Raw genomic sequence first — 288,358 nt, 5'->3', positions numbered from 1 at the left:
ACTTGGCCTTCTGAACTTCCTCGTGCTTGTGCAAATTAGGTTTTTAATATTTATTCCTTTTAGAAACTTTTTATTATCATAAGACTTGTGGCCAGAGAAAAAGAAAACATGAAGTATATTGAATTACTCACAGTGGCCATTGATCCTGTTATTATAATAGCCTGGACAAATCATAAACAATGGGCTGAAGTCAAGACATGTGGGCCCAGCGCATGCACCGCCAGGAAGCCCCCTGGCATCTGGGGACATTTATGCGAGGTGACTCTGAAGAGTCTAGGGTGGTGCCCAGCAGTGTACAGGGATAGAAGTTGGGGTACCAATCCTGAAGGCCAGCCTCTCTCAGCAGCATTTGACCTCTCTGATCTTGTCTCCGTCATGAAGATAGTAAGAGCATCCCCGAGAGCACAGAAGAGGAGTTTGGGTAGGGAGGTAGATTAAATCCTGTGCCGTAGAATGTTTACCCCTGGTGCCAGAAACACAGTCCTTGCTGCTTATTTTGGGCCACCCAGTCCCACTTAGCACCAAACAGCAACCCAGCAGACTCTGGAGGCATACTGCTCTGCCACTTATTGGCTGTGTCACCTTGGGCAAGTTACCTAACCTCTCTGTGCCTCAGCTTCCTCGTCTGTAACACAGTGATGATGATATTAATAGTAACCCACCCCGTAGGACTGTTTACTATGTGTCGGTCATTGACCCAACATGCTTGACTCACCTTATCATTTTGGATCGTCACAGCGGCCTATGAGGTGCTGCTCCTTATCACTATTTTACAGACAAGAAAACCGAGTGCATTGTCCAAGGTTACATGGCCAGCATGCAGTGGAGCCAGGGTTCAAACACAGGTTGTCCGAAACCAAAGAGTGTGCCTCTCAGCTCTATAGTCAGACCCCCCCACCCCCACCCCCGTCCCGGGCCCCGCCTCCCAGGAAACAACATGAGCAGGTCCAAAATGCTAAGATGCTTCCAGGGCAGGTGCGGGCCCTCACAGCCCCTGAGGAAATTTGTCAGGAACGCTGGGCACTTGCAGCCCGGGAAGCCGGTTCCCAGGCCGCAGGCCCTGGAGCACACCAGCAGCCTGATTTGCAAACCAGATTCTGGGCTGAGAGCGGCAGCCCCATCAAGAGGGCACGGCACACTCTGCTTAAAAGTCAAGCACTTTTGAAAACATCTGCTGGAAATTGTGTGCCGCTGATTGAAATGAAAAACAAACTCGGCTGCCAAGCAACCGTGGAAAGAGGACAGGAGAAAAGATCCAGTGACAAACAACTAGTTAGCACATCACCCACCCAGATGGTCACAGTAAGAGCCCGCACGAAAAGGAACCTAACAAGGAAAATGACTGAGGTCCCTGCCAAAAGTTAGTCAATGTTCCAATATGTAAAATATAAAACTGATTTTTCTATCAAATGATACGAATCTCTGTGCCGTGGGGTTTGTTAGTGTGATATGAATTCGTTGGTTCTATCACAGCACTGCAGTGCAATGCATCTGACTTTTGCAGCAAAAAGTTCCCTGGTTTTTGTCTTCCCCTCTGGTGTGGCCAGAGGAAGGACGCTTCCTCCCGTTCCCTGTACCCATGTGAGGACAGAAAACACTCATGCTAGCGGTGTTTTGAAAGAAGTTCCGGTCCGGACTTTCTGGGTCACACAGCTGGTAAGAGGCAGAGCTGGGAGTCAAACCCAGGCAGTTTGGAGCCACACCATCCTGTTGTCTCCTCTGCTTCCCTGTGATGAATGTTTAACCTTATCTGACCATGACCTGGGTGCCTGCCTGAGGACAGACTTGTTTATCCTTTCCTAAAAGAGTCCCACAATTTTATAATCTAAAACATCCGCCTCCCAACCCAAATGAACATAACTTAGAACTCACAGCTAGCAGTGCTCAGCCTGACAGTGGATGGGGGTGCTGAAGTGGGGTGGGAGCTTACCCCAAAAGACTTTGAGGGGGAACCCAAGTTCTTATGAGTCATGAGAAGTCAGGCTTAGCAATGTCACAGGAACAGTATTCAAGCAGACCCATCCACACAGAGTCTCTACTTCCAGAGGGAAAAGAGCCCTATGTAAGGTGTATTAGTCGGCTCTGGCTACTATAACAAAAATGCCAGAGCCCAGGTGGCTTAAGCAACAGAAATTTATTTCTCACAGTTCTGGAGACTGGGAAGTCCAAGATCAAGGAGCTGGCAGACCCTGGGCTTGTAAACAGCTGTGTTTTCATTGTATCCTCACAAAATAGACAGAGTTGGGGTGTGGGGGGCTAGCTCTCTTCCTCTTCTTATTGGACACTAAGCCCATCAAGGGGCTCCAGCCTCATGACCTAGTTACGCCCCCCAAAGACCTCATCTTCAAATACTATCACAATAGGGCTTCACATCTATGCCCCTTTGGAAGGGGCGCAAACACTCAGTCTATAGCAGTAGGAATAAAACAGACAACCGCATTTTATCATGCAAAACCCTCTTTGGCCCAGTTTCTCCATCTCCCTCACCCCCTACATCTAATGGGTTGTCTCTTCTTGGAAATTACATGAACTCCCTTCTCTCTGCTTTCAGTTCTTGTTACTTCATACCCAAACTTCTCAGGAAACTCATTCTGCTGATCTGGCTCTCTCCCCTTTTCTCACTCACCCTGCACATGAATGCCTAAGAGTTCAGAACTGCCCCTGTGATCAAAGTTTTTTACCCACACATTTGTGTCCCTCTAGGATCTGATCCCTTCTCAGCAGCATGAATTATCTGCTCCAAACAAATTATTCTTTCCCTATTCCCTATGCCTCCCAGTTCTCACCTGTTCCCCTCTCAACCAGCACAACCCTTAGATCCAGACGAGAAGGGTCTTTGTACCACCTCCATCCTTCAGGGGACCTTACTCTGGCCTCACTCCTCTTTCTGGGGTGAAAGATTGGAAGAGCCAAGGGGATGTGCCCACTGTGAGTGCAGGTCCTGCTGTGCAGTCCAGCTCTGGATACCTGAGACCCAGAATTCCCTGCTCCGATGACACAGTGACAGCTTTTCTGGCCTGATAAGGCTGGGGGAGGGGAGGAGGGGGCTGAGCTTAGGCTTTCAGGCTGGGGTATTTACACATGTGCAAAGGGGAACCTGGATGGGAAGGGATGGGACATGCCTCATGCCAGGAGCCAGGGGCTATCTCTCCCATACCACTGCCAAGTTCCAGAGCCCGGTGATTACAAACTATACTTGTCAAGGTAAAAGGATAGAGAATATTTTATTTAACAGTTTGTTAGCTTGATTTATAACTTTAAAATAGATAGAAGACGTTTTATTTAATGGTCTGTTAGTTTGACTTATGACTATAAAATATTAAATCATGAGGTATGTGGGTTCCATTTGTATTCCTGACCCAGGATCCAAAAATGTTAGTGGGCTCACCTTCCCTCTACCAGTTCAAATTACACCATCTTTTAAGTGACAGGTCAGTTCTCACCTTTACCATAAAGCCTGCTCTGCTGACCCGCCTACAATGTAATTTTCCCTTTGCTTCCTTCATTCACAACCAGGCTTAGGGACCGATTGGGTGCCAGGCACTATGCTGGGAACTAAAAATGCCGATATGAAGAAATAATCCCTTTCCCCCAAAGAGTTTACACTGTCGAAAAAGTCATAGAGGTAAACGCCTATCGTGTGCAATCCATCATCACTTTCTATTGGCATCACATCCAAGTTATGTCCCACATATGACACGTTCTGTAAGTTCCTCTGCTAAAAGCCCAGGTCAAGGCACCATGACTCAGATTCTGGACTATGCCTCTGCTCTTGACCTACTTATGATCCGTTTCCCACCAGCTGCCCAAGAACCTTTTGCTCTGCTTAGCTGCTCCCCCAGTGGCTCTCCACTGCACTTAAAATAAAATCCAAACCCAGACCCTGGTCCCCATGGGCCTCTCCAGCCAATGGCCTGGACCTCTTTCTCTCATCTTCTACTTCAGTGACTTCTCAAGCCTGCCTGGGCTTCTTTCCATCTCTCAGACATCTTGTTTCAATCTCGGGGGCCTTTGAACCTGCTCTTCCCTCTATCAGAAACCTTCTTCCCCTAGATCTTCACGTGGCCTCTTTCTCTTCATTGCTCTTTGTTCAGTTGTTCTTCCCAGACAGTCCTCACAAAAGCACCTCTAAGTCCTTACTATCCCATTATTCTTAGTTTCTTAATTTGTTTACATGTTTACTATCTATTTCTCCATCAAGAATTTAATTGCATTAAAACAAAGACAAAATGTTTTGTCCATAAGTGTCTCTCTGGTGCACACAACACTGCCGGGCATATAGTTGGCATTTTGTCCATTTTTGTTAAATGAATGAATGATTGCAATAGAGTGTAATATGACAGTAGAAGCTATAGGAGCTACTTTTACATGGGAGGAAGTGTGGTTTTGACTACAGTTTGGACTTGGGGAGGGGGGGTGTGAAATATGACATAGAAAGGGGTGACAATAATTTGGTCATGTTAAGGAGTTTAAACTCTAATCTGAAGCCAGGAGAAGCCATTGAAGAGTTGAGTGGAACTATATTATCAGATTTGGAGCAGGGTGGAAGAAGGGACTAGAGAACACTAGACTGGAGGCAGAATTTAAGTCAGGATAAAGTTTACCATATAGAAGAAGGAAGGGGATTCCTATCAGGAAACTATGAAGTAAACAGTTTTAATCAGCAAATCTGCACTGGAGACTTCCTGAATGTGCAGTCAGGGTGAAAAATAGGGTTGAGGACAACCTCATGGAGGAATGACGGAGGTAGAGCTGTCTCTAGTGGCTGTTTGGTTTCAGATTTGATGCAACCTTTCTCAACCCGAATTCCTGGAGAGAATCAAGCTCCAATGACCAAAGGCATCTACCATATGTAGTGAACTAACTTCCCTCCTAAGCACCTGGAATGGTTCTAGATATGTGCCATATTGGTGGTAGAATTGAGAACACAGTCACTCACATTTCCAGTGTTGTGTAGGTCAGATGAGATCTACCATTGAGAGTTGGGTAGATCATGGGATACAGAGGTAAAAGCATATTTGGAGGAAAGATAATCAGTTCAGCTTTATCACACAGAATTTGTGGTGATGAGTGAGGAGTGAGCTATGGAAGAGAGAGAGAGAGAGAGAGAGAGAGAGAGAGAGAGAGAGAGAGAGAGAGAGGAGAGAGAGAGAAAGAGAGAGAGAGAGAGAGAGAGAGATCAACATACAGGAGTTAGTGGACACCAAGGGTATAAAGGAGGGTGCCTGGAAAAAGGAAGCAAAGGAAAGATCCAGGGAGAGCCCTAGGAAACCCCATTGGTTAAGGCTTACTTTAAAGCAGCGGTTCTCAACCTGTGGGTTGCGACCATCGGAAAACACATATAGCATATCAGATATTTACATTACAATTCATAACAGTAGCAAAATTACAGTTATGAAGTAGCAATGAAAATAATTTTATGGTTGGAGGTCACCACAACATGAGGAACTGTATTAAAGGGTCACAGCATTAGGAAGGTTAAGAACCACTGCTAAAGCTTCAGATTAAAGAGTTGGAAGTCTAGAGATCCCAGGAGAAAGAACTCAAAGGAAAAGACAGACATTTGTAGAGAAATAGAATAGGATGGCGCCTGGTAAGCCAAAGGAGTTTCAAGAAGAAAGGGGTAGTCAATGGTGGTATCTGTAACAATAGTGAAATAGGAAATGTACTAAAACATACTAGTACATGTGAATTTGATAATATGGAGGTCTTCATCTAATTCTGGAAAAGGCACCCAATAATTCTCATTTTGAAGTCAAGTGTACTTATTATAACTTTAATTATTATCATTACTACTAGTTGTAGTAGTGGTCATAGTAGTTTCAATGTTTGGATAGGGAAAGCAGGAGCGAATTATCTTCATGATCTAGAAGTAATTTTTCAGAGTCTTTGAAAGTATAGTTACAAGATAGATTATAATGGATCCTTCACTAATCAAAGCTATAGCAATCCACTCTATGAGCCAGCTTCTTAAAAATGGCCAATAGATTCTACACCAAATACACTCTTTCTGTGTAATTCACCTTTAAAACAAAATCCATCTTTTTCCTCCCCAGAACTTAATTTATTCTCATTTATTAAAGCTATTTTCTGGGATTTGAAAATGCTTTTGAAATGTTCATTCCATTTTTACATTTGCAATCCATTTTATTCAGCACGCCTTACTGCAGATTGAATTGCTTGCTAACTTTGAAAGAGATCAATAAATAGCAGCAAAACTACAGGAGGTCATTTAATTTTTTTTTTATTAACAGACCCAATAAATCTGAGCCTATTTTCTTCAAATCAATCAGCTGGAAATAAAAAATTGCTTTGGGGCAATTTATGAGGTTAAATCTAAAAAGAAAATTTTACTTTCGTTTGTAGTGGGTATTAACATGACAAAGCTTCAACAGAGCTTGCTGAGTTCTGAATTGATGCCGCCCATTTGCACAAATATCTTTTGCGTAGCTGATACCAGTGAGTGAATAGGCTTGAAATAGAACAGAGGGAAACTAGCAATGCAGTTGGAAGAGAAGAGGTCTCTGTTTTTAAAGATTTTAGGGTACATATAAAAATTCCGATGTCCAGGCAAACATTTTACAAGAACCTTTTATTTTGAAAATGTTTGGGTCTCCTAGAATTTACTGGAGGGAAACTAACCTTTAAAACTGGTTTTATTTGAGTTCATCTAGACGTGGGGTGATACTGCTTTGGCTACAACCAGGAGCATAACTTTCCCTTTGGCAAGCTGTGGGGAGCCATGAATGGTGATTAATTGGCTACTTAGAATTTCAAAGGGCAGTGATAACAGTGGTGAACAGAAGGAAGGAACAGAAGTTCAAATCCATTAAAACACTTTGCAATGACTGAGGTTTTCCCTCCATCTCTTTCTGTTCTATAAGCTTCCACCAGCTGTCTCTATGCCTATCCCTTCCTCTCCACTAGGCTTCCTTATTTTATTTTTCCCTTTCTCTGGCCTTTCTTTATATCCTTACCACCCAAAAACTGAAAATGAAAAATAGGACTCTTTTCCTTCATAAAGGTTTATTTTCCTTCACCTTAAATTTGAAAACAAGTTGAGCTTTTTTTTTTCACCCAACCTATGATTGCTCTAATTAGCATGGAGCACCTAGATTTATACCAAATAGATTTCCAGACTAAGGGGACCCTTAGGTAGCTTAGGAATAGTGAATTTGTGCAGATAAATCAACAATTAGACTTTTTTCCCAGACACAATCAATATCACTGTCTTTAATAGCCTAGCAACAGGAAACTATTTCACAACCATTTAAAACCGCCTAAATTAAAAACCAGGAACCAGGCAAGTGAATCAAGCTGTTCCCTAGGCAGGGAACGTGCCATCATAGAGCCCGGTGTGCCTTGTCTCAGTTCAGGCTCCCCAGCTAGAAAGGAAAAGGACACCAAGGGCTCTTGGCGCTGCGTTGCTTCAACTGGCTCCTGAGATCTTGAACCAACTGGAGCTGCACTGGCCTCTGACTTCTTCAAAGATTCACAACTGCCTTGTGAGTTAGTGCCCACAGCGCAGCGATTATGACTGTATACACTATAATACATTATCCCCACACAGGAAGTGGTGACTAAATATATAAAATCATATTTGCTTTTATTCCTTATAGAGTTGATTATTGCAGGCAAAGGGTTGTGCATTTCAGGTTTCTCCTCCCTACTTCCCCTTCAATAACATTCACTCTCTTTAAATGTGTTTACTAAGCAAATCCTGGGAATGAAAACTTCTCTCATGATTAGATCACAAGGCTGGGGACTTCTATTTCTAATTTTGTCTCAGTTCCACTTAACTGACCATGTGTTCCTCTTTTCCTTATCCATTCTCATCTCCTTAGTAGTGAAGATACTAATCCTTTGCATGGAAACTGATTCCCAGACGAAAGGTCACTAAATTTTGTTAAATGTTTTCTTTCATCTTCATCCTCAAACTTAGGAGTGTTCTGGGTATGGTTAGGCAAGATGATCCTGAGAACTCCCTAAGAAGGCCCAAGAATTGAAAATGTCTCTGGAGTGGTGGCTGTAGCACGGTGGTTGTGGCATGAGGGAGCCAGGCTGACTGGATTTGAATGCTAATTTCTCTGACATCTGAGATTAGCTGTCTCAGTTTCCCCAACTGTGACATGGGGGCATAACAGTGACCCTCTTAGGACTGTAATTAGTATTGCACAAGTTAATATTTATAAAGCTCCTAGAACAGTGCTTCCCATGTCAAACTGCCGTGTACATTTTAAAAATTAGCATTTCTGATTATGCTGGGAAAAGGCCCCTTTGTCTGAAAAGATGCAGTCCTGGTCTTTTTGACTCATAAGCAAGAGCTCAGTTCAAACAAAGGGGCTTCAGCTGATGGAGGAAGGAGTGACCATATGCTAGCGCATAAGAATCCCTCAACTCCTGGATTATGCTTCTCTACTTACTAAAAAATGTTTGCGTATGTAACACAGCTTAAATTTAATATCTAAAATTGTACTAAAACTTTGTTTTTGTTATCAGGAGGTAGAAAATATGCAATGAGATAGGATGAGGATTGACTGTCATTGCAAAAAGTATCTCATGCCTTGGTTTGAAAAAAATAGACTATAGCTACCCTATGGAATAAAGCACAGCAAATTTAAAAAAGAAATTGCATAAAATGTTGATGTGTGGATTTATCAAATAATCACTAAATATTTTTTGGAGACCCACAAAAACATTCCAGTTGCATTTAAAAAGATCATCTTTGATAACTTATGCTGTTTTGACTGTTTGAAATTGAGAGTATCCGTCCCTGCATAATCTAAAATATCACCTTATCAGCACCAAGGCCTCAGGGAATTATATAGAGGACAGGGAAAGGTAGTAAGTCTTATATGTTTGAATTGCCTTAACAAATAAGTAAAAGAGGCTTCCCCAAACCATTATTTCTACGTACACCTTTGCTGAGCTCTACTAAAAATTTTACACCAATGGGCAATACCCTATAGTCAGAGAGTAAGAGTTAGGACAGTTAACAGGTATGCTTTTATTTGTTCTAAACTGATAGGAACAATTTCACTAATTTTTTTTTTCTAAATAAAAATGAATGAAGCTCCCTCTCAAGTAAATCATCTTTGGGAGAAAATTATTTATATGTAATTACTAGAAGCCCCGTGCATGAAATTCTTACATGGTGCGGTCCCTAGGCAAGGCTGGAGATTGAAGCATCAGCATCTGGCATGGAAGGGCAGGTTTCAGCTGACCTCTGGGCCCTAGGCAGCACCTAGGTCCCCGGAATCCTGAGCATACGCCTCCGCCTGAGTCATGGCCCCTGAGTCCCCACGCAGAGATACGGTGAGCGCAACCGGACTCCATAGCCTGGGGTGCAACATGGGCCTCTGGGCCACCCAGCAGCGCTGCATGGAAGCCGGGCGGGCATCATGCTCTCTCCCAGCCAGCCTGTAGACCGCCTACTGTGCAAACCCATGGGGAGCCTGACCAGCCCTGTGGTCCCAGAGGCTGAGGCCCTGAAAGAGACTGCGTGGGTGCAGGGTGGACTCCTCGCTGGCCCTGGCATCCAGGGGGGAGGGTATCAGGGGGAGTGAGAGGACACCCTGCATTCCCACCTCACCTCCGTCCCCATCATCCCTGTCCCCAGGTAGCCAGCAAGAGGTCGCAGCCCCCCCACCTGGGTGCCGCAGGAGGTTGGTCACCGCCCCCCACCCCAGTTCCTCATCCCAGCCCGGGGACCAGCCTGGGACCTGGCCCCGATGGGATGATCAGGGCCTGCTGGCGGCTGGTCACTGTCTGCAGGGCGATCGGCAGGGCAATCGGCAGGGCAATCGGGCCCCCACTCACACCAGCCTTAGCCTGGTGCTGCCTGCTCACCTGCTCCACCATCCTGCCACAGTCCCACTCCCTTTGGGCCCACAGCACCTCCACTGCCTCCCACTGCCAGCACTGCTTCACCAATGCCCACCATGTTCCTCACTACCCCCTGGTGGTCAGCGCACATCATAGCGAGCAGTCAAACTCCCTAATGACCATCTGAGGGGACAATGTTCATATTAGGCTTTTATTATTTAGGATGATATGCGCTCATACTGAGGATACCAAAACTGATTCCTTTTTAAAAGCTGGGCATATGTAGAGGTGACCCATAGTGCCTCCACAGCTTCCCTCTTCCTCCCAGAGAGATGGAAGGAGGAGGGATGCTCTTTGTCTCCTCAAGGACCACTGAGCATTGGCCATCAGGGAAACAGACCAGGAGAAATATTATGGTATTATGGTGGACTGTTAAGGATTGGTAAGACAGATAGAACAAACAGAAAGGTGGGCACAGCAAGAAAGAAGACCTGTGATTATTTTATGCATGAGTGGCTGTTTTTAACACTATTCCATCTACTGCCTCCACACCCCATGCCTCAGATACTACTAGCTATGCTTCAAGCCGTAGTATAGCAAAGGTTATGGATGAAGCCACATTTACAGAAGAAACCTGATGAAGTCTATATATTTAGATTTTTCATAAGTACAATTCCTTACCACTTGTCCTTTAAAAATAAAGGTTGAATTGCTAAGTAATAACCCAGTGAGATTGTTACTGCCTTACTGGTCTTTCTCCAAAAAATAACAAATCTTTATAAATATTCAGAAACTTTGACTATATCAAAGTGACCAATAGAACATTGCAAATAAGAAACAGAAAATGTTTGCAAGACAATTGGCATTTCATTTTTAGAGAAAGCTGTTTGTTGACAGCAATGGTTTAGCATTTCTGCTTTCATTTTATTTAAAAGCAGACCCAAATGGAGAAACTGTAGTTCAGAAGAAAAGCCAGTATGAAAAGGAACCCAGTTTCCCCCTCTCATCTCCATACATAATGTATGCTTGTGGGAGAGCTCCCTGGGGGAACAAACAGGCAATTGATTGCAATGACTATTCTCTATTTATTCCAGTGATAAAATGAAAGACAGGACACAACATTAGGTTTTTTTTATTAAGAACTTAAAGAAAAATTGGTTTGTTTGATATCTTACTGCATCTCAAGCAGTAAACAACTTTGTAAGCATTTCTTTTATTTGAGGGTAATACCACTACTTATTGAATTGATTTTTTAATTGTAGTAAATTCAGCTACTTATTTTCAATCCTGAAATTTTCTACTTCTACAGTTGCTTTCGCCTGTGGTAAAAATAAATGTGACAATCATAAATGGAGTGGGGAGGTAATTTATGCCTCCATATACATTTAATCAATCAGTTCCAATGCTCATTATATATGTGCATTTGTATCTACTTTTATCTGTTAAAATGCTTTAGGCTGCTAGGAACAGAAAAGGCATTTGTTTTCTTACAAACAAGACTCAAAGTGGGGTGCCTCCAGGGTTGGACAGTTCTGTGACTCAACTGTGTCATCAAGAACATAGTTCCTTCTTTCTTCTGTGCCTTCTTGGACATGCAGACCATGTACCTGCGCTGGCTTCTTTAGGATTGCAAGGTGATCACCATAGGTACAGGTGTCTCATCCAAGACATCACCTGATTTCCAGAGGTAGAGAACACCGTATCTTCTCCCTGTGAAAGGAAACCTTTCCAGAACCCTTATCTCAAACCTCAAGTCTTATCAACAAAGACTGTCTAAAGCAACCCATTCAAAGTGAGGAGGATTACTCTGACCAGTTTAAAGGATTCAGGTCAACCCCTAACTTCCTCAGGAGAAGTATAAACCCAACAAGATTTTGGATTAGTGGGCAAGAAAGTTTGGGGTGGGATGTGCTCTAAGGTGGGAGCTGGCTATTGAGGAGGCAACAATATTGAACATACATTGATGTAGGGTAGATCTATGAAGTGTGAATTAGTTTGCAAACGTTCATTGTGGTCCTAGGGATTCTAGTCTTTACAATAAGCAACATAGAATTTGGGCACCATGTTGTTTTATTATCTTAAGAATTGTCAGAAAATATTTTATGTTACAAAATTGTTTCTGGTCTCTCTTCTCCAATGGCAGGTAGGTACCTTGAGAGTGGAGACTGTGTTGGTCTTGGTTCACAGCTGTATCTCTGACATCTAGAATAGTCAGCAGCACATGGTGGGCAGTCAGGAAATATTTGTTGAATAAATTATTTAAATTACAAGGAATATACTGTAATCCCTTTCCAGCCATGGTGTACAAATTATGATTTAGAAATTATATGTTTTGATAATGCAAACCAAAAATGTAAAGCGCTCCACATTTCTATAGCCATGTGGTTCAGGTCCACCCTCTGAAATAGGAGAATAGCACCATAGTTACTGTTCATTCTTTCATTAAGATGGTTCTGTGACATGGTACAGAGAGAAGAGGTTTGAGGAGAACATAAAGATGGAAGAACACAGTTACAAAAACACACCTGTTTGCACCACAGCCACATAAAAAGGCAGAGTGGTTACCTACATTAGGCCAAAGCTGTCAGAGACAAAACAGAAAAAATGCAAGTGCAGGAGACATTCAATTTCAGGCGAGTACAGACTGGTTTGAAAACTCTAAGATGATTCATTCTCTAAACTTTAAACAATTTCTGATGCTCCTGCAAATTATGTCATGATTAATTAAAGAAGATTAGGGAGAAACACCTACTCTAGCAGTGTTTTTTTTGTATGAACTACTGCAATTTACTTTGGAATTTATATACATGATATATTTTTAGATATATAACCCCTGGAGTTAGTTATTAAGATTTAATAGTAATTTAATAGCATTGACATTTTTATTTATCTATGTTTTTTATAAAACGTATTACCCTTAAATTCTAAGTAGCAAAAGTATCCCAAAAATCATAATTCCTCTTTTTAAGTTTCTTATGTTCTAGAACAGATGGTGAGACATGCATGTGAACAATTATAATTCAAGGTAGTATGAGATAAATGTCTCAGGAATACTACAAACAAAATATTACAATAAATAAGGTAGAAGGAAAGAGATATTCTGGCTGAGAAGATCAGAGAATGTTCCATGAAAGAGTGGCTTTGGGTCTGAGCTTTTCTGATGGATGCTGGGAGGCAGGTAAAAGGGCACCCCGAAAGAAGTCCCAGCCAATAGATGAGAGCATAGTTCAGTTAGCTAGAGACATTAACTTAGTTGGTCTCCAAGTAGTGTTTGATGTTCCACCAGCCTTTGCCCTTAGCTCTGTCCTGTTCAATATTTTTATCAACATATTAGAAAAAGAATTATAGTCTTTAACAATAAATTTATCAGTCTTTAATAATAAGTGTAATTATTCAGATTTATTTGTAATACAAAGCAGGAAGAAATGGAGAAATAGAGAAATGATCCAAGAAAAATTTAACTGGCTAGAATGATTGATGAGATCTAAGAAGATAAAATTTGACAAATAAATGGAAAGCTCTTCACTTTGATTCCAAAAAATTACTGCCCCAGTACAAGATGAGAATTGCCATAGCTTAACAGCAATCTACATAAAGAGAGACTTGAGGAGGATTAGTTGATTATATGTGAAACTAGAGGCCCGATGCACAGAATTCATGCAAGAGTAGGCCTTCCTTCCCCCAGCTGCTGGCACTGGTTTCCCTCTGGTACCAGGGACCTGGGCTTCCCTCACAGAGGGAGGCCCTGCCCACCCACCACAGCCCATCGGTCTGGGCCTCCCTCTGTGGACTGATCATGGGGCAATGGCCGGGCCCCTGACCAATCACATCACACCCGCCTTGGCTGGCCTGGCACCAGTGGGTGTCATAGCGTTGTCCCAGATGGTTGTCCGGATGGTCACTCCACTATTCAGCCATTCGGTTGATTTGCATATTATGCTTTTATTATATAGGATGTTGACCCTAAAGCCATTGCAAACTATATTCATTTAGCCTAAAATTTATCAGTACACATTTTAATTAAATATTCTGCACCAAGTTCTATATAAGGAAATGGAGATATAATGATTAATAAATATGATCTCTGTCCTTAGAGACATACAGCTTATGATAGATACAAACAAATACAATTACAATAGAGTGCTGTAAATATATAAATAAAGTATAGGCCTCAGAAATAGCAAACAATCCCAGTGAACAAATACTGGTCAGATTGTAGCTGAGTTTTGTGCTAAATTTGTATGCACATGTTTTAAAAAGCTTTATTGATCTATAATTCATATACTATATAATTCACTCTTTTAAAGTGTAAGATTGAATAGTTTCTAATATATTCACAAAATTATACAACCATCACTACCATCTGATTTTAGAAAATTTTCACCACCCATAAAAGAGACTCTGTAACCATTAGCAGTCATTTCCTATTTCTTCTAACTACCAACCCCATCCCCACAGCCCTAAGCAACCACTAATCTTTCCATCTCTATAGATTTACCTATTCTGAATATTTCATAGAAATGGGATCATATAATATGCAATTTGTCTCTGGATTCCCTCATGTAACAGTGTTTGCTGGTCCATTCATTTTGTACCATGTAACAGTACATTGTTGAGTAATATCCCATTGTGTGGATATACCATATTAACTGATCCATTACTCATTTGATAGATCATTTGATAGATATTTGGGTTGTTTTTATATTTCAGCTATGATGAATAATAATCTATATTCAAATTTTTGTGCCAATGTATGTTTAATTTCTCTTGGGTAGTTCTAGGCATGGATTTGTTAGGTCAAATGGTAACTCTATTTAACATTTTGAAGAACTGACAGTTTTCCAAAATTGCTGTACCATTTTACATTCCCACCAACAATGTATGAGTTTTTCAATTTCTCTACATCTTATCAGTTTCCGTCATTGTCATCTTTTTTATTATAATCATCCTCGTGAGTATAAAGTGGTATCTCATTGTGATTTTGATTTGCATTTCCCTAATGACTAATGATGCATTTTTTAAAAATATATCTTTATTGATTTCAGAGAGAAAGGGAGAGGAAGAGAGAGATAGAAACATCAATAATGAGAGAGAATCATTGATCGGCTGCCTCATGCATGCCCCCACATACTGGAGATTGAGCCACAACTCTGGTATGTGCCCTGAGTGGGAATTGAACCTGGGACCTTTCAGTCCTCAGCCAATGCTCTATCCACTAAGCCAAACCGGCTAGGGCTGTTGTGCATTAATTTATATACTCATTTCCTTTTGTTTGTCTTCTTTAGAAAAATGTCTACTTGGATCTTTTACCCATTTTTAATTTGGTTATTTAACCTTTTACTATTGAGCTTAAGAGTTTTTTATATATTCTGAATACAAGTCTCATATCATTTATATGATTTGCAAATATTTTCTTGTATTCTTTTAATTTTTTTAACTTTCTTGTTGGTATTGTTTGTAACACAAATGTTTTTAATATTATAAAGTCTGAGATATCTTTGTGTGCTGTTTTAGTTGTTTCTTCTTGTGCTTTGGGTGTGATATCTAAGGAACCATTACCTAAACGAAGATCATAAAGATTTACTTCGACTAGTATGCTTTCTTCTAAGAGGTTTATAGTTTTAGCTCTTAGATTTATGTATATGATCCATACTGAGTTAACTTTTGTGTATGGGATAAGGAAAGAACATACCTTTTTTTGCATGTGGATATCCAGTTATCAGAGCATCATTTGTTGAAATGACTATTAATTACCTCCATCAAAAAGCAATTTACCATGCATTTTAGAGTTTATTTCTGGACTCTCAATTATTTATCATGAATCTATATATCTGTTCTTTGGACAGCACCACACTGTCTTGTTTTGTACTAAATTTTGAAGTTGGGAAGTGAGACTCTTCCAACTTTGTTCTTTTCTAAGATTGATTTAGTTATTGTGGATAAATTGCATTTCCATGGTTAACTTAGGACAACATATTTTAAGATGGATATTGGTAAAGTATAGAAGACCAGAGACATTAGAAGAAAAATGTCAACAATTTGTGGTGTTTAATTTGCAAGATGAAATATAAAAATGGAGCATCAGAGATATCTTTATAAACTTAAAACTTTGTTGTAATGTGGAAAATTATTTCAGTGAATTTTTATTACTCTCCAGATGGTGAAAATGACTGAGAGGGGACCTCATTTCATTGTAAGGAAGAGCTTTATAAGAACTAAGCTTAGTCATAAATAAATCAGATTTTCCCACACTCTAATCCACCCATCCCTGAAGAGATTCAAGCCAAGGCCAGATGGCCTATCCATCAGTATTGCTGTAGAAGAAATTCCAGCATGGGGTGGACTATAATATGATATGTACTTGTGGATAGCAACAAGAAACTAGGCATTGTCACTGGGCATTATCTCAATTAATTCCCCATTATATAAGATGGGCAGTATTATTTTCCCTTTTGCCAGATAAAGAAAGAAGTTTAGGGAGATTTAGTAACTTATCCAGCAACACATACACAGTTAAAAAGCGACAGAGTGTGCATTCAAATCCAGTTCTCTTTGACACCAAAGTCCATGCTCTTAACCCACATAAACTGAGCATGAGTTATGGTAGCAGATATAAGAAGAAAAATAAATATGATTGATCATGTAAAGGAACAGGAGCTATTGAATTTGCTAAATGGGGCCACTGAGGGAAAGTATGTTGCCAAGGATGAGTTTGGGGTTCTAAGCTTTAATAACTGGGGGCAGTAGAGATACTATTAATAGGAATGTGGAAGTCAATAGAAGAATCAGATTTTGGTGGATGTAAACAACAAGTTCATCCATTCAATAGTAGGTAATTGCCGATGCTCAAATTTAGGTTAAAGTCTACCAGAGACCATGGTTGAACACTCTGATAGGTGAGTCAAGGGTAGTTTTGAGCCTGGAATTCAGTGCCCTTTGGAAAACTAGCATTTAGTTAGTGTGTCTATGCAGGACTCTGAGCCTGGCACCAAGCTCAGAGCTGTTATGTAGAGTATATTATTTGGTATTTGTAACAAAGTCTAGTGCACATGATATTCTGTCCAGTTTATAGAGGAGGAAACCGAGATTCCAAACGGTTAAATAATCAGTTGCAGGCAGGGCCAGAGCAAAGATTGAAACCCAGTCAGTCTGACAGGGAAGTGCATGTTCCTCCAGGTGCCCCAGGGTATGTGCTGTGGAATCCAGCTGTCGTTACCCCTGGTCTATCAGAGAAAGAGACAAAGCTTTTAGGCAGGCAGGAGCCTTCACCCACCCAGCTCTCACCTTTGTCCCTCCCTCCTTTCCTTCCTTTTATTCTTCCAGCCATTCAAATATCCATTCATATCTTTTTTTTAATATATATTTTATTGATTTTTACAGAGAGGAAGTGGGAGGAATAGAGAGTTATAAACATCTATGAGAGAAAAACATCGATCAGCTGCTTCCTGCACACCCCTACTGGGGATGAGCCTGCAACCAAGCTACATGCCTTTGACCGGAATTGAACCCAGGACCCTTCAGTCTGTGGGCCCACACTCTATCCACTGAGCCAAACTGGTTAGGGGTCCATTCATATCCTTTAAAAATATGCATTGTGTATGTACTATGTACCAGTCATTGATGGCACAAGGAAGAACAAGAAAGAATAGATTCTTACCCTCATGGTACTTACAGACAAGAGAGAGATAAAAGACATAAGCAACCTAGAGAGCTAAACTATCTAAATGCCCCTTTATTTATTGATTCACCAGGAAGAGAAAATAATTTGCTTAATAACATTTGCTGTAAAATGAGAACCACTTAGGTTAATGGAAGGGCCCTAAATTTAATTTTAAAGTAAAATCAGATTCAATAAGAATTACTTATTTCTATTGAAATGGGCATCCCACATTGTAGTTTCTTTAAAACATCTTAACCAGTAAATGAGCAAACTTAGCAATCTTTTTTATAACTGATTCAAGCACTTTATACATTTGAATTTCATTGTCTGAGAGAGAGAGAGAGTATTCATATTGAATATTCATATTTTGCTTCTGCCAGTGAAGTTTCCACAAGGCAGCTAGGGTTTGGCATGATCCTTGACCTCTTTCTGACAATGTCTGTGCTTGGCTGAGTTAACTTGGGGTGGGGACATGAGGACAAAAAGAAGATGGAGGTGGAGTCGAAGCTAGTGACCAAGTAAGAAAACCTCCCAGGGCCTGAAAATCCTGATTTGCAAGTGTTTTGGAAATATCTGAAATATGTCCTAAAATTCACCCTTAATGGGTCCATGAGCTATTTTTGGCCCAAGTACAGTAGCATAGAATTCATTTCAGAGAATCTGTTAGCCAGCTCCTGGCAATGCCTGGGTTCTCTGTCTTCCTCACTCAGCACCTCTCCCATGTGATACAGGTTCAGACATCTGGTAAAAACAATGGTTCCCACCTCAGGGACACTTGTGACATAAGGATACATGTCCATTTTATTTATTTTTTTTAATTAAATCTTTATTGTTCAGATTATTACATTTGTTCCTCTTTTTTCCCCCCATAGCTCCCCTCCTCCCAGTTCCCACCCCACCCTCCGCCCTCACTCCCCACCCACTGTCCTCATCCATAGGTGCACGATTTTTGTCCAGTCTCTTCCCGCATCTCCCACACCCCTTTCCCCCCCAAGAATAGTCAGTTCATTCCCTTTCTATGTCCCTGATTCTATTATAATCACCAGTTCATTCTGTTCATCAGATTATTTATTCACTTGATTCTTAGATTCACTTGTTGATAGATGTGTATTTGTTGTTCATAATTTGTATCTTTACCTTTTTCTTCTTCTTCCTCTTCTTAAAGGATACCTTTCAGCATTTCATATAATCCTGGTTTGGTGGTGATGAACTCCTTTAGCTTTTCTTTATCTGTGAAGCTCTTTATCTGACCTTCAATTCTGAATGATAGCTTTGCTGGATAAAGTAATCTTGGTTGTAGGTTCTTGGTATTCATCACTTTGAATATTTCTTGCCACTCCCTTCTGGCCTGCAAAGTTTCTGTTGAGAAATCAGCTGACAGTCGTATGGGTATTCCCTTGTAGGTAACTGAGTTTCTTTCTCTTGCTGTTTTTAAGATTCTCTCTTTATCTTTTGCTCTTGGCATTTTAATTATGATGTGTCTTGGTGTGGTCCTCTTTGGATTCCTTTTGTTTGGGGTTCTCCGCGCTTCTTGGACCTGTAAGTCCATTTCTTTCACCAGGTGAGGGAAGTTTTCTGTCATTATTTCTTCAAATAGGTTTTCAATATCTTGCTCTCTCTCATCTTCTGGCACCCCTATAATTCTGATGTTGGTACGCCTGAAGCTGTCCCAGAGGCTCCTTACACTATCCTCGCATTTTTGGATTCTTTTTTCATTTTGCTTTTCCGGTTGGGTGTTTTTTGCTTCCTCGCATTTCAAATCATTGACTTGATTCTTGCGCTCCTCTGTTCTGCTGTCGGGAGTCTGTATAATATTCTTTATTTCAGTCAGTGTATGCTTAATTTCTAGTTGGTTCCCCAATATAACATCGAGAGTCTCATTAGTTTTCTTGTAGATCTCATTAAGTTTATCGGCGGCTTCTAAACAGTTCTTGAGAGACCTTAAAAGTGTGGTTCTGAACTCTAGATCTTCCATTGACAATTTTGTCCTGTTTCTTTGTCTCCGCATTTTGTTATGCTTCCTTGGTGCACCCCCTAGTGGTCTTTGTTCGTGGTCTTATAGTTAAATCTTGATTGTTGTAGCTAATTCCAGGGAGGGTTTGACCTCCAGGCCAAGTGGCTATGAGAATCAGCTGTGTCAGCAGTGAGAGAACTTCTGTCCTCTGGGGAGGTGCTAATCTGGCGTTTGCCTGAGGCTATCCGGCAAATGCCTCTGTGCAGGGCTTGGGCGGGGCGGGTCGCACAGGATCAACAGGGTGGGCCGGAGAGAGCAGTTATGGCGGCTCTCAGTCCTGTCCCCAGGGGCTCTGCCTCTCTGAGTCCCAGCACCCCCTGCAAAGCTCGGAGAGAAAGCTGCACTCGCTCTGACTGAAGCCAGGCAGTCCCGCCTCTCCCGCTTGAGTCTGGGTCCCCAAAGACTCGCCCGGATCTGGAGCTCAGAGTCTGCGACTCCCTCCCGATTGAAAACGCCAACCTCGCCCTCCGCCGCCAGCCCGCTCGGCGCACTCCGCACCTCAGAATTTGACTTCAGCACTGCGCCTCCTCTGAGTGTCCGTATGCGTTTCTCTTTCCTCCTAGTTGTAGGACTTCCACTCAGCCAGCGTTCCAGTGGTTCTGGGTGATGTCCGTTCCGTCTTTTAGTTTCACTTTTGAAGTAGTTGTTCAAAGCAGCAAACTCCGGCGTTAACCTATGCCGCCATCTTGGTTCGATCGATACATGTCCATTTTAATCACATAACAGAATTCAATTCTACAAAGAACAAAAATTTTAAAAGGCAATTGGTGGATGACAAGGAGGAGGGGGGGTTATAGATAAGTTAATAGGCCCTGATTGTGGACATTATATAATCACTAGAGGCCCAGTGCATGAACTCGTGCACAGGTGGCGTCCAGCCAGCCCAGTCGGGCATGTCAGGAGGAGGAGACAGTGGGAGGTTGGCCGGCCAGCCTGCCCCTGATTGGGGCCCAATCAGGGCCAGGCTGGCTGGGGGGAGGGGCTGCAGGCGATTGGCTGGCGTGCCCCACTCCCGATTGGGGTGGGGAGGCCGATTGGGGGCAGGGCCGACCATGGGAAGGGGCTGTGGGTGGTTGGCTGGCTGACCACGCCTCCTATTGGGGTGGGGAGGGCAATCAGGGGCGGGGCTGGCCAGGGGGAGGGGCCACGGGAGGTTGGCCTGCTGGCTTCACCCCCTGATTGGGCAGGTTCACTGGCCGCAGTGGGCATCATAGCGACCAGCCATTCTGGTTGTTATGGTGTTCTGGTCGCTGGCTTTTTATATAGATAGATTAGATTAGATAGATAGATAGATAGATAGATAGATAGATAGATAGATAGATATGCTTAATCTGGTCAGCTGTAATCAACTCACCAAATGGAAAGACAAAATCAGAAAAATAAAATCTCTCTAATAAAAAAGATATGTACTGTTACTATAACCCTTTCTTATCCTTTTTGACCTACTCAATTGTGGAGGGATATCTAATATTACTGTTTTGTTTTGTTTTTCCAGCACAGTTATTTTCCACAGTTTATTCAGTTCACTTAAAACATACAGAGGAAAGCAAGGGGGCAGAGATGGGGTGAGTTCATAAGGGCGAGGTACAGGCAGGTAACAGCACCCCTACCTGAATTCTGGATGGTGAAGGTCCATATGCCCTGTCCTGTCTCTTTCTCTGCACTGATGGGATGGTTATGGGACCAGAGTTGAGGTTTCATCAAGGGAGCCCACAGGTAGAAAGCCCCTGGGCAATGACATATACTAGTATTTGCTCTATTACCGAGATGCAGGGTCAGGGACCCAGGACCAGTATCTGTAGCTTTCCAGTTAGTTTGCTGAGCAGCCATAGATTTTTACCTGCATATTTTAAACACAGCTCTTGTGGGACCAGAATGGAACCATTTGAGGGTCACCAAGGAGTGGCTAATAATATAGGGGCATTGTGGCTGTCAGCCCAGAGGTAGCATGATCAAGCCTGGTGACTTAATATTTCCATCCATTTCTATCTATAGGTAGAATTCTTATTTATTGCATAATGTAATCTATTTATTCTACTTTTCTTCAATATATTTTGCCTATACTAAATTGCTTTCTATCTGTACTTAGCACATGCTTATATTGCCTAAGGAACTAGCTTACTATATATACCTCAGGTTTCTTAGGGATTTCATCATTCCACTTGTTTTCTTGTCCTCTAGAACTGAATTGAATATTCCAAATAATGTAGCAAACACATTATAACGTGTCAGTCCTAATGGCAGGTTTCATTTCCAAGTTCAGCAGGAAGCTGGAGAATTGAAAAACCACATGCAAACAAAGACACATCAGTTTTATATCTCCCTCATGGATCTCACTATCTATCAAACCCAAGTAGCTGAGGCACAGCCCAACCACTTTTAGAATATGTGGTATCAGTAGTCACAAGCAATGCAGCTGTCTAAAAATGCCTTGTATAGTCAAGTAGCCTTCCCACATAGCTAGGCAGAGGAGCCTGGAAATACCTGGCCCCATGTTTTCTCTCTGACACCCCTACTCTCCTTGGCCTCTTGCTCTTCCCAGAATGCTCCTACCTCATGACAGGTCTGCCATGTTTCCCACCGCAGATTGTTCATGACACAATTCCAGTGGACACCATTGACATAGGGTACCATGAGGATGGCACACCCTAAAAGTGGGCATCATGCTGGCCATACTCACAGCCTCTACACTTGCAGTTCCTGGGCCTGAAATGCTCTCCCCCACATGGCCTTAAGTATTGCTACTTTTTCAAGTTTGTGCTCAGACATTACCTTCTCATTGAGCTTTTTCATCACTTTATTTAAATTACTTCCCACCTCAAATCTTCCTATCCTCTTTTCCTAGTTTCACTTGATAGCAATTAACTGCCTTCTAACATACCATATAAAATTTCCTACCTATCGTGGCATTATGTCTTACCTACTCTCATCTTAATCACACACCAAATTATAAATTCAATAAGAGAAGAGATTTTTATGAGTTTTGTTCATTTGCTGTACTTCTAGGATTAGAAAAGTACCTGCATATAGTGGCTTCCAAGTCAATATTGTTTAATATATCTACTCCACCCCCTTATCGCAACTACATACATTTTCCTCCTACTGATTCAGCATCCATACCAGGGTAGATGAGGATCAATCAATGTGAGCCACCTCAAAAACAGCTCCAAAAAATCACTCAGGGAATTGATGCCATTCTCTGACCAAACTAGCAGGCAGATTATAGGAAGCTGGGCAGGGTTAAAGTCAGACAGAAGCAGAGACACAAAATGTGACACTACAAAGGACCACGCATTTGACTGGTCTATGAGGTTGTCGTGCCAGGTGGTTGGCTCAACAGGGATATTAGAATTGCTTTGAGGGGCTTTACAACTTATGTAAGACAGGGCATTTTGCTCACTGGTACCAAACATATTTGTTGACTGAGAGAGGTTTTTCCTTGATCTAAGGTGAGAGCTGTTACTCTATAGGAACTCACGATGGCTAAATAATTGGGGGTGTTGCCATTTCCTGTAGGAAATGATAGTGTGGTCCTTCTGGTAGGAAGATAATAATACTGGCCTGTTCTCACTGAGATGTGGCCTTAGGATGTTTCACTAGAGGGAGTGCTGGCTCAGCACTGACCCTCCCACACATGCCCAGCTCCATGCTCTCCAGCCCCGGGGCATGGATTTGAAAGAAGTCTGACAAGCTGGGCCACAGCAGAAGCTGGTTTAGCTGTTTTAACCTTCTTCCTTTACAAAATCAGGACTCCCTTTCATCTTTGGGGCTCAGGAGCAAGTACCAGCATTTTGAATGCTACTCCAGGCCCTGCTCTAACTCACTAATCAATCAAAGCAAGCATTGTACCACCATCTTTGTCCCTTTTCATTTCAGTTCTTTCATCTGTAAAAGTGGAGCCTTGCTAATCGATCTCTCAGCAATGACAGAGAGATTAGCTGAAAAATGTGAATACAACTTGAGGAAATGTTGTCCTGCTATATTAGTGCTTCTTAATTCTTTTCCCACTGTGTTCACTCTTCTGCCTCACTCCTAAAAGGGAATACCTAGACATCCAGCAACCCTCGCCCCTGCTTTGACCTCACACAACCACTTATGCACACACTGCATAGGAGGAGACAGATGTCGGGCAAACAGTATGCCTGCACCTGCCCCCAGCCCTCATGCTGCCCCTACATAACCTGTGTCAGTTCAATCTCCCAGGACATTGACATGTTACAGTAGGACAGTTGGCTTATACCATGTGTCATTCTTTCCCATAGAAACTTAACCAAGTTAAATCAGAGAAGTATCATTCAAATGTCCTAAACTAAATAATTTGTATACCTAATATGAGGAGTATTTTGTTGACTTGTTTTCTTTTTCTAACCTAAACCAGCGTCTCACTGAGGAAGAGAAATCCTTGTATGCTCAGAGCCTAGGATAGAACATTCCCCCAACACAGTGTCCGCCAACACTTGGCCCGAGGTCGCATTGCAGTTTTAGTTGTCTGGGTTAAGTGTAGGGTAAACTCAAATCCTCACTGTTTTCATGGAATAATTGCTAATGAATATAATCATGTTCCGATGTAATTTGTTGCATTTGCAAGTTGGCAGGAACCAAAAAGGCAGCTTTCTTTAGAAATGATTAGACCATGGTTATTAGGGTGAAGTCATTGGTTTACAATTAAGTCATTTTTTTCCCTACGGTTATAATAAGAGTGATGGAACCCAGAATCTTGTAGCTGACTCTTTGGCAAAAGAAGGAGATCAAATTTTCAGAGTTTGGGCTGCCTTCCCCAAATTAAAGGAATAGTTTCCCACACCCAAGGCTGCTGGTGGGTAATGGCCCCTCATTCCACAGGCATTACTCTCTAGCTCTGAGGGCCAAGGCTGCTCACAGCACTCCCCAACTTGGAGCTGAAGCCTTGTTAACACGATCCAGGGGAAGATATTTTAAATTTAAATGCCAGGTTGGGTTTATTGTCACTTGCTCTGTCCTGTGCTAATAAGTCTAAGAGCTGTCTTTAAAGGAAGAGAAAGAGCAGAGCCAACAATTTTGTGCTCCCCACATAAGAAAAATATCTTTCCACTTGGGGTCAGGAAAAGTTATCAGCTTCAGACCTCTCAGCATGGGATTTAATTTCCCATATCATTATTTTTGCCTGCATAGTCACTAATTTTTTTATGGTTTTATCTCTTTTCCTCTCTTATAAACAAAACATGTTACCATCCCCACAGACCTATTTTTGGCCAGCTCGAAATAATCTGTAAAATATTTAAAGCCCATCATAGGGGAAAAGTATCCACTGGAACGAAAACCATCAGATTCCAAGTAATTATTAACATTCTGTCGCTCCATTGAAGATTGTTTCTATCTGTTCTTGGATTTAAGAGGAAGAAACACTTGGAAGAACCCTGAAATGGGAATTGAGACTTGGGTCTTTATCCTGATCATGTCGTTAACTAGTTGTCAGACCCTGAGCAAGTCACTTAACCTAGTGGGAGAGCTGGGTTATATACACATTCTAACCTCTCACAGTCCAAATACCCACATAAGTGCACATACTCAAGTGAATCTACCACACATTTTGCAATTGCACTTCTAGAATTTTTTCTAAAATACATGCTTCAAGATTAAAGCTACTGGGCAAATGGCATCTCCTCCTGCTTTTAAAACTTGAGATTTACGGGCACCATGAATTGTGTCTAAGGAATGCATAGGAATATGCCCAGGATACCTATTTATATTCTATACATTTTGAACACTACATAGTAATCAAAGGGCGAATAAGCTGCATTATCATATCGCTTCATAAAGCAGTAAAGCTTCATGGTTAAAAGTAGAGGTTCTAGAGTCAGGTGGCTGGGGTTTGAATCCCTGTTCTTCCACTTATTAGCTTGGTGACCTTGGGAAGTTGACTCAACTTCTTTGTGCCTCCGCCTGCTCATCTGTTAATGTCTGTTGTAAGGATTCAAGTAAATGATACATTTATAGCAGTCAACTCAGATATTGACACACAACAAGTATTTAATAAATGTTAGGTATTATTTTTATAAACTGAGAGTTAGGTCAAAAAGAATGAATGAGACCCATATCCATGGATTATTGCATTAAATCTTTCTTATGATTTAAAATCTGATAGAAAGAGTTAAATAAAACAGTCAACAGTGGCCTTTGTTAGTTTATTGATGCCTTAGTTATTTATTAGTGTAAACATTTTTTAAATATAGGATTATTCAGGGTTAACTGTAATCATCTGGGCTCCTGCTGTGCAGATGATGAGGACTTGACTAGTAGTGCTAAGTGGTAGTTGGAAATGGGAACTTTTCTTCATGGAGTTATTTATAGATAAGATTGGAGGGGCACATGTTATCCATTTATCAACCTAAGCACCTTCATCATGGAAAACATGCTTATTTGACCCCATTAGACAACACAACATTTTTATGTTATTTACTGCCAGTGCTTTTTCTGTGCATAATTTTTCTTCCATAGTGGTAGTCATGCAATATTGTATTCTATTATTTGTATTAACCTTCCTTTTTTTTCTTTACCTGAAAACTGGCCATTGACCTGATTTTAAGGTACCATTTTCTCTTTGTAAATAACTAGCTAAAATAAAGTCATTGTGATTCAGAGAGACCAGAAAGGGTGGGAAAATATGTGAATGACTTCTTCATCCCAGTGGGAACCTGGATGGAAACCCTCTTTTTGGAAGCCAAGAAGGCAAAGTTCCATTTTTTTCTTGGCAAGACACTTTATGAGACTCTGAGTGTCTTTGGACTCTGCATTTTGGTGGCTTGGAATGAGCCTGAGAACACTTTCATGCCCCCGTGCTTTCAGAATCTCTCCCCTAACGACGAAGACTCCAGTTTCTAGTGTGCAATCTCATTTCTCAAGGCCAAGGAAAGCGTGTGTTTGCATCCATCTTAAGTTCTCTTTCACTGTCCCTCACACCCCAATGTTTGCTATAACTTTCACAAAAAGAGGGCTTATCATTCACAAGGTGATTTACAAGTGTAGGGATAACCTCAATATCCCATTAATATTTCTCTCAAAAAAGCGTAGCTGCTACTATAAAAATTGCATGTTGTCTTTTATTCTAATCTTTTCTCTTTGGTGGACTATATTGTGGGTGGCTCAGGATCCCATATGCCATTGGTTCACCTACAGGGATACACCGTTTTTTGTTTAGTTTAGTTTTGTTTTGTTTTTCACCTGGACTAGCCCAACTGCAAAGAGGGAAAATAGTTTCTTCCTTAAGCACCATGAGCTCAGGCTATCTGCAGTATCAACCTGTGTTCTTTAGCCTGTTGGCACTCAATCTTTTACCCTTACTGATGATATAAATCCCATAAGTTGGCCACCCCCTGAAAGCAGAATGTTTCAGCTGGCAGATCACATGGGAGACTTGAATGTGGTCAGGAAACTTGAAACTGCGCTGTAAAGCTGGATTTTAACTTTTAAAGCTCTAAACAATCAGGACACCCATTGTTGAGCTTATCAGCATGTATTTCTACTGGGAAGGCAATAGAAATACATAATGAGAAATGATGCAGGGAAGTCCATAGTTCAGTTAAACCAAACCTGATCCTCCGAATTAGGGAGGCCTGTGGGCTGAGTTGGCGAAGATTTGGAGTCTCTCTCCTGTGACCACCAGGCCAGTACAAGTGACATGGCCTCTCTCTTACTCTACTCTTAACTCCAGGAACATTTTCCAAATTCCCCAAAGCACTCTGAGATAGGACTGGAGCATTTAAAGAGAGTCTTACTAAATGACCAAGGATAGCAAAAGAAATAGAATAACACACAACCATATATGTCATCAACACTGGGCTTACTCACGTCCCTCCCTCCCCAAACTCTAGGCCTACATCCAGGTATCGAGGTTTTCTTTCCTCTCTACCCTGTAGGGAAGCTTGCTTGGAGTCCTGCAAGCTCAGACCTACTCACCAAGTTCTGGCTTCCTGTCCATGAACTCATGTTTCCTCTGCATGTTTGACACTGGAACGTGTCTCCCAACCCTGCAGGCGAGACCAGCTTTATTTACAGGGCATGCCTTTCCCACAGCCTCACCGAGACAACCATATCAGAAACCACAGCCAAATACTGAGAGCAGAACACACCCAAAGGCAGGAAGCTGTTTTATTATAAATGGTTACTGCGATAGCACAAGTGTCAAGGCCAGGGTTCCTGGGTGTTGAGGACCAACGTGCAGCTCGAATAGAAGGAGGCAAGCAGAGCAACTCATAAAGTACATGCTAGGGGCCTCCAATTCCTTTAACCAAGAGGACTCTTGATGCATTCATGTGGCCATTTGGAGAAGGAGCTATTGTTGTTGGTGGTGGTGCTCTTGTTTCTCCTGGGGCCGTGGTTCTGGTGGCTGCTGTTTTGAAGGCAGCTGGATCACAGCTGTGCTTCTTGCCCTGCAGGATTCCTCTGAGCACGGGCCCTGGAGGGCGACACGAGAAAGGTCACTTCACTTTACAGATCAGAGGATGGATTCTTACTTTGTGGCCCATAAGAAAGGACAGAACTTTAGCTGTGTTGCTCACAGGTTCTGAGATCTGGGGGTGGGGGCGGGGGGAGAGATTGATTACGAACTGGATCTCAGCATTCCTTTTGCAATCCCACATTCCATTACCCCATGTTCAACCCAGTTGGCTTCCAGGAGCCCTCCCAAGAGAAACAGCTGCTTCATACTTTAAGGAGGAAATGTTAAAAGCTCTTGAGGTTTAGAATTTTGGAATCTGCAGGGCTGATAACTTCCTCTCTTCTTATGAAAACAAACAGCATTAACTCCTCTGTTTCTCTGTACAAAAACAATTCCCAAATGATTGCTTCTCTTCCAGACTCAATTCTGTCAAGGAAGCAGAGATGATACCAGGCAGCCTGGAATTAAGTTCTAGATGCTGCTCATGGAATCGCTTCTTGATATTACAGCCTGGATGCGGTTGATCGTGATGCCACAACTAAAAAGTGATACAGTTGTAGGAACCAGATGGTTTCTGCTCCAGCTTAAAAATTTCTCTATCTCAAAGGAAACCTTGGCACAAAGTGTCAATGTAATATAAGTGACAACTGATTTGGAAATATTAATTAACTTAGAATAATTAATTGCCCCATGGTGAAAAATACATTGTTGGTGGACTTTGCTATAGGGTGCTTTAGTAAGGCAAGTTACAGAACCAGCAGTATAGTTTATAATAACAAAGATTTTTTTCTTTTGTCAAAAATTAAGTTCTGAAGCATATACTTGTCCCTAATTCTCTCTTTCTCTCTTTTTCTCTTTCTCTCAGTTTATTCTTTCTCATCCTCTCCCTGTCCCTTTCTCTCTTAGATTACCCATATCCTTGAAGGTTGAATCAGAATAAGAGCTAACAGGAATGTATAGATAAGTAGAAGTCTTTTCATTTTCATTTTTCTTATCATCATACAGTTCATTCATTTTTCTCTAGATGGTCTTGTTTTTTAAAAAGCTATTTCTATTACAATTGTTTTCTTTCCCTCAACTTTTGCCTCAAAATTTTTATGTAATGGAATAGATAATGTTTTGTGTATGGGCTTTAAAACCAAAACTAGGTTTTTCTGGGTGATGAAAGTGAATCTGTAATATCATCAGTACCATTCATTTGGGTTATTTTGCACATTCTTCAATGAAAGAATTCACCCCAGAACTGGTTTATTCTGGATATAACTACTAGTAACTTCTCATCACTAGATTTTAGTGTAGAGAACAAAATGATTTCCAATCCCCCTAAAAATTTGCAGATCAGATCAACATAAAGCAAGGGGCTGTTTTGTAGTGATAAAGAAAATATTTTAAGGAAGAAATTACTTTGTCAACCATGGTCAGGTTTGTAAGATATATCTAATATGACTTGTAAACAAACAGATAAACGATGGTCAACCTCGAAAGCCCTATGAATACTTATGTAATGAAAAAAAATAAATTAGTTTAAAAAAACAAGTGACTTGTAAATTAAGCTAAAAGTTTGCATTGCTACTAGTTTACATATCCAAAGAATATCACACACTTTTTATTATTCCATTCACTCGTTTAATAAATATTTATTGAGTTTATTGGAACACTAATGGCTTCTGTTCTCAAGGAGTTTACAATCTAGTAAGGAAACAAATAAACAGTCCCAATAAAGTGCTGCTGAAAATAAAGGAAGAAAGCCAAGGGCAAAGCCATGGAGTATTTGTCCCTAAAGGCAATTTGCCACACTCTAAAGTCTAGTTCCATAGGTTCAGAAGCCTTAGCAGAAATTGTGTCTCACAAGTAGACTCACATTGGCCAAGTAATTACAATAGTTACTAATAAACTAGGATGCTAGTTTATTACTTTGTTCTTAGAAATAGAATTGTCCAAGGAACTAGGCCCACGATTTTCAACCGGTGTGCCACAATAATTTTTAAATCATGCAATACCTGGCTATTTCTTCAGGGACACTGACCTTTTCCCCCTGAGATTGTCAAATAGAAAATGACAACAACTAACACAACAATAACCATCCACTATGAATGAATCAAAATTACACCTATTTTTTTGTCAGATTGGCAAAAAGTGTATTTTCTGATGTGCCTCAGATTTTAGCAATTAGTTTCTGTGTGTCATGAGATGAAAGGGGTTGAAAAGCACTGAACTAGACCGCAAGCCCAATAGCCAGTCACCCTAGGCAGCCACAGTGGGAGCTAAGTTATAATCAGAAGGTCTGTTGTTAGGCATGAAATAGGAAAAAGGAATGTTTGATGAAAGATAATAAAATCTGTGTGATTTATAAGAAATTATAATAATACCAGGTTATAATTATGATGACAGCCTAATGAATCTATCTCCTAAAGTGGACAGACCCAACACTATGGTGGGACAAAGCCGGGCTCTGGGCAAGAGCACCCTCTGCAGTGGCCGGTGAGCACCACCAAAGCTGACCATCCAGCCTTGATGGGTGGCTAAGTCACCAGGCCATACCTAGGGTCTAACACCTGGCTTTGTGGGGGCAAAAGCTTATACAAGTTTGTGGGACCTCTTAAAGAAAAAATACATCTTTATGAATAAAAATTAGGTATGTAAGTGAAGATTTAGTTGGAAGATTCCTATACAAGCAGGGGCCCATTCACTTAGAAAACCCATCTCTGCAAACCAGCTGTTAAATTATGGAAATACTCCTATACTAGTGGATAAAGAACTACTGTCCTGACTCCTGTCTCCCTGGCCACCCTGACCCCTCCCTCCCTGGGAAACCCTAGATCTTGCCACATTCTAGCAATGACAGAAGTAAGGCCTGGGACTATGGCATCTGTTGTGATCATGGTAATTGGTAGATATTTTTAACAGGTCTCTCTTTTTAAGGCACTTTGTGTATATCTCTGGTCTAATGCATTAGATATTGATTTTGCCACTTAACTCTCAAGATTAATCCTTATTTCAAATTCTTGGCAGAAACTTCATGGTAACCCCTCAATAGTGACAGTTAATAAAGGTCAGACATATTTAAAATTACTTTTATAATGCTATTTATTGCCAAACAAGGAGACTGAGTAGAAGCCTTTATCTCTTAAGCAATACTGCCTTCTAGGGCCTCCCCAACCAGAAACCCTAAGGAAGAAACCCAGTAAGGTAACAATGAGACAAGCTTCCAAAAGACCAGGGGAGAAAGCAAGAAGGGTATTTCCTGTTTGGTTGGCTTTGGTTTTATTGTGTTTTGTTTTGTTTTGTTTTGTTTTGTTTTGTTTTGTTTTGTTTTGTTTTAATCAAGACTCAGTACAAACTTTTTCCCAGGGGAAAGTTGAAACATTATTAAAAGAAGAAAGAATGGATGCACAGTTGAACAATAAACAGCAAAAGCATTCTCTAAAATTATAGTTCTTTGGGGACATAAAATTGAGAATTCATTCCATGGGTACAAATCCTCAAAATCTATTCCCTCCTGATTTTGGTACATTTGGAGAGAAAAAAAATATTTTCATATGTTTATTTTTAAAGAAGCAATTACTATTTTTGACCAGGAACTTAGTTTTCCACAAATCCATCATCAGCTTGGTTTAATGTTGCTCTTTAGAAATTTGCAACATGCTCAACTTCATCAAGTTAAAAAGGATAGTTTATTAAAGCAGTCACTTCCCACTCCCTCCTCCCCGACCCGAGTCTCAGAAGGAGATTCATTTGGCTCTAAAGCATCTCCATATAATTTATAACTGTGTGTTTCCCAAGGGGGAAGATATACAGAGGACACTGTGAGAAAATATGCTTCTTATTTAAGCTATGAAGTGTTGATAGAACTATCTTCTGACAGTCAGTGACAACCACTGGGGGTGAGAAAAGCAAACAAACATTCTCTTTTTTTGCATTCTGCCCTTTGAAGCTGATCTGTGCAAGATCTGCAATTAAGACTTAATATTTTACATACTAAGAAAACATAATGTGTGGTTAATAAAAATTTAAGAATTAACCTGTTACAAAGCCTGGCTCACAGTGAATGTTTGATGAATGACTGACTGAATAGATAGATGAGTGAATAAATGATTAAATGAAAAGCCAGCAAAATAGCTTTCTCCCTGAAAAAGCTCACAGATTGACAAACGAAATTTAAATTTAAACTTACTGAATTTTTCCTTTTATAAAAATAATAAAATTAAATATGCAGCTGCAGAGAGTGCATTTACATATCAAAAATTCTCTAAAATACATGAAAAATCAGGAAATTTAAAAAACTAAATTTACATCTTTTACTTATTACCTACCAAAAAGTAGAGAAGTTCTAGAGTAGTGGATGGCAACCCTGCTCACTCCATAACTGGCAGTATAATTTCTATGAGAGGTGCTGCTGCTCAGAATGAATGCTAAGTGCAAACACTGCAGAGTGGTGTGTGTTCATGTGTGCACGCACTCGTGTGCATGGGTGTACTGATAGGAGAGACCTATGGAACTGGGAAGTAATGTTTCAGAGCTACACTCATGTGCCAATAACCTGTGTGATCTGAATCAGCGTGTTCAATGCTTCTACGAGGCATCAGGGTTCCGTGGGAAAAGCAAAGATAGGCTTTAGATCCAAGCACGTAGGGGTACCAATCTGTAGCTTACCAGCTTTTGACCTTGGCCAATTTACCTTACCTCCCTGAGCCTGAGTTAACTCATCCTTAAAGTGGTGATAATAAGACTTACTTCTCCATGTTGTTACTGAGAAACTGAGGTAATAACAGCAAACACTTATATAACATTTGATACATGCTGGGCACGGTTCTAAGCACTTTATATGCATTACCTCATTTACACCCCACAGGAGCCCTAAGAGACAAGAATCTCCCTTTGCAAACAAGGAAAATGGAGGCAGACAGAGGTTAAGTACTTGCTCAAAATATATGGCATTGGCCTGAGCATAGTAGATTCTCAGTTGATAATAATAGCCATTATTTACTGTCACAGTTCTAAGTGCTTTACATTCATTCATTCTCTCATTTGACCCTCTGAACAGCCATATGTACTGAGAATGGTGTCTGCAGATAGCGGGCATTTGATAAATACTTGTTAAATGAATGAATGAATCTTCACTATACAGACGAATTAACTGAGGCTTAGATAAGTAAATTAATTTGCCCAGTGGAACACAGCCAGAATACGCACCTCGCAGAATAAGTCTGTTAACCGTCAACGTGGAAACTATGGTCTTGGCCTTTCTCTTGCTCTGTTTTGTTCATTCCACTCTTGTCATCTGCCTGAGCCCTAAGAATCTTTGCTCTGCATCCCCCAATTTCTAATTCTGGTTAGCAGAGGGAAAAATATTAGAAATCATACTCTGAACTATCTATCACTTAGCTATGACTTCTTAAGAGTTCTTAAGTAATCAGGCATTTGAGGCTTAGGATTGTATTTGAAGAGAAGAGGGTTGTAATGAGATGGGTGAAGAAGCATGTGATCCATTTTAATATACAATTCCCACACACTGCAAATAACAAGGTCCAAGATATCTTAGTCTTCAAAGAGAACTAGTTTTAAAAAATTAACAAAAATGTTACTCAAAGTTTTATACATGGAGTTGTAGTTGAATATTAATATTGAATAAATTACCTTTACATGCACCATTTTACAATATTGATAAGTGGACAGTGTTTCCTACAACTACTTCTTTGATTTAGCAAGAAAGAATAATGGGTAATTGTTTCCAACTTGGTGGACTAATTATTGAATGCTGTCATTCTTGGTGTTTTAGTACCTTGAGGTGATTAAGCATGTATGAAAGCTGAAATTGAAAAGAAAACCTCATTACCAAATACTAAACAACTTCAGTAACTTCTTGCCAGTCTCTGAAGGACATTCATGCCTTGTTATGACAAGAAATTATTCATAATGTGTGCCTCGCATATAGATTGCATCCTTTATTTGAAACAGCAAAAGAGTCATTCTTAGTAGCTGATCGAAATAAATAGACAGGCAAAATTTAAAAGGGAGAAATAAGACCAACCAGGAGGCCTCTATAATAATTGCTTGTCACTGTAACATCAAATAGTTCATCTTTTTAGGAACTCACTATGTGGCTAGGCCATTATGTTCTCTGGATGGAAAAAAAAAACACACACCGTAATTCACAGAAAAGCAATGGCAGGATTCTGCTGATTTACCTAACAGCATTGACTAGACAGGAGAATTATGGCTTGCAAGCAAAGAGTGATTCTGTATTTCGAATTGTTTTTGCTATCTTTTTGCCCAATTAGAATTTTTCCCATTTAAAAAATATCAATAGCCTTGAAAAATATCAAAGAGGCTGCCACCAGTGTTTTGATCTCACTGTACGAGTGCACAGCTTTCAGATTCATGCCCAATTACTCACTGAAACCTCTGCTGTTTGCTGGGAGGAGACAGGGAAGAGACGCTATGCTTTAGTGCCCCTTGCTGGTCAACCTGAAGAAAATGTAAGCGTCATGAATGCTAGAGCCCAGGTTTCAACAAATGATGTGGCACACATTCTATTCAGATGGGTAAGAAGCTGAAGTGATTTAACCTAAACATCTGTAGGCAGTCTTAAGAATCGTTATAAAGAGGAGATGATGTGTCTGGAAATGCATACATCCTCCTAGAGAAGGAAAAGTTCAACATAAAGACTGAGACATGTTAAGTCTTAGTCTAACTTCAAAATAAATCCAGGTAAATATATTCCTGTGACATAAACTCTTCCTAAGCCCACAGTTTTGCTTGATTATGCCTCCAAAAAATTGTCTGGTCTCTTAAGCCATAATAGAAACAGTAGATACCAAAAATATTCCTTAGTGGAATTCTCAATTCAAATTCCAAACATGATACAACAACTTCTTTCAACAAAGGAAAAAAAAAACCATATCTACTAATACAATAATGCATTTGATCATTGGCAATTATATTATGATTTGAACAAGTACTATTAGGAAACTATGCAAGCGGGGCACACATTATGAATAATTATGATTATGGTGAATTTTTTATCTGTTTTCCATTTGTTGAGGACGTGGCTATATTACTTTTATAATTTCAAAACAACAGCTGCAACATGGCTATACTAACCAGCTGGCCATCAAAGCTAATTAATTCTTGGGATGCTATAGTGAGCTATCAGACCTAACACATCAATCTTACTTAAAACTTCACCAGAGCTGGTCTCAAAATTCCATCTCCTCCCCACATCAAGAATTTGAGTTTCTAAGACCCAAGCTCTAAGGGCTGGCAAATAGTCTATTCAGACAGACTGAACAAGACTGAGGCATATGGAGACAAGTCCATGTAATCACTTGGAAGATATGTAGGCCTATCCCAATGTCTCAGTCAGCAGATAGATCCTGACAAACAGGCACCAGAGAGAAATGATCCTTCAGAACCTATGGAGCTTTAAGGGACCCAGAATAGACAAAACAATCTTGAAAAAAGAAGACAAAGTTGGAGGATTCACACTTCTTAATTTCAAAACTTACTACACAGCTACAGTTTCAAAACAGTATATACATTTTACTGGCATGAAATAGACATATAGATCAATGGAATAGAATTGAGACCAGAAATAAACTCTCACATTATGTTCAATTGGTTTTCAACAAGATGTCAAAGACAATTCAGTAAAGGGAATGAATAGTCTTTTCAACAAATAATACTAATATAGCTGGATATCCACATGCCAAATAATGAAGTTGAACCCTTACCATATACAAAAAATAACTCAAAAATTATCAAAGATCCAAATGTAAGAACTAAAACTGTAAAACTATTAGAAGAAAACATGAGTACATCTTCCTAACTTTAGATTTAGCAATATTTTCTTAGATAAGATCCAAAAAACTCAAGCAACAAAAGAAAAAATAAATACATTGGATATCATCAAAATTAGAATTTTTGTGTTTTAAAAGACACTATCAAGAAAGTAAAAGGACAGCACACTGAATGGGACAAATTGTTGGAAAATTATTTTAAAGGGGCAAAGGATCTGAATAAACATTTCTCCAAGGAAGATATACAAATGGCAATCAACACATGAAAAGATGTTCAACATCATTAGTTATTAGGGAAATGCCAATCAAAACTGCAATGAAATGCCACTGTATACCCACTAGGATGGCTATAAAAAAGACAGACAATATCAAGTGTTGACCAGGATGTAGAGAAATTGGAATGCTCATTCCTTGCTGGTGAGAATGCAAAATGACATAGATACTTAAAAAAAAAAGAGTTTGATAGGTCCTCAGAGGTTATACATAGAGTTCCCATATGACCCATAAATTCTATTCCTTGATATACATACCTGAGAGAAATGAAAACACGTATCTACACAAAAACTGGCACATGAATGTTCATAGCAGTAGCACTCATAATAGCCAAAAGGTGGAAATAATCCAAATGTCCACCAACTGATAAATGGACAAAATGTGGTACATTCACATCAATGAACTATTATTGTCATCAAAAAAGGAATGAATTACTGATACATGTTACAATGTGGATTAGATCTTTCAAACATGCTAAGTGAAAAAAGCCAATACAAAGTCCACATATTAAAGAAAAAAAGACAAAGTCCACATATTGTATGATTCTACTATGTCAATCTTATGGGGCTGCAATAACAAAATACCACAGAACTGAGTGACTTAAATAACAGTTCTAGAAGCAGGAAGTTAAGGATCATAGTGTTAGCAGGTTTGGTTTTTCCTAAGGCCTCTCCCTTGGCTTGCAGATGGCTATCTTCTTGCTGTGCCCTTCTATGGCCTCTTCTTTGTGCACACTTGTCCCTTCTATGTCTGCCTCTTCTTATATGGACATGAATCGTATTGGATCACTAGGACCTCACCGTTATGATCCCATTCAATCTTAATTACCTCTTTCAAGGCACTATCTCCAAATACAGACACATTGGGGGATATAATTTAGTCCATAACATCCAGAATGGGCAAATCTATAAAAATTTGTATGAAATGTCTAGAATGGGCAAATCTATAAAGACAGAAAGTAAATTAATGGTTGCCAATGGTTGAGGAAATGGGAGAATTGGGGTGACAGCTAAGGAATGCAAGGGTTTCATTTTAGGTTGATGAAAATATTCTGAAGTTGATTGTGCTTGGTGAATAACACTGTGAATATATTAACAGTCATTGAATTATATCCAATAAAGCTGTTGTTGTTGTTTTTAAAGCCTAAGGAGCAGGAAGGTCATCAGTTCAGTTTTTTATATATTTTTTTTCTTTATTGATTAATGTATCATATATGTGTCCTTATCCCCCCATTGCCCCCCACTCACCCCCACTCACCCTCCTGGTGTCTGTATCCATTGGTTAGGCTTATATGCATGCATATAAGTCATTTGGTTGATCTCTCCCCCTTACCCTTACCCTTCCCTCTGAGGTTTGACAGTCTGATCAATGCTTCTCTGTCTCTGGATCTGTTTTTGTTCATCAGTTTATGTTGTTCATTATATTCCATAAATGAGTGAGATCATGTGATATTTATCTTTCTCTGACTGGCTTATTTCACTTAGCATAATGCTCTCCAGTTCCATCCATGCTGTTGCAAATGGTAACAATTCCTTCTTTTTTACTGCAACGTAGTATTCCATTGTAGATATACCACAGTTTTTTAATCCACTCATCTGCTGATGGGCACTTAGGTTGTTTCCAAATCTTAGCTATGGTAAATTGTGCTGCTATGAACATAGGGGTGCATATATCCTTTCTGATTAGTGTTTCTGGTTTCTTGGGATATATTCCTAGAAGTGGGATCACTGGGTCAATGGGAGTTCCATTTTTAGTTTTTTGAGGAAACTCCATACTGTTCTCCACAGTGGCTGCACCAGTCTGCATGCCCACCAGCAGTGCACGAGGGTTCCTGTTTCTCCGCATCCTCACCAGCACTTGTCATTTGTTGATTTGTTGATGATAGCCATTCTGACAGGTGTGAGATGGTACCTCATTGTCGTTTTGATTTGCATCTCTCAAGTGATTAGTGACTTTGAGCATGTTTTCATATGTCTCTTGGCCTTCCTTATGTCCTCTTTTGTAAAGTATCTATTTAGGTCTGTTTCCCATTTTTTTTATTGGGTTGTTTATCTTCCTTTTCTTAAGTTGTATGAGTAGTTCAGTTTTTAAGGTGTATAGAAGTCCACTCCTAAGCATGGAGTTCAGAGTCAGGAATAGGTTCCTTAAATACATACAAGGAAGAAAGAACCCAGTTCTGATCCTAAGCATTATACATTCAAGGAATTTGGGCAGAAGAGCAGGTATCAGACCTGGAGCATATGGTCAAGTCTGCCCTGGCGGCAAATATAGCTTGAACCTGAGTCACAGAGGGTTGGCCTGGAGCCCTGTAAGCTCCTATCCAAGGTCAGCATTCATCTTAGAGACCAAATAAGGACCTCCCAGCCTGGGGAGAAGAGAGTTCCTAATGCTGGGAACTGGGCAGGCTGTGAGGCAGGGCCTGAAGTCATCTCTCTTGTGTTCTTGACCTTCCTCTTCCATTTCTTTAGAATTAGAATATTCAACTTTAGTGAGCATGTAATCCTTTTGGTATTCTTCTTCTCTCTTCTGCTCTCTTTTTGCACAGCATAGGTCTGCCAACTGAAGTTATTAAGCACATATGCTACACTGTCATTGTCAGCTTACTTACTGATCTGCTCCACTGGGCTTCATGCTCCTGGAAGATGGGAACTGTTACTTTTATCTCTGCACCCCAATGCCTCACCCATTGCCAAGCACATAGCTCCAAATAAATGAATAACTGACAACTGGCTTTCCCATTTTTAACTTGTTTGAATGTACTTACTTCCTGCTTATGCTAAATTAAGTCATTTTTGAGCTAAAGAAGACTCATTGAAGCATTGAATTTTTTTCCATCGAGTTGACATAATAATGGCTTAATGTTTAGTGAACATTTCTGTACTGGGCCCATGTTAAACAATTTATATTCATTACCTCATTTGGTCCTCACAATAACCCCCTGAGTACGTAGTATTACCTCCACTTTAGAGATGTGGAAACTGAGGCTCATAGAGATTAAGTGACTTGCCTGAAATCACTGTGTTAAAAGGGGAGCCAGAGCTCAAACCTCAGACTTCCAAATCCCATGCACCTTTCCTCTACATAATTACGACTTCTTGATATTTTGTTTTGCCCGGTACCCTTGTCAGAGGTAAATGAAACCAGAAGCAAGAGTTGTGGTTTGAGATTATTCTTGAAGTTTTAAGGCCCTGTTTGAAGGCTTCCTGGCTTCAAAGGTTAGAGAATCCCTGCCTGGATCCAGGATCACACATAGCTTGTTCACAAACTCAGGCTGTAATGTTCTGAGACTACCATAATCCATAGGCAAAAATTACTCCCCAAGCAGCCCCTGTGTGTCGAGAAGGGGACCATATAAAGAAGGCGTGCATGAAAAGCATGGGTGTGCCTCTCTCTGCCTTGACCGTAAATTCAGTCTATAATCAACCAAAACCAGAAAGCCTTTTCAGATTGTTTTCCCTGTCTACTGACTCACAGCTCCCAGTTTCCATTTTATCCTCTTTCTTTCCCCTTCTACACTTTAGCTGCACTTCACAGAATCCTGCACAAGGAGAGAACTTGATCCGAGTTGAATGGTTACCAGGATGGAACATGCTGACATTTCAGAACAAGCTCAGCTTGAGGTGTTTCAGAAAGGCATGCATCAAATGTCGAGAACGTTGTTATAAGAGATTCAACAGCTTTCACATTGACCTCAATAAACAACATTTAATGTTTGCTCATCTCATGGTTGCCATGTCCCAGTGCAAAAAGCCTGGTATTTTTCCTACTCACCTCTGTTACCTTGGCCATGTACATGTTATGACTGGACGACATTCAAGGATTGCTGTCTATGAGGGGGTGGGAGCTGTTCCTGCCTAAAGTGGGGCAACTCATGTTCCAGGAGAATTTGGAGTCACTCAAAACAATACCTGTGATTAGGAAAGTTAGAACCAAAGTTAACCCACCACGCTCAGGGTGTTTATTGTATCTAGCTAGAACTATGCCAAAATTCTAGGACGGGACAAGGTTGCCAATGCCAATTGTGTAAACTGTCCTCAAATTTCAAATAAATTGTATCAACAGATAGAGAGGAAGTTCAGACATCTACTTTTACCGCAAGAGCAAAATGCCCCCAACCGTATTCTGTCCTCACCAATTCACATGGGTCGTGAGCTGCTCCTGTTGAAGGCCCCATAAATAACACATCCTTCTCCCACCCTGGCCCTGGTTGCATTGCTGTTGCCTATCTCACTGCCTGTCACTGTCCACTCCACGAGGCAGGGCTAGGTTTGTCTTACTCACCACTGTGTCTTCAGAACCCAGCACACACCAGGCTTACCACATGATTACTAACTACATAAGTGAATTATAATAAAGTTGATGGAGAAGAAGAAATGGCTGGCAAAAAGATGGCTGGGATTTGACTCTCCTCTCATACAGATCTTGGATCTCACAGAGGGTGCTCCTTACACCAAGAATGAGTCAACTTATCAGCTGGGGAGAGATTTTTGTTGGGGTGATAGGTCTTTTCATCATCTTAACACCTTTTAAAGGTACTGTAAAGTTTGACTCTTTCAATTATTCTTTTCCTGGTTTTTATTTCTGAACAAAGTAGCATATTAAAGAACCAAAATTTTTCTTTAGCTCAGGATTAAATATATGTATAGCTTTTTGAATGATATAATGCTTTGAAAATACAAAAAGAACAGAGATTGGAGGATACCATTTTCATAATGTTGCTTTCACCTGTCCAAAAATTTGAAGAACTTTAATTTTTCAACTATGAAATATCATAGTTGGAAAAGATTCATTGGAATGGATTCCTATCTGAATCTAAATTATTTTTAAATATCACTTAATTTATCACATTAACCACCTTATAGTTGCCTCCCTCTTCCCCAAAATCTCGGAATATAGTCTACACACTTGATATATAAATATAATAACATCAATCAGTTTCTTAGGTGCCTTGTTTTGTTTTGAATCTGCATAATAGTAACACTCCTAAAAGGGCTTTGTAAATATTAATGTGTTTTCCAAAACTTCTACCATCGGTAAGCATCAGGAAGATTTCTAGCTGATATCTGACAAAAGACAGGCAATGGTAAACCCCCAGACAGAAGGTCACGCTTCCATCGCTGTATTTCATCCAGACTCAGATCTCATGGGGGGCAGTGGGGTGCTGCACCACCCAGGCCTTCCCCAGTCGGAGGCATGTCAATGTGACATTTACTTTCTATCATCATCTGTTGACTCCGTTTTGTCCTTGCCCTCCTCCCACTTCTGAAACATGTGTCTATCTGCCTGGAAGAGAGGAGAAGTGATCATAACAGGTCAAGCACCAAATGGAAATGCAAACTGGACAGTTCCAGCAAGTGGAAGCAGAACATGTCATGAAAGCTAACCCTGGGAGAAGAGAGAGGATCGCATGCATTTCACAGTCACGACGACGGGTTTGTAGATACAGGTGGCAGAAGCAAATTGCCTGTCAGGAGATTCGCTTCATAACGAGGCCAGCCATGTAGAACAGCCACCGCGCCAAGAAGACACCGCTGCTGGCCCGGATCTCGGGGGCTCTGAGCCAAGCTGCAGGGATGACAGCCCTGCACTCCTCAGCAACAGCCGCATCCCTGGGGGCGGGGCCAGACAACAGGGTAAATGCCGCCAGCTATCCCTCCATGCTGCCACGGCCAAACCATCAGTCAAAAAAGGAATAGGAATAAGGAGAGGGGAGGGAACTGAAGTCAGGCATGGGAGGGGGTGTACGCAGAAAGCACAGGGGGAAGAAGGGCACCCATTTATCTTCAGCATCCTCTGCATCTATGGTTAACAGCCCAGGCTTACAACAAGCAGAAGGACAGAGGATTGAATACTTCTATGTCATGACCACGCTTTTCTCATAGTATCCTCAGCTGGGTGCTCTCAGATGCCCACAAAAACACTGCACACTTCAAGCACACACCTGCGCTCTCTCTCTCTCTCTCTCTCTCTCTCTCTCTCTCTCTCTCTCTCTCTCACACACACACACACACACACACACACACGGACACACACGAACACACACGGACTCATGGACACATATACACTTCCCAGTATATTACTTGTGTCTGTTCATCTCTGGGCTTGAAACAGAAATGAGAGTAGGGAGGTTGCAATGTGACTGGTGTACTGACCTCCTTTCTCACCACTTATCTCCTTTATAAGAAAGCAATTTTCCTGGACAGCAAGGCAGTATTCCTCTCAAAGTCAAGATCAATCGAAAGCCCACTCCTTCTCAGGGAGGAGAACCTGTTTTTTCTCCTTGAGCCACGGTTCTGTTCCCGGTGGGTGATTTACATGGAGAGCAGAGGCAGAGGCAGTGCCATGTCAGCGACGGCCCCTTCGGGGGCCTTTCAAAGCCAGGTCTCAGCAGCCAGGCACCCACGCTGGCCTGGCAGTGCCAACAGGAGGCTGGGCTAACTGCAGGACCCGCAGCGGCCAGCTTTAAGAAATATCTGCCTTCAAGTCACATTTGTCCCAGGGACCAAGATGAATAACAAAAAGCTCAATGAATGAGGGTTTCAAGCTAGGAAAAAGGAGATGCCAGGGACCAGCATCCCACTCTATAGGGGAAAAAATCTATGACATTAGGAATAGCGCCTCAGGGAGAAGCAATGGGGACATGAGTTTGGAGACACAATTCTGAAGAAGTTGGGAGAGAAGATCAAAACCAGTAGAAATCCTTGCAGGGAGCCCCAGGACAAATTCCTGGGCAGAATCATTGACTCCTTCGGGGTACCTGGCACAGGGCAGGTGCCCAGGGAAAACCCGATGAGTCAGTGAGTGGCTGCGCAGTGGCTGAAGCTTCCACTGGAAATAAAAAAAGCACAGAAAGTTGTGGACTGAGTTTCGTGTTCTTAAAAAGCCTGCTCCTGCCTTCTGAGAGCCCAGCCTTCCTGCATTCTTAAGCATGCCTTCTAAACCTGTGTCCTGGGGAAGCAGCAGGCCGTTCTCAGGTTCACTGAGCTAGAACGGCATTTTGATACAAACAGACCTGGGCCCGCTGAAAGAGTTATGCTCTTGGCAGGAACACCGCCTTGAGTTCAGACAGCAAGCGCATCTGTGCCTCGTTGATAATGTAATAACCTGCGTTACATTTTTGGCGGAGAGCACCTGTGCACAGCCCAGAACGTCAGCCCAGGGCTACCATCGCGATGGAGGGGATATTAACAGCTCTCATTAAAACTGATGACTCCAGCCGTGCCCAGGAGTGCGGCTGCAGTGAGGCGTCTGTCTGCATTGCCATGACAAGCCTCTATTTGGGGAGTTCATAACTCAACCGTGAAAACATGCTTCTTATTGAACTGGAACATGAAAATGAAACGATCATAGGGTAAAGAGAGTTTGACATGTAGAGCCGTAAAAGTACATCAGTTGTCCATTCGCATCTGTACGTGTTCAACTCTACATTATACCGAGCGTGACTGTTTTCCTGCCCCTGTCTGGACAATGGAAAGAGAAGACTACAGGAGGATGGAGGATTTACCTCTGAGCGGCCCAAGGACAATTTGAGTGTCTTAACTTTTATGTATATCAGGGATGCTAAGCGTTCTATTAGGCAGAGAAGTGACACTTGTATTCCAGTCAGTTTCCCTAGGTGTGCACTTGAATTCCTAGGGCTCCGCCTGGAATCCAGCAAGGTCACACATTGGCTGGATCGTGCTCACTTTCAGCACATCCCCTTTCTCTGATGAAAAAGAAACCTGAAGACATGGATTTCACAGACAGTGATTTGAAAGGACTGTGTTATCTTTTATTTTGACAAAAAGTGTTAGAAAATGCATTCCTGTCCTCCGCTAGGCAGGTTAAAGCTTGATCATCTAGATAGCTATAATCTAGATGTATATTTAGAATATAGACAAACCACTTTTCTTCAAAAATATGGGGGATTGTGTCCATAGAATAATACACAGATTACTTTGTAATTTCTGCTTTTCTAACAAGCATTGCTTGGTTAGATAAAGGTCACCATTGTCTTCACTATCCTTCCTCCATGACAGGAATTATGTTAAGGCAAGAATCAGATCATGCTACTTCTCTGCTTAAAATTCCTCAGCACCTTCCTATTGGATTTAATATGATGTTCTTTACCATCACCCAAGAGAGCTGTGTGACCGGCCCCTGAAGAGCCTGTAGCCTCATGTCATAGCCGTAGCCTCATGTCCCATGCTTTAGGCACTGCCCTTAATCTGACTTTTCCCAGCTCCTCAATTGCACCAACCATATTTCCCCACCTCAGAGACTTTGTATTTATGAATCCCTGCCTGCAATGCTTTTCTTCAATCCCAGTTGGCATCTTCATATTCTTCCAGCTTGTATGTCACTTCTCCTGACTACTCTGTCTGAAGTGAGTACCTCTCCCAACAGTTTTCCTCTCAGGCCCCTTTGGGTGTTTTTGTTGTTGTTTTAGAAACTTAGCACAATTGTTTTACTAACCTGCTCATGTACTTGTCCTTTGTCTGGGTGCCATCTAAAAGTATGTTTCAGCCCTAGGCAGTTTGGCTCAGTGCGACAAGTGTCAGCCTGTGGACTGAAGGGTCCTAGATTTGATTCCAGTCAAGGGCACACTCCTGGGTTGCGGGCTCAATCCCCAGTGTAGGGTGTGCAGGAGGTATACTATCAATGATTCTCTTTCATCATTGATGTTTCTATCTCTCTCTCCTTTTCCCTTCCTCTCCGAAATCAGTAAAAATATATATTTAAAAAGTATGTTTCATGAGGGTAGAGATCTTTGTCATTTTTGGATTCCCAGTGTCCAGCCCGTAGTAAGTGCTCAGTTAATATATGTTAAATAAATCAAGTCTTATATGTAAGATGATGCATAGTTTAAGCTTCTGTTGTTGACCCAGTAGCTTTAATCTCGTTGCAGTATAAACAAAAGAATAATTCCTCCTCAATCTTGACATAACCTCACACTTTGTAGGAAGGATTCTCATACCAGATGACAATCTTCAAAATTGGAGAGACAAATTCTGTTCTTTTACATCTTTCTCCCTCTTCATAGCATCATAAAATAGTATCTAATTTCTGTAAAGATTTTATATAACTAGACAGATGTTGTACTTCAAGGAGCCAGATACTTGGCTTGATTTACTTTGAGCTCTGGATACTGAAATAATAAAAATAAATCCTGTATGTGTGAAGAAGTGTGCAGTCAGTGTCATCTGTTAATGTTTTTATAAGTTTTTCCTGCATTACTTGTGATTAATTATGATCCAGCAAATAATAAGTTTAATGATGAAGGTGGTGCTAGTGATGACATCTAGGATTATTTGCTTACTCTATACCATTCACTGTACTGAGCACTTTATTTATAAGTTAAATATAATATATATAAATAAATAAAATTCAAATATAGTTTATTGTCTCGTGTCTAGTATAACATATCTAATTTACATAATAACAATAATAATGGTTATAAGAACAGCCACAACAATGGAAATAGCCAGAAAAAATAAAGCTCACTACTTTGGAAACCTTAGAAAAATAGATATGAGAATATTGATTACCAGTAATGTTCCAACTGGGCCTGATTCTCTCAGAACGTTGAGCCACATCCTGGATGTGACTAGCTCAAGACCCCGCAGCTAATAAAAAGCATTTGGGATCCAAGCCCAAGCCTTCTGATGCCAAGTCAGTCCACTGTGACTATGTCTGGGAAGGCAGGATTAACCTTAGTCACAGACAAACCAGGTAGTTACAAATTGACCTACAATTCTCCAGTTAAACTCCCCAAGTGCTAGATTGAATGGCTGACTCTAGAAATTTCTTTAAAAATCTGATCCCATATTAGAAGTGGCAACAGAATTCAGGAAAGTTGTAGTTGTCCATAATAACTTTCCTGAATTACTTTATCAGACACTTACATCTCTGCCACTTGCTGAAGTCTGGTTGTCTGCAGGGAAAATAAGAAGAGGTTTAGATGGGATAAGAAAAGTGTTGCATAGAAATGTGACCTTTGACAAGTTACTCTCTAAGCCTCCGTTTTCTCACCTGTAAAATGGGGATAAAAACCTATCTTAAGGAGTCCTTGAGACAATTAAGATAATGCATGCAGAGCACTTAGCATAATGTATAGAAAGTGCCCAATGTAAGCTGCTGCTATGGTTGTTGTAAGATTATCCTATATAATAAAAGAGTAATATGCAAATCGACCGAACAGGGGAACGACTGGTCACTATGATGTGCACTGACCACCAGGGGGCAGACACTCAATGCAGGAGCTGCCTCCTGGTTGTCAGCATGCTCCCACAAGGGGAGCACCACTCAGCCAGAAGCTGGGCTGATGGCTGGTGAACACAGCAGTGGTGGCAAGAGCCTCTCCCACCTCCATAGCAGCACTAAGGATGTCTGACTAAGCTGTCAGTGGGACATCCCCCGAGGCTCCCAGACTGCGAAAGGGTGCAGGCCGGGCTGAAGGACACTTCCCCTTCTCCCCCCTCCCCCCGCTGAGTGCGCAAAGGTCGTGCACTGAGCCTCTAGTTATTAATAACAATTTTGATGTAAAAGAAGCTGTAGGCAACCGAAAGTCTTGTTTTGCTTTGTTTTGTTTTTAAAGGGAGACTGTGAACTCTGGAGACCTAGTAAGTTGCAAAAGAACATAGGTAAGGTAGCAGAGTAACTAAAAGCCAACCGATTCCATAATTCTGGATAGAGAAGGGCCTCCCATCAAGCCTCTTCGCCTCTGTGAGCTTTGGTTGGCTTATCTCTAAAAGAAAGATAATATCCACTCTCCCCACCTGGGCAGATTGTCAAGGACCCACATGAGACACGTGTGTGCAAGAGCACTTTCAAAACCATCACGGGAATGTTAGGTATTGCCTTCACACACGTTCCCCTTAACAGACTGTTGTTTCAATCAAGTCAGTGATTCTCAATCCCGGCTGCACATTAGAGTCGCCTGGAAGTTTCTAAGAATCCAGATGCTCAGGCCATACCCCAGACTAATAAAGTCAGATTCCAAGTGATTGCAACATCTAGCCAAGGTCAAGAGTCAGGGACTAAAGTATTTCCTAAACTTGCCTGATGATAAGGAGTCCCGGGGACCCACCCTACCTACAGAATCAGCTTTCCCAGGGAAGGGGCTGGGAGCCTGCATTTTCAACAAGCACCCCAGCTGCCTCTTCTCAGCAGGCAATTATGAGAAACACTGCGTTGAATCATGGTCTGCGAGTTGGAAGGGATATTGTTGAAAGTCTTCACACTTGATTCATCTCTCAGCCATGTGAAACTTTGTGATCCCCTGAACGGAGGTGAATGCGTGTTAACTATTGAGCAATCAGTCACACAGGTGTTAGCCATTTCTCTTTCTGCAGGGATCATCCCTAGCCCCTTTCTAGGGCAGGAAATCTTGACTATGGAAAAGGCTTTCAATGTTTTGAAACTTTCCTTGATAAACAATTTGGAATGCCAAGAAAGACATCGAAAAAAAGAATTGTTTCATTTAAGAATAAATGTTTGTATGTCATGAAATAAAATAATCAACTCAGGTTTGGTGCGCACAGTGGGAATAGGGCAGACAACTACATTTTTATTTATTCCCCTCTAAAAAGGACATTTTGCAGAGCTCTGTAAAGCCTGCATTCTTATGTTTAGCTCTCATGGGAAAATTAGGCAGACCAGGTTTAATGTAAATAACATGCAGAGAAGCTACTATGAAACCTGGCAAATATGAGGGGAAGGAGGAAGTTCCTTAACTGCTAATATCCAAGTTGCAAATCTCACCTCAACTCTGATTGGCCATGGCGACAGCTATTTCCACTCCTCCTCACTATTTTGAAAGCATCAAACTAGGCCAGAACCTCTAGTCTCGAAGTTCCCACTGAACATTCTAACATTCCTTTGAAAAGTTCAGTCTTGCAGAATCCCATTTTCTCTGGGGCCACATCCACTCACCTAGGTGGTTAACTCTAAAAGCTTTCCTCCTTATTTCCTGCACTGTTTGGGCCCAGCCTTTGTCTCAGCAGTGTTTGCGTCATAAATATTGTCAGTATTTACAAACTGTGTTTAGTTCTTGCTTGTTAACAAGAAAGATACTAGGGATGGATTTTAATAAATATACAGGTTCAGCCCTGGCTGGTGTGGCTCAGTAGGTTGGGCATCGTCCTGTGCACCGAAGAGTTGCCGGTTCAGCTCCAGTCAGGGCATGTGCCCAGGTGACAGGGTTGATCCCCTGTTGGTGTGTGCAGGGAGCAAGTGATCGATGTTTCACCCTCAAATCAATGTTTCTCTCTCCCCCTCCCTCTCCCTGTCTCTAAAAAACACTAAAAACATTTTTTAAAAATATATAAATACATACATATGTAGGTTCAGAACATTTGCATTTTCCTTCAGAGTGGCTTTGTGAATCATATTCACTTCTGAACTTTGCCAGATAAGGCATTTTGTGAGTAATGATGCTGGATCTGGTCTGAATTTTATCTTTGGAAACTCTATCAATTGCTCAGTGTAATGAGTGGTTTAATGTGCATTCACCATGTCAGTTCCTTAGCATCACCTTTTATTGTTGATAAAGTGTTTTAATAGAGAGAGTCAATGTAGCCTAACTTTTTGTGATATGAAATCACACATTATTTCTGTATTTGTTTTTATTTGGTGGGGGGGGAGTCCTTATGATTAATAGGAGGGGGTATTGTAAATGCTTGGAGTGGGAAGCCATGGGGGAGCTAAGAGAGTAGCAGAGCTGAACTCATCTCTCATGGTGGGAGAGCACACAATATCTTGAATGAGGGCTGTGGGCATGCTGGGGGGTGTGCCCTCCCCATCACCTGGGTTCTTTAGGTTTCCATTTTCGATTTCAAGCACTTTGTTAAGTCGTTTGTATTCTATACTGCAATGTGGAGCAGGGGGAACAGAGAGATGGTAGGAATTTTTAAAAAACAGAAAATACTGCTGCTGATGGCTTCTCCCCACTGTCAGCTCATTTCCCCCAACTCTCACGTTATTTAAGTCTAGTGTCCCTTGACTTGTGTATGCGGGTGTTGGACATTTAGTAGGATTCACAATGTATGCACAATCATTGATCAGAGGATGCCAATTGGGTTAGTCCGCTAGGGCTATGGTAGCAAAGCACCACAGAAGGGTGGCTTTGACCCCAGAAGTTCATTGCCACACAGTCTGGAGGCTAGATGTCCAAAACAAGGTGTTGGCAGGGTAGGTTCCTTCTGAGGGCTGTGAGGGAAGGATCTGTTCCAGGCCGCTCTTCCTAGCCCTCTTTCTATTCACATGATGTCCCCCTTTTTGTAAGAACACCAGTCATATTGGTTTAGTGCCCACCCTAATGACCTTATTTTTATTTGATTACCTCTACAGAGATCAATCTCCAAATAAGATCCCATTCCCAAGTACTGGAGTTAGAGCTTCCAGATATGAATTTGGGAAGGGGGCACAATTCAACCCATAACACCAGTATTACACATGATTAATTTTTTAAATGTTTATATTTTTATCAAATCATAGCTGAGAAATTTAAATAGGTTTGTGGGGGTGGGGCTTCATTACGTTGATGGTCTTTGTAACCGTACTTCGCTGGTTTATCTGAGTTCCTTTCTGCAAGTTGATGGGAATCTCCCACAGTTCTGAAAGAAAGCCTATCACGGGTGAACTGGAGATCATTGCCTAGTCTAAGGTTGTTGCCTGGTATATGCTGAACTGCTGGTTGTAGTCTTGACTTCAGTGCTCCTGAGAGCCAGACTCTCAAACAGAAGCTACATCCCATGGGAAAGAATTTCTCTTTTGATTATTGGGCAAGTAAAGAGTATGGAGAGAGAGAGAGACCTTCCTTGTATAGACGAGGAAATAGAGGCCTAGAAAAGAGAAAGGAGGTGGCCAAGGCCACAAAGCTAATTAGTAGCAGCCCTGGAACTAGGATTTGGACCTCTGAACTCATAATACCATGCTCTTTCCCCACACCCCATGATCTGTCCTCCACACCTATCCCCCATCTATCAAAATTGCCCACTGCTCACTGACAACATCTGACTGTCCTCATGCCACTTAATTTAAAAAAATTTCAACTATTCCTAATAAATTTGTTAAGTAAGTACATTATTAATGCCTGTGAGCAGGATGAGAAATGTAGAGTAATTGTTTTTCATGAAGCCTATCAAACCAAATATATGTCTAATTTGTATAAAGTGATAGGTTTCTTTAACCTTAACATTTTAGCTAAAACTTGCCTTATTAGTCATAATTATAAAAGACGTGCTTTAAAATGGGGGGAAATGTTGTCTGAGATGTCAGCTAATGTCAGTTAGTGATTACTCTTGAAACCAAAAGAAAGGAAGAACCTTTACATTCTGTTCTACCAGGTGTTGGTCATTGCATCATAATTGATATTTGAGGTTTGAGTTTTAGAAATCACCTACCTAATTTGGCCACTCTACAAATAAAGAAACTGTGGCCTGGGCAGTGGCTTGCTCAGAGCCACTCAGTTAAAGAGATCTGGGGACAGAGAGGTCCCTTCTTGTCCCATCCATAGCTCTGAACACCCCATATAATACTGCCAGTGGTTATTTATTTAGCCCATGTGTAAGTCCTAGAAGTTTAATCTGGCTTCATCATGAGCATCATGAGGATAAGAGAAACAGTAGCCCTAGTATTCTTTGGTGGGTGACTTAATGTTTTCCCATGTCATGTAGCACTGTTAGTCACATTTATAATATTAATTTTAAAGAATTGACTGTGTCTTTTAAATATATAATTTAATGTTACTATTCTATGACTCTTTACTAAGGTTACTTATAACTAAACTTACCTGTGTGAGCTTTATGGGGAAATGGCATGCATGCTAACTTTTAATATTTTAAACTTCTATATAAGAGCTTTTAATTAAGAGGAAAGTTTTATTTTAAAATCTTAATTTTTTTTCCCTTTAGATTTCTTACAAGTTAGTGGTGTTCAAAAACTCTTTTTGGAGTCATTAAATTGAGTTAAACTATATTAAACCCCAGCTATGATTTGGGGGGGTCTAAAATCCTGGCCAATAAGCCAGCCCTACAGAGTGGTCTCAGAGGTGCTCCAAGCTGTAGGTTGTCCTTGCCCTGTGAAAGCTAATTCTGCAACATTAAACTTATTGTGTTAAATTGATTTCTGGATGTTTCTCTGCGGATGTCTTGGAATAGCCCTCCCTTTCCTTTCCTTGAGCCAAGAAAACTCTGAAGCAGAACAATTCAATTTCAATTTGTGGAAAAACTATATTCCGTGTTCCAAACACAGCGCTAAGAGAGTTGTGAGGGGGGCGGGAGGGAGCCAGGGACATTGTGACCACTTTTGTATGTTACTAAAAACATCTGAATTTCTATGCAAATGCTCTGCGATGAATTTACAAGCTTTGTTTCTGCGAAGGATTTGCCTGAGAACCTCAAGAGCAAAGCCTGCTTTTATGCCATAGCGATTGTGTTATATGTTAAGCATTTGGAAGGAACCCCAAGCAGGCCTCAGGAAGCAGTTCCTGCCTCCTGACTTATCATCCTGAAGGCGATTTGTTTTAGGGTTGATAATCCCTGGGGCTACAAGAGTGTCCCACATCTGCCCTGAATTGAAAACAGATTCCCATTAAGAGCCTTACATCAGTGCTGCGGATTCATTCGATGTGAGTCAGAAAGGAAGTCGGAGAACATTCGAACATATGGCCTGATAGCAACACAGCAGCCCCTTCATGGAGGACCAAGACTGCAGGGTATGTAGGCTGTTTGTTCTCGGTTTTTCAGACTGTCTTTCTGTAAGGAAATGTCCTTCTGCCCCTCAGGCAGGAACACGTGGGAGAGGAGATCGTGGCTAACAGGTACGGGCACTGTCCATCTCGGGGACTTTTCGGGGCTACCCATGAATTGATCAAGATTCCGAGAGGTTTGGAAGCCTCCGCTGCTTTAAAATTTCTCAGCCAGGTTTTGCCGGGTTTTTTGTGACTTATCATTTACATACGATATATTCACATAATTATGTAGATATTTATACAAAAGTTCCCCCCTGCCAAGACTCTAAAACGGTTTTTGGAAGCCAAGAAACGTTTTTACTGTTACACAGCCAGCGCTTTTCCACCCTCTGCTTATCTGGGAAGTGATTTGAAAATATTTTCTGCACATGCTGGGAATGAAGGATGTAACTAAGCCTCCTGGGACCAGGCTCTCTGATTAACTATTTCGCATTTAATATCCTACTGAAGTTGTCTTCTCGGCTTGCTGAACCACTTTGCTCCAGCTTCTCTGTTGAAGTATATTATAGAGTGTGAAGTTCTCTTCCTTTTTAATTGAGGAGATTAGATTCGCTCATTAAAAAATGATTAGATAAAAGAAAAAGGCAGAGCGGTTATGAACCAGGGTCTGAGGTCCAGCAGCTTGAGGCAGGAGGCTGAGCCCGCAGCCTGGCTCCTGGGCCCTCTGGCTCCTCTTTCGCTTCTGGACTCGGCTTTAGTGAGTGGAAGCCTTTCGGGGATACTTCCAGAAGTCTGTTCTGCTCACCGTCTTCTCGGAGAAGCTGAGAAAGTTGATAGCCGGTAGATACTTGTTGAATGAAAATAAAATTAGGAAACAGAATCCTAGAAGAAACATCTGAACATATTGAGCTAGCGAGCCTCTCTTTGGGTCAATTTCCACTCACCTTCTTGGTAAGGTTGACACCCTAAGTGGAGAATAGAGGGTGATGGGTAATGGAGAGAAAAATGCCAGTCAGAGTGACTGCATACAGTGTGTGATTGCATGGCTGTGGTGTTCATGGGTGAGGGAGGAGTGTTGAGAGGTCGCAGGCATGCCCTACCAGCACGAGCAGGAGGCTGAGGGATGCTGGTCCCCAAGAAATGGGGCAAACACAGCTGGCCGCCCTCCCATTCGGAGCAGCTGTGCTCATCAAAACTGTGCCGATGCTACAAAGCCTGTTCTTGCGGCCTGTGTTCCCCCTGGTTTCAGAAACAATACATTCAGGACAGCCCAGTTGGCAGGTAAGATCCTCAGTCCAAATGCCAAAATGCTGTTCCCTCTTGACGGGTTGCCCACAGTTCTTGAAAGAAGGAAGGTTTTTCAGATGCCAAAAACTGCCTGCAAACTGTGCCATGGGACTCTGCCCTCTTAATCCCAGCAAAACAGAGGCTTCCTTTTAAAAAAGGAAGCACATTTGGGGTTTTGTGCTGCAGGATGCAAAATGATGTATTGATCAACTCAGACAGAAAGGGGAATTATCAGGCTTAGAAATGTCGCTTCTGTCCAATCTAAGGAGACGGGCAAATGGGCCTTGAGATCTATGGAAACGGTTCCAGTTCCAACCAGCTTCCTCTTTGGGAGAGGGTGTGTGTGTGTGTGTGTGTGCACATATATTTAACTAACCTTCTTAATCTCAACCCCAGATGTGAGGGAAGAAAAAAGTGTTGCAGAAATTGCTACGGTGAAATCCATATCATAAATTTAACTATTACCTCAAATAAAATCCATCTCCAAATAGTTCCCTGCCACATTTTGAGTACCAAAATATACGTCTTCATTTAGAGAATGTCCTCTTCCCCTGCCCCATTTTTGAACATCAGGCGTGTCGCTGAGGGCAGTGCCACCGTGCCAGCTCACGGCCTATTGCTCTCCACAAGCTTTGTAAGCCATTGTTTGGGATTCAGAACACACTGTCCCTCAGAAACAAGGTTGGGCTCCCAGCTCAATTCCTGCATGCAAATTTATCCCCAAATATAGAGAATTTGTGACAAGTTTCTGGAAATGGACAGAAAGAACTGCTATCATTTTGTTTAACAGCACTCACTGAAGAATACACTTGACAGTGAACTCTAATACTGCCTTTGAGAGCATTTTCAATATCTGCCAGAAATAATTTTTCGACTTGCACACCATTCCTTTCTTGATCTGCACACCAGCCACCTATCCTCAGTGCTGTGTCTCCTTCCTCTCTCTCACACGGCACTCTATGTTGGAGTCCCAGCAAATTATTTGCATATACTCCTCTACCTGTGGTTTCTTTTACCTGGAATGTCTCCCTCCACTTCTGGTTCCTGGCAACTTCTTCATTAGTTCAAAGATTAACACAGTTAAAACTCCTATGTAATGTCTCAGTTAAACTCCCACCTCTCTCCTCCCTTAGCCACAAACTCCCCATAAGAGAATTTTGGACACAACTTCAGATGGTTTCTTCACGGGCCTTCCACAGTGCCAGGAGCCTGAGTTTAACATTTTTCCCCTAGGAAATGTTAGCAATTTTCCTCCCACCTCTCTGTAACACCTTGTAAGTACCACCATGTATTTCATTCGACACATTATATTATAGTGTTTGATTTACATGTTGCCCCCTTTCCGAGGCTGAGAACTCCTTAAAGATGGGGATTTCCTCAGAACTTATTACAGTGCCTGTAACATAGCAAATAATTAATCAAAGAATGGATGGATAGATGATTAGATGGATGTCTTTGAATGGATGAATATGTGATTGGATGGATAGATCAATGAATAGAGGGATGACTGGATGGATGGATGGATAGATGGATGTATGGATGGATGGAGTGAGTGAATGATTGTTGTAGAAAAAGTTGGTTTCTTTACAGAAAGGTGAAGAGATATATAGAAATTTCTTTGGAATTCTGAATGAGAGTTTTAAGGGCATGCTATTGTTGGAATTTGAACATTATTACTGCTTCCACTGTTATGTGATGATAGAATTTTGAGTAGTGGGAAGAAAATTGAGTTTATGGGAGAACATCTGGCTTTTAACTCTGTCTCTCCACTTTGTAGTGATATGGTCAAGGGAAAGGTACTTACCTCTCCATTTTGCTTTTCTCCATCTGTAAGATAGGAGTTATATGTACCTTTGAGGAGTTGTTGTAAGGATAAAATGATAATCCATCTACAAGATCTATCCTAGTGCTTCACCCATACAAGGCAGACGATCGGTGGTAGTAAAATATTTATCTAAATCTGAAATGCCAGACATTGGACTTTGAGACCAGAAAAAGGAGGGCCCCTTCTGTCCAGCTCTGGATTCACTCCCATTGCAAGTTGCCCTCTTCATTCTGACACAGCATGTCAGTAGCATTACCTTTTATCACCCACTTCCCATATCGCTTGGGTGATAAAAATAAAATAAAATAAACTTAGAAGTGTGAAAGAAAAGAAGAAGAGGGTCCCAGAGATTTGTGGGTAAATATAATAAACAAATTTCCCAGAGTAGAATTAAGTAAGTAGAATTAAGTAAGCTGTGAAGGAGGAAGAGAGAACGTTGGACATAACAGGGGAAAAAAGAAAAAACAGGAACAGATGATGAGAAAGCTGTTTGGTGGCAGGTAGTGGCAAAGGGGAAGGAAGAGAGGAGAACTCACATTGTTGGAAAATTGCACTTCCAGGATTGTAAAAGGAGCAACTATTAATTTACATATATATTGGCAAGTGCATGCCTGTGCACCTGTAACCCAAAGAGTGCCTTGTATAATTTCAAGCACTTCATATAAGTAATTGTGATAGGACTACATTCCTAACTAACGCTTAATATCCCATGTACCAGGTGCCAGGCACTGCTCTAAGCTCTTTCCACAGATTAACTCATGTTATCCTCACAACCACCCTGTAAGGTAGATACACAGAATCTTTATTTTACTGACAGGGACAGAGGGCACACAACTTGTCACATCACTGGGACGTGCGGGAGCCAGTGTCTGAGCCCTGGCAGTCTGGCCCCAGAGTCTGCACCCTTCACACGTCCACTGATGTGGATGTCCCCACAGCACTGTAAAGGCCACTTCAGTGAACGTCTCTATGGATATAATTTACAAAGTACAGTTTTAATGCCTGAAAAGTTAGAAGGGTGGAATTTAATGGTGTGGGGAGACACTTGGTTCATTATACCCACACCAGCCCCGCTGGGAGTGTGCAGGGAAAGTCAGCCTCAGGATCACTAGTCAGCAACTCTGGGGACAGACACGGGGCGGGGCCAGAGATCTTAGCCACAGGCATAGCACCGAGGGGGCATTAAGACATCATCCTATGTTTCAGGTAAAGTCCATGGAATTCTAAAAAAGTTATTCCTGAAAGTTTAGACATTATTATGTTGACACACCAGTAGTTTTCCAAATATGAAAATAGGATGGTTGTACTTTGTTTTTTGAAAAAGAATCAATTGTTTCCCCTTTTTTAAAAAGAAAAGAAAAAAAAGGCAGTCTTTGAGCACTCTGCTCATGTTTCCTAGATTGGGTGTGGCACATCCGTATGTTTTAAAATTATTACTCTTACGCTACCCCTGAGCTACACTCCTCCCAATTTGTTCTGAGCAAACTGATTGCATTTTCTCCTATCAAAAGCAGAGACATGTGTAAATAGTTGGCACATTTCACAAATTTCACAAATTCTGATCTGAGGAGGTATTAGGCAACCAGAAAGAATGTCAATTCTCCCCTCTTCTACCTGTTTGAATTATTATAAGTATTTCTATAATTAATACAATCACTATGCAAGTGCTACAAAGTTATCTTACTCTCTGGCTATTTTAGCCATTCCTATTTTAAGCCATTTGCATGCCCCACTGATGTCCAAGGGCAAGGCTTTTGAATGAACAGGTAGGTAGGCTCATTGGAGAGGTTGCCAGAAGTTGGGCCTGCCTCCAGTACATCCCCTCAATGACCCACCTTTGACTGCAGAGAACAGGAAAAATAGTATTTGACACCAAAAATCATAGACATTAGGAGCCACTAGGAGCCCCAGTCTCCTCCTCCTTGGATGGCAGTGGAGGGAGAGGAAGGAAAGGAGGGAGAGGAGGTAGTAATTGGATTGGCTAGGTCTTTGTCTCCACTTTTTTCTCATTACAGCCTGGCTGGAGAACATCTTACCCAAAAGCCTGTTCATGTAAAATTCAATCCCCTTTGGAGCATTTCTGCATCTGTTCAGGTGTCCTGGAAATAAACATTAAATTAAATTAAATTTTAATTTCATTTAAACTCTGAATAAAGGGCTTTACATAAACTGACTAAAAAGAGCTTAATTATCCAAAAGTAGGTCAAATAGAAAAAGGCCTTTTCAAGTACCCAAATTAATCCCATCATTTTTTTAAACCCTGCAAGTTCAATAAATGCCTATTAGAAATACAAAACTGAGTTAGATGTGCTCTTAAAGGAAGTTATATTTTCAATTATTAAACTGTTCCAACATGTCAACAAAAAAACGGGGCACTAAATGATGTCCAGATTCTTAAAAGGAGGTTGAATTTTAAGCAAATGCTTCACTAGGAAAATGGATATTTTCAAAAACTGGTTTTAGGCCAACTAGCTCCCTGGCAGTGCTATTGTGAAGATGAGAATCAATGAATATAAATCTCCCATCCAGTAGCACATAGTGGATACTCACTAATATGTTGTTGAACGGATGCTAAATAATTCTGTGCCAACTTAATCAAGCCAGCTCCTCTCTCACCTTCAACCCTAGTTATACCTTGTCATGGGTTATTTCACACATTGCATGAAAACACTTCCTGGAAAGAAGAAACCCCTAGAAAACAAATATCCTCAATTTCTAAGACTTGTTTCCTGACTTTTTACAGAAAGGTAATATTTGAATTATGACTGAGTTGCTCTAAAAATTAAATAAGATTGTATTTATACATTTAGGCATTCATTTTTTTAAAAATATTGACTGTGTATTTTCAATGCAGTGAGTATTGCTCTCATGCTTAGGAGATGTAGGTGAACAGGGCAGATGAGGGCTCTGCCTCTATGGGACTTACATTCTCCCCAAAAGCACTGGCGTGCAACTCCTACAGTCACCTAGCACTGCACCCACCTTCAGGGTGGGCAGCAAAGGCCTTGGGAAGAATAGCCAGCTTGGAAATCAAACTGACACCCACTTGAGTCTAGGCTCCACATCTTGCCAGCTGAGTTTCCTGGGAAAAGTTTCTGAGCCACAGTCCCTGTCTGTAAAATGGGTATAATAATCCCTACCTTGCAGGGATTCTGTGAAGGTGAAATGAGCCGTCCGTCTTGAGTATATGTATCTGACACAGTAGATCCTCACTAAATGGTAACCTTTTATTACCTCAATGAAGAAATAAATCAAAAGAGGGTCAAAAAAGAAGAATGTCTTGGAATAAGAAATATTGAGCAGCAGTTGCTTCCTCTGAGCCCATTCTACAAAAGAGGTCCCTTTTCAATAATTTTGGAGGTAGCATGCTGAAAGCAAGTGTTAAAAGTGAGTAGAGTATAGGAGAAGCCTGATGTCTGGCTACATGTAGCAGATTGAACATATGCTCTTTGTCTACACTCCCTCCTCAAACCCCAGTAAAATGAAAAGAGGGGCAAAAATAAAACTACAAGAATAATAAAGATTAGAGTGGGGGATGAGTGGATAGGTAGACAGCAGAAATGAGAAATGCCAAAACTTGTTGGGAAGTTGGAAGATTGTTGGGAAACAGTTACAACTGAATTAGTCTACAGTGTGGAAAAGTGAAAATTAACTACATGGGGTGTGGAGTCTGGAGAATACCTGTAAGAACAAGCTCATTGGAGTGACTCACTCTAAGAAAGTCCTAGGAAAGGAGATAGGGTACTCCAAGCTCCACAAGGCCAGGGGGCAGGGAAGGGCTGAACACAGGAGGATTGTTTGAAAGTCTATACAAGAGTAATCAGAACTCCAAGTTCACCCTCACCTTCTGGGCAGCCAAGAAGCTGAGCTAGTACCTTCCCATCATAGCAGAAGTCTGGAGAATGTTGTGGTCTTGGCTGAGGAGGTTCAGGTGCTACCCTGAAATCAGGGGAACTAAGTGAAAATGTATGTATTAAAAGACAAGACTTCTCAGTTACCTTCCCAAACTCAGCTCCCAAAACACTGGCAGTTAGGGTTTTTGCACAGCCTCTCCCTACCCAACCACTACCACCACCACTGAGAGAAGAGATGGGAGGATTCCTCTGTGTTGAAAAAGACCTGCCCAACAGTGAAGATCTGCAAATACTGATGTGAAGATCCCCTACAAGAATCTGGGCCTCTGTCAGATTAATCACAACGAGGCCTACAAAAAGCCCCACAGTTCAGTGCTTACAATCTGATTTCTGGTGCCTCTATCTTAAATAGGAACAAAGGATCATCAGACAATAGAGAAAGCTGTGGGCATGAAAGACAGATACCTACACAGATGAGTGGGAAAATGAACTCCAAGGCAACAGAGACAACTCATGGGACAGAATGGCATCCAAAATATACAATGATTATTCTATGAGATACAATGGGGGGAAAAAGTAAAAAATACAATAAAGCCCAGCCAGAGAGGCTCAGTGGTTGAGTGTTGATCTATAAACCATGGAGGTCATGGTTCGATTCCCGATCAGGGCACATGCCCAGTTTGCAGGCTCAATCCCCAGTGTAGGGTGTGCAGGAGGCAGCTGATCAATGATTCTCTCTCATCATTGATGTTTCTATTTCTCTCTCCATCTCCCTTCCTCTCTGAAATCAATAAAAATATATTTTAAGAACAAAAAAAAGAATAAAATAAAAAAGGAATATTCTGAAAGCAAAAACAACCAATAGAAGGCTCAGAAAATACAGCTAAGGAAATCTGTCAGAACCAAGTAGGAAACAGGAAAGAGTCGGTTTCACTCCAGAAATTAGATGACCAGGCCAATAGAGCAAATGTCTAAATAATAAAAACTCTAGAAAGAAAGAACTGAAAAAAACAATATGAAAGAAATCAATGAAATAATACAAAATTTCCCAGAAGTGAAAGGCATGAGTTTCCTGATTAGAAAGACCCACCTAGCACCCAGCATAGAGAATAAGGCACATCATTATGAAATTTCAGAACACTGGAATGAACAGAATATCCTCAAAGCTGCCAGAAATAAAGGAAGGTCACATAAAGCCCAGGGGTCGGGGTGCACTGACTTCTCAATAGGAACATCGGAAGCCAGGAAGCAGTAACTTCCAAATTCTGAGGTGCAAATGATTTCTGATCTAGAAACTAGTGTGGGGGTGGACGACACCTATATAAGAGATCAAAACACACATATCACTTGCAGCCCTTCTCAGCAAGCTCTGGGAAGATGTGCTCCACCAAACTGAGGGAATAAGCAAGGTGCAACCAACCCAGAATGGGACTCCAGAGGGAACAGCTCCAAAAAGGAAAGAAATGAAACTGATCAATGGATGGATGAGTTCTACCATGCTGCACGGTGTTTTATTTTCTATCAGAAAGTTTTTAGCAGAATAATGGACATGTACACAGAAAAGGAGGCAATTTAGAAAGAAAACTCTAAGAAAGAGCAGGTCTTTGCTGCCTAACGCAGGACTTCTCCAGAGTTCTGACCTTGAACTTCCCAGAACTATCCTTCCTAGTCCTCCTTCTCCACAGTGTCAGTCAGCTCTGGAGCTGCCTCTTATCCTTCACCAGCCTCTGCTCCAGCATTCTAGTGCCTGTTCTCAGAGGACCCAAACTAACATGAACATTATAGCAGGAGGCTAGAAGAAGGAAAAATGGGGTGGATAGGGGGTCCAGGATGGAATGGTAGATCATTATCTTTCATTTTAGAAAGCCAATAATAATGTCTACACATCCATAATGGGGAGAGGGAAGGAGCATAAGAAATAGCAGGATAAGCACATGATTTAGAAATGAGGAAGACAGCCCTGGCCAATTTGGCTCATTGGATAGTTTCGGCCTGCAGACTGAAGGGAGCCAGGTTTGATTAGTCAAGGGCATATGCCTGGGTTATGCGCTCCATCCCCAGTGTGGGGTGTGCAGGAGGCAGCCAATCAATGATTATCTCTCATCATTGATGTTTCTCTCCTTTTTCTCTTCCTATCTGAAATCAATGAAAATATATTTTTAAAAAAAAGAAATGAGGGAGACAATGCCACAAACAAACAAAAGCACTAAAAGAGCTAAGAGTAGTTGTGTCAGAGAAGGAAAATGAAGAAGAAACTGTGAGGGAGGAGGAGAGTAATGCCTTGAGTACTATTTGACATCAGAAATTTGCTTAAGTTCTGTCTAAATATAAGTATGATAGAAAGCATAGAGGTGCTTTTTATCAAGCATAGATATATCAAACTTTGATATACATATATTTTAAATATATTTATTTTTAAATTTTTATTGAATTTATTGGGGTGACATTAAAAGTATATAGGTTTCAGGTACAATTCTATAATATATCTTCTGTATATCATATCGTATGTTCACCACCCCAAGTCAAACATCTTTAAATATATATTTTAAAATATATAAAGCTATATATCAAACATAGACAAATACCTTTATATATACATATATATATATTTAAAATTTTTATCTGCTTTAAATATGTATTTTTTAAAATATATGTAAGTGCATATATATCTACTTAAAGGTGTTTGGTCAAGATTGTGGTGAGGAGTCAGATGTGGTGACTTTTCCTTGGGTGCCTCCCCGCCGGAATCTACAGCTCAAGGCTCACCCCCCTCCCAGTTCCCCTCTCCTGGTCCTTAGAACCTGGTGCAGCCTCAGCTTCAAAACACAGCTCATTTTTCTGCAGAGAGGACACAGCTAGAGTTGTATCCAGGGAGCACCAGCAGACAGGGAAGGACACCCGAAAAAATCCAAACCAACCGCTTCCCAACTTTATCCAGGGACCCTACTCCACTAGGCTTTCTGTGCTTGCAGCTGAGCCTGGTTCACTTCTTCCTTATTCTGAGACATCAGCAGCTGGTTAACTAGTCCAGGACTTGCCTCCCACATGACTGACCGGGCTGAATAAAGACGAGCAACATTTAGAAGAAAGAGATGATTGCAGAGCAGCTCCATCCTCCTCCTCACCCCCACCCCACTGGCAGCTGTGGCTGCTATCCTGCAGCCCCTGGGCCCTGCAACAGCTGCCACCCAGGCCCCCTGGACTCCTGCCACATACCTTCCTCCCAGGGAGCTCGGCCGGGTGGAATGCAGACAGGGACACTGGGGAGGCAAGTGTGTGTGTGTGTGTGTGTGTGTGTGTGTGTGTGTGTGTGTTTATACACACTCTCATCATTACCTCACATAATCATAGCTCTTCCCTACGTGGTCAGAAGCTTGTGTATCTACCTGGGTCTCATACTGGGCTTTCTTCATCTACATCTAGCCTTGAAAGAGATGAGACAACACAGGAAACACTGAGTTGTTTGGAGGGGAAATTATTCTCTCTACATATTTTTTTAAAGTGCAGTAAAAAGTGGGTACCAGGATGAACCATGAACTCCAAAATGCCCGATAACCTGTGGGTTAGCTACATTTTTTAAGGAATGGCAGTACCAACTCAGGCCAGGGGACAGAAGTCATTCCAATTGCAAATATAGGAGCCTGCCAGATTTTCCATTATAAGAACCAATAGGCAGACTATTTTTTATTATTTTTCCATTATATAAAAGTAATCCACTTTGCCCTAGTTGGTTTGGCTCAGTGGATAGTGTCGGCCTGTGGACTGAAGAGTCCCGGGTTCGATTCTGGTCAAGGGCACATGCTCGATTGTGGGCTGGATCCCCAGTGGGGGGCGTGCAGGAGGCAGCCGATCAATGATTTTCTCTCATCATTGATATTTCTATCTCTCTCTCCCTCTCCCTCTTTGAAACCAATAAAAAAAAATGTTTAAAAAAAATAAAAGTAATCCACATTCAATTGTATAAAATTAAAACTTGGAAACAGGTGCAAAAGGGCTATAATTGTGCAACACAGAGGCACCCACTATTTGCTGTGTTTTCTTTCAGTCTTTTTTCCCAGCCTTTTCCAGAGCTTTGAATTTTTTTTATTTTATGGACAATTTCATAAACTTTTTCTAATTAAAATTTCATCAAATGCACTTCCTCATACTATTAAAAAAAACTCTTTGTAAGCATCTTTTTTTTTTAAGACCGTGTAATACTCCAGTTTACGGTGTGGCATAATTTTCCCAATCATTCTTCTTTGTTAGGCTTTTAAAATGATTTCAAGATTTTCAAATTACAATGTTGTGATGAACTCTTAGCATATAAATTTGTCCTCATTTCAGATGATTTCCTCAGAATAGATTCCCAGAAATGGAGCTGCTCAGTCAAATGGTATGAACATTTTTAAGGCTAAATAAATATTTTTAGGCAGATTATAAAATTTTTGGTTTAATGTTTCATAATATTCAGATTTTGTAGACCAAAATGTATAAACCTTCAAGTGCATGCCCATGGTCCAGCTTAAGAAAGCATATTATTTCTACATCTAAAGCCACTCCACAGCTCTTTCCTATCATATCTCCCTCCCTCCCTCCCCTTCAGAGTTACCTGTTGTTCTGAATTTGTATTGTCACAGATTTTTTAAGGAACAGAACTTCAAGAATATAGAGTCTTTTGTTAGAGAACATGAGAGAGGAAGATTGAGAGATAGAGGGGAAAGGAAGAAGAAGAGGAAAAGGGAGAGAGAGAGGAAGGAGAGAGAGAGAGAAAGAGAGCAAGAAGGAGAGAGAGAGAGAGAGAGAGAGAGAGAGAGAGAGAGAGAGAGAGAGAGAGAGATTGACTTGTTTGGCCTGAACCGTATGCCCTGGAGTAATGTTCTGAGGAAATAGGAGGCAAAGTCAAGCAGCTTGGTGTCTGATCTATCTTATATTTGTGGGACGCCCATAGGAGAAAGGCCATTCACTCATAGGAACATACGTGATGCTACGTCCTCCCCCACCACCCACCCTTCTCCATAGGTTTCAGAAACAATTGTTGAGCAGCTTAGCCACGCCTTTGGTACGGCAGCCTGCACTTGAATCCAGCCTCTCTGGCCTTAGAAAAGTCACCTAACCATTTCTAAAGTCCCTGGAACTTGAGGATGAAGCTAATTTTGTGGCACGGGTTAGGTGAGAGAGGCACCTAGCACCCTACTGAGTATATAATACTACTTTATAGTGTGGTGCCTGGTGTTTGGGGGCCCAAGGAAAGCCAGTTCCCAGAGTGGAATCCAGTGAACCCTTTACAAGCTTTGCTGAGGGTGTGGTATTGACATTACACTTGTTGTTTTTCAAAAAGCAGTGAGAAACTGTTTTTTCTCCTTTCCACAATTTTCCTTGTGTTCCGAGATGTCAGGGCAGGGTTTCACACAGGTAATTTCAGCAGAAGTTTTTCCCCCTTTGTTTACTTTTCAACTGAAAAGCGAAATGGTCTGAGCATGTGTCATATCGACAACCCTGAACTTACTTTTCTTATGTTCTAACCATTTGAGCAAAGAGGCTCCAACAGTTCACAGTCCAAAACACCTAATGAAGGTTGTCAGATTCTGGATTATGGGTTTGGTGGCCTATGATGAGCAGCTGCCTCAGATTCTTTCTCTATTACCTGAACCTCTGCGTGCTTATATGGGCGAGAGCTTGGAGGGGGTGTATGAGTTAGGGTTAAGTTTAGCTCTAGAGGAAACCATAATAATCTAGTGCTAGTCCATGGTGGTTAACTTTCTTGCATCAGGAGCATCTTTTTAACATGATTCTCTCCTAAAGAACATGTCCTCCTTCTAAAAAGTGCACATACATACATTCACATAAAATGTTTACAAACATCAAGGGATCTGAGACCTCCCCAAAGCCGACTCATGCTTCCTCCACTGAGAAATTTTGGTCTTGTTAGGGGACTGAGAGATCCAAGGACACGCCCATGGTCACACGAATGTTTAACAGTAGAGGCAGCACTACAACCCAGGTGTCCTATGCCACCTGCCTCCTTTCCACCTGCTCTTAGAGGAAGCATGCTGTCCTAAGAGCCCACTGGGAGGTCCAAGGTCAGATTTCAGGTCTGGCCATGAGTGCAGGTGCTGGCCTTGCCCAGTCTCTGGTGCCATCAGGATGGGCTGAAGTCCCAGAGCACACTCCTTTCTCCTCAAGGTGGTGTGGCCCACCCAAAACAATTCCTTAAGAAGCCTGTCCCTCATGCCTTCTTAGGATGCGTAGGGCAATGGTGCGGTGCCAGTGGTCCAGTGTGAGCCTTCCTCCACTGCTGAAATCACCAGTGTGGTTGGGGTCAAGGGCTCCTGAACCCCTGAAAAACCCAGGAAGGAACAAATATTTAGAATCTGCTAGCCCATTACCATCAAGTGTTCTAATCGCTGCTCCCATCTTTGGTGTCCACACCCCTCATTCCTTCTAGGAGCGCTTTAGACCTTTTCCAGACTCCTTTGGGATGTGCACACCTCCTGCCCCCTGCAATGCCCCATAACATTCATCAGCAAGGTGACTTGCTATTCCTGAGTGGTTGCCTTCAGTCTGTATGAAGTCAGTGGTAATGTTTTCTCTGAATGTCTGTATTAGTATTTAAAATTATTTTATCTTGGGTCTGTTCTTCATTTCCTGCTTTGTGTGCATGTGTGCATGTAATTTGTGTGTGTGTGTGTGTGTGTGTTTATTCCTCTGTTGTTTGCAACCCTCCCAGTTGGGGATCATTTGTAAATTTAGTTAATGAGCATTTAACACATTCTCTTTGATGAAGCTGTTAAAGCTGGCATCCCACCAGACACCTCCCCCTCTCCCAAGCGTTTGTGTTTACCTATTCTTAACTGCTTAGTTATGGTTTCTTGTTTGTTGGCACAATATCAAACTAGCCTTTAGACCTCTGGGAGTGGGTATGGGGGTGGGGCTGGGGGTGAGGGTGGATGAGAGCAGGGCTTCAGTTTGGTAAGAAGATGCTTAAATCTGTATTCAAAGCAATTCTATGTTGCTGGTGGGCTTTCATTTTCCCTGAGCAAAATATGCTGCAGGCAGAACAAACATTTTATGATCACCCTAGCTGGTCATGCATGTGGCAGCGGCATAAGCTATAGCTGTGGGCTTTTGCAAGAACAAATACCGAACTCAAAACCGGCGGGCTCCAGCTGTCAGTTTTCCTGGATTTAATTATAACTCCAGCTCTGAAGAGGGCGTGTGTGTCAAGTGTGCTTTTTCAATCACTTAGAGCAAAGAAGTGGCAGAGCAGCCCTGGGATTTGCCTATGAGATGAGCCCTCATCACCGGCCCCTAGAGTAGAGGATCATGGGAGCACACTTAACCCTGTCACAGTCACAGAAACATACTCTGTCCCCATATGATGTATTTTAAAAGAAACCGCACACAGATGTCTCCAAAATCAATTCTTTAAAATGGATTCCAATTAAAAATATAAAACAAACCAGGGATGGATTGAATGATATATATTCATCTCCCAGTTTAGGAAAATCCTTCCATCGCTTTATTTCTTATCTACCCTATGTGCGTTCCTCACCTTTCCCTGAATTCAGGAATGATATTTTAGTTCTACAATTTCATACCTCTCAGCAAATCCCATATCCCATGTCAACCCTAGAACTGACACAGACATACACAGAGTACACACACACACACACACACACACACACACACACACACCAGTTCAGGGCCAGCAGAAATAAGGCCTGGTAGTAATTACATTGAGATTTCTAACCTGGTTCTCAGCAGCTGGCCCAGAGTCTGTGCTTCTAAATGTGAGCACAGCATGTTGCCCAAATTATTTACATCAAAGGTCTGGCTACCGGAGGAAGCAGGGGCCAGGGCGATTGTCCCTTCCAGCCTCTAGTCTAGATTACTGGAGAGGCAGTTATCTGGAGGCGGCTAAATCACACGTTGTGCAATTTTTCTATTTTACTGTTGGCAGAAAAAACAAGACAAGGTCAGTTTTAAGGGATTGTTTGGGTTGATTCCACCCCAGGTCACCTGACCTGATCCATAGTTTCAGAGGCATTTTAGACTTTGAACAGCAGACAAGAAAAGAGGAGGGAGGGAACCGCTGGTGTTGACTCAAGGAGGGGAAGGATGGCTGACCCTGAGCAAACATGGCCATTGGTCCATTCATGTGTGAAGGTGTGATCTCACCCAATCCTACCTGGTTTCAAATGCCTCACAGTCTTAAGCCCAGAGCCTCTCACCTCATTTTTGTCACTGTTTTCCTTTCCTGTTGACTCCGGGGTAAAAGGCAGTGAAGTGGGTAGAGTCACCAGGCCTGTCTGGTGGATTTGTCTGGGTGGGGCCACCAGGGAGGTCACAGCAGCCAGTGGTAAGCCTTTGCCATTGTCCAGAAGAGGTTTAAAGAGAGGCTTTTAGACAAAGGTTTCTTTTTAAGCCTGATTATCTTCAGAGACAGAGGTCAGTGTTACTGATATGGCTGTGGGATTTGGAATACATTTGAGAAACAGGAACCTAAAAACAAGCACAATGAGTATTGCATGTGGGGGAATGGGAGTAGGATACATAACCAGACACTGGTTTGATTCCTATCCTGCCGGCATACACTCCTTATCCAGCAACTCTGAATGAAATGAAAGCCACAGATTCTGGAAGGAACTTCTATGTTTCAATGCAATGTTCAGTTTCTATCTGTGATTACAAGCAACACCCTTAGATTTTTAGTCTCTGATTCCCAGATATTTGGCAAGTTAAGGCCTCCCCTAGTTAAGAACTGGGAATTAATTTAAAAGTTATTATTACAGACCTTAAGATGTTTTTATAAAAGAAAAGGTATCTTGTTTTCCAGACTTCCTTTTTCCTTGTATTATCTTCTCCCCTACCATTCCTGACATTTTCCTTTCATTCTACTTGTGATGTCAGATCCAGTGGCCCAGAAATGACCATCATATCACTACTCTTTTCAAAGAACAGGGTAGCTCATATATATATTTTTGTGGTGTTTTGTGGTGTTAACTTTATTGGTGTTTTTAGAATATTGTTTGATCTATGTTCATGTTCTCTCAAATATTACTCATGTTGAAGAGTGAATATCTTAAAATCCCTTGTGACTGTGAGGTCACTTTTTTGGCCCTCACATTACAGGCGCTTACTGGGAAATCTTCAGAATATCTTAATGTGAGTGTTCTGACCCATGTGGAGCCAGGTCACTGGGAGGATCAGCCTCCTAAACTTCAAGCAGGATGGTATCACACGGAGGGGAACACCACATGTCATTTTCAGTGTCTTTTACATATTGAATAAACCTGAATTTCTGCAACTTAAGAGCCTTAAAAGGTTGTCAAAGCTCGGTCTATTTTTTTTCTCTCTACAAGTTCAAGATAGTTTAAGTCCTGCTTAGCAAAATTCAGATTACATCAGGAAAGGGGGAAAATGTCTCAATTTATTGAGCCTCTTGATATGGCTGCAAGCCAGTGAGTTTCTCCTGTGGCCTGTTTTATCTTGCATTCTTCTCACTAGTTTGAATTATGACCTTACTGGGCCAAGGCTACTGAGATTTCTCAACCAAGAGCAACTACTAAGTATGGAAAGTTTGGTTCTCATTCAATAAACTAGGAAGCAAGAGATCCCAGTAAAGGTGTCAAAAATGATCCTCTTTCATACTCTTTTTAATTCTTAATTTTTTAAAAAATATTTTTATGATTTCAGAGAGGAAGGAAGAGAGAAACATCAATGATGAGAATCATTGATCAGTTGCTCCTGCACGCCCCCTACTGGGGATCAAGCTTACAACCCAAGCATGTGCCCTGATCAAAAATCAAACCGAGACCTCCTGGTTCATAAGTCAATGCTCAACCACTGAGCAACACCAGCCAGGCTTTAATTCTCCTTCTTTGTCAAAATAGGAAATATGGTATTTTTATTTCTATTTTACCTTATGATGCAACTTATCCATACCGCTGTATTGCCTTTGTTGGCAGTTGAACTGGAATTCATTTTCTCCATTTCTAGAATGAAGGATTTTTTTGTGGTTCAAACGTTTTTCAAATAACAGCATTTAGCCGAGGAAAATGTTTTAAGAGATAGAAAAGTAAAACTTATACTCAGTTTAAGGTTTTAAAAGACCCACTTAAATAGAATGTGTCACTGATATCATATTGATTCCCATTTCTTCCATTTACCTTAATCCTAACACTTTTCCTTCTCTGAGCCATCTCTCCTGGATATGGGGGCTCTGAGACCATTGTACCTGTGAGCATTTTACCTCTGCTTCACCGACTAGAGTGGGCATCTGCAATTGCCACTGCTGAGCTCTCTTCTCCCTTTTCTGGTAACAAGATCCAGGTCTCCTTTGCAGCCCACTGATGCCTGCTATCAGTCTGCATAGACGAGTGGGACTCCACCTCCAGCTCTAAGGTCACCCTGGGGTGAAGGCCTGGCCATTCATAAAAGCATCAAGTTCCCACCACCCCTCTGCTGAGCTCAGGTAGGGACCAAGCAGATCAGAGTTAATCTCAGGATTTTTTCTGGAAGTGCTGAAAAAGATGTACTTTCTCTTATGGTTTCTGAGATGGTTGATTTAAGTCTGGAGCCACTGATGGCCATCTGCTCACCATGCAGAGAATGCCTGTTGAAGATTAAGTCAAACCAGGTAAAAGAGATTAGGTGAAGAGAGACACAGATAACCAAAGACAACCCCAAGCACTTGGATCCACCACTGCTATTTCAGTTATGGGACCCAGTAGGTTCCCCTTAGATTAAACCAATGTAAGTAGGGTCATTTACAACATGGAAATCCCACACTCAGCTGACAGCCCAGGCATAAGCCTTTTTCCAGCTGTGTTTAGTTTTATAAGACCTATGATGGGTATCAATATGGTATTAATAATTCCCCTTCCTACAGCTGTTCCATCCTCTTTCACACTAACGCCAGCACCACTCCCATTCACAACATCAGAGCCCAGGAGTTAGTCACAGCAAGCCTTCGGCATCCACGATATCCAAGGAGGAAGAATAGCACAGCTTCGGTAGCTGCGGAAAGAGCCCTTCAGAGTGCAAGTTCGGGTGAAGCACAGCAGGCTGGCAGGTGTGAGGGGCATGGCCACAACCCAAGAAGCAGTTATCCTAGGCTGGGGCTGGAAGAAGGAGAGGACAGGAAATCCTAACTGTTGAGGAAAAGGGTGCAAAACCCCAGGAGGTGCTAGTCGCTACGTGTGATGATGACGATGATGGTGATGATGATGACGATGATGGTGATGATGATGATGACGACGACACAGAGTAGAGTCAGGGAACGCTGTCCATACTGATACCTATTATAGGTCTTATAAAACTAAATGTGAACAGGGGAAAAACACCTGAAACTTGGCTTGACTGTGTACAAGCCAATTACAGTCACTTACATGGAATGTGTCCCATTTATGCCCAATTACCACTAGACGTATAATGATTATGTACTTCATTAAGTATGTGTCAGATTAATTTAATTTCTCAGATTGTATTTGATGGCATCTATAAACATGATATATTTGTGCTCTGGCTTCCAAATATTTTTATGACACGTGCAAACTAGTCATCTGCCTACAACTTTTTAAAAACTTATAATGTCCTGGCCTGCATAGCTCAGTGATTGAGTGTCGACCTATGAACCAGGAGGTCATGGTTAAATTCCCAGTCAGGGCACATGCCCAGGTTGTGGGCTCGAACCCCAGTAGGGGGCATGCAGGAGGCAGCTGATCAATGATTCTCTCTCATCACTGATGTTTCTATCTCTCTCTCCCTCTCCCTTCCTCTCTGAAAACAATAAAAAAATTTTTTTTAAAAAACTTACAATGTAGAAGTATTTCTACTTGAGGAAATGAAGGACCACCAATTGATAAAGAGCCCTGTTCCTTACCAACAGGGAGGCATCACCATCGTATCTTGTGCAATTCAGACCCAGTGAAAATCAGGTGGTGGGTAATTTGCCCGTATTTGTATCAGGCAAAATTCGTTGAAAGGGAATGTTAGGAAAACCCTTTAAAAAGGATGAGAGGTTAATGCAAAGAGGAGGCCAGATGGTAGGGGGGGAATGCAAGGAGCAGAGTGAGGCAGACCTCCCCGAGGCTCAGTATTCAGGTGTGTAAAATGGGAGTCAGAATTCCCACCTCACAGAATTGATGTGAGGATTACATATGCAGGACTATCCAATAAGTGCTAGCTATTCTCATCTTTAGAAAATTGTGGACTTCAGCCTGAAAGTAGTCTGGGAAAGGGGGGAGAAAATCTTATTCTCTCGGTCTGAGAATTGTGGTTCCCTGTATGAAAATGAACATCAACTCCTACATATTAGGTTAAACCAGTGGTTCTCAATCTGTGGGTCGCGACCCCTTTGGGGATCGAACTACCCTCTATCACAGGGATCACCTAAGACCATCGGAAAACACATATATAATTACATATTGTTTCTGTGATTAATCACTATGCTTTAATTATGTTCAATTTGTAACAATGAAATTGGGGGTCACCACAACATGAGGAACTGTGTTGAAGGGTCGCGGCATGAGGAAGGTTGAGAACCACTGGGTTAAAACAGGGGAAGTTGTTTTCATAGGTCAAAAATGATCCAATATCATCAATTTTGTTAAGAGGAATAGGGGTTGTATCCTCACATGAGTCCATCTTCATTACTTTGAAATCATGAGAGCCATTCACCTCCTCTGATGAGATAGACCGAGCTTCCCCAAGAAGGCTAAGCAAAACAGGCTTGGGGGTGGGGAGTAACAAGAGATGGAGAGACAGGTAAGATGTGACTGATCCATTACATACTGCAATACTCTTTTCAACCGAAGGACTTGTATGCATGCATATAAGCATAAGCAATGGACATAAGACACTGGGGGTAGGGGAGACTGGGGGATTGTCAAGGGGTGGGGGAAAAGGACATATATGTAATACTCTTTGTAATACTTTAAGCAATAACAAAAAGGAACAAAATAAAATGAAATAAAAACCAGCACTGGCCAATGTTCTCGGTGGTTAGAGCATCACCCTGTGTACTGAAGGGTCTCAGCTTGATTCCTGGTCAGGGCACATACCCAGGTTGGGAGTTGAATCCCCAGGCGGGACACATGTGGAAGGCAACTGATTGATGTTTCTCTCTCACATCAGTGTTTCTCTCTCTCTCCCTCTCCCTCTCCCTTTTTCTAGAACCAATGAAATAACAAACAACGTATCTTTGGGTGAGGATTAAAAACAATCAAATTAAAACCAAAAATAAGGGCTAAGAATAAGGAAGCCGCAGCTTGGGCTATGCAATTCTTACTGTAATTATTTTCCTTGTGGCTGGCTTCCCAGGGAGCAGTTGGCGATCAGTAAAAGGGAAAGGACTGAAAAATCCTGATGTGGAGAAGGAAAGTTTAGAACCAAGAAAAATAGACACTAGTATTTCAAAGAATTTGGTGTTTTAAGTTCCTCCTTCAAAAGAGCAGCTCGCATCTTTAACACTTGTAATGAAATCAGGCAAAGGAAAAACACTGAACAGGGAATTTGGAGCAGGAAGGAACTGTACTTAATGAAGTGTTTAAGTGTTCCTTGAGACGAGAAGGCACACAGAACTATCTTCCGTGATGATCTTTTCATAAAATCACGCAGCTGAAAGTTTAGTCTTATTTCCTGCCTCAGGGAGCTATATTACTAAGCCACCCTATTTGAACAATTATCCAGTTTAGTTTTTAAGGTTTTAAACCACGCTCTTCCCTGAGTTTTGAGCTTGCCTGTCACCCGCCACTGGCGGAGGGTGACACCCATGTACCCCAGACCCCCACCCTGCTTCATCTGGGATATGGGCTAGGAGAGCCTTCCTCAGAAACACTTTTCTTTTCTGCATGGACATTATTACAGATGTTAGCAGCCCTCGGCCTTCCGTCCCTCCCGTGCGTGGCTTGTGGGCTCTATAACTCATGCCTAGTCCCTAGAAGGCTCTACACCTGGAGGAGATCTGGGAAGGATGGTCCGCTCAAACGCTGAATCTGGAGGAAGCACAGTCACCCGGATGTGGCTGAGTTTTGGCAGCTCCCTTCTCTCTCTGGCAAGTTAGCATCAGGGCAGAGAGACAAGGCAGATAATGTGTGCATTCCAGCAGTCCTAGGCTCTGTGCCATGCTGTAAAGGGGCTGTTTAAACCAGCAGCAGCCAGAGAGGTACATCCCATCTACCACAATCCAGAATAAGCTGGCAGGGCTCACTGAACCTGGATGGAGGTCCCTACAGAGGACCTCTGTGATCCAAACCTTGCGGGTGGTCAGTTGTGCTGGCAGTGCCCCTTCGATGTGCTCAGAACCAGAGCACCCCTGGACTAAAGGTGTCTCCCCGGGAGTGGCTCCTTGTGTGCTGCAAGGAATCAGCAGCCTCTGAAATGGCCCCGATTGGTTTACAATCCTGTCAGAGACAGGCCTGGCTTGAGCAAGGGTCCTCGAGCTGTTGGCTTTCCCTCTCTTCAGAAAGGAAGTGCCGTGGTTGCCTTGCAAGGGTTTCAGAGAAGGACTGGGATTCCACTTGGCTGGCAGGGACACTGGGCAGCACTGTGAGCGGCGCCTGGCACCCCTGCCCCTCTCCACAGCTGCTCATAGACGCTGAGCGCAGAGCAGCAAGTCCTGGAGGGGGAGGGGAATTTGAGATGCTCATTTATGCCACTGACACTAGGATCCAGATTTCCTAAAATCTGCGTGCCCCTGCCTGGTAGCCTGTCCAAGGGGCACAGTGAGTTAGAATCCTTAGGGAAGCCTTCAGCTGGCACCTTCCCATGTTGCAAAACACTGCGCTCCCGATTCCTGCCAACTGTTGTTATACAGTCCTTACCTGAGTAGAGCCATGTCAGAGTCCTGGCAGGAGGAAAAGGAGGTTCTTTATCAGAACTTGGGAAATATGTGCTATCCTTATATACTCAGGGAGCATTAAGATTCATCAGGGAGCAAGAGGAACCTGAGAAAGAGCCCTTGGCCTAATTTGGCTGAATGTTTCCAGGAAAATCCTGTGAATTGCAATTGGGCCCTTGGCATGGTTCTGAGAAGACCGAGGGTTCTCAATTCTCTGAAAGGCATGGCGTGGCTATGTCTGCCAAACCTGGGCTGGCCCCGTCAAAAAAACAGTGCTCAGGTGGTGTGGTCGCTCATGCGTGTGTAAGTGGGGCTTACACTCTACACAAAGAAATGCCATTTCAGTGGCGATGGATTCCTTGGCAGATGTGTTTTTGGCCACAGGAGAAGGCAGACAAGCTTGCATACGAATGAGGCCACACTGCCAGGAAACTGCAACGGGTTCACCATCAAATGGAGATCAGTGGCAGAATCCAGGAATGGTTGAGAGCACAGACTTTGGGGTCATAATTATAGAAATCGTGGATCTTTCCCTTACTAGCTCTGAGATCTGGGCACATTACCCAACCTCTCTACAGGGATGGGTGGTAGGTCTCTTTTCACCAGGATATAGGAAGACTAAGTGACAGTTGGTAAAACGCTTACTTACTAGTATAACCCTGCCTAGAACATAACGAAACACTTGATGCATGGTTGCTTTTCGTATTATTCTTACACAGAAAGGATTGCATAAGGCATGGAGTTGCTAATGCCCGACCACTAATGTCCCATGATTTAAGTAATCCTTATAAATGGCAGTGCAGAGCTATGGACCTCAACTTCTCTGATCAAATCCCAAGCCCTTGCTTATAATGGAGAAAGAGGATGATGAGGGGGGGAAAAAAAACCAACTTGAAAATTTTCATTGCCCTTATATCTTATTGGGTGGGAAAAACACCAATTTTCTTTCTAAAATGGCTCAATAACAGCACAGCATCCCAGCCTTGACTCTCTGCTACACATTGACATTTACCTTTTCCAAAGACTGGGAGTTAAGACCCACGAGCACAGCCTTTTTGCTAAAATGCATAGAATCTGGTTCCCACCTTTGAAATAGGCAAAGAAAAATGTCATGAATGCTGAGTGAGTCTTTGGACTTAAGACATTTTCACACATACACACAGAATGTCGACTTTACATTGCTTTACATTGGTGAATGCTAGTCTACTGTCTCTGTTTCAACAACATACTAAGAGAGAGCATTTTAGATTTGGAAAGGTCTGAGATTGCATCTAATCCAATGTCTTCATTTTACTGATGAGCAATCAATGGCCCAGGATGATGAAATCAATGAATCTCAGAAGTCAAGGTGACCCACTTTGGAATAAATATAGCTTTGGGGGGAAGCAGCCTGAGTTCTGATGCCTTAGGCAGCAGGCAGGCTCTTTACAGAGGCATTTTGAAGCCTTAGATAAAAGAGCTCTCTGTTTACACACATGGGCATTCTCTCTCTGTCTCTCTCTCTCTCTCTCTCTCTCTCTCTCTCTCTCTCTCTCTCTCTCTCTCTTTCTCTCTCTCTCTTTCTCTCTTTCTCTCCGCCCTTTGCTCCCAACTTTGCTTTGTCCCCAAAATTCTGATCCTCTCCTTCAGAGAAAGAGCTGAAGTAAAATCAACAATCAGGGCATTTTTTGGAACAGAATAGATCCATTATTCTTTGGGTGAGCAGCTTCCAGATTCTGATTTCTGTTCTTAACTCAGCCTCTTCTCCTTGGAGAGAAGGAAAAAATGAAGAAAAACGGAACCAAACAATATCACTAACAAGAACTCCTCGGACTCCTTTTTGAGTGCGATCGACCAGGCCGAGAGGCAATTTCTCAGTGGCCAGAGGTGGAGGCAGGCGGAAGTGAATAGTACATTGTTCCCTGCGTGACTTTCTGCGTCAGACAGCAATACTTCACCACAACCGCTGTGTTGCCCATAGCTTGCCCCGTAGAGAAATGACTCACTCTGACACGGGACAGTCTGTGTCCCACCCAGGCAGTCCTGCAGTGGAGGCAAGGGTGCTGTGCAGCACTGGTGACCTCCTTATAAGGAAGCCAACCGCTTTGAGTTCTTCTAAAACAATGAAGTTCAAAGCTCCCTTTTATTCTAATACCACTCATTGTATGTATTGACTTTATTAAGCCATTTCTTAGTTACCTTAAAAACCTACTGAAAATCCTTGTTATTGCAAAGGAGAGAATACTTGTTAAAAAGCAAATTCCCATGGAAATTTGCACATCCTGAAATACATTTTATATTAAATAATAGTAACATTTACTTAGTATTTACTGTGTTCCTAGATGCTTTACACGGCTATCTCATGTGACTGATCCTATGGGCTACATGGTATTCATAGCCCCATTGTATGGGTGAGAAAATCGAGGCTCGGTGGGGTTGAGTAATGGACTGCTGCTTCGTCAAGCTCTGAAGGTAGCACAGTGGGACCTAGAGCCTCCCTGAATCCTACACCCATGGCGCTCGGTGCCCATTTGGTGGCAGTTTGGAGAACGAGGCAAGGCAGGGAAGGAAGCATGCTGAGAACAGAGTCACTGCATGGAGGCTCCTACTTTATGCCCTGTTTGAAGGATTGGGGGAATTGAGCCAAATATTGAAGACACATTTCTATCCTTATCAAGAGTCTGGATAAGAGCCAGAGGTCAAGAAGTCAAAGGTCTGCAGCAGCAGAGGCTTCCCTGTTGGTGTAGGGTCACCTGAGGGAAGAAAGGTTTCTGGGAAGACAGCTGCTTTGTGCTGCATTCTTAAAATGTCTAGCATTTTCCCATGGCCAGGGCTGCTCCTCCACAGCGGGAAGGAACTTCTGGCAGAGGACGCTGATCCCAACCTGTGATGTGAAACAGAGTTCACTGGTCACAGAGGGTAGGACTGCGGCCACTGACCTTAGGCAGCTACAAAGGAGAGGCCCCGCGGAGCATCACGCCCAGCCATCACTCTGGAAGCCATTTTCTCCCCGAGTTTGTTTATTTTCCTGAAGAAAGGCCAGGGTGAAAGAGCTTAGACGAAAGGCACTGTTTTGAACACAGTCCGTTACGGGTTTATGTAGTAACCGACTTTTAGTTGACTGCGACAACGCTTTTAAGATGAGAGCAGTGATACTTACTTTGAGGTGAGAATTGTCAAATTTAGAAGAGAAATAAATGAATGGTGCTTAGTTAAATTTAAATTTCAGATGAACAATGACTGATTTTTGGCTATATGTATGTACCATGCAATATTGGGGACATATATACTAAGTTATTCATGTCTGCTCAAGGGACCCTATTGAAGCATCAAAGTCACAGCATTGTTACCTTTGGTAAAAGTTAATACATGGCTATAATTTACAAGTTGTAAGGGAAATAACATTTATTAAAAGAAAATACAATGAATTGTTGACTTGGAACAAATTTTCCCATAATTTTTTATTTGGCAATTTCCCACTTTAAATAAATCTATACATTTGCTAGCAGAGACCCAATAGATAATCAATCATATTTGATCTTGGGTTGAAATATTAAGTAATTTATAATAAAGCATGAAGAAAACATTTTAAACATCTAGATTACTTTAACAGTATACAGGATAAATGTTTAGGTGTGAAAGCAGGGAATTTGTTCAACAAATACCCACTGAGTACTCACTCTAAGCTAGACATCATTGAAGGTGTTTGCATTTCTTGGCCAGCTGGTGTGGCTCAGTTGGTTGTAGCGTTGCCCCATGCACTGCAGGGTTGTGGCTTCAATACCTGATCAGAGAGCGTCTGATCAATGTTTTCCTCTCAATCTTTCTCTCCCCCTCTTTCTCCCTCTCTCTAAAAATCAATAAAAACATACACTCGAGTAATGATTAAAAATAAAGAAATTTAAAAAGAAAGGGAGAAAATGAACTTCTCTATCCTCTTGGGCCTTACACTCTAGCAGTGGTTCTCAACCTTCCTAATGCCACGACCCTTTACTACAGTTCCTCATGTTGTGGTGTGACCCCCAACCAGAAAATTGTTTTCGTTGCTACTTCATAACTGTAATTTTGCTACTATTATGAATCGTAATGTAAATATCTGATATGCAGGATGTATTTTCATTGTTCGTGACCCACAGGTTGAGAACCACTGCTCTAGAGAATGGTTTCATGAAGATGTGTGCATTTTAAACTATAGCCAATTCCAGGATGCTTCGTTATATTCTGTGGGGCAATCTGACATTATAAAGATTTCTTTCTTATAATTTAGATTTTAGAGATAGATATTTATTTTTCAGCATTTATTGGTGCTTCAAGAATGATACATCTTGATATCATTTCAGTACATTAAGAAGTTCTCAGGGGGTGTATGACTGAAAACTTTACAAACATAAGAAGCCTTTGGGATAAAAGGTCAAACTGAATTGAGAGGGCACAAGAAGCAAAACATTAATTCGGGATGCTATCATTAGTTACAAAGTCTCAACTCTTAAATTTGAATGTATTTATGGGGTGCCTGTCATCTCTTCCCCCCACATTTGGGTGGAGAGTTCTAGGAACAGAGAATTTTGGCAAGATGTTGGGAAGGAAATGAAACTTAAGTTCCTAGGGCCTGTTTCCACTGATGCATGGATATCAGTTTAGCAACACATTGTTGTTCGTATTCTACACTTGAGAGATAGTAAATTGCTTTTGGATAGAAATGAATTAACTCTTTCCTGTGACTACATTACCATAACATACTGTCAAAAGTGATTTAGTAAACTGAATAGGGAAGGCCAAAAACATTAATATAGTTCCAAGAAATAAATTGATTAATGTGTCCTTTTTTCATTAGTATGATCAGGTTCACAAGATGATTTTATGCTAATATTTATTTTCACAACCTCTATTGTCTGTCTCAGCAAACTCAAGGTTAGAAGGACATTCAAGGTTATCTATTCTAACCTTCCCTGCACCCATCAGATGCTTATTTTCCCCTATAACATGCTCCCCATGTGGTTCCACATTTTAAATGCCCCATTTTTTTAAGTTTCAGAAGTTCTGATTTTTAAAAAATCACAAAAAGATTTTTTAAAATGCCTCTTTGTCCCCCAGAAATAAGATTTCTGTTTCTATCATTTAAAACAAGGAAACAAGATCAGTGCAGAGTTTCAATAACCCTAAAACACATTAAAGAAGCATTCCCTGTATCTTTTACTTGAAAGAAGAAAAAGAACTGGTAAACTCTTCTTTAATAGTAGTAATGGCAATTCCATATCTAAAACCAAGTAACCTTCTATATCTAAATAACATATATATCTAAAAACAACTAACATAGTGATTATTATGTGCCAAATACTGAGCTAGGTCATTTTCTTTTTCTTTTTTTTTTAATATATTTTATTGATTTTTTACAGAGAGAAAGGGAGAGAGATAGAAAGTTAGAAACATTGATCAGCTGCCTCCTGCACATCTCCCACTGGGGATATGCCCACAACCCAGGTACATGCCCTTGACCGGAATCGAACCTGGGACCCTTCAGTCCACAGGCCGACGCTCTATCCACTGAGCCAAACCAGTTTTGGCGTGAGCTAGGTCATTTTCATGTCATTTCTGGTTTAATTCAAAATTTGTCATTCAATTTTAAACAAGACCCTTAAAAAGCTGGTGCTATGATGATCTTGGTTAATAGAGATGATCAAAGTGAGAAGCAGAGAAGTTAAGTAATTTGCCTATCATATTAACATTGGAGGGGATCTCAGGATCATAGAATCCACTCCTAATTTTCTCCCATTTGCCTTGTTACTTGGGTCAAAAACTCAGAGTTTGAACTCTTAGATCCATGATGTTGAGATTATTTCATGCTTCCTAATTCTCAAACTCACATCTCCATGCTGCAGGAATATTCTATATCGCCATAGTCTATGTATCTACATCTATACTAATAAAAGGGTAATATGCTAATTAGACCAGGCATCTCCCGACGACCTTCCGGACGTCCTTCCAGACAAAGCCATGCTGGCGGAGCCAAGGCAGAGGAGGTTAGGGGTGATCAGGCCAGTAGGGGAGAGCAGTTAAAGGGATCAGGCCTATAGGAGAGAGCAGTTAGGGCAATCAGGCCAGCAGGGGAGAGCGGTTATGGGGATCAGGCCAGCAGGGGAGAGCAGTTAGGGGGATCAGGCCAGCAGGGGAAAGCAGTTAGGGATCAGGCCAGCATGGGAGAGCAGTTAGGGGAATCAGGCTGGCATGGGAGAGCAGTTAGGGGGATCAGGCCAGCAGGGGAGAGCAGTTAGGGGGATCAGGCTGGCATGGGAGAGCAGTTAGGGGAATCAGGCCTACAGGGGAGAGCAATATAGGGGGATCAGGCTGGCATACAGGTGAGTGGTCAGGAGCCAACGGTCCCAGATTACAAAAGGGATGTCCAGCTGCCTATTTTAGCCCAATCCACAGGGATCCCTGCAGGATCGTGCCTAAACTGGCAGTCAGACATCCCCCAAGGGATCCTTGATTGGAGAAGGTACAGGCTGGGCTGAGGGACCCACCCTCCATGAATGAATTTCATGCACTGGGCCTCTAGTATAGATATGTAATAACAAATGATTGCAACTATTTTTCTTCTCTCAGTTTGACCATGGATAAGGTGAAGGAAATGAAAATGCATTTGATTCCAGGCACCTTTGTACTTTAAACTTGATTAAAAACTAAAAGCCCAGTGCCAACCAACAGCAACAGAATACATATTCTTCTCAAGCACAAATGTAGCATTCTCTGGAATAGTCCAGATGCTAAGCCATAAAACAAGACACAACATAAACTATGTAAAGTCATACAAATTATGTTTTCTGATCATGATGGAATTAATTTTGAAATCGATAACAGAAGGAAATTTGGGAAATTCACAAATACTGAAAAATTAAACATTATACTTTTAAATAACCAATGGATCAAAGAAGAAATTACAAGGAAAATTAGAAACTGTTTTGAGATTAAATAAAACAAGACTACAGCACATCAAAACTTATGGGATGCAGCTAACGCAGTACTGAGAGGGCAATATATAGATGGATATCACCGTTGGAAGTAGCCTTTGGATTATGATTGATACTCCCGCCTTGTTGTTTTTGTCTTACCGCCCAAAAGAAGACTTACGTGGGGGCTGATCTGAGTTCATTCAATAGCGCCACAAACAGTCATCCCACAGAATGTCAGAAACCAGCTGAATGCAAGGCTTCGGAGAACTTCATCCTGGCCCCAGGACTCAGTCAGCACCTCATGGGACCCACTGTGTGCAACGCATTCAAGGAGATGTGGACAGATGACCACACCTTGGTATTTTTAAACATATGTGGGACAGTGCCTCTTAGTTGTCCTTGAAAGCCCCAGAGAGCTGGCCGCTTATCACATCCTCAGCACAACCTCATAGGCAACTAGAGAGGCAGCTGGGAGCCCTGCCCTGAAAAAGCTCACAGCACAACAAGCTGCCAAGCCCCTTTAATGATGGCAGCCTCCTGGAAGAGGATATTCATGAGCCAGGGTCATGGCCGCCCAATGCCTCATGCACCCTACTGTTTGCTGATCTCAGGCTTCAAAGTATGGCACATGATTTGTCCTAAGAATCCAGCCCTACCAGAATGACCTGTCATCTCCCACTTGCTGCTAATGGAGCAGCTGCTTTTTGAATTATGTTGTTGCAATTTTTGCTCAGCTCTTAGTCCATTAACTTGACTTTATTTTATTTTGGTGAAAGGCAAATCACTTGGCTAGGAGAATTTTATTTAATTGGTCACTTGGCTCAAGGTTTGATGACTTTTCCATTAATATTTATTCAACAAATAAATTTTATTTCATTTTCCCTGAATAACCCAGCTAACTCTGAATGTTCATGATATGCAGAACACTGAAGATCCCAGAATTTCTATGATAACATGAGACTAGAAAACATGGAAGAGACACAGTCTGAAGGCTCCGAAACTTAGCATGGGGATAAGCAAGATGCACAACCACCCACAGTGTTCCCACTAGATCGTATCTCTTTCTTTGAGACATATATATAAAGACCCTAATCTCTATGTCCTTTTCTATTTCTCATTCTATTGTCTCATGTGTGCTTGTGTGTGTACATATGTGTACATTTGTTGCACCTTGTATAAAACATAATAGCATTTTACCACAATTTAACAACCTGTAAAAAAGCAAAAATGTATGCTAATGGCTAACAATATGGCATTTCTGAGAACTTACTCTAAATAGGCACTGGACAAAAAAACCTTTCTTGTAGTATATCAATTGTTTACCAAAAAATTTGTACCACTTTTTATTTTATTTTATTTTACATATTTTTATTGATTTCAGAGAGGGAGGGAGAGGGAGAAAGAGATAGAAACATCAATGTTGAGGAGAAATCATTGATTGGCTGCCTTCTGCACGCCCCACACTGGGGATTGAGCCCACAACCCAGGCATGTGCCCTTGACTGAAATCGAACCCAGGATCCTTCAGTCCATAGGCTGATGCTCTATCCACTGAGTCAAACCAGCTAGGGCAATTGGTACCACTGTAAAAAGTATTTCCTGCTTTTCTTTTTGCTCTCCAGCTTCTCACATCTACAAAATGGAATTGTTTCTTTCCAGTCTGAGATTCTGTTCCACTACATGGTCTCATAAGAAAGGCTTTGGTGCTTATAGTTATGCTAACTTGGGCAAGAAGGTATGTGGAATATTGGATGAAACATAAAGGTTATTATTAAATGAAATTAGTGACGAGGGTAAAAATACAAAATCTCTAAGGTGGAGTTTACAAGGCCTTCTTGCCTTTTCAGTGGCAAAGGCCAAGCATTACTCTGCTGGCCTTGCCCACTGTGAGTTTCAGAAAGACCTTTACTCATAAATCCATGGAGTTGAAGGTCATGCAAAGGGCTTGCCCACACTAGCTTATTTTCTCTAGGATCAGAAGCAAGACCTCAGCTAATCCCAGTTATACTGGTGTTGCACATTTCCCGCCTCCACCCACCTCCACCCACTAGTTCTGGCCCCAAATTGCTTCTGAGCTGACCCTGCCCATTGGCCAGAACAGGCCCACAGACGATCATTCCTCAGGGCAGCCAGAGCTTGTACAACAGCCTGGAATGCTGTCATAAGAAATGCAATTATCCTCATGCCATTAGTAGACTGAGACTCGGGTTGCTCTAAACAAAAGACTAGTTCCTCTTCCTTGGATTAAAAGTCTTAGAATATAGAGGTCAATTGTAAATATTGGACATGTGACTTTTGCCTGCTCTCTGATGGGTCAGAGCCCTACTAGTAAACACATAGGCACTGTATACCAGAAGACTGTTTCTTTGTTGGGCAAGGGAAAACAAGAATTGGCCAGTTTTGAGTGATTATTATTCCATCCTCCATGTAAATAGCCGGTCCGGGGTATTCAGTGAAGGCATAATATGTTCAAGGCACTATGCAGTGGGGTGTGTGGAGAAGTCTGTCAAAGAGTATAGAATCCAGCAGAGGATTGAAAGTATACATAAACATAATACAAGGAAGTACATGGGAAGAACTTGACCTCTGGAATCAGATACCTGATTCAAATTTCAAATTTCAGTTCAAATTTCTGTTCTGTCTGTTTAATAAAGGGTGCTATAACAATTGGAAATCTATAAGTAAATAAATAAATAAATAAACCTGAAGTTATACATCATATCTTACACAAAGGTGAACTTAAAATAGATAATAAATCTCAGTGTAAAATCTAAAATTAGAACAATTTTCTAGAGGAAAACAGAAATAATGGTGACTTTGCTAGGCAAAGATTCCTTAGATAAAACAACAAAATAAGATCCTTAAAAGAAAATATGGATTATTGGACTTAACCAAAAGCAAAAATTCTCCTTGAAAGAGAAAATGAGAAGACAGCCACAGACTGAGAGAAAATATTTGCAAAGCATGTGCCTGATAAAGGACTTGTATCCAGAATACATATTCAGATATCTCAAAATTTAATAAGAAAACAGCCCAGTTTTTTAAGTGTGAAAAAGTTGGAACAGAGCACTTGAAAAGGTACTCAATATCATTCATTAGTTATTAGAGAAATGCAAATGAAAGTCACAATGAGATACCTCTAGATATCTATTAGAATGACTTAAAAAAATAACTGATAATTCCAACTGCTACCAAGACTGTGGGGCCAAGGGAATTCTCAACATTGCTTATCAGAATGCAAAATGATACAGCCACATCAGAACAACAATTTGGTGATTACTAATAAAATTAAATACATACTTTGTGATACATTGATCCCCCTCCTAGATTTTTACACAGGTGAAATAAAAGCTGATGTCCACACAACACCTGTCCATTAATGTTTTCAAGTGGTTTTGTTCATCATGAACAAAAACTAGGAAATATCCAAGCCTGCTGCACATCCATACAATGGAAGACTGTGCAGCAATAAAAAGAGACAAGCCACTGATACCCACAACCACATGGATGGATTTCAAATGCTTCATGAACTTCAAATGCTAAGCGAACTGATCCAGACTCAAAAGGCATTTTGGAAAAGGCAAAACAGAAGGATGGAGATCACATGGGTGTGTATTCCAAAACCTTCAGGAATTGGGGAAAGAGTCGACCACTTCAGAGCATTTCTGGGATGATGAAACCAGTCTATATCTTGTTCCTGGTGATGGTTGCATGACAGTAAAACCCAGAGCGCTGTCCCGTAAAAAGCATGAAATTTACTGTGTGTAAATTATAACTCTATAAATGTTAATGTGAGTTAGAAGGAAAAGAAGTCATACTATAGACTGTACTTAGTTGTCAAAAACGATGAAGGTGATACTGAAAACAAAACAAAACTCTGTTCTGGCACATGAAGCTGAGAGAGTGCCCTTAGCCAAGTTCCTTCACTTTTATAAAGAGCCATTTCCTCATCTTTAAAATAAGAAAAAAATAGCAATAGCACCACATAAAAATATGTATGCTGAGAGTTAAATGACAGACCACATGAAATATAATAGTGGATCTTTTCCCATTTACTCTGTCTCAGGCTTTAGCTGTACCTTTATATTCATTATCTCTAAGTCTATTCTAAAAACCTTAGGAGATAGGTTCTGTGTTTAACATGCTGGGTATATGGTATATGGTATATGGTATATGGTATATGTATATGGTATATGGGAAGGATACCATATGTGTTGACTCATTACTCTTTATTGAAAGTCTCGATGTCCAGGTACTAAGAATAACCAGGGGAAAAACTCGTGGAGTTCCTGCTCTTGGGCAGCTCACAGTCGAATAGAGAGACAATTAACATGCAGTGTGAGCCCAGCCGGTGTGCCTCAGTGATTGAGCATCAATCTATGAACCAACAGGCCATGGTTTAATTCCCGGTCAGGGCACATGCCCGGGTTGTGGGTTCGATCCCCAGTGGAAGGCCTGCAGGAGGCAGCCAATCATTGATTGGCTCTCCTTTCCTCTCTGAAAGTCAATAAAAATATATTTTAAAAAAAGATGCAGTGTGATAAGTGCTAGGTGAGTGGGGTCTGTAGGATACTTGTCTGGGGACATGGAGGAGGAGAAGGAGGTTCTTACTGGGGGAGATGGTGGTATTGCCAGGTGGCATCTGATCAAATCTTGAAGGACAAGAGAAGCGTCAGCAGACGGGGATACAGTAATGTATGGAGTGACTGAGGAGAGAAACACTGCAAATAATAACAGAAAAACAAACAACACCCCTCTCCCCTGAAAAGAAAACTGTCTTTGGAAATTAGTGGCAGAGGAAGGAGACACCAACTGCACCAGATGTCAACATCAGTCTTGGCTATTGCAGAGGGCAATCCACATTAGCAGAGGCTGGGAAGCTCACATCAGCTAATGTGACGTCCTGATTTTGACATACCGTCCTAGTGTCCAGATCTTTGGAAGAGGCTTTCATAGTCTCCTCTGCACCCATCCCAGCATCTTAGGCCCACCCTGCTAAAATTTGTCTTTAGCTCAATTGTAAAACCTCTTAACTGCAGTTTTTATTCATTCTTATTTGTGAATGCGTGAGGAGAAAGGTTCAAAAATAATGTCAAGCTGTTGGTTTTTCTACTATGTGAGGTTTGAGCACATATTTTTCAATGCCCCGTGCCTCTTGGGGACAGTGTATTTAAATAGAACTAACACTCTTCTGGGTGTAAAATATACTACCGTGAAACTATTCGAAAGATTCCTGGCAAAGAAGGGGACGAGAGGGTGGCAGTGAGAGGAACGCATTGAATGAAGTGGCTCTTTGTTAGTATAAACATACAAACCTGTGTGGAGACTCTTTGCCCTTCTGCTGTCCCCACAACCCCTCAACAGGTGGCACGAGCTCATTGACATTTGTAGAGCAGATGGGATGTCATTTTAATGTTGTTTCTAATTGACAAGGGCCTCGGGGGCTGTGCACGTGCGGCTGCATGCCTGGTGGAGGGTGGGCCATGGAATTAGAAACTGCTACCTGCTCCTTCTGGCAGGGAAGTGAGAGCTGAAATTGTGTCAACTGGCTAGAGCACACTGTGTTAACTCTTAATCAAAGGCCTTCTTTTGCTGGTTTTATTTCCCTTAACTTGCCAATCCGTCCCTCCTCCTCGCAGAGCTCTGAATTTTGGACCACTCGAACAAGGAAACCTTGTTTCTCTGAAAATTACCTTTAGCATAAACTGTGCTCTCCTGTCGACATTTTCAGAAGCAATTCAGGTTACATTAAATTTACACCAGAAACGAGTTGGGTGCTTCCCAGAAACGGTCTAAAGAGGAAGTGAAAAGGACTGGGAAGTAGCTGAGGCCGGCCCTGGAGCCTCCCAGCTATTCTAATCAGAGTACAAACAGCACAGAGTGGGAAGGGCTGCCCCCGGTCAGCCATAGTTTGCAGTTCTCATTTCAGAAGCCATATGGTGGTAGACTCAGCCCACTTCCTGCAGTGAACACACGCAGCGCCAAGACGGCAGCCTCACTCAGCGTCCACGAGGACCCTGCACACTAATTGGAATACTTTTGTTCATACACAACAAAGCAGAAAACACTTTCTTGATCAGTTTAGGAATGGTCTTTTAAACTGCCTTGGGTTCCCTTCAATCATTCAGCTTCTTGGAAGAAAACAGATCCAATTATTCATCATAAATTATTAGATCCGACGTGAAAACAATTTATATGGTAATGAGGAATTTACTGGGCCCACTGAGTGTGTTATTTTGTGCCTGAGTCTAGGGGTTATTTCTAAGACATTCATGGTCATTTCCCTCTAATCAATGGCATACGTTTTCATTTGGGGCCGTCAAACACATTTTGGAAATAGATTTTCTTCTGTTTTTCTTCTCTCTTCTCCACCCAACATCTTTACAATGTCCTTAGCTCAAGAGGAGGGACAAGAAAGAGAGGTCGGATTTAGAATACCTTATTCTCTTCTCAGCCCCAAGTCTGTTAATGAAAAATAGTATAAATGATTTTTTAAAAAGCAGTTAATGATCTGCAAATATTTAAGGGATTAAATGGGCTACTATTTATCATTAGTCTTAAACAGAATTGAAATGAAAATCTTAATAACCACTATTTATTCAAGTAGATGTGGTATTAAGTGCTTTTCCATACAATGATACTAAAGTAGCTAATATGTTTTTATTGGTCATTTACTATGTGCCACCAGTGTCAAGCTCATTTATTCCTCTCATCAACACTGTCACAGACAAGATCATTAACCACATTTTACAATAGAAGAAAGTGGACTTAGAAAAAAAGTGCTAAAATTGAACTTGGTATATCTGAAGCCAAGGCCCATGTGCTCAACTACCACCATGGATCCTTTGATGAAACCCTAAATAGACGGTTTGGGTTTTTCTGATGTATGTAACTCCACTGATTGATCAGTTTTATATAAAAATCAAACTATTTTTTAAATTTCAAGGATTTTCTTACCTGGGTTGTAGGAGCTTTCTTGGCCTATCAAGGGTTGTAGGAGCTTTCTTGCCTGTCAAAATCTCAGAACTAAGAATAGCCTGCCTCCACTGTGAATTTCTGCCCGCCTGGCCCAGTGGATTCATCCCCTTCACAATCGGAGGGTACAGTGACCTTCGCTCAAAGACTTCCTGGCACACCAGGATTTTTGAACCAGAATCAAAACAGTCCTAACATGACTTCTGCCCAACTTGACTTTAGACTTTCATTACTTTTCCAAGTGATTGACTTAAAATATAACATTATCAGAGTCAGATCACCATGTTTACTATTTAACATCCAGCCTTACTCTTATCTAGGTTTGTCCAGTTGGAAGCAGCTTCCACGGTCTTCCCTCTGTTCCTCTCATTTTTAGATGGGAGGGGCTGCGTGAGAACCCACCCGAGTCCTGGGCGGAGGCTGTGTGGGGCTGGGCCGCCTCTTTTATTTTTTTATTCACTGAATATGAAGGAAGCTGCTCTGTAGCTGTTTTTCAGTCTAGACAGGATATGATGATAATAGCACAAATAAAAGTTTATGTATTCCAGCCAGGGACAAATTAAGTGGGTACAGGGCATAGATATATGTCATGCTGTTATTAACATCGAGCAGCACACGGCCCACTCCAGGGCACGGAGCCCAGATTAATTGGCTTGCCCAGAATGCATCTCTGATTAGAAAAACGTTCTCAGGAAATGCTGGGCAGTGTGCATTTGGACTCTCGATTTTCTTCTCATAGGCACTGAAAGTTAGACACTTTGTAGACTAAGAGACCGAGTGGCATTTGACACCACTGGCTTTTCAAAATGTTTTGCCAGTGTTTCTCCATAGGTAATAAATATTTCTGGGAGAAAACTGCCACCACGTGTTGGATTGAGTCGGGTGGTATTTACTATTACTTTTCCGAGGTGCCCAAGCTCTGGTACAGTCGGGAGCAGAGAATTATGGCAGAGGTTTGTACCTTGAGGACTATGTATGTGTGAAAGATCAAAGTGAGACTCTTTAAGTCACATGAGCTACAGAAATAAAACCCCCAAGGTTGCTGTGCTTAAAATTACTGCCATTTGTGCCTCGAGGAGTCTAATAGTGATCAGGCATGGCACCTGGCTGACTGAACTCCCTTCCGAGTCAGCCAGGAAGGGAAGGAATCCAGAGAAATAGCCAATGGCATAGAGCAAGTTCAAAAATAGTGTCTCTCAGTGGAAAAGCTTGAGATAAACACTAAAGAAGGCAGATTCTGTATCCAAGAAAAATCAAGGGTGAAATTGCTTGTGCTGCTGACCAAAGATGAAAGACTTCTCTTGGATGCAGGCGAGCAATTCCAATGGCCTCCACAGAACCTGGCGCGCATAAGCCAAGGACAAAATTCGATTCGGTAAAGAGCTCTTGCTAACCTGTGACACCCTGTTTACCACCAAACCTGCAAACCAGGAAAGTTGAACACTATGGGTGGATCAAAAGAGGTGGGTCCTGAATGTTTGTTATTATTAAGGAGGTTTGGGGGAAGTATTGAGAACACCGTTTTTAAATGTGACTCCTAATAGCTCCTGCTTGCTTTTACTGGATGCTGAACCCACTCAGGTTCCATTCCTTAAAAACTGGCCATAGTGTATTCCTGTTCCTCTTTGGAAATACTACAACATGTAAACATTTCACAGCACATTCCATTGCTTAACAGTGAGGCGTTCAAGGATTAGCATAAGTAATGTAAAAGGTTACGCTTTCTGAGACAGGGCTTTGAGAAGAAAGAACTCTTTCTTTGTCTCTCAGCTTCAGGAACTCAGTTCTTCCAATTCATGCAGTTAGGTACGTAGAGAATCTAGGTTTTGAGTGAGTACTGAGAATTCCTGCCCACGCCTCACACCAGGGACCTTGTGGTCGAAGGCACTGTATCATGGGCTCCAGTCTCTGCCACTCTCATTCACTGAGGTATGCATCCATCCATCCTTCCATTCATCCATTTGAACTCTTAGAGCACTTCTGTGTCTGGCTGATATTAAATTGGCTCCATGAAGACTTGGTATGGAGGTAGAAAAGTAGCAGACATATTTTGGAAGGTGATGAATAACATAACAATAAATAATATATAGGATAGATAGTGTCTATGCACAGTAAACACTTAATAAATGTTAGCTATTAACATTAACTGTGTTTATCATTAAACAACATAGGAACAGCATAGAAAGTTTTTTAAATGATAATTTAATTCAAAATCCAACCACCCTAATGCATCATCACCAGTTTTCATTTTATGTTCACTTCTTTATTTGTTCAAAAACTATTTCTTGCCCTGGCTGGTGTCACTCAGTGGTTAGAGTGTTGCTCCATGAACTGGAGGGTTGCTGGTTCAATTCCCAGTCAAGGGCACATACCTGGGTTGCAGGAAGGCAACCAGTTGATATGTCTCTCTCACATCAATGTTTCTCTCTCTCTCTCCCCGCTCCCTCCCTCCCTCACAGTCTCTCTAAAAAAAAATCAGTGGAAAAGTATCCTCGGGTGAGAATTAAAAAAACAAAACAAAAACATATTTTCTGAGCTCCTACTATGTTGCAAACGTGGGCATAGCCCATTTGCATGTTCTCTTCTCACCTTTGTACATGTACACTCCTAATTTCTGAATAAAGTTTCTCATACAGAGGATATTTTCCCATGCTGTTACATGTTATTTATGTTAACATTTTAATCAATAGATATTGTTCTATCAATATCATCATTTATTTGACCGTTTTCCTCTTGTGAAATAGGAAGCTTCTTTCCACATTTTCAATATTATTTTTAAAAATGCAATAATAAACCTTTGAGGTGAAGGGATCAAGAAGTATAGATTGGTATTTACAAAATAAGCCTGGAGATGTAAAGTACAGCATAAGGAATATAGTCAATAATATTGTAATAACTATGTATGGTGCCAGTTGGATACTTAAAATATCAGGGGGGAATACTTTGTAAAGTTTATGATTATCTAACTACTATGCTGTGCACCTGAAAATAATACAAAATAATATTAAATGTAAACTGTAATTGAAAAATAAAATGAAATAAAAATAATAAACCGTTGAGCACAGAGCTACTTATTGCTTTCTAATAATGTACTAGGCTAAATTGCCAGAAATCTAAATACTGTACCAGAGGATATGAATATTTTTGTGAATTTTGATGCAACCTGCCAAATTTCTCAATCTTGTACCAATTTGCAATTATAATTTTTTTACATCAGCCACATGCCACTGCTGCCTTTGTGAAGATACTGCTTGATTTCTAGTTGGAGTATCAAGAAACACTCTAGTCTCAGCAAGAATGCCTGCATAATCATTTCTTACATGGGTTATCTTCCAGATGGCTTAACCCATCCATTATAGAGATAACTTTCACTAAGTGGGAAAGGCTGTCTCGAGCTCCCCACATTTTTAGAGCCTTCTTCCTTCCTTATTTTTATTCCTTAAGCCAATTCCTATACCTAAACGCCCACTTTTAGCACTAGAGAACGTTACAAATGGAAGAGACCTCAACGATCTCTTATTATCCTCTTAGCATTCATGTTGAAGATACTAAGAGCCAAGAAGATTGTGAATTCCTCCAGACCCCAGAGTTGGTGGGGAGATCTGTGATGCGGTCTTCTGTATACAGCCAATTGGTACTGCTGCTAGAAAATACCAAGGGGGCGGAGGCCGGCTCATAAGTACTAATATTGGAAAGACAAAGACAAAAATGAGCATGGCCTTCAGGGACATTTGACCTGCACATTAGTGACATGTTGCAAATGTTACCTCCTCCCTAATGGGCCCACGGCTTTTCATATGCATGCTGTCATTGTAAACTGTGGAATTACCTACTCGGCCCAGGGAATGCCAGTGGCACATGGCGCACTTGGAAAGTAAAATGAAGGTTACCACCTCAGAAAGGAAATTGGGAAGCATCAAAATACAAAGTATGAGCAGCATTAAGACTAACCTCCCTGGCTTATAGTAGAATACAAGATGCAGTGTGACTGACCACCTAGCGCTTCATAAAACAAAGGGCTTCAAGTCTTTCCATCACATTATCATTTTATGTCTGTGTGCCTTTTCTCCTGTTGCTCTTATAGCTCAGCTCCCACATGGCTGGTTAATTTCAACTCTTCCTTCAAGACATTAGTTCAGAGGAAGACTCTTGCAGGAGTATTTCAGGAAAAATGATAGACTGAACACAATAGAGAAGCAGAAAATAGGAAATACAGGAAATGTGGGGGAAAGTAGGTGAGAGCCTCCCAGAGTAGTTCTACGTTGGACCATAACAGAAGATCGAGCTAGAAAAGCAATGTGGGATCAGGCAGGAACTGATATGCATGTGCCAAAGTGCCTTGTTATTAATCTGCAACCATTAGCCTAAATGAATAGCATGACTCTTGAAAATCAACTTGTCTCAAATTTCACCTTCTTCTAGGCTCCAAATTGCCATCCTATCTAATAAAAGAGAAACATGGTAATTAGTGTATGACCACTACCCTTCCCATTGGCTAATCAGGGCGATATGCAAATTAACTGCCAGCTAAGATGGCGGCAGGCAGCCAGGCAGCTTGAAACTAACATGAGGCATGCTTGTTTCAGTGACGGAGGAAACCAACGTTCCCCGCCTGCCTTGCCAGCCTCTGAGCTTGCAGTTTGAAACATAGTTACAAATATAGAAACTAAACAAAACCGCAGAAACCTGCTTTCAGCCCGCCGGGATATCAGAGCTGGAGTTGATACAGTGTTTCGATTATAGAACACAAACAAACCAGATACCTGCTTTCAGCAGCAAAGGCCTCAGAGCTGGAGTCAGAGCTAAAGCGGGCCCAGAATAAAAAGAAAAAGAAAAAAAGGAGCAGTTGGGAGCTTCAGTCACCCGCCAGCCTGAAAACAGCCCTCAGCCCCTCACCCAGACTGGCCAGGCACCCCAGTGGGGACCCCCACCCTGAAGGGGGTGTGACCAGCTGCAAACAGCCATCATCCCCTCACCAAGGCTGGCCAGGCACCCCAGTGTGGACCCCCACCCTGAAGGGTGTGTGACCAGCTGCAAACAGCCATCATCCCCTCATCCAGGCTGGCCAGGCACCCCAGTGGGGACCCCCACCCTGATCCAGGACACCCTTCAGTGCAAACCAGCTGGCCCCCACCCATGCACCAGGCCTCTATTCTATATAGTAAAAGGGTAATATGCCTCCCAGCACCGGGATCAGCGTGGCAGGGGGCAGCGCCCAAACCCCCTGATCGCCCTGCTGCTCTGTGTATGACAGGGGGCGGGGCCACAACCTCCCTATCTACCCTGCTCTGTTCATGACAGGGGAAGGCGCCCCAACCCCCTGACCAGCCCTGCTCTGTGCCTGATAGGGGGGAGCTCCCCAACCCCCTGATCACCCTGTGGCTCTTTGTGTGACAGTGTGCGGCGCCCCAACCCCCTGATTGGCCCTGCTCTGTGTGTGACAGGGTGAGGCGCCCCAACCCCCTGATCGGCCCTGCTCTGTGGGTGATAGAGTGCGGCACCCCAAACCCCTGATCCGCCCTGCTCTGTGTGTGACAGGGGGTGGCACCGCAACCTCCCCTTCGACCCTGCCTTGAGTGTGACGGGGGCAGCACCCCAACTCCCCAATCGGCCCTGCTCTGAGCCCGACCAGGGGCTGCACCTAGGGATTGGGCCTGCCCTCTGCCACCCGGGAGCAGGCCTAAGCCAGCAGGTCGTTATCTCCTAAGGGGTCCCAGACTGCGAGAGGGCAGAGGCCGGGCTGAGTGACCCCCCCCCCCAAGTGCACAAATTTTTGTGCACCGGGCCTCTAGTTTATATTATAAAAGGCCAGTGGCCATAATGCTATAATGTCGTAACAACCAAATGACCAGTCACCAGGAGGTACATTGATGGGTCTCACAGTGCAGTGGGTTTCTGTATCCTGCCAGCAGGGCAGGTCTGGGTCTCATGTGATTTCGCACGCTGGGCCTCTAGTTAATTATAACATGTACCTAAATTAGGCAGCTTAACCCTTCCCTGCTTAAAACTTTCAGTGGTTCCATTTTGTTTATATCAGCAATGTAATTGGTAAGAAATAATCAAAATTTACCACACACTTGCATTTCTACTCTGCTTTCTTGATTGGAAGAGAAAGGGGGTGGAGTTACACAAAGCATTGTGCTGAAAGGAACTTAAGTAATAAAATCCTGCTCTTAGCTTGGCATACAGGATCATCCATTCATGTTACTGCTTCTTACCTCTAACATCCTATCTCACCCTCCACACGGATGTTACTCACTTACTTAAATCTTTCAGGCTTTTTTTTCTGCATTGAATGCTTTTTCTTTTATTTCCTTGACTGGCCAATGAATTGTGTGGTCTTTAAACCATTGGTAGGAAGTATGTCCTATGTGAACTCTTCTCATTTTTCACCAGGTTGACCATCCTCTCCTCTGAGCACCTCTTTGTTGTGCCTATATGACAACTAATTACTTTTCTAGCTCTGTTACTAGATAAGATGTACCTGAAAACCAAAGCTGTCTTTTGTCAACACTTAATATGATGTCAGACACAATCAGCACCCAATATTTGTTGCAGAATGAATGAGTGAATGAATGAATGAATGAATGAACATGAAACATTTCTCTACTTTGAACCAGCAGGAAAAAGACTATACAAAATCATGGCATTTTCTCAAAGGTTACATAAAAAGTAGTATAAATGGGGCAGCTTATTTTAAAGATTATACCAAACATTTTATGACCCTTTTAAGCAGCTTTAAAAAAATCATTTTTCTTATGTTGATTAAAAGGCCTCCCATTTGTCTTTTTAAAGTTTTATTCTGTTAATTTAGTTCATAAACTTCTTTTTTCTCTCTCTTAGTGCAATAGTAAATCTGGCTCAGTCTGGAATGAGTCATAATGAATTGTGCTTAGTTGGTCCAGATTAAAGTTGATTTACTTATAGGTTTACCAGTGAATGGCTAATTTGTCTCTTTGCTACCTTTTAGCTTCAGCCTCTTGTCTTTTAGTAATTATTACAGAAATAAATAAATGTTTTTTACTAATTTTATTTGTTGATCACTAAAGAATAGCTACTTTTTTTGAGAATTCTTATTATTTATGCTACTGTTGAAGAATTCTTTAGCATGTGAAGATTGGTATTTTTCATCTTTTTCTCTTTCATGTGTGTTCTATTTAGATCAGGAAATTGACATTTCAGCCCAGAAGACTTAGGCCAGATGTTAGTCTACTGGCTGAAAGATGGATTTCCTGCCCCAATAGGTGACCTCTGAAGCAAAATAGGCTTTTTCTTAATGGGTAGACTGTCCAAATGACCTCATTTTCTAGAACAAGCATCCTTTGTGAAGCACGTCTTTGCTATTGAAATCAACATCATCTGATTTTTGAGAACATTCATTAGATGAAAAGTAACTAGCACCCAGTTGTTTCATTTATAAGGCAGAGGAAAAAATTATGTGTAGACAACCCATTTTTTTTCCTTTTAAAAATATTTGTGTTCATTGAGAGGGAAATGGTCCAGAAAATCTGGTGTTTGCTTTCCCATATTAATATTTCTTTTAGATCTATTTCAAACCTCATTCAGGTCAGCATTAACCAAAGGAGCATGTTATGTGCATCCTTAAACAGGGAATTGTTTCACTAAGCTTGACCAAGGCACTATTTAAAGAAGTAGCCATGACCCCAATGTCCTGCCACTCACACTTATAGCTCCATGTGTGGGAAGTTCATTGAGACATTCCCATGGAGCCACCTCTTTTGATGAGTTCTTCACCAAGTTCATTTATTTATAACTTCAATTGTATAAGGCAGCACAGAGAAACGGAGATAACTGAGCCTTTGTGTGTGTGTGTGTGTGTGTGTGTGTGCATGCACTGTGCTGTGTGTGCACATACGCCCATGACTCTGTGTGTGTCACAGGAAATGCAATTTCAAAGAAAGTACCCAGGAGAGGAAAATGGCCTTGAATGACTGGGGGAGACTATAACACTATGCATGAAAAGAAGGGGAGTTAGATTGCGTGAGAAGAAAAATGAATGTTTCAGAGATTCTTAAATGATAGAATTTTATAGCTGAATAGAAAGTGAGCCCCCCCCCCCCTCCCCCCGACTCCCAGGAACAGGAATGAAAGAGAGTGTTCTTTTTAATAGCTGGCAGAAATTTTACTAGTATAAAAATCTTGTTCACTGATCCAAAATGTTAGCTCCTCCATGAAAGACCAGAACAGAATGAAGCAGAGCCATATCCAGTGTTAACGTCAGGCTGGGCACTGCCCCTCAGAATCATGGCTCTTCCTCAAGCAATTTATATAGTAAATATGGGACTCCTTTAAAAAATGAGCAGAAAAAGGATTTCACACTCTCCTTTGTTTTAATGAGTTAATACATACTTTCCCCAGAATGCTATACTCAGCTCAATACTCCGCTTTTTTAAACAGTTATTTGCAAGGGTCATTAATCATAAAATATCTTGGGGGTTGTTGTTCAAAGTATTCTGAAAAATATTCCAACTCTGGGGAAGACTGTAATCATCTTCTACAGCTCCCAGGATTGATGTAAGTGAGATGCTGTTATTGCCTGTGCATAATATTGCAGCACCTCGAAGAAGCAGAGCAACAGTTTTAACTGGAGCTTTTCAATTAAACGGGGAAAAAATATTTTCACAAGTATATTTAAGCAATAGCAACAGCCAAGGAGGCATTCTCAAAGAGTAGCATTCATAAACTAGACAAGATTGATGAAGCAGTTTGGTTGGTGGGTACCTCCCAGCTGTGCTTTTAAGACCCCCCCTTTTTTGCATAATTTGGAAACATTTAACATAATCTCTGATCTCTTATTAGCACTTTTTTTTTACACTGTCTCAAGCTGAAAAGGTAAATAGCAGGGAGCAAGAGTCCAAAGACGGTTCCCTCTCGGCGCTTCCTTCTTTTCTCTCAGTGTCAGGCTGCTCTCACACAACCTCACAGCTGTCCATAGGAGACACTGCCCTCATCTTAATTCAGAAGCAATTTTATGGTGAGTTCCAGTCTTCTGGTTCTTTGCCTTAAGCAGTGTGAATTCAGTGTTGGCAGCCCACCCAGAATTTTTTTGTTTCTTGTCTATAGTGTGGATTACTGACTAGTTCAGAATCCTTATATTTCAGATTTACAAGCAGGCTTAGAAATGATCTAGTCTCATCCTGCTATGTGGTGTGAAGTGTCACTCAAGGCAGTGTTGTCCCTGAAGAATAATTCCCAGGCAGAACCACGGTATCTACATAGTAACAACATAGATGGCAACCTAACTGGCTAGGCTGGTAGGATTCCTCTCCCAGTGAGTGGAATAAGGGTATTTATAACCCTGAATCCTCATTTTGCTTATTCAGCTTCTCTCCGTAGCCTGTTCCTGCCATCTTCACTTTGTTTTAATCTCTCTTACCTCTTTTCTGATCTCTTATCAAATACTCCATAATGAAGTGGCTTTTAAACAGGTAATGCCTTAGCATGGGCTTGACTCACCTTTAGGGCATTTGTGATTTGTGGGAAAATATTTCTTTGGGATTGTCTGGGGAAAAATATTTTAGGCTTTCATTCTCTCCTTGAAGTTAGTTCTCTGAGGCATTGTGGAACGCCCTGCCTTGAAACGCCAGAGAGGGTTGCTGACGGTTGGCAAAAATTAAATGAGCTGATCTATTTCTATTGCTCAATTTCAGAAGGCAATGTGGTAAAAAAATAAATCAATCAATAGAATTGGATTATTTGTAATTGTTTAGATCTAATCTCTGCTTAATCTCACATTTTCTCTGAAGAAAATGTGTTGTCTTTCAAAAATAAAAAGTATTAAAATGAAGCTGTTTTCTTAAAACATGAGCCATTCTTATGGGTAACACATTTTTATTCCAATACAATCATTCATGCTCTGCTGAACCTCCGGAATATGTCCTGAGGAATGTGCCATTAGGTGATTTATCACAGAGTGCACTTGTGCAAACCTGGATGGAATGGCCTACTACACACCTAGGCTTCATGTCGCCTATCGCTCCTAGGACACAACCTGTTACTGTATAAAACAACATGAAATTAAATCAAATGCAAGAGAAAATGACAGAATCAAGGGATGCAGTAAACATGAGATGTACTGAGGCTGCTGCCAGCATAACACGGCAAACTATGTTTTTATAAGTAGAATAAAATACCGATAAATGATATAGTCTAGTAAAAACATAAACCAGTAACAGTCATTTTTAATCATTATCAAGTATTATGTGCTGTACATAATTGCATGTGCTTGCTTTTACATGACTGGCAGTGCAGTGTGTTTATTTCCACCAGCATCACCACAAACACACACGTGAGTAATGCACACGTAACATCGATGTCACGATGTCACCAAGCAATAGGAATTTTTCAGCTCCGTTATAATCTTACAGGAACACAGTCGTTTATGTGGTATATCGTTGACTATCCTGTCACTATGCAGCACCTGACTATATTTCATTGTCTGCTCTTTATTTTCTTTTTTAAATATATTTTATTGGTTTTTTTACAGAGAGGAAGGGAGAGGGATAGAGAGTTAGAAACATCGATGAGCGAGAAACATGGATCAGCTGCCTCCTGCACACCCCCCACTGGGGATGTGCCCACAGCCAAGGTACATTCCCTTGACCGGAATGGAACCTGGGACCCTTCAGTCCGCAGGCCGACGCTCTATCCACTGAGCCAAACCGGTTATGGCCATTGTCTGCTCTTTAAGACCAAGTATCTCTGAACATCTGATTTTGCAATCTCCATTCACTTATCTCATGACAGTTTCTTTTATTAATTAACTTTTAAAGCAATCTACTGGTATAGTTTTTTAATATGTTATATTATAAAACAACATTTCTTCAACAATGTGTTCATTATTTTTCCTATTTTGACATTCTCATAGTTCCAAGTAGCTCTCAAACTTGAGCAGATATCACGGTTACCTGAGGAGGTTGTTAACATGCAGATCACTCCTTCCACCCCCAGAGTATCTAACTCAGTAGGCTTTTGGGGCTGGTGGTGGAAATTTCCATTTTTAACAAGTTCCTAAGTGATACTGATGCTTCTGTCCTTGAGTCCACACTTGAGAAGCACTGATCTAGATAAAAATTGTAAAAGATGATGGTAGTATGGACTAAGGCAGTGGCAGTGGAGATGGAGAAAAGTAGATGCACTTAACATACAAAGGGTGTCCCTCAAAATGTATACACACTGTAACAGCTAATAGCTCAATTTTGAAAATGAAATGTATTTTAATAAACACTTATAATTATTCAAAGAGTCGGTATACATTTTGGGGGGGATACCCTATATTTAGAAAGTAGAATCAATAGGGCTTATTCTCGGTTTCGGTGAGAGTGATGGTGTGGGAGGAGGAGGAATCAAGCATGTCTCTGAAGTTGTTAGCTTGAACAAATACATGGATGCCACTGAGTACTACTGAAATGGGAAGTGAGCAGGGTGGGAGGGTTGGATTGTAGTGAAAAGTCATATATTCTGTTTAAAGTTTAAAGAAAATAATTTTAAAATGTCAAACAGTATCACAGCATAGATGTTCAGTAAATGACAGATATTGATATTACTGTTATTATTATCTTTACCATTAATACTGAATAGTTCTAATGATCCCACCCTACTAGAGATAACCTCCTAAATTCATTATTCAACAACCACATTCCAGAGCTAGGAATTACTCCTTTGTGTAACCCAAGACATTTAGGTATAAACAAGGAAATTTTATAGATATCTTCATGGTCTCTGTGGGCAAAGGAAGGAAGAGTAAAGGGAAGGAAAATGGGAAAACCGTTCTAATTCAGAGAATTATCATTTGCCTTATCACTGACAACCATATTAAATAGGTGGAATTATCTCATCATACAGATGAGATAAATAACTTGCCCAATAAACCACTTGCTCTTTCACTCAAGTCATAAAAACCTGAGTAAAAATTTAAACCAGCTTTCCTGATCCCATTAACTTTGTGCTTCCTACTATCAAACTCCACCTTGACTGCTAAGCAATTGGCTGGTTACCTTCCTTATGTCAGAATGATGACCTCATCAGGTTACAGGCAACACTCTACAATGTCTGAATTAGTGACTTTTAATCTTTAGTTCTCCTGACTCAGAATAAGAACTACTTTTTACAAAGCAAGCCAGCATTTACATGTATATGTACATGTGCGACTATATGTACATGCGTTTTACACATATATATGCAGCAATATGACTTGGACTAACTTTCAAGAAATAAGTTTTTGTGATAAGTGCATTGTCAATATTTACACTAAGTGAATGCACTCTGATAGTTTTCTTCTCATTCATGGTAATGAAAGTTTATCAGGACCCACAGAATTGATTTCACAATTAATTTTGAGTCTCTAGTAGAAGTCTGGAAAATCTTCTAGATCACTTTCTAAAAGAGGATTTTCTAGAAGAGGATCCTTCAGAATTCCTCCCCCAACATCATAACAATGCCAACGAGCTGGATGCGACGAGTCCCATGGAAAGGGAAAAAAAGGAGAGCAGGATTTTTGTATATTTTCTGTACACACATCTTTAATGGAGCATCCAAACTTGCCTATCTTCCTGAGCTTTGTGAGAATCAAATACATTGCAATCTAAATGAAAGCACTTTTAAAAGTAATCAGGATGTCTGCCTTTGATTTTGCTCCGTGTAGCTGTGCTCACTTAGACTGATCATGCAAGTCCTCTGGAGACCATTTCTTCATCTGAAAAAGAAGGGATTTGACCAAGATTACCTCATGGGCCCTTTCCCACCCTATGCTAAGAGCTTTTTGTAAATGCTACCCCTGGGACTCTGGAATAGTATGATGATGATTGTGATGTTGATGATTAGTCTTTCATATTTTGTTAAAAAGTCCCAAAGGAATTGTTGGAAATAAAGATGGGCATTAACTAAAGAAAGAAGACTAAAATTTGGGAGAATAATCAGACTCATTTTGAGGGTCGTTATATCATGAAGTTGACGAGTAAAGAGGTTCAGCTTCATTTTTTAAATGGTCAACCAAACTATTCATGTTTAAGAAGTAAAAAAGTGGCTACTCAAAATTTCATGTTCCTGTACAGAAAACAAAATTATTGTTATCAAGCTCTTCCCAAAAGTGACCAGAGGTGACCTCTGAAAAGTTCACTATTCACTTTACCCAGAATCATGCAAATCAAGAGGTTCAAATCTTCATGTTCACTTTAAGAACACTCATGAAACTGCCCAGGGTGGCAAGGGCATGCATATCAGAAAAGCTGCCAAGTGTCTGAAGGATGTCACTCTACAGAAGCAGTGTGTATCGCTTCTCGGCCTTTTGGCTAAGATCAAGTGCAGAAGCAGTGTGTGCCTTTCCATTATTACAATGGTGGCATTGGTAGGTGTACCCAGGCCAAACAGTGGGGCCAGATGCGGAGTCAATGGCCCAAAAGAATGCAGAATTTTTGTTTCACATGCTTAACAATGAAGAGAGTAATGCTGACAGTAAGGCTTTCGGTGTAGAGCCGCTGGTCATTGAGCACATCCAGTGAACAAAGCTCCCCAGATGTGACACTGAGCTTACAGAGCTCATGGTCAGGTTAACCCATACATGAGCTTTCTCTGCCACATGGACATGTTCCTTAGTGAAAAACAGCGGATTGTTCCTAAACTAGAAGAGGAGGCTGCACAGAAGAAAAAGGTATTCCAGAAGAAACAAACTTATGCCCTGGGATTAAATTCAGAATAAAGTAAATGCTAATAAAAGAAAAAAATTATTGTTATCAACATTCTCTCCCACCCCCTCCCCCAAACATTACTTATCTCATTTTTGTATCTATTTATTAGGGAGCACGGGGTAAAGGAGCCTGATTATCTAGGGTAGATGGATTTCTATAGGTTGAATTATACCGATATATGTGTTGTTGCTAAAAGGTGACCCTGCAATATAATATCACCTCTGAGGAGGTAAGTGGAAATGCGTGTGGTCTTGTTTCTTCTAGGATTGGGAAACTGCAAACATCCCTACCCCCCAAAGGTTAAATGCTTTGCCTCTGGGTCATCTGATGAGTTAAGGGAAAGGCTGTTACTGCAGCCCTTAATCCCCCCCCGCCCCACCCCCACCTCCATTTTCTTGACTCTGTGCTCAGTCACTTGCCGGAAAGTATTTATGCAGAGAATAAGCTGCCTGCTGGCAGAAGCAGCACAGTTCTTTGTATTTTCTTGAATTTAATAAAGTACCAAATGGCTAATATTGTACAATGAAATTCTTAAATATACCAGTAAAATCAACTCTAAAAGGGCATTTTACCTGTTCCCATCATTTATGTACTTTCATGTCTTTATAGATGTAATAATAATAATTTATTATAAGCCAACCACTGCTTCAACTGAATTTATTTGGATTCCGAGCATCTCTGACATCAGCACAAGAAATACTAGGCCTGGTCATGTTGATTCAGCTTCCTTTGCTCTTTCTACTTCAACACAATACCACCTTATTTTCAAAGGAAAACTTTCTCATTCCTTTTCTTTCCTTTCAAAAAATATTGTCATGGAGGATTATGTTCTTACATTGAATTATTTGGACTTTTCTGTAAGTGCTATTCAGCCATTTGCATTGATAGTTATCCCAGTAATTAATGCTTTAGTAAGGGGATTTCAAGGACACATTCTCCCCCCCCCCTTTTTTGTGGGCTCAGAAGAGAAGAGCAACACCAACAGAGGCCTCTAAAACCAGCAAGGGCTCCCTCTGCCTGGGGCACCTCATCTGTTTTTTTGTACCACTCAGCCCTTTCACCAATGGGCAGGTTCCTAGTGATTTTTTGACAGTTTCACAAAGTGATCCATCACCAAATCAAAGGTGACATGTACTGTCATATCCCAGGGAAAATTCTCTGAAGTTTTTTTTCTTTTTCTTTTTTTTATAATGTACTGTTTCTTTTTTAAAAAAATGTGTTTATTGATTTTTAATTTTTTTTTGTTTTGTTTTAGAAAGAGAGGGAGATGAACTGAGAGATATAAACTTCAATGAGAGAGAAACAACATCAATCGGATGCCTCCTGCATGCCCCCTACTGGGGATGGAGCCAGCTACCCAGGAATGTGCCCTGACCGGGAATCAAACCATGACTTCCTGGCTCATGGGTTGATGCGCAACCACTGAGCCACACCGCCCAGGCTCTCTGAGTGTTTTTTAAAGAAAGACTCACGAAAAGGGAAATACCTCTACAGGGCTATTTCCCTCATAAAATAAGTCTGCCACGAATCTTGTCCTTGGAAAAGCACACACAGGGCCCCCAGTGTGGACTGGCTAGATGGCTACAGCCATCACATTTCGTTTTGAAAATGGCCCTTCCCTCTGTCCTTGCTGTGAGTGAAGGAACCATTAAAACCCAAAGGGCAATTCCCCTCATTAGCGGAAAGCCCTAGCAGCGCACGGCACTGCGGGCACCCAGGGACCAAAATGTCCCCACTCCCAATGAAAACGACACAAAACAATGGCTCGTGCCCACGCTTTCACACTCGTCTTTCAACCCAGTCTCGGCCGACAGAGGCCGAGTTGTGATTCCCGAGGTCGCTCGACCTCCCGAAGGGCGAGGTGCGGGCTGTAACTGACGACTTGTGCACGCTCCCCGCGCCGGTCGCGGAAGGATGGACTTTGGACTTGCGGTGACCAAAGCGTTTCAGCGACTCGGCGGCGTGATTGGAAAGCAGTGCGGGCGGGAGGCTGCAGGCGGCTGCTCTTTCAACAGGCGATTTGTTCTCCTGGCCGTGGCTCATTTCCATGCAAAGAGCCCGACATCAGAGCACCTTTTGTTGCTAAACGCTCTCTGTCGCGGGGAGGGGAGAGTCATGTGGAGCTGGAAGAGCTCATTCTGAAGAGAGGGGTCCCGGGAGCTCCTTCCGAGCCCCGGGGGCACCGCGATCACCCGGGCGGGAGCCTGCCCGGACTTGCCGGCCGGAGTGAGTCGCGTGCCGTAGTGCGTCGGGCCTCGTCACAGGAAGAAACGCCTTGGCGGTGGGTGTAATTGCTCCTGGGCTGCCCCGATTCCCCGCCGGAGAGCTCAGTGGTGCGAACTTTGCCTCCTGCTGCCCCGTGGCCGCGCGCGGCCGGGGTGGGAAAGTTGGTGGACTTGTCAGTTGCGCAGCCCGCCGCCACCTTGAGCCGAGGTGCGGGCGCCCGCGAGGGGCCCCCGCTGGGTCGCAGGGGGATGCGGCGCGGGTGCGCGCCTCGGTGACGCCGCGGGCGGGGACCGGGCGCCGGGGGCCGGCCGCGATCTGCAGAGGGGCGCGTGTGCCCCAGTGAGCGGGACGCTGGGCCAACGTGCGGGACGCGGCCATGGAGGATGCGGGAGCAGCCGGCCCGGGGCCAGAGGCAGAGTCCGAGTCGGAGTCCGAGACGGGGGCTAGCATGTCCAAGACGTTCTCCCGGCTCTGGACCGACGTGATGGGCATCCTGGTGAGTCCCCCGGGGCCGCGGGGGCGCGGGAAGGGACGGTCGCGGGCCGGTGGCGTCGGGCAGCCCCTCGGCGACACGGGGTTCCCTGTGCGCGCGCCGACTTGGCCAGCCCGCACCTGGGAGTCGTCCTTCTCCGGCTCCAGTTCTGAGGGGGTTAAATGCACACGGTATAGGATTTCAAACCCTAATTAAAAAATAACCAGCCACAGATCACATCAAAGATATTTCTTAAACAATCGGGGGGGTAGTCCACAGTCTAATCTGGGACACCTGCTGGGAAGCTGGGGTGGAAAAAGCTGGAAAGAGTCCTTCAAAGAGTAAATGTAAATAATTAGTATTTGGCTGCTGTACTGTCACAGTTGGAGCTGGGAAGAGGCTGAGGTTAACTGATGTTTATCTCTTCACCATTTGTTGTCTGGCCAGGAGAGAAGAGCAACCATAGCCTTACTCAGCACCACCACCAACTTCACTTAGTGTGTTTGCAGTTTTTCAACTTGTAGAATTACAGGGTATTTGTTGTTACATGTTTGGGGCTAAAAACAATGGGACTTGTTTTGCTAAATGTCTTGTCATGTATTTTGAAATGTCCAGTAATGTTTTCAAACCGCCCTTGGACTTGGCATAATTTCTGAAAAATAGTTCTTCTGCATGGAGAAGGGAGCTTTACTCAGGAGGGTTCATGCCTGGGGGTATTAGATTTACTTTGATGGAGCTGTTGGTAGGCAGGTAGACGCATTACCTGGGTGGGGATTTTGAGAGTCAGACACCTTAATATACACGTTAAAAGTCAATTTTTGCTTAAAAGGTTTGGAATTGGCAGTTGTGTAGATCATCAGAAAAGGCTGTGAATTTACTCTGGGATCTTTAATTTTTCAAGTGAAAGGTATAGTTTTGAGAGAGAAACTCCCCTTTCGGGATGATGAACCATGTATCCTTTTTAGCATAGTAATTAAGCTCTTAGGCTTTAGAGTGAGTTTTAGCCTCCGTCAAATCTCCCCTCTCCCATCGACTGATTATATGACCAAGGTATTCAGTGTCTCTGATCTTCAATTTCGTCACCTGAAAAGTGAGGCAAAGGAGCCTTTCTTCTTAGTTTTCTTGAGATTTAGCTAACTTGATGTATATGTAGTACTCAAGATATTGCCCGGCATATAGTAGTTGCTCAATAAATGATAGCTCTCTCACTCCCCCTCCCCCCTTGTTTCATTTTTTTCCTTGAGGTCCTGGTTATTCCATTTTCAGGGGTCCATTGGTGTTAGGATTGTCACTGTACAGAGAATCAGAGAGGGTTTCTCAAAGATTTCTGTCTGCTCTCACTCTCTGATATTTTGTAAACAATGTATATGTTTTAAAATATAAAACCGCCTGTCTTTGCATTTTCTGAACATTTCTAGTGAATATAGTCCTTCAATGAAATCCCAGAAAACCCAGTGAACATTTGAAAGTTATGGTGGCAGATTGTTTTTTAAAGTTGCCAACGAGCAGAAAGCTTATCTTATTTCTTGCGTAGATCTCACTAAATTATCAGTCACTGAGAAAATGGGTTTGGTAACATCACTGGTGTCCTTACTAGGGCATAGGCTGGGGAGGAGAGAGTTGGAGGGGCTCACTTAAATGTAAGGGGGGGCTCAGGGTTGTTTGGAGGGGAGGGTTGGCAGGTGACACTGTCAGAAAATTTATTCTTTCCTTGGCAGATTCCAGGGCTGTTGGGTCAATTGCAGAAGAGTGTTCTCTGGTGGAGTTAAGAGGTGGGTGGGGCTTGAGAAGCTCAGAGCTGCTACTCAAAGGGCAGATGCAGGAGAAGAGAAAATATGTACTTTTTACAGAACTAATTCAGTGTAAGGCTGGAAAAGAGCGTAAAGATCGTCTTGAATAGGTTATGCTCATGTTTGTCCATTTCTTTATACAGTATTATTTCCCTTTGGGGTAACTTTGAACATCAGAATTGCTCCTTACTAAAATCTGGAAGACATGGGTTACCTCTCCTTTTTACGTGCCTGGAGAAAGTCATGAGGTTTAAAGGAAGGAACTCTTTTCCACGAGAAAGCTGTCATCCAAGTGTTTGTAGAAAACTGCATCTTTGGGGGACTGTATCAAGACACTAATAGTTGCCTTTCTCTGTTCTTACTAAGATTTTTTTTTTTAAAAAAAGACACAACTTCCTTAATTTTTGTATTTAAAATAAGGGATTTTGCAATCTCTCTGCCTAGTCAGGTGAAGTGACTTGACCAATGGCATGCATACCTTATTAGTTGACAATGTCAGACTGCATCCCAGGTCTCTGACACCCACCATCAGGAGCCTCATGCCACTTTTCTCCAAAGCGAACCATCCCAGATCAACTTGGTAGAAACATAATGACATCAAGTATTTTATGAAAATGCTATTTGAAAGATTGCTTTTCAATACTGAACTTGAAGAGGGGAGTAGAGCTAGTGGGGGAAATACACATCCAAACATTCTAACAAGGTTTCAGGCCCGATTGCTACTTTATTCATTTAGGTTCATCTAAGGTGTAAAAATCAAACCTCAAGGCCTGTGAGGTTAAAACTTTTTTTAGGTGAATGAGCAGTTTCTGCCCCTGAGGATTTTGTTGGTGTGAATCCTGGGAAGGGTGTTGCCCCAGAGACTTGAATCTTACTCAGTAAGTATGGTAGTTGATTTTATCAGGACACATTTTGCATTTAAATTAATCTAGTCCAGTACAGTTCCTCAACAGGTAGTTGCTTTTAGATAATTGTTAACAAAATACTTATTTAGAGAAGAAATAATGGTATAGTTTATAGCATGAAATTGTGTGAGCCCTGCTTGAACGAATAAATGCTAATAAGTGAATATGTAAATAGATAGGAGAAAATGAGTTTAGCAAAACACTATCAATAGGGGATGCCTGGAGGGCAGGGTCAGCATTTTACTCATTTTTCTATCTCCATAGCCTGGGACTGATCGGGTGCTGAGAACATGGTTTTATTGAATAAAAAAAAGAGAAAAAGGATGTGCTTCCTTTGATGTGCAGAAGCCACATCAAAATTCAGTGCTGTAAAGGCTCATGTACTTGCTGTAAGGGGGTAGACATTATAGACATTAATAAATGTGCTCGTGCCAAAGCTACCTCTTGGTCAGCTTCATCATGTGAACTAAAATCCTGGTGCTTACTGGGAACAGGAATGGCCTATTGTGAAGTGTGCTCTTCTGTTCTCTAACTCGGCAACATGTGGTCTGCCTGGGTTTTCAAAGCATGTCACCTTCCACCATGACTTGCTTAGACTTCTGTTGAGAAGTGCAGAATGAGTTAGTGGGGGTTTACTCTCTATCATCTTTCCTGTGTGTTGCAGACTCAACATTCCTTTTTTGTGGTGAGGCCCCGAGGATAAGATGTTTTTGAGAGTGGGAATTGCTAAGGTAATGAGATGTGGTTAGAGATGGCAGATCAGTTTTTGACTGCTGATTTATCCATTGGGTAAGTTCTGCTTCTTAAGTTTTTCCTCTAGAATTCCAGGGCCTCTTAAAGCTGAACCCAGCCTTTAAAGCTACTTGTTAGCTGGGAATGGTGGGGAAGAGCATTTGTAAGTGACTATTGTTTTCAAGATCCTGCTAGCGGTACCTCCCCCAGCCTTATACTTCCTCTGTTCCCTGCTCTGTTCCTACAGTTTACACCCATTTCCTAGCCTTTCTTAGAGAATATCCTTTGTACAGAGGTACTCTGGGCCTCTTCCCTCCTCTGAATCCTTTGCAATCTGCAGAAAAGTATGTAATAGGCTTCAGTCTATAAATGTTAGGTTTATCCTGATTTGCTGTTGTTTTCTTTAAAAAAAGAGACCCTCCTTTTTCTTTGTAGTTTTAGGGAAAGTGTGGGGGAGGGGAGATGTTAGTGAGATCCCTAAGGGAGCTTTTAAAATGCAAACTCCTTTGAAAGCAGCAATTTACATATTCCTTGGGTGGTGTATTACTCTGAACCTGGTCAGCTGATGACTTAATTAATATTAGGTCTTGGAATTGGAGAGTCAGCCCCAGTTTCAAATATTCTGACTTCATCTTAATCTTATGTTCCTGTTAGCCAGCCCAAAGGTTTCTGGCTTTTTGTAAGTGGGAAGCTGCAGGGTGATGTATGGGAGGGACTGAAGAGAACTTGGAAGTGAGCCTCCCACTCTTTTAGGGCCGAGGAGTGGAAGGGCTCCAGGGAGCAGAGTCAGGAGCCCAGCAGGGACCACACCAATCCGCCTTTCATAATTCTTGCCCGTCTAAGTATCTTGCTGTCAAAAGAGACCCCTGCACTAGGGTGACCTTCCATGTGCCCCATTCTGCCCTCATTTGTCATTTTCTACCTTGAAACTCTTTCCTCTTGTTAAAGTAAAAAAAAACCATTGAAACCTGTAAAGAATTTTTGTGAGTTTATTTGAGCCAAACTGTCTACATATGCCAGGAAGCAGAACCTCAACGAATTGAGATAATGCTCCGAAGAATGGCGGGGTTACAATTGTATTTATACATTTACAATCAAAGAAGGGACATAGGTGAGTTACATGAAATTCATTGGTGATAGATTAAGGAGGTGGGATTAAGCGAAGCGGAGGGGCGGGGGGAACCTCTGGGATAGGATAAAAAGTAAAATGATGGACACATACTTAGGTGGGTATAGGAACAGTTAACATGATGATGAAGGAATTTGTGGTATCTGTCCTGGGACCCAGCACACCTGGTTGTGCCCCAGGGGCTCCAGATACAAGTTACCCAGACATTTCAAGGGTATGTTATCATAGATGCAAAAAGACAGATAGGCTCGGTTAAGGTAAAGGTGGACGTTGTCAGTGAAGATACTGGCCTAGGATGTAACTGCCCACCATAACTGCTTTTAGTTAAAGTTTAATTTCAGACCATCCTTTGTGGTTACTTTAGGTCTCTGAGTCTGCTAGGCTGCCACGCAGGCCTTCCCTGAGCTTGTCAGGTCAGCGTGTGGCCCCTTTCGTCCACACTCTTCAACCTGAATTATTATTACTGACATCCTGGTTTTCATTGTTTACTTCAACTTCTCCTGATGGAAGGCGGGGAGGTGGAGAAATAAAGGGGGTGGAGGAGATGGAGGGGTAGGAGGTGGAGAGATGGAGGGGGAGGAGGTGGAGAAATGGAGGAGGTGGAGGAGATGGAAGGTGAGGAGGTGGAGAAATGGAGGAGGTGGGGGAGGGGGAGGGAAAGGACTTGGTGCTCAGGGTACTGCATCCCATCCCTGTGTCTTGCTGGGCCCTTCCCATTCTTGATCCTCTCATTGTGACCAGTGGGCATTGTTGTTCCCATTTTACAGTGGAGAGGTAAACACCCCTGTCCTAAGTCACACACTTAGGAAACAGCAGATGGGAGTGGAATCATGTGTTATTTCCTGGAAATTAATTCCTAGTTGCAGTTTTAGAGTTCATTCTATCACATGTTTATTAAGACATTGACTGTCCATCTTTTTCCTTGAGCTATTGAGCTAAGTACTAGCAACATGTACCCCCGGCTTCCAGAAAGACAGTTCTGCAGTAAAAGTAGCAGCCCCGAGACGGCAGGAGCAGTGTGGACAGGGAGTCAGGAGCACTGAGTGGACTTGGGGCAGTGTGGTGCCAGCGAGTCCAGTTCCCAGAACTGTCAGTTGATTTGGGCCCTGGTAGTGTGGAGGTTCCCCCCTGTGATGAGGGTTAAAGGGGAAAGAAGGGAGGAAGCGCCTGCTGGAAGAGCCCAAGGGAATAAAGATGGGGGAGCTCAGGGCACTGAAGTGGCACCATGGAACCAGGTCCTGAGGGTGAGGGTGGGGTAGCTGGAATCATTCTATAGGCTCCAGTGAGAAGCGGTTGCAGAATTTTCAGCTGGCATGTGACACGATCACTTCTTTGTTTTAGAAAAGTAGTATTTGTGGGTGATGAGTTGGTGACGAATCTGGAAGGAGACTACTTGAGTGATCCAGGCAAGAAAAGATGAGGGCCTGGACTAGATATTGATGAAACATATCAGTTATGTATCATCTGGCTTCCATTAGGTCCAATATTTTACTCAATATCTGTAAGTAATAAAGGGCTCCATGGTGGCTTTCTTTTGATAATTCTTTTAAGTTCAAGAGTAGGCTGGGTGAATGAAAGAGATCTTGAGAGATGTGATAGTCTTCTGATTTTTGTCGTTGTTCTGAAGAAATATCTATCTAGACAGACAGACAGACAGACACACACACACACACACATATCTATTTCTTGTCTCTGTATTGGAGGAATGATGTGGGTCCTTAACGAAGGGAATTATTACTTACAATGATGTGAACACAATGCTGGAGCTAGAAGATCTTTAATTCCATCTTTTGAAAGCTGATTCTGGAGGACAGCGAAGCAGGGGAAATACTCAGTTGTGCAGATGGATTCATAAGCAAATCTGTAGCTCAAGTTTATGAAGGACATAAGAGGAAAACCTATAACTAGTAGTTTATTTAATGTACTGTCTGCTTCAGACTGAGCCATCATAATCTCACTGGAATTTATGATGTGCTTACCCATGACTTCCACACATTCTTATCATTCAGTTGAAATAAAATTGGTCTCAAAATGGTGAGTTTAAATGGATGGAGGCTAAGGCTCTAAGAGTTAACTGTACCATATAATACCAGTGAGTAAAGACCAAGACTGTAAGAATTAACCAAATCTTCAGACTAATTTTGAGGTAAAATATGTAGTATGGCCGCTTGGATTTGTCATTTCTCAGATGGCATGCTCACTTATTAATTAACTGACGTTTGGTAACAGGACCTGGAAAGGGTGGGTGTGTTCCACATTAGCGTTGCTCCTAGCCAGCTGTTTAGCTGTGTAACTGTCTCCCTGGGTAGCATTAATCAGGCGAGATGCTTCATAGAGATAACCTATCTTATATTTTTTCTTGCTGTCAAGTCATGTAATAGAGACCACTCCAGCCGGAGACTAGGTACCCAGGCATTATGGTATCTCTGTGACTTAGACAACAAAAGCTTGGTAATGAGATAGGTTTCCCTCTCAGAAACCGGTATTCTCTCTTTTCCGAAGGGATCTCTTATTGTCTTTCACCTTTCTAAGATGATGGGTGAAAATGTGAATATGTTTGTATCTATAGTGCATGCTCTGAAGACCCTTTTTCCATGTTCCGTAGGGATACATTGCAGCTCTCTGTGGTGTCTATAGTTGATTTTGATTTTGGTGCATAGTTTATAGTTGATTTCGGTGCTTCATCATTGTTTGTCAGTTTGGTTTTACAGCAAGTAGTGAGTGAGGAAGGGCCACTGTGTCTCCTGTCTCTCTGTGCCAGATTGTAGCTTCATTCTCTCCCCTAGCATGCAGATAATGGAAGAAGTAAAAGTGAAGGAAAAATAATGCATGTAATTGTCATTTTAACTAAAAGTGCCATTGAGGATAAAATCTTGCTATGTACCCTGAGCCCTCGTTACTTTTATAATTCTCTCCAGTTAATTTTTTGGACTGTAATACTTTTGCCTAAGACTGGCTATCAACCAACAAGTTTTTTTCTTTACTATAGCTAAAGAAAAAAAAGTGTTTATATGGTTTTTTTGGGTGCTTGTAAAAAATAGAGTGTTTCAATATGAAGTTATTGTAGAAGAAATGAATATTCTAGTTCAAAAATAAGTATCTTTGCCCTAGCTGATTTGGCTCAGTGGATAGAGTGTTGGCCTGCAGACTGAAGGGTCCTGGGTTCGATTCCCAGTCAAGAGCACATACCCGGGCTGTGGGCTCCATTCCCAGTAGGGGCATGCAGGAGGTTGCCGATCCATGATTCTCGCTCATCATTGATGTTTCTATCTCTCTCTCCCTCTCCATTCCTCTCTGAAATCAATTAAAAAAAATGGTATCTTTGTTATTGGCTTACATCCATTTTCAGAGGACTTTAAAGACCTCATTTAAAATAAACCATTAACAATTTTACAAATGTCCTTGTGTGGAAATGCCCAGGGTTAAAAAATATATTTTTTTTAAGTGGAAATAATAATACCATAATCCTACACACCTATAACAATGGCCAAAACCTACAGACGACACCAAATGCTGAAGAGAGTGTAGAGCAACAGGAACTCTTGTTCATTGCTGGGGGGAGTGATAAATAGTACAGCTGACAGTTTGGCGATTTATTAGCATTTATTACAAAATGGTAAACACACTTTTACCATTCAGTCCAGCAGTCGTGCTCCTTGGTATTTACCCAAAGGAGTTGAAAAGTTAGTTCCACAGAACAAATCCGCACACAGATGTTTCTAGCAGCTCTATTCCTAATTGCCAAAAAACGTGAAAGCAACCAAGATGTCTTTCCATAGGTGAATGGATAAATAAATCGTGGTACATCTAGAGAATGGAAAATTATTCAGTGCTGAAAAGAAATGAGGTATCAAGCCATCAAAGGACATGGAAGAAGCATAGATGTCTCTTACTAAGGGAAAGAAGCCCATCTGAAAAGGTTTCTGATTCTTCCTGTTGATGTAAGAAACATCCAAACCTGCAGAGAATTTTGTTAGTTTATTTTGGAGCCCATACTGATGACATGCTGGGGAGCAACCTCTCAAATGCTCCGGATGACAACAGTTTTGCCGTTTCTTTTTCTTTTTCTTTTTTTATTTTATTGTTTTATTGCTTAAAGTATTACAAAGGGTATTACCTATGTGTCCTTTTTTTCCCCCCGCCCTTGACAATCCCCTGGTCTCCCCTACCCCCCAGTGTCTTATGTCCATTGGTTATGCTTATATGCATGCATACAAGTCCTTCGGTTGATCTCTTTCCCCCCTCCCTCCTGCCCCCCAACCCTCCCTAGCCTTCCCGCTGCAGTTTGACAATCTGTTTGAGGGTGCTCTGCCTTTGTATCTATTATTGTTCATAAGTTTATAATGGTCTTTATTATCCATGAATGAGTGAGATCATGTGGTATTTTTCCTTCATTGCCGTTTCTTTTATGCATTAGAAATTAAGGAGAGGATGCCAGCGAAATTACCTGGAGGTGGGAGGAAAGCAAGGCAGGGGTTGGACTATGGGATAGTTATGTGATCTCGTGCTTTGGAACAGGGGTCGGAAAGGGTGCATTTCAAAGGTGTGTTAACCTAGATACGCAGAAACAATGGACAGGACCTGCTGGGGGCAAAGATAAGCCTTTACTGAAGAAGTTGTATGCCTGGGACAGGACTGCCCACGGTGACCTGCCAGCTTAGGAATTTAGGTCAGAGCACCACCTGAGGTTACTGTACCGTAGATTCCCTTTCTTTATCTACGTGACTGTGGTATTTTAGAAAAGGCGGAACTATGGAGATTAGTGAAAAAAGATCAGTGATTGCCCTGGGTTAGAGGATAGGGAGGGATGCATAGGTGAAGGACAGAGTGTTTTTATAATGGTGAGTACAAGTCATTATAGATTGCCAAGCCCGTAGAGCAGGGGTGGGCAAACCTTTTGACTCGAGGGCCACAATGGGTTCTTAAACTGGACCGGAGGGCCGGAACAAAAGCATGGATGGAGTGTTTGTGTGAACTAATGTAAATTCAAAGTAAACATCATTACATTAAAGGGTACGGTCTTTTTTTTTTTTTTTTTAGTTTTATTCATTTCAAACGGGCCGGATCCGGCCCGCGGGCCGTAGTTTGCCGTAGAGTGTGCACCACCCAGAGTGAACTGTAATGTAAACTTTGGATTTTGGTGATTATGACAGGTCAATGTAGGTCCATTAGTTCTTACAAAAGTACCAGCCTGGTGGGTACGATGGCTTTTTTTTCAGTACTACCAGCAGACAATGACCAGGTGCCACACAAGTTAAGGGTTCAGTCCCAAAGTCTGCCTCCACATCTGATGCCAAACTCAGGCCTAGTTTGTTACCTGTGCTTCTGAGCAGCTGGCTGTAAATAGGAGGTACCCATCAACCCCTCTTTGGGTTCCCTTAGTTTGCTACAGCAGAGCACAGAACTCAGGAAACCAGTTTCGTTACTAGATTAGTCAGTTTACTTAGAGATTACTGGAACAGCCAAGTAGAAGAGCTGCATTAAGGCTTAGGGTATGCGGAAAGGTACACAGAGCTTCTCCCCACATCGCCCTGTGCTCCACAGCCCGGAGGCTCTTGGAACTCTGGCCTTTGGGGCTTGAAGGCCGCATGGTTGATTAAATTATTGGCCACTGGTGTTTGAATGCTGTCTCCAGCTCTTATCCCTTCCCTGGAGGTGAGGTGGGGGTTTGAGACTGGAAGTTCCTACCCTGTAATCACTTGGTCTTTCTGGTGATCAGACACCTTCTGTCCCTATCCCGGTGCCCCACCCTAAGTCACTTTAAAGCATAAATGTAGGTGTGCTCTAGAGGGACTCCAAATGAATGACAAAAGGTACCCCGATCATCAAGAAATTCCGAGAGTTTTAGGAGCCCTTTTTCAGGACTGGAAAGAAGACCAAGTATATATATCTTATTATAATCACAATATTACAGAGGGGGATGCTGATAATGGGGGAGGCTGTGCATGTGGGAGTAGGGATATATGGGAAATCTGTATCTTCTCCTCAATTTTGCTGTTAATCGTAAACTGTTCTAAACAGTGAAGTCAATAACAAATTAATAATGAACATCTTTTGTTTTAAATAAGAGTAAACAATTAGAAAAAAATAATTAAACATCTCTTAGAGAAATTGAGCATCTTGTCATTTGTCTGTTGGCCATTTGTATGTCTTCTTGGGAGAAGTGTTTGTTCAGGTCCTCTGCTCAACTTCACTAGCTATTAGGGAAATGCAAATCAAAACTACAATGAGATACCACCTCATACCTGTTAGAATGGCTATTGTCAACAAGACAAGTAATAGCAAGGGTTGGAGACTTAGTGGAGAAAAAGGAACCCTCATGCACTGCTGGTGGGAATGTAAACTGGTTTAGCCAGTTGTGGAAAACAGTATGGAGATTCCTCAAAAAAATAAGAATAGATTTACCATAGGACCCAGCAATCCCTCTTCTGGGTATCTACTCCCAAAATTTGAAAACATTTATTTGCAAAGATATATGAACCCTATGTTCATTGCAGCATTATTCACAGGAGCCAAGACATGGAAACAACCAAAGAGCCCTTTGATAGATAAAAAAAGATGTGGACATATATGCATTGCAATACTGCTCAGCCAGAAGAAAAGATGAATTTTGCCATTTGTGATACCATGGATAGACCAAGAGAATATTATGCTAAGCGGAAGGAGTCAGTCAGAAAAAGCTAAGGACCGTATGACTTCACTCATATGTGGGATATAAAACTGAACTCATAGACACAGACAACATTATGGTAATTACCAGGGGGGAAGAGGATTAGGGGAGGTAGTAAAGAGTAAAGGGGGGCCAAATATATGGTGAGGGAAGATGATTTGACTTTGGGCAGTGGACACACAGTAGAATATACAGCTCATATATCATAGAAATGTACTCTTGAAACATAATCTTATTAAACAATGCCATCCCAATAAATTTAATATGAAAAGTGAAAACTACTATCTCTTAGAAAACGGAAAGGTCGTTTTTAGAGTAGTTACTAGTAAGAGCAAAGAAAGTAGTTAAGACTGTTTAGGTTCAAACCTGGCTTAAGCATTTAGTGGATATGTGTTACCTGGCATTTTTGTGTCTTGATTTTGTTACCTGTAAAATGAGGGTGATAGCCACCCGTTTGGTGAGATTAATTGAATCACCAGAAATGCATGGCATATGGTAAGGAGATCATAAATGTTTGTCATTAATAATTATTAATAATTGAATTTCCTTTAGTTAGAATATGAATTAATTTCCCTTCATTTTCATCTTTAAGTGGGAGGATGGCCTGGTTCTACATGTTGAATTTAGGATTGATATTGACTATTGATTTAATTTATGTCAAATGACCTTTTAAAAATACACAACTTAGAAATGTATAAGTTACTTCAAAGTATTAACCTTCAGATTACATGTTAAGAATTGGGTGTCAAAATATTCTTTATACTAAAGAGAGAGAATGTGTAAAGCTTGTGAATATATTTGTAATGAAAACATATTTTATGTTTAATCGTGTCCAGATTGCTATTTTCAGTTCTTTTGTGACTAAGTGGCACCATGATATGAGGTCTTAGTTGACTTATTAGAAACATGTAAAATATTGAAAGCATCCACTTAACTAACGATTTCATTTTTTGAGTGCTAGACTCATGTGAATGTTGATCTTTTTTGTAAAATATTTTCCCAGAGTCTTATCACATTTACCACTGTTTCTGTCCAGGTTGCAAATTATTTGTTCTGGATCTGCATCTTAATTAGGAGTCTTCAGTATCAGTCAAGAATTCCTAAAAGTTTTACATGGTAGTGTTTTCACCAGAGCCCAAAGCCACCTGGAAACACATCTCAGTATGAATGTGGTAGATAATGGGAGTCACTGTGGTTTGAGGAAAAATTGTAGGCTTGTCATAAATAAATTTGCCACTCACATGGCTAATTTTTTGGATAACTTGTTTATGCATCTAAAGAAAACCTGAAGGAATTTGAAATCTTTGGGAAAGTCTGTAAAGACCATGAACATTTTATGCTGGAAAGAGACAACATTTCATTTCTGAAGCATATTTTATCATGAATTAGTTTTAGCGAAAACTTTCTTTGAAAACATAGCATGAGGACAATCTAGTTCATTGCTGCCTTCTACAGCTCGTCGGTCAGACATACATACCATTTGTTTGTCCAGGTGGTAACTTCATGAAAGCGCCTCATAGCACTAATTCATGGCAGTGATTTACCTTGATTGGGAGATTACAAAATTGAGGTTATGTGATGAGCATTAAAGTAGTAAATAGGTGTCAAGTGAGTCACAAATGATACTCGAGTGATAGAATAAAATGCATGTGATGTAACTTGAACAAAAGGACAGGGTGGGGCCAAATCAGGTTTAAAGTTGTTTGTATGGAAAATAATACAATACTAAAAAAATAATAATGTAAGAACACACTGTTTTGTATACTCATGACTGTAAACCTACTTTTGCCTCATCCTCTACTCTTTCAGCAGAACCAAATGTCAGCTGTAACCCCAGATTAGCATTCTCTATGGGAGAACTCTTTACTCTTCGCTGAAGGGCGGTGCATTCCGAGCTTTAGAAGCAGGATGCTCTTCTATGTACAATGGAAGAGCTTCCGTAGAAATTGGAGGGAGACAAATAGAACTGATACACTCCTTAAACATCAAGCAATTCCAGCAGATGCCTTACTCTAATAAGTGCTGCTCAAGAGATAAGAAGGTGTAATTTCTTGCACTTCATAGTGTCTTTACATACACCGACCACTTTAATGTTCTTAAAGGTACCAGAAAGCCAGCTACTGTTCTTCAGCCATCTGAGTGATCTAGGGTTTCCTGGTTTCCTTTTCGAACACGCACACCCACACTTCATCGACCATGTTTCAATACCCGTAATTCAACAATAACTGGGTGATTTTGGCTTTGGCAAATTTGGGGCTTCTAAAGACATATATTTATGGAAGCAGAGGTGAAACACTGAAGTTGTATCTTTGGGAATGTTTGTAAATGCCCTTCAAAGTGCACCAGACTCAGATGGGTGTGAGCTCTGCTATTCTTTGAGCAGAGTTGGCGGGTGAAACCAGAAAGTGACCTGCAGTCGGGGTTTTCCCATTTTCCATGCAGGCTGCCCGTTCCCTAGGGTCTTGGATGCCAAAGTGTGGGTCATTGTGGCATATAGTCAAGACCTTGAGGCTCACCTCTTCCCAGGAGACAGAAGCACAGAAATCTTGTGTCTCATTGTCACCAGTTTGCCACAAATTGTAGAACAGCACAGCGTTGTTCTCATGACCTGCAGTTTGTTCTATTGTGGAAAACAGGAAGGCCCACTTCCACAACCCTGGGAAAGGCAAATCCTCCTGTTGTCAGTCAGAAAGGTTTGCGAGCTGCAAAGCAGTTTGGCTTTATAATATTAGGCTGGGCTTTTCTCTCTCTCTTTTTTTTTTTTTTAAATCAAGATAAAAAAAAAAGACACATAGACCTATTGTTTGCATACCTGTGGACTGACTTGCAGGCACATTTGAGGTTATTCTGTATCAAGTCCTTACATGTAAAGAAGAAAATCCAGGGCAAGACTTGCTCGAGGACAGTAGGTTCCAGGTGGTTCCAGAAGATCAGCCAAAGACCAAGCGAACAAGCCAAAGCAAGATGGGTATGCACCCGGAATTTGCTAGTTAGGTCAAGATAAGTAAGTACTAAATTACGCAATGTGTTTGGCAGCCAGGATTGATGAGGCTTGGAATGCTGTTTGCGTAGGAAAATGACAGCAAAGTAAGTGAGGTCTGAGGGTAGTAAACACACTACCTTCTGTTGTCCCATGAAGGCCCAAATCAAAACAAGCTTCGTTAGTGCTGAAGAAAACATGCTGGGGTGGCAGCAGTGCCTTGGTTGTGACGGATGGTCACTGGTGAACAGCAAGGGAGGTAGCCAAACTCTGAAATATCTTTTAAAACTAAGGGTGGACACCTTTTTGTTGTTGAAGTTGAACTCACTCCTCTTTAAACCATTAGCAGTCAGTGAATTCATTCTTGGGCTCCTGGTTTTCTAATGCTATGTGTATCCACTGTCCTTTACAGACTTTCATTTTAAAAATATATAAGCATAGCCCTAGCTGGTTTGGTTCAGTGGGTAGAGCATGGCCCTCAGACTGAAAGGTCCTGGGTTCAGTTCTAGTCAAGGGCATGTACCTTGGTTGCAGTCTGGATCCCCGGCCCTGGTTGGGGCATGTGCAGGAGGCAACCAGTCTATGTGTCTCTCTCACATGTATGTTTCTCTCTCTGTCTCTCCCCCTCCCTTCCACTCTCTATAAAAATCAATGGGAAAATAGCCATGATTGAAGATTACCAACAACAACAAACAACATTTATATATGTTTTTGTGGTAATGTAGGCAGGGAGAGAATAAAATTTTTTTCCTACAAACCAAAGGAACTTAGAAATTCAGTTGGCAACACATCCTTTGGAGTACCTTCTTGACTGATTCTTACACAGATCTACTGCCATCTTTCTTAGTGCTCCAGAGCTCAGTGGATAGAACAAAGAACATTACAACTTACTACCCAGTCAACTGCCATAATTATTTCTTTTCCCAAGGAGTTTGGAGTTTATATTTTTGTGTGATAGTTGAAATAGTCTTCTTTGAAACCTGGCTGCCATAAAGTCTTTTTATAAAGCCTTTTTAACAGAGATGCTATGGACAGAAATCCTGTAGGACTAAGTAGTAATAATGCAAAGAGTAATGTTAATGTTAGCAGCTGGTACTTATTGATTGATCATGTCCTATGTGCCAAACACTATGCTAGGCCCTTTCCAAGCATTATCTCATTTCATTGTCCCAATAACCCTGGGAGATGGAGTTATGGGTTGAATTGTGTCTCCTGAAAGAAATATGTTAACATTTAAAAAATTTGTTTTTATTGATTCCAGAGAGAAGGGAAAGTGGGGGGGGGGGGGAGGGGGAGAGAGAAACATCAATGATGACAGAGAATCATTGATTGGCTGCCTCCAGTAAGCCTCCTACTGGGGATAGAACCTGCAACCCAGGTACGTGCCTTGACCGGGACTTGAACCATGTCCTCTTGATTTATAGGTCAATGCTCAACCACTGAGCCATACCGGCTGGGCCGAATGTTGAAGTCTTAATCCCCCATATCTCAGAAAGAGACCTTATTTGGAAATAGGATCTTTGTAAATTTAATCAAGCTGAGATGAGGTTTTTAAGGGAGGGCCCTAATCCAATATGGGGGAATTTGGACACAGACACAGACATACACAAATGGGAGACAGTGTGGAGGGAGACAGAGAAAACCATGTGAAGACGGAGGTTTGGAGTGATGCACCTATAAGCCAAGCAACACCAAAGATTGCTGGCAAACCGCCAAGCTAGGAAGAGGCAGGGAAGGGGAGAGTTTTTCCTCCAGGTTTCAGAGGGAGCATGACCCGGTGACAACTTGATTGTAGATTTCTAGCCTCTAGAACTTCTGAGACAATAAATTGCTGTTTGAAGCCACCCAGTTGGTAGTAGTACTTTGATAATGGCAACCCTAGGAAACTGATATAGGTGGGTACTTTGTGATCTTCTTTCTACAGGGGAGCAGCTGCTGGGAAAAGGAGGAAAATTAAGAGGGCAAAACTATTTCCAGTGTTAGCACTTGCACAGACCAACACCTAGACCAGCAGCAACAGGAAAATTGAGAGATAGATGAGCAGCGAAACTCAATAAGAACCTGACCATATCTATGGAAGCACAGATACCTAGTCAACAAACCTTTGTTGGTTATGGGTGGGTTTCACCAAGGGTGAGGAAGAAAGATCTCTCTATTCCTCTCCACAGTGCTCTTTAGAGAGTAACAAGAGACAAAAATAGAAGGAAATGCAGTCAATTTCCTGGGTGAAGGCCCAACATGTATTAGATTATATGGGAGGGGAATGGAGTAGACTTGGGAAAGGGACGAAATTGCATTGTGTCCTGTCTTCCCACCCAAATAAGGCCTCAGCCTAATGCCTATATCTTTTCCTTCTCACCATTATTACTGTTACATATTTGGGAGGTTGAAAAAGGTAACACCCCTTCCCTACCAATTTCAGCCACTGCCCAGGGTAGAGTTGGTGGGAGGGGATGTGGAGAGAAAAGTCTTAGCTCAACACAGATCAAAGTCCCATTGATGATGGATTTCTTGCTTTGACTTCAAAGGTGAAGCAGAAAAGCCGGGGTTGAGGGGCGGGCAAAAGGGAGGGGGAGGCAGGGTTTAGTGATGCTAGCAAAGTGTTTTGGGGGATGGGGCTACATGACTCTTACCCACCCCCCGCCTCAAATGTTATTGGTCATAACCATAATCCCAGGGCTATCCTGCTTTACCTTCTGAATTCTCAGCCTCATCCTTCTAATCCAGTAAAGACCATGTTAGGGAAGGCGTGATAGAGGTTCCTGGATAAAAATGGTAACCTCTGCTTGAGATCCCTCCTGGTACCACTTGACTCCCCTGATCGTTGAGGTTGTATAGATGCCATAGGCAAGATTTGGGGAGGCAGAAATCACTTCCTACTGATTGCTCAGGGTTACTCTGGTCAATGATTCAAGCCAAAACCTTCATCACTTCCTTTTAGAGATTTAGCCCAGCAGATATTAAGAAAGTTCTGATTTTCAGAGGGAAAGGAAAGTTTTAAGTTGAGATGGAAAAGGAGGTGACTCATTGTCCCAAAGGAAAAGGGCTCTGAAAGCTTTGAGAAATGGCCCCCAGCTGCCATCTCTTCCTTTGGAAACTTACAAGTGGCCCGAGAGCTAAGGGAGCGTTTGGCCTGAGAGCAGTCCCTTAAAAGAAGGACAGAGGAATCAGTAACTTGGAATCCAGCTGAGCAGAGGGTGCAAAAGGGTGTAGACACCCAGTTAGTGTAGAGTGGGAGGTGAAAATGCAGAAGTTGGCTATCCTGAGTGCATGTAGAGTTTATGATTTAATATTTAAGAAGAACAGAAAACCAGAAATTGCTATAGTTGGGGCAGAAAATGACTGTCCCTGGAAGGTCAAGGTGAGAAGGAATTTTGGCGGTGGCTCTGCCTAAGATCATAGGCTTGCTGACACAGGAGCTAGGGGCACACAGGATAGCATGAGCACCATTCCCAAGAGTTCTGACAGCAGGGACCATTGCAAAATAATAAAAATGAAACATGAAGTCAAGGATATCGATTTTACAAAATAAAGAATGTTCTTAGATTAGCAAAATCATTTTTGACAAGTATTTTACTATGTCCCATTTTGCCCAGGCACGTTCCTGGCTGTCTTGTGGTTTACAATTTTGGACTTTAAAAATATATATATATATATATATATTTTTTTTTTTCTTTTAGAGAGAGGAAGCATGAGGGAGAGAGAGATAGAAACATTGACTCACTGCCTCCTGCACGTCCCCTACTGGGGATCGAGCCCGCAACCCAGGCATGTGCCCTGACCCATGGTGCACAGGACAACACTCAATCCACTGAGCCACACCGGCTGGGCTTGGACTTCTTTTTTAAATAGGCCTCTTGACCTTCCAAAATCAGTGTTTCTCTCCTCTGCAGGTGCTTTAACACTTACTATTTGTATCATTCACTTGACATTCACAGTATAGGAGGCCTGTTCACCATTATTTTTGTTGTTGGATTGAACTCTGACTATTGTTTTATTTTTTACTGAGACCTGTTGGAGGCACAGAAATCCCTCCAAAGACGCTGTTGGTTCTGATAGGGCAGCGGTTCTCAACCTGTGGGTTGCGACCCTTTCACAGGGGTCATCTAAGACCATCCTGCATATCAGATATTTACATTACGATTCATAACAGTAGCAACATTACAGTTATGAAGCAGCAACGAAAATAATGTTATGGTTGGGTCACAACATGAGGAGCTGTATTTAAAGGGCCAGGAGGTTGAGAACCACTGTGATAGAGCATGAGGAGAGAGGTAACACTGTGGTTCTCCTCGCCCCACCCTGCACCCCATGACCATGTTCCTTGTTAGGAATTAGATGCTGTATCTTTGCTTCCCTAGGTGCCTTCTACCTTTTGCTGTCCCTTGCTTATGCAAATCAGTTAGCAGAGAGATGGGGCTAGGAAGTTAGAGACAATGTCTGAGGAGGGGAAATTCTGTGCCAAGAAAGTTAGTTATAAGGTATAAGCATAGAAGGTGTTGGATACTTGGAAATAATGAAGCATCAGATGGACCAAGAAGAACTGGAATTACCTGGAAGGTTTGTCTGGACTTGGTGAGGTGATGGCAGGTTTCTAAGTGTCTGACTGGAAATGTCTGGGCCCGTGTATGAGTTCGACTGGCATTTAGGTTTGGACCTGAGCTTTGTCATTTCTGAAAATGAAACAAAATAGCTTCCACTTAGGATAATCTCCCAGTAGCCATTCCGCCTTCTCATCGTCTATATAATGCTTCTGATGGATTTGAGAACTAGTGGGTAGCTCTTAATCCTAATTCTGGGTGTGTAGGCTTTCTTATACTGTTTTATCATCATCTGTGCCTCTCTCTCTCTCTCTCTTATTGTGAATTCTCTGAGAGAATATATCCTATGGCGTACAGACTGTGAATTCTCTGGGGAGATGACCGTGCTGGAATTGCATTCTTTTGAACTAGGTCATGGGAGATGGATAAAGGGTGGCCCTTTTCCACTTGTGCCTCTTTAAAAACTATTCACCACTTATTACTTTGAATTGCCACCTCAAATTCACTGTGAAACAAGGTAGGATTGAAATACATATTATGGAATTTATATTCCTGCAGACTCTTCTGTACAAAACTGTCAACTCCTTGAAGACTGAGTTAGCAGTTTGATTCATTTCCCTGAGGGGCTAGATTTAAATGGTTTGGTCAAGGAAGGAGGTGAAAATGAGCCAAGCAAATGCATATCATGGTGGAGAGCACTTTGGAAGCAGAGAGGACATCAGGGAGCCTCAAAGGGAGTGAACTGGGTAATTCTAGGGACAGAAACAAGGCCATTGCTTTGTGAGTGTCACAGGAATGGTCAGGCTAGCTGACAATCAGCTGCAGTCAGTTTTTTATTTTAATCCTGATTGGCAGTCATTGAGCGTTTCAGGGAACATATTATTCAAGGATCACGGGCAGTGCTCTGGAATGTGAATTACAGGGAGGTGATAGTGGGTTGGACCCGGTTGTAGTTCTGGAGTTGGAGAGAAGTGGACAGATGGGGAGTAGGGTTTGGAGGAAGAGCCTGTGAGTGTGGGCTGGACATTCGCAGGACAGAAAGAAACTGAGGCTGACACTAGGTCTGGTCACCGAGGCAGACTGTTTCAGGTTGTGAGTGGAAAATCAAAGATAATCCCAATGCTGTTAACTAATTTATTGCGAGAATTTAAAACTGCCAAGCAGACTGGCCTCCCATGACATCCTCTTTCCTGTAAGAAAGTCCACTTGGGAAATTTAATTGGTCCACAGGGCACAGAGTCGGGCAGTTTTAATCGTGCTATCCATGTCCCCCGCCCGCTTGCGGCTAGGCCTCTCCAGTGCTTGCTTCTCCGCGAAGGTGCTAGAGGCCGTTAGCTCTTTATTTTAAGCAAGAGGCAGCGTGGCCTGTAGAGCAGGGGTGGTGGGCTCAGAGCCACCTCAGGTACAGTGATGCACGTTTCCTGGTACCATGACAGGAAGGGCACCAAGGTAATGGAGGGAATGGATTTGAGAGAGTGTAGGAGAGAAACTGTGGGACTTGGTCACTGATTCATGGCAGGATGGTATGAGAGAGGGAGGGAGGGAGAGAGGGAGAGAGGGAGTGAGGGAGAAAGGCCTTTGAATGGCTTTGTTCTTGCATCTCAGTGAGCCTGAGGTGTCTGGTGAAAGATGGTGGGGTATGATCAGGGAAAGTAAAAACGGTGAGCGGCCTTCACGTGGTACCCTCTGCAGCTAACGCTTTAACTTGCAGCCCAAGTCAGTCTGCTCAGTTTTCTGGAAATTCCCAGGGCGTGTGATCAATTAGGAAGACCTTCAGTGTTTGTTCCTCTACCCCTTTTTGTGCGGCACGACCAAGTACTGTCTTATAAAATGAGATGTGTTTTCATGTTAGCCCATTGCTCCTCTCAGGAAAGGCAGTGACTGAAAGCTGTACAGTCACCTCTGTGAGATGCAGGCACTGGCCCGGAGTCCCCAGTGCTTCCTGACGCACGTGGGCAGACAGGGCTGTTCTGAGCCATGTGAGGAAACCAGGCCCTTACATCAGATCTCTCCACTGCAGGGATGAAGGCAGCAGACCCCACAGTCCACAGGACCACAGGACTGCTGAAGACAGAGGGAAGGGCCTTTTTCCTGGGCTGATGGCTCTAGTGTTATAAACAATGACACCCATGCAGTTTCTGGTACTTCAAAGTGTGATTTCAAATGTTTAAATGAAACTTTGTGTCTACAAAGCTCACTGAGGGGATCATTGTGTCAGACTTAATTAAATGCCTCAAAATCTCAAATGCTTTTGAGTTCCTAAAAATAAAATACTTTATAGAGTAGAGGCATCCTAGGGCTTTTTTTAGACAATTTTTGAATTTTGGTACTTACGAATACTGGCTAAGACTTATTGAGTGCTTATTGTGTGACAGGCACTGTGCTAAAACCATCCCTGGGTTCTTTTCATCTTCAAGCAGACCCGTGAGATAAGATTAGGACCCGTCATTATCACCCCATTTTACAGATTAGGTGACTGAGGCTAAGTGTTTGCAAACTAGGAAGGGGGGCCACACAGTGCTATGAGTGAGACATAACCCAAGAATTTGGGCATCACAGCTCATACTGGTTTCCACTGCACTCCATTGTGCACATAAATCTTTCTTATGTTATTCATATTCCTCTGTTGTAAGAGTGCGATGAGCCGTTGCTACCCTGGAGATGTGGCGATGTCTGCGCTGGCCAGGTACTGGATGCAGTCCAGCATGGTCGCATCAGGACCTGGCGACACCCTTCCTTGTGTGCGACTGCCTGGTGAGGTGGGTGGACAGGAAAATGGGCAGCGTGGAGAAAGGGGAGACAGTTTTCTATGTGAGTATAATGACCAAGAGTTCCAGCAGACTCCCAGGAGCCTGCATTTGTTAAGATTCCTAGGAGAAAGTGTGTATCAAGCTCCTGTGTTTGACATGTTGAGTTAAAGAAAGGCAGGATTGAGAAGCCCTTTGAGAAGGAGCAGGGCCGCCAGGGGCTATGGGACTCTCTGGTCCTACGAGAGTATTAAGGACACCCACAGACACGAGATATGATGGATAGGGTTGATGTGAGCAAAGGGGGTGGGTGTGGGGAAGGGCAACTTCCCTTCTACTCATTATCTTTTATTTCCCTTTGTTTTTCTTCTCTCATTTTCAGAGCAGTGCTCTAGGTGTGCGTGTACACTCCTGTGTGGGTGTGTCGCTAAGGGGAGGGAGATTTCTAACTTCAGAAAGAAAAACTCTTCCTTCAGTAAACATTTATTGAGTGTCTGCCACATGCCAGGCACCTTGATAAATCCAGAGGAGACCCCAGGAACCGTGGTTCTGACTGTGGAATTTCTTCTGTAGCCAGGTGGGTTCGCCCTGAGTAGACTAGTTCTGGGCTGTAAAGCACTTTGATCTTGTCTAGGGAACACGCCTGAAGAGTTCTGTGTGTCTTTCTGTTATTTATTGTCATCATTCTTCCTTAAGCTAAACGCTTAGGCGAGCACACTTTAGTCCTACAGCGATCCGCTGTTGAGTCCAATCATGCACATTCTTGACTCATAAATGCCAGTCATCCGCGCCATCGCCCAGCCCAGCTTTTTAGTTCTGCTGCTGCCAAGAAATTGTTCAGCAGACGCCCCGCTCAGGTGTGCAGGGACACAGGACAAGCTATGCTGTTTCTGTTTATATCCTCGGCCTAGCCACCCCTTTCTCTGTAGCCGGCAGGATTTCCTGGGGAAGCTGTCCGTGAGGGTGGGCCAGGGCGAAGCAGGATGTGATGACACACAGCCTCCTCTGCCCTTTGGGAGCTGCGTTGAGATCCAACCTAGTTGTGATTCCGGGCCCACCCTTCCTAGTTTGCAAGTTTCAAGGCCTGTTCTCCTGCCCTGGATTGGGGGGTGGAGTGGGGTTGCGATAGATGGGTTTCTGCTCCCTTGCACTCGACCTTTCCCATTTCATGCTGTGTCATGCAGTACTGGGCAAAGAGCTCAGGAAGGGGCGCCCCCCAGAGCCCCTCTGTGTCAGCATCTCCAAGCCCCAGCTTTTCCCACAAGGCCACGGCCAGTCACCCGAGGGCTGCTGGGTCAGCTGTGAGCCCAGGTTCAGGAAGAGATGATGGATCAATCAGATGATGTGCTAATTTGTTTGGCTTGGCCAAGCACCCAAACATATGTTTCCTCTAACGTGGCTGAGTGAATTATTTAACTGTATACCTATGCAGCTTAGTAGTACTCTTACCTAACGTACACTTTTATTTAAAAGTATAATGGCGGGGGAGGGTGGGAAGCTACTTTCTGTGGAAGGCCTCAGCAGATGGCTTTATAATTTAAATAAGCAGTAATATCAGCTAATGTTTGTTACATACCCAACTGATGTAAGCCTATATTTCGGAGGCGATAAAGTTTGGTTTTGGAGTAAACAGGCATGGATTTGATTCCTGGGTCTGCTTTGTATTCGCCATGTGACAGGGGACATGTCTGTCACTTCCCTGCGTGTCTGTGCCCTCTTGGGAATTGTACAGTTAGTTGGTGAAACTTACTTTAAGTTTCGTATGTTTTAAGTGAAACAACATATGAGAATACTTGACATATAATACAGGTATTCAGATGCTCAATACATGTTAATTTCTCCCTTAACACTTGTTCTTCCAACCTCTCCAACACACACACACACACACACACACACACACACACACACACACCAGTTTCTAGTTCTAGCATATTTTATAAACTTAAATGGAACAGAAGCTAATCCTTTGAAAGGCAGCCATATGATGTAAGAAGCTGCATGTTGTCTCTTCCCCTGGGGGGTACGGATTCCTTCAGTCCTTGAGTTTTTATTAATTGCCAGCCTGTGTCTGTCTTGTGGTGACTCTGCAGAGAGTTACAGATGCATGGCATTGTAAGAAGACACAGGCGCTGGCCTGGCAGGGCTAGTACCTGTTGGGAAGAATACCTGGAGGTGCACATGTGAGCCCGCTAGGAATAAACTCATGGGAGGTAGAGTGATTGTGTCATCATTAGGGGAAGACGGAGCGTAGGAGGGACCTGCCCTTAGATACACCTCCCTGCTACAAAGGATGAAAGGGCCATTTTGGAAGCTGGATTTATCGTGGCTTCTACATCTTGTTTTTTATCTGTAGGCATTCTGCTTCACACTTTGAAACTATTTCTACCTGGACAAAGATGATTTCATTATGAGGCAGTAAAATTTTTGAAGCTAGACGATCTAGCTTGGTCATGATATTCAGTAACATTGCAAGCAGCAGTGGTGGTTGTTACTGATGAGGGTAACTGTTGATTGAGTTCTGGGTGCCACATGCTGTTTTGAGTGCAATACACGGATTATCTCATTTATTTGGCAGCATAGTCCTGTGGGCAGACACCTCTCTCTCTGAGGCACAAAGAAATTGAATACCTTGCTTTCTTGAGGTCAGAGCCTGGGATCTTAAACATTGCACCTTACTGGCTCTTCTTTATCCTTGACAAAAAAAAGAGAAGTAAACCCAAACAAACTGACAAAACAACAACAACAAAAATAACCTTCACAAAAATATATAATTTTTCAATAACAAATAGCACTTTTCTCTTTTGTAGTTGGAAGGTGGGAATGAGAAAGGGCTTGTAAGGATAAATCAAGTGATTTCTCAAATGTCCCCCTCTGAACAAAGTATTCTGTGGTCTTTTAAGTGTATCCGGACATCCTTTATTAACAAACTGTGGAAAATGGACCAAATCCAGTGCAGTTCTAAGAAACAAGTAGGTGATTAACTGTCATCAAGAAGTATATTGCCAAGTGCTTCATGCTTAGTATCTTTGCCTTGGTTATCTCCTTGAATGTTGCTGTCAGAATATCTACCTCATGGAACTATATTTTTCAGGACTGGCTAATTCTCTTCTTTCCTCCATTTTTTTAAAATACCTTTTAGTGGTTTTGTCGCCACAGACGGGGATGGGAGAGATGAGCCTAATGTCACTGGAATAATGTTGAGGAAGAAATGAAGTGAGGTTGGAATTACTTGCCTACCTTCTTAGACATTTTCTGAATTATATGTATGGGAAAAATTAAATGGGCTTTTCTATATTTTTGTCTGTAAGTCCTGTAAGCCTTCTGTGGCCATGCTTGTGGGGGTGGGGACAAGACTTGGTGTCAGTCTAGGCACAGAGCCAGGATGCCCTATGGTAGCGGTTCTCAACCCGTGGGTCGCGACCCCTTTGGCGGTTGAACGACCCTTTCACAGGGGTCGCCTAAGACCATCCTGCATATCAGATATTTACATTACGATTCATAACAGTAGCGACATTACAGTTATGACGTAGCAACGAAAATAATTTTATGGTTGGGTCACAACATGAGGAACTGTATTTAAAGGGCCAGAAGGTTGAGAACCACTGCCCTATGGGTTTATGGTGCTGGCTATGTAAGTACAGGCGAGTGGGAGAGGAGCCTTCTACTCCCCATACTTCCCTACCCACCTGCCTTCTGGGACCCAGGAAGGTGGTGGAGTACCTGCACTTGGAGAACTGTTAACTAGAATGGCCTTTTGAGAATCTTTATTTCCTGTATTTATGGCCTGGTTTACTTTTGGAGGCCGGGTCTTATTCTGGGATATTCATTAACAAACCAATTTTCCCTACTAGTAGCTGTTCACAGCACTTTCTCTCTAAATGTAATACAAAAAAAAAATTATTTGCAGTTATCAAACTCCATCATTTATGATGTAGCTAGGCAGACCATTTTGAAATAGTCTGTACTGATTCATACATACTGGAATAGAACAAATACTTCTTTTTGGATTATGTGAAAATGTTTAAATTGCCAATTGTGTACATGTAAATTACATAAGGAAGTCCAGCATCACCCCACCATGCATTCAGAAACACTGTCCCAAAAACCTGTTTCCACTGCCATGCTCTTTCACTTTTAGGCTTGTAGGCTAGAGCCAGTCCTTCACAAAGGCTTGTCTATGTAGTGAAATAATTTTCTTTTGCTAGTGGCTGTTTTGCAATATTATGCTTTACTGTGTTTGACTTTCTCACATTTATAAAACTAATAAACTACGTAAACATAAAAGTGCTAAGTGTTAGGACCGACACCTCTTAGGAGTTTGTTTTTAATAAGCTTATGTAATTAACACCTTGAACTATATATTCCATTTGTTTCTTTTGAAATCATACAGAGAACAGGATGATGCACATACAAAAGGCACCAGCATGGTTAATACTGGCTTTTCAAAGTATGATGAGGTCATGGGTCTTTTAGAAGTTAAAACTTGCCAATTACTTTTAAGTCGGAGGACTGAGGAGTAGATCTGTTAGTTAAAGAAAAAGAAATTAAAACATAAGCAATATAGAAATCATTTAAACGCATCTCCCAAACAGCCTGAGCATGGTTCCTGGCACAGTGCTTGCTGATTGATGCTTTTCTTGCATTCATTCATTCACAAATTTATATTGAATCTTCTAGGCCAGTGGTTCTCAACCTCCTGGCCCTTTAAATACAGTTCCTTATGTTGTGACCCAACCATAAAATTATTTTCGTTGCTACTTCATAACTGTAATGTTGCTACTGTTATGAATCATAATGTAAATATCTGATATGCAGGATGGTCTTAGGCGACCCCTGTGAAAGGGTCGTTCGACCGCCAAGGGGGTTGCGACCCACAGGTTGAGAACTGCTGTTCTAGGCACTGTCCTAAGCACTCAAAAGTGAACAAAACTTAGAAAAATCTCTGTCCTTACGGACCTTTTATTTTAGCTGGAGGAGGGAAACGAAAAAGACAGGAGTAATGTGCAAACCAGTTTAAATAGTGAAGAGTGGTGAGGAGAAAGATAAGGCCAAGAACCGGGTTGGAGATGGTGTGTGCAGGAGAGGGAGGGTGCACTCTCAGGTAGGACGTCCCTGGAGAAGAGGTGTTTCAGGAACCTCTGCAGGAGACGGGCTCATGACTGGGGAAAGTGCAGTACAGGCAGGAGAGGAGCAAGTTCAAAGGCCAGGCGAGGCTGATGGGTTTGGAGTGTGGGAGGAGGAACAAGGTAGCCAGTGTGTGCGCAGATGTGATGGGCCTTCCAGGCCACGCGGAGACTGTGGCCTTCACTGAGTGAGAGCGGAGCCCGAGGAAGGGAGGCTTTGAGCAGAGGGACTGGATTTGACTTAGGTTCTAACAGGGCTGCTGTGTTCAGAGGCTGCACAGGAGGCAGCTGAGTATTTGGTTTCCTCGGATAACACAGAGCTGTTGAATTGCTATGCTTTGTGAATGGAAAAACACGGCTCATCCTGACGGAATCAGCATTGAAAATAAACCCCAAAACCTAGGTGACCCTTTAAGAGGCTTGATAGTACATTTAATTTTCTTTGTAGGCTCTCCTCCCACATTGTGGCAAACAATTAAAATAAAAATTTGTCCTGTTCACATCACAGAAAAAAAAAGTGAAATTGCCCTTTTTTTTATAGAGCAGTTGAGAAACATAAAAAAGCACAGGTGGGTGATGGACATGTTTTAACTAGTTCATTTCCTTTAATGAGATTTTTTCATTGGAAATCCAAGAGCATGGGTAGGAAGAAGGGGACTATGTGCAAGCAAACACTGACTGTAAAACTGTTCAAAGAAACAAGGTTTGGCTGATGAGTAGATAAAAGTGTTAACTCTTCCATAAAGTGAATTGCTCTTTTAAAAAGCTAGACATTAGATATTGAAACATTAGATTGAGAACTCCAGTGGTGATGTTAGTGAATTCTCAGCTCCTGAGCAAATTGGAAAAATGGGTGTGTGTGTGTGTGTATTTATACACACACAGACAGACACACACACACACACTGAATGGCCAGATTATTATGACCAGCCAGATTATTATGACCACCCCATCAGTACAAAGAAGTGCATTAGTTATGCAAATAATAATAACAATAATAAAACTTTGAGAGTATTTGCTTAGGAAGTTTTCAATATTCAGTATTTTTGGAAGTGTCAATGAAGTACTGATATATAGTGTCAATGAAGTGTCAATGAAGTATTCTCTCTCTCTCTTTTGTGATAATTGGCTCAATAGATTTATGTGCATTTGTTTTAGATTTTTGTTGTTGTTCTCTTAGACATAAGATGACTGTCAAGTTGCACTGTGACCCCGTATAGAATGTGATACACAGCAGCTAATCTTCACTCTCCACTTCCAATATGTTTTTAATCTCTGAGTAAGAACAGAAGCATGTGCTTAGGGTCCTCTTTCAGAGCACTTTCACATTATATTCTTGGCAAACGTGTAAGTCTTTTATGATGAACGTTGAGATCATCTTGAGGGGGAATGATGTAGTTAGGAAAGAACTTTTCTTCCCAAAGAAATTGCAATAAAAGTATGGCCATCATATCATATGTAATATTTTATATGGTTACATCCATAGGTGGACAGATATGTAGATATGGAAACAGATCATACTCAACGTTTATGTGCCTGGAACAAGAAGAGTAATGTGGTGGTGCTGATATTCTCTAGATTGAATTTTCTTAAATCTGCCAGCAGAGGTTGGAATGCGATACAGGATGAAGCCAACAGGTTGTCCCGGTTCACCCCACATGTACAAGTGGTCTCCAGAGCCCCTACAGGCAGGCCTTAGTGCACTACTTGCTATTGTGTGAGTGACTTGAGGGGCCCAGGAGTAGGTCACAAGAGCAAATGCCAGAACCTAAGTCATGAAATATGCTTGAGAAGGGTTAGGTAGGTAACAAAGAGATGTTTTTGAATCACCTGGAGTTTTTCCAGGGCAGTGAGTGAACTGGTTTCTCCCTGACCCTGGGAAGAAATCACCCAGTTGGTGCCACATGAATGAAATACACTAAATGGTGTCCAGTCAATAGGGACAAACAGGTTTCCCCGCAGCCCATTGTTGCTCATTCCCGGAAAGGGAATATGCATGTCACTGTGGCCATGGCATTGCTCTAGTGTTTGCTCTCTGACAACACCCAAACCAGTGGCATCCAGGTGTGGTTTTCTGCTGGTCTCCCTGATGGCAGCTGAAGGCAAAGGATTCAAGCATGTAAGCCCCTGATGTATTCAGTGCCTTTTCATATGAGTCTGCCTTTGTTTCAAAACGCTCAGTGGCTTTTCCTGTCAGGATATGAGAAGAATGTGAGACTTTAGTGACCTTAAGCCCATTGAACTATCCCTCTAGTTTTTTTGGTACAAGAAACTTACATCGGATTCCAACAAGATTTTTGACCCTCAACATGTTAAGAATTATCAGTAGTAAGTGGAAACAAAAATCAGTATGTCCTGAAACTGGACAACCGATGGATCCGGGCTGTCTGTCACTACTTGGGTCAATTAAGCAGAAACAGGCTTGAATCATATATGAGCATTTATTCCAATAATATAGCAGCATGGGAGAGCAGCAGGTCATCCACAGATATCTGCTCTGCACCCCACCATATGCCAGTTGCTTATATTGGGTAGAAGGACAAAGGTTATATGGGGGGAAGGAGGCAAAAGGAATAAGAATGGGTATGCAAAATGGTATTACAGGCATGGGGAAATAGGAAAAAGGAATAAAAATGGGTATACAGATTATAGGCAGGCGGGGGTGGGAGCCTCTGTTGTTTGGACAATAAAGTTGTTAATCTTTCCATGGTAATAGGCAGTTCTTAACTCTCAGGTTCCAGCTTTCTTTAATCAGAGCTAAGTAATCAGGGATTAATATTTCTTATAATTATAGCTAGTCCCCAATATTCTATTTCTGCCCCTAACAGTTCTATATGTGAAGAGACCTCAAACTGGTTCCCTTCTCTTCTCCTGACCCCTGTTCTGCCTGCCACACCCCTGCATTGATCTTTTAGCCACTTCTGGTAGCTATTCCTCTTGAAACAGGTTAGGCTGTCTCCTGACTCAGAGGAACTACATTTGTTGGCCCTTCTGCCTAGAACCTATTCCCCACCCTTTCACCTAGGACTTCATTTGTCATTTATAATGATGTATTTTTGTGTTTGGGTGTCTCACTCACTGGTCTGAATTACTGTTGTAAGGTTGAAAGCTCGCCTTTATGTTAGGTAGGGAGTTAGACATGAGCGGCTGGGGTGGGACCTGTCCTGACAGATGTAACAGGAATGTTTCTTCAATAAATTCCACTTTGCTTTACTTTCATTTTCATTGACCTTAAAGTCTTTTCTGCGTGGTCAAGAAGAACTGATGTGCCAGCTGGTAACTTCAGTCTGTAACACTTATATGTGAGAATGCTGGGCTAGTGGGTGTATGTCATTGCATAGTTATTAACGCTATGGCACCCTCAGGAAGGGGAGAGATCAGCTCTACTGACTTCCATTTATTCCTTCATTCATTTCATCATTCCTTCATTTATGCACTGATAGATATTTCTCAGGTAATTGCTAAGTGTCAGGCATTTCATGGTGTTAGCTGCTGAACATGCAAAAACGAGTAAGACCCAGCTCCAATCCCTGGGCAAAAATAGAATATTGAGGACTAGGTACAGTTATAAGAAATATTAAGCATGCTCTATTAACCGTGATTGCCTTGTTCTGATTAAAGAAAGGACATTCTAACCTGGCTGGGAGTTGTACACCCCAGGGACCTGGGAGTCAATCGTGGACCTGGGAGTCAATCTTGGAATATGGCCTATTCTCATTCAAGAACTGCCTATTATCATGGAAAGATTAACAACCTTGTTGCCCAAACAGTGGAGTCCCACCCCAGCCCGCATTGCCTACTTCCCGTGCCTGTAATTCCTACTTCTCTGTGTCATCTTTATCCTACCCAATATAAGCAGGCGGCTTATGAGGGTAGGGGGGTTGCAGAGCAGATTTTTGTGGATGACCTGCTGCTCTCCCATACTGCCAGCAGTATTGGAATAAATGCTCATATGATTCAACCCTGTCTCTGCTTAATTGGCTCAAGTAGTGACAGGCAGCCCAGACCCAATGGTTTGTCCAGTTTCACAACTTTCAAGGACTTTAAAGTTTCCTGGGGACAACAACTATGTAAATAATAAAAGTCACTCTTTAAAAATGTCTTAACATAGAAAATTTCAAATACTACAAAAGTAGAGAGAATATTTTAAAGATCCCCTATATCCCAGCACTACAGTTATCAATAATGGTCAGTTTTATTTCACCTATACCTGTACCCACTCCTCTTCCCTCCCCCCATGACCTTGAAGCAAGGAAGACATTAGGTCATTCCACTGTGTGATTTACTCTGATGTCCTGGGAAGATTAGGTGTCATACAAAGTCCCTTGGGAAGGGTGGGCTGCTGTCTGTGGGTCAGTAGGGTAAAAGAAAGGGGTTGGAGGCAGAAGAAACAGCGGGGGCGTGACTTTTGTGCTTCATGTTGTAGTTTGATTTCTCCATAACTAGTGCATGGATGGGGAGGTGGAGCCATGGTAGAATCTAGAAAAGGCAAACAGTTCAGATAAAAGGGCTCTTGTATTGCAGGCAACAGACTGACTTTGTCAAATCTTCACTGGGAGACATTTACAGTTTTCACGATTTATATTTTGAAAGTTACAGTGGGCATGGGATATAGAGTGGGTTGTAAATGAGATGGGATTGGAGAGAGGGTGGAGGGTGAATAGCTGGGAAGCTTTGTCAGTGGCTTGAAACACTGCTAGGGTTAGGATGGACAGACTTTTTCAGACATTGAGGGGAAAAAAAAGAGATAGTGGAGAAGAAATGTTATAAAGATTTGTTTATGACACATTATAATGTTATATTAGACTTAGTGACCTCTTACTTTGGGGATAAGGGAATTACTCCTGAGAGTCGGATATGATTGAAACTGGTGGGGATGGAGAGTCCTGAGTAGGCATAGGCATTTGCCTGCCGCTAAGGAGGTGCAAAAAGGTTTCTGAGAGTTATCAAAGCATAAGTTTGGGGCATCGACTTTTTCAGTACGGGGTCATGTGATTAGTATGCTCAGGTTTGTAAGTCATGTGTATTTTTATTGATAACACTGAGTAGGTATTACCTGCCAGTTCTTAAAAAATGTGGCCTTTTGGCAACATCACCAAGAAAGAGTTTAATCAACACTAGTTCTGTGACAGTGAATGGTCATAAGCATGATGCCTGTTGCCAGTTTTGATCAGGACATCAGGACTTCCACTCTCATTTAACAGCCCCACTGCCCTCAGGAAGATCCGAGGAAATCAGCTAGTCATTCCAGTGCTGATTCCATGGGCTATCTATCACACCTCCCGACCCTCTGCTCAAGCTGTGGTAGAATAGAATTTCCACAAAACACAGCAAACTCATATTGTATAAGTTTTAACACTATAACCAGGAATTTCAGAATTGTTCTGAGATTAATATATTCATTTCCAAATGTCTAAGACAGGGGTCCTCAAACTTTTTAAACAGGGTGCCAGTTCACTGTCCTTCAGACCGTTGGAGGGCCGGACTATAGTTTAAAAAAAAAACTATGAACAAATTCCTATGCACACTGCACATATCTTATTTTGAAGTAAAAAAACAAAACAGGAACAAATACAATATTTGTATTTGCATGTGGCCCGTGGGCCGTAATTTGAGGACCCCTGGTCTAAGAATACTATAGATCACTCCCTCCTCCCCCCAATCAGATCTTTATTGGTTAAATGCTCGAGAATGTCCACACACTTATGATTATGTGTCAAAGGCAGCCAGAGAAAGTCAAAGTGTGATTCATACTCATCAAATCTCTGAATCTGATCTGAAATTGTGACTTCATTCCCACCCAACTAGCTCACTCTGCTGTTCCTTCCAGATCTGTTAAGCTCTGGGCAGTTTAGAAATGAGAAGTGAGTTCAGTCTGACATCGCCATCTGCTAAATTCATATGTCCGTTTTGAGTGTGAATCTGGACTTGAACTTTTTAGAACAAATTGCCAATGTTCCAGTCTTCCCCATGTATTTTCGAGGTTCTGAGAGTTCCTGTGAAATGTCCTGTTTGAGACATTGATAGCCCAGCAAATTGGATCTTTCAGAGCCTTTAATTCAAAAAGACCTTATGCTAAGTACGCAGTTTAGTAACTTAACCCTATGACTGCATTAAAATAAACTACAGGCCATACTTGGCTTTTCTGTCCAGTAATAGTAAGCATTCATGTTTCTTGATTTTATATTGTTTACTTAGCACCTACCACAGTATTTGGAATGTCATAGGTGTTCAGTTTTGAATTACATGGAATTAATGTAATATTCCATTAGGTGTTGATGATTGGAGGGTGTAATTTTATTGCCTTGATCACTTGCTTCATCACACCTAACAACCAACGTGATATGAGAGATACCAGCATGTGGTACCAGCATGCGGAGGTAATTTCATTCCATTTATTGTAGTAACTCCTTTCCATGGCCAGAAAACTGAGTTTGTTCATATTTAGACCAAGCTTTTTCAAGTTCCTTCCCTGGAGAGAATTAAGGATTACAAGTTCATGTAGAAGATTTTGATAACATTTCTTATGAAAAATCTCAAGCTCTTCATAACCTAGGGTCAGGCAGGCTGCATTGGGGCTGACGGAGGAAGAAGGGAAGGACGAAACGCTTCTGCTGTGACTTTAAACCCATCTAACTGCTGATGACATTTCCCCAAGAGAACAGGAAGCACAGGAAGAGAAAAATGCAGGAGAACCTTGGGGGCATCTGCGTTTAGGCTTGACTGTGGACAAGGGTTGTGAGAATTCCAAGGAGACCCATGGGCAGGGAATCTATAATAGACTCCAAAGTAGAGCCTTGCGGGGCAGATCCATCAGTGACTTTCAAACTTTTGTCACAGGTTTCCTGGAAGGTATATTTTTCATCAGGTGGATGGTCTGCACATGCATAACTGGAACGAATACTGTAGGAAACAGTGCAGACAGTCCCTGATGTATAATGGTTTGACTTAAGATTTTCCGACTTTCTGATTCTGATATCAGGGAACTTGAATGTGGCATTTTGAATTTTGATCTTTTCATGGCTATCGATGTGTGGGTTGATACTCTCATGATGCTGGGCAGTGGCTGGGAGCCATAGCTCCCCATCAGCTGTGCTGTCAGGAGTGTGAACAACCGATACTCTACAGTGCACTGTGTTGCTAGCATTTTGGACATTTTTGTGTTTTGTGTTTTTGCATCCCATCGTGTCTATGAAACACCCATATGTGTGTCTTGCTTCTGGTGAGAAGAAGCAGGCAGTTATCCTAATATGAAACTCAAGATAATTGCCTAATTGTGGGCTAATGTCAGTGTTTGGAGCATGTTTAAGGTAGGCCAGGCTAAGCTATGATGTTGGCAGTTAGATATATTCAATGCATTTTTGACTTAATGATATTTTCAACTTATGATGGATGTATTGGGACGGAACCACATTATAAGTAGAGGAGCATCTGTACCCTTTTTTCTTGGGCCATAAGCCACCAACATTTTCTGCTCTGTTGGTACTGTTCTATGCTCTGCAATGTTATTTACACAAATTCTGTTCTCATGCCTAAATTTATCTTAGGATTCTGGTGGCTTAGTCTGGTGTCAACCTAGAAGCCAGAAATGAATCGGCAGGGGCCATATATTTTAGACTCTGACGGTTGTTAGAGGGTGCTGGGCATTGCGGCAGCCCTGCAGGGTGTCACTGACCTGCAAGCTTACCTGTTAGCACGAGGCAGTGCCCAGATCTGCAGCAGGTCCAGGTCCTGCCAGCTCGCCTTCATCTTCTGGGGAGTCCTGAGCCCAGTGTGTGTGCGGGTCCAGCATGAAGAGCTCAAGCTTCTGTCGTAGGTCACTCCCAACTGCCAGGTAGGAGTTGATGAGAAATAGACATGGGTTCCAGTTGTCCTCATGGTCCCCGGGTTCTCATGGGCTCTGTTTTGTTCTTGCTTTTTCACGACCAGCTTCCTTCATAACTGCCGGCCTGGCCAACCTATGGTGGCTTTAGGCTCAGTAGTACACGCAGAGGCAGCAGCCTGTGCAGACTGTTTCACCAACTGCCAATTACCCACAGCAGTTGTGCTTCTCTGATCTGACCTTGACCTAAATAATATGACCTGCAGGGTGAGTACCACTGCAGTTGCTTGTCTATTTGGGAATAGGAAGGAAATTAGAACTTTTTATGTATACTTGTTTTTGTCTCATTTAAAATGCCCATGTTTGTGTGTATTTTTAATGTAAATAGTTATACTAGTTGTAAATGGACATATTTATGTTAATAAGTGCTTATGGTTGTAAGTAGTTATATTTATAAGTAATTATACTGTATTAAGAGATTCCCTACCCCAGTCCTTTTTTTAAAAAAAAAAAATCCTCACTGATGGATATTTTTTCCATTGATCTCTAGAGAGAGTGGAAGAGGAGAGAAGAGGGGGAAAGAGAGAGAGAGAGAGCCGGGGGGTGGGGTAGGGAGAGACATCAGTGTGAGAGAGATACATCAACTGATTTCCTCCTGCACGCACCCTTCCAGGGCTGGGGGTTGAACCTGCCACCCTTTGGTCCGCTGGCTGGCACTCTAACCATTGATGGTTCACTGGCTGGCACTCTAACCATTGAGCCAAAATGGCCAGGGTCCTACCCCAGTTTTTTTCTGTTATTTTTTCGGAGACCTTTGAAGGCCACTGTCTGAGAAGCAGCTGCTGAGAGTGTTGGGAAGGAGAGAGTGTTAGTATTGCCTGCTGTGAGGCCCCTCCTTCATCAAAAGTGCATTCCTGTTAACTGGAGACCACTGATGCACAGTAGTGGGTGTCATGGCATCGAGATCGTATTTGCCCAAGTGATAATTAGACATAGGCTTTGGCAAGTCCTGGGTGTTTCTGGAGAGAAGGGAATGGAAGATGTGAAATCAGCCACCCTCCAGCCACCTGCCCCGTGGGTGTGCCCCCAGGGCCCTTCCTACCCACCAGGCATGACCTAATATGTCCCTTTAGAATATGGTTTGGTTGTTATGTACAAAAAACTTTCTGGAGACAAACTATATTCCAGCTCAAACCATGTGCAGAAATGCTGAGAATGATTCTTCAGAGAAAAATATTTGAGGTCAATTATTATATATTCAATGAATTTCTCCAGAATGATGTGGCAGGATGAAATGACAGAGCTGGTACAAACAGTGACATCTCACAAATTTAAAAATGCTGAAGAAGGATCCAGAATTAAAGACTTTTTTTTACGGCAGTAGCAATTTCATTTGAAAGGTTGCTGAAAGTGTTTATCACCTCAAAAATCTTTAAACAAGCTAATTAAGAATAAAACACATTGTAAAGTCATTGGTTAGGTTTCATGGATTTAGCTTGTAGAGGATTTAGCTATTTACTTGTCTATCCTTCTCCAAAACAACAGTGTAAATATCACATATAAGCTATATTACACTGAGCCGTGTAAATATCACATATAAGTTATATTATATCAAATATATCCTATATGTACTTATTATTATGGACAGAAAAGGTAGAGACACAATAAATAAGTGAGCCAAGAGTCTCAACTTTGGGCATTCAGAGCAACACATCGAGTTTTCCCTTGAGGCTGTGTTTTTATACATAGTATTTAAAATAGCAAGGCCACACATTTATTTGCATTTCATTTGCATATAATCTGCATACAGCCTTACATATTACACGTGTCTCCTGGGGTCTTCAGAGTAATTCCCCTTCTCCCCCCCAAGCCTGTGAAGATACTCTAAACCAAAAATGACATCTGGGGAAAGAAGAAACAAAAATAACAATCTCATAGTGCTTTTAGTTTTCACTTTTTCCAGAAGACAAAAGTACCCTCGGAGGTAAAAATCAGTTGTTGAGAGAACAGTTCTTTGTTTCTTTTCTCCTTAATTGTAAAAGCAGCCCCCCACCTCATCCTCTACCCCCAGTCTGAACTGTTTGGTACATAGCCCCTGATCTCTGTTTTTGGGCTGGTGTGTAAGAGATGGATGTTTGGTAGAAACGTGTGCTATGGCTTTGCAGGAAGAATACACAAGTATTGTCTTCCATTGAGCTGACACTGGTAGTGGGACCATAGATTTAATTCAAGTCTGTGCCAGTGACCTGGAAATCCACATGGAAAGATGCTGTGACATGGTCTGTAACAATAAAAGGGAAGAGAACTTGAATTTGCATCTCTCTCTCTCTCCCTCTCTCTCTCTGACAGGGGTGGGAAAATGCTTGTAAAACAATAACGTGACACAAAATTTCACAACTTACTTTTAAGAATTATTTTGAGGAAATAAAAATTTCCCCTGTCCCCAAATTTGAATAAACATTGCTTCAGCCTCTAATGCATGAGAATCAAAGAAGAAGTGAAACAGATTAGGCAAGTATTAAACTCCGGAGCAGAAAATTTAAAAACAAAAAGGTTAAACGAGAGTTGGTTTCAGTGTTTTAATAATTGTATCTATTATAATAAACTAGAGCTGATTTAAAGTTACTATAGTTAGTTTATTTTGTAACATCAGTGCCTCCAGACATTGGCATTGTAGGGTGTTGAGTCAGACATGGACTTCATAATCAAAAGGAATATGCGTACTAGGCGTGGAGCTATCGAAATACAGCTGCATTATTTAAATTCCCTACAACTAATGTTGCAAACATTTTTCATGAGATAAATATTTTTACTGACAGGTCTGTACTATCTCAAGTAAGAACATGTTGGATAGAAACGATGCAAAGGTTTTCAGATAGTCCCGAACGAGATGGATGGGAAGGCTCCTTTCTGGGGATGGCAGACAGGACTAACTTTAAAAAAAATAATTTTTTTTTGTGCCTTTTTTGGCATTTAAATCATCAAGACTGATGAAAGTGCTAATTATGGGGACTTAGTGCACATCTGGAAAGCAATTTGGGAAAACACAGAGGCAGCTGAGCCACCCTGTTTTGAATGATCATTTGCTGAGCAACAAGTATGGAGTGAATACCGCAGCCTAAGATGTTTGCTGTCTTTGGCCTGACTTAGTTGAACAGCTGTTTTCTCCTTCATGAGCTACAGATATATTTTGAGGCTCCCACATTGCTAGGAAGTTCCGAGTGATTGGGAGTGAGGGCTGGGGGACTAAATGTTTTTACTAGTAGGAAAAGAGTTTGATCAACAGCTTCGAAACTTTGGAACTGCAGTGAACGGTTGGTTTTGAAGGTGTTGCTAGGATATTTGAGAGAGGAGAGAAAAAGGGGAAAAGTAAGTGGAACAAAGCTACATTAATAATTGAATTTTTTTTGGAGTGGCCTTGATTTAGTCCATGAAAACAGTGGGTTGTGATAACTTGTACAGCTCATATAAAGGCTGGTTATTTTTGTGTGAAGGCAGAATTCCAGATGAGAGTGCTTTGGCTGGGACACTACAACTCCTAGTGCCTCTGTAAATGAGGGATAGATAGATAGGTAGATAGCTAGGTAGGTAGGTAAATAGATGATAGGTAGATGATAGATAGGTGTTAATTTCCATTAAGAATGTATAACATGACTAACAGGCTCACTCAGACACTCAGGTATTAGATGTGGATGTTGTACTTGGTCGAAGGTGACAGGTATGTTTCATTTCCTGGATGGATGAAAGAAGGTTTCTGGGTGAGGACAGCAACGTGTTCTGGGGAGACCAAGACCACTCTAGAGAGCCCAGGGTCTCCCAGAGGCCCTAGTTGTTGTGGGGAGTAGCAGGATCAGGGTGAAAACTCATAAAACTGGGTTTAGATAAAGTGTTTGAATGTCCTGTGCCCTCCACCTTCTAACACACTCCAAAGGGAGCTCTTTGGTTTCTGTCTCTGCTGGGCGAGTGAGCTAAGAACGGGGTTCTCGGAGAGAACTGGAGGGACGGTGAGGGCATTGTTTCCTTGACGTGTGAGCAAGCATCCCAGGGTAATGGAGGCAGATGCTGATGCTAAAGGTGGCCCGGCTCCCTCTGTCCTCGGAGCTGTCCAGGTGCTTCCCCGCTGGCGGAGGCAGCTGTGGACGGACCCTTGCCTCGGCGGGCACTTTGCTCTCACAGTCCTGGCTGTCAGTAGCTGGTGGTCAGGACAGATGTTCCCATGGGAGCAGCTCACATGCCCTCCCTCTTTGCTGAAGATTCTTCCAGTCCTTTCTCCTGGTGTTGGCCCAGGTGCACGGGGTGGGAGAGGGCCCACTGGCGGGAAAGCCGCCAACTTGGGGGCTGCTTGTTGATTGCTGTCTGGCTCCGCTGGTCCGCCCAGTCTGCACACCTCAGCTCCTTCCTCAATGGGTTGGAACTGGGGAGGGAGGTGAAGGGCCCTGAAGCCGGGCTGGTCAACTTGGGGCTTATTTTGTAGGATGGGACATGGGGTGGTGTGGCTAATTCCCAGGGGCGAGAAACCCAATCAGATCTGTTTACTAGTGTATGGCAAGGTCACTTCAGCGGGTCACTGGCAGATTAGGAGGCAGGAGGACCAGGTGGGAGGTTGTAGACGTTCGTGCGGTGGCCCGTGTGGCATGTGCTGCTGCGTTGAGCCGGGTCAGGGCAGACCTGTGCATCGTGATTTGATTTCACCAATTATTTCAGGAACCTCACCTTAAGATATTCTGAGGTGCTTTCCTCTTTCCTAAGAGTGACTGTTTTCTGGCATTTTCCTTGACTGAAGACAGAAAAGCAAAGGCCCGTAGGGTAGGCTGGCCGCCTCTGTGGATTTCCTCAGAGGCTCAGCACAGAGTCCACCCCTGACTGATGTTATTTCCTAATTTACTCGACAGTGAACATTTGAAGAGCAGGGTCGGTTCCTACCTCTCTACACTGTCCATCCAGCCTGTCCTTTCAGACAGTGAGGGAGTGACTTTTGCCCAGACGTGTTCAAATATCTCACTGGCCTTGGACGAGCCCCCCTGCCCCCTAGCTCTATCCTGGGGACTTGGAGGCAGAGGCAATTACCGCAAATGTGGGAAGGGAAGAATATTTTCTAGAAATTCATTGCTTTCAATTTCTGTTTCCCCGTTTAGTTCTGTAAAACCAGGGGATGCAGAAGTGGGAGTAGTGATGATTGTTGCTCTGAGGCAGGCTCCTGACAGGGGCCCCGAGGTCTGCAGCAGAAGGCTCTGGAGTACTCTTGGCCCCCAGACCTGAGCTGCGCCTGTGTGCTTTTCAGTATGAGACATGTTTCCCTGTGGGGGTGGTGCTACTGTGAATTATGCCAAGAGGCTGGCCCGGGGCCTGTGAAATACAAAGTGTGTGCACCTTTCAGGTTGTCTAAAACTTGCATTTTTGGGGGCTGTCTTGGTAAAATCATTTTTCTGGGTTGCCTTGGTAAGGTCATTTACTCAAACCAAAGGAAGGTGTGCTGGGAGGTGAAAAGGGGTAGGGGAGACCTTTCTCCGAATGAAGGGAGGAAGGAAGGAATGACTAGAAGAAAGGGCATAACTTACAAGTGGCTGCAGCATGTTTGTCGTTTTAGGTGTCTGTGTTCAGACATGTATTTAGGAATCAGCTCCCTTAAAGGAAGACTATCGTTGGAAACATGACCTTGTAGTGAATGTTATGAACTACGTAGCTTTTGAACACTTACTGTGTACCAGGTGGACTTGGATGGGCTAAGTGCTAAGTGGTTTATGATCCTTCATTACTCCTCCCTGTGAGGGAGGGACTGTTACTCTCCCACTGTTGCCAGAGGTTAGGAACGTGCCTGAGGTCAGGGAACCATCACTGCCAGCGAGCTGGGTGTGAACTCAGGAGTGTGGGTTCCAGCACACCTTCTGGGCACTTTCCTCAGGAAAGAGACAGATGTGATTCCTTATTTGTTTAGGCGACTTTGTAATGTGTACTTTTGCATCTGTACTTGGAATGACTCCACTTTCCTGTGGGTCTCCTGGGAGGGGATGGTTCAGGTGTGTCCCAGATGCAGCGTTCCCCGTAGGTTGCTGAAATCTCGGATGCCAATCAGAACTTCTGGGAGTGGTGTCCTGGCATCAGGATTTCACAAAAGCTTCCCAGGAGGTTCTGATGCAGCCAGGGCCCACGGGGCTTTAGGGAGCCTCGTACTGACACATGCCTCTGCTGGAGGTACCTTAGCCGTGCTAAGCAGGCAGAGGTGTGGGTTAGCTGTGGCTTGGGTACCACACAGTCCCAGGATGGGAGCCTGGCTTCTTTGCTCATTAGCCCTGCCAGCTGGGGCTGTTGCTCAACTTCTTGGAGTTACGGTTTGTCTATCTATACAGCAAGGAACTAGGTCCTGTGTCCAGGGGCTGTGCTGACATTTGGAATTGTCACCTGGCACATGTTCCCCATGTAATAAATGACAGCTATCACCGAAAGCCCTGTGGAGAGGGAGATGGCATGGCATGGGGCGTCTGCAGGTGGACTGACTGTCTTTGTTCTTTCCCTGTTTCTCCCTCCCGCCCTCCTCACCTTCAGGATGGCTCCCTGGGCAACATCGATGACCTGGCACAGCAGTATGCAGATTACTACAATACCTACTTCTCCGATGTGTGCGAGAAGATGGAGGAGCTGCGCAAACGGCGGGTTTCCCAGGACCTGGACCTGGTGAGTGTGTGGCACTGGGGACGTGCTCCTGCCCAGCCGACTGCTCCTGTCCCTGCTCGTGGCCCAACACCCCCTCCTTGGGCCTTCTACGGTACTGATGTGCATGGAGCATCAAACTGCAAGCTGCTAAACTAGTTTGGGATGAAAAATTTCAGATCCCTAAAGGGTTAATAACCCAGTTCTGCATGTATCAGACTGAATGAGTATTGGCTGGGGCAGTATGATCAAAACTTTGTATTCATTAAAAGGCTCGATTTTTTTTCTTTAACTTAAGGGAAAGGATGTTTTTACTGTTGGCCAGTATATTAAGTACAACCTTTTAATTGACTTTTAAGCCCAAAGGATGTCTAAGCTACTTCTGTCCTTCCTTCCTACCTTCCTTTCTTCCTCCCTCCCTTCCCCTTCTCCTCCTCTTTTTCCTCCCTTTTTTCCTCCTTCTCCTCCTTTTAAAAACAAAATAAGATTTAAAAAAGCAAGAACCGCCCCCCGCCTCCCCCCTCCACACACACACACACACACACACACACACACACACACACATCTCCCACCTAGCAATAACCATGTTGGTATTTTAGCAGATCTCTGCTCAGAGGTTGTCTGGGCATTTTTATATCAGCAATGTAATTCTTGCTTTTTTCCTTAATATTTTATTATATTCTTCCTTTTTTAAAAATATGTTTTTATTGATTTCAGAGAGGAAGGGAGAGAGAGAGATAGAAACATCACTGATGAGAGAGAACCATTGATCAGCTGCCTCCTGCATCTCCCCTACTGGGGATCAAGCCTGCAACCCAGGCATGTGCCCTTGACCGGTATCGAACCCGGGACCCTTCAGTCCATAGGTGACGCTCTATCCACTGAGCCAAACCAGCTAGGGCATATTTTTCCATGTTTAAGACCTCTTTGTTACTATTTTCATGGCTACATTCTCTTCTTTCACTCAGATATATTGAAATCCATTTGGCTGGTTTGTAAAGGGTTTTATGTGTATAATTAGTGGAGCATTTGAACTTGCATGTGATAAGTAGTAACTGAATAGCTTAGATTCTCTCTAAATAGATAATCTATATGTATGCTAGTATTTCCATGTTGTGCATTTATTGTAAAATACCTTACTGGAACTTCTGCTTTACTAGTTAAAATTTGCTGCTTATGTTATACTTGAATGCATTTTGGTTCAGTGCTTTTCAAATTGTTTTGTTTCCCTGTGGTGACTTAAGACCACTTCAGGAATGTGAGGCAGACGAAGAGGCTAAACCCTCTGTGCCGCCTCACCACATCTGGATTACCTCCGTTTTGGCCATCTTTTATGTATCAGAGGCTATGTGGACCAGTTTTAAAATAGAGCTTTGAAATATGAATCTTAAAAAAAAAGTTTGAAAATTATTGATTCAATTGAATCCTTAACATTATTTTTCTTAGAGTAGGAATGAAAAAAAAAGACCCATTAAGAAACTAGCAACAGATTCTCTTTTATTAATAACTAGAGGCCTGGTGCACGGATTCGTGCACCAGTGGGGTCCCTCAGCCTGGCCTGCCAGGATCAGGCCGAAACCAGCTCTCCGACATCCCCCAGGGGACCTGGATTGCGAGAGGGAGCAGGCCAGGCCGAGGGACCCCACTGGTGCACGGTTGGGGCTGTGGAGGGATCCTGGGAGGGCTCGAGGGCGTGTCCTGCCCATCTCACCCAGTCCCGATCGGGCCCTATTGGGGCCATCTTGCCTAATCCTGATTAGGGCAATTGGGGTCAGCTGGCTGGGGAGGGACTGCAGGAGGTTGGCTGGCCAGGGAGGGACCACAGGAGGGCTCCAGGGCGTGTCCGGCCCATCTCACCTAGCTCTGATCAGCTGGACCCAGTAGCAAGCTAACCTACTGGTCAAAGCATCTGCCCCCTGGTGGTCAGTGCACATCATAACGACTGGTCAAACGGTTGAACGAATGGTTGGACACTTAGCATATTAGGCTTTTATTATATAGGATATTATATAGGATTCATTTTATGTTATAAGGACCTGTTACGTAAGGACCCGACTAGTGGTTTAGGCTGCACTGCTATATATTCTGTAAGTAGACATGACCCACCTCCACCGAGTAAGACATTGGCCTTCTTATGAGCTTTAGTTTCTTCTCTTAACTTGGGTCAGGAATAACATTTTATCATGACTGTCAAATAATTACTGATTCTCCTTTTGTGCTCACTGGCTTAGCCGTTGGCAGGGGTGGGCATTAGTGTAAGAAGAAGCATCAGTTGGGGACTGCTGGGAGCCTGACACCGTGGCCCAGGCAGACCCGTGGGCGTCTTTGTTGCCAATGGCTTCTTTTCTATAACGTTGTCTCCTGGCTTGTGTGAACTGCGAGGCTATTTTATTTCTTTCCTTTAAAGAAAGTAACATTATGTGACAGAAAGACTCCTCTGCTTCTGTTAAAATTAATTAGGCTCTCCTGTTGGGGCACAGTGAATGAAAAAGACTTTCCTTTGGCAAGATTGCAGCGGACGAACTTACATATTGCACGGAGTTTGCAAGTTTGACCTTGAATGATAGTCTGGTAGCATACTTTGTGGCGTCCCTGGACATTTCACTGTGCAAGGAAATGATCTCCATGAATTGGGAGCTGTGTTCTCCCCAGAATTCTCGCTGGTTAGGAAGTAAGGTTACCATCATCATCCCACGGTGTTTGGGAACCTCGGAAGGCAGCTTCTAGGTGGGAAAGGAAGCTTGCTGGCGTTGGGAAAACGAACTTCTTCCCATGTAGACAGATGGGCCTAATTTGCTGTGCTCTCTTCCAGAGCGGCAAAAGGCAGTCTGGGGAGGAGAAACACCACATGAGCTTAATTAGTTCTCATCAAAGGTGCTAGAATGTGGTGGTGAGTAACATTGATGGGAACCGATTCGGGTGCGGCTAAATACTCTGTTCCCCCTTTAAACTGTAGTTCGTGAGAAAGTAAGATGCCCAGTCGACATATTCAAGTTCTCTTTCTGTGAGATTGAAGGCCAGTTGCAGCGGGCAAGGGACGGTCTCTAACTGGAGAAGACCAGGCCATGGCCATGCTGTTCACAGGCCCCCGGAGTCTAGACGTCCCTGTCAGACGGTTAAGGTCATCATTCAGGCCATGAGCACAACACCGCCGACTTAAGTAAAGATCCCGCTCGAGGTCATGAGCTCATCACAGACCGAGTCCTCATGGGAACTCAGTTTTCTTGAAAAGCTGTAACTTTCAGGCCATAATGCTCCCTTTCACTGCATCAGATTTTATCTGTATTTCTTGACTTGGAGTTCTGCCTTTGGACAAGTAGACAAACTTCTCTGTTCTGCTGTTGGAGCAGCTTCGGGTCTGAGGACCTGCAGCTTAATTCTTTCTTTCTATGCAAGTGAGCAGCCCTATCAAAGCTGAATGTGAGATTTTTTGGAGAAGAAATAATCCATCAAAAGCATGAAGAGGAAATAGTATTATAGGAGCCTAAAACATTTTATGCGGAAAAACGTAGCTTTAAATTTCTTTTATCTGCTGTAGAAAAAGTCATGTAGAGGCAGCCTTGAGCACAGAGAGTTTGAGGTGATGGGTTAAATTTGTTTAATGACTTTGTTTTATTTTTAAATCCTATGGATGAGGAAATAGTCAGTAGATAGAATAGTTACTCAAATATTTGTGTTTGGGTTTTCAAAAGTCCAAAAATGCATTGTCCTTAAGAGCTAATTACATGCCAGCTGGAGAACAAACAAATCAGGAAGACAGCCTGCCCACAGAGATGCTTGACTTAACCCTGAAAATAAAAGGTTTTGATAATTACATTAGTAATTAACTTTCTGGACTAGATAGCAAGCTATTCTTCCAGTACCTCATCACCCAGCTCCTAACTGGAATAAAGCCTTATTTGATAAAGTGTTTTGGGGGCCATTTGGTTTAGATGAAGGCAACAGAGTACAGATGGGTGAAAATTCAACAGTATAAACAGGAATTATAATGTAAATTGATAACTGCGGTGAGAATTTTTACTCCGCACCGAATGGGCCCTAAAGGACCGGTGCGTTTGGATGGCAGCCGTGGCCTCTGCCGGGGACTGGATCGTTAGTGCTTGTGAACAGCAGGGAAGTGGCTCATATCTGCACACATTTGGCGCATGCCTGAGCGCCGTGTGTGTTTTTGGCTGGGAGAAGCTGCATTTGGAAACGGCTGCAGGTTTTCGAGTCCATAATGGGCCCATTTCTAGTGACGCGAAGTCTGACATCTGTCAAAGTGACACCGTGGCCAGGAAGGGGACACACACAAGGTGGCCTCTATTCCTGGCCATATCAGTGTCCTCAGCATCTTTGAGGATGACTCTGTGCGGCACAGCCCTAATGGAAAGGTCCCCACTTATAGCGGGACCCCATAGACGATATCGACCGAAGCTGGGCTTGGTCTCTGTACCTCACCGTTATCACATCTGTGTGGGCACCAGGAGCCCAGGCGGGGACCCACCCAGGTCTCTAAGGGCTGGGAATGGAAGTGTAAATATGGCCATTATCGCAGAGAAATGTGATACCAGAGCCATTGTGATGGAACAGTTCTCAGGTATAATGCTTGTTTCTTGCCGTCTTCATAATTTAATTGTTCCATATACAGTCATGGACCAAGAGGCATAAGAGTGGTGTCTGTCATGACTGGTGGTGATCCTTGGGCCTCTCCAGACGTTACCAATCCCACCCCAGACCCAGGCTGGAGTCCTAGCCTCTGGGCTTGCTGCAGTGGCAAAGGGTGTGGGAACCACTGCTGGAAAGTGGCTGGGGGTCTGACAGACTAAGGTTCAGAACCTGGCTGTTTTACTTAGCTGGCAAGTTGTGTAACCTCTAAGCCTCAGGTTCCCCTTCTATAAATGGAGGTAAAAATATCTCAAAGTGGTTATGAGGATTAGTTGAGAAAACTGCCATCAAGTGCCTGGCACATCATCGTGAATGACCTATTACTGTTCATTTCTTTTCCATCCCTTCTGTTCCTAGTTCAGAACCTCCTGTAGTAATGCTGAAGAGGGTCTGTTAGTTGTTGATATTTATTAGTATTAACTAATATTTATAATAGTCATTAATAGTCACATGAGTGCAGAGGTTTTTTTTTAGCCTTTATTTTGGGAAATTTTAAACAACTATAAAGAGCAAAATATACCAAGCTTTCTGTACCTTGTACCAGGTTCAACAGTTACCAGCATTATGTCATTTTCACTTTATCTTTTCTCCTTAGTGTAATTTTTTAAAACTTCTTCTTTGGTAAGGTAAAATTTGCATATTGACATGTGCAAGTCTTGGCTATACAGCTGGATCTGGTGGCTCTATCCATGTCACTCACACCTAGCACAATGTGCAACGCGGCCATCCCCCTGCAGTTCCCTCGTGCCCCTTCTCAGGAAGTCCTGGGGTGAGGGCAGGGTTCTGTGTGGGTGTCCTTTGGTCACTTCTGTCTTCCAGAACAGAGAATAATGCATGGCACATAATAGGTGCTCAGTAAGTTTATGTTGATTCATATATCTGGCACTTTGCTCTTGCAGAAACACATATAAAAATGTATTCTCTGTTCACAAAGAGGTCACACTTTAGAGGCATAAACAGACTATTAAAATGCTGTGCAGGAATACAGAAGAGGGCCCCTGACCCAGCTCAGGAAAATCAAAGGAGGCTTCCTGAAGGAGGTGACACTCAGGCCCATTCATACAGAACATAGAAGATTAACCTGGCGGTGGTGGTGGTGGTGGGGTGGGGGGAGTGAGGACAGTACAGAATAATTTAAGGCTGAGGTCACAGTTTGTGAAAAAGTCAGAAATTGAGAGAGAAAAATCTAGTTTTTATGGCCTGTGGCTGAAACCTAAGGTATAAAATGTGCTGAAAAATGGTACATGCTGTTCTTTCACAGGTCCTTAGATTATTAATGATATAAAAAATAGGATGTTCTGATTCATCTCCATTCCCAAGACGAAACAAAAACCATTGCCCTTTCGCAATAGTTGACGTGCTGGGCCAAGGTGAACTAACTTGTGGTTCCACATAGACACACACACACATAGTCCATTCTTTCTGTGGGGTTTTAGTTTTGTTTACCGACTGCTCTTTTGTTATTTGCTGCAGTAACACAGGTTTCCTGGACCTTAGAGCTCCCTGAATATTCAAGACAAGAAGGAAAGCAAAGCTGCCCCCACATTGGTGCCTGGGGGAAAGGTGTGCCCAGGAAGTACTGGCGTGTCCCAGGCCCATTAGATACTCAGGAGGCAAACTCCCTGAATTCTTATTCTCATTATCCACAGGATAAGAATGTGATCTGTGTCACAGATTGTCTCGTGTTTAAATATTCAACTGCGAAAGCCCAAATTGTTGCTTTGAAGGGAATTGTTTTTTGTTTCATTGCATTTTGCCTGAACTGACATGATTCGCTCGCTTTGGGCTACTGTTGATTCGCAGATTGCAATCAGAAACAGTGGGCATCAGATGGGAGTCTGAACTACATTCTGCTGTGGGATTCACACACTCGATGTCAAAATACACTGAGGCATTATGTCTTCAGCCAGATGGTAATACAGTTCTCTGCTCTGGCTCCTCTCAGACAAAGTCCCGTTTGTAGTCAAATGGCCAGTCCCAATTTAGTCAGCATTTTTTTGTACATTGCACCCGTTAACATGGACATAAACAGGTCTCTTGGCTGCCAGATTCGACCTTGGCATCATCCCATCCTCCTCATAGTTAAGAAGGCTTTTATTATATTTACTATCAATTTAGGTGTGCTTCTGTCCTCTTCAACTTAGAAACCTTTGTATGCTGTACAACGATGCAAACGAACAGATTAGATGTGTTATGTGTGACATAATAGTCTAGAGTTGAGAGGTCTTCATCAGATTTTTCAAATATGGTTCAACAACATTAGCTTCTTTTTCTGGTTTTGCTCCCGAGAATGTAGAAATGACGGATTTGTGTGTGTTTGTGCTTATAAAACACAGTATGCTTGGGGGATTAAAAACCAAAATAGCATCCTGCTTAAAATCCAAATGCATGCCAGAAAGGGGGGAAAGTCTGAGCTTTGTAGTGGTTTTCATTTACATACAACAGGGAGAATTCCTAAATGTTAATCAAATGGACAGTAACTGGGGAGAAAAGCCAAGGAATTGAAGTTTAAGAAAGGCCTCTTTGATGGCAGGTTCTGGGCTTGGCCAGGGCTCGGCCTGGGAAAGAAGTGTGTCCATTTTTAGAATCGGCACCTTTCAGAGTTGAATGAAGCCCAGGTCAGGTGCCTTTTTGGAGCCCTGGAATAGTAAAACCATGCTACCAAAATGTCAAGCTGCCTCAGTGCTTACAATTTAACAATCGCTAAGCATTCTTAACTGTGTAATGTATTTGTGCTAATCACAGGCTAATTATGGGCTATTTAAACGTGTCAGTTGGTAGTAGACTAGCCGTGGTCGCCAACCAGTGGTCTGCGGACCACTGGTGGTCCGTGAGGTCCGAAAGGTTGGCGACCACTGGACTAGAGGCCTGTATGGCCTTGACATGAGACAAACATGTAAAGGAGTGTGATGCATGCTTGTTATTTTCAGGCAATTAAGAGTGGGTTTCTGCTGCTGCACCTATAATGTCATTTGACGATCATGTCAAAGGTTTAAACTTGAGGCTCTTGGTGAAGACTGAGTGGCCCAGGCCAAGTGGTCCACCTGTCCTCAGGGCCTGGCTTGGGGATGGGGAGGCAAGGCGTCTGGAATGGGCTTAGGCAGAGCATGCAGGGTCCAGACAGGAAGTCACTGGGAGCAGGGCTGTAAGCCCTTGCGGGTGTGCTGCACACAGCTGACCTTGGCCTCCTGACCGACATGTAGGTCCATATTTTGGACATGTCCCTCAGCACAGCTCCTGTGCACGGAAATGACCAAGGACAGAAAGAACTGCGTCCCAGAACACCAAATATATCGACTGGAGCTCTCCCTGGCCACCTTCTGTTAGATCATTATATCCATTTCAGAAGTGTTTTTTACTTTGGAGCTGCCTTTGTGTTCAGTTTGGAAGCTCTGAGAATTTTATTGTAAATAGAAGAGAGCAAGATGGTAAATTTGTTCAATACAAAGTTGGTTCCATTATATTTATTCTGGCTTTTCCATCATTCTTTATCTGGGAGGACACAAATTAACTAAGTTGGTGCCTGGAAAAGATATCTCAGTAACCTCAGAGCACAGCCATTGTTTTCCTCCTAATGTTTCACTGTATTACTGTAGAGCAGGGGTGGGAACGTCTGGCCCGTGGGCAGTGTGAGGCCCCCAAAATCATTTGGTCTGGCCCTGCCAAGGCATTAGGGGTGAGTTAATGAAATGCTTGACCAAATAATTTTTAAGTTGATAATTTTGTATGGCCCTCAAATAATGTTATAAACGTCCAAATGGCCCTTGGCAGAAAAAAGGTTCCCCACCCCTGCTGTAGAACCTCAAGATCTCTAGCCCCTTTCTCCCTTCTTGACATGGCAACTTGGGTGTGAGAAGTGGAGGCTCAGTTTATCAACTCTAGCAGTGGTGTTCAGGTTCAGTTCAGGCCTAATCTCCATCTCTGGTTACTCTGAAGCTTGTGCATAAATCCTTTCTGCATTTATTTAGAATATGAAGATGTTTGAAATTTTTGCCACAGCAATGCCATCCATCTCATGGGCCTCAGCAGAAGCTGATGGAATTTAATCAGCAATAAATCAAGGGCAAGTCCAAACCAGACTGGAAGCACGTCATGAATATTCGAGAACATCTGGATGTGTTTGTGGGCGTGTATGTTATTTCTCTAACGCGTGCGACAGCAGAGACGTGCTTCTTAACAAAGATGCCGAGAGGAAGACAGATTTCCAGCTGTGATTTCAAAGGGAATTTTGGTTTGTATGGGAATGTTCTTTCTCCCTGGACTGTGGGTTACGCTTCTTGCAAGATAGTCCTTAGATCGCTTGTATCTTTTGGAATGTGGTATGGTATTCTACCTGAATTCCTCATCACAGTCAGTCACCTGACTCAAGAAGAGTGAACCTTTCTGTCTAAAGGAGAATGTTAACTTGAGGAGAAATGTACTGGTTTGTATTTTTGATGAATCTCTTAAATACCAGTGATATTACGATAATTACCAACCTGCATCACTGACCACCCATTATCTGCCTCGCTACTTCAAGTGCTACCAATAACTAAAAAGGAAGATAAAGAATGAGGAGGCCATAATAATAACAGTGCTGATAATGACCAATAATGACATTTTAAAAATACATTGGTGTTTATGAGGCATCCAAATTGACCTTATTTAGTTCTTTTAATAACCCTGTGAGATGGGTATGAATAAATCTTATGATTTCAGGTGGCCAGAGGCAGAAACTAATGCTCCCAAAGGGAGGCACATAATCGGGTGGGGAAGACCTGGCTGCATCGCCCACCTGCCTGGAAGTTCACTTGTCAGATGGCGATAACAGTGGCTTCTTCATCAGGTTGTTGTAAAGGTTAAATAAGATTAGGTTTGTAGAACACATTGCAGCGTTCCTGGGTAACAATAATAAATATTATTGTTATTTATAGTAGAAAAAAGTAGTAAGCATAAAATAGGACTTGTTAAAAGTAAAATAAAGAGTTGGTATGAGAGCTGAAACTGGTTTGGCTCAGTGGATAGAGCGTCGGCCTGCGGACTGAGAGGTCCCAGTTTCGATTCCGGTCAAGGGCATGTACCTGGGTTGCGGGCATATCCCCAGTGGGAGATGTGCAGGAGGCAGCTGATCGATGTTTCTCTCTCATCGATGTTTCTAACTCTCTATCTCTCTCCCTTCCTCTCTGTAAAAAATCAATAAAATATATTAAAAAAAAAAGAGTTGGTATGAGAGAGGATTTGAAACAAGTAGGACAATGCCAAATCTCTGAATCCCCTCAGACCACCCACTAACTTTGCATTTCACTATCAGAAGATTCTTCGATCCCCCCCACCCCTGCCCCACTTTCACCCGCTTCCCCATAAATCTTGTTTCACAGATTAGTTTATGTGTTAGGTAATCCTGTATAATAAAAGGCTAATATGCAAATTGTCCCCTCTATCGGGAGTTCCACAGGGCATTCAACCAGGGGGCAGGGCCGGCCCACCAATCGCCCATGGCTCCCCTTCGCCCCCCCCCCCCCACCCCAGTCAGGGAAGGTCAGCCGGACCCCACCGGTGCATGAATTCATGCACCGAGCCTCTAGTATAATATAAAAGTGTAATATTATAAGGCATAGTATAATATAAAATTGTATTGTACAAATTACAGTGATACACTCATTATAAAAAATTGAGAAAAATACCCCCACAAAATTCTTTAAAATAGAAGTCTAAAGTCTCCTAATACCCACTTATGAAGGGTAACAGTTCTCAAGAGTTGGGTTTTAAATAACTTTCTGGACTTCCACATTTTGTATCCATTCTCTCTTTCTCCCTTTGCATCTAACCCACATACGAGCATGTGTGACGTCTCACTCTTCTGGCAGATTGGAAGCAGTACATTACGAGAGTTGCCTGGTTGCTAGAGGTAGTCATCTGATAGTGGTAAGAAATGTTAGCAAAGGAAGAGACAGAGACTAACTAGAGGGGATAAATGGTGGTGGGGAAAAGGAAATGAAATCAAAGCAACACACCAACTCAAGCTAAGAAAAATAAATGGGGGAACTGAAAAGTTCAACAGCCTGGATTATTGAGAATCGGGGCAAGCGACTTTGTCCATTCTGTGGGCAACTTGAATCTGTTAAAGCACATCCTCTGCTTTGTGGTAGAAGACAGGGGGTAATAGGCTTAGAGGTATTTCCTCAAGAAGGCAAGAAAGAACCAAGGGGAAAGTAAATACAGTAAAGTAATAAAATAACTAAATAGAGTAAAAGAAAACATCTTACTGCCTTGCCTGTAGGCTTTTCTTGAAAACTAATTTTCTTTAACAGAATAACCTATTAGAGGATTATTGTCTTATAGTTTTAGTGTGTGTATTCTGTAAAAACTATTTTAGAAACAGCTAATGATGGCATGTGGTATTCTTCTTGAAAATCAATGCAGGGAACTGATAAAATCAGCAACGTATAAACAACACTTACTATTTGTGTGTGTGTGTGTGTTTCAGTAACTTAGTGTCATGGGGAACTTATCAGTAACAGAAAACATGAGCCTCCTTTCAGGAAGCATGTGTTGCAATAGAACAAGACAGCCAAGGATAAGATTATATCAGTCACATTCATAAGTGGGTGACACAGATCTGCTGACAGCAAATTCTAGCTCACCGTCAGTTCACGTGGACATACATTAAGCATTGGGACAATAGAAGAGGTAAAAGGTGAAGGTGTGTTGGTTGGAAAGCTTAGGTGAACTGGTCTGGAAGAGCAGGTCCCTTGGGTTGGGGTCAGGACTCTCCAACGTAATATCAAGTGTAAGACTAAGTAAGGTTTATGAGTAATTGGGACAAGACCTTGTATGATTGCTCAGCTTATTCTGTGCCATAAACTGGACCAACAGAAGTAAACAGCCAGGGTTTAGATGAATTTAACAGGGCAGGACCTCTGCAGAGCATTTACTAGTATAGTTAGAATGACAATGCCAACTATAGTAGCAACCAGGATCATGCATTTTTTCCCCAAGTAGATATTGTCTTTTAATTAAATACCATGGCTAATTGTGTTCTTTTTTAAAAATATGTTTTTATTGACCTTTAGAGAGAAAGGGAGAGGGATAGAGAGATAGAAACATCAGTGACAGAGAAACATCATCATGTGCTGTGCCCACGTAACACAGACTTGAGGACAGGACAGAGGGAAGGACGGCTGGAGAACAGGCCAGAAGTGCACGCTTCTCAGAGCTGGGTTTCGGCCACTGGCCTGACCTGAGGAGGCGCACATTTTGCATGTAAACCCGAATTTCAGTCAGATGTTTGCTTCTCTCTTTTGACTGGAATTGTCACCATCTGAACCTCAAAGAATACCTCTGAAGGATTTCATTAGGAGGCCCAGTGTGGATATTGCTGCTACAAGTAAAATCTGTTTCTAAACCGCAGCAGATAAAAAAAAAAGTTATAAATAAACACAGTTGGCATATTTTGTTTTATAGTATTGTTTGCGAAATTGAAAATAGAACAAGGTCCTATCCATTAGCACCCAGCAGAGAGGCTGCCAACTTCTGTGTATCACCTTCTAGGACAACTCAATCCCCAGTAAGGGGCGTGCAGGAGGAAAAAAAGAAATTTAATATCTAAGAGATTTCAGAATTGTCTTTAAAAACTGCAGTATATATTTAAAGCCAAACAATAGGTGATTTTGTGTGCCTTTTAAGGAAGAACTGTTGGAGGCAGTCACAAAACGTGTCAAATGACCATGTCTGTTACTTGGAGAGTCACTTTCACCACAGACCATACGGAACACACACTTAGCTTGACATGAATACTCATACTTCCCCATCAAGAAGTTGCCTCTAGAAAATTCCTGGTGTGTGTCAGTTGGGTTGAATACACCTATAGTAGAGTAACAGTGAGTTTAGAGAGAGTTTAGAGAGGGATCCTGACGGGTATTCACCATGAAAAACTGCTGAATATTGAGGTGGGTGTATTTAAAAATACATATATTTTTATTGATTTCAGAGAAGAAGGGAGAGGGAGAGAGAGATAGAAACATCAATGATGAGAGAGAATCACCAATCGGCTGCCTCCTGCACGCCCCACACTGGGGATTGAGCCTGCAACCCGGGCACGTGCCCTGACCAGGAATTCCCTCTGGTTCTTAGGCTGACACTCAACCACTGAGCCACGCCAGCTTGGCTCGGTGGGTGTATTTATGTTACAAGAAAACGGAAATGTTGCAGACAGCAGTGCCCATGGTTATTTTTTTAATGGTTGCACATTCAGATCACAAGTTATTTATAATCTAGACTTGATTTTTGTTTTAGAAAGTTCTTAACGTTCTCAATCGGTTAAACAGGAGCCATACCTTTCCATAGACCTACCAACCATGTTACCAGTATGACATTTTCTCTCTGGGGCAATGTTAACTATGAGTTGCACATAAAGTCACGTTGCATAGTGAACAGAAACCTCATGAGGTAATAAACAGCCAGGTTGCATTGGAGGTAATTAACTGTTCCGTCTACAATGGACGGCTATGAGGAGGACCTCACAAACTAATGTAACACACTGTGGTGGCACAAGCTTTGCCCATCACACATCCACGACACAGGCATAGAAATTGCCTCCCAGGTCTGTATTTTTACTTAAGCAATTTCATGAATTTTAGCTAAATTTAAAACTGTGATTTAGGCAATCCCTAAGGTTTGATTGAGTACTTTAGTAAGTGTACTGGGGTTCAACAGACAAAATTTCTTTCCACAAAACTAAACTCAAGAAATTATTAGAGAACATCATTTTTAACAATCTTTTTTTCTTATTTTTTCTATTACAGTTGACATACAATAGTATATTAGTTTCAGGTGTCCACCTGTTAGACATTATAAAACTTAGTAAGTGATCATCCTGAAAAATCTCATACCCATCTGATACCATACCTAGTTATTGGAAGACACGATTTTCTGTAATTCAGCATTATGCAGTTACGGTCAGTCAACATTTATACAGCCTGACCACATGCAAGGCTGTATCTAAAACTGTATGGAATACAAACTATGGAATAAAAAATGTCACCTGGGTTTTTAGTGATTTTCTATGTAAAAATGTTGAGGTTAATATGGAGCTTGAAAACTCCTTAAAATTTCCTGTTGTTTGCAACTTATCCACCATAATGGGGATATTTGTTGAAGCTTCTACCCAAGCTAAGTTCTTGGTGGATTTTTCAATTCTTAATCTTCATTTTGATATAATTCATGTTGCATAATTCCTTCATGGCCTGCAGCTAGACTACATATACGTTGATACCATGACTCGTTATGACTTGTTCAGGTGTTAAAGAAGCATATATGTGCCTGACTCACCATATTTCAAGATGTTTAAGAGGGTTGCGTTTTTGCAAGTAAGGGGATCGTTTTGGCTAGATTGTGCCTTAGGGATTGAGAAAAATCAGAGTTCACTTAAGAAATGCTGAACAAGCACCCAGTGTTTGTTTTTCACATACATTTCAATCTGTATCTCACACTCTCCTGGCAATAGTAGCAGGTATCCACTTAGGTGCTGGCACTTTCAGATGGGGATTCTTTAATGCATTAGTTATACCGAAAGCATTCATGAATGAAAGGAAAAGTGTTGCTTAAAAATGATGTAAAATGATACAATGAAGTATTTATTGTTTGTTTTTTAAACTTATAATTTGTGCCAGAGTTACTAGCCCAAAGCCTAGATAGAGGGAAACAATCACAGGAAAATTATTGTTATTATTGGGGGGGGGGGGAGGTGGAGAGGAGACATTTCTTAAAGCAACTCAATGATTCTGAATAATACTCAGGTTTTAATAATGAGACTCTAACGGGAAATATTTATCATTTTGGAAACTGTGAACCTGGCATGTATATGGACTCCTTATCAAATCCACAAAATGTTACTGTAATTTTAGTCAGTTGAGATACTTGAGTATTAGTTTGATCATGTTTGGGGGTTCAAGGGAGCTTGGTACAGTTCAGTTTCAATTGAATTAGATTAAGTAACTTGCAGAGTAGGTTGTACCGGTGTTGTCGTAACTTCTGAGTGCCAATTTCATAGTTTGCCATTGTTTTGTGGTTAAAAGGAAATTAAGGAAGTTTCTGATTAGGAGAATGACAGAAGAATGATTTGCTTGGGAAGTCTGATTTATTAAAAGCGCGATTGATTATTTGGGAGGAGAAGGAGCAGTTAGAAAGCTGTTGCTGCAGTCCAGCAAGATGAAAGGTAACAAAAGCCTGAGCAAAGATTGAGGTGTAGAAATGGGAATGAGGAAACAGATGCAAGAAACATGCCGTTGGAGGAGTTTAGAACTTGATCAAATTTGGGAAGGGACGGGGATAAGGGAAGATGCTGGAAGTTGGTGTGGCTGTTAACAGAAGAGAGAGGGTGGGTAGGGGGACGGTCAGGAGCTCACTTTATAAGGTGTAGAGATTGAGCTTCTGTCCCGAACTTCTTGTCGGACTGCAGAGCCAGGGGCTCCAGAATGGTGGCCTCTGATTTAGAGAAGCACCTGGAGGTTCTGTCCGGGTAGCTCAGTTGGTTGGAGCCTCATCCCGACATGCCTAGTCAATTGTCAGCATGGGGAAGAATATTACTGTTTGGACATTGGTTAGTTTTGACAAAGGCTTTTCTCTAAGGGCCCCCTTGTTATGTCATGCCCCTGGAGGAGAATACAAGATTGAAAAAGCAATACTTGAAGAAAAGTATTAATTTTTAGGAAATATAGTACTGGGCAATTTAGAGAGAGAGAAAGAGAGAGAGAGAGAGAGAGAGAGAGAGAGAAAATGAGAGAGAGAGAAAATGAGAGAGAGAGAAAATGGTTTAAATCAAGGAGGATCACTGTTCAGGGTTGACTAAGTCATCTGGTATGATCAGCATTGTTATCTCCACAAGGTTAGACACTAGATGATAAGGCAAGTGGGTTTGAGAACATGCCAGCATTTGGCCCTGCAAATTTCAAGAACTTAAAAGTTGATCGCAATCTCCTGAGAGTCAGCAGGACACACGTCACCGCAGAGCCATCTTGATGGTGTATTCATTATGGAAGGGAAAGCCCACGCGGAAAGGAGGTGAGCTCCAGCGTCTCTGCCCCTGGAGGAATACAGTTTGGGGAACTACCCGCAAACCTCTTAGCCATAGGAAATCCAATAAACCTACCTACTCCGTTAGAGGGTTCCCTTTGGCAAAAGGAGGCATTCGTAAAAGAGGGAGTGAGGGACCTACTCTCACTTATTAAAAATAAACCTCTTGTTTTTCCTGCTGCCAGAAAAGCTTTGTGTCTTTATAGTCCAGGGAGATAAAGGTGATCCCAAGCTTAAACCTACACCAGTCAAGGTACTTGGCTTAACTGACCAAGCAAGTCTAGCCAGGGCCTCAGGGCACTGGTGTTGGTATTTGCAGGTTCCAGGACATCCCCCATGCCTCTTCAGTGTGCCCTCGGCTGTGCCACCAGCACTGTGACTCACTCTCCTACCTGGAAATGACATCGGGTCAGACCAGATGCCATCCGTTCCCTCTTCTCCCCCTTGAATTGCTTATTTTCAAAAGAATCCAAACAAAGCAAGCTCTTTGAGTTTCCCTGAAAACGTGGCATTGAGCACAACTAGTTTTGTTTTAAATGTCCTTTGTATCCTATTCACTAACCCCCACCAGTCGTATGCTCTTTTGGAGGTATGCTCAATGAAAAAAAATAATGGGTTTACTACAGTCCGCAAAAGGAAACACTCTAGGTTTTGCTCAACTGGTAGATAGATTTTAAAAATAGCTCTTGAATTTTGCAAGTGGAATGCCATGTGTGAGCTCCCGGGACAACATGTGTGCTATATGTCACAAAGCCCATCACAAGTGTTACCTAATTACACTGCCCAGTCGCTGACAGGTGGCAGGCTCCTCAGTGGCTTGTAGGAAGAGGGAGCTACTGTGTGTTTACCACCAGCTCAGAACAGCGTCTTTGTGTTTTGGGGTTGTGATGCCTCAAGAGGGAATGAGTCCTCATTGGTTTGCAGTTGAAGTAGTTAGAGAACCCAAAACCTTCCTTGAGACATTGGTAAGTATTAAGCGAGATTCATTACCACCCTTAGCAACTTCAGATTTTTGCCAGACAAGACCCGTGAATGCTAGTAGGATCAGAAATATGCAGGGGAGACTAGTACTTGGATATATGCCCCTCCCCACTGGGGTGGCCTCATGGCAGGGATTGATTGGAGAGGCTTCAGGTCTTCAGTTAGGAAGTTCATTTCGGCAAGCAGTAGGTGATGGGAGTGCTCAAGCAGAGTAGTGGGGTAAGGGCAGCACGTGGAACATGAGAGCAGCCGGTATTGGCATGTTTCCATTGTTAGGTCTGTGAGCAGGTGGAAGGGACTCAGTCACTTGGCTGACCTGTCCTGGGAGAAGACCAGTTATCAGAACAAAGCCTTAGGAGGAAGAAAATGGCAAAGCAAAACACTTGGGTACAGGCTAAGGAGTAGGGAAGGAGGACAGGGACTTAGAAGCTAAAGGTGGCTCTGTCGTCAGCATATGGGCACTGACCAGACGGCCAGAAGATGTTAGCGTGACAATTAAGAGCATGTACACCTGCATGAAACAGACTCTGCACCTTCTAGCATGCGGTCTTGGCAAGATATATAATCTCTTTGTGCCTCAGTCTTCTCATTGGTAAAATGGAAATAGTAAAATTCCCTACCTCATAAGGTTTTTGAGGAGATTAAATGTCAAGTGCCCGGCATGGTATGTGGCACTAAGTGGCGCTTGATAAATGTTGGCAATGATGGCAGCTAGGGAAGTGAAGAAGAAGATGATGATGATGGTTATAATCATGTTGGTGATGATTATATTGATGAAGATAATTAGAGAGTACTGCAGAAGTGCTTGCCCCTCAATACAGAATTGGACCTGGGTCATGTACTCAATTTATAGGTAGAGTCCAATAACTGCCAGCAGGTAGAGAAGTGGGATTCAGGGTGCGAACTAGCCTTGGTGTGTTTATGGGGTATACTGACCAGTTTGTTGCTGCTCTGTTGTTATTTGATAACACCTTGGTGTGGGTAGCTGAATCAGTTCATCAAGTCCATTTTTAAAATGTGTACCGTTTGAATGTAATTATTTAAGAGAGAATTTTTAAGAAAATAATGATTTGCTTTTATGTATTCCTAAACCCCTCTGTTCAGTTTTCCCCTTGGTTGCCTACAAGGACAGATGGCAGTCTGCGTGATCCTTAACAAAACCCTTGATACATGTGGCGGAAGATATATATAGAATTTAATCCAGCTTCTGTCCTTCCTTGAACTTGTTTCTGCCATTGTTTTGCTTTGCTGCTCAACGCACTGTCTAATGCTTTATGGATTAAATGATACAATGTCAATACCTTGGGATTAAAAATACAATAGAAATGTTGTCCGGCTGGAGAGGCTCAGTTGGGTATTGTCCTGTGCCCCAAAAGGTTGCCAGTTGGATTCCAGGTGAGGGCACATACTTGGGTTGCAGGTTTGATCCTGGTCAGGGCACGTATGTTTCTCTCTCTCTTGGATATCTCTCTCCTTCCCTCCTTCCTTCCTCTTTCTAAGCATGTCCTCAGGTGAGGATTAAAATAAATGAAATGAAATGTAAAAGCCTTTAAAAATACATATATAACAGAAATTTTAATTTAATTGCTAAACGTTTATTGATTTTCTACTATGTGCAAGGCACTAGGTTTCCTGTGCTCTACCAGTCTCCTCTACTACATTCATTCACTTATTCATTTATTCAAATGTTTATTGTATATATAGGTACTTAATCTCCACCAGGCACTTTACTAGGGCTTAGGATGCCCAGAAACCTACAGTGAAGTCTTCATAGACAAATATAGATCCTTACAGTGCCCTGTGGTTACCTGCTACGATGGGAACACCTGATAGTCTTAGGGGATCAGGGAAGGCCCATGGAAAAGGTGACATTTTTAATTTTCCTAAAGTTTTGTCAAAAATATTCATGAAAACTTTGAAATCTTGGCTTTTGGAGCCCTCTATTGTTTTGGAGCAACATCCAACCTTGCCTGGCAATTACTCTCTTCCCGTCTCTTGTCCGTTCAGTCATTCTCACTGCTCATCGCAGCATTAACACTTTTTTTGGTGAAATGTGGGGGATTTACACATTGCTCTGTGACTATGTTATGGCTAAGAACTGAAGAATCTTCCCATATCTAAAGGTCATTTTCTCTTTAGTATAATTAGTGTTTTCATGAGTTGTTAAGGTCACGTGTGTGGTGATTAAAATTTGAAATATTTAAGGACTATAGCAACTTTCAAAATGTATAACATTTTTGTGTGTCAAAGGTGAGCTCTGATCCTGGGGTTCTCTTTATGTTGAATGTTATACAATGAATGAAAAATGATCAAGTGCTAGTGCTTTGAATTTGCATACATTAGTTTAGGGGAAAGGTGGGTGACTAGCAACGAGACCCTCTCACTACAGGGATTTCATCTTTTTTTATTTTTATTTTTATTTTGTAACGGATCTGAATGTACCAGGCAAGACTCTTTATTCTATGATTCTCTAAGTCACAGTCAGATCTCCAGGTTCATGTCAGCCTTTTGGAGGGACATCTAATATCCAGGACCCAGCCAGCTCCCACCCAGCTTCCCAGGCGCATTGGCCATCCTCTTTGAAGTCACTGCTGCAGACACTGCAGACGCTAGGAAAGGGCCAGCTGGCCGTTTTCTGCCCCTGGAGATCAGGTCCGATGTGTTTCCTGCCTGTACTTGTCTGAGGTTTTTGTTTGTTGGCTTTTCCTGAGCGGGGAAGGGGTAAATGCTATCTGTTAGGGGGAAATTGGCATACTGTTTGTGTACACTCACATTTTCTTTACGTAGAATGTGCATAATATGATATGAAATAACCATTTTTAATTGACACCTGGAGATATTTAGGTAATGGAGGCCAAATAAGAGATGATAAGAAAATACTTCCAATTCCTTTCTTCAGTGCTATAGGAAAGGAAGGTTAGACCGGGCAGTTTAAGAAAAAGGGAGAGTACAGCAGAGGGTGGGTGGGTGGGTGGGAGGTAATCAGCCAAAGACCTTGTATGCATATATGCATACCCCATGGACACAGACAGTGGGGTGGTGAGGCCCTGGGGTGGGGGGCGGGAGTGGGCTGGAAGGGGTTGTTGGGGAAAAGGGGGGACATATGTAATACTTTCAACAATGAAGATTTAAGAAAGAAAAAGGGAGAGTAAAGCAAAATTTCTGTGAGGAACATTCTGAATGCTTAATTTTCAGAATTTAATAATATAATGCAATTAAAAAATAAAGCACTAGGATGTGTGTATGTGCTGAATAATGTATCTTTAAGTAACAAATGTTTCACAAAGATCTATTTGTAGAGAAGAAGTTGGTCATTATAGGAGATTCAAAAAAAATAACATAGATCTTCTATGCTGTGGATATTGTCCGTTCCAGCTATGGTATGGGATCTTGTTAATGTGCTGTGTATATGTGTAAATTTTGAACTAAACCTGACTTTAGGTCTATAGAATGAATAACATTAGGAAAAATACACTTTAAATGGAATCAATTTTGTTTTGCTTTCTGATTGTAATAGTAGTACATATATATTGTAGAAAAGTAAGAAGATACAGAAAAACCTCAAATGGAAAATAATTATGCTTAAGTCCTGCCCCCACTCCCATCTCAGATATAACTACATATAAACTCTTATTTCCTCCCAGGTTTTTGTCTGTACATATATTTGTTCATCAAATATTGAGGACTTACTAAGTGCCACTCTGCTGGGTTCTGGGGATATACTAGTGAACAAAAGGTACTGAAGTTCCCTGACCCAGTAGAGTTTACATTCTATATATGTACACCCATGCACCCAAATCCACACTGGGAGCAAGGTGGCGTGTTTACTTATATTCCTTAACCTCCTATAAGGAATACTTTTCCCTTATTGAATATTCTTCAGTACTGTAATTTTTAATTATTACATACCCTTTTACCTTGTGAGTATGCTATAATTTATTTATGAATCCCCCAATTCGAACTATTTAGGTATTTTTCCAATTTTTTGTTGTTATAAAAATAAGTAATCTTGAACATCTTTAAATGTACTTCTTCACCTTCCTTACTTACCTTCTCAGGGTAGTTGATTGAATGTGAGTTTAGCAGGTTAAAGAGTGGGAACATTTTTTTTTTCAAATACTTTTATTGATTTAAGAAAATATATTTTTATGTATTTCAGAGAGGAAGGGAGATGGAGAGAGAGGGAGATGGAAACATCAATGATGAGAGAGAATCATTGGTTGGCTGCCTCCTGCATACCCCACACTGATCAAACCCACAACCCAGGCATGTGCCCTGACTGGGAATCGAACCGTGACCTCCTGGTTCATAGGTCAATGCTCAGTCACTGAGCTGCAGCAGCTGGGCTACTTTTATTGATTTTTTAATAGAGAGAGGAAGAGAGAGAGAGAAGAGAGACATCGATGTGAGAGTGAAACATTGGCTGTCTCTTTAACGCTCCCAAATGGGGATTGAGCCGGCAACCTTTGGGTGCATTGGAGGATGCCCAACCAACTGAGCCACACCAGCCAGGGCAGGAACATTGTAAAGACTCCAGAAGCACTGTTAAATTACCACCTGGAAATATTGTAATATTGTACAGATTGCACTCCCACCAGCAACATAGCTGCACTCCTTTTAAAATTTCACACTTGCTAGTTAGTGTTTAATATTATTTGGAAAAAGAAACCCTTACCAGTTTGACGAAAGGTAGTCTCATAGTGTTTCAAATTATACTTCTTTGATTATTTCTAAGAGCACACATATTTTTATGTCTTCATTTCTGTGTCAGTTGCCCATTTTTCTATCTAAAGTAGTGTTTTTCTTATTTATTTGTCAGCACTCGTTATGTATTGAGCCATTTAGGCCATTATCATGTATGTGGCAAGTTTTTCCCTAGGTCAGTGGTTCTCAACCTTCCTAATCCCGCGACCCTTTAATACAGTTCCTCATGTCGTGATGACCCCCAATTTCATTGTTACAAATTGAACATAATTAAAGCATAGTGATTAATCACAAAAACAATATGTAATTATATATGTGTTTTCCGATGGTCTTAGGCGACCCCTGTGAAAGGGTCGTTCGACCCCCAAAGGCGTTGCGACCCACAGGTTGAGAACCGCTGCCCTAGGTGGAGAATACGTATTTTTTTCTAACTTCTCCACCAACCAAATCATAAGAAGGGAAATGAAGAGGCTGCCTTTTTGCTGGGGATGAAAAGTTGGATTTTCAACCAGAATCGCTCTCTGTCATCACAGCAGCAACCGCTCAGTTGCTGTGATTGCAGTACCTGTGGCGGTAATGCCCAAGAAACACATCCGTTCTACAGACAGGGCTGCCTTTAGTGCTTTGACAAGGGGGCATATGAGCACAGAGTGAACTCAGTACTGATTAAATGCTACTCCACCTTGCCCCCTCCCAGAGGAATCCCAGCGCATGTGAATTTGATTGAGTGCTATCTCCTATGAACCTCAGTGTTATAGATCACACCTTCAGGTTGTAGCGAGAAAAAGTTGGGCCTCGTGGTTGTGACAAACAGCTGCTGTTCTGAACAAGGTTGGGGGGGTGGAGGGGAGTAGATTTATGTTTAAACCAGAGTAAACTATGCAACCGGGTAATAATTTTGAGCAATAAATACTTTTGCTACAGTAACCGTTAAAGAAACAGATAAATCACAGTAATTTCAACATGGCACGTTAGCCATTCAATAAATGGGTATTTTAAATTTCATTTGCTTTTTGAACTAAGTGCAATAATTTATAGAGTAGTCATTTAAAGATTAATGCTCAGAAGGGAGGAAAATCACTACACAAGAACAGAAACATATTATTTATGTATATTACATTGGGGTTTAATCTGCCTGTAGTTTCCGTTATAAACCCGAGTTTTCCGGCATTTCTAATACAACAATAAAACGTGTGCTTTAGGCTAAAATTTGGCATTTGTCTCAACATTCTGAGATTCTAATTTTTATTTTATTCTTACTTTTTTTTTTCTTACATACTATGGCATCTTACATGTATTTAAAAATGTTTTACATCACTAAGTAACACTATTAATTCAAAAGTTGATTTATTTTAGAAGTAGGTTTGTGACCATCGTTGATGCTGAAGCTTCTTAAGCTGGTTACCAAGGTTTTAACAATTGTTTGAAAATATGATTCAAAGAGTGAGATAGAAGAGGGTTCAATGTCATGATAGCACCATTTGATTTCGCAGCTACAAAGACAGTAATATTGTACTAAATTGTGACAAAATGTGAGCCAGTTTATTAGAGGGTTCATTAAAATTTAGCATCTCCAGTTTGGCCAGGCTACATAATTTTATATAGCCCATATTCCAGTACCAAATCTGCTAACTAATCAGTTCAGATGTTATTTATATGATAATATGGAGGCTTTTGTTATTTTGACCATGAGCTCCTGAAGGTCACTGACTATTTTATAGCCCCAGTACCCAGCATGTCAATTAAGTATAGAGTTCACACTTAAGAAATAGAGGTTGAACAAATGAATGCATGGATAATGGGTCAGTTATGGGCTGTCTGTCATCAACTTGTAAAGGTTATCCATCCTAAAATGTTTGAGTCATTGGTTAGAACTTGTCGTTCATTTTGCCATTAAAATATAATGTAAAAGGTAAATTACTCCACAAAATCTTACTTGATTTCCAGTAATAGAATCACAATAGTCAGACAGAGGTTTGACCCATTTTCTGAAAGAACCTCCATCCCAGGTAGCAGATGTCCCTGTGGTCATGCTCAAATCCTCCAATGACAAGGATTTCACATAATGTAAGTCATTTATTCTATTTTGGACACCGGATTTACTTGCTTTTCTTCCTCCCTTTCTTTAAAAAATAAATACTATTGAACCTTGGCTGGTGTGGTTAGAGAAAGAGGAAGGAAGAGGGAGTGCAAGAGAGAAACATCAATGTGAGAGCAAAACACGGATCGGGTGCCTCCTGCATGCCCCCTACCAGGGATCGAGCCTGCAATCCCTGCATGTGCCCTCACTAGGAATGGAACTTGCAACCTTTCTGTGCATGGGACAAGGCCCAACCAACTGAGTGACACCGGCCAGGGCTATAACCTAATATTTTTAAAGGTTATTTCCAAATAAGTGAGCTCAAGATGGCTTTTAAAAAATTACAATGTTTTCTTTGGAACTTTTAGACCAATTCAATATGCAGTGTCTTCACTAATACTTGGATTTTATTTTCTTTATAATCATGTGTTACTTAAAAATGTACTAAGTGCTTTTGGCCCTCGCATCCTCCTCCGTGTCCGTGTTCAGGGTGCTGTGGGCCATGGGAACCTGCTCCAGGCAGCTGCCTGGCCTCCGCTCCCTAGAAGCCTTTTGCATGTTTGTATTTTCCTTTCCTTCTCTGAGTAAACAGCCCAGTTCCTCCCATTGATCCTGTTTATATGATCCCATTTCCAGACACCATGCTAGCGGAGGTTCTCCCGGTTTTCATTATCCTCCGGAAAACGCGGCATCCAGAGCCGAGCACAGCTGCCCAGATGGCTGTGCCTCGCGCAAGAGCAGCGGGGCCTGTGATGTAGCCCTCGAGTGGATGATTCCCGTGCGTGACCTGAGAAGTCACTGGAGTGCAAGCCCCCTGAAGGCGCTGGCGGTTTTCTCACTCTTTCATCCTTGCGGACTAGAACGGTGCTTAGCATCCGGAGTGTGCCATCTTTTTAAAATTAAGGGGTGATTAGATGAAAGAGGAACTGGGGAGGAACCGAAGGAAAGCGAAGTTAAGTGGGGTCATTTAGTTGTTTCCTGTCACTTTTGTCTCATGTTAAGGATCCCAATCAACTACAGCAGCGGGTTGTGTGCACTCGGTGGGCGGTGACACCATCTAGCCTGGCTGGATGTCATGTCCACCACTGGGAAGTGCCGAGGCCATTTGTACTGTCCTGTTGATAAGCCAGGTCCTGCTAGTAAAATGAGAAATTGAATGATTCAACTTGGTAGACTTGTTCTTGCGGATAATTAAAATGTCTTCACTGGGCCTTTTAAGATTTAAATTCATGTCATAGCACTCTTAGGTCAGTTTTGATCCTAGTAAAAGGTGTGCTCTTCTAGCAAGACACAGCTTAACTTCCAGTCTTCTTATAAAGTGGTAGATGCCACAGGCGTGTGTGAATCGCCCACGGCAGCCATTTCCCCAGCCGTTTAGAGCTTGGTTCCCTCCTGGGATCGAAGGGTCAGCAGTCACCTTGGTGTTTTACGTGCTCAGCATGCAGTCCTCTCGCTTTTCCACCTCCTCCTTCCTGGGCTCCCGTTGGAGCTGAGCTTGGCTTGGAGCTGCGCTGGTGGGCGCCTGACCTTCTTCTCTGCCTTGGGAGTGGGAGAGGGTCTTCTCCCTCCTGCTTTTCCAGCTGTGAAGTTCATTTGGCTTCGAGCACTGGCAGCATTAAAGGGCGGAGAGGTGTGGATTTCCACAACAAGGTGAAAACAACGCTGGAGTGGGGAAGAGGGCATGGCATGTTTTCCAGGATCTTACTCTGCCCGGTGGGTTTTTACTCTGGTGTATTTCGCAAGGGTTTCGTCACTTCAGAGTGAAAATGTGGTCCTTTAGGGTCAGAGCCTCAGTTGCATGCTGTGGGTGTGACTAGGTGGACGTGCACCTGCAGAAGCAGGTGGGCGCATATATGCACTCATAGACTTTGGCTTGGGTTTTGGAAAGCCACTGATTTCATCTAACAGTGGTTCTCAACCTTCCTAATGCCGCGACCCTTTAATACAGTTCCTCATGTTGTGGTGACCCCCAATTTCATTGTTACAAATTGAACATAATTAAAGCATAGTGATTAATCACAAAAGCAATATGTAATTATGTATGTGTTTTCCGATGGTCTTAGGCGACCCCTGTGAAAGGGTCATTTGACCCTCAGAGGGGTCACGACCCACAGGTTGAGAACCGCTGATAGAAACGTTTGTTCTTTTTTTGCTGCTATGTTAGATGCAATAAACATTTAGGGAGTTATTATTTCCAGAGGTTGTCCAAGTTGACAAGAAATGGATTTGAGGTCCCCCATCACCCAGTAATTTTTTTGTCATCTGATTCCTTAAAAAAACAAACCAAACCAAAACCCCATACAGTACTATGGTTTAGTCTCCTTCAGTCAAAATAGGAATTGTGAGATGATTTCTAAAGTCATCATGGACCTTCACTATGCATCATAAAATTCATGCATAGTTTTTTATGACATTAGTTACTACAAATGTTAATACTTCAGAGAGAACAATAGTGTAAGTAACTGTTCACATTTGGTGCATGTGCTCAGACCTTTTCCTGGGCATGCGCACACACATATACTTACACATGCTGGCCTACGTTTATGTTTGGTTTGAGTTTCACTGTTATACTTCACTAAGGTAGGGATGTTCCTTTAGCATTTATAGTTTACAAACTCACTAAGAGTTTTAAATGTCAATGATATTTGTCATTCTTTTTTCTTTTTTTAAAAATATGTTTTTATGGATTTTAGAGAGAGAGAGGAAGGGAGAGGAAGAGGGAGAGGGAGAGAGAAACATTGATCTGCTGCTTCCTGCATACTTCCTACTGTGGATCAAGCCCGCATCTAGGCATGTAGGGCCTGACCAGCGACCTTTTGGCGCATGGGAGGTCGCTTAACCAACTGAGCCACACTAGCCAGGGCGATATTTGTCATTCATAACGAAGGTGTCCAGATGTGGCTTAATGATTAATAGTTTAATCCATATATCAACTTTTATGCATCCACTTTCATTTTAAATTTACTTTAAGAATTTAAACTAAGTCATAATACCCTAATTTACAATTATAGGTTCGGTTTCAGTCACTAGTGTTATGTGTCTCTCTGGATATTGAACAGGGATCAAATTTTAGAGTTACTTCTCACTAAATGCTTCTTAGCATACACTGCAAAGTGCAAAGTCAAAGAGCATATCATACTCAAACAAGTATTAGGATATATTTGTACTTTGGGAAATAGCAAGTACTATATATTCATGTCTTAAATATTTTATACAAGTCACACATACATGCATGATAGTAATTATTAATTACTCTGCACATTTGTCATTGATATAAAGTGGAATCCATCAGTGTCATAGTAATAGAATTTTCCAGTAGTCCATTCTGTTTTCTCTCCAAACATCATATAAGTCCTTACTTAGTGGACGGTTTTACAGCTTTTCCTTATTTGTGTAATATTTTTTACTTGAGGATGTGTTTGCTCTAAGAAATACTTCTTAATAACGATGGTAGTCTTTCCTTAAGAGATGAAATTGATATTTGCTCTAAAAAAAACATTATTTTGTGGGATGTTCTGGGGGAAAAAAAGAAAAACACGACCGGAAACATCATTGTACAAAAGCTTCTGTTTAACATCTCCTGTTCCTGATAAAACAGATGTTCTGCATGGAAACATTTACTGGGTCTATTATTTTAAGGGGAAGAGTTTTAACACATTGTATATCGAACTACCATCCCCCCACCCCCAAATTTCCTAAAAAGTAGTAAAAACACACTCAAATGTTTTATTATAAGTAACAAAATAACACGTGAAGATGAATTGACTGTGGAACATTTGATATGGTTGTTACTAAGTACCCGCTTCTGATGCAGGAACAGGTACATTTTGCACAACATACCAAAAATGTTATGTTTACAATATTGAGTGACAAAAGTGCACTCAATAAATAAAAACGCACATAAAAATGTACAATGCTAGCAGAAAATGCCCTATCATGGACCATTACCTAACGAGGTAGAGACTTAGAGTTTGGGAAGAAAAGTTAAGAACCGAGGAAGGGGAGAGAGTTGAATCAGGCATTTAAAAAAAAATTTTTTTTGATGGTTTTGGGAGGACGTCTACTAGAGTTGGGTATTAATTAAATGGGCATTTCAGAGAAAATTTCAGAGGAACTAATAGAGTTCGTTATCACTGTGAGTCTTCCATACTGACTGCTGAAGAGGGCGACTTAGAATGAAAAAATGGCAAAATATACCTTTGCTTCCCTTCTGCTATTTAAGTTGGTAAATTTCTCTACGGGACGTTAAGAGGTTAGCTATCAGGGCATCAGGATTGGACTGCACACCAGGAACCTCAGAAATACGCACCCCTTCTGTTGATTACACCTGAGTCTGACGTCATGCCAATTGTACTTGGAATGTAACTCAAACATTTCCATACATTGTCCTGTAAGAACAGTGTGTCAAGTTTGCCCGTGATGAGCAAAGATGGCAATAAAAAGCAGGACCTTACCCAGAGAGAAGTTCTGTGGGGCTTCATGCTACTCCTCCCTGCTTTCATAACAAGTGAGGCCCCAGGACTAGGGTGAGTGGGTCCAGGACAGGCTTATCTCTGTCCCAAATCATACCGTTCTCAGACCGAGGCACCCCAGTACATTCACTCTGTAGTCTGTGTCTGTCACTGGATTCCGGTTACCTGTTTACATTTATGAATTTACTCTGAGTTACACTTATTATTTTATTGCTAAGTTTAAAACAATATCGATCTAGTTTGGTAATCATGCTAATGGTGAAATCAGCTACATGAGTAAATTGAACGATTAGATGGCACGTGAGAATTTTTTAAAAAATAGATCTTTATTGTTGAAGGATAACAGATGTCCTCCCCCCCCCCCTTTTCTTTTCCCATTGATGCCTACCTACCTCTCACCTGCCCCTCCAAGGCCTTGAGTGACCTGCTCCTGTTTCCAGAAGGTTAGCTGAAACTCACAAAACAGTCTTCACAGAGTACATGTGCAATCCTAAAGAATGTGGCAATTGTTAACACAGCTAAATACCATCTGATATTATTTCAAACGTGTATAATGTTAGTGGTAGTACTCCTCTGAAACAGCCCATCATCCTGCTTATGATGTGTCGCCCGGGGGGTGGGGGTGGGGGGACACTGGCCCTGGACAGTGGACCACACACTGGTGAGGGCCTCCCCCTCAGCACTCCAGTAGGTTAGAATTTTCCTCTCTTTGGGAAAAATATCAGTGTGATGGTCTGTGCTCCGTTTACTAGTGTAACTCTTATTTTCCCGTGGCACATTCTGATGCTTGTAATGGCGCAATTGTCCTGTTTTGCTGCCAAAGCTTATCTCACTAATTATTTTCATCACAGGTAACTGGTTTAGTTTTCCTTTTCTTTTTCTTTCAAAGGGGATACCATTTTTTTTAAACTGTAAAGTGAGAGTGCTATCCTGCATGGTTTTATCTCTGGAAGTGTTTGCTTCCTGTGCTTCGTCTTTATGACTTAACTAGAGGCCCAGTGCACAAAAATTTGTGCACTCGGGGGGGGGGGGGGTGGAAGAGGGGGCCCTCAGCCCGGCCTGTGCCCTATCGCAGTCTGGGACCCCTCGGGAGATAACGACCTGCTGGCTTAGGCCTGCTCCTGGGTGGCAGAGGGCAGGCCCAATCCCTAGGTGCAGCCCCTGGTCAGGCTCAGAGCAGGGCTGATTGGGGAGTTGGGGCGCCGCCCCCTGTCACACTCAAGGCTGGGTCGATGGGGAAGTTGCGGCGCCACCCCCTGTCACACACAGAGCTGGGCCCATCAGGGGGGTTGGGGCTCCGTACCCTGTCACGCACAGAGTAGGGTCAATCAGGGGGTTGGGGAGCTCCCCCCTGTCACGCACAGAGCAGGGTCGATCAGGGGGTTGGGGAGCTCCCCCCTGTCACGCACAGAACAGGGCCCATCAGGGGTTGGGGAGCTCCCCCCTGTCATGCACAGAGTAGGGCTGATAGGGGAGTTGGGGCACCGCCCCCTGTCACACACAGAGCAGGGCGGATCAGGGGGTTGGGGCGCTGCCCTCTATCACCCACAGAGCAGGGCCGATCAGGGGGTTGGGGCGCCGCCCCTCTCACACTCAGGTCAGGGCCGATGGGGAGGTTATGGTTCTATCCTGTCACACACAGAGCAGGACCCGTTGGGGGGGGGGGGGTGGTTTGGGGCGCCACACCCTGTTACACACAGAGCAGGGCCGATCAGGGGGTTGGGGCACCACACCCTGTCATGAACAGAGCAGGGCGGATAGGGAGGTTGTGGCACCGCCCCCTGTCACACACAGAGCCGCAAGGCGATCAGGGGGTTTGGGCGCTGCCCCCTGTCACACTGATCCCGGTGCCGGGAGGCCTCTCGGCTCCGCTGATCCCGGTGCTGAGAAGCATATTACCCTTTTACTATATAGGATAGAGGCCTGGTGCATGGGTGGGGCTGGCTGGTTTGCCCTGAAGGGTGTTCTGGATCAGGGTGGGGGTCCCCACTGGGGTGCCTGGCCAGCCTGGGTGAGGGGATGATGGCTGTTTGCAGCTGGTCACACACCCTTCAGGGTGGGGGTCTCCACTGGGGTGCCTGGCCAGCCTGGGTGAGGGACTGAGGGCTGTTTTCAGGCTGGCGGGTGACTGAAGCTCACAACTGCTCCTTTTTTTCTTTTTTCTTTTTATTCTGGGCCAGCTTTAGCTCTGGCTCCAGCTCTGAGGCCTCTGCTGCTGAAAGCAGGTATCTGGTTTGTTTGGGTTCTATAATCGAAACAATGTATAACTCCAGCTCTGAGATCCTGGCTCGCTGAAAGCAGGTTTCTGGGGTTTTGTTTAGCTTCTATATTTGTTACAATGTTTCAAACTGCAAGCTCAGAGGCCGGCAAGGCAGGCGGCGAACATTGGAGTCCTCCGTCACTGAAGCAAGCAAGCCCCATGTTAGCTTGAAGCTGCCTGGCTGCCGGCCACCATCTTGGCTGGCAGTTAATTTGCATATTGCCCTGATTAGCCAATGGGAAGGGTAGTGGTCGTACGCTAATTGCCATGTTTCTCTTTTAGTAGATAGGATGACTTCCTAGTGCACTTGCAACATCTTGCATTTACTTCATCTTTTTACTAGATGCTGGAAGTTTTTTCTTTTTAAATTTTCATCTAGAAAAATTCATTTGTACTCTAGGAGCCTGGTGATTTTTAGGAATACGAGATAACACCAAGTTAACTTTCCACTTTCCTAAAGACACTTGCAATTAGCCCTACATTATGGAATGCCCTGAATATATTCAGACCTTTAAAATCCGATCGGAACTCTATTGAAAAAGAAACTGAACACAAACAGGTCGCTGTAAATTCTGTGTCCCAGTGACCAGCTGATCACACCTAGAGAATGTAGTCACCATTATCTGTCAGTATTCGTCAGTTAGATTGTACCTTTTGCTTCTGCATATAACATTGTCCGTATGTCAGGCTGTGGAGTTCAGAAAACAGTTCTATTTTAAGAGGCCAGAGCTCTCATTTCAAAAACACTTCAGTTTTCCCAGAAAATCTGTTTATCTCCCCCATCTCCTCCCACTGTAGCCGAGCGTTTCCCAAATCCCCCCCGTCTCTGGTTACAGACCGATTTGTCTTGCAGTGTGTGCCACGTTTGGAAGTCGCATTAAACCAGCATCTGTTCTGTTTTAGGAGAAAGCCGATGCCAGCCCCACGTCACTTCAGCTGCGGTCCCAGATCGAAGTAAGCACAGTGGCTTTAATCATCTCGTTTTGCTTCTGCTTTTTATTTTTTAAGTGATATTCTGATGAAGCCTGCTGCTCTGCCTGTACTGATGCTGTGAATTCTCTCTCCTAGGAGTCGCTTGGTTTCTGTAGCGCCGCGTCAACGCCAGAAGTGGAAAGAAAGTAAGTTTCAGGACCAGAAATTCTAGGAAAAGGGTCTTTCAGATCCTTGCTGAGGGGGATCGTGTAGTGTATGTTCTATGGAGCTTGCTGTCAGTTTCCTTATATGTTGTGTGTATGAGTACATGTACAGGGGTGGGCAAAAGTAGGTTTCTGTATAAGTACCCACTTTTGTGGGTCGGTAGTTAAATTACCAGCCATCATTACCTAGAAGATAAATCATAACTAAGGATATGAAATAACAACAATAAGAAGACAAATAATGCAAGTAAATGCTACAATAATAAGTAATGACTGTAAACGTACTTTTGCCCAAGCCTGTCTATAGGTAGATAATAAGAGCGTGTTTTCAATTGTAATTTATTTGGCGACGCCTAATGATTCTGTGAAGAGTTACTGATTTCACACTGCTTATTGTGAGTGAACCTTAAATGAATACCTGGAGGTGAGCGTGGAGAAAGGGAAAGGAGAGTTAAGTCAACCAAAATGCGTTTTCTTCTTTTACATTAGTTTTGGGTCTATGATGAAAGTCATAAATGAGGAAGCAAGGTACAACAGGGTAAAACCACGATTGAAACACCCTCTCTGCAATTCGATTTGGTGGGTGACCTTAGAACAGGAGTAAATGCTTGTGACAGAAGGTGGCAGATGCTCACGGACCTTCAAGGTAATATTTTTGCTTCCTCATCCTAACTTGGACCCTGTCATTTTCACTCCCTTGGAAGATAATTCTATGTTATAGCTCGCATTTTCAGTGTTTCTTTTACCTAGATAAAACAACACACATGTCTTTTTTTTTCTATGACCTTTCCCTTTTCTACTTTTTTTCCATCATAATTATGCTAGAATGTTCTATTTATGACCTTCCGAGGTTAGGAAATTTTGAGAAAGCCCACTTGTTTAAACAGACACTTCCTTTGGCACAGGGCCACCTATACTGTTTCATGCCAAGAGAGACATAGAAGTGGTTTCGGAATAAAGTATTTCTGGAATGAAAAGCACACGTTGGGAGAGCGTGTGCGCGCGTTACAGCACAGCCCTGCCTAATCCGTCCACGTGTGTGTGCTGCTGGCCGCGCCGCTTCTAGGGGGGAGGCTGCTTTGCCAAGCCTTCACTCTCAGTTGAAGAGGCTCAGCAGATCGGGTTCAGGACCGAGGCCCCTGGGGGGCGGGGGGGGGGGGGATGCGCAAAAGAAAACCAAGACACTGCCCACTCAAGGTCAGAGGATGGATGGATGTGCAGTTATCATGAATTTTCTTTGTTTTAGTTGCATATATTCTCCCAGCAACTTAGTAATGTGGGGGAGGCTGAACTAGCCACAAGATGTGACTTGACAATGACCTTGGAACTGGAGGTACTATGATGTTGAGCTGAGCGTGGGCAGAAGTGTTAAGTGAGTGGGCTGTAGGGTCACCTGACCTACTTTGTGATTCAGGCTGAGAACTCAGGTGGTTCCCTCAGAATCTCCAAATCCTTCAGGAAACAAGAAATGTCTGCCTTTCCTCCCGAGAGGACGTGACTCACCAAATGTGTACTAATCTTAGGGTTGGCGTTTCTTCTTCCCCTCAATTGTGGGGAGTCATTCTTTCCGTGTTTGTATCCTTCACTTAGTGAAATGTGGCATGACTCTTGTGGCCGACAGAGAGACTGACAGCCTCCTCTGAGGTTAACAACAACAACAAAAATTGAAAGCATACATACAGGAAAGCTGTTGACAGACCGACCTCTTCATCTGCAGTACTGCCATTTTGTTTGTGTTCTTTCAAATGGTTTATTAAACTTTGGTGTTCCTAAATACATGGACAGTTTTAATACATTTTGCTCTTCACTTTCTTATTAATAGTTTTTAAAAATCATGAATTTTTTTTTTTTTACTTTAAAGAACTGTTGAAAAAACTGTTACACTTACAGAAAATTTATAATTGTGCAATGAATGTCCGTATAACTTTTACGAAGACTCACTGATTTTCACACTCTTGCTCTCTCTTTTTCCTATAGAGTATCACTAATCATGATTACTGCCAAACTATTTGGGAGTAAATTGCAGACATCATGGCACACTCCTCTAAATACTCCAGCTTATATCTCCTAAGGACATAGACAGTCTCTTACAGCCACAATATAATGACCAAGTAGAGGCATTTTAAGACTGATTTTCCTAAAGTACAATTTATATTCAAGTTTCTTTCATTGTCCCAGCAGTGTTTCTTATAACACTTCTTTTCCAATACAGCACTTAAAAAAAATCATTCATTGCATTTACATGTCATGTTTCTTGTCACATTTAATCTGAGGACTTCTTGGCTTTTCCTAGTCCTTTATGATGTTGATATTTTTAAGGAGTGTAGGCTGGTTGTTTTGTGAAATATTCCTCAATCTGAGTTTATTTTTAAGATTCAGAGAACGCAGTTTTGATGGCAGTTTTGATGTTTTCTCCTCGGTGCCTCATATCAGTTTGTCCCATTATTGGTGTTACTGATTGCAATCATTTGATTGAGGTGATATCTGTCGGGTTTCCTCTGAGAAGTTACAATTTTCCCTTTGCATTAAAAAATATTCTGTGGGAGATCACCTGAGACTTTGTCTGTATCTTGTTCCTCATCAAACTTTTACCAAATAGTATTAAATTCCCTTTAAAAAAAAATTGATTGTAGAGAATGAGGAAGGGAGAAGGAGGGAGGGAGGGAGGGGGGCAGAGAGAGAGAGAGAGAGAGAGAGAGAGAGAGAGAGAGAGAGAGAAACATTGATCAGTTGCCTCCCATACTCCACCTGACTGGGGATCAAATCTGCAAGCTGGGTATGCTCTCTGATCAGGAATCAAACCTGAGTCCCACTGAGCCACAGGGGCTAGGAGATTCCTTTAATGATTCTTGCCTGAATCAATTTTAACTATGGCTCACAGAATGGTGGTACTTATTCTTAAATTAATAATTATTTTTGGTTAAATCTTCCAAAAACGATTATCTAGAAAGATTGAGGTATCACTCTGGGCACTCTAGGTCAGATTAAAACCGGAGTAGGTTTAATGCAGTGTTTATGTTGAATTGTTTGTATTTGTGTACTTGAAAATGCAAATACTTTGAAATGCAAAATCCTGTTAGTCTTCAGATCCAAATGCTTGCTGGTAGCTTCCCAAGCCCTGGAGGATGACCTGGCAAACCAGAGGGCTGTGTCTGGTGCCAACCAAAATATCCCTCTGAGTCAGCAGTGTTGTTTTACGAGTAGAAATTGTCTTATGTTTTTTATTTGAAAGGCAAGAGAACTCAGTCAACAAAAGTGGACGAATCCTACAGCAGCCCCGCCCTTAGACGCAGATTGCACGAGACCACGTGGGAGTCGAGCCACTGGCCCTTGTGACTCCTGCCTTCCAGAGCTCCGGTCCCCCTCACCCCACCCAGTTGTCTCAGGAGCCTGGGCACACCTTGCTTCTTCCCTTCTCCCCCTAGTGAAAACCTGCTTAAGGAAGGTTTCAGGCATTAATTGTGAGGGAAATGTCTGATTTCTAAAAAAACACATAATCTCTCCCAGGAGTATTTAGCATTTAACAGTACTATAATGATACAGGTCTTAAATTATAGCAATACTAGAGGCCTGGTGCATGAAATTCGTGCATGGGTAGGGTCCCTCGGCCTGGTCGGCTGGGGCCTCCCTTCCCCAGCTGCTGGCTGCTGGCCAGGGCCTTCCTTCATTCCACGCCACCCCCTGGTGGTCAGAGCACATCATAGCGATTGAACTCCTGGTCTCCCGGTCAAACTCCTGAGGGGACAGTTGGCATATTAGCCATATATATATATATATATATATATATATATCTATGTCTGACCAGAAGAGGTGGGCATTTTGTAGGGGAGACAGGCAGTGAGAAGTCCGACAACTGACATCACTGCCCCTGGATACCCTGCCTGGTGGGGCTGATAGCTGATACTAATTTGGCCTGGAGGTGTGGATGATTTGCATGATAGATAGATGATAGACGATAGAGAAATAGATAGATGGGGAGCTAGAGAGGTATAGAACAGACCTGCCCCCCACTGGTTTGACCAAAGCCCCATTCATCGTAATGTTCTTACAGTCTAATCTCGCCATGTGCTTTCACTGAAATATAATAAAGAAGACCAAAGGAGCTTTCACTGGAACCTCTTCTATTTATATCTATTTATGTTGGCTATTGAGACTGCCTACTCATTACACCAATCTTCGGTTTGTGTCAACTGGCTGAAAGGTGAATGTTAGTTAAATTTCTTGTTATTCACCAGTTAGTCTCAAGAATATCTAGAAAGCAAGGCCATTTTGCTCAGAGATATCTTTATAACTGTGTCTATTAGAAATGAGTTTAACCTCAGATAATGGAAAGCATGACAAATAGTGGCATAAACAAACCCAAGGTTCATTAGATAACCCTTGTCCCATGGTTAGCACTGAGGCTCAGTAAGCTTTCAGGAACCAGACTGTCTTTTTTGGTGTGTGTGTGTGTGTGTGTGTGTGTGTGTGTGTGTGTGTGTGTGTATGCGCACACCTGTGTGCTTGTCCTCCTGTTTTAAAGTGGCTGCTGCATCTTCCAGGCAGAAAAGAGAGACAAACAGGGTGAAGGGAGAAAGGTAAGGGGGCAAAAGACCAAAGGCACATTTTTTTGAAGCTTTCTGAGAAACCCCGTGCAACCCTGTATCTCACTCATTTCTCTCTGCAGCTCCTGTTCAGGGAGCACTAGCTCTGTATACAGGATGTTGGCCTGGGGTCTGGGATATTGTGCTGAAGAGCTCACAAGAGCTGCATGTAGGGAGATGGGTTAGGAAAAATTATATGTCTAAAATGGTGCTTTGGGGAAAATAAAGCAAAGAGAGGGTTCCCAGAATTGGGGCAGTTGGCCTCCATAGTCAAAGGGGCGTTTGGAGAAGTGAGTTTTTAGCTGAGCCCATTGCTGCCCTGAACAAATCGGGCTTCCCAAGGAAGGAGGGAGAAGAGACAACGTGTAGGAAACTGGCAGTATTTTCCACAATAATTTAAGCTTTCATCTGTATGTGTGTATACAGAAAGGCGGGGTAGTCTGAAAATCAGCTCCATGCCTAACACATGAGCTCTGTGTCGAGATTATTTAGATTCATTACTTCTGAGGAAACTTGTGGGGGAGCCTGTGCTTTTATCTAGGTATGTATCTAGAAAAACGTAGTCTTAAATGGGTTGGCCCTTATGGACTGAGAATTGGAAAAGAAAAAGCAGGAAATAGTTGATAATGTTTATTGAGTTCTTATGATGGGCCAGAAACTGGTCTAAGTACTTAACATTGACACATTTAATCCAACAACCCTATGAGGTTCAGTACAGTATCATTTCTATTGACAAATGCAGAAACTGAGGCACAGAGAGGTTAATAAGTTGCTCAAGGCTACACAGCTAATACGTGGCAGAGCCCAGATTTGATCCCAGTTGGGAACCCACTCTCCTAACCTCTCCAGTATATAATTCAAAGTACTTGTATTGCTTATGCAATGGAGAGGTTAGAGGCAAATTGAGTTCCTTAGCATTAAATAGCAGCAGTTAAGACCTGCATTCCAGTGGTTCTCTGGGAACTAGGAGCAATTTTACTCTGATTCAGATATAAGCTGGGTCTCTGTTATTTATTTATAGAGCCAGGAGGGTCTAGAATAAATCTCCTTAGCCACTATTCATAAGCTCTTTTCTACTAAGTCTTTCACCAGAGTTGAACATGCAGTGATTCAAGTTTCACTTTTTTTCATTACCTGTGACTACACTTGAACTATTTTATGGTGAAAAAGTCCAAAAAAATATATAGCATGATGGAAGTGGAAGATAAATAAAAGGCGGGGAAGCCAGTAGAGCAGTGTTCTGGAGTGGAATAAATGGATGGTCTGCAGTTGGTGAATGTTCTGTGCAAGCGTTCACTCCATTTGCACATGGCTTTGCTCACGGATTTGTTTCCCAGGCAAGCTGATGAGTCTTTTGATTCTTTTCTCCACCTCGAAAACCTTGGTCTTCACCTTCTTCTTCCTCCGAGACCTCAAGGAAGAAGCCCTTACACCTGTTACAGCTCCTCTCACTCATCTGTGACTCCCCAGAGGGCTTGCATCTCTGCCCTTGCCTTCCTCCTCCCCCTCTACCCCCATATCTGCTGTCTGCCCACTGGTGCCCTTGCATCGTCCTTGGACCCTCTCTCCAGGCAAGGTGAAGCGCCTGCAGTTTCTCAGACAGGCATGCTGTGCCTCTGAAATTGATGCTCCTTCTGGGGGTTGTCTGTCCCCCACTCTCACCGACCTCCCACCCTCCTTACCTGGCAAGCTCCACTCAACCTGAAAAATCCAGCTCTGTTCTTGGCTCCTCCCAGAGCAAAGAGTTGAGGTGAAGTGTCCTGCTGTTGGCTTTCCTGCCACTTTTGCAATGGACTGCGGTGAATTAGGGCATGTATGTAAGAGAGAGAGAAAGGGAGAGAGATATCCACTCAGCACTCTGGATCTTTTATGTTAAAGTCTTCCGATAATGGGTAAATGAGTGGGTGACTGTAAAAACATGCAGAGTTCCTTCTTCATCCCATGAAAATCTTGCCATTCTCCCAAACCCTCATGCTCTTTCTCTCCTTGCCCAGTTACCAAGGTCAATGGCAAAACAGTAACTATCCCAGAGACCCTCCCGCCTGCAGAGCCTCATTGCCACTGACTTTCCCGTTGCTGCCTGTGACAGTGTGGCTTCTGCCTTACGTTTTGCCCACTTCCTGCAGTTCCCTTTTATCTGCTCACCCTTCTCTTGGGTGTTCCCCTGGGGCTTTTTATCCAGCCTGCGTGCTCTCCCAGGATGCTTACAGTGCCCATGGCTTTGAACTGCTGTCTCCAGGCACCTACTTCAAATCCCCATCTCACCGTGTCCCATTTCCCAATCCAGCGACCTGCCCGCTGCAGCCTCTGGCCGGATGCCGGCTCGTTACTGTTGTCACCCCACGCTTTGCATCCCTATAGCATAGTGGTTCTCAACCTTCCTAATGCCACGACCCTTTAATACAGTTCCTCATGTTGTGGTGACCCCCAACCATACAATTATTTTTGTTGCTACTTCATAACTGTAATTTTGCTACTGTTATGAATTGTAATGTAAATATGCAGGATGTATTTTCATTGTTACAAATTGAACATAATTAAAGCATAGTGATTAATCACAAAAACAATATGTAATTATATATGTGTTTTCCAATGGTCTTAGGCGACCCTTGTGAAAGGGTCATTCGACCCCCAAAGGGGTCGTGACCCACAGGTTGAGAACCGCTGCTATAGCAGAATTCATTACCCGTTTTTCATCTTCCTTCCTTAAAATTCCCCCATTGCCTTAACCCATGACCAACCACTTGTCAACTTTCTGTTTCTATAGATTTATTTGCCTGTTCTGGACATTTGGTGGAAATGGAGTCATAAGTATTTTCATTGATGAGCTTATTTCACTTAGCATAATGTTTTTAGGGTTTCGCCACAGTTCATTCCTTTTTGTTATAGAAATGCCACATTTTTTTAAATTTGTTGATGGATGTAGAATTAGGGTTATTTTAACTTTTTGACTGTTAGGAATAATGCTGCTGTGATCATCTGTATACAAGTTTTTGTGTGGTCATCTGTTTTCTTTCTTGTTTTAAATCAACTTGAGATACAGTACACATACATCCCATACCAGTCACCCATTTAGAGTGTACAACCAAAAAGTGCTTCGTATATTCCCAGGTCTGTGTCACCATCACACAGCCAACTTACACCATTTCCATCACCTCAGAAAGAAGCCCTGTTAACGTTAGCAATTGCTCTTGATGACCCTCCGCCCAAAGCAACCACTCATCTACTCTCTGTCTATACAGATTCACCTGGTCGGTACATTTCCTACAATGTGCACTTGCACACAAGGGCTTGCTTTCGTTTTGAAAGAATATCTGTCTGTTACAGCTCCGTTAAGAATGGAGCTTTGAATCCAATTTTTGGTAACCTCCAGCCTCCTTGAAATATGTAAGAAATTATTTTACTGAGTTCTTTCCCCAATGAGTCCTCCTCACTCTTCCTCATGAGCTTGTTCCTAGAAACTGCTGGGGGTGGGGGTGGGGGGCTCAGTCTTTATTTCTTTGCGGAAGCGCCGGGGGGGGGGGGGGGGGCTGGGTCTGCCACTGTGGTCCTGAGAACTTTCCCTCCTGTGTGACCAGCTGGGGTTCTCTGTTCCTTCTCCTTCACCGATGAGCACTAGAGACCTGCTGGGGGTCACGGAAGGCCCTGGGGCGCAGACCAGACTCAGGCAGAGAACGGCTGCTGAGGCCTGCGCGTTTGCTAGGAAATCCAGGTCAAGCCACGCCCCTGGAGCTGAGACGAATGCATCCTGTTTCCACATCCTGTTTGTGGCAGGGCTGTGGGTGGGGAGGGGAACACCAGGTTTTCCCGTGGGGGACGTGCACTATGGGCCCCGGTGTGAGGAAGCCAAGTGGAGGCGTGTCCTTCAGGGTAGTTCACACGCCGGGCTGGCCTGGTTCAGGGGGCTGTGTCCTCCTGAGTGCCCACTGTCCTACGTCGTCTGAGCCTTGGAGCTACCAGGGTGGGAAGGGCAGGCAGAGCCGCAAGCGCAGGTTTCACAAAATAAATGGGCTGCACCAAGAACCAGGCATCGGCGTGCATGTTATGTATTTTTTTTGCTTTACTCCATTTACCGTCTGCCGAGGCTGGTAAACTGCCACCTGCCAAGGCTGTGGGTACGAGGGCAAGGTCACTGTCAGGGGTTGGTACTTTCAGTGCGCTCCCAGTCTGTGATTGATCATCTGAGTCACCTTCCCTCATGCCCCCCACCCCCGACCCGCCAGGCTTCAGCTCAGTTACAGAGGTGAGTGTGAGTCAGGTGGTCTCCAAGCTTCCTTGTGGCCTGAGCCCTCTTTCATGTTGTGACCCAGTCGAAAGCACGCCCTGGGCCCCAGCTCTGCGTAGCCTGTCCACCGAGGCAGCTTGCTCTCCTTGGTGTCCGCGTTGGTGTGGACAGAGCCTGAGCCTGAATTTAAGTTTTCTGCTAGTTGTGTACTTAACTTCTCTAACCTCAGGTTCCTAATGGATAACGAGCCCAATGACATCTCTCTCTGAGGGTCTTTGTGCAGGATGCCTAGTGCGGTGCTGGCATTTGATGCGGTGCCCATGTTGCCTTTGTTCCATCCCCACCTCCCCACCTCCTCTGTGGGGCACTGCCCAGGACAGTGGCAATGTGACTGTAGTTTTCATCCTCAGTCTGAGCACATGGGGCCATACACAGAGCTGCTTGATGGCCACGGCCACTTACTAGGAAAATACGCCGTTCCTGCCTGAGCTTTCCTTTCCGTGCCCCAGAGAGGGGGCGGGGGCTAGGAGACAGCCACCCGTGAGGTATGTGTCTGTGCGGGCGGATCGGTGCCTGCTCACGTGTGTACTGCGTCGCACAGCATATTTGAAGGGCTCAACATTCCAGAGAGCACGGGCTCGGGGCAGGGCCAGCTGTGCCAGACTTCTCCACCTCAGCTGTTGCTCTGAAAACGCCGTTGCCTTTCACCCGTCTGGGGAATGAGCCCCCAGCTGACCCAGCCCAGGCTGAGCCCACACGCCTGGGCCGCATCCCTCCCATGCAACGGCCGGAGACAGACGTGATGGCCAGGAAGTGTTCAGTATGGAGGGTGGCAGCTGGCTATTCTCTGTCCTGCAGGTGAGGTCATCAACATATGGGGGCGAAGAGGGAGGTGGGGTGGGAGGGAGGCGGTCAGTACATAAGTACATTCCTATCCTGGCAGGTAAGGCAAGACCCAGACCTCCCATTTTTATGTGTAAATCTTTCTAACAAAACCATTATGGAAGTGGTGGCTTACAGAGGTTTAGAAGGACTTAGTACTTTTCCGAGATCATGAAGGTCACGGTCACAGCCTTGGGGGAGGCAGAGGTGGACTCCTTTATCTGCCGGGCCAGGCCTTCTGCATAGACTCCACCCCAGGGGCCACGAGGACAGGTGCTTATGGAGGACCTGTAGTGGGCTCGGTGGCCAGGGAAGTTTGACTGAGTTCGCCTTTTCCCGTTTCTGCTGTGCAGACAAGGTAGGCAGGCTCTGGGAGGGTGGGTAGGAGAGGGCAGGTGGCTGTCCTCTTACAGCCCGAAGAAGGCACAAGATGATACAATGTCGGGTGACTGCAATGCAGAGGAACTGCTGGAGGAAGGGCAGTCTGTCCCTGGGGGACAGGCGTGGGGTGGGGGCCACATAGACTCGGTATCAGTCAGGGCCCTCTAGGACCATGGTCGGCAAACTGTGGCTCGCAAGCCGCATGCGGCTCTTTGGCCCCTCGAGCGTGGCTCTTCCACAGAATACCCCGTGCGGGCGCGCACGTACAGTGCGATTGAAACTTCGTGGCCCATGCGCAGAAGTCGGTATTTTGTGGAAGAGCCACACTCAAGGGGCCAAAGAGCCGCATGTGGCTCGCGAGCCGCCGTTTGCTAACCCCTGCTGTAGGAGAAGCAGATGTGAAGGTGGCCCAGGTGAGGCTGATGATGTGGTGTGAAGTCAACAGGACTGGCATTTGGGGCAAAAAAGATGCAAGAAAGTGGAGAAAGAGGACAAACTGCCACCAACAAGAATGGGCTGAAACCCACGTCATCTCACCACCTCCCAGCGAGGCCCTTGAACAGCGACCAGTGCAAGGAACCTGCAGAGGCACCGGTGTCCCTCGTTCCTCAGGAGCAGAACAGGCCGCAGAGGAGCCCCTGGAGGGGACCCGCAGGAATTCGCGCCCTGTGGGCCTCGCTTGCCCCATGCCACCCATGACCCAGGGGACACGTGATGACGCTGTGTCCTGCGCTGACCTTGATGCATAGAGAGAAAGTGACGACTGCTCTACTTCTGCTTACGGCATCTCACGTGAACTCTCGTGTGGCCCACAGGGCCTCAGCACTGTGCAGGGAGGGGGTTCTGGGAAAGCCCTCCCGCTGAGCTCACCTGCCGGACTGCAAGTCCACTGCAGGTCCCCCCAGGAGAGCTCGGGAGGCATAACCGGGCGGTTTCTTGTTTCTTAGGCCAAAATGCAGGGAAGGCACCATCCAGGCAGAATCAGGGTGGCTGAGGTGGGTGAATGCAGCACCTTTGGGGGTGGGCACGTGGCTCCATCAGCTCAGGAGCTGCCTGTCTGTCTGAGGAGGTGGGATTGGATGCCCCCAGGGGGCCGGCAGACGAGTGCGAAGGGGAGAGATCCTGAAGGTCTGAAACTTGGCAGAGCTTTTTTTTTTTTTTTCTCATGATGCTTCTGCTTTAAAACTTATTTAATCCATCGGTTCATTCCGTCACCCAGTCCCTGAGGAGTGTCTGCTGCACTCCAGGTACATTCTAGTCAACACTAAACCCAGCCAGTCCCTAACCTCTTGTCTAGAATTTTTGTCCGAGTAACACCTTACAGTTAGGAGAACACCGCCTGCTTGTTTTACCTTATTGTATTGTATTCCTTTCTGAAATTCTCACTTATGAGATTGCCGTCTGTATCTCGGAGGTGTTGAACTGGAAGGTTAGGAGGGATGGGGAAGGAGGATGTTTCCCAGTACCGACTGAGTCAAACCGGGGTTCCAGGCACACCCACTTATCAGAGTTAGCTGGACAGCTTGTTGACCAGACGGCCCTCGGCCCCGCCCAGGAAAATGACCTGGATTCTGCAGATGGGGACTTTGACGCCCTGAGCTCCCTCCCCAGGAGGGTCTCCAGCAGCCTGCTTGTTTACGAATCACTGCCCACCCGTTTCTTGTCCGTTGGGTTGAAGCTCTGTGGTTCTGCTCCACATCTCAGTCATCAGTGGAACCAGGGGCCGATCCGCTGACCCTGGCGGAGGTCATTTGTCATCGTGGTGACCCTGGCAGCGCTGCTGGTATGGAATCACCTCTGGCAGCTGCCCATGGGTCACTTGGGATAAAGCCACAAGATCAGAAGGGGGGGAGGGATGGGAAGCAATCAGAGAGCAATATGAGACCAGCCGGGGATGACACAGTACAGGGAGCCCTTCGTGGGTGCAGAACTGGAGGCGCAGGGATGTGGCACAGATGTGTGGGAATTTAGAATCGAGATCGGAACGTTGATGGATGCTCACTAGACTTACAGTGGTGATGATGTCCCAGTATATACAAATGAGAAGTCATTGTGTTGTAGGCCTGAAGCTGACAACATTCTGTGTCAGTTATACCTTAATAAAAAATGACATCTGAGAAGACAGGTTAGTGTGAGTTCCCATTTTCATAGTATCGATAACAGGAAATTTCCACCTGCTGTTTCTGAAGGAATGAAAAGTGAAGAGGACCAAAGGAAGGTTAGGTTAGCTATGGCCGCGGCCACCGTGGAAGGGACCTGGTCCTCTGTGCTGCGGCCAGGAGCCCTGGGCAGGCAGACGGCTCCCACAGCCATGCCCTGAGGTGGCCTGTCCCTGCGTCAGCAAGGTCAGCAAGGCTGGGAAAGGTCCCCTATGCCCACAGGCCCTCCAGCTTTGGCCTTCAGAGGTGGCATCATGGACTCCTCTGCTCCTTCAGAGCAGCTGACGGAAGATGGGCCGGCAGCCCGGGCCCCACATCCCTCCTCGGGCTCCTCTGCACCCAGACAGCACAGCAGCCAGTGTGGCCAGCGAGGCTCGGGTGATGGTGAATGGGAGCCTCTGTTTGTTTCCACTGGGAAAGTTCTGACCAGCTTCCTGTGCCGTCTCCATGGAAACTGACCGAGGAGATAATTGAATGGAGCCTCTCTTCCTCCCATGGCCCCTCCCGCTGCCCCCACCCTGAGGCTGAGGCTGGTACAGGCCTGCTCTTTGCAGCCAGTATCTCCCCACAGGTCCATGCAAATTTGATAAGAAAATCAAAGGCCGGTTTTCCTTACTGTGCCAACCTCCTCTGGGATAAGTTACCCCATACGCAGCCTGTACCAGTCAGGTGGCCTTCCGTCGTGTCGTCACACCCGGTCTGGAGCTGGGCCCTGGGTCCCACATCCTGATAACCAATCAACCTTGCAGAGGGAAAGGGCAGACGCTTCCCAGACATCCAGCGGCCTCAAATCTAAGCCACATTTCCTTGCAGAAAAGCCGTTCTTGGACCACGTATTTATTACAAATATGTAGTAAATTTTAAAGGGGAAGTAGAGGAAGGAATAATTTCTATTTACAGAAAAAATGTCAACAAGGCTCTTTACAGTCCACCCCCCCACCCTATCCCACCCCCCCGTCATGTTATAAAAACTAGCTTTTGTGATAAAAAAAAACAATGTGCTAAAACCCTGTTTTATTTTGCTTTTGACAGTTGAGTAATTCTTAAGATCTAAAGATCTAAATGAAATTCAGAGTTCACATCAAGGCCATAAACGGAAGGCATTTCGTTTTTACTGGTTACACCAAACCCAGAATGAACAGAAGGTGGAATTCAAGGCCCTTTCCTTTAACACCTTGATGTGTTTGCCTGCAGAGGAAGCCTCAGAAGCCAGAGCTTCACCTGGGCTGTGGATTCCAGCGGCCAAGTCCCAAACTTCAATGGCACTTTCAGCGCCTGTGGTTAGAGAAAGCGCAATTGATGTGGCTGTGGGCTCACGGCGGGTTGCCTGGCACTGTGACTACAGGAGAGGCCCTTGCCTTCATGAATCTGGTATTTCAGTGGGAAGAACATCGGTCTGGGTGTCTGAAGAGCTGAGTTTAAGGTCCAGCCGTGTGACATACAAGGGAAAGGTCACATGAACATTCCAGGTCTCAGGCTCTTCATCTGTATGATGGGCTCAATTCTTTTCAGGGTCTCTGTGAGCCTGAAATACGATGACATTCATATGAATATACTTGGTAAACCCAGACCCGGTGCTTCATGGAAATTGGTCATTTTTTCTCCTTCACCTCAGTTAGGATTATATTTACTTAGGTGTACCCGAAACCTAGCTGACGTGTTGAGGCAAATGGGAACATATTTTTCATTTAGCAGGGAGTCTGGAGGTTCCAAGTCTGATACAGCTGCTCAAGGAATTTTTTCTCTCCTCTACCATCCTTACTATGTGACTCTCTTATGAGAGAATGACCACTGCGTTGGCATTGTGCCCATGTTTCGGTCAGTACCCACGGGAAGGGCAAAGGGCAAAGAGACATGTGAAAACTGAGTCAGTCCCTCTCGTTATGAAAACCCCAGCTTTCCCAGAAACACCCTGCTATCCAGTTCCAGTTACATCTTGGCCAGATGCTGGCACCTGGCCTTGGCGAGCTGCCAGCCAGCGTGGGGGAGGTGAGTATCTTAACGGGGGTACACAGCCACCCAGGCAGAAAGAAGGTGAGCATGGATATTAAGGTGGAAGGCAACAGGCCTTCCCTCCTGCTATCACCACTCACTCCGGCATTCCTATCTTGCAGCCTGTTGATATCATCTACCCAATGATACTGTAAACCCCTGGACGGTGTGGGCCGTGTGTGCACGCCTCCCCACAAGCTTCCCAGGGCTTCGTTATCTGCACCAAACAACACATAGCAAACAGGAAATCCTCGTTGGTCGTTTTTATACGATGCTGCTCAGTTGCTGATGCCTATTTATATGAACTCAAACAAAACAATAGTCTGCACCGTGTAGTATGCCATGGGGCGATCCTGAAGAGCTGGGAAGGCCGTTATGACTTTCCAGAGCTTTCACTAGTGCTGTCAGCAGCGAAGCTGGCATCCCAGCAGCAGGTGTTTGTCAACTTCTTAGGCAGTTCAGACCCACGAGTTCACAGATGGACACTAATATGGCCCAGCTGGAAAAGAAGTTTCCGGAAACTTGGGAGGATGAGTGTATTCTGTCCTGGCTTTGATTCTCCCTGGCCCGAGCCCACTCCCCAGGGCATGTTCAGCTCTGCACTTCGGCACTGGCATCGCCCTGGCCTGTGTGACGTTGAGGCCCAGACACAGCCCGGCCGTGGGCCTCTGGTGTGGACAGGTGGCTCTTGGGTGCTCCTCAGGCACGAAACTCTTCAACGTCTGCCGGCGTCCTGCATCATTAACTTTCGGTACCAGTTACCGGTGGTGAGTGAAAGGGCACAAACCTCGGTCAGTGCCCCTCCGTGAGGGATTTTCGGATTCAGCATGGGTGGGGCCTGCTCTTGGCTGGAGAGCTAGTCGGCCATCCCCCAGGTGCCAGAGGACCAACCCCTTCCATGTTGAGAAACAGAAGTGCCTTTTGAGAAGGACTTAGAGAGACTTGACCCCATAGGGGATGCTGAAAACCTGGCTTTTTGTGTGTGGCTTAGCCTGTACAGGCTTGTTCTAAATACCATGCAAGTCACAATTGACTGAAACCTCTAGAAAACCTATGTGATCAGTAATGTTATTCTCTCTAGCAGGAAACTGGGATTCAGTGGGACTCAGTCACTTGTCAAAAGTTATCCAGCCCAGCCGGTGTGGGTCAGTGGTTGAGCGTCAGGTCACTGTTGGATGCCTGGGTTTCGGGCTTGATCCCCAATAGGCGGTGTGCGGAGGACAGCTGATCAATGATGCTTCTCTCTCACCAATGTTTATATTCCTCCGTCTCTCTAAAAATCAATAAAGGCACATTAAAATTTTAAAAAGTTACTAGTTATGGTAACTTTAAGTAAATGGTAGAGCTGGGCTTTGAACCCTGGTGGTTGGAGTTCAGAACCCACATTAGAGCCATTGTGCTGGGCAGCTTCCTGGGTAGCAGGCCTTCGGACAACACTTTAAAGTAACATCATTCATGTGTAGATACCAGTCAGTGGCCCTTACAACTCTACGTTGACATCTATTCAATCATTGGTGTTTGTGTGTGTGTGTGTGTGTGTGTTTTAATTGTAAGAAAAACATGAGTTACTTGTATAAAGTGTAATCGAGAAAAGGAAGAGGAATGATCATATCCACCAAATTATCTGAGGGAAGTTAATGTTTAAAAAAAAAAAAAAAGGAGGAACCTCAGTGATTCAGAAACTGCTGGAGTCTAGGCAGTGATCCGAAGAATGGTTAGAAGAGGTCACAGTTAGGGGGGACTTAGTAAGTGCCAGGCACTGTGCTAAGCTCTCTGTGTTCATCGTCTCGTGTAATTCTCAAACAGCAAAAGGTGGGTTCTGGTTTTATCATCACTACTTCACGTAAAAAGAGAGCATGGCTTGGATCTGTGGCCCTGCTATCCCAGGTGTGCCCAACTCCTCAGGCCTGCGTCTCTGCTGTCAGGCCATTGCCTGGGACTCGGTACTTCAGACACCCACCTGCCTTGATCATTTATGAAGGTGACTTTGTAACAAAAGCCAGAAAGGACAGGCTGGGAATAGACTGTGAAAATGAAAGAAAAGGCCTCTATGGGGGTGTTTTCACCAGTGACAGGATGTCACCAACGTTGTCATTGGCACTCGATATCCAGGGAGTTCTAACAATATGCCAGATTTTGGCAACAGAATTACTTTCAGTCTGAGCCAGTGAATTCGCAAAGCTGAATTCTGTCCTGTGTATGAAATCCAGCCCCTCTTGGCTGGACAGGGCCCAGTCCCCAGGGGAAAGTCAGAGAGGCTCATGGCGTGCAGGACTGAAGGTGGCACCCGCCCCTTGCACCCATCTGACCCTGAGAGTGAACACCTCCCACACTGCGCTCTCTGTGTCTCTTGCCTCACCCTAGTCCCAGCCCTGCGGCTGGGAAAGGGGCTGACCCTTGAATTTTTACAGTCAGTAGATACTGTGAACAGGAATGTGTTTCATATATATTTCTATTCAATAGTAGAGGTATGCTCCTAGGGTGGAAAATATCTCTGATACCCAGAGGATAATCAGAAATACGAAATTAAGGAATTACACTTTACACAAAGTGATTTGTCACTAAATATGCAAAATATGACTGTGAGAAGTTAGTTATGTTTAAGTCAGAAAGAAAAGGAAAAGATTAACTACTAAAGAGCCCCCCCAACCCTCTTACCTTCCTCCCCGCTCCCCCTCCCCCCTGTACAGTACACAATTCAGTAGCAGAGGTCTCAGTCCTTTTTCCACGCCCTCAGGCAGACGCTGCTGGCTTTGGGGCCTGCCTTGGCAGGCAGGGACGGTGCAGGAAAAGACCCAGACGCAGCAAAAGCCCTGATTCAAAATTCAGCAGGAAAGAAACTCCTGGAGAAGTGTATTTCCGGAGACTCACAATAAAGAACCTTAAAAATCTCTTAAGCATAGGTTTTTCCAGTAACGCATAACATATGTTCCTTTCTTAGAAATTGGGTTATAACAGTTTTTCTTTTTTGTGGTTGTTTGGTTATAATGAAGTTTCTGGACAGTCCATCAAAACAAACAAAGAGCCTGTTTGAGGCATTCCTTTGTGCGTGGGCATTCACGCCGCGGGCCTGGTGCGCCAGACTGAGCTTGCAGCCGGGAGATAGAGCTGTCTTTGCCTGGAGGGACCTCAGACTCTTTGTGTATAAATAGACATAAGCAGAAGAATGAGTCTGAGCCAAATTGTTTGGCCCCTTTTCCTTCGACAGGCACACGCAAAGATCACGCAATTGCAACACAACCAAATCCTGAAAAGTGTTGTCGAAACACTTCGTGCTGATAAACCCATAGGCCAGGTTCAGGTTTGGTGTTGGAAACGTGCTCTGCCTTCACAAGTTCCTCTGAATATCATTCCAGTCATTTACCCAAGGGCAGGACTAACGTAGACTCTGTTAATTCCTGTTATGTAAATGAGCAGCATGGCGGTGTGGGCAGGGCATTGGCTGGGGAGTCAGAGCCAGGCCCCCCCCCCCCACCCCCCCACAGTCCGGTCCTTGCCCAGGCTGTGTCCTCTGGCAAGTCCTCACTTCCAGCTCCCTGTGAGGACCCTGCTCTGTTCTGGGAGGGTCAAGAGGGTGTTTTCTGTAAGAGGTGGAATTCTCTACAGATGCAAAGAATTTCATTTTGACCTGTTAGTTTCTCTTTCTCAGTGGTCTTAGGAGCCTCTCCACTGTGAAGTGATTGAGTCAATAGAAGAGAAAGTAGAGCGACCTAAAATGTGCGCTGGATGCCATTGGCAGCAGTGATATAGTTTGTGTAGAACTGTTTTTAAGGTTACCCTGGTTGGAAAAGGGAAAAGGTGCTCTCCTGGTCTTCCTTCTGCCAACTGACCACTTCCCCTAAGTCGCACCGACTCTCCATCTTCTCTTCCTGACCCCTGGACACAGATTGCCCCTGACTGAGCTCAGCCTTGAGACAGCTCCTCTTCCTTGTGCTCAGCTGGTCTCCTAGCTTTCAAGATGCACAGGACTTCCAAATGCCCATCTCCAGCCCTCAGCAGCTCCCCAGCACTGTGGTCTCCTATATCCAACGATCTGCCCTGTATCCCCACAGATGGTCAGCAGGCTCCTCAAACTTAGGCGGCCAAACTGCTATCCTCTTGTTTTCCTCCTCCGCTCTTCCCGGCCCAGGCCTCCCCATTCGAGGGGCTGCATGTTACGTCAGCACATCATGTAGATCTCTGCTCAGCCGACACCTCTTCAGAGGCCTTCTCTGTCCATCCCACCTGAAGTTCTCCCCACATCTTAATCTGCACCCGCCCCTTGCTTCTCTCCCCCATCCTAGTGCCATTAGAATAGGGACCTTACCAGGTCCCTATTTATCATCCCTGTTTTCAATGCCTCAGAGGATGCCAGACTTTAATGGGGGCCGAATAAATATTTATTAAAGGAAGGAATAAATGAATTAAAGAAAGAAGAAAGAAAACAAAGGGAGGAAGCAGTCTAACATAGAATTTGCTAAACACTGAGGTAGAACAAAAGGAACTGGTAAAGTTCTGGCAATGCTATCTCTGAAATTGTTTTAAAAAAATCTAATTCATAAACTCATTATGAATGTTCTTTAGGCCTTCATTGAGGGTTGAAGTCATTTAGGGATCTTGAGGAAAAACGCAAACATTTATGCAGTTTTGGAGTCTCTTAATAGTAGTTGTTAGTAAAGGTACTCAGATTGAGTTCAGAGTAATGCTGAACTTGGAGATTTTTAAGTGCGTAAACAGATTTTCAGAGTGTAGCAGAATGCTGTTATTGCTTCCTAGCCATCGAAACCCGTGCTGAAGTCCCCATCTTTTTCACTCTGTTGGCAATGAGAGTGATGGGCAGGCAAGGCCAGACAACCTGCTTCCAGAGCTGCCCTTCGCAGGCCTGGGCGGCTGGCTGGAAGGATGAATTACTAGAGGCCTTTGGAACTGACTTCTGAGCATTAACTTCTCCCCCCAGGAGATCAGTAAATGACCCCTTCCACCTGCTGCCATCCACATTTGGAATTTGGTTACATCACTGGTTTCTGCTCCTGCTGGGTGGGTTTTATAATCAGTCTCAAGGAGAAAGAAAGGTGATGGCATGTCGCTTCGCTGCTCTGCCAGCTTCTGTTTGCAGGGACAGTTCACTGCGTCCAAATTAAACTTCATGCGGTGCCATTTTCCCCCTTTGCACATTGATGAGTTGGGTAGCCTCACGCTTATGAAACATTGCTTGCTATTCCGTGGCCAGAATCTAGACGGTGAACTTGTGAAATTTTAGAAGTGAAATCCCCACTGGCCACGGCAAGATAAATAAAGAATCTACAGTGCCATCTGCTGGCATCCTAGGGAAATGCAAGAGATGTCTAGAAGAAGCACCTCTTATAAAACGGGAAAGATCCAACGTGCAAACCTGAGGGTAAATTACTCAAAGTGTGTGATCGTTTGAAGAACGTAGATGTAAACAATGAAAGAATTGTAAGTCGATGGGTTTTCTGGAGAAGTGATTAATTACCTGGTTTGGGGCTGTGTTGACGGTTCAGGTTATTGGGGTTTATCTGTATCAGCAGTCAAACTGGCAGCCAGGCTGGGGCAGGGCGTGGACCAGATCAGATGCCCAGGCATGTCCTGAGTTAGTTGGACACATCTTTAAGAACACTGGATTATTTGCTGTCACTTAAAAATGTGGAGCTCTGATTTTTATAAAATGCAGACTTCTGGCTCTCCTTTGACCATTAGAAGATCTAGCAAGATGCATAGTGCACTTGCCAACTGGCAGCTACTGACTGGAGGACCTACATACTGGCTGCCCTCTCTTTTTGGGGACATCCAGACTCCTGTGATTTGGGGGCCTCCCATTCCCTCGATTATTTCGCCTATAGCTGACAATCTTGCTTACTCCTGGCCTGAGTGGCATTTGTGGTCCTAAGCCTATATTTTCATTATTTGCCTTCTTTTTCCCATTAGCACAAGAGGCTTCCCAATGGCAATAATTTCATGGGTAGCTAATAGTTCACAGGAATGGAAGATAAGCTACCTCTGCGATCACCGAGTGAAGTCCGTCCCCTTCATTTAATAGAGGACTTAGCCTGGAGTGAGTCTTTAATACATTTTGACGAATGGTACACGAGTGTGTTTTTAGAAGGGCAGTTGCTGGCTAGCAAAGGCCGTTGGTAAATATCTGACAAAGGTTTTGCTGGCTCTGCTGAGTAGTATGGATGCCGGCTCAACCAACTGGGATTGGCAGTTCTCCCTCGAAGGCTGGGCTTCCTGGTAACCAGACTTGTTTTTCTTTTCTAGGAACTCTCTTCACAAGTCAAACTCAGAAGACAGCGCTGTAGGTCAGTACCACGTGTCTTGGTTTATCTATTTTAAATTAATTATTTTCTTGTAATACTTTATAAGATATATAAACAGGTGAAAATGCAAAGACCACCAAGAAGCCTTCCGCCCTGAAATAAACACTGTTAAGATACTGATGTTCAACTTTCCTCTGATTTGGAACTTGTGAATCAAAGATTATGTACAGTGAGGGTATTATAGACTTTGTTTCCTCGATGATAAAATCCACTCTTGATGCAGTGAGTGACATTTTTTCTGTCTGGGTCAGAGGGAGCCTGGCAAAGCCGTTGTGATTAGGAAGGAGCAGGAATGCTCAAACCAGGCTTTGATCTGGATGTGAATCATGACTCTGCCAACTTCATAGCCAGGACCTCGGGCAGACCACTAGCCTCCCCGAGCCTCGATTTTCTCATTCACTGAATGGGAACAATAAAACATGGTATGTTCATTGTGAGTATTAAATGAGATAGCAGAGTGCCTGGATATAGTAAATACTGTGTCAGTGTTAGCTAGTACCATTTATTTTTTAAGCTGTACCTTAATTTTAGAAACATTAAAATGATAGAAGGGGGAGTGTAGTTTATAGCCAAAGAAATACGTTATATTCCAATTTGCCCAGGAGAAAGGTTGGCTGAGTAATAGTCCTACTTCTGCTTTCACCTTTCCTGGTTTACCCCAAAGGCAGCAGTGCCCCGTCACGCGTGCCCTCAAGATGCGGAGTACCCAGGGAGTCTCAGGCTCGCTGGCGCTGGTTCCTATCGTTCCAGAGGTTCTCAGGACTTAGATGAGCACATCTGTTTTGAAAAACGATGTCCTTCCTAGCGCGGGACACTGTGGTGGGGTTTCCACGTGTCTGTCTTCTGCGGCATTGCCTGGCACCACCAGTCTAGACTGTGGAAACCAGTGGCGTGCCACTGGCCGGGCCCTGTTTCCAGGGGCTGTGGGGCAACCAGACTCCAAACGGTGACGAAGCTGCAGCTGTGAGCGTGTCATCTCTGCACGGGAGCACACGTCGCTCTGCCATTTCACTTTATTTTTAAAGAATAAAGGATCCCCCTGCACTTTCATTTTACTCGCCTTGTTTCCCTTTGCTTTTTAAATTATTACATATTATTGATGATCAGAATCTCCCCCCCCCCCGCCACACACACACACACACACACACACACTATTAAAAATGTCTAGCTTATGACAATGTTTTCATTGGAAAGACACTCGTAGTCTGAGAAAGAGGGGGACCCACCCTGTTGGCAGTTGTCACAGCAGTATAGTATTCTGCTTTTCTTGTCATCGTGCCCTGGGTGAGCTATGGGAAGGTCACCAGGTAGCCTGATGCCAGAGACCTGGAATCCTGCCCCCTCGTTGTTAGACGCATGCAAGCTCCGCACCTTAGGGAACCGGTGTGGGGCAGCCCTCAGGCCCGGGACCAGCCCCGCGGACCAGTGAGCACAGGCTGTACCAGCCGCTCTCCATGAAATCTGGGGTAACAGAAATGAATCCAGGCTAGATCAGCATGAATAACAGCAAAACAAAGTAAATGTCTTAAAGTATCCTGTTTGTGGTTTACTTGAAATGATTGTGGCTGAGACCAAAGGGGGTGGGGGATATACCCCCAGACAAGGCAGAATTGTATATACTAGTTAAACATCAAAGAGAATATAAGAATGCGTGTTTTGCCTGCCTTTTTGATGTTTTCTTATTTCTCATCATATCCCTACTGCTACCAGGAAATTTGCATTTCTTATAAACGACTTCATAGGCATTTCCAAGTCATTTCACAAACTGAAAGAGAAAAATCTGTTTGTGAAATCAAAGTATTTTATAAGCTTTGAAGTAGAAGGAAGAGGCTACTTTTGTTATTAATGAATTTATTGCTTGTGTCTTTTTTTTTTTTTCAAGGAAAAGGCGATTGGAAGAAGAAAAATAAGTATTTCTGGCAGAACTTCCGAAAGAACCAGAAAGGAATAATGAGGCAGACTTCAAAAGGTGCGGAAACGCAGCCGGCGGACAGTAGGGCCTTTTAGCTCTCGAGTGTTCAGCAGCCTGTGCCTCTGATCCAGACGGTTCTGCAAGTTAAAATAACTCATCTCCCGTGCCCCGGAAATGTTCAGCTCCCTGACATTCCTGTCCTTTAAAACTTCGTTCCACTGGGGATTTTCTTTTTTTTTTATTTAATCAAAGAAAACAGAATGGGAAGAGTCAGCAAGCTTTTAAAAAAAAATAGATCTGAGAGCAAAGACCAAATTTTCCGTTTTCTCCACACACCAACCTCTGGAACATCTGTGCCCGCGGAGGTCTACCCTAGAAGGGTCCAGCATTTGTTAGTTTGGGGCTCTCCCCCGTGCCCCGCTGCTCTGGGCCTTAGCCGCTTGGGGCCTCAGCCGTCTTCTGAACTTTCCATGCCGGTCTGTGGCTGGGACAGTTACTGGGTTGTTGCCCTGGAAACTCTATCTGATGGTCTGACATCATGGGAATTTGCCCAGGCTGCTTGCACAGGGAGCCCTGCCCGCCTCCTGGCTGGGTCTTTGTTGTTGTTTATGTAGTAAGTAAACATGTCATCCCGTTGAGGCTGGCTTACATAATTGGTGCTTCCCCAGCATCCAGAGGGGGATGGGAACAGAGCTGCTTCCAGACACAGGCCCGCTGACTCAGGTCAGCATGAGAGGAACATTTTTACTTGGTCCCCAGTTGATATTACTTGGTGGTGGTATTTTGGCGACATCTTAGTGTCCTGCCCTGTTCTCAAGGCTTTTCCACTTTTTCGTACACATAGAAACGAGGAAAGCGGACACAGACAGTGTGCCCGCCAGCCGCACACCTGGCTTCGTTGGCTACCTCCGTGGGGTCAGGTTTTTAATTTGTCTTGCTTAAGGACAGTTCTTCTTAAACACTCTCCGTTTTTCCTCCGATACACACCCAGAATCACTTGTGATTTAAAGGAAACCTTGGGTTCTAACAGAGTCTTGTTGAGGAGGAAGGAAAAGGAGAAAGAACGAGAGAGACGGGGATGGAGGGATGAAGGGTAGGAGCCGGCAGTTAACCGGCTCGAGTAGATTTATTTTAAGAGCCAACCAACTGGCCGTCACCCCCTCCACCCCTGGAGGTGACACAGATAGGAAAATGAATCAAGCCAGCAGGCTTTCCGCTCGCCCCGGACACTCTATTATCCTCCCCCTGCAAGGGGACGAGTGGCAAAGGGAACTTGAGTGCTGCCTCTGGACTGATGGATTACCAAATGGAAATGAGATAGGGAGACTCAGGGGAACATAAATTCCAGGGCAGGTCCTGACGGAAGGGATCCTACAAGTGTGCAGCCAGCCTCTGAGCCCCTGCCCCTTCCTCCAAAGGGCAAATTAAGCCGTAGCCGAGCCTCCTAACGACTCCGAGGCTAGTGAGGTATGTGTGGGGAAGACGGGGCAGACGGAGAAAGATGAGGGACTAGACGGAGGGCTTATTCCCAGCGAGCCTCTTACAGCCACTTCCGACACTTCTCTACCCACCCGCTGGCCAGAGGGACACGCGCCAACGTGGCTCACATGCATCAGAGGCGCCGGCAGTCTGTTTGCTTTGTAGGAAAACACTCTCGAAGTAACCGAACGGTTGTTTTCCTCTGGCTGCCTTCAGGTTCCAGGTGGAAGCTGAGTCCTCCTCACAGTTTGAACTATAAGCACAGCAATTTCATTTGTTCAACCCAGTACCTGAATAGCAAACAGGATATACCACATTTCCCCTGATTTTCGGAGGAATAGCCCTCAGGTAGTGTAGAAGGAGTCCAGTGTCTCTCAGGCCGTACCGCAGCTGGCTCTGTGACCTTTCTCTGTCACAGCAGAGAGCTCTCTCCCACTTTTTCCCAAAATATTTTCTTCTCGTTCATATTCATAATGGGAGGACATAGGGGACCCTCAGTCGAAGGGGCCGAGGCTGCTTGTCTGCTATCGCTGGGTCTTGAATTAGGTCGCTGCCCACCTCTTGCTCCCTGTGGGCTTTCTCCCAAAACTCCTTCACTAGACCCCGCATCACAAATGCTCTGATTTGTTTCATGGTAACATCCATATGTTCTTGGTAACTGTTTCCCAATGAGACGGGCTCATTGGCGTCCGACAGAGCAGCCCATGACTGCTCCTGCTGCTCCATCAGGGATGGACGTCACTGGATGTGCCCACAGTCTGCCTTATTTTTGAATGATGCACTTTCAAGTTTGGCATTCTGATTACCTTTCTTGTTTTCATTCCTATTGTCTCTGATCTCCAATCTCTAGGAGAAGATGTGGGCTATGTTGCGAGCGAGATAACAATGAGCGATGAAGAGCGGATTCAGCTGATGATGATGGTCAAGGAGAAGATGATCACCATTGAGGAGGCACTGGCCAGGGTAAGGCTGCAGGGGTTCGGTTCACATGTGTGAGGGGGGCCTCCTCAGACTTAGAAAGGTTGGGGGCCTTTTGTAAACCAAATGTTTGCGTCTGTCCCTCCACCAAATTCAGATGTTAAGTCCTAACATGTGATGGTATTTGGAGGTGGGGCCTTTGGGAGGTGATTAGGTCATGACGTTATAAAAGAGGCCTTCAGAGAATCCAGCCAGTGTGGCTCAGTAGTTGAGCGTCCACCTATGAACCAGTTTGATTCTAGGTCAAGGCACATGCCCAGGTTGTGGGTACAATCCAGAGGGGGCATGCAGGAGGCAACTGGTCAATGACTCTCATAATTGATGTTTCTATCTCTCTCTTCCCCTTTCTCTCAAATCAATTAAAATATATATACATATGGCCCCAGAGAGCTTCCTCACCCCTCCCACCTTGTGAGGACGCAGGGAGAAGACAGCTGTCTATGAACCAGGAGGCGGGCTCTCACCAGACACTAAATTTGCCAGCACTTTGGTCTTGGACTTCCCAGTCTCAGGAACAGGCATTTCTGTTCGGTATAAGCCACCTCATCTATGGTAATCTGTTATAGCAACATGAACAGACTAAGACAGAGCATCAAAGAGTATAAGAATATGTTATTGAGAGCAGTATTTTGATTATACTTTGGTGGTCATCAGGTACCCATCTTATCAGATAAAATATTGATTCCATTCTATGTGCTTAATATAAGCATTCCATGTTGTAAGATGAAATTTCCATATTCAAGGAATGCACGAATGAATGAATGAATGAATGGCACATATATTGGGCTATTGACCAATTTAACGAGGAAAATGACTGACGGCCGTTGCAAAATTCACAAGCCTTGTAAAATGATTGATAAGAATGTAATGATAAAACTTACTAAGTAAAAACTAAAGAAAATTAAATATTTTACAACCATTATAAAAATCAGTTCTATAAGATACCTTCACAAATTACATTTTGAATTTTAAAACTTAAGCTTTTTATACACCTTAAAATTGTGCTTACATCAGGCTGTGTTTCTCCCACTGCCAGAGACGTGGAGACCCCTGCGTAGACTAGAATAACCCACATCAGGGGAGAAGCTTGTCTGTGTGCCATTTGGAGTTCGGTGATCCCCCAGTGCATCCTTGTATTGGAGAACATTTTGACTATTTTAGATGCAGTTGGCCCACTATGCTTTGTTTATATGAATTCGATCTCGTTGATAGGTATTTTCGTACTGTGAATTATATAGCCATGATTCATACCCCTGAAAACTGAGTTTTTAGGAAACACCACTGTAAACTTCATAAGCATTTGAAGAGAATGAAGTATATGAAATAACTCACAGTGTATTTTTTTGAGTGTGTAATTTAAAAAGGTAGCAACTTCACTTATGTTTTTTATATTTTATTAACTGAATGACTGAATAGTTTAATAAAAGCTAGTGGCATTTCATACATTTTATAATAGTTTTATGATAGATACTCAATATAGGTGCTTTAAAGAAATGAAGCTCAAAAATAAAAGTCAATTTCATTAATTAAAAAAAAAATGTTTAGGGGGAATCTAGGTAATTGGTGTACTAACACAATTTCCAGGTGCTAACTTTAAGAGCACACGTAGCTCTTCGCAAGTAAATTTATGGTATTTAAATCTTGGGCTAGTTCCAGAAGGCTTAAAAGCCCATGAGATATTTGGAAACCACAGTTTATTCACTTACCTGGGTAGTTTTGTGGTATGTGAGTGAGGATGGGAGAGTAAGGAATAAACTCACTTTAAAGCTTTGGATGAAAGAGAACATGATTATTTTGGTGTGATGGTCCCAGCAATGATTGAGCTAGGTTGTAGAGAAATATGTTTGTTGACATTTAAATGGGAGAATTGTCTGTAGGAAATAAGAGATCTGTAACCATGATTTAATAATCATATTTTCTAAAAAACAATATAATACTAAAGATTGCTCATGTGATTTGATCTAGTGACTAAATATTACATAGTTGTTTACCCGATATATGTGTCTGATAAATATGTGTCCACAAGGTCACATCTGTGTGAGAGTTCAAAATAAAGTCCTTAAGATTTTATATATATATATATATATATATGTAGATATATATATAGATATATATATATATCTATATATATATATTTTAAATATACTTTATTGATTTTTTACAGAGAGGAAGGGAGAGGGATAGAGAGTTAGAAACATTGATGAGAGAAAAGCATCGATCAGCTGCCTCCTGCACACCCGCTACTGGGGATGTGCCTGCAACCAAGGTACATGCCCTTGACCGGAATCGAACCCGGGACTCTTCAGTACCCAGACTGACGCTCTATCCAGTGAGCCAAACCAGCTAGGGCAAGATATATATTTTTTAAAAGAGTCCTTGAGTTCTGCTAGTGTTGCACAGTGGTTAAGTGTCAACCCATGAACCAGGAAGTCACAATTCAATTCCTGGTCAGGGCACATACCCTGAGTTGCTGGCTCAATCCCCAGTAGGGGGCATGCAGGAGGCAGCCTATCAATGATTCTCTCTCATCATTGATGTTTCTCTCTCTCCCCCTCTCCCTTCCTCTCTCTGAAATCAACAAAAACATATTTAGGAAAAAAAGTTCTTGATGTTTGTTACTGACTTGACTGATGTTTTGGCATTGTGAACTTTTCTTAATGCCAGTGTCTTACATCAACTTCCTAGAATCAGAGCCTGAATTGAGGATTCTTATGCACATGATTTATTGAGAAACTTCTAAGTGCTGAGAGAGGGAAGCAGAGAAAGAAGCTGGACAGAGATGGGATTTCAGGGAAAGTCTACCCTCAGCCTGATTCCTTAGAGAGTGGGGAGCCCTGGAAGGTGAATTACATTATAGAACTTGTCCTGCTGGAGAAAAAGAGGTTACAAACTGATGGGGGAGCAGTGAGCAGGGAGCAATCAGCCATCAGCAGTCTTCTAGGCATCTCTGGGGAAACAGCTCCTCATGGGGAGACAGCCACGCACAGAGATGCCCCAGATAGGGGATAGGTGAATAGTTTTGTAAAGGGAGTCTGGGCATCTGGTATACCAGAGAACCACTTGATGAACTGGGAACCTGTATGTTTTTGAGTTATTTCCTTGCAGCAGCTATTGGAGCATCAGTCACAGTGATTCTGACAATTAGAGAGGCTTATGGAGAGCAACAAAGTGATTGTGGTTTCCTTTTAATAGATCCCAGGGGGTGAAATCGGAAAGGATTTATCTCAGAGAAGAAGCAGAAAAGAGTTTAATCACTTTTCTCAAGTATATGAGGGATTATTAAACAGTACATCTTCAGGATGCACTGAAGAGTGTTTTATTTTGCTTTATCTCAACTGAGGGCAGAATAAAAGGAAATGAATTAAAATTGCAGCTGGAGGGGATTTGCAGGAGATATAATACAAATGTTCTTCCAATAAGCACTCTTAGAAATGGGAACATTTTAGAATATCTCTCCCTACAGGTCTTTAAGACAGAATAAGCATTACTCTACTAACGATGGCCATTCCCTCTAAGAATTGTGTCACAGACTTCAAGTATAAGAAAACTATAAGACCAGGAAAAATAGGATGTAAGAGAGTATTTCCTCCTCAGACACACACACACACACACACACACACACACACACACACACATTAAAATGTCATTATTTAAAAAATTCTTGGAATTAAACTAACAACTTATAAATTTTATTATATATATATTTATATATATTCTCAATTGAAATGATCAGTTGTTTTTTCTTCATGAAATTATATTTAAGTCAACACTTCTTAAGGAGCAAAGTGGAATATAAAAATATAATTATAAATAAAACCAGGTGGGTTTTTTTTCCTATAAAATGTACTTTAAAATTTTTAGAGATTGTATTTTGTAACAGGATCACTAATAAAACACATAGCCTGTTGAAATTAGGATAACTATAAAAATAAGTGGCCAATATGGAATCTATATTAGAAGAAATACAGGTACTCTTAGGCCCAAAGTAAATGATGGAAATGAACAGATAGCAGAAGAAAAATATTAATTCTGTTTATGATTGACTAATTAGGAATTTGTCTTGTTTTTAAAGATTAAGTTTATTTAGTGGCTCCTAGGAGTCTAGGCTAAGGCTGAGTATAAAAGTAGAGCATAAGCCCTGGCCAGTGTGTTCAGTGGTTAGAGCGAAAGCCATGCACTGACGGGTCACTGGTTCGATTGCTGGTCAGGGGCATGTACCCGGGTTGTGGGTTTGCTCCCCACCCAGGGTTGAGGCATGTGTGGAAGGGAACCAATTGATGTGTCTCTCTCACATCGATGTGTTTCTCTCTGTCTCTCCCTCTCTCTCCCTCCCTCCCTTCCTTCTACTCTCTCTGAAAAGCAATGGAAAAGATACCCTCTGGTGAGGATTACAAAAAAAAGTAGAACACAGACTTGGAGTAAATAAGTAACCCAGGTTGCTCAGGTGGCTGCTATCCCGATAATACAGTGAGAAATCAGCATTGCAGAAACCAGTATATCAAGCATTCTGGTACATAATGTAAACATTCTACAAAGATTAGAACAATACTAATGCAATGCCCTAAAGTACTAGAAAGATTAAAATGAGATTACTGCCCCTGATAGCAAAAGTGCAAATGCCTGGAGTCAGTGTGAGCTCTCCTTTATCCGAGACCACGGGGAGATAATAAGGCTATGGTAATGCGTCTCTTGCTCAGGAGCAGTGTGCTAAGAGCTTCCCTGCCTTCTTAATTCTGGTAGAGTTCCTGTGAGATGGACTCACTGTCATGCCCATTTTCCTGATGGAAGAACTGAGGCACACCTCTCAGCAGCTAAGCTCTTGCTCTTTAATCAATACTGTCTGCCTCCGCCTGGCCTAGCTCCTGTCACATGTGCCCACATAAAGATTGTCATAGCAGAGGTGATGCTTTGGAAAGCAGCTGGAGGGATATTGTCAGTTTGGTGGCTTTGCCATGTCCACGGAGCCCCAGTGGTTGAGGGCAGTGTGACGCCGTCTCCTGGGCTGTCAGGTCAGATGTTTCCATTGTTTGGTGGCTTTATTCATGGAACAAGATTTGATCAGTGCCTTAAATTCATATATAAAAAGTGCTTTAGAGTAAAATTTTAATGCAGTGACGGTTTCATTGTAGCATGCAGCAGAGTTAAATTTCTGTGTGTTTTATGAAAACACACCTGGAACTTTTCACATTTGCCAATTTTCTATAATATTTCCCTTGTCTTTTTGTGTTTTTAAAAAAGTAGTTTCTAAGCGCCAACTCTCAATGTCTCTGCACATATTCTAGATCCATTGTTCTTTTCCTGTCACCCACAAGGGTCCCCAGTAAATCCCATTGTATCTATTAGGTGTCAACATTGAACTGGTCACTTAAACAGTCTAGAACAAGAAGAACAAATGACTTTAAAATACCAGTTTCAGGCTTTCACTGCTTTGTTCAAATGTTCATAGTCTACTGTATCCTGTCTTCTACAAAGAGAGGTAATTCAGAGGCCGAACAGCAAACAAATTTTGCTATAAAATTTACATTGAACTGTGAGAGATGAGTTTTGATGTCAGAGGGAGGACATCGAGGTTCTTCTTGGAAGACAGAATACAAAGAGTCGGTGTGGCTGTTGCTTTAAGTCAGATGAAAAGCCACAGGGGCAGGGCGTGGGTCTTTCCTTTGGTTTTGTGAACCTGGCCTTTGGCTGGCTGGCACTTTGTCACCTATAGTGGCACGAGGAAGGTGCCACCGTGGTCTCTCTGCTGCTTGGTAGACAGTGTTGGCGATTATTTCCATTTCAATCTTCTATTTCCTCTCGTGGCAGCTCAAGGAGTACGAGGCCCAGCACCGGCAGTCAACTGCCTTGGACCCTGCTGACTGGCCGGAAGGCTCTTACCCCACATTCGATGGCTCCTCAAACTGCAATGTAAGTTCGCTTGGTCTTTGAGCATCCTGACCACCTCTAGTGAAAAGGGACGGCCTATGCATGTCAGCCTTGCAATGACTTCCAGCAGTTAACTCCCACCAGGACCTGAAAAGGAGTGGATCTTCTACATGTTAACCTAGTGTTCTTTACCCAATAGAAACTCATCTAGTCAGAATTGGACTATTTCTGCTGTTTTTCTTTTCTAATTGTAGTAACGTACACATAACTTAGAATTTACCATTATGCGCATTTTTAAGTGTTTGTTTCAGTAGCATTAAGTGTATTCATGTTGCTGTGCAACCAGCACCACAGTCCACTTCCAGAGCTTGTTCATCACCTAAAATAGAAATCCCATAACCATTAAATAATTACCTCCTCTCCTCCTCTCCCCACAGCCCCTGGGAAGCGCCATTCCACTTTCAGTCTCTGAATGTGACTATTCTAGGTTCCTCATATAAGTGAAATTATAATATATTTGACCTTTTGGGTCTGGTTTATTTCACTTAGCACAATGTTTGCAAGGTTCATTTATGCTGCAGCATATACTTCATTCCTTTTGGTGGATGATTAAGTGGAATACTGATTCTGCTGTACATAAAAACTGCATTTTGGTTATCCATTCATCTGTTGATAGACACTTGGAGGTTCCCACTTTTGGGCTGTTGTGAATAATGCTGCTCTGATCATTGATATGCAAGTATCTGTTTGAGTCTGCTGTCAATTCCTTTGGGTATATACCTAGTATTGGAATTTCTGAATCAGAAGGTAGTTCTGTGTTTAACTCTTTTGAGGAACCTCCAAACTGTTTTCCATAGGACTAGGCCATTTTACATTCCTGGCAGTAATGTGTGAAAGTTATAATTTATCTACTCCCTTCCCCTATTTTTGGATAATAGTCATCCAATGGATGTGAACTAGTATCTCATTGTCATTTTGATTTTCATTTCCCTAATGACTAAGATGTTGATTATTGTTTTATGTGTTTATTGGCCATTTGTATATCCTTGGAGGAATGTCTATTCAAGTTCTTTGTCCATTCTTGAATTGGGTTTTATTTTGTTGTTGGTTGTTAAGTTGTGGCAGTTCTTTATATATCCTGGGTGTTAAGCTCTTATTGGATACACGATTTGTAAATATTTACTTCCATTCTATGGGTTGCCTTTTCATAGTGTAATTTGTACTTTTCTTTTGTTGCCTATACTTTAGTCTCATATCCAAGAAATCATTGCCAAGTTTAAGGTCATGAAGGCTTTCTCCTATATTTTCATTTAAGAGTTTTATAGTTTTAGCTCTTGAAGTTTAGTTCTTTGACCCATATTCGGTTAATGTTTGCATATGATGTAACATATGGGTCCAGCTTCATCCTTTTGCAGGTAGGTATCCAGTTTTCCTGAACCATTTTTTATTTTAATTTTTTATTGATTTCAGAGAGGAAGGGAGAAGTAGAGAGAGAGAGAGAAACATCAATGATGAAAGAGAATCATTTATTGGCTGCCTCCTGTACAACCCCCACTGGGGATCGAGCCCACAACTCAGGCATGTGCCTTTGACCGGAATCGAGCCTGGGACTCTTCAGTCTGCAGGCCCGCACCCTAGCCCAGTGGTCGGCAAACTCATTAGTCAACAGAGCCAAATATCAACAGTACAACAATTGAAATTTCTTTTGAGAGCCAATTTTTTTAAACTTAAACTATATAGGTAGGTACATTGTTATTAACTTAATTAGAGTACTCCTAAAGCTTAGGAAGAGCCACCCTCAAGGGGCCAAAGAGCTGAATGTGGCTCGCGAGCCGCAGTTTGCTGACCACTGCCCTAGCCACTGGGCCAAATCAGCTAGGGCGAGAATTTTACTTTTCATTTTCCATATTTGTGGATTATTATTCATGCTGTTTTAATGTGACCAAAACAGTGCTTCTTAAACTACAAGTTCCACAGGGATTTTAGGAATTAAAATTCCAATGTTTCAAGTCTGCATTTCATGGTGCCATCATCAAACTGGCAAGTCTTCTGTTATGGACCAGTTTTGTTTGTTAGGGCATCTGTTTCTTAATATCTGGAAGCAACTCTACCTTCACATAGTCAGCCTCTTTCTTCTGTCTATGATCCACATAGCCAGTCGTATTTCTAAAACATACCTTTTTCCTTGCAAGCCTGTGTTTTTAAAAAGGCTGATTGTTTCCTGGTTCTATCCTATACATTCCAAAGTTTTTGGATGTGATCGTGCTTTAAATCAATTTCTCCACTCTCGCCTGTCACCTCCTCTCCCAGTAGTCTCCACTCCAGCCACATTGGACCCTGCATGCGTTACTGAATGCAGCTTGTATTTTCACGCTTTCTGTTTTCGTTCAGGCAATTTCCTTGGCCTAAAATGTATTCCTTCAAATTGCAGGTGAAAATTTATGCATCCTGCAAAGTGAAGCCAAACTGCCTATGAAACTTCTTTTAACCTCCTCTTGTAGAGTTGATTGCCTCCTATTCTGTGCGTTTGCAAAACCAGCTTTACATGAAGCCTGAAGTTATACTAGGGTACTAGAATTCTTTGTTACATATTCCTACCCCCTCGGACGTTGTGAGCTCCTTGAGCAAGAAAGGCATGCTGTGTTACTATGTCTCTAGTGAGTGCCTAGCTTCGTGTCCAGCACATGTTGTGTGTTTGAAAAATGTTTAGGGAACAAAGTTGTATTTGAATGTTTTTGCTTCCTGGCTGCTTTGGAGCATGTTTTATGTTTTGCAACTACACACTCAGTCTTTGCCTTTGTTTGCAACTAAGCAACAATTGATGGCTTATCAGAAGTAAATAGAACCCCCCTGCTACCTTCTTTTCCATGATTTCGAGAATCCAGCACCAGATTTCCATTGCAGCTAAGAAAAATCCCCAAAAGATTATTATATTAATTTGGAAGCCTTGCCTGGGTTGCTCTCGTGTGAAGGAGACTGAGACGTTGCCATTTATGATAATAAATGTGTTATGCGCTGGCCAGCAGCATGTCCTGGGACTCTGAGGTAATCAGAAGAACCATGGCGGTGGTTTGCAGTGTGCCTTTTCGGGTCTCTTATCCCCAACTCCTAAATCTAACATACTGTAGATGTAATTCATGAACCTAAGGAATCATGAAGAATAAACACAGTAACCCAGGACTGATGTGAGTCAAACCCAACTCGGGGAAGAACACAAAGACCCGGTTGTCCACAGTAGGTCCTTTAGTGAGACCCACTGTGCACTGTCCTGATTAACAGCATCTGAGTCAAGGGAGGGGGAGAAGACTGTCCATTCAGAGAACCAGGACTGTCTTAACACCCCACACACTGCGACGGCACGGCGAGAGGCTTGGCTCATTTAGAAAACAGTTAATATAACTTGAGTGCTCTAGCTTTGAGTGAGGTGCTAAGAAAGCATTCTTTCAATATATATATATTTCTTTATTGATTTCAGAGAGGAAGGAAGAGGGAGAGAGAGAGAGATAGAAACATCAATGATGAGAGAGAATCATCGATTGGCTGCCTCCTGCATGCCTCCTACTGGGGATTGAGCCCACAACCTGGGCATGTGCCCTTGGCTGGAATTGAACTTGGGACCCTTCAGTCCACAGGCTGACGCTCTGTCCACTGAGCCAAACCAGCTAGGGCAAGAAAGCATTCTTCTTTTTTTTCTTTATTGATTAAGGTATTACATGTGTGTCTTATCCCCCCATTGCCCCCCTCACCCACTCATTCCCTTACCCCCCTGGTGTCTGTGTCCATTGATTAGGCTTATATGCATGCATACAAGTCCTTTGGTTGACTCTCCCCCTTCCCCCCACACTCCCCTACCTTCCCTCTGAGGTTTGACAGTCTGATTGATGCTTCTCTGTCTCTGGATCTGTTTTTGTTCATCAGTGTATGTTATTAATTATATTCCACAAATGAGTGAGATCACATGATATTTATCTTTCTCTGACTGGCTTATTTCGCTTAGCATAATGTTCTCCAGTTCCATCCATGCTGTTGCAAGTGGTAACAATTCCTTCTTTTTTACTGCAGCGTAGTATTCCATTGTGTAGATGTACCATAGCTTTTTAATGCACTCATCTGCTGATGGGCACTTAGGCTGTTTCCAAGTCTTAGCTATGGTGAATTGTGCTGCTATGAACATAGGAGTGCATATATCCTTTCTGAATGGTGTTTCTAGTTTCTTGGGATATATTCCTAGAAGTGGGATTACTGGGTCAAATGGGAGTTCCATTTTTAGTTTTTTGAGGGAACTCCATACTGTTCTCCACAGTGGCTGCACCAGTCTGCATTCCCACCGGCAGTGCACGAGGGTTCCTGTTTCTCTGCATCCTCGCCAGCACTTGTCATTTGTTGATTTGTTGATGATAGCCATTCAGACAGGTGTTGAGATGGTACCTCATTGTCATTTTATTTTGCATCTCTCTGATGATTAGGGACTTTGAGCATGTTTCCATATGTCTCTTGGCCTTCCTTATGTCCTCTTTCAAGAAGTATCTATTTAGGTTCATTGCCCATTTTTTGATTGGGTTGTTTATCTTCCTTTTGTTAAGTTGTATGAGTTCCCTGTAAATGTTGGCAATTAAACCCTTGGTTTGTTGGACTTCTTTCAGAGGGTGAACCAGAACCATCACCTCATATAAACTGTCAGAATGAATGGGTTCTTCTTAAAAGGTGGACATTTCATTCCTTGAGCAGTTCTTTGTTTGTTTGGGGGATATCTACGAAGTGCTTGCTGTGTACCAGGCATAGTGCTCAACATTCGGGTTCCAAAGGTGGAATGAAGGAGAAAGAAACAGGCATCCATACACTGCAGTGCGGGGGTTAAAGTCACCCCTGCAGAGACTCAAGCTGCCATGAACACACTTACACTATTGCTTTTTTAGTAAACTTTCTTCATAGATGCCTCAAAGATAAAGTCAGCCAAGCCTAGTTGGACAAAGGGCCAGGAAGACCATATGCTCCCTCCAATTCAGCACAATCTTCCAGAAGCTCTGGGGGATGATTTCCCTGTCTGCTGAGGGATGTAGAAAAGACAGGCTATTCAGCATTGGAGAGAGTGTTCTGAAACTGTATTATTGACCCCGTGTATTTTGCTAGCTGACTTTCTGCAGTCACCCTGTTCATGGCCACTTCCAGTCACACTGTTCATTCCTACAGCCACCCATGGTTGGCACTGAAGTTCGCTTGAACTTCACTGAAATCCTTCACTGAAATCACGCCTCTTACCCTGACTTCAGTCTGTCCTGTGTTTTTGTGGAAACTCAAGTGAAACTCCATCCAAAATATTCCTTCTCAGTTATTCTGGATTTGTCAGATAACAGAGTAATTAATTACAGATAATCCCCCCCCCCCCCCCCCTGTGTCCTACTATGGCTGCCATGGGTTAGGCGCTTTGATTATCTTTTGTGCAAGAGTCAGGGTTTTTCCGTTTTCTATCGATTCTTTTCTGCACTGAGATGTAAATAGCCCACTGGCCATAGCCTGGAATGCCCAGGCCATGGAAGTTTCGGGGATCATAAGGCCTTTGTCACCAGACCTCAATGCCTATATTGATGTCTGTCCTGCTTTAGGATTTCATTTGCATTGATTTATAGGCTTCCCCACCCCCGTAACTGGCATTAGATAATTGCATGTTGCTTCACAATACATCCATGGTCACATTTCTGGTTTCCAAGAATGTAAAGTACTAAAGATAGTTACCAAGGGAAGTGAAAAATAGCTTTCTCTTTGCCAGAAGAGAATCAGTTCTCTGCTGCTTTTCGTTAATAATAAACTTCTGTCGTGAGTGTTCGAGTTGTTAAAAAAAAAGTTTCTGGTTGAGCCCTTGATTCCTTGTTAAATATCTGAATGTTTGTTTTAATTTTTTTTCATTTTATTTTGGTAAATTTTGTTTTCATTTGCCTCCTTCAGGGGAAAGGTTATAAGACTTCTCATTTTAAGCTTTCAACTTTGTGCCTGGAGGTTCAGTTTACCTTCTGGTTAAGAAAATGCTTAAAGAAAGTATGCTCTCCATCTTTTTGGGGTTTATTTTTTTCCCTAGGCGTAAGTTTTAGTGAATCATAGTTTTTATGTTTCTGTAAAATTGGTACTTAAGAGTCAGTGACCTGTACCTGGTGCTTAAATAGTAATGAAAATGCTTGCAGTGAAGAAACACGAGAAACTGTCAAATGGTAAATTATTTGATCATGATGCTATTTAAATTATCTTCTAAAACCTGTGATGTATAAAGAAAAAAACTGAAGTGACAATAAGGCCAGTAAAGCTCCAAAACTGTTAGAAGCCAACGGTAAACATCTGTTTTGGTCCCGTTCCGTTGTTTTGCTTTATCCAGAATATGTTCCAGAAAAAGTTGGAATTGTGTTTCTGTGTCTGGAGCTCTTTAGTAGGATGAAGCAACCACGGCGAAATATTTTGTAGCTGAGTTATTTTGTAAAGCCAGTCATCATTTCATAACTGATCACTTTTACATTTGGGGAAATTCAGAGTTGGAAAAGATCTGTGAGAAGAATGCTATACTGATGTCGTAACTGCGGTGTTATAATAATACCTTACGTCCGTGTGTGCATCTCTTTAGAGCCTTTCATTCCAACTCTAAATATATCTTTGCCACTAACGTGGCCTGAGCTACAGGGGAGCCAGGGGATTGAACTGTGTTTAAAGTTTTGGGTAACAGAGAGACAGAACACCAGGTGGCCATTTCTTCCTTTTACAAAGTACTATTTTAAGTGTTTCCTTGATTGAGGACTTTCAAGGTCTCCACTAAAATATCCCCGTATTATGAGATATTTTGGGTGGCATAATGCAAGATTGTTCAATCTTTTGGGAGCCTTCTAAAATTATGAACCATAAACTTGTGTCTTACCAGCAGACATTTTACTCAGGCTTATGGAGACATTTCACCTGCCTTGTTAGCTACCATTGTCTTTAAGCCAGAGATTTCAGGTTCAGTGTTTTGGTAGAAAAGGTGCCCACAGCCTTCGTCTAACCTAGAGCTTCCCAAGAGCTAACAGGCTGAAATCCAGGAGAACCTCCCACAAAGTTACTTTTCTGATAGTTCTTACAGTGAATGGCTTAATTTCTGTTATGGCCAAAGAAAAGGCTAATGGTTCAGTCACTTCGTGCACGGGTGCCCCTTGCGGAGTAGAGTGGAGTGCCCTTCTGTTCCTCTGAAGGTCGTCCATGTATCCAAGGTGTCCTTGTTACATGTTCTGGGTCCAATAAGATGTTGAAAAGATTGGCTAGTCTTCATGTGTTTATTTTGAATATGTTTCTTTTACAGGGTGAATTTCTAGACATTGTCCATAAAATAAAATGTATCTTGTTTTATTTTTATATTTCAAAGATATTAAAAGAAAATGTAAATGAAATATCATTAGCTTTCTCCATTGGGGGGCATTCCTAAAGAAGATTCCTAAAGAAGACTTTTAAAAATGCCCAGTTGGTATGGTTTAGTGGTTGAGCGTTGAACCATGCACCAGGAGGTCACCAGTTCTATTCCCGGTCAGGGCACATGGTGGGGTTGCTGGCTTGATCCCCAGCAGGCGGTGTGCAGGAGGCAGCTGATCAATGTTGATGTTTCTCTTTCATCGATGTTTCTATCTCACCCTCTCCCCTCCTCTCTCCCTAAAACCAATAAAAACATTAAAAAAAATAAAACATAAGAATGACAATACATGGTGAATATACAAATTTTTCTTCCACCATTAGATATTCTCAGCAATTGAAAAAATACATGATTTTCATATTCTTGCTGACTTTGAGTGAATAGTTACTGAATGGATAACTTATGTGAAAATTAACATATACCACAGTATTAGAGTTGGCATTATAGGTTCAGTAAAGGCATCTGCACAAAACGGATGACCATCTGTCTACTTTTAGGCTCTTATATTATTGTGTTTTGTAAGAACATTTAAGAGAGGGTAAATTCCAAACATAAAAATAACTTACATTTCTGAATAAACTGTGCCTTTAGTGGCTTTTTAAAAATATCTCTTTTGGTAGAGATTTTTTTTTTTTAAATCCTCACCCGAGGATATTTTTTCCCATTGATTTTTTTTTTTTTTCCCAGAGAGAGTGGAGGAGAGGGTAGAGGTGGGAAGAGAGACACATCGATTGGTTGCCACCCGTTTGCATCGGGGCCAGGGAGAGGACTTGCAAACAAGGAATGTGCCCTTGACCAGGAATCGAACCTGTCTGCAGGCTGATGCTCTAAGCACTGAGCAAAACTGGTCAGGGTGCTACAGGATTTTCCCCCTTAATTCTTATGCTATGGGTTTTAGCTTAAAGGCTTCTGATTGGCAAGGTCAGTTTTGATAGGGGCTAGAAAATGGGTCTGCTGTTGAAGCTGTGATGGTGATATTAGCTAGGACTAAACTTAGGATGGTTAGATGTGTTCTTCAGCTCTTTATTTCTTCTTTTTAAAATAACTTTTAAAAATAGGTTTTTATTGATTTTAGGAAAAGAGAGATAGAAACATCCATTGGATGCCTCCTCCACGCCCCCTACTGGGAATCGAGCCCAAGAACCGGGCAGGTGCCTGGACTAAGAATTAAACCTGTGACCTCTTGTTGCATGGAAAGTCACTGAACTAACTGAGCCACACTGGTCAGGGCTGGCTCTTTATTTCTTGAACAGAGAAAGAGCTTTCATCATTTGACCTGTAACAGGACCAGGAGAAAGAGAAATATGGCCCAGCAATAATTTGCCTGAGGGCATTTACAATTTGCCTTGGGATATCAGCAGTTCTTTATACCATGCTTTGTTGCATTGGGCTCCAATAATCAACACTTTTCTAAATTTTCCTAAATGTAACTGTGTTAGAAGTAACTTTTGTTGATCCTGGTCTTTAAATGCATACTTGAAGCCTTTGGATGATTATTCAGACATTTATAGATACTTCGTAAAATTTTTTTTAAAAAAATTTGGCTAATGTACGGGAGGAAATATTGCTCTCAATTTTAATAAAAGTCATTTTGAGACTAAAGTGATAGTAAAATAAAATTCTCTTTCATTCCATGGAACAATATGCACAGAGAAGTGTTTGAGAAAAGTAAGTGTGTTCACACCAGCTAGAAGCTGACTGAGAAGCACTGCTTAGATGACTTGTCATTTCCCACAGCACCCTCCCATCCCCAGCCTTCGCCCTGGGACCAGGGCCAAAGTTTGAGGCGTGTGTTTGCTGTGAGTACTTATGATCATCATATTTTAAAAAGTTAGACAAGAAGGAGGCTCTGGTCTTGGGAAAACCAGGCATTCGCCAGCGTGGGCAGGCGAGGGAGCTGGTTAAGCTCACAGACTGGAGTCAGATGTTGACTTCAGACCCTTGCTCTGCCATCTATTAACTCTGCATCTGTGGGCAAACTGCTTCATCTCTTTGTGCCTCAGTTTCCTCCCCTGGAAAACAGGGGCAAGCATATCTATCCCATATAGGTGTTGCAAGGATGAAATGGCACAAAGTAATCAAGGAGGGTCGGCTTCTAGTACATTCCATGAGGATATTCTACCTTTCCATGAGCTGTTATTCTTAAAATACTTGAGTTCCCGTAAAAGTGCTATTTTTGTGCATACCATTAACAGGGTAGCAATGCTTATACTGAGCAGAGAGGCTGGACTTGTCAGAAGCTTAATGCAAATAGTGCATGTTTACTTGGTTATGCTTTTACCAATCATGTAATCAGTTTATTTTCTATTTCAGAAGGTAGTATTGTGTAAGCAGGCTTAGAGGCGAGTCCGGTATGATTTCAGTAAGCGTGTTTGGCCTCAGGAGTACTGTTTAGGAAGCATAAGCAATTAATTGTACTGAACTCATCTCGGGCCATAGAGCGCTCATAAGGTGTGGGTGCGGGCTTCTATCCTGTTGTGTTGAAAGGCACTCTCAAAGCGACCCCAGAAATAACTGGAAATTTGGTTCTTTGCACCTGGCAAGCTAACCAGGTACCTCTGTTACCTCCCCTGGTTTGCACAATTACAGGGAGTTGAAGGTGTTGCCTGCAGACCCTCTTCCACATACTAAGGGCCACATGAATAAAGATAAATAATGACAAAATGACTTGAACGTAGCAGTTTTTTAAAAGTATGTTATTGTTGATTTCAGAGAAAGGAAGGGAGAGGGAGAGAGAGACATCAGTGATGAGAATCATGGATCCGCTGCCTCCTGCATGCCTTACACTGGGGCTCGAGCCTGAAACCTGGGCATGTGCCCTGACTGGGAATCAAACCGTGTCCTCCTGGTTCATGGATCAACACTCAACCACTGAACCACACCAGCTGGGCTGAGGGTAGCTATTTTTGAAAAATTTTAAATTTAAGATAGTGTTTGATACAGCCTGGTTTGTTGTTTCTCACGTTAGGAACCGGAGATACTAGCCTTTGAACTATAAACACAGCAGTTTCATTTGTTCAACCCAGTACCTGAATAGCAAACAGGATATACCACATTTCCCCTGCTAGCTGGTTTTATCTTAAATTTTGATTGTAATGTAATCTGAGTTAAGGTTTGGCATGTAGATTTGTAATGCCAGTTTCTTACTTTGATCTCGGGAGTAACCTCAGGGAGGTTGGCGATAAGAGAGGATTTTGATCACTTGATTAATGCTATTGATTCATCACATGTTAATTCCTGCTTAAATCCTTTGCTGTAATGACAAACCTTGGGTAACGGATGGGTTGGAGAGATGCCCAGGCCCTAGGGGGTTCGTGAGTAGGATCCTGATTGAGGGCTTCCCCAACCTAAGCTAAGGTATTAAAGTCACAGGCTGCCCATCCCTTTAGGTCCATTTGAATTTTAAGTCACCACAGTTTCCCATTATAGCAAAACTCCTATCACTAGAGTCAGTCATCAGACAATGCGATTCCTTTGAAAAGCAATATTTTAACAGCCAAATATGAATTCACATTATTCACAAGATAATTTCTTTAGAAATCTCCCCTTCTTCTGTTCTCTGTCCCTTTTCCTTGTTGTACCAGACCACACCCTTTGCTGTCCTAGTGTTGACTGTACTATGTTACTAGTATGATGCTAACAGCATTGCCTGCTCAGTTTGTAACAGGACACTTCTTACCTGGCACTTTGGATCCAGACTGTAGGTGAAAGAATGTCATCTTGAATATTCTTTTACATATACATTTTGCATTTATTTAGTATCTACTACATGCCAGTCCCTATACACAGGGAGCTTGTATTTAAGAAGAAGAGAATACAAGTGGGTAGCGTGAGTGGGACCTTAATTGGGATATATCTACTAGTATGTAGTGCAATAGGTACACACAGAAAGTCCATTAAGCCCCTGGGAGGGGAGTGTGGAAGCCTCCCCAGAGAAGGTGGCTGAAACCCAGTAAGAGTTCACCAGGAGACCTGGGAGGAACGTGTGTCAGGGAGAGCAAGGATGCGGAACCTTTTTTCTGCCAAGGGCCATTGGATATCGAGCCATATAAAATTATCGACTAAGGAATTAGCCTGCTATATTTGGTCAAACATTTAATTAACTCACCCCTAATGCCTTGGCAGGGCCAGACCAAATGATTTCACGGGCCTTATAGGGCCTGGGGGCCAGACATTCCCCACCCCTGTGGTAGAGGGAGCAGCAGGGTCAAAGGCCTAAGAAAAGAGCTGGGTAAATCTTAAAACTTGTGTCATAAGAGAAAATGGATTTAAATAATACTGCTTTTCTCTGTGCCAGCATTTTGACTTGTTTGTTCATTCTTATTAACAAATTTAATTGAAATTGGCTGTAATTGGTTCTTTTGGCCATCTATTTTCTTATGACTGCAGTTTTAAAATATATATTCATGTTTTTTATCTTGAACTCTGAGGTCTCATTTCATTGAATTCATCTTTCTATTAAATTACTAGAGGCCTGATGCACAGATTCATGCACTGGTGGGGTCCCTCGGCCCAGCCTTCGCCCTCTTGCAATCCGGGACCCCTCAGGGGATGTCAAAGAGCTGGTGTCAGACCGATCCCCACAGGCCAGGCCAAGGGACCCCACTGGGGCACGAATCGGTGCACTAGGGCTCTAGTATGCATATAAGATCTTTGGTTTATCTCTTCCCACCCTCCCCCCTTTCCCCCTTCCCTCTGAGATTCATCAGTCTGTTTCATGTTTCCATGCCTGTGCGTTGGGTGTCTGACCCCTGGTGGTCAGTGCATGTCATAGCTACCAGTCAAACAGTCAGACAGTCGCTTAGGCTTTATATATAGAGATTTTATAGAGTGAAACAACTATTAGGAATTTCTTCCTGTTCCTTGAGTTATATATACTTTTTGTGCTAGAGAGATGGGATTAAACGATAAGGTCTTTACGTTTTTCTGTGTTTTTTCTCTCTCTTTTTTTTCTTTCCTCCTTGCTCTAGTTTGTTTGAATAGTTGTCATGCCTTTAATGCCTGGGTGGCTTGGATCAAATTTTCTATCTGTGCTGATAAACTGAGGACTACCTTTTGACCTTTTGCCATGTTATCTGACAATAGGCTGTTTTTCTTTCTTTCAAGCTACATTGGAAGGCCTTATTTTGTGGTCCATTTATGTCTGTTAGTGCTGTAGCCTCATGTAATGGGCAGGGAAGGAGGAAACCCACTGAGGTGGAGAGTTCCTCCTTGGGATACCTGCGCATTGCCTTCTCTCACCTTAAGATTTTGCTAAATGTACTGTGTTATGTTTCAAGCTGCTTAGTTCATGGATAGGGGAACGGGTGGGGCATAGCCAGTCTGCCTTAACTCATCTCTCCAGTTCCCAGTGAATTTCTAGAGACTTTATTTCAATCAGGCTGATCCTATTGACTTTCCCCCTCTTCACTCATTACTCTGCTGAAGTCATTTTCACTGAAAAATATAAAAAAGGCCACACAGTTTGTGCTTCTTTCCAGAGTTGAGGTTATAGGAAATAATTCTCAAGATACCCACCCATTTGGCTATCGGAAAAGTGAGGGCCTTTTCCACTGGTCTTCAGAAATTTGTTTCTTACCTTGATCATGGAGTTTTAAAGTTTATTATATTCCCTTAAGTTCTTTTCCTTGCTTGGTGGCCCTTGGTAGAATACTTTCACTAATTTTCACTAATATATATATTAATTGATTGTGAAGGACATTCTATAGTTCAGTTTTCAGCAGTCATCACAGACCTGATAGTTTTGCCCATTAGATAACCGCAAACAACCTCTCTAACTCTGATTCCTTTTCTAAGGATTCAGCCTAAATTTCGATAATTTGAAGTAAATTTGCTTATTGAAGCAATTCAGTTGAAGTAAATTTGCTTATTATTTACTCTACAAACCAAAGGAGAATTCCATTAAGGTTATAGATTGTGACTCTAGGAAAGGACATTGGCTCACCTGCCTCCACCTTCAACAGATGACTGTGCTGATCTGGTGACCTCATTCTGATTGGAGGTCTGCACCTTTCCTCCCACCATGTGGCTCCATCAGTTCTCTATATTCCTCCACGTCGTGTGCCTAGGCAAGGCTCTTTGGCAGTTCTGTCCAAGAAGCCATCATGCCTGATCCATAAACCAGTCATTCTGAGATGCCGTAAAAGCAATGTGACTTTGTGAACACCACCCAATCCCATAGGAGACTTACCGCTCCTGAGATGAAAACTTGCATCAGCTCCAGCAACTGGAGCCTCAAACGCCTATGTAATTGCCCTACTTGGCAATCCCCTTCTGAATCATCCCTTTTCCATAGCACAGACTATGTGAAAATCGAATGCCCTTGGGAATGAGTGGGTTTGCTGTTTTGCTGGAGTCTGACACAATAGATTTGCTTTAGGTAACACTAAACCCCCCTCTTAGCAGAGGCACCTCCAGGGCTGTTGACTGCCTTCCCACTTCTTTGTTACCTTAACTCACCTTTTATATGAACAACTGGGTTCTCTGACCTCTGGACAGGGTGACATAATCTCAAGCAGAGAAATCTTCCAAAGATTTACCCAGCAAAGAGAAAGTCCATTCTCTTTCCTCCACTTCCCTCCTCCTCCCCACACCCCTTTAAGGAGAAGGAAAGACATTTGCTCTGCCCCAAGATAACTTGCAGAATTGTGGTGGGGGCTTACCTGCATTCTGAGTTTCTCTACACTTGGTTGGCTGTAGGGCTCCTGAAGTCTTATATAATCTTTCTTCTCCTCATGGGGAAAGTTACAACATTATTTGGGGGTGATTAAAAACCATTCCTGAGTTTAAGAAATAGAGTAGAGGTTATTGTGGAAGGTAGCTTTTATTTGCTGCTCCTTTGCTTTTAGAATTTTTTTTTAAAACAGTTTCTTAAGTGAATTAAGTGCTGAAAACTCTTTGCCTCCTAGGGGATGGTATTATTACCTCAGATTCTCCCATATTTTTTACAAATAAAAGTATATAATTTTCTCCTCTTTCGCGCCCCCCCCCCCTCCTCTTCCTTCAGATCTGGTGACAACTAGTTAATTTTAAAACTGCCAGAAAAATTATTTCAGTGTTACACTGCACCTCTGGGAAAAGAATGGAATCTCATTTCTTTTCCCCATATGCTGACAAAAATCTTCTCATTTCAGAGGGCAATGATGTCACCAGCTAATGAGCAAAATATTTCTCACTAAACAGATGAGTCCTTCCCTTAATCCTTTGTGAAATAAGTAAAAAAAATCCCCGCAATGTGTTTCATATTTTATTACTCGGACAACTCATAAACACTTTTTAAAGTGATTCTGGCTTCTTTAAAGAGCGAGACGAATTATTTTATAAACACGAGGAATAACATTAACCGGATGGCTGTGACTGGGAGGCCCCTCCCACAGCCACTGGTGACAGAGGGGCTGATCTTAAACATACATGCCTCCTCTGAGCCAGGATGCTGCCCCCAAGGTAGGGAGTGACCTTGAATGCATCACTTCTTGGCCTAGTGGAAGGGGATTAGAAATGTTGGAGAGATTATGAAACCCAGTTTGGAGAAGAAGGGCCTAAAGCTGTTGTTGATTGCTGTCACATGCTGTTTATAAGGCAACAGCATCAGCCCAACTCTCCTTTGTCTAGAGACACAGGCATCACAGGCCAGGGGTGAGAAAGGAGTGGGGCCACAGGGCCACCTAAAGGCTGGACATCTAGGCTCACATAGGAACAAGGGAATGCCCCCACCTATGGCAAGCGTCCTTCCCCTCACCGAAGCATCTGTATTTCCCAGCCAAAGGTGAACTCTTCCACATTCCTAGTCCCCATATCTCTTTGATCCTCTCATGCATGTATCACAGTTGACTTATATGAATCATATTTCTGAATTTCTCTTGGGCTCTCATCCCAGAGTAAAAACTTTGTAAGTTCATGTAAAGCTAACTTACACATATTTCTATGCTGCATTCTTGATTCACTGCATTCATTCATTCATTCATTCATTCATTCGTTTCAATTAGGAAATATTAGCACAGACAGATACTATTTTTACTTATCTAAGTGGAAAAGAATACTGTAATGTTCAGTGTTGGCAATTGTGTGGGGGAAATAGTCACTCTTTTAATACTACTCTGACATTTAAAAAACAATACAATGCTTTTTCTGAGCAGATTGTTAATGTGTATCAAAAGGGCTCAGTGATTGAGTGTTGACCTATGAACGAGGAGGTTAAAGTTTGATTCCCCGTCAGGGCACATGCCCAGGTTGCAGGCTCATCCCCAATGGGGGGTGTGCAGGAGGCAGCCAATCAATGATTCTCTCTCATCATTGATGTTCCTATCTCTCCGAAAGCAGTGAAAAGATATTAAAAAAAGACCTAAAGATAATACCCATTCACTTACCCATCAATACTATAATCTAACCATCTGTTCTATAAAAAGGATGTCAGATGTCTTAGAAAATATACTGTATATTGTTCATCAGAGCATTGTTTATAATATTGAAATATTAGAAACATGCAAATATCCAGTGGTGGGGGTATTGTTTAAATTATGGGACACTTTTGTGACTACTATTGAATTATTAATGTATTTTATTGTTGAATATTTGTTGACATAGGAAAATGTTCAAAGTTCTAAAATGCAAGGTTATAAAACAGTTTGAACAGTATTTATTGAGAGCTTTAGGGTTTCTCTAAAGAAAACCCTTTGAGTTTCACACTGGCCCAGAAGGTCACAATTATGAGCAGTTTATTTCTATTTACACTGTGTTTTTATGTGAGGGAGGCTTTGGAGACCCTGATAGTGACCTTGGGAGGTGGAGCAGCTAAAGAACGTGAGGTCATTGTTTTTTGTAAAAGCAAAACAAAGTATAGAAAAACAAGAGTATAGTGTGTGTGTGTGTGTGTGTGTGTGTGTGTGTGTGTGTGTGAAACAGGTGGGTGGGCATAAACCTAAAATATTAGTACTTTTTCTATTTAAGCAAGGGGATAAGTGATTTCTCATTCTCTGTTTTGTGTTTCTGCATTTTCCAAATTGCCTATAATTAAATACATATCGTGTGCAATGAAATATAAACAAATCTTACTAAAATACAGATAGAGAAATGAATATGACACTGCTCATTGCCCTCAAGAAGTTTAGTGGAGGGCTAAGTATATTTTGCGCTAAGTCCTATGTTAAAGCCTGTGTAGATTATTGTACAATCACACAGCCTAAGGAAAATGAGGAGGAAGGCCAGGAAGGCTTTCCAGAGGGGGTGGCATGTGGGACTGAATCTTAAAGGATGAGTAGAAGCTCGGGAGGTGGATGGGGTGGTCAGAGATATTTCCAAAAAGGAAACGTGCAAGCACAAAGGTACACAGGCATGTGAGAGTGTAGGTATTTGAGATGGTCAGAGGATAAGAACCAGGAGCAATAACAGGCCCTTTCCACATAGTATGTGCATAGTAGAGTTCCTGGAAAAAAGGGTAGGGCTCTGACCATGCAGAGTCATGTTTCATGATAAGTCCTTTGGACTTTTGTCCTGAGGAACTAATGAACAATGAACAGTAGGAGTTAAGTCTGTCCTCAGCAAATTTGCACACCTACTGTGTGCTAGGGAAGCTCAAGTCCGCCATCCAGTTAATAAGACCAGCCATACCCTCTCCTCAGGAATTTTGTCCCTGCTGTATCCACCTTCCCTCCACCAAGAAGCTTTCCAGAGAGGTCTGGCCAAGCCTAGTCCTTCAAATATCCCATAGTATATTCTGATGCACAGCAAGGGCTGGGAGCTACGGGACCGGAGAGTTTAAACCTCCTCATTCCACATTATGACGCACATATGCAGTGAGGGCCCATGCGGTGAGGCCTTCACAGGCACTGTAAATGCCAGGAGGGGGACAGACATGCTCCCTGTCCCTGTGGACCTTCCCATCTTCTGAAAGACAAGCCTGTGTTGGGTGCCCACGTGATGGTTAAAAAGGGGTGTTGGGGAGGAGTTGGCTTCTAGGGGTTCTTCCCTCCACTTTCCTCACAGAGCCTGGCTCAGTTACTGCCCAGCTTCCTGTAGATCTCACACTGATAGAGGTTTCGCTACCTCCCAGGCTCCAGTACTTACCTTAAAGGTCATCTTTCATCGTCTCAGGAATGCAGGACGTTTCTCTCTGCCTATTTGAAAAGGAGAGAAGTTAAGAAACATGTCCAAGGCATGTGCTGTCCACCAGTGGCATAAGGGGCAGACTCTAGTTCCTAAGTCTGCTCAGAATCTACCTTTCAGACCCAACCTCAAATGTTGGCCATATCACTAGCTTTCACATGTTTTCTTTGCCTTTGCTATTTACTCAGCACCTAAAACAGCAGTTTGTAAGCATTGAAACTGGTCTTGTTTGAGTTCTAATCAGAAACAGACAGCAAGCACTTACTGAGTTCTAGTTGTCGATCATACATAGGCAAGTTTTCAAACAACACACTAAGGTAACTGTTATTTGACTACATTTACATGGAGGGATACCAGGACCCATAGAAGTGACGTGATTGGCTGGAGAACTTAGAAATTAAGCCCAGGTTGTTCCAGCTCCGAAGACTTTGGGCTTCCATCTTCTCTTTACCCCACTCTCATGGGGGCATCCGCATTTTCTTAGTTTTCTTCAAGTAGCAAATTCAACCAAGGACTTCTGCTGACCGTGTAAGGAATTTGAAGCATAATGTTGCGTGCAGTGTGGTTGTCAGGCTTGGGTGAAGAAAGCCCTCGTAGAGGTGGGAGGTGTAGGAGCAAACCCATGAAGTCTTGGCTTCTGCCTCCGCCATTTACCGTCTGTGAAATGAGAGCGTGCGTCTAAATACTTGGCATGGTGCCTGGGAATTGGGAGCATTTGGTGTGGACGGGTGTTGGAAGAACACGTCAGGAAAGCACCTGCCACACTTTTTGGCACATGTGGGCCCTCACAGGGCAATGGGAAGGTGGCTTATGTGAAAGCAGAGCGGATTTGTGAAATGGGGAACTCGGCAGAATAGGGAAGGTGTGGCGAGCCGTTGCGGGGAGAAGTAATAGGAAATCCCATAGGGGTAGCAGGGAAAATTTCTGGGGCAGAAAATTGGGGGATTCTTGCTGAAGAGTGAGAGATGCCACAGGGGCCCGAAGGAATGAGCAGGAAAGGTGCCCAGGAAAAGGGGGTGACCTCTGGCAGTCAGTGGCACAGCCTGTGATCTCCTCATGGGGAACCTGAGTGTATTTGTGTTGTGTAATGTCCTTCCAAGAGAGGGAACTTTACATAATACCTAAGGAAAGACCCACACAATGCGAGAGGCACCCGGGAGTGGGCAGCTCATGCTGTGCAGTGGGCATGTACGGCTTTCCCAAGTGAATGACTTAAACCCTGAAAATACAGACACGCCTGGCAGCCCATGACATGGAAACTTCACAGGGGTCCTCAGTCCTGTTTGCTTAGATGGCGGCGTTCTGCTTAATTGACAGCATGTGCTCGTTGCTCCCCAGCCCGCCCGAGAAAATTCAGTGATCCTATGGCTCCCATTTCTAGGAAACAAGAGAACTCGGCTGCTCTGAGGATTGTCAGGACAATTTGGAAAGGCAGTTTTAGAAGTGACCGTGGAGGGGAAACAGTCCTACATGGACACCCGTGGTTAAAATAGAAGAAGGAGTGAGAAAGTGGCAACTCTAGGAGAAAACCAAAATCATAAGTTTTAATTCAGTAATTTCAAAAATAGCCATTGGACGGTGTCTATTTTCAATCGAGACTCCTTCTCTCGGGCTGCTTAAAAGAATATCTGCGAAAGAGATCTTTTCTCAGCCCAGCCACTTGTGCGGGTTGGTCCTTGTCCGGATTTGCTCAGCTCCTCGCGTTCTTTTTTTCTGTCTCTGGAATTCCATAGACAGTAATTAAGGAACTGGAGGCCAGCAGGAGGTCAGGGAGCCTTCGTCAGTGAAAACAGGGATTGTTTGCCACGTACAACACTCCCTTTTTTCCTTGTGGTGAATAGAAGATTTGCTTAGAGCCGATGACTTATGCCTTTCTTACAAGTTATGCAGTTAGCGAGGAACTGGGCACTCCGCAAGCAGAAGGCAGCTAATTGAATCCAGTGTCCTCGCTTTTTCCCCCTTTTGGATCCTAAACTGTGCCGGTGGAGCCTGTCTGATCATGTAACTCCAGAGGAGCATGTTCCAGAGTTGCCTAATCCTCACTTTGAGATCAGAGTTGAGGGAAGGAGAGTGAAGACGTTCTCACAGTGGGGAGGGGGTGGGGGTGCCGGACGTGCTCCAAATTACCCTTTCAGCCTGCTCAATGCCGAAGCCGGTAAGTTCTCTGGGTGTGTTTCATGCAGAAGGGAAATGTGCTTTCTGTCAATTCAAGGGAAAGCCCTGGATTGCTCTTGGATTATTCCTGCTTTGATGCTTTTTTCGCTTCCAAGTCCTCTAGATTTGTTTTTCTCCCCTTGTTTACTTCCCTACCTTCTAACTCCGAGCATTCTCTCCTAGCCTGCTCACCCAATAACAAGGCATTGCTTTTGCAGGAGAAAAGTGAATATTATGCTGAGAACTCAGTGAGAATGCGAGGGATGGAGTGCCCAGCGGTGGGAACTCAGTTGTCAGTTGTGGAGGCTTGCAGCGGGAGGACGCCTTCAGACAGCCTTGCAGTTGCTTTTCCTAAAGCTGCATCCGATCGGCTTCCTTCTCCTAACTTTGAAGGTTAATGCCATTGATAAAGCGGACCACGGAGGCTGAAGCGTCCGTGTCTGCTTGCACGCTGGGTTAACCAGACATGGTTGTGTGAATTTCACAGGCGAATACATTTCCAATTGCGGAAGACTTTTCAGAAATGCTTACGAATCTTATAGTGGTATGTGCTACCTCTGGGGGAGATAAGTCGACTTAGTGTGGCTGTTAATTGAGACTCTGCAAGGGGTGTTTGGAGCTGGAGAAGTGAGCTGAGTGTGTTTCTTCAGAAGGCTGGGTGGGAATCCTGTGCTCAGTGTGGTCTCAAGCTATCCCCAGAGGGTTCTGGTTGCTCCTTGCAAGGTCGCGTTAACCTGTATGACAGTCCATGACGCCTGTGCCTGCACCACTGTGCCATGCAGCTTTCGGAAAGCATGTGTTTGTCTCGTCAGAGTTGCAGGAATTGTAGTTACAGGGTTCAGTGAAGGATCTGTTTACCGACCTGCAGTGACGGGCTTACACTGAACAGCGAGGGGACACTGTGAGTTTGCGCCACTACACAAATGTTTGTATCAACGGATGCTGTTAATCGTGTTCCTTTTTTCCCGATCACTTAGAATGTAGCTGTGTTATAAAAAGTCCTCCACGCTGGCTCCATGTCTTTCCTATTAGAACATTGCAGATGTGTCAAGGACGCACATGTTCCAAAAGGAGCTGAGAGGGAAGGAGGCTCCACCCACCTTTGCGAGCCAAAGGGCCCCCTCGGTTCCTCATTCAGCACCCTGGCAGTCAGCGGTGTACTATCTCTTTAAAGCAGCTATAGTTTTGTGCTTTGGCTTGGTCACTTTGTTATGGTTTAAAACTGTGGAGCCAGCTGTCTGCAATCTGATGTAATGTTGCCATGGAAACCAGAAATGAAACACTTAAGCATTCACCACAGAATTACTACATATAGCATTAGCCAAAGTAATTAAACGTTAAGCCCTATGGGCTTTCTGTTGGAAAAATCTGCAATACAGAGGCTGGAAATCAAATGTTTGTATTCATAATATTGTAAATCCACTTTTCCACATCCTTTGGTGGGATACATTAATTGCCGTTTTCTACTAAAGGATTAGAGGTGGGGGGTTTTATGCAGATGATTGTGTTTTCACCTTCTCATTTAGAAGATGAGCAAATTAAAGTTTATTTTATTACTCTGTCCTGAGGCAGGACAGGGAAGGGGAGGAGAGACCTCGTGTTTGAATGTATATAAAATATATACATTTTTTTGACTGTAGTTTATTTGAAACTTGTCTTATAATAGTTCTGAATTTATTTTGGAATCAATCATTCGTATACAGTGCAGATTTTCTTCATCTTCTACTAAGTTCCTCCCGGTGGGAAGATTTCTTAATTAAAAAAAAAAAAAATTGTAGCCCTAGCCAGTTTGGCTCAGTGGATAGAGCGTCAGCCTGCAGACTGAAGAGTCCCGGGTTCGATTCCCGTCAGAGGCACATGGCCTGGTTGCCGGGCTCGATCCCCAGTGAGGGGCACGCGAGGGCAGCCCATCAATGATTCTCTCTCATCATTGATACTATTTCTCTCTCTCTCCCTCTCCCTCCTTCTCTGGAATTAATAAAAATATATATTTTTAAAAATTGTAAATTCTCACACCCCCATATCTGGGTATATTTTCTGAATAAAAAGACACAATATATTATTTCCAGCATTTGGGAAGTGACACATTGCTTATGTAAAAGGAGAGACATGAAATGAGGAATTTAAGCTTAAAAGAAATTTAAGTTTAAAACAAATGCATGCCTTTTACAGTCTTTATGTTAAAACAGCTGGAGAGAACTTTTTAAAGGCAAATATTTCACAATTGTTTTTCCTCTGGACTCTGGAGGAAGTGAGAAGTCAACACCTCAATAAAAACATTGTTGGGATTCATTGTCCAACTTTAGTAACTTCTAGGCTACTTAAGAGATTTTTCTATTTTAAAGAAGAAATATATATAGACTTTACTCTGTGTGTGTGTGTGTGTATATATATATATATATATATATATATATATATATGGTTTTATTTCACATTTTTCTTCATACAAATTGTGTTGCATCTACCTTGTCTTGTATTAAAAACATGGCAATGCAAAGAAAGTTATCAGTGCCCTGGCCGGTTTGACTTGGTGGACAGAGCATCAGCCTGCGGACAGAAGGGCCTCGGGTTCGATTCCAGTCAAGGGCACATGCCCAGGTTGCAGGCTTGATCCCCAGTGGGGGCGTGCAGGAGGCAGCCAATCAATGATTCTCTCTCATCATTGATGTTTCTGTCTCTCTCTTTCCCTTCCTCTCTGAAATCAATAAAAATATATTTAGAAAAAAAAGTTATTGGTTGCTGTGATTTATATTTTGTCAGAGGCAAACACTTCCAAAATATTCATTTTTTAAGGAAAAATAACCATTAGTTCAAAGTTCTAAAGAGCTTCTGTTTCTTAAAAGTTGATGGGCCATGTGAAAGCAATTAAATAAGTACCTGGAATATGTTATTTTTCACCACAGTGAATCTGGGCAGAGGAAATTAGGACTGGAGGAGCAGGGGGGCGGGGGAGTGTCTTTGCCTTTAAATCTGTTGTCCTGGTTTCACTTTTTTTTATTTCTCCCAGAAAAGTTCCCTCTGATGGCTTGTTTCCTATTTAAGATTTGTGTCTTTGTGGACTGAAGGTTTTTGTGTTCTGTCTGTATTCCATTTCTCTTTTTACTTCCCCTATCCCTTACACACACACACACACACACACACACACACACCATCACCATCACCAGCAACCCCAAGCTGGGTGTGAGGTATATATAATACATCAGGGATTTTTATCCTCTAATGTAGCCTTCTATATCTTGATTATAAACAATCTATGCTTATTTCACTTTCAGAATTTTTTAATGTGAGGGTTATAGACATACATACCTATTCTAGGTTTGTCTGTTGGTATGTACAGAGACTTTCTATAATCTAGTGTTGATTATTCTTCTATTAGATTTGCCTGGCTTTTGAGATACATCCAGAAGGCGGAATGTTTTTACATGTTTACGTGTAATTCCATGCATTGTGGTTTTGTTCAGGTGCCAATTACCCAGAAAGAGGGTTGACCAAGTTCTCATTCCTCTGGTTGACCACTGCAACCGTTTCATTGTACATAACAATTCAGTGAAGTAAAATGAAATTAAAACCAGACAATATCATTATAGAGTAGGGGCTATATTTATTTCCTTGTAATTGTCTTACATTTTGAGTTTTAGGCCAAATGCAGTAAGCCTAATTACCAGCATGCAATATAGCCTCCTCCCCCAACACCTGGGGGTGCAATTTCTATTTTTTTAATGTTTGCTTTATTATTTACTTATTTATTTATTGTTAATCCTCACCTGAGGATATTTTTCCATTGATTTTTAGAGAGAGTGGAAGAGAGAGGGAAAGACAGAGAGAAATATAGATGTGAGAGAAACACATAGATTGATTGCCTCCTGCACAACTAGGGCCGGGCCAGGGAGGAGCCTGCAACCGAGGTACGTACCCTTGGCCAAAATCGAACCCAGGACCCTTCAGTCTGCAGTCCCACGCTCTATCCTCTGAGCCAAACTGGCTAGGACTAATTTCTGTTCTTGATCGCCAGGTAACCAGTAGTTAACCTTAATTTTGAGGTGTGTGTGCAACATTTTATCTAGGAATTTTAGGGAAATTGACCATGGATATTGATACTCTTCACAGAAGGGAAGCCTGAGAAATACCCCTGTCCGGTGACTTGTCATTGATGGGTGGTAATCATTATTCTTTAGTGGTGAATGATCTGCCTAAAGTCGTGCAGGGAGAACGTACACGCTGGGAGCCCCAGGAAGGAGGCCAGGAACTGGGTTGTAGGGATCCCTGCCATAGAGCCGCAGTGCTGCAGAAATATGTGCAGACTCAGGACGTGCACCATTTTTATACCCAAGCAATTCATATAATCTCTACCCATTTCCTCTTGAACTGTGCTGTGCTCACTCTTGGTTACCTATTTTATCATCCATAAAGTCGCGACTAAGAAGTGCATTTCTTGGGGGGAAGTCTCCATATTGAACCCGTGCTCAGAGATGTGGCTTGTTTGTGTCCGGGATTTCAGTGGAGGCATTCCTCTCCCTGCTCCTTCAGGGAATGGGCTTGAGGAAATGGAGAGAAAGCTGCTGCCAGGATGCGCAGTACCAGCTGGAGTCGCACCAGCTGCCCAGGGTGTGCCGCGCCTGCGCACTGCCAGGGCTCTGCGCCCCGGGAATGCCGAGCCCGGCCGCGCCGCAGCCCATTTCGTTGGAGACGTCTTTTGGGGTTTTTACATTTTGAACAGATAAAACAGAGGAAGCTGCGTATTGAATGTTGGAACGGACTTGGAAGCGAAACCCTCATTTGGTTCACAAGGAAAGGATTGTTTTTTGCCTGGGTCACTGCTGCGGAGAGAAATTTTTTCTTCTCTCTGTAATGTTGGATACTTGAGGGAAAACAGCTGGGCTGAGCATACTTGAATCGCTGCAAAACGGAATGGGATGCTGGGGAATATGGACTGTAGTGTATGGCTGAAAAGGTCAGCTTTTTCCCTTGTCCCTCGCGGAGGAATGCAGGGGCTGTCCTCACGCTGGCCTGGGGAGCTCTTGGAAGGAGCTGGGAGAGGCCGGAGGGATGGCTGAGATGTGGCAGGAGGTCCTCACGGGTGACAGGGAAGGTGGCTTTTCGCATCTCTTCCCTTTTCCTGCCCTGCTGGTTTTGATTTTCGGGGAGGACTGGAACAAGTCAACAGAATTTTGGTTTGGAGAAGTAGTTGGTGACCACGTTTAAACAGCAAGTCCTGATGGGCCAGACAGAGGCGAGCCTGGCCCAAACCACAGCAGTGAAACTGAAATTACAGGGCCAGCCTTGGAGAGAGAGTCCTTTGGTGTCCTCCCGACAGGGCACCGGCAAGTACTGGAGACAAAATGCACCACATGCCGGTCAAGGGCAAGGGTGTGTGTCCTGCTGCCTAGGACCTGCTTCTCCACTCCTTAGACCTTAAGATGGTAGGTAGGTGGAGCTTCAGGAACCTGTTGGGCAGATTGGTTGGTGCCCCAGGTTCCACTGCAGCACTGCCAGAGCGCACGCTGGCGGCGAGGCCGGGCTGCACCGGCTGCAAGAGCAGAGCTCCGGAGCAATGATCTGATTAACTTTTCTTTTGTTTCTTTGCCAGTCAAGAGAACAATCGGATGATGAGACCGAGGAGTCGGTGAAGTTTAAGAGGTTACACAAGCTGGTCAACTCCACTCGCAGAGTGAGAAAGAAACTAACCAGGGTGGAGGAAATGAAAAAGCCCAGCACTGACGGTAAAAAGCAAACGCCACCCTGTCTGTTCCAGAGTTAATCACGTGGACTTCACTTTTCAGTAGAAAAAGAATAGGATTTCAAGTAGAAAATGGGTTGAGTTCTGGCAGAGTGAGAATTGGGGCTGCACGTTAGCAGGGCAGTGCTCAGCAGGTTACGGGATGAAGGATCTGGTGTCCAGAATTTGGGAGGGGTGGGGGCTTAGTATTTTAAATGCTAGTACAATGATGGGAACTGGCCAGTATGTGACAATGAAATCTCACGGTGTGGCATAGCTTTAATTTTGAGCTTATACTATTTTATATAAACTTTATTTTGTAACTTCCTCTTAGTATAAGCCTCTGCCCCCAAAAGGACAGTGGCTCTTGCCCAGCGGTGTTAGTCAAAACTTGATTTGCATCCATCTCAAACAAACATCTGGCAATTAAGGCACTTCATATCCTTGGCATCTCTGAGGGATGATTCGCTCTTCCTGTAAACTGTCTCAAGTCTCAGTTCAAATGGGGCTGTAAGGATCTTCTGTGCTGAGTGGATCATTGAGAGCTATACTGCTGCCTAAGCCACTTGCCCGATGAAGCAATAATGTCAAAGGCGGTATGAGCTTGGATTTATTGGAATGAGTAGTTAACCTTTGAAGTGTAATTATGACAGTTTAAATCACAGCTGATCTGCCTCTCTTTTTGTTAGTAACGTGCATTTGCAGCATCCTATAAAATTCTCCCCGAAAGATAAAAGAATAAAATTTCCTGTTTGGAAAATGATAAGTGAATTGAAACAAACGCTGGAATGTCTTTATTTTTTAAAAGCATATTGTTGAAATGTCACACCTACATTGTGAGGAATTTCAACTTTTTAACATGTCGATTTAGAAAGTATCATTGTAGAGGGCTTTCTTTTTTTGTACATAAATGTTAACAAGCTGTGGAGGGAATGGAATTGCCCCTTATTTACGTACATGATGGTTTCCTGTTGTTATTATTGCTATTTTTATTTTAATTTGTTGTAATTATTTATTAGTTTAAATCCCCTAGAGTAATAATATTGAAGGTAGAGGGGTTACTGTGGGAGAGTGGAGTTAAAAGGGGAAAGAAAAGAGGAGAGAGGGAAAGAGATCTGCTTTATGGCCAATTTCATAAACTTAGAATTGTAGCTAATTCCTGGGTTTCTTTTGCTGACTTTTTTGCGTGGTAATTCTTTTTACTTTTGGATGCAATGCTGCTGTTGCATTTGGATGTTTTAATACCTGTCTGCAGTCATGGTTTCCCCTCATTGTGGCAGCTCTTGCTGAAATCACACACACGTGTCCGTTAGTGATATTAACTAGAACCCCATGGAGTTGCCATCATTGAACCTGCAGGTGTGGGGGTGGGGGGGGGGGAGGGAGGGGATGGCATTTAAAAAACTCATGCACACCTGACAAAATTAAATCTCAAATGTCACAACTAGATTGGAGTCAGGCTGCCCAGACTTAATTCTGTGTCTTGGGCAGCCTGACTCTACATCCTGGTCTCCACTCTGCTGCCACGCTGCCTCTCCCCCCAGCTCTGGAGGCTTGGGAAAGCCTGCAGAGTTGCAGTCCTTCACCCAGACTCACCCTTGTAACTTGAGTTTCAAGTCCTTACCTGGGGCACGGTGACCCTAGACAATGTTAATTAAACTGTAAGCCAGGTCAGTGCCCTTTGTCGGCCCATTTCTATGTCTTTCTCCTGGAGCTGATACCCTCCCACCGCCTTCCCTCATTGTTCCAGCTCATCTGTAACCTGATAATGAATCACTTCGCTCTTGTACAGTGCTTTTCAGCATATAGAGTACCTCCACATACCTCTTTTTATTTAATTTTATCCTCTCAGTCCCCTGGCAGTAGGTATTACAAAGCTAGGTAGGCATGATCACCAGTGAGGAACAGACTCTGAGACAGAAGTAATTGCCCAAGGTCGGAAGATGCTGAGTGGCAGAGCCAGGGCTGGAAACCAGGGCATCAATCTGTGCTCTCTCTCAGCATTAAGTCATCCTATTCTGTCAAAGTCACCTTTCCCGCTGTGTTCTGGTCTCAACTGAATAAAATAGATAAAGGTCAGTATGTGAAGCATATCACGCCAAGTGATGACGGAGGGAGCACTTTTTTGATTGCCATTCTCTCAGTAGGATGGTTGTGCTTTCAAGCCAGAGGAGAATGGGGAAGCGGTGCTCTGAACCCAAGGAACCCAGTCCAGGCTGGGATTTCAGGGCCTGGGCACGGGAGACAGAAGAGCCCGCGCCATGCGAGGCCTGCCCTCAGAGCTCGGGCTGATATGGCCACTGTGCAGACCTTTGCCACACTTCCTCCAAACCCTCCACCAGATGCTGACTTCCTGAACCAGGGAGTACAGCTACATATGTTGTGGTTGTGTGTGCCCCAGCTGGTTCTAACTCCAGTGTGACACGGAAGTATTGGGATCTGTGATGACAGCCCTAAAGACAGAGCCCAGAAAATGTACACCCATGACTGAGTGCCAGGTCCTTAAAGTACTTAGACAACCCCCCTGATTTCCCAAAGCCCCTAAGGACTATGGGTAGATAAGGGCCTTTGCATGCCTCCGCGGACACCTGGACTGCAGGAAAAGCCATGGTCTGTGACTGGACTGCTTTTGGGGGAAGTCTGCTGGTGGGCTGCCTCAGCCACCAGGCTGTGCCTCTCCTCTTGGCCATGGGGAGCAGACGACATAGAAGAGGTTGCCATTTTACTTGTGGCAGCTCAGGGACCCTTGGTCTCCTTACCTGATTAATCAGACGTCCTGAGGAAGTAGCAGGAAACATTCATGATATTCGCATACTGCTTCTGGTCTAGCAAATTCCCATCAGAACCCTGGGCCCTAATGTTGAACTCTCCGGGAAGATCCGGGAGTAACTCTTGAGTTGAGTGGATTTGGCCTGCAGATGATGGAGAATTTTTGACTGGGCATAGTTTTTCTCCCTTCCCACCACCACCTCCTTGACTTCAGAGTCAGTCTAGGGTTGTGCTTAATAGCAATGGTACTTGTTTCTTTATATTTGGAACTGTAATTCCCATCCATTGGAAGAGTAAGAAACTTCTGGAATTTTAAAGGACTGCCACCAATCCACTCATTTCCCTTCCCCCCCGAAGTGAGCAGTCCTTTCCCTTTATCTCTGGCGTTTAACCGCACACTGGCACCCTCCTTCCAGCTGGTATATTTAGTGCCATCCCTCTGTTCCAGGAAACTTTGTGTTTTTTCCTCTTCACAATTCAGCTGGTGGAAAGCTGTCCTGCTCAAAAGTTTCCTTATAATTAAAGAGACACAGCCAGTTAGGGTCACTACACCCACAGTTTGACCTACTTATTTTCTCACATCTGTTCCCATCGCACACACAGGAAAGAGCTTGGTTTTCCTGCCAGCAAGTCCAGACCTTTCCACTGGGCTCCGGAGGGCTTGGCGCGGTACCTGGCTCCAGCGAAGGCTCCAGGAGCCTCCGTGTCCTTGAGATGCAGTGGGATGCGGGTGGGGCTGCTCGCAGGTCCCGGCCCTACAGGGCCGCTGCTGCTTCTAGCAGTGCCGAGTTGATGGGACACTCTGGCTGGGGGTCACTCGGTTCCCTAACTTCTTGTGTTTGTCCTGTCAACTGGGGACCATTTGTCTGTTGCATTCGCAAGGTACACCCCTATGTGGTGGTGTTTCCACAGCTGGGCTCCCTTGGAGAGTTAATCACCAAAATGGCACATGTGCCAGTAAAACATCGCCGTCTGCCACATGGCATTCACCACAGTCTGAGTATGAAAAGGCAGCCAGACAGCCTTTCAGGAGGGAAAGGGTCTCATTCCAGCTTCTGAGACTGTTGCACGTAACCAGCTGCGGAGGCTACCTACTGCAAGTGCTGAGGGATACGTGGAAATGACTGGCTTAGATTTCCCAAATGGCACTTTTAATAGGTCTGTTAAGGCGTCTGGTCTTCAAAGATATTTAAAGAAGGAGAAAAAACACATCCAAAACCTTTTAACACCAAGCTTGTGTGAAGCCCTACGTTGGCACAGTTTGGTTTTCCTTTTTTACATGCTGTTATTTAAGCGGGAGCCCGGTGTATGAAGAGGGTGAGTGAGACAGGGAGGGAATCCCTGTGGTTTCGCACCGACGAGCTTACCTTATGCAGGGTGGGGGTGCGTAAAGAAAGGTCTGGGTGGGGGGACGACCCAAAGGCATGTGTGTGCAGGCCCTGACCGTGTCTGTTGCCCCCTCTGCAGGCGGGGAGGAGCCTGTGTTTGAGAGCCCCCCGGCCCTGGATGAGCGGGCCGCCCTGTACTCTGGCGTGCACAAGAAGCCCTTCTTGTTTGATGGCTCCCCTGAGAAGCCTCCGGAAGATGACTCAGACCCTTTCACCACTTCTCCATCACCCAGCAACCTGGAAGCCTGGGCCGCGGGCCGGAAGTTGGTCAAAACCTTCAGCAAAGGCGACAGCCGGGGCCTCATTAAGCCCCCCAAGAAGATGGGGACTTTCTTCTCCTACCCAGATGAAGAAAAGGCCCAGAAGGTCTCCCGCTCCCTGACCGAGGGGGAGATGAAGAAGAGCCTGGGGTCCCTGAGCCACGGGGTAAGTACCGATGGCGTGTGCTTCTGTGACAGCCACCGTCGCAGGCACCACCTGCTAGTGTCCCTGGAGGAGGTTCAGAGCGTCCGGAAGCACATCCGCCTGAAGAAGACGGATACTAATTACTCCTGTTCCCGAGCTTTTCTCTGCCAGCGTCCCTCCAGAAAAGGAGTGCACAGCACGCCCTGTGACCTGCAGCTGCTGCGGCAGAGACCCAAAGGGGGAGGGAGCTGTGGCGTCCCCGGCAGGAGGGGGCGCGGGCGCCCCGCGGTCAGCGAGTTCAATATCACCTACGTGGTGGAGCGGAGCCTGTACAGCCACCTGAACCTGACCCAGCTAGTGCGCCCTGCCTCAGACAGGACCCTGAGCAAGGCTGAGAAGCAGGACCTGAGGCGGTGCCTGCTGGAGGAGGAGGAGGAGGCAAAGAGGAAGTGGGCCGCCACGGTCGACCGCTGTACTAAGAGGGTTCTCTTGAGAATCCACCAGAAGTCCGTGAGTCTCCCGGAGGGTCCCCAGGATGGCCTTGTCATTTCCGTGAGGTGTAGTCAAGCATTATGGCCTCTCTTCTGTGGAGCTTGGCGTCCTCCCCTCTCTTCTGCTCATAACTTCCTAACTTCAGGGCCCGTTCCATCATCATCTCAGATTTCCAGCCCTACTTCCCACGCGTCCTCTTTCCTGATCCAGAGAAGGGCTCCCAGAGTCCCGGGTGGGGTTTGGCCTCCTTCGAGGGTGGCTGTCTTCGTTCCCAGCCATCACGTCACTTGACCTCAAAGAAGCTGATTCAAAACAGAGGGTATTTTGCCCTTAAAAGAGAGGCTTATTGTTTTAGTTAATTAAAACAATGGCAACTAGCTCATGGAAAGATCACCATCATCCCAATCACCAATTTGGTGATTTGGAAACGTTGTCAAGTATATTTCTTTTATCAGTAGAAACAAATGGAAAATTCTTAAATCAAAAGGGGAAAGAATTAGAGTTCTTTTTAGTTAAGTCAAGTTGGCGTTCTTAGCTTTTTAATCAAAGGAAGAACTATTTTAAAATGTCCTCCACTGCTCCATTCTTCTGTACATAGCAAGGAGTGAAGTGCTTCTTTTCAAATAATAAAGCATTTTTCAGTTTTATTACTGAGTGATTGGACTCTTGTAAAGTTTATTTTCAGGGCATGACTTATTTTGAACTTGAGACTATAGATACCCCCCGCCCCGAAATTCCCACCCAATTTCTAGTTTTCACAGTAGCCCATATACAGTGCACAGACGGAGGAGGAGTTGTGGCTTCCTGGTCCTGCTGTCCCCTTGTCCTGCTTCCTTCCCTCGGGACTTCCGTCTGTGTCCCCTTTTAAAGGTCTAAAGGAGTGGACTATATGGCAGCCTTTCAGGGGGCTTTCTCCAGGGTTTGTTCACATTCCCGAGTAAGGTGATCTTCCTCATATGATTACTGTGATTTAAATCCTTCAATTATCTTCTCCTTTTGTGGTCATGGAGGCTGGTTGGCCAGTGCCATCCCCTAAAGATGGCCTTCTCCTAAAAAATCCTTAGATCCTTACCCCTTATATTTTCCAAATATTCCTGTACATTCTGACCTTCTTGCTAGGTCTAATTTTCCATCTTTTCACATTCCTATCAATCTTGCAAACCTTTTAATACTATTAGTGGCAACTTCTGGTTCTTTCAACATCATGGCAACAATTATCAGTGGTTCTGTTTTGTTGTAAAATAACACAATTCCTTTTCTCACTCACCCAGTTCTGACCCACAGGTATTTTGTAAAATACTTGTGGCTAACCGATCTTGGTATAATTTACTTTTTACCTCTGGAAGTGTTCTGCCCAGTTTATGGGCCTCTTTGCCATTGGACAGGACCTTGATGGACAGAGTCACCTCTTCTCTGTTAGTAGATGACTCAGCTCTGTGAGTTTAAATCATGTAATAATGAGAATTTTTTCACATTGAGCACTTTGATCTGTTCATTGCCCCTCATATTGTTTTTTGCCAGGTTAATGATCGAACTTTATCAGTTTTCCTGTCCAGAAGTTATATTTCTAAGATTAGTGCTAATTAACACTGTGGGACAGTGATTGAGTCTTCATTGACTTTGGGTGTGGACATGAGAGCATTTTTTTCCCCTGTAAAGGTGGCACTATGTAATCTCTATTCCAAGTGTCAGCCTGAGGCTGGGTTTTTTAAGGTACTATGAACTTGCAGTAGTGGGCAGTATTAATACTTGTGGAAGTATATGTTCTACGCTAAATTAGAAATTTGCACATACCTTTTATTGTAAGTATAGTTGTACAATGAGGAAAACAAAATTTTTCTAACTATTCAGAGACTATGGGGGCAAATAATGTTAAACCTCAAAAAGAGGTGTTTGTTTTGTTTTTTTCCTTTTTTTTTAAAGACAGACAATTTCTTTGCTTGCTTTACTTAAAAAGTTCTTTCTATTCTTTTTGGCATATATCTGCTTCATTTTATCCAAAAGTGCAGTTTCCTTTAATCTTCAACCTTGATCTTTTTTTATCTTTCAAAAACAATACCATATTTGCTTGATGAAACCTCAAGGAAATGATAATGCTTTGTATTCACTGAAAATGGTCACTTGTCTTGCTTTTTATTTGGTCATTCAATTTTTGTTTGGTGAAACAGACATGCATGACATTTTGGAATTTTGTCCATTTTAAAAATTCAACCCTACCTCCCCAAAAAAACATGTTCTCAACTGCATGACCATTCCATTGCCAGCTCTCCCCATCCACGAGCATCTATCTAAAGTCTTACAGTTACCTGGACATGAGAAGTATGCCCTTGACAAACCTCATTGAGGCTCTGTCTGTGGAGACCACCAAAGCCGGAGATTTCACTGTTCTCTCTAAAGCTCTTTTCTCAGTTGAAGGGGTGGTGATGCTTTGAGATCTACTTGCTGTTACCGAAAGAGTAGAGATGAGTTCAAGCAGCGTTCGTTGTTCCAGTTTTTGTGCTTCCACAATGATACAGAGGAATCTTTCCCAGACATCAGCATATCACAGGGAGAGGGTTAGTTGGTGCTTCAAAAAAGCCAGTTCACTCTTGGAGCTTTTTATTTTAGGAATAAATGCATACAGCAGGCATGCAAGGATATAAATGAGCTTCTGATTTATTGCAGCTATATTTCCACATAAGTGCTTTGTCAGTTAGTTCCCATGCATCAGAAATAGCGTGCTGGGCTCCAGCCTTGCAGTTGAAGCTGGAATGCAAAGCAGGGAAGTGCCGAGCCATAAACCGAGCAGGCATCTGGGTGCCATGCTGTGTCTGTGAGCCCTGACTCACAGGAAACGAGCCACAATCAAATGATTGTCTTGACAAAAATGAGAAAATCTATTGGGCATTATAAACTAGAAAGGGAAGTTAATATTAAAAATTAGCCTGGAGAGGTGTTCCTAACACCACTCTCCAGATGAGGGGATTTGGTGTTTTTGCATAGAAAGGTTTCTGTTTTTATAGAATAGATAGAGGCCTAGTTAAGTTGGTTATAAGGGCAAGTCAGATTGTCCATCGATACTTAATATAAAATAAAAATAATGTTTACTGGATGTCATGTCTATGGTAGGTCCTTTAAAACAGCAACAACAGCTGTGGTGAAGGAGAACGGTTGTGACATCCCAAATGTTGGTGACCCCGAAATGCCTCCCATGACACCTGCATCTCCTGGCCTCCCTCCTGCCACACCTGCATTCTCTCTTTTTGACCCATTCCTGGGATGCTCTGGTTTTACAGTTGAAGCTCCCAGAATATACGGCATAGAACTAAGTTCTAGTCTTTCATTTGCATATTTAGAATGTTGCCTGAGCCTAAGCTTCAATATAACATTGTTGGGACAAGGCACATTTCTCAGTGTGGTCCTAGACCAGTGATGGTGAACCTATGACATGCGTGTCAGAGGTGACACGCGAACTCATGTTTTTGGTTGATTTTTCTTTGTTAAATGGCATTTAAATATATAAAATAAATATCAAAAATATAAATCTTTGTTTTACTATGGTTGCAAATATCAAAAAATTTCTATATGTGACACGGCACCAGAGTTAAGTTAGGGTTTTTCAAAATGCTGACACGCCGAGCTCAAAAGGTTTGCCATCACTGTCCTAGAGAGAAGTAATGTCAGAAACCAACATTCTTAGAGACCCCTGATTTGTGTCAGATAGTGTGCTAGAGGTCTTCAAATATATGCTGCAGGTAGTATTTCACAGATGAAGAAACAAGAGCTCAGAGAGTTGAAATATTTTACCGATGGTCATGCAGCAAATAAGTGGCAGAACCAGGATTTGGATCCACATCTGTTTGATTCCAAAAACCTAAGCATTTTCCTTCTGGATGTTTCTTTATCAATTCACTTAATTAATATATGTCTAAAGTACATTTATTTTATGTATTTATTTTTTAGATATATTTTTATTGATTTCAGAGAGGAAGGGAGAGGGGGAGAGAGAGATAGAAACATCAGTGATAAGAGAGAATCATTGATCGGCTGCCTCCTGCATGCCCCCTCCTGGAGATCAAGCCTGCAACCTGGGCATGTGCCCTTGACCGGGTTCGAACCCAGGACCCTTCAGTCCACAGGCTGATGCTCTATCCACTGAGCCAAACCAGCGAGGGCTAGTACATTTATTTTAAATAAGCAGTGTCTATAATATACATTGTGCTGTGTGTTCATTTCTTCTATTTAATATCTGTTAACTAGAGTTCATTGAGAAACAGATTGTACAAATTATGGAGCCCAAATTCGCTATTCAACTTTTATAACCAGTTGCTTAAAAAACAAGAAAATCAGTTGTAAGAAGAATTAGTGAGCTTTAAGTTTCTCTTTTCTCTTACAGATTTTTTTTTGATGGGGGGGGGGCATGGAAATGGTCCTTGAGTAGCTTTTGCTAGAAAAACAAAAGGAAAATTCTAACCAAGTATGGAAATATAAAAATCACTGAAATATATGCAGTTCCGTAAAGTTTGAAACCAACCGAAAGAACGTTAAAGTTTTTATTCTTCATAACATTGCAAATTCCCCATTAAATTAGAGTGCCGTCAATGACAGTCACTGAATCAACTTTTTTCTTCCTCGGCAAATGTGGCATCTTTCTACACTCAGAAAAAAAGGAGTCATAATTGATGAAGTTGGTCAGTTAGATGGGAAAGTTACCAGCATCTTTGGCTAGCTCAGGAAAGCAATGAGTGAGTAACCCTCTTGGCCTGATTGGACTACTGTAAACATAACCTGGTTTCCCCCTTCTTAGCAATTTAAAACTAAACAAAAGAGTCTGTTAGGAAAGCCTGCTGTCAGGGGCAGAGCCATAGGGTTTTGGACCTGAGTTTCCAAGACCCCTCTGAGCACATGGATTCCCTCATTGTCGCTACTGTATGCGGCTGATGTTAAGGGGGCTGGAAGGGGAAGTCTGTTGCTAAGAGGCAGGGAAACATGGATGGTTTTTGGTTATGAGTTTTTTAACCAGCGGGTTTTTGCATGTTTAGGGGATTCTGGACCTCTGGTGTAGGCACAGTTCCAGTGGCAAGTTTCCTTGTAACATGAATCATGTATTTTTTTTCCTCATCATTTCTCGTCCTACTTCCATCCTGTAACGTATTTGTGATTTGGTGATGTCCTGCCAGTGGGAAATGCGTTGGGTTGGTACACCGCTGGCCGGCTGCAGCCTAACTGTCCTGCCCTCCCCTTTCCGCAGAGAACCTGCAGTTTTGGAGGATTTGACTTGACCAATCGCTCTCTGCACATCGGCAGTAATAACTCTTACCCGATGGTGAGTACGCATCAGCGGGAACGCAAAAGGTTCGGATCCAGGTGACGTGGTTGACAGAGTTTCACGTCTAGTCTCTGAGAATTGATGCTGGGTAATCTTTTCCTGGGTGATCCTAAATCCTTTGAAAAGAAGCCCTATTTCACCCATGTTTAAAAAATATTTTAATTGGATTTATTGGCGTGACATTGCTTAATAAAATTATATAGATGTCAGGTGTACAATTCTCTAATACATCATCTGTATTGTGTGTTCACCTCCTCAAATCAAGTCTTCCATCACCAGTTATCTCCCCGTTACCCTCTTCTATCTCTCCCACCCCCTTTCCTGCTGGTAATCACCATACTGTTTTCCGTGTCTGTGAGGTTTTTTTCTTCTTCTTTGCTTAATCCCTTCACCTTTTTCACCTACTTAATCCCTTCACCTCCTCGCTCCCCATTCCCCTTCCCTTAGAGACACTTCTCTTTTCCACGGGAACAAACCACGACCACCTCCGGCCTCCACCCCTCTCTGTTGTAGCACCATTCCTTCAGCGCCTGTGTTTCCAGTTCCCTCCAAGTCACAAATCCAGATGCATCTGGCCTCTTGGTCTCACGCTAGTTTTTGCTCACGCCGGCTGTAAGTGCACATGGCTGCTACACACAGGCAGGGCCAGAGGATGGAGCCTGTGATTTGCGTTCAAGAGCATTTGCCAACATTTCTAAAAACCAGTTTTATCAGAGGCCAAGTTCATAGCCCCATATTAAGCCTAGGTCTTTCTGATCTGGGGAGTCCTGGAATGAACCCTGTCTCCTTGGGACCAAAGCAAACCAGCCTTCCATGGGCTGAGCGTACTGGCTCCTCCGACCCGCTTCTTCTGGACCCCAGTGTGGGGACAGGTCGCCACCGTGCTGTACACGTTCTCCCCGTGTTTCCTTGGGAAGGCCCCGGGGGCGCAGGTGAGCTCTGCATACAGTTTTGTTTTCCCCTCATGCATTTTGTCAGGAAACTGCTTTATATTGCCAGATGTCCCCTAAAAACACCCATCTGTGATTTTGGAAGTATTTGAGAATTTCCTGGAAGAATATAACTATTTTATTTGGACATCAAATTTTATGGATTTGTAAACTAAAAATGTTACATAGTCAGTCTTCTGAAAAATGGGAGAAAGTGTGCTTTCTCTGACTTTCCAGGAAAAGCTGTTTTCTGTTTCAGTGAAAAGTAAGACAAGAGGTGTCCACTGTGTAATTGTTTGAGAAAAGGAAATTCACGCACTTAGGAGCCGACCACACCGAGGGCCACCCTGATGCAACCTGATCAGGTGTTGACTTGTGATGACTGAGATGTCCCCTTTTGTTCTCACCGCTGTCCTAGGTGCTCAGTAATACTGGCTTTCTCTTCTCCCCCACTGCTGGGATGATGCGAACCTTGGTTCATCTCAGCCACTCTATTGATGAAATGCAGTTCCCTTGAGTATTTCACTTGGGGAGGGGAGGAAATGTCCTAAGATTAAATAAAATAAAATGTATTTCATATCCCACTTTAAACAAACAAAAGCCCTTAGTGAATCGCTTTTAATTTTTAATCAAAAAGATAAATAGCATACACCTGAAACTAATAAAAAACAATATTGAACGTCAACTGTAATTGAAAAATAAAACAAGTTGAAAAAACATACAAAAAAAGTTAAAAAATGATTAATAGCCTAGCACTCCGTTAACAGGAAACATTTCAAAATCCTAGGGGATGCCAGGATTTTTCTGAGACATAGAACATTAATGGTTTCGATAATAAAACCTGTTTGGGGGCTTTGTTTCCTGTGATTAATGGTACTTATTTTGTTTTGCAGGGTAAAGAAGGAGATTTTGTGTACAAGGAAGTCATCAAATCACCTACCGCCTCCCGCATCTCTCTTGGAAAAAAGGTCAAATCTGTGAAAGAGACAATGAGGAAGAGAATGTCCAAAAAATACAGCAACTCTGTCCCTGAACAGGTATGCAGGTGCCAAGCGAAAAGTCCCCCTGGTTCCTCCTGACACAAGGAAAGCCGAGGATGTCAGCCTGAGATTTTAAACAGTGCTAAATACAGACATTCATTGGCATTAACCTGGCTCAGGACCATGCTTAGTTTATGTAGACGAGCATTTGGTACAGCAAACGTGGATTAAGCAAAGTGCAGGCCTCACTTTCTATGTACAGATGGGCGGAGAGGCAGACATGTAAAAAATGTGTTCCTTAGTGCAGTAGGGCACAAGTTTAAAACCAAAAGATTTTATTTTCTAAAATAAATCCCTTGCTACAAAATGGATGTCCCTAGAATCAAACCTTAAAAAAAAGACTCTCAAGTTTTCTTAGGCAGCAGACCTTTCCGGTGTAGCATGAGTTGTAGAAGCACACAGCAAGTCTGAGAAGGAAACTCGGAAAACACTTCCTGGCAATGGGCTTCCGTAGTAATCATGTCTCCACAGGGATGTTTTTACTCACTGGCTCCCTCTGCAGCTTTTAAGATAACTCAGAACTGATCTCCTCCAATTCTGTAATCCCATCGCTAGAAAGAGAGTTTCTATTTTGTGTGGATGGAGGGAAGAAAGACGGGTGGAGAGCTGGGCCTTCAGGTAATTCTGGCCCTTTGATTTTCAGAGCCCTCACCTCTGGCACCTCTATAGCATTCGTTCTTGTAGTCTGTTGAACATTTTTAGTGTCTGCCGGTTTTCTACTTGAAATATGTAGGTAATGCTGATTTATGGGGAAGCAGACATGTGGACTCAGCTGCTGCCCTCTGGTGGGCAGAGTAAGCTAAAATCCAAGCAGCTCCTTGTTTGAATCGCTGAATACCAGCTAGGCAGCCCAGCCACCTAGTGATTCACGCAAGGCCTGCCCAAGAGCTTCAGTTGACTGCAGTGGTTCTCACAGGGGTGGGGTGATTTTGCTCCCCCACCAACCCCAGGGCATTTAGACAATCACAACTGGGGTGGGTGCTACTGACATCCACTGGATAGAGGCCAGGAAGGCATCTTAGGATGCGCAGGATAGCACCCCCACTAATGTACAGTACAGCACCCCACAACAGGAATTATTCATCCACAGTGCTGACAGCGCTCAGGTTGAGAAACCCTGGCTTCTCAGACCTGCAGGGGAAGTCGCTGCCTCCATTGTGTGTTCCCTACCGTTGTTTTCTGTATTCTTTGCATTTCTTGGCCCTTGGGTATGAGAGTGATGGTGATTCTGAATTTCTCACCAGAAATGAAGTGCACCTCGCTCTCCTGGGAAGCAGATGCTATGCCAGGGAAACAGCACCTCTAGTTTGCAGCACTTCATTTTGTTGGCTTTTCCCCTAAGAGCTCGTGTAAATTTCACATTCATAGGGGTTTTCTGCTTGAGCACAGAACTTTAATGTCATTTGAACATTTTTTTCTATAATTTTACGACTATACACCCACCTTGTAGTCTTAGTTCTGGTTTTTGTTGTTGTTGTTTTGTTTTTAAACAGTCATTTCACATAAGTGAAAAAAAAGAGAGGGAATAAGTGGCTATTGTAATGCTTTTTGGGGAGAGAAGATGAATGTTGCAAGGTTTGATATACCACCCATTCTGGTTAGGACTTTTGTCTGCTATATGCCCATTACCTGGAATACTACCTGTTCTTATAGGAAGTCCCTAAGTATATAATAAGTAAGTTAATACTATTTTAAAGCATTTAGGAACATACAATATTAGAGAGGTATATTTAATATCACTATTGTTTAAAAACCCCCAAAACCACATGTACTTTTAGCAGAAGCGTTAAAAAAAGAATTGGATGACTTATTTTATGATTTAGAAATGAAAATACATTCAGGCCCTGGCTGGAGTGGCTCCGTTGGTTGAGCATCATCCTGTGCACCAAAAGGTCACCAGTTCAATTCCCTGTCAGGGCACATGCCCGGTTTCCAGCTCAATCCCGGGTGGGGGCTCTCTCGCTCTCTCTCTTTATCTCTCTCCCTCTCCCCCTCGCTCTCCCTCTCCTCCTCCCTCTCTCCCTCCCTCTCCCTCTCCCCCTCCCCCTCTCCCTCTCCCTCTTCCTTCTTTCCTCCCTCCCTCCCCCCTTCCTCTTTTTCCCAAATCAATAAAAACATTTAAAAAATATATTCAGGAATTCATATTTTGTAGCTTCAATAACTCCCAAATAATGGTACCTCTTTTTATAGTTTTTGAGGCCATCTGCTCCCTTTTTTTAAATGTAAAGCACAGTGTGTCTTGATCAGAAGCTGCCATGGCTGTTTGTTGACCTTAAATGAAGCTCTTCTGATGATTCTGCACCATGTAAATAACAGGTTTTGTTTAGATGGTTTGGTGCTCACATGGCTGTGTGATATGCCAGAGAGGTTTCTGTTGTGGCAAGTAAACCATTCTCACTGCAAACTTTAGAGGAGAGACATTGTCACACCAGGAATCAAATGAGCGTGCTACACTCATATGTGCAAAGGAGGGGCCCCCAGGCTGTGACAGAGCCATCCCAGAAGTGATCTGAAAGGGTCGTCGCAGGTTTTCACTAACAACACCAAAGAGGAGTGATAGGTACTAAAACCTGGGGACAACTGATAATAACTAAACCTATAGACATTTCATCATAGACTGAAAAATGGTAATTAAAAATATTTTTTTTTTATTGATTTCAGAGAGGGAGAGGGAGAGATAGAAACATCAATGATGTGAGGGAATAATTGATTGGCTGCCTCCTGCACATCCCCTATTAGGGATCGAGCTTGCAATCTAGACATGTGCCCTGACTGGGAATCAAACCATGACCTCCTGGGTCATAGGTTGATGCTCAACCACTGAACCACACTGGCTAGGCCGAAAAATTGTATTTTTGCTATATGTCTGGGTCCTCAATTGGTATTTCCTTAGCCAATTTCATTAATTTGTGTAACTAGAAGCATACGAATCTGGCCTTTTTTTAAAAAAAACAAGAAGGAATATGCATATATTTACTGTAAATGTTTCCCTTCAAATAGATGATTTATTCCCTGGGAGTGATCCCAGATACTACATTGCTAATGGATTCTGTTTGATCTGCATTTGAAATCTGGCTTCTTTACTGGACTGTTGAGTATGCTGAGCCTCTAAACCTTTAACAAAGGATTTTCTCTAGGAGGTAGATAGGTGTTTCTCAGGGATTTCAAGAATTTCTATTGAGCTTGAAAAACAATTTTTAAGTGCTTAATTAATTGATACACAGGCCACACTTTTAAATAGAGCAAGGGTATAGATTGAAAAGGAGGAGAATACTGGCTATGGCATCAAATATGGGCATAAAAATGGATTTGATTGTTTTTGTTGAGGGCTGAATTGCTTTGAATTACAAAATAACAGTTGTCCTTTCTGATGAAGCATAATTGTGTTGAAATCCATTGCAGGACACGGGCCTCGATGGAATGCCTGGCTCTCCTCCATCCTCCCAGCCTGACAGTGAACACATGGACAAGCCCAAGCTCAAAGCCGGAGGTTCTGTAGAGAGTCTGCGGAGTTCTCTGAGTGGACAGAGCTCGATGAGTACGCCTACTTTGTAATTGTAGATGATTTCCTTTGGAATCAAAATCAGACTTACTGGGTGTCAGGTTCAAGCAATTTAAAAATAAAGAAGCCCAGGTTCCTACCCTTAGGGTGCTGTTAGAGAGAGAGACCTGCCAAATATCTGGACCTAGAATTGTATTTGTTTAGTCGATGTACAACAGTGGCACAAGAGAGGGGATGATGAATTTCGATCAGAGAAGATAGGGAAAGCATCTCAGAGGAAAGATCTGGAGAGTGAAGGAGGATAAGTCAAGTCCCCAAGGTCATGAAGATGTATTCATCAACAAAGTATGAGATGGGGGCAGGGTGGAGGATTATAAATGTCATTGACAATAAATGTTGGTCAACCACTCTGACAGTGGTGGTGTCGTCAGAATGGTGTGAGGAAAGGGAGCATATTTAAGTCCACCACTTTAAAAGCACTTGGCCTTGGGCAAGTTATTTGACATTTCTGAGTTTGTTTCCTCATCCATAAGATGAAGTAAAAATGTTATGCCTTACCAAGGAGAGGTCCTGAATGTTCCGGGCTTGTGATGTCACCTGCATTCCCAGATCATAAAGATAACTTGCTGGAGTCCTGCCTGTGCAGTTAGGGGCTTGCTTAGGGGTAGTATTGAGAAAACTCAGATCTTCCCTGGCCTCATCATTGGGTCCTGCTCTGGTCCTGACATGGTTTTGGCTCATGATTTTGCCCTTCGTGTCTTAACCTGCAGCTTCTTCAGTGTCTTTAAGCTTTGCTCTGCGGGGCAACTGTATTTATCCTTCTTCTCCTTGTGTTTCCTGTACAGGTGGTCAGACAGTGAGTACCACTGATTCCTCCACCAGCAACAGGGAAAGTGTCAAGTCGGAAGATGGTGATGATGAGGAGCCCCCCTACCGGGGCCCCTTCTGTGGGCGCGCCAGGGTGCACACTGACTTCACACCCAGTCCCTATGACACAGACTCACTCAAGCTCAAGGTGTGTCTCTGTCTGGCTTTAAACCTGGGGTCTTTGTTCTTTAAGAGGAGCTCAGTTCTTGTGTAGAATGCTTGGCTGCTGTGGTGCACAGTGCCAATGTCTTGGCTACCTTAACAAGCTGCTCTCCTCTGTAGTGAATAACAAAACAGAACCAGCCAGCATTTGGGACAGAGGCAGGGCTTGTGTTAATCCTCTGTCCTCACCACCTCATCCTCCTGGTCCAGACCCCCGACCTCAGCTTCCCTGTAGAATTCCTGTTGCCCTCCAGGATCCAGTTTCTGTGCTCTCTCACTAAAGAGACCTTCCTGCCTTCTCTGTATGGCCAGTGGTATTGAATGGGAAGATGGAGTTCCACAGCGTAGGAGGCAGTCACAGAGCAGGGATTGCCACTGTCATTTTGGGGGAAATTCTTTCTCGAAGCAGTAGGAGCTCTGGATGGTGGCTAGGCAGTCAGAGAGCCAGGCACCTCCCACCTAGCCATGAGCACTGGGAGACAGACACTTCAGCCTGTGCTGCGGGAGGGCAGGGGAATGAGACCTCCAGCCCGTGTGGATTCCAGCGCGGTCAGGAGTGTTCCGTCTGGCCCTCTCCCAAGCTCCCATTCATAATGTGACTTGTGGGACCCTGATTCTGGCCTTTGTAGTGTTTCCACATGTGGGTGATGAATACATATCATCGATTCATGATTCATGCTTAGAAATGTGCCTAATGGAAAGACCTTTGTTTCCTGGGCCCCAGAAAGGAGACATCATCGATATAATCAGCAAACCACCCATGGGCACCTGGATGGGCCTGTTGAACAATAAGGTGGGCACCTTCAAGTTCATCTACGTGGACGTGCTGAACGAGGAAGAGGAGAAGCCCAAGCGCCCCACCAGGAGGAAGAGAAAAGGAAGACCACCCCAGCCCAAGTCCGTGGAGGATCTCCTTGACCGGATTAACCTGAAAGTCAGTCCCGTCCTGTTCTGGTCACATGTTGCCTCTCCTTCTAAACTAAGCAAGCGAGGACACTTTCAGGGGAGGGGCGAGGGTACTCTCATGTCCTCCATAAGGGTGGCCTATTACTGTGATGAGTAGCCATTATTCTACAAAAACGGTTGTCTGTATGCTAATGCTGCCCTTGACCTCTGTCGTGGGTGTTAGCTAAGCCGCGAGTCAAAATTTGCTATTAGTCCCCCAAGAGCAGTTTTTAAAATGCTCTGGGCTTGAAGCTACTTCTCCCAGAAAGGGCAGTGAGCACAAGCCTTAGGTCTCTGCTCCGTGGGCTCCACAGAGGCCCTGAGTGTCCGCTCCTCTAACCTCTCCCACATCATTCCCAGCATCTGGAGGGGTGGGGGGCGGGGGGCTACAGTGCTAGTTCTCTTTCCTCCTTGCAAAACTGCCTTGTTTCTGGGGAAGTCACAGGCCTTTCTGAGTTGGATTTCAATAGGCCTGTAAATGAAATGGCCTTGTCCACTGTGCACTGTGCGGTGTTAAAGAGATCGGTCCATAGCAAGGGGACAATTAAAATGTAAGCCAGGAGAACCCATCTCAGCCTGCAGTGCAGGTCTTCTTAACCCATGCTCACTGAAACGCCCCACCTGCCTACCACGCCAGAGGACTGGGAGCTTACAGGTGGTACTGCTCTTTCCATTAGTATAACCACAGCAATGGGAAAAGTTTAGGGGCTTGAGGCTGGTTGGCGGTCATGGATCACATGGTCTTTCCTCACAGGAGCACATGCCCACCTTCCTGTTCAATGGATATGAGGATCTGGACACCTTTAAGCTCCTGGAGGAGGAGGACTTGGATGAGTTAAATATCAGGGACCCAGAACACAGAGCCGTTCTCCTGACGGCGGTGGAGCTGCTGCAGGAGTACGACAGTAAGTCCCTGCCCCCGCCCGCCACCACGCTGAAGTGTTCCTTGTTACATCATGGCACTCAGTCACCAGAGGCCTCCCGTAAGCAACCAGCATATTCTTAGGTCCCTGGAGTCACTCATTTGGTCCTCCTCTTTCCAAAGCCAAAGCCCATTTCGTATTATATCAAAAACACAAAGACACAAGTGCAGACCTTCCTGCGGGAGCAAAAGATAACCTTACTGCTGATGTCTTTTCTGGCGCGATTCTAGGCACCGGTTGAGGAAAATGCTGCTCTAAGTGACTGGGAATTGAATCACAGCTTTGTTAAGAAACGCAGTAGATGTTGCGTTAGGAACTGTTGGGAGGTGTGGTTTCAGCAGGTCGGTGGGAAACTTGGGCCCAAAAGTGATTGGCAGATGGGGAGAATGTTGCCCCGCCAAGGGTTAATTACTTCTCAGAGCACACAAGGAGTTATTTTCTTGCTGAATAGGTTGTCTAATGAATACATGAAATTCATCAGCTTCCGTGAAAGAAGCAGGAAGTGGCTGCAGTGAATACATACTAGTAGAGCAGAGAATCCCGTATCGCCGGGTCTCGGCCAAAATGATAGCTCATTTTTACAGCCTGTGAACAGAAGTCAGCGGGCTGGCAGCTTTTATGAAGTCTGTTTAAATACACTGCATCCTTTGCTCCATTAAGCTAGTCTTATCTCGCTCTTTAGTCTTCAATCTGACATCAAAAATAGTCCTGAAATTATTCATCACAAGCAGAGCATCCTTTCCAGTTACTGAATTCCAATGCATTTTCTTTCAAATGCTTTGCTTAGGGATGTCAGTAGCTAATAGCATTTCTGTTGTTAAGACACACCCAACCATGGTTAATGGTGGGAGAGAAAATTGTCCATTACTGAAGGCGTCAGGCCCCAGAGACCAGGAAGCACGTCTCTCCGCTCAGTTGCTCTCGCTCCTGCGTAGGAGGCCCCTCCTCTACACCAGCTGATACAGGGGGCCACACGCCATCAAGCAGCTGTCTGAACTCTAGATAGACACACTGCCTTCGGGGATAGGTTTGGAGGAATAGTGTTTTGTAGTGAATATCACTTTAAAACCATGTCTCTTCAGTATTGGGGGTGTCTATTGGGGGGTCTGTGGCCAGGTTGTGTTAAAGAGCCTGGCCTAGTGCCTGGTGTGGCCAACCAGCTATATTAATAACAATTAAGGTTAAATCATCTAGTCTCCTGGACCACATCTGCTCTATATAATAGCTCAGTTGCTGAGAACAGCTGGTTTATAAACCCTGTCCTTTACCATTCAGAACAGGGGAAGCAATGTTAAAAAAGGAGGAGAAGGCAGGATCTGAGCTGAGTCTCTGTTGTATCTCATTGGCTCAGACACCTTGTCCTTCTCGGAACCCCAGCCTGAGATTTGCACAGGAGGTATTTTGTAAGGGGGAATCTTTGCCAATCATGATGCTCACTCAGAGGTCCAGGGAGGGCTCTTTGCTGCTTCACAAATCCCATTTCAAAGGTATGCTATGCCTCTATTTATAACATTCCTAGTGCAGTGGTCAGCAAACTGCGGCCCCTTGAGTGTGGCTCTTCCACAAAATAGCACATGCAGGCGCGCACGTACAGTGCGATTGAAACTTCGTGGCCACTCTCAACAGGCCAAAGAGCCGCATGTGGCTCGAGAGCCACGGTTTGCTGACCACGGTCCTAGTGCATAAAGCAGCACCTTCCTTTTATTGGCTCTAAGACAAGGCTTCCAGGACTCGGGGTGCTAATTAGTGACAAGGCTCTGGGTCCAGATGATAAGGTTTTACATTCAGTGCAGTTAAATTCTGTGTTTAAGAAATATTCTAAGCAACTGACCATTAGAGGAACACAGTAGATATATGTCAAACTAAATTCCTAATCACTGGACAGATAGAGAGATATACTGAGGTCTTAGAGATCTTGCAAGTTTCTAGCTCAGCTTCCACAGTGGCAAAAAGCTCATCTACCAACCTGCCTTGTTGCACCATGCCTGGGCAATGCCAGCCTTCCTACAGGGTTCCATTTGGAAAAGACTCTCATTGTCCAAAAGCAATTGCCTACAGTGCTCCCACTGTCCCTGGTCTGCCCAATGAAAGCTCTCTTTACGAAAATAATTTCTGTAAGAATTTTAATGAGCCGGTATTTCAAATATGCAGAAAGGTACAGAGAAAAGTAAAACAGATCCACATATCCACCTTCTAAGTCCAAGTTAAGTGAACATTTTTGCTCCGATTCTTTTCTTTTAAAGAAATAAACAGTACAAGCCCATTGAAAGGCCTGCTATCCAACAATTCCCTTCCCTTCCCTTCTTCTTTCGGCGATAACTGCTCTCCAGGAAATGGCTCATGTCCTTGTGCACAAGAACCTTCTGATGTTTGGATACTCATCAGTGTCAGCATATTCTTCCTCCTGTGTGTATGTTTATATTTGTGTTTGTGGTGTGTGTGAGTGTGTGTGTGTGTGTGTGTGTGTGTGTGTGTGTGTGTGTTGAAGGTGGGGGTGGGGGTAGGAGTGGGGAAGAGTTTTAGCTCCAGCTAAGTCCCTTCAGAGGCAAGTTCAGAAGCCAGCCCAACAGTGTAGTCCTCCCCTCTTGTTTGACTGTGAGAATTCTCATGGTTCTAACACACCTCTTTTCCTCTTTGTACCTTGAAATTAATGATAGAAACTGCAGGGAGAGGATATGGCCTTGATTCTGCTGCACATGTAAGGGGTACCCCACCTCTTCTTTCTCTCCAACGGAGGAAGGCAAGTTGCTTGGGAAACTCTGGCTTTTCGTTTTATGGAATTTTGCTAAACTTGATAGTTAGGTTTCTGCTCAGTAGTTGCTGACCAAATCCTTTAGGAAGCCAGTGACAGCAGCCCCTTGACATATGCCTCGTGATTCTACAAATGGACTTGGTTTTCAGGCGATGGGAGCGACCCCTTCCATCCCCCTGATAACTTCGGTCTAGTCTGCTGTGTCTGAGGAGGTTGCCATCCCCAAGGGAGAGACACAGTCTGCATCTTCGTGCAGTGGCAGGGGACAAGTTTTCTGTTCCATTCCCACTAGTCAGCACTTTGGGGTCTGTTTTAGCTGAAGCAATAACCGAACGGTCTTGCCAAGGACAGACTACAGTGATTCCTCTTCCTGGGTTGTAACCGAGAGCTCAAAGCCCTCATTTTATAAGTATCATTTTCCTAAATAACACCCTGGGCTAGGACAGAGACCTCTCCAAATCCACAGACTCTTCCACACAATGAGGACATCACTCTAGAATGTTCCACTTTTTGTGCGGGGCAGGGGGGGCGTAAGATTTGCTCTTGTGCATCCAGTTAGTTAGTTTTTCACTCATTATTTAAAAAATAGCACTCCTTAATTTGGGGTCTATTGTAAGGGCTTCCCTTGCCGTGATTTCTGCTATGATTGCTGTTATAAAAGCTTTCCATGTGAGTAACACAAACAGGAAGTGGTAAGTGGACGTCGAAGAGGCTGGCACATATGTGGGATCGCAGCCCTCTGCCTTCCCACAGTTTACTTTTTTAATGACCCGAGAAAGGGCATCAGATTTCTGGTCTGTTGATTTTCTTTCTCTGTGTCTGTGGTAGGAGGGACAAGTGACGAGAAAAGGAAGGGAAAATAAAGCCCTTCATCATGCAACTAGTTCTTTTATGTAGAAAATGTTCCCTTGGTTTCTGTGTTATGTGCCCAAGCACTTACTCTGTGTAATAACAAAAGAGGTTCTTGGTGTAACCTCCATCCCAGGTCAGGCCACATGTGCCCTTATTGTGCAGCGTGCAGGGTGACCGCTGGCTGGTGAAGCCCACGGGACTTCCACGGGACTCACCATAGTCCAGTGATGGCGAACCTTTTGAGCTCGGCGTGTCAGCATTTTGAAAAACCCTAACTGAACTCTGGTGGCCGTGTCACATATAGAAATTTTTTGATATTTGCAACCATAGTAAAACAAAGATGTATATTTTTGGTATTTATTTTATATATTTAAATGCCATTTAACAAAGAAAAATCAACCAAAAAAATGAGTTCGCGTGTCACCTCTGACACGCGTGTCATAGGTTCGCCATCACTGCTCTAGACAGACTTTCACTCAACAGAAGCACCTGCTGCCTTTCTTTAGAATCAGGACGTTCAACTTTCATCATCCACCTTCAGAGGATTTATTACTCAGGGCCCCAGGGAGAGGGCTTCCTGAGCTTTCCCTGCCTCATCCTTTGGGCAGAAAGGCTGACCCAACACAAGGGAGAAGACAGAAGGGAAAGAACGCCCTCTAGCTCAGTCCTCACCACAGACACAAAAGGATTTCTCCCTGGCCCCTCCTGGGTGTAGGGGTTTGCATCCCCTTCTGCCCACCTTGCTTCATTGAGATAATGCAAGGGCCAGCACATGTCACCAAGGACAAAGAATGCTTGTAAATTGTAACAAAATTCAGTATTTCATTTGACACTTTTATAATAGCTGCTAAATTTGGAAAGCATGGGACAAATAACTTGAAACACAAATCTTAGAGATTTCTAAAAAGCATAGGCCCAACTGCTACTGTGAAAGGGACATCCTCACTCTTTACTTCTGCCCCATGGGACCATCCCTGGGAAAGGACTGTGACTATTCTTCCCCCACTGTTGGCACAGGCTCTGGGCTCCTCCTGTTCGAGACTGGCCTCAGGCCAGTCATCATCAGGGTAACCTAAAAGGCATCCACATGCTCCAACTATCTACTCTCAATCTCCAAATTTGTCTTCATGTGATAATTTATGTGAAAAGAAAAATATTCTGATCTCGTTCATTTTTATCTCATTGACTTGAAAGTAATTAGTGTTCATCCAAAAGTCCAAGGCTTCAAACGTATGGTATGCGTGGTGATGGCTGAGGGTAAAACTGGGATTTGGTTGGCTTGGGAACTCTGCTTTTCAGTCCCCTTATTGTTCCGTGCTTTGTGCCCACCTTCTCCAGGTAACAGCGACCAGTCTGGATCCCAGGAGAAGCTGCTCGTTGACAGCCAGGCCCTGAGCGGGTGCTCCCCACGAGACTCAGGATGCTATGAAAGCAGTGAGAACCTGGAAAATGGTAATGTCGGCACAGATGGCCATGGAGGCACCGTCATGTGCTTTGGCTAGAGACTGTCTTTCTTCCTCTGTCAGAGCTTTGGGGAAATACAGGCAATAGAAGGAGGACATTTTTTAGGATTATTGGAGCTTGATTAAGATCCTCAGAAAGAATGAACATCCTTCAAGAACCTAGGCAATTGATGTTCTTGAGAAATGACTACAGCTGTTTTCCTATTGGTTATCCTTCCGTCCCTCTTAGACACAAAGGGAGGGCTCACGACTAAAGAGACCCTCAACTTCCCATTGACCTGAAAATCTTAGAATCTTAGCACTCAGTGTAGATCATGGAAAGAGCCGTGAAGTTTAAAGTGAGGAGATCTGGGTTTGAAGCCTGAATAGAACATTTATGAGCTGAAGACTTTGATTGTTACCTCATGTCTTTGAGCCCTCTTACCTCTGAAGTAGCAAGATGAGTTTCTCTTTCATAGATTGTTGTTGGACTTAACAAAGCAGTAATACGTTAGTAATATCCAGCATTTATTCAACACTGACTGTAAATTAATTGGACAGTGAATTATATATGGATTACTAATTATCATTCAAAGGCGTATTTTATAGATGGAAACTTTAAAGCTCAGAGAGGTTATATAATACCCGAAGCCATGGTTCTTTTCTACTCTGGCTCATAATAGGCTCTCAGGCAATATTTTAGACTTTATTTCCCAATACCATAGCATTTTCAAGTCCGTCCTCTACTTAGTGTCATCATACAGCAACCAGTGGTGTCTGGGCTTCATTGAACTATAAGCCAGAAAGGAATGTAGTTTGTATTTGTTATAATAAGTACCTCCAAAATCCAGGATGGATTAAAATAAGTGGGCCTATTTTTAAACAAAAAGACAAAGCATACCATGGAGGACTTCTTTGCAAATGTGTTTGCTTATGTATTCTAAGGGGCAAGAATATCTCAGCGCTTGGGACTATCATGTAGGGGCCTCTCATTTCAATCTGAGGATTTCGAGGAGCCCCTCTGAGAGTATGATGCCAAGCCAGGGCATGAGGTTTGGTTCCTTCAGCACCATCATCGTCCCTCACCTCAGTTTTTCTTCTTTCGGACATAGTAAACGCAAGGAGGGGTGGCCCTCGGTGCTTTAGGCTGTGCCAGTGAAGCAGGCAAGCTTGTTAGCTCGGGGATCACAGTTCCAGGGCTCCTTCAATGAAAAGATGGATTCTGTGGTGGTCTATCAAAGATGACAGTATGAAAACATCTGATTAATATTAAAATTAAGTGAAAACACAGACTTTATCCAAACGTTCATTGCTTCATTTTTTTCCCCCCTGTGGAAACTAGGTCTCTGAAAATAAAGGGTCTACAATTACATCTTAAAATATTACTTTTTGTTTTTCAAAAGTCTCCAAGTTTCTGACCAGAACACAACTACCCACATCTAATAAGGTACTTCCTTCTCCTTCAGAGAGCTTGGCTGCGGCTCGGAGTTATGGTCCCCACACTGCATCGTTGGGCCAGCCCTACCCATGGTCTAGTTAATAACTGGAAGTTATCAAAGAATATGTGATTTTGCCCATAGTTGGAGCATTGAGTCCCATACCCACTGCAAAAGATGGGCTCTTTGAGTCAGTGGCTTACTTATAATATATCCTCCATAGTTACATGCACATGGACGACATTCAGGAAACAGTATTGGGACAACAGGATCAACGTTAATTTCATTTTGGAAAGCAGAATAAAAGTATGCAGCAAAGGTCTGAAATTGCCAAAAGTTTACAATTCAAACAAACTAAAAGCATCCCCCGCCCCCCCATCTTTTTGGCTTTAACCACTTAACAGTTAAAGATATTTTACCTTCCCCACCTTTGTTTATTCAAATATTGAATCAAGTTACACAGTTCTGGTCAAATTCTTACTAGGAAAGTATTTTCATTGAAGGGAGAAATAAAGGTGTGTTTAAAGGAAACAGTGCTTCTAGTTCTAATTTCTGGTTTGTGAGCGCATATACCCATAGCCCTGTTTTGTTTTGTTTTGTTTTTTTAATATATTTGTATTGATTTCAGAGAAGAAGGGAGAGGGAGAGAGAGAGAAATATCAATGATGAGAGAGATCGGCTCATTGATTGGCTGCCTCTTGCACACCCCACACTGGGGATGGAACCTGCAACCTGGGCATGTGCCTTGACCAGGAATCAAACTGTGACCCCTTGGTTCATAGGTTGATGCTCAGCCACTGAGCCACACCAGCTGGGCCTCATTGTTATTTTACTTATTATTATATTCATCTCTATTGGAACACACATGAATCCCTAGCACTCAGTTGGTTGACTAGATTGGTAGGAATTTTACAGATGTCACTGGCCGACTTTCTAATGCTGAGAAGGATTCAGGTGCACCTGCACAAGAACTAGATTAAAGACGGCTCACTTCAGGCGATTCAGGCACCTTCCATTATAAGCAGAATGTGAACATGGAATTTGTACATGTAGTTTATATTGAGAGTATGGGGTGGGGGTGGGGGGAACACCGTATTTCTAAAAGTTATACTTAAGTGGTTTTATGAATTTTTAAACTTCAGATTTAATGTATATGCTTTATGAAGAATTTCCCCTTTCTAATTTACCTGTATGATTTTTCTACTACTGAGAAATGGGACCATGGTCAGTATATTTAGTAGTAACACTGGGCTAATGATCTCCATGTAAAACTAGATAATAACCTAGCAGTGTCTAATAATGTTAGCCTAGCATGTTGCTAGCATACAGGTGGCAAGGTCTGAGGGCTCACATTATGATGCACCCAGGAAGACAAATGTCATTTGACTGGGTCTCTGCTTTGCCAAATGCAAAATACTAGGATCTTTTGGCTCATGTTTTATCACCAAGGATCTTCCCCTCAGCCCAAGATCAAGGCACACAACCAGCATGGTACTAACCACAGCGAGAAAGAGAGAGAGGGGGTTAGATATTGCTGAAAACTAAGCATTTAGCATGGTGCCTGACCCACAGCCAGTAAATTCACCATGAGGCTTAGTGGTTAATATCAGTCAACAATTGCCAAATAAGTAGATTACGTCTGGTTGATAGTCCAATTAATAGTCAGACAGTTTGTTTTAATCAGGGCTGTCGTTTCACTGGGAATTAGAACCCTGTCAATATTTTATAGATTGTCTCAGGCAAGATACTCTCGTAAGCTTGTTCACTTATTTGTACCATGGTTGGTTGACTGCTTCTAGGACTCATTTATTTTAGACACACACCACAAAGAGGGGAGGGTGTGGAGGAAGGTGTAATTTGAGAAGTCCATAGTGAACTTTAGGGGGGCGGCGCCACTTATGAACCTTTCCCAGCACGCGGGGCACCGCCCCTCTGCAACCGTGACCTTAGGGAATGACACTCACAAGACAGAAATCCTGGCCCTGTGGTTTCTAAGTGGGTTGTGGATGGTCAGCCCCTTCCACAGTGATTGCAGCTAGGAACAGACTTATTTTGCTACCTGACACAGAGTATTTCCTTCCCGTGTAACTCCATGAATTTCGATCTCGGTGAGCCCTTTAATAAGACTAAGAATTTTTTCTAAACGTAAAAATGAGACTGTAGTGACCCTTTTACCACTCAGCATCAGGAATGGTGCTGGTCGGCCCTGAGTGTATGTAATTCCATAATGGGATATAGGAGTTGGAGATTTCAGTTATGTTAGCACGCCTGTATGTATCCGATTGATTCGCCTTTTAAGATGGGATTGTAACCCACTCCCTTGTCTCTCAGGCAAGACTCGGAAATCCGGCCTTCTCTCTGCCAAGTCATCAGCCGAGTCCAGCTTGAAGTCCTTCAGCAGGAATCAGCTGGGCACCTTCCCAACGCTGCCGTTACCGAAGTCGGTGGACGCCCTGAAGCCAGGGGTGGAGAACAGGCTGGGCAGCGGCCTGACCGCTCACACTGTCAAGCGCTGTGATCAGCCCTGTGCGACTGGCTTGAATAAAAACCGGAGAAGCCTCCCCGTGTCCATCTGCCGGAGCTGTGAGACCCTGGAGGGCCCGCAGCCTGTGAAGACCTGGCCCCGATCCCAGTCCCTGGATGACCTCCAAGGAGAGCCTGATGCTGAAAAAGATGTGCCTGGCGCGGTGACAGAACCCTGCCCTCAGATTGTACCGGAAGTGCCACAGAAGACAGCCTCCTCCATCGCCAAGGCTCACAGCCCCCAGGGAGAGTCTGCTGTTGACAATGCATTGCTACTGACCCAAAGCAAGAGATTTTCTGACCCTCAGAAAACGACTACTAAGAAACTGGGTGGCTCGATTACAGCCACTGCAAGTGGCATGTCACCTCCTCCGTGTTTGCAAAACTATGATGCTCAGCCTCCTAGACACAGTTTAACAAGGACTCCTCTTGAGGGTCACAGGAAAGGACTTGCTCTTGAAGGAACCTATCAGCCCCCGAACACCAAAGAAGGTGAGCAGCGGGGTCCTGAGGCCGTAACACCAGGCCGACATCCTACGCAGCCTCCACCTGTTCCTGCCAAGAAGAGCAAAGAGCGCCTGGCCAACGGCCTCCACCCCTGCCCTCCAGGTCCTAGCGCACCAAGCCTGCCCCTGAAGAAGGGTGGCTCCAGCAGCCCCAGCGACTGTCCCTCTCCTCAGGCTTCTGAGCCTCCCTCCAGGCAGGAACCTGGCAGCCCACCAAGCTCACGGCCACCGCCCTGGCTCTCCGAGCTGCGGGAGAGCGCGAGCCTCCAGGAGCACGGCGTGCGGCTGGGCCCGGCTGTGACCAGGAAGATCTCCTGCGCTCGGGGAGTCGATCTGGAAATGCTCACTGAAGACAAGTTACGAGCTGAAGGCATCGATCTCACTGAGGAGCCATATTCTGATAAGGTATCCAAGGCCCCACTTCACGGGCCTCTGCTTTTATAGTCTGGCGAGAGGAACACCAGTTAACCCAGGAGGCCAGCCCGGAGGCGGGGGCCATTCTGGCAGAGCATGGGGTGGCTGACAGCAGGGGCCTCTGCAGCTTGGTGGTGGCATGATGGGGGCAGAGTGTCCAGATTAAATGCAAATACAGCCTTGGATGTTCTTTTCCTTTCTCTTTCTTCTTTTGCCTGTTTGTTTTTAAACTTTGGCAGCTGTACATTGCAGGGAGAGCTATCAGTCAGTACTAGAACTGCTTCCTGACAGGCTTGGTTTAGACTCTAGAGGACAGGACAGACCTGAGTTCCAGTTTTCCTGTCTTAACTCAATGCGTATGTTTTTAGACATTAAAAATTCCTCATTTCATTTTCTTATTTGTAAAATGGAATTGATAATAACCTACATAACTACCTCTTAGAGGTATTATTAGGAACAAATAAAATAAATCTGAACATACTTTGGAAATTATAGAACCCTATTCAGATGTAATAATTGTAGAGTACATCATCTTGTATAGATAATGGGGGAAAGATGATGTGAAAATTGCATTGTACCAAGAACATTGAGCTCTATAATGAAAACTCATTTCTCAGTTGAAACAAAGAGTGGTCTACCAATACCACGATGACTTTGAAGACAAATGAGAATAGATGTAGCCATACGTTGCTCAGGGAAATGCAAGCTCTGTTGTAATATAATGCAGTCATGGCTTCCTTGTTATAAAATTGTGACCACGAATGCCTTACAATAACGTCCTCCTTCTCCTTAATAGCTAGTGAGTAACCCCCTTTGGAATGACGCTGTTACCAACTGGGCTCCCTGGCCAGGCCTGCGGGATAAGTCTTAATAGACGAGGCGCAGCAGGAGGCTACGGCAGAGCAGAAGGCTGCCCTTCTCCCTGCAGTTCAGGAGATGGTTTTCAATAATATTTTGCAAAATGATCAGGTGGAGTGAGGTGAGGGCATTGGCCCTTCAAATGTAGGATGGTTGTGTTCTACTTTAATTATGTTTCAAAGCATGTTTTAGAGCTCATGACCACCTGAAAGATGAAGGTGTGAAAGTATTCGGTCTCAAACATTCTGACTGTAGAGAGGACGTATTCACTTCCAATAAAAACTTCTGTTGCTGTTGCCCGGTCGTCGAAGCTCAGTGTCTTAACCTACCTTATGCTGGCTGTCCTTGGAGAAAGAGAGATCCTCGCGACGGCGCCTGACACCACATTTCTGTTCCCCTCGCAGCACGGCCGCTGCGGGATCCCCGAAGCCCTGGTGCAGAGATACGCAGAGGACCTGGATCAGCCCGAGAGGGACGTGGCCACCAACATGGACCAGATCCGGGTGAAGCTGCTGCGCAAGCAGCACCGCATGGCGGTGAGCAGCGCCGTGTGCCCTGCGGGGGCCCCTCGCCCCGCTTTTGGAGTCCATTTAGTTACAGAGCTTAATGATGACACAAAAGAACTTTTGTTAAGAGAGCTAGATTCATGCCCTGACAGCAGAAAACAGTCAGGTTTCAAAGCCGCATTGAAGTTCTTTTGTGTCATCAGTACTGCAAAGTGTCCTGGTAGGGAATGTGCTGTAGTTTAGCCAGTCTGCGTGGGTGAAACATTTAGGTTTTCTCCAATTTTTTTTTTTTTAATAATGTAGTGAAAAACATTCTTAATACATCTTTGTAGACATCTGAGGTTAATTTCTGAGGATACATGACTTGGAAGGCTTTGCTTCCTGGAGACGGCACACAACCTCAGGGTGTGCACACGGCGTAGGCAGTTACCTTTTGGAAGGTGTAGCCCTTGGCCTTCCCCAAGTCCATTTCCCCGTCCTAGCCGATACTTGTTCTTATTGTATCTGAGATTCTTTATAACTATGTCGATAAAATGTTTAATCTTCTAGCTGTTAATGTAGATTCAAATACAGTGGGAAATCTGCTTGGTAAGTGCACAACCAGGAGTACTTTACTTGCCACCCTGCTGCACAGGACGGGTCACCACAAGACAGAGTAGCCAGGAATATAAATGCTCAGAGTGTGGAGAGTTTTGGGGTCAGATCTAATTCCACGTACCTTCTAGAGCAGCCGTGGGCAAACTACGGCCCGCGGGCCGGATCCGGCCCATTTGAAGTGAATAAAACTATTGGAAAAAAAGACCGTACCCTTTTATGTAATGATGTTTACTTTGAATTTATATTAGTTCACACAAACACTCCATCCATGCTTTTGTTCCGGCCCTCCGGTCCAGTTTAAGAACCCATTGTGGCCCTCGAGTCAAAAAGTTTGCCCACCCTGTTCTAGAGCCTTAAATACTTCCTTGAAAATTTGTCTCCCCTCTGAAAAAATCTAGAAAAGATTCTTTATGCCGCCTGGGTTTTGACACAGAGCATCATCACTTGCTGATAGTACAACAGTGTAATAGGTTAGCAGTGCTCCTTTTAGGCCTATAAGAAGTAGCCCTCCAATGGCACCTGTAGAGTCTTTCTAAAAATCATTTTCTTCCTTTATCCAGATCCCGAGCGGCGGACTCACAGAAATCTGTAGAAAGCCCCTCTCCCCCGGATGTGTTTCGTCTGTGTCGGATTGGCTGATCTCCATCGGTCTGCCCATGTACACCAGCGCCCTCACGGAAGCGGGGTTCCGCACACTGGGCCAAGTGCCTTCTCTGTCCCACACTTGCCTTCAGGAGGCCGGCATCACAGAGGAGAGACACATAAGCAAGCTCATGTCTGCAGCCAGACTCTTCAAACTGCCGCCCGGCCCCGAGGCCATGTAGCCAGGCCCGCGACAGAACTCCCTGGACAAGAGCCACCCTTTCACTGTGCTTATGATGCTGATGCAATTTCTCCTTCCCTGGACATGCAGACCAGATCCAGAAGAAAGGCCCAGTGTGTGGCCAGACGGAGCTCGAACCTTGGCACGGGACCGATGACCCTCTCTTTTCCAGAAAAGCCCCTTTGAGAAAATGGGGGTGGTTCTCTTTGACACCCCCCTCCCCTCCAAAGAAAAGAGGAGCACTTATTTTTATTTTCAGAACACGATAGAACCAAGATGCCAACTTGCCACAAATGCTGTGCCTCCGGTCTGTCTGGGTGCCCTGGGAGAGAGGGCTGGGGGCAGAGGGAGGGGCAGCCGGTTCCGTTTCTGATGGTACCGTTGACCTTCTGTCTGTCACCCTGCAGGGTCCCCGAGGACCAGACAGGCTTAGCTAGGCCAAAGTAACAGACTCGGGAGTGATTGTACATCGGTCGACACGCTCATTGGTTCAAAAGTAAGAAAATCTGTCTGCACTAGAGGAACAAACAGTCCTATTCTCCTTTAGATAAACGAGACATTTTAATAATTGCTTTCTAGCAATCAGCTTTTATTTGCCTTAATGTAAGCTTTCAAGCAGTTATCTAACTAGTGTTCACTACCCTGTAACCATAGTTCCAAGTCTTCAGCTTAGACTGCCATCTAACTTATCTGGGATGTTTCCAGCAAAAATGGGCTTTTCTAAGGATCTCATTCTCCATGGCTTATTTTGTAGGAGTGTTTATCTGGCACAAATTTCACGTTGGCTTTCAGTTTTTAAACTAGCTACAAGTCTAGTGAAGAACTATCTGGAATTCACAAAGATAGCGTGTGTGTCTATGTGAGTGTGGGGGGCGGGCGGTGTGTGGGTGCTTCCAGAACCACCTTTCCTTTTAATCAGTTTGGTGTTGTTACCCTGTTGGTCACTGCTGTGGTATTGGCTTGGACCCCTGACCAGGTCCATCCCAAAACTCCGTCACCAGATCACCTTTGCAAAGAGCCATTGAAAGGCTGGTTTCAGAGAGGTGTTTTGAAAAAGGGAAGTAGTTTATGAGATGTTTTTAAAGCTTTTTTTTCCTCCCCTGTTTTACAATTAAGATATTGTTTTCCTTCTTATTTAGATCATTCTTTTCATTCAAATAAAGGTTCATTTTGGAGCCAGACATACCACATATTTGCCACATATTAAGTATTTGCATATTTTTGGTTGTTTCTAACTGATATCAGCACATTCTATCCTCTCGTAGTCTGTGTCTGATTTTACAGCAAGCAGAAGTTTAGGCAACTACACGGATAAGGTTTCCATTTTTATAAGATGACTTTGCTTTACATTCTTATCATGAGCACTGTGCTAAGCATTGAATGTGATTATTTACAGTACAAATTCAACACAAAACTCTGATCAAAAGTTCTGTAATAGTTCATCTACTCGCTAAGATGAATGATTTCCCTCAGGAGGGAAAATACTGATTTCCTTCATCACAAAGCCATCTTTAGTGTTTGCTTTATATATTTAAATCCACGTTTTGGGGGAAAGAACGTTCTCAGGTGATGTATGTGTTCATGCTTCGGTATGCGTTTTTAAAAATAATAGACATTCTTCAATGATACCGTCTGTAGGGTGCCATGTGAAGAAGTTGTGGAAATCTAGAATAAAAAAGCAAAAGCTGTTGAATTTCTATGGCACTCTTAAAACAGCCCACTTTTGTCACCTTGGGTTCTGACATCCCGGTTAGCATGGTCCATTTGGGAAGTAAGGCGGCTGCGGTTCTGTAACCACGTGGCGGAACCGCATTGCCCATGGCGCGGTGGAGGCGGGGCCAAGACGGGCTTCTCACCTGTGTTTGCAGTAAGCTCAGCATGACGGGAGGGGCCCTGCTCATATTTAAAGCTGGGCAAAATGACCACGCATAAATCAGGTAACAGGGGAAGGAGAAATCTTGTGTGAATTCCCACGTTTCAATTCCTTTTCACTCTAACATTTTCATTTAAGTAAAAATGGCACCAGAAAAGGGAATTTTCCGAGCTTGAGCTTTTGAGAATGCCAAACCGTATTTCTGTCACTCTTCCTTGGAAATCATTGCCTTTGCATACAAACCTCAAATTCAGGGACCAGGAGTAATTGTCGGCGGGAAGGTCTTCCTAACCGTGAAGGTCTGAGGTGGTTTTCACTTGATTGTGCTTTTTAAAATCCTTTGTTTTTAATTGTTAGTATTTGTTGAGTCGTCTTTTGCTTTAAACTCTTAACTTGATCTTAGAAAAAAAAAAAGCCTCAGTGTTTGCGTGTGACATTTGACTGAGGTGGTTTGGGGCTGCCTGCAGGTGTTGGAAGACAGGCGGGAGGTGTCAGCAATATCCAGGATTAACCAGTTGCACCTGGTACAGGAGGTTGAGGAACCGGTGGAAACGGTTGTCTAGGGAAAGCACAAAAGAAACCTGGAGAGGCAGTTAGGCTCAGGTAGCTACACATCCGTTGTGTACATTTTTGCTTGGAAGCTGTCTAGGAGGAGATGCAGCCAGCCCCGACCACGACTGACATTCCCACATAGCCGAGTAGGAGATAGATTTCTATGGCCTGCCTGCCTTCTTAGCCAGAGCCCGTTCCTCCCACCTGAACTGGCGGCGGGTGACATTGGAAATGACTGGTGTATTGGTAATCCGTTCCTGACATAGCAAAGTTTGCTTTCATACCAGCAGCAAAGGGAGTCAGTTCACCAAGTCACTGCTGCCTGTGTGTACTGTGTTCTTTACAGAAAAACAAACCTAGTCTGAGTCCAAGTTACCTTGAGTTTTAAATTGATAGAGAAAACAAGAAACTGTCAAGCAAGTTATATAACAACTAACAACATTGCACTTTCTGTATATGAAATCAGTATTTAAATAACTTATTTTTCTCCATTGCTGTTTTTAAACATTGTAAGTAGCTGTAATATACCAGTACCAGTATGTTCTCGCAATTGCTTCAGCCCAAGAACGCTGTGTATTGTTTTAAAAATTGTAAAAATTATTGTGATGATTCATTTAGCAAAGAGAAAGGACGGAAGGGTTTTCCTATGTATCAAAACTTGTCTATAATTGTCATCTATGTACCTAGAAAAAAAAAAGTAAATAAATTTCTTCAGTTGAATATGCCTCTTTTGTTGTTCCTTGGGTATTTCAAATATGAATGGAAGAGAAGTGAAAAGGAATTCATAAAGTGTGATTTAAGATAGAAGATATATTATAAAAATAGTAGTAACTGTATATAATTACTCCAGCCATAACACTCCTCACTGTCTGACACACACCAATTCTCTTTGCCAATGTATTGCAATTTTTTTTTCAAATGTTGCCAAGTCAAATCATATAATCACAGCATCTTAAACCATGAAGAGATTGGTGGAAGGCATTGATAGTCTAAGCCAGTGATGGCGAACCTTTTGAGCTCGGCATGTCAGCATTTTGAAAAACCCTAACTTAACTCTGGTGCCGTGTCAAATATAGAAATTTTTTGATATTTTCAACCATAGTAAAACAAAGATTTATATTTTTGATATTTATTTTATATATTTAAATGCCATTTAACAGAGAAAAATCAACCAAAAGAATGAGTTTGCGTGTCACCTCTGACACACGTGTCATAGGTTCGCCATCACTGGTCTAAGCCCATCATTTTCAGATGAGTTCTGAGACGACATAGGTGGTTGACTTGTCCAATATCACACAGTTAACAAAACCCAAGCTTTCTATTGGCAAAAAAAAAAAAAAAAAAAAAAAAAAATCTAGCTTGGGATAGTCTAGAAACTAATCAACTACACAAAAATCCTTTTCAACATGGATGTACCACAATTGACATAAAAACATTTTGTATGAGGAGGGAATGTGTTTAATAGAAAACTTTGACTAGGTAATGCACGCAGTTGAAAGAAAACAAAACAAAAATCACCCTTTTCCCCAGCGCACCCATTTCTCTCACTACAGGTAAGTTATAACCAGTGTTCGCTTATCTTTTCAGAAATACTCTATGTACTTGCAAATATAACTTCATATGTATTTTTCTATATAGGAATGATGGCCTATTCTTCACACTTCTTCACCCTGCTTTTAAATTCAGTCTATCTTGGATGTCTTACCTGTGTAATATTCCATATGCAGATAATTTATTTAGCCAGTACTCTGACAAGTTTTTGCTGTTATAAAAAAGCTGTTATGAATACAGTATCCTTATACTTAGCATCTGGAATGGCTGTGTTAAAATTATGTGTATTTTGAATTTTGATAGGATAATTTAAATCCACTGGTGGATTTCATTAAAAGAAGTTTTACCATGACAGTACAGGTTTTATTTATAAACTAGAGACGTGGTGCATGACATTCGTGCACTGGGGGAGGAGGGGGAGAGGTTCCCTCTGCCTGGCCTGTGCCCTCTCACAGTCCAGGACCCCTTGAGAGATGTCCACCTGCTCGTGGGGAGTGGGCCTAAGCCAGCAGACATCCCCCGAGGGGTCCTTAGTGCTGCTGCAGAGGCAGGAGAGGCTCCTGCCCCCACCTCTGCACTCACCAGCCATGAGCCCAGCTTCTGGCTGAGCTGTGCTCCCCCTGTGGGAGCGCACTGACCACCAGGGTCAGCTCCTGCATTGAGCGTCTGCCCGCTGGTGGTCAGTGCAATCATTCAGTAGATTTACATATTAGCCTTTTATTATATAAGATCATTGTCTTCCTCCCCACCCCCCCACCCCCAGTCTGTTTTGTAAATGGGGATATTTCATATACTCTTATTCAGGCGTGCACCTGAAATGCTGCATTGTCTTAACTAACCATACACATCAGATCTGATTGCTCTCAAGATGACTCCTAAGATTCAATAGCTTAACTCAAAGAAATTACCTTTTTCTTACGATTCCTTAAGAAGGTTTGACTGGATTCTTGAGTTTATTCTAACCACACACTCATTTGGAAGCCTTGGAATAATGACTTTCTTTACTCTTAGATCCACTCAGAGCAAACACAGTGCTTCCTGAGAGAGATGGAGATGAAGGAGAGGCGGGTGCTCGCTCAGGCATAGATGCGGACACCTCATCAGGGGTCAGTGGGCGGCACTATTTGGAATCATTCCCATTCCTCATGCAGCTCCCCCCAGCACTGTCCGGGAACTCAGAAAAGGGAACTAGCTGTCACCTCTGTACACTTTAATAACAACTCCTGAGAAGTCCTATCTAACCCTGTTTGAGTCCAATATGGAAGCAATGCCACCAGGACACATGTGTGGGAGCCAGCGAAGTGAAGATTAACCTGACTAGAGTTTACCACTATCCCAGGCATCCTCAACACCTGGGTAATGAATGTGGTCATAGCCATAGGGGAGAGGTATACAAAGGGCCATGGGGCCCTAGCCGGTTTGGCTCAGTGGATAGAGGGTCGGCCTTCAGACTAAAGGGGTCCCGGGTTCCATTCCGGTCAAGGGCACATGCCTGCGTTGTGGGCTCAATCCCCAGTAGGGGGTGTACAGGAGGCCGCTGATCAATGATTCTTTCTCATTGTTGATCTTTCTATCTCTCCCTCTCCCTTCCTCTCTGAAATCAATAAAAATATATTTAAAAAAAACCACACACCTCAAAAAAACAAAAACAAAACCAAAGAGCCATGGGAACCAGAGGAGAAGCTGACTGTCTGAAGGAGAAAAGGCCAGAGGTGGTAGTTACGTGGATTATAACGGTGTGCCCGTGTGCTAAGAGCATTAGATTCTAAAAAGACACAAAGTCTTAAGAAGCACAAGAAGCTTATCTCTTGCATCCCCTAACTCCTGGCCCTCATCCCGAGTGGCTTTATCTGCTCCACTAAATAGAAGCATTGGAACCATCATGGGCCCCCTCTCTGGTTCTCCTTTCAGCCCACCTGCAAATTCCCTGCATCCACACCTGGTCCTTCCTCCTTGCTTCAGCCATGGCAAAAGAGGTGTCCCTCCGTCTGTCTAATCCTTCTACTTGTGTTTAGGATCCTGTTCTGGGACGTCCTCACCCCAACCCACCCACCCAGTATGTATTTTCTCACTCCTCTGCAGCTTCCTCTTGAACATGGGTTTGCAATGGCTGTTGCTGTCCTTTCCTGGAGGAGGGGTGCTCACTCCCAAATGCCCCCCGCTTTTTGGATAATCATGCTGTTTCCTTTGGGAGAATCACCCTCCCCTGCATTTCAAGGGATCCTGGTGCAACCTTCAGTCGTGGTGTCCCACAGCCCCCTCTGAACAGAGTACAGCTTAGGTAGGGCTGTTCGGGTTCCCTTTCCCCAGAATTGAGCTCTGGGCTGAAAGTCAGGCACATAGGATGGAGCTGAGCCATGTTGATGGCGGTGACACCTGAGTCCACAATGTTCAGCAACCGAGGTGCCTTCTGCCTTCCTGTCCTTGCCAAGGCTTGTTCAGCTTTGCCTTTAATTCCTTATGCTGATGGCAGCAAACATTTCTCCTCATGCACCCCTAAAGTAATATTCCCGAAAGAAGGACTCCCTTGCATATTTTAAAATTGCCCTCCAAAAGTTTTGAATCATGAGGGAATAGTTGCAACATTATACATTTCGAGTTTACTATAAATATTTACATTTTAAAATAAAACCGCAACATTACTTTAAAATGTATACCTCCAGTGGGAAATAAATCCCATAGCAGTTTAATACCTACCGTTGTCCACTGAAAGCACACAAGAACAATTTTAAAATTGTATTCTTTTCTCCTTGAAACCTTCCATCGATTCTACTTCCTCCACACACTTTTATTTCCATGCAATGTATTTTTATGTGTATTTTTGATCATCCTATCACAGTCCCCTCTAATAATGTTTTTTAATTAAAGTTTAATTTCTTTTGGTCACTAAGCTCTACTTGTAAAAAGAAATCTGGGCTTAATTATCCTTACTGTGATTATTAGCGATCAATTTATTAATGTATATTAATATATTTAATTTATTAAATTTACCAATTTATTAATTATCATTTTGCTAGATAATGATAAAAGTGAAAGTGTTATTGAAAAAGCCTGTCGTTTGATGGATGGTGGGGGCGGGGCTGCCTTCTGCTGCCTTGGTTTTAGATGTTGCCACACCTGCTGTTTGAAGTCTGCCGAATTGCTTGCAGCGCAGCATTTTTCAAGCTGTTTAGATGGATGCTTGTGTGTGAAGTGGGAGAAGGCCTTTGGTAAACGAAGAGATGGGAAAGGCACACCAGCCGCATGATCCTCGGGCGGGTCAGTTTTAGGACTAAATGGATCTAGAAGCAGATTCCTTCATTAAAGCAATCCAAGGCAGTGCACCCATTGGAAGAATCAGATGGAACCCCTGGGTGGTAGGCGACAGGGCGTCCTTCAAAAATTCCTTTCTTGCTTGTGTTATGTTAATTGCTTATTAACTATCTCCTCCTGCTGCAATTTAAAGTCCAGGAACGCACAGGTTTGCTCTCTGATGAGCCTGAACCTCTACAGTTGATTGACACATAGTACTTGTTGAGTGAATGACTGTCTCTGAACCACAATCAATCCTGAATGTTAAAGCGGGAGATGATCGATTTTAATCCTCTCCGTTTACAGGTGAGAAACAGAGAGCCAGAGAGGTAGCAGGAGCTGCTGAGGCCATACTCAGGTGGCTAGTGACAGAGTAAGTGATAAAGGGGCAGACGCTCTCTGCCACGGCTTCACCGGAGGGTCAGCATCTGAGGCTTAAGAGGAAGTGAGAGCAGGCCAGAACTTCCCAGCGCTGCTTCCTCAAACACCGTCTGGCTGAGGGAGTAGCTGCTGCAGCCTGTGACCACCAGAGGGCACTGATGCACCAGATTGAAGGCAGAACCTGCCGCGTGCCGGGCGGGAGAGGAGAGGAGGAATTTCCCAGGTAGGAAAAGTGCACAACCCCACTCCCACCCCACGCACAGCCAGGGGGAGCAGAGGGCGCCGCCAGCCCCCAAACGAAATGAGGCGGCGGGAGGGAGAGCAGGGCGGGCCCAATTCTCCGAGTTATCAGCGAGACCTAGAGCCTTGCAACCAAACCGCTGATTAAAATGCCACTGGAGAGGAGAATACCGATGGGTGACCAGTACGACTTATACTAGTAAAATCCGCTTTCGTAAACAGCGTGGAGCACTTGGCTCCCTGCCTTGCTACTCCTTTAAATACCAGAGCAGAGTGACCTTTTGCTGCACAGGGTGCGGTGGGTGTCACTGAGTGCACAGGTGCCCTGCTGCCTGCCAGGAGCAAGCTGGGGGAAGAAAGCCTTCAGGTGACCCTAAAACAAAGGCCTAAACTTGAGATGTCTCGCAGTGAGATGGGAAACTGGGCTCATTTGTTTGATGGGTTTTGCCTCTGTTTGAGTGGCATTTTATTGCTGTGGCCCAGGATAGCCTGACATTGTAAGAGCAGTGGCCACCGTTCAGTCCCGATGCCCACTGAATTTTACATACATGGGAGCGTTTGACCTTCCAAGCGTGACTCTGCAGTAGACACTGTGAACCCCATTTTTCAGCTGAGGCCTGCAGTCACGGAGGGATAGGCACAAGAGAAGAGAGTTGACGGTGGTTGTTTTATTCTGATGCCCTTTGGCTTAACCACTTCTGAGCAGCATATTAAAGCCACCTGGTATATGAGTCTGGGTTCCCCCAGGGACGCAGCGTCAGCAGGAGATAGGTATGAAGAGGTTTATTGCACAGATTGGCTTGTGTGAGTGTGGTGCTGGCCGGGCAAGGCCCAAGTCCACAGGGCATGTTGCCAGGAATGGCAGGCTGGACCCCTCGGCCCGGGCTGCAGCTCTGTCCACAGGCTCTGTGCTTGTTCTGGAACATTGGGCGGGTCCCTGCCCCAATCAGCCTCCTTGTCATCATCTATAAAAAAGGAAAATGCGGGAAAGACCCCACAACTTCCCCCACTGACTTTTACTTAACGGCCATTCTCCTTCTTTCTAATGATGAAATCTGTTTTGTTTGGCCTCACTATTCCCAGTGCACAGGATGACTTGTGATTGTCCTGGCCGTGTGGGCCCCTTGAACGTGGGTGATCCCCATGTTCATCTTGGCTTCCATTTCTCAGGGTACCCCCTTTAACAGCTTCCCTTGCAGCCGGCAGCGGGCACAGGACCCACTTCCTGCCTTTGAGACATAGGCAAAGTCGATAAAGGCCTTCCCTCACCTCTAGAGAGAAAGTCCCTCCTCACCTGCAGTTGTGAGAGGACGAGAGGGCTGTGGTGATGGCAGCCCCCTGGGCCACGAGTGGAGGGATAAGAGCTCACACACCACTGGGAGGAAGACCAGAAGAGGAGGCAAAGCTTGGGTCCTACATGCCACTGTGGAGCCGGCACATTATTTCCTACCTGTGATTATAAAGCATTTGCTGAGAACAGCTGCCCCGATTAGCAGTCTTCAGGGAGGATAAGGGAATGAATCTGCCGCCATCTCATTCCAGAGATGTGGTCTCTGTGGAGCTGATGGTGGGATTCTGGAGTTGGACGATTCTCAACTCAGTGACCCAGCTGAGCATGTCCTCCCCCTGGTCCTAGTGCCTCTGCATGTAGAAAACCTCTGACCACAGGCTCTTCCCGGAAGTAACAATTCTGAAAGTTGCATTCAGGGCCCTCCACAATACAGCCATTCCCTACCTCAGTTAGACATGCCATGACTCTTTGGTGTCTCTGGAATATTCCATGGTGATTCCCATGTTCATCTTGGTCTGAATTTCTTTTCCAACTTAGAATCCTCTCTTCTCCTTCTTTCTCTGTCTGAATCCCACCATCTGAAGCCAATCTCCTCCTCCAAGATGTGAGCAACTCTAGTCTGTACCACCAGACAACCTGACAACCCCGAGCCCATCTCATGGTGCCCTTTGCTAGAGCAATTGAGCTCAGAATTTAGAGGAGCCCTTAGAGAGGGCTCCAGATGCCAGCCCAAACCTGGAAAGCATCTCATTTGTCCCCCCTCCCCACCTTAGGTTTATTGAGATATACAGTCATCCTCAGCATCTGCAGGGAATTGGTTCTAGGATGACCCCCCTAACCCCCAACCAATACATACAAAACTATGTGCTCAAGTCCCGTATATAAAGCTAGAGGCCCGGTGCATGAATCCGTGATAACTTGGCCCTGGATAGCCTGACATTGTAAGAGCAGTGGCCACCATTCAGTCCAGATGCCTGGTGAGGTTCCTTGGCCTGGCTTGTGCCCTCTCACAATCCAGGACCCCTCGGGGGATGTCCGAGAGCCAGTTCTGGGGCTGAGGAAGGACCGTGGGAGGTTGGCCAGCCAGGGAGGGACCGCAGGAGGACTCCAGGGCATGTCTGGCCCATCTCGCCCAGTCCCAATGGGCTGGACCCCAGCATTTCACATAGTTACATTTTGTGTGTGATTAGTACTCTTAGGATCTACTCTCTCAGCAACTTTCAAATGTGCAATATGTGATTGTTCCCTATAGTCATTGTGCTGTACATTATATCCCCAGATCTTATTTATCTTTTAACTGGAGGTTTGTACCTTTTGACCACTTTCATTCAATTCGCCCACCCCCAGCCCTTGCCTCTGGCAACCACCAACCTTATCTCTATTTCTATGAGTTTTTTTTTTTTTTTAAGATTGCATGTGTAAGTGAGATTATACAGTATTTGTCTTTCTCTGTCTAGCTTATTTCCATTAGTATATGCTCTCCAAGTCCATTTGTGTTGTCACAAATAGCAGGCTTTTCTTCTTTTCATGACTAAATAGCATTCCAGTGTGTGTGTGTGTGTGGTGTGTGTCTGTGTGTATTTTTTTCTTTATCCATCACCCATCAATAGACACTGAGGACTTAAGTTCCGTGTCTTGGCTGTTGTAAATATTGCAGCACTTCAGCATAGGAATTCCATTTCCTTCAAATATATACCCAAAAGTAGAATTGTTGGATCATATTGTAGTCATTTCTGTCTTTATTTCTTTCTGATGAACTAATTCCTCATAAATTTATTCAAAACCAGGTTTGATGGTGACACAAATTGGCTGAAATTCTGTGTAAGGATATTTTGCTCTCTCTCATACACATGCCTCAGTTTCCATAACTATGTCATTCACCTGAAGGGCCAGTAAAAGAAGTGAGAGAACATGGCTAACAGCATTTAGCTTGTTCCACCTCTGAAAATAACTAACCACGGCGATCTCCTTTACCAACCTGGGGTCGTCTTTTTCTACTAAATTTAATTGCTTCAATCCCCAATTTCCCAAATGACAGAGCATCCGGTATCCCTTCCTCAGGCACACCTGACAAAAATGGTCCAAGAGTCCCTGGATTTACTTAACTCAAAGGGGCCTGCCTTGCTTCCAGGCAATAGGCTGAGATTACAGCCAGAGAGCCCCAGGCCACGGACAGGCTCCGACCTCCTGCCATCCTTTCCGTTGCTGTGGGGTCACTGTTGGAAACTGTGCCCTGTTGTTCAGTGTGCCCTTGCTTTCACTCCAAATGAACTCAAAAGCCATGTGATATTTATTTTTAGGGAGAACAAAGGACAATATCAGTGTCTTCAGATTTATGTCTGTCTGGCTTAAAGCCCCAAACAGGATATTTTATACTCAGCTCCACAGCATGTTTCTCTGTGCCTGGATATTGGAGCCATCCTGAACCTCAAACAATCAGCCAAACCAGTCCCTGATGGACCCTCTGGTGGGGGAATTGGGTCCAGGTTATCATCCAGACTCATGCTACCTTGGAACTGGGTTCTGTTTTGGAGACCTCTAGTATCCTTTCCTGTATGACCCATCACCTTTCCATCTGAGAAGTTCTATCACATTGCATTCGCAAAGGGAAGAGGTTAGGGGACCATACAGGCCATGATGTGTAGGTTGGGATCTCAGCAGATCAGTTTGGGGAGGATGTGGTGGTTTGAGAGTTGTCAGCAGTTGAAGCCATAGATCCAGAGGGCATGGCCACTGACTTGTGTGTATAGAGGAAGAAAGAACCCAGGCAAGGGTTCCAGCCAAGATTCCTAGTGAACATCAACTCTGAGGGATAGGAAGAGGAAGACCTACCTGCAAGACACTGAGAAGAACTGCCAGGTGAAGAAGAAAATCAGAGGACTGCACTGCAGAAGGCTAGAAAAACCGCCCTCGTCAGACAGTGAAGAATGACCACGTGGCGTGAGGATGGAAGAGGAATAATTTGATTTGGCAAATGGGAAGGTATTGGCGACATAAGGTGGACCACCTTCAGGGATGTGGCATAAGACAGAGTCAGATTGAAGACTAGCAGTGGAAAGGGAAGATAAACATGGGAAGGAGAAAACCTTCACTATTTCACTGAGAAATGTGGCTTAAGAAAGGAGAGATAGGGTGGTACCTACAGTGGGATAAGTTTTAATAAGGTTCTTCTTTTCTCCTTTTCTATTTTTTTCTTTTCTTCTTCTTTTTAAAAAATATATTTTTAAATTGATTTCAGAGAGGAGAGGAGAGGAGAGGAGAGGAGAGAGAGAGAGAGAGAGAGAGAGAGAGAGAGAGAGAGAGAGAGAGAGAGGATGAGAATCATTGATTGGCTGCCTCCTGCATGTCCCCTACTGGGGATTGAGCCCACAACCTGGGCATGTGCCTTTGACTAGAATCAAACCTAGGACCCTTCACTCTGCAGGCCAGTGTTCTATCCACTGAGCCAAACCAGCCAGGGCTCTTTTCTTTTTAATGACTTGAGCTTGACTGTAGGCTTTGAGGAAGACCCTGGGAAAAGCAAGACTTAACTGATAGAATCACATACCACAGGGAATAATATCAAGAGCACAGACATGAGATTTAACCACCTTAAAAACATACCGGCTAAGATTAGTCTTGGGTACATACAAGAAAAAGTCAAAATAATTAACGCTTGCATAGAAAGATAATTTGTCTTCCATATTGCAAACAAATCTGAAGGTAGGTTCACCTGGGACACAAATTTCTTTTTATTTGTGCTGTTTATATTTTTAAGGTCATCTTATGGTTCAAGATGTCTTCTGGAGGTCCAGCCATCTCAAATGAGCTCCAGGCAAGAGGAAAGAGAAAGGAGGGATGGGAAAGAGTAGACCTCCCAGCTGAGTCTGCCTCCTCTAAGGCTCTTCCCTGAGACACCACTCAGTGACTTCTGCTTATTCTTTTTTTTTTTTTTTTTTTTACCGGCCGCGTCTAGCTCTAAGGAGGGCTGAGAAATGCAGTCTCTAGCCTTTTGCTTCTATAAAAGAAAGGTTCTGTCAGTAAGGAAGAAGAAACTGGACATTGGGTAGGCAAGTAGAAATTTTTGTCCCGGGAGGAAAGTGCAAGGATTTGCAGAAGTACATACATTTTCTGATACAGGAAAAGGAAATTCAATTGGTTAATGTCAAATAGATTTGGAATTTTTGTGAATTTCTGTGACAAGGTCATTATCAGTAAAAGGACTTATCCACAGAGATCCTTGGAAAGTGCTATGAGTAAATGAATAGAAAGCAGCCAACCAGACTGGCATATAAAAAAAAGTTGAGCAGTGCTAAGAGCTTAGCAGGAGTTGGAGATCATTGATTTGTCCTGGTATAAAACTGAATAATTAATGTGAAATTTTTCTGATATTTTGTTCAGCAAATTAGATGTAGGAGCATCTTTAAACTCAGTGTGTGTGTGTGTGTGTGTGTGTGTGTGTGTGTGTGTGTGTGTGTTTTGGATGTGGGGATTGCAGGAACTAAAAAAAGAGAAAAATTATTATATTGGCAGAAATGGACAAAGAAGGCCTAAAGGAGGTATAGGATTTTTCTTCAGACCTGGAATTGCAGGCAGGAGTCTCTTGAGCCCGGAAGGAATACCAACCAAAAGAATGGCAAAGGAGACAGGATCAGATGTGGAAATAGACAAGACTTACTGGGAGGCACAGTAAACCAATTTGGTGGAATGGGAGGGCTAATGAAGGCAATAATGGAAGGGGGATGTTGAAAGGATACATCTGATAAAAGTACAGGAGAAAGCACAAATTCTTTAGCCTTAAATTCCAAGCATATCTACCAAGCAATGAGGACCTGTTGAAGGTTATTATGTAGTTGAATGATTTAAGAAGATTAAACTGATGGCAGTTTGCTATAAGGATGGTAGACGGAAAACTGGTTTAGGAGGTTGGCAAAGGAATTCAATATTCAGGAAACAAGAGAGGAAAGAAGGGGAATGAGAGGCAATGGAAAGAAGTCACTCCTTTTGTGCTTCCAGCACTTTTCATACCGTAGACCTTTTCTCTCAATTGTGAATTCTTGCAAGTGTTTATCTCACCCCAATGGCTTCCCTCCTTCTCTCCCTCCCTCCCTTCCTCCCTCCTTTTCTTCCCTCCCTCCCTCTCTCACCCCCCTCTCTCCTTCCTTCCTTCCTTCCTTCCTTCCTTCCTTCCTTCCTTCCTTTCATTTTTCTTTTCCCAAATTACTGAGTATTTGTTACTCTTGTACTGGACATTCATTCTTCCCTGAAAATTTCAAGAAGGAAATGTCAAGGTACAAATGTCCAAACCAGTAGAGAAATTGTATGAGTATATTTGAACCAAATTGAGAGCATATGGTAGGAAGAAAGATCTCAACTTTTCCAAAGAATAGCAGAAGTTTTTTTTATGCATTTGGGGAATTGAGGGATTACATGAGGTGGGAGACAGCAAGGTGGGGATTGGATTACAGATGTCAACCAATGGTTGCTGGTGCCAATTCAATGCCAACAGGAGTCCCCAATTTGGGGTGTGGTGAAGAAAGAAACTTTATTCAGTGTAAACATCAACTGTGATACAGCAGGGCTGTGAAAACCACATGGCTGCAGAACAGCTTTGGGACCAGGCAGCCCTAGGCTAGACACCTCTCTGGTTAGATAGTTCTGTTGTGCTCCTTGATGGTCGGCTCTCCTCTGCTCTATACCCATCTGCTTTGCCCTGCTCTGCTCCACTCTGGCATTTTTAGCGGTTCAGCTCTACCTGGGAAAACATAGTCTTCAAAGTCCTCAGTGGAGAGTACACTCCCAAAGCCAGAGGGGAGTAGGTTTATATGGACAGGAGTCCACACCCCTGATTAGTCCATTCTCATGCAAATAAGGGCTCCAAATCCTTACAGTTTGATTGGTCCAAAAGGCACTGTCCTAATTGGCCAGAATAGAGCTGCTCTAATTGGCTGGAGCTGTACAGCTCTGGTTGGATGGGGAAAGCCTGAGTTCGAGTGTTTGAAATAGGATTCCAGGAACCCCTTTATAAGGGCTGGCTCAGATGGCAGAAACACAGTGCAGGCAGGCAGTTGAGCACAGGGCCAGGCAGTCTGATGCCAGCTTCTCCGTGAAGTGCAGTTTGTGTGGGAGGTCCCCAGGTCCCTGTGCAAAAATGACTGCTAGGTTCTGTTTTTAAAAATTAGAGCCCAGTTAGCCACTAGGAGCCCTTCTTAGTAGGTGTCTTTTTTCTCAGGGTTTACACAAGATAAACCCTGCTCCCTTGAAGGTGGTTATGCCTCCGAGGGGCCTGAAAGGAAAAAAGGATTACTCTGGCATTCCAAAGGTATTCGAACCTAGATGCACAAGAACAATGGACAGAGCTTGCTTAAGGCACAGATAAACCTTTGACAAAAAGACTTATATGCCTGGGGCGTAACTACCCACCATAACCTATCCAGTTAGGAATTTACGATCAGATCACTCAGTGAGGTTACTTTCTGTCACCGAGCTTGTCAGTTCTGCTACAGAACTATTCATCCCTAGAAATTTCATTTTCCTGGGGAAGTCAAACAAGGAAGAAAACCAAGTGGAATTCAATAAGCAAACAAGTGGAAGTGTGCGCCAGGCTTTAGGGGTACATGGACGAGAGGGCCTCTGACCTATTATGACCGAGAAAGTACCTCTTGAACCCAGCCTGGGAAAACCACAGGAAGTCACAGGGAAGTAGGTGAAGGATGAAGCAAAGGCACAGAGGAAGGAGGGCCTCCAGTTACTTGGTGAGCCTGCATCATAGGACATGGGTGAAAGAGTGAAGGGCGGTGAGGTGAGAGAAGCCAGCAGGGCCTGTGTGTCCAGCTACAGCATTTAGGTTTTATTCCAAACATGTTGGAGATCCCTGAAGAACTTCACATGGACGAACGACCTTAGCTTTTCTTTAAGGTTCATCAAAGCTGAAGAGTTACAATCTTAGAATCTGAAATCAGATTGAGACTAAGGTGTTACTCATGGTTCAACCACTTGGTGGTTGTGTGACCTTGGGCAAGTTACTTAACTTCTCTAAGCCCTAATTTTTACTTCTCTAAGCTTTTAAAAAAAAAGCTACCTTTTAAAAAGGTATTGTTTTTATTTTCTAAGAACTAAATGATCTATCATTTGTAGCATTCTTTTTTTTAAAATTTATCTTTATTGTTGAAAGTATTTAGATGTCCCTTTTTTCCAACCCCCTTTTACCCTCTCCACCCTGCCCCTCCCCAGGCCTTAACACTACTGTCTGTGTCCATGAGTTATGCACATATATATACAAATTCTTTGGTTAATCTCTTAGCACAGTGCCTGGCAAATAGAAAGCACTCCAAAACTGATAGCTAATCTGACATGACCTCTGGCACTGTTATTACTGTAAAAGCAGAGAGGTGTGCAAGATGAGTCAGAGATATGTACGTGGATAAGCTGGAGGAAGGGAGACTAGTTTGGAGGTCTCTAGGGTAATCTAGGCAAGAATAGTCTTCTATTTTTTTGTCCAGTATCCAGCTGTCATCCAGAAGGAATAAAAAAAAAATTGTGGAATAAGTGACAAGAAAGACTGAGCAAAATGTGATGAATGATTGGCTCAGAGAAACAAGGGAAAGAATAAAAGACAGCCGCAAGGCGTCAAGCTTGGGTGACTGCAGAATTCTGATACGATTGACACAGGGAATCCTTTCTCTTCCCATCCCTTGACTTAGCTTTCTCAGGCCATTGCTCGTCTGACATCTTTGGATGGTCGGCTGCTTTTTCAATCTCATTCGCTCGCTCAGTGACTGTGCTGTGCAGGTCTGCTGCTTTTTTCTGTCTCCAGAACTCCTTGTCCCAACTGTACTGCAGGCATGTCTGAATTTAGAACCTTCACGTTTTTGAAGTCTCCAACTCCACTTTCAAATTGGTGTTGAATACATCTCTTTACTGGCTTCCAAATATCATTTCATTTTCAGATCATGTGGATATCTCTGGGAAAAATGTTAGCATCTCTGCCCCTGTTCAGGGGCATTAATAGAATCCTGTACTTTTACAATTAATACTGTGTTTGGAACAAAATACTTTTCGGGCTTCTCCATATTGTATAACTGCTACTTCCTGTTTTGTATATGGAATTCTACTTTAGGTCCCTGATGACAACCAACGAACAACCACACTAAAGTGACGCAGCCTTTGGTCTTGTTCTTCCTGCCAGATTGGTCCTTCTCTGACTCAAGACAGTGGGAGAAACCCGGGAGTGTGGCGTGAGACCTTGTTCTAACCAAATGACCTGTCCACCATTAAGGCCTCATTTTAGTACAAGGTAATGGCAGGTGGGGCGGAGGCCACGGTTCTCTCGTTTTCTTTCTTTCCTTTTGTTTTTTCTTCTGTTCAATTTTCTGGTCACTAAAAATGCCTTACTGTTTGACAAAGATCAGAAATTTTGAGGTTGTACTGGAGGCCAGGTTCACCAGGTGAATTCTCTTTTATTTAAAAGAGAAAACCTTTTAAATAAATGTCTTATACAAAAACAAGCGACACATCATACGTGAGTGTGCAGTGCTCTCTACCAGTGAAAGCAGCAGTGTGCTGACCCACCCAAACTCACTGCCCAGGGATGCTTGAGATCCTGCACACGCGTGGGTGAGCCCGCTGCCCTGAACTAGGGAGGTAGAGCAAAACCCACTGCCTGTGGGGATCCCGTCTTGGTCTCGGCTTCACGAGGTCCTGAGCTCCTGCTAATGAAGTTAGTAGGAACTAGTGTAGACTCGCAAGTCAGAGTTTAACAGAAAGAGCTTCCACAGCCGCACACACATTCTACTCTTTCTCTCCACTGGTCACCTAGCTGTGTGCGTGTGTGTGTGTGTGTGTGTGCGTGTGTGTATGTGCACGCGCACAAGCGTGTTTCAGAAATAGTGCGTGAGAGATGGGAAATTCATTGTCTCTGTGGGAAAAAGCAGTTTCAGGTTCTCAGTGTTTTAGTCAGCTGCTTTCATACTTCTCCAGACTGTAAATAGACCCTGCGGCTATAAAGCACGTTCATAGTGACAACAAGAAGGACTCGCAGGCTCTCTCCCAATTGCCCTTTGTCCAGTAACAAATCCTTAAACACTTTCGTTTGCCTTTTGATTGCCCCTAGTGGCCACACAGTCCTACTCATCTTTGTGGGTGGGCGGGACAGGGGGGAATCTCGGCCCTTAGTTCTGTGCTGGGAACCCAGTGAGACAAAGAGCTTCCTGGGCTGGCCTGTGTGTCCGGGAGCAGGGGGTTGTGGCAGCTGCGTCCAGAGTTTCACTCCCTGAAGGGGGCGCTGGTCTCTCTTGGGTGTGGGAGAAGGGAGAGGTCAAGAGGACTGGAATGCTCACTTAGATCACCGACCAAAAGAAACCAGGAAGTAAGGAGAAATTATTACAATCTGTTCATAGCTCAGGATGTGAAAGGCAGTAGCCTGGGCTGGTTGGTTATTCATTAGCAAAAAGGAAAGAGCCCGGGGGTCAGGACTGGTCAAACTACAAAGACGGACCTGAAGTAGGGAGAGAGCTCCTGGCAAAGGCGAGATGTGGAGTTAACAGCTTCCTCTCCTTCACTTTTTCTTGGGACAAAAGGCAAGGTGACTGTTTTCTGTTCTCAGACGCTTGTCTACGTAGAGCCCTCTTACTTTGATTCTTGTTGTGGGATTCCTAAGCAGGCAAGAAGAAAGGGCATCTTGCCACTGAGCAGCTGGCCAGCTGCCACTCGGTACTGTTGTGGGACAGAAGCTACAAGCAGGCTGGCGGGTCTCTCCAGGAAGCCAGGTGTGCCTGCCCGACAGCCTGGGAACTGGTGCTGATTGCAGAGCTGCCGGCGGAGGAAGAGAAAGTGAATCTGCAGAGACAAAGGGAAGAGGGAGAGAAGCCCCTCTCCCCTCCTCTCCAAAGGGGAGGGCAGCATGGGCAACATCTGCCGGAGGCTCTGGGGGTACTTGAAGCCCTGTCTCCCCTGCTTCAACCGGGAGACAGGCAAACAGGTGGCGCCTGAGAACATAGAGAGCCCCTGCCCCGCTGAGGCTCCCCGGACGCAGGGCTCCTACTTTGTGGCCCTGTTTGACTACCAGGCTCGGACTGCAGAGGACCTGAGCTTCCATGCGGGCGACAAGCTCCAAGTCCTGGACGCTTCCCAAGAGGGCTGGTGGTTCGCCAGGCACTTGGAGAGAAGGGGGGTCCTCTCCGGCCAGCAGCTGGAGGGCTATATTCCTTCTAACTATGTGGCCGAGGACAGGAGCCTGCAGGCAGAGCCGTGAGTAGTGCACACACACACACTCTCATTCTCCATTCTCTGAGGGTGGGCAGTGACTTTTCCTACCTGTCTGCAACTCTATCTTTTCCAAAGAGCTGCCTAGAAACTATGAGGAAGTCCCGGCAGGAACCTTCTAATTGAAACACACCTCCCACTTCTAAATGAGAGCGAACTGGGCAGGCTATTGTTGTTGAAATGACTTCTAGTTCAGTGGGTATACCCACAGGCTCTGGGTGTGTCTTCGTCAACATCAAAACATGCCTTTAATACCCTACTTTTTCCTTGGCTGTAAAATAAGTCAGGCCCCACTTTAACAACAGAACTGCACTTCTTTTGCAGGTATATTGTAGATCTTCTTTCCTTAAGCCAAATTTTCAAATCTAAAGCCCCCCCCCCCCCCCCCCGCCACCAATCTCTCAACATTTAAAGCATTATCTCTAGTCCCAAGTTGAATCATAATCCTTTTCATTCTGATAGACACAGACAGGTCTAACTGACATAAAGTATCATTTAGAAGATGCTGCTAGTTTTTCACCACATTTTCATGACTAGACATTTTTCTTTGAGTCCTGGATAGGAAGTTACGCTGTGTAAATTATGATATCTTTTGGTATTTCTTATGATTAAAAACCTGCCAGCTACACATATTCAGTAAATTTTAACCAGAAAATAATGACAAGATTTCCCCAGAGGAAGGGGTAAAGATTTTATTCTGATATTTGAATAAATGTTTTGAATTATGGTGGACCCAAAGAGGAAAATTTCATGAATTATTTCACTTATCCATCCATCAGCCTTGCTATCTATTCATTCATGCAAGTGCTAGGCACAGTAGTGGCATGTGAGTAGGGGAAGGGGAAAGTTATGGTAGTGGTGGTTGAAGATGAAGTAGATAGAACATGGTCTTGACAATGGAAACTTGGGGTATGGTGGGTTAAGAAGCAAGTGGGGCCTGTCATTGGGCCTAACCTCATTTCTGCCTGGTTCCAGTGAAACCCAAGACTGGAATGTCTGTCAGGGTTTATTTTATAGAATGGATCCTTAGTAGAGAAGACCTTGGGATTCACTCATTTTCTCTTGTTTTTCCCTATGCGAGCTGCAGTATCCCTCACTGGCCCAGGGGAGAAAATGGTAGGGGAGACCCATGAGTGTTGTTGCTGCTTTCCAAACTCAAATACAAAAGTGTGTTTGGCAATTTTTGAAATTCTTTGCAACACTAAGAGCCTATAAATGTTGAGAAGGGTTTTTATTTTAGGCTCAATAGAGTTGAATTGAAATAGAGACTTTTGCCCTGGCTGGTGTGGCTCAGTTGGTTGGAGCATCATCCTGTGAACCAAGAGGTGGCGGGCTGGATTCCAGGTCAGGGCACATACCAGGTTTCAGTTCAATTCCCAGTTGGGCACATGCAGGAGGCAACCAATCTATGTTTCTCTCTCTTCCTTCCTCTTTGAAATCAATTTGAAAAAAAAAATAGACACTTTTGAAGAGTAGAATTGATCAGTTCTCAAATGAGAAAATTACCCGCGTGAATATTTATATGATAATCTATAGGGGATATTATTTATTGAGTGCTTACTTACGTGCATTTATATTTCATTACTATGATTTCTGTGGTATTATGTATGTTTTATCCTTATTGTAAGATAGGCCATTAGAATAAACACTATAATATTAATACTAGTGCCTTGAACCCATAATCTACTACATTTAAATCTGTTCAATTCATTTAACTGCTTAGAGCCTCTGTTTCCTCATCTGTAAGGTCTCTGGAGTCGCCCAGACCTCTGGATTACCTGATGCTTCATGTGTAGTGGTTCAGCTACACTCATACTTGACATACTTCAAGAAAGTCTGTGGAAGACAAGCAATTAAACAATGACAGTGTTCCAAGGTTCAAGCACAGTGTCTTTACTTATTTAGATTCTCCATAATAAACTGAACAAAAACCAACTCAAACATGGCTATTTTTTGATTCCCAGGGACTATCTATAGCCAAGAATACTTTTTCCCTCTGCACATAAGTCCTGATCCTTCCTCTTGGAATTAGTTCTCACAGCAGTGTTCCCACATGTCATTACTGTCCCAGGTCTTCATGGCGGGCTTCCCTTCGAATCTTCACATCCAGTGGAATAAAAACTTGATGCTGTGGCTGTGCCTCCTGGCCAGAATGGGCCACTTGTTTCCTGCCGGGGTCCAGGGGTTCCCAAAGGTGTGGACGGAGTCAGCGAATAATGTTTTACACTGAGACAGCGTTCAGAACTCTCTAGCTCACTTTAGTCTCCGTGGATCTTCCTGTGCCTGGCTGAGGCCACAGAGAAAGATCCCAAGGCAAACTGAGCCTTTATTTTATAGTGAGAGGTAAACAGGTAGTGGTTACCAAAGTTACACTGTTCTTGTGAGTTTCACTTGTTTTTGTTCTTGTTGCACTTCCCTCAGCCCATTAGCTTCCCAGGTAAGATCTAGGGAGCATCATAAGGTCAAGCCTAATTATGCTTAAGAGGACTGTGCCCTCTAAGCTGGGACTTGTTTGTGACTTTGCCAACAGGTCAGTCCAAGGTTTAATCCTATATCGGCTCCCCACAGTTTCCTTCCGAGTGCACACTGTGGCCTTCGCCTGTGAGCCCAGGTTCCTAATGAGGGTCTTGCCACCAAATGGCTAACCTGCTTCATGACTTTTAGTGCAGGTAGCTGTAGGCTCCAGAATACCACTTCACTTCAAGCAGAAGTGATTTTATCTTAGCAGTCCTCTGAGTGAGGGTGCCCAAGTGGCCCACACAGCAACTTAATACCTGGAAATTATACAAAACGACTTCCTTTAATATCTTTCTTCACTGAGTTTTTCAAACATTTTCTTCATTTGCTTTTCTTATGAATACTGTTTTTGTTTCAATGAATTTATTTAAATGTTTGCTTTGTCTCTAGAGATATATCCTGGTGTTACTTTTTGATGAATAAAAGTCAAGCATCTCATCAAACTGATATTGTCAAAGTAGACATAATGTTCTATATGATAAAGCAGGACTAATTTTTGTTAAGCAACTATTAAGTCCTGTTCACTAGGTCTTGATGCTCCTAAGGAAAAAAACAAACAAAAAACCACACATACACACCAAAGATTTGCCTCTATTAAGTCTGTCCGGCTAACTCAGAAAATTCCCTTTGGATTTTCTAACTGCTAGTACCACAGTGAGAATCTATATGGTAAATAAAAGTCAGAGCAATCTTTGAGTTTTTCTGGTGGATCTCAACTAGGTTCAAACATTAGTAGTATAGAGTTCTAATTGAAATATAATGCTGGTTGCCCTTTATGAATCTGGCTTTGTCATGACTTAGCTGTGTGACTTTGAGCAAATTATTTGACCCTCTGCCTCAGTTTCTTATCTGTAAAATAGGAATAAAAAGAACACCTTTTTTCCTAGGATCGTTATGTGACATAAATGAGATTATTTGCACAGAAAGTGTGCACTGTAGAGAAACTGACACCTAGTGAGGCCTTAATAATGTTATTTATGATTTAGTTGGGCAGCTTCTCCTGCATTTGTCTACATGGACCGTATGCCTCCACTCTAGCCTCAGCTCACATGCTGAGCATCTTTCAGTGTTTCTTCCACCCTTCCCCTCACCTGTGATCTTGGGTGGCTATTCTCAGGCCTGCAAACCTCTCCCTCCTCTTCTTTTTCTGACCAGCTCTCCTGTATCCTTTAGGTCTCACCTTGTTTGTTCCTCACTCCCTGCAGCCTTTCCTGACATTCTAGACTACATTAGGTGCTCCTGCTTAGAGCCTTTAACCTCCTTTGTCATTATTGCTTATTTATTCTCTGCATGACTATAAGCTCAGGATGTGATAGGTAGGAAGGGCAGCCATTCATTGCCTTGGACCCCAGAGTTTAGTGTGGTGCCTATGCATAATCAGCACTCATCAATGATGGTTGGGTAAGGAACTAAATGAGTGATTGCTTATCTACAAATCTCAGGTATTTTAAAGAACAGCTGACAGAGCCATCTCTTTCCTTCAACTGTTCCTCCCTGAGTTGCTTTTTTGCCTACCAAGAAAATCAGCTGAGTTCCCTCATTAAAGGCATATGCTTTTTGCATTCTTTTCTCAGTGAATTGTTCATGCCTTAACTTTTGGTTAGACTCATAGTCATAATAGTATAATTTCCAGGCTCCCAGAAATTAGTGGCTCTAATTCACCCCTGGAGAAAATACTTAGGGGTCACAGACACATGGGAATATTCTTTGTAATGCAGAATGAACATGGGGCCAGGAATAGATTGTGAATCTCATTGAAGTGGTATCTAAACATATTATACATATTAAACTATACTGTGGTTATATTTAGAGTAAAGGAATTACTGGTGAAAGATTTTAAATGGACAGAAAACCCAAACCCAATTTACAAATTTAATGTTATTGGTCAGACTTGTAAGTTCAGTTTTGTGCTCAACATGCATAATTTCAAATTATTATGCAAATAAGATAATTTTCAGTGTGCATATGTTGAAAGTTTGACTATTTTACTCAATACTGCATGAATAGATTTTTCACTTGTACAGTCTAAAACATTACCAAACAAAATAATTTTATGCTCTTTTTTACTAGTTTTCTTACTAATTAGATGCTTATTTTTTTTTTGGTAGCATCTTCTGACTCCCATTTTTAATGGGCATTCTTAGCCCTGGAAGGATTGGGCCAGTTTTTCTGGGGAAGGTAGTTATGCAGATTAATAGCAACTTGAATGGCCTGCTTACAGCTATTTTCCTGAAGCCTGCAAATTTAGTATTAGTTTATGTAGGTATTTCTCTGAAGATTAATGTAACAGAAGAATTTTGCTAAAACGCATAGATGCAAATGTAGAACACGTGATCTATATTTCCCACCTTCTTGCTTATTTGGCTTATTTCAAATGCTATAATAAACTATCTCTTGTGTAAGATCTTTTTGTCATGATGCCATTTTTTTCTGCAAACTTTTTCAGTTAGATTTTCTCATATTTAAAATGGAATTAACTTAGTTTTAGAATCTTTAATATTTTTATTTCTTATTTTTATTCATGTGGCATATTTTATACTGCATTTAAATTCAAACTAGGTTTCTGAGTTAGATATTTTAAAAATCAATACTGTTCCTTTTTTAAGGGTAAAAGGCGAATGCAATTCAAGAAGTACTCTTATTG

General features: G+C 43.2%; 2 protein-coding genes across 3 annotated transcripts in view; both read left to right on the top strand.

Annotated features, from left to right (window-relative positions):
• Positions 1-103,034: 103,034 nt before the first annotated feature.
• On the top strand, positions 103,035-266,921 carry SASH1 (SAM and SH3 domain containing 1). 2 transcript variants are annotated; one of them, XM_081094037.1, is made up of 20 exons: positions 103,035-103,781; positions 144,740-144,868; positions 175,944-175,994; positions 176,109-176,158; positions 196,657-196,697; positions 198,598-198,684; positions 200,957-201,069; positions 206,890-206,991; positions 232,209-232,341; positions 236,574-236,920; positions 242,622-242,696; positions 244,522-244,665; positions 248,071-248,206; positions 249,016-249,185; positions 249,924-250,133; positions 250,899-251,049; positions 256,010-256,123; positions 259,881-260,983; positions 262,255-262,386; positions 263,514-266,921. In XM_081094037.1, exons 1-20 carry the CDS (start codon positions 103,662-103,664, stop codon positions 263,775-263,777), a joined length of 3,672 nt encoding a protein of 1,223 aa, XP_080950163.1. In that variant the 5' UTR covers positions 103,035-103,661; the 3' UTR covers positions 263,778-266,921. The 2 variants fall into 2 exon arrangements, with proteins under 2 accessions (XP_080950163.1, XP_080950162.1); XM_081094036.1 differs by having other exon boundaries at positions 236,574-237,409.
• A 15,914-nt stretch (positions 266,922-282,835) lies between these two features.
• FRK (fyn related Src family tyrosine kinase) overlaps positions 282,836-288,358 on the top strand; it is a gene marked incomplete at its 5' end in the record, with an annotated part of 85,206 nt that continues 79,683 nt past the window's right edge. The window contains one exon of the mRNA XM_081094983.1: positions 282,836-283,182. Within this exon, the coding sequence (XP_080951109.1) occupies positions 282,836-283,182 (347 nt within the window). The remainder of the gene's footprint in view (positions 283,183-288,358) is intronic.

This window comes from Myotis nattereri, assembly GCF_964212035.1.
Source record: "Myotis nattereri genome assembly, chromosome: 6".
NCBI classification, from domain to species: Eukaryota; Metazoa; Chordata; class Mammalia; order Chiroptera; family Vespertilionidae; genus Myotis; species Myotis nattereri.
This window is presented reverse-complemented; position numbering and strand designations above follow the sequence as displayed.

What these genes read in the sequence shown, in the direction of transcription:
- SASH1 (XM_081094036.1), top strand. Translation starts at nt 103,662, where the DNA reads ATGGAGGATGCGGGAGCAGCCGGCCCGGGGCCAGAGGCAGAGTCCGAG. An exon ending in GCAACTCTGTCCCTGAACAG is followed by an intron (nt 244,666 to 248,070) that starts GTATGCAGGTGC and finishes AATCCATTGCAG; the next exon opens with GACACGGGCCTCGATGGAAT. An exon ending in CAGTGAGAACCTGGAAAATG is followed by an intron (nt 256,124 to 259,880) that starts GTAATGTCGGCA and finishes CTTGTCTCTCAG; the next exon opens with GCAAGACTCGGAAATCCGGC.